The sequence below is a fragment of the Clarias gariepinus genome, chromosome 18, assembly GCF_024256425.1.
Source record: "Clarias gariepinus isolate MV-2021 ecotype Netherlands chromosome 18, CGAR_prim_01v2, whole genome shotgun sequence".
Classification (NCBI taxonomy): domain Eukaryota; kingdom Metazoa; phylum Chordata; class Actinopteri; order Siluriformes; family Clariidae; genus Clarias; species Clarias gariepinus.
In genome coordinates, this window is record NC_071117.1 from 2,063,456 (window position 1) to 2,346,949 (window position 283,494).

At 41.1% G+C, this 283,494-nt stretch overlaps 14 protein-coding genes and 1 long non-coding RNA gene across 26 annotated transcripts in view; 9 read left to right on the forward strand and 6 right to left on the reverse strand.

The window, feature by feature from the left end:
* col5a3b (collagen, type V, alpha 3b) overlaps positions 1-31,962 on the forward strand; it is a 62,611-nt gene extending 30,649 nt beyond the window's left edge. Inside the window, exons 9-66 of the mRNA XM_053476960.1 lie at positions 1,909-1,950; positions 2,193-2,255; positions 2,379-2,453; positions 4,270-4,353; positions 4,642-4,698; positions 5,469-5,522; positions 5,664-5,717; positions 5,819-5,872; positions 6,051-6,104; positions 6,867-6,920; positions 7,111-7,155; positions 7,294-7,347; positions 7,481-7,525; positions 10,351-10,404; positions 10,509-10,553; positions 10,655-10,708; positions 10,832-10,876; positions 11,044-11,097; positions 11,222-11,266; positions 12,253-12,306; positions 12,481-12,588; positions 12,670-12,723; positions 12,818-12,871; positions 14,241-14,285; positions 14,528-14,581; positions 14,808-14,852; positions 15,008-15,061; positions 15,878-15,931; positions 16,048-16,101; positions 16,219-16,326; positions 16,575-16,664; positions 16,812-16,865; positions 17,067-17,174; positions 17,507-17,614; positions 17,745-17,798; positions 20,607-20,660; positions 20,854-20,961; positions 21,167-21,220; positions 21,422-21,475; positions 21,616-21,669; positions 21,786-21,839; positions 22,076-22,183; positions 22,270-22,323; positions 23,171-23,224; positions 23,378-23,431; positions 23,569-23,622; positions 23,808-23,915; positions 23,998-24,051; positions 24,134-24,187; positions 24,282-24,389; positions 24,473-24,526; positions 24,660-24,695; positions 24,780-24,833; positions 25,046-25,334; positions 26,245-26,357; positions 26,447-26,515; positions 26,660-26,893; positions 31,227-31,962. Coding sequence (XP_053332935.1) covers positions 1,909-1,950; positions 2,193-2,255; positions 2,379-2,453; positions 4,270-4,353; positions 4,642-4,698; positions 5,469-5,522; positions 5,664-5,717; positions 5,819-5,872; positions 6,051-6,104; positions 6,867-6,920; positions 7,111-7,155; positions 7,294-7,347; positions 7,481-7,525; positions 10,351-10,404; positions 10,509-10,553; positions 10,655-10,708; positions 10,832-10,876; positions 11,044-11,097; positions 11,222-11,266; positions 12,253-12,306; positions 12,481-12,588; positions 12,670-12,723; positions 12,818-12,871; positions 14,241-14,285; positions 14,528-14,581; positions 14,808-14,852; positions 15,008-15,061; positions 15,878-15,931; positions 16,048-16,101; positions 16,219-16,326; positions 16,575-16,664; positions 16,812-16,865; positions 17,067-17,174; positions 17,507-17,614; positions 17,745-17,798; positions 20,607-20,660; positions 20,854-20,961; positions 21,167-21,220; positions 21,422-21,475; positions 21,616-21,669; positions 21,786-21,839; positions 22,076-22,183; positions 22,270-22,323; positions 23,171-23,224; positions 23,378-23,431; positions 23,569-23,622; positions 23,808-23,915; positions 23,998-24,051; positions 24,134-24,187; positions 24,282-24,389; positions 24,473-24,526; positions 24,660-24,695; positions 24,780-24,833; positions 25,046-25,334; positions 26,245-26,357; positions 26,447-26,515; positions 26,660-26,893; positions 31,227-31,373 — 4,152 coding nt within the window. The 3' untranslated portion in view covers positions 31,374-31,962. The remainder of the gene's footprint in view (positions 1-1,908; positions 1,951-2,192; positions 2,256-2,378; positions 2,454-4,269; positions 4,354-4,641; positions 4,699-5,468; positions 5,523-5,663; positions 5,718-5,818; positions 5,873-6,050; positions 6,105-6,866; positions 6,921-7,110; positions 7,156-7,293; positions 7,348-7,480; positions 7,526-10,350; positions 10,405-10,508; positions 10,554-10,654; positions 10,709-10,831; positions 10,877-11,043; positions 11,098-11,221; positions 11,267-12,252; positions 12,307-12,480; positions 12,589-12,669; positions 12,724-12,817; positions 12,872-14,240; positions 14,286-14,527; positions 14,582-14,807; positions 14,853-15,007; positions 15,062-15,877; positions 15,932-16,047; positions 16,102-16,218; positions 16,327-16,574; positions 16,665-16,811; positions 16,866-17,066; positions 17,175-17,506; positions 17,615-17,744; positions 17,799-20,606; positions 20,661-20,853; positions 20,962-21,166; positions 21,221-21,421; positions 21,476-21,615; positions 21,670-21,785; positions 21,840-22,075; positions 22,184-22,269; positions 22,324-23,170; positions 23,225-23,377; positions 23,432-23,568; positions 23,623-23,807; positions 23,916-23,997; positions 24,052-24,133; positions 24,188-24,281; positions 24,390-24,472; positions 24,527-24,659; positions 24,696-24,779; positions 24,834-25,045; positions 25,335-26,244; positions 26,358-26,446; positions 26,516-26,659; positions 26,894-31,226) is intronic.
* A 389-nt stretch (positions 31,963-32,351) lies between these two features.
* On the forward strand, positions 32,352-38,103 carry olfm2b (olfactomedin 2b). The gene is made up of 7 exons (XM_053476967.1): positions 32,352-32,516; positions 33,216-33,365; positions 34,564-34,719; positions 34,937-35,153; positions 35,360-35,466; positions 35,552-35,666; positions 37,502-38,103. The coding sequence occupies exons 1-7, from the start codon at positions 32,376-32,378 to the stop codon at positions 38,062-38,064; spliced, it is 1,449 nt and encodes a 482-aa protein (XP_053332942.1). The 5' UTR covers positions 32,352-32,375; the 3' UTR covers positions 38,065-38,103.
* An 11,329-nt stretch (positions 38,104-49,432) lies between these two features.
* mvb12a (multivesicular body subunit 12A) lies at positions 49,433-54,915 on the forward strand. Its single transcript, XM_053476974.1, has 10 exons — positions 49,433-49,541; positions 51,238-51,324; positions 51,435-51,518; positions 51,899-51,998; positions 52,156-52,285; positions 52,453-52,590; positions 52,763-52,872; positions 52,987-53,045; positions 53,125-53,184; positions 53,310-54,915. Exons 2-10 carry the CDS (start codon positions 51,238-51,240, stop codon positions 53,361-53,363), a joined length of 822 nt encoding a protein of 273 aa, XP_053332949.1. The 5' UTR covers positions 49,433-49,541; the 3' UTR covers positions 53,364-54,915.
* Positions 54,916-56,765: 1,850 nt separating this feature from the next.
* On the forward strand, positions 56,766-64,043 carry akap8l (A kinase (PRKA) anchor protein 8-like). Of its 6 annotated transcripts, none has more exons than XM_053476961.1 (12): positions 56,766-56,899; positions 58,048-58,095; positions 58,410-58,611; positions 59,759-60,266; positions 60,894-61,014; positions 61,407-61,490; positions 61,596-61,713; positions 62,101-62,257; positions 62,470-62,575; positions 62,651-62,781; positions 62,886-62,981; positions 63,063-64,043. In XM_053476961.1, the coding sequence occupies exons 1-12, from the start codon at positions 56,872-56,874 to the stop codon at positions 63,468-63,470; spliced, it is 2,007 nt and encodes a 668-aa protein (XP_053332936.1). In that variant the 5' UTR covers positions 56,766-56,871; the 3' UTR covers positions 63,471-64,043. The 6 variants fall into 6 exon arrangements, with proteins under 6 accessions (XP_053332936.1, XP_053332938.1, XP_053332937.1 ...); XM_053476963.1 differs by having other exon boundaries at positions 60,897-61,014; XM_053476962.1 differs by having other exon boundaries at positions 56,766-56,896.
* A 12,934-nt stretch (positions 64,044-76,977) lies between these two features.
* On the forward strand, positions 76,978-98,844 carry lpar2b (lysophosphatidic acid receptor 2b). Of its 5 annotated transcripts, none has more exons than XM_053476971.1 (5): positions 76,978-77,184; positions 86,954-87,453; positions 88,235-88,649; positions 90,099-90,355; positions 98,511-98,844. In XM_053476971.1, exons 2-5 carry the CDS (start codon positions 87,118-87,120, stop codon positions 98,613-98,615), a joined length of 1,113 nt encoding a protein of 370 aa, XP_053332946.1. In that variant the 5' UTR covers positions 76,978-77,184; positions 86,954-87,117; the 3' UTR covers positions 98,616-98,844. The 5 variants fall into 5 exon arrangements, with proteins under 5 accessions (XP_053332946.1, XP_053332948.1, XP_053332944.1 ...); XM_053476973.1 differs by lacking the exons at positions 76,978-77,184; positions 98,511-98,844 and adding exons at positions 80,319-80,648; positions 91,636-93,946; XM_053476969.1 differs by lacking the exon at positions 76,978-77,184 and adding an exon at positions 80,320-80,648.
* A 2,927-nt stretch (positions 98,845-101,771) lies between these two features.
* LOC128506950 (C-type mannose receptor 2-like) lies at positions 101,772-106,956 on the forward strand. The gene is made up of 5 exons (XM_053477564.1): positions 101,772-101,836; positions 104,389-104,772; positions 104,878-105,219; positions 106,316-106,410; positions 106,852-106,956. Exons 1-5 carry the CDS (start codon positions 101,800-101,802, stop codon positions 106,954-106,956), a joined length of 963 nt encoding a protein of 320 aa, XP_053333539.1. The 5' UTR covers positions 101,772-101,799.
* Positions 106,957-108,590: 1,634 nt separating this feature from the next.
* LOC128506169 (calmodulin-regulated spectrin-associated protein 3) lies at positions 108,591-130,353 on the forward strand. 2 transcript variants are annotated; one of them, XM_053476480.1, is made up of 20 exons: positions 108,591-108,897; positions 114,470-114,732; positions 114,845-114,985; positions 115,164-115,250; positions 115,376-115,408; positions 119,937-119,984; positions 122,563-122,701; positions 122,928-123,067; positions 123,164-123,257; positions 124,241-124,286; positions 124,376-124,446; positions 124,547-124,577; positions 124,714-126,320; positions 126,430-126,635; positions 126,917-127,035; positions 127,121-127,410; positions 127,638-127,695; positions 127,786-127,904; positions 129,010-129,128; positions 129,427-130,353. In XM_053476480.1, exons 1-20 carry the CDS (start codon positions 108,789-108,791, stop codon positions 129,727-129,729), a joined length of 4,023 nt encoding a protein of 1,340 aa, XP_053332455.1. In that variant the 5' UTR covers positions 108,591-108,788; the 3' UTR covers positions 129,730-130,353. The 2 variants fall into 2 exon arrangements, with proteins under 2 accessions (XP_053332455.1, XP_053332456.1); XM_053476481.1 differs by lacking the exon at positions 119,937-119,984.
* A 2,848-nt stretch (positions 130,354-133,201) lies between these two features.
* Positions 133,202-138,316, reverse strand: soul5l (heme-binding protein soul5, like). Its single transcript, XM_053477565.1, has 8 exons — positions 138,288-138,316; positions 136,619-136,678; positions 136,409-136,493; positions 136,055-136,175; positions 135,700-135,842; positions 135,323-135,486; positions 134,997-135,175; positions 133,202-133,439 (listed from the first exon to the last, which is right to left on the reverse strand). The coding sequence occupies exons 1-7, from the start codon at positions 138,314-138,316 to the stop codon at positions 135,001-135,003; spliced, it is 777 nt and encodes a 258-aa protein (XP_053333540.1). The 3' UTR covers positions 133,202-133,439; positions 134,997-135,000.
* A 2,925-nt stretch (positions 138,317-141,241) lies between these two features.
* LOC128506956 (protein GPR108-like) lies at positions 141,242-161,045 on the reverse strand. Its single transcript, XM_053477571.1, has 19 exons — positions 160,824-161,045; positions 159,063-159,170; positions 150,677-150,727; positions 150,400-150,485; positions 150,175-150,242; positions 149,130-149,236; positions 148,251-149,006; positions 148,109-148,168; positions 147,581-147,676; positions 146,488-146,621; positions 146,297-146,372; positions 146,001-146,074; positions 145,763-145,880; positions 145,227-145,357; positions 145,096-145,139; positions 144,946-144,995; positions 144,698-144,781; positions 144,473-144,594; positions 141,242-143,608 (listed from the first exon to the last, which is right to left on the reverse strand). Exons 1-19 carry the CDS (start codon positions 160,902-160,904, stop codon positions 143,521-143,523), a joined length of 2,334 nt encoding a protein of 777 aa, XP_053333546.1. The 5' UTR covers positions 160,905-161,045; the 3' UTR covers positions 141,242-143,520.
* Positions 161,046-164,837: 3,792 nt separating this feature from the next.
* Positions 164,838-166,870, reverse strand: LOC128506299 (microfibril-associated glycoprotein 4-like). Its single transcript, XM_053476681.1, has 4 exons — positions 166,655-166,870; positions 166,449-166,545; positions 166,183-166,350; positions 164,838-165,079 (listed from the first exon to the last, which is right to left on the reverse strand). Exons 1-4 carry the CDS (start codon positions 166,868-166,870, stop codon positions 164,838-164,840), a joined length of 723 nt encoding a protein of 240 aa, XP_053332656.1.
* An 8,350-nt stretch (positions 166,871-175,220) lies between these two features.
* Positions 175,221-177,818, reverse strand: LOC128506298 (microfibril-associated glycoprotein 4-like). Of its 2 annotated transcripts, none has more exons than XM_053476679.1 (6): positions 177,747-177,818; positions 177,217-177,296; positions 176,910-177,131; positions 176,640-176,736; positions 176,243-176,410; positions 175,221-175,988 (listed from the first exon to the last, which is right to left on the reverse strand). In XM_053476679.1, the coding sequence occupies exons 2-6, from the start codon at positions 177,217-177,219 to the stop codon at positions 175,717-175,719; spliced, it is 762 nt and encodes a 253-aa protein (XP_053332654.1). In that variant the 5' UTR covers positions 177,220-177,296; positions 177,747-177,818; the 3' UTR covers positions 175,221-175,716. The 2 variants fall into 2 exon arrangements, with proteins under 2 accessions (XP_053332654.1, XP_053332655.1); XM_053476680.1 differs by having other exon boundaries at positions 177,217-177,232; positions 177,747-177,809.
* A 13,357-nt stretch (positions 177,819-191,175) lies between these two features.
* LOC128506554 (microfibril-associated glycoprotein 4-like) lies at positions 191,176-193,995 on the reverse strand. The gene is made up of 5 exons (XM_053477062.1): positions 193,966-193,995; positions 193,567-193,812; positions 193,378-193,474; positions 192,532-192,699; positions 191,176-192,437 (listed from the first exon to the last, which is right to left on the reverse strand). The coding sequence occupies exons 2-5, from the start codon at positions 193,801-193,803 to the stop codon at positions 192,166-192,168; spliced, it is 774 nt and encodes a 257-aa protein (XP_053333037.1). The 5' UTR covers positions 193,804-193,812; positions 193,966-193,995; the 3' UTR covers positions 191,176-192,165.
* A 1,196-nt stretch (positions 193,996-195,191) lies between these two features.
* LOC128506957 (piggyBac transposable element-derived protein 4-like) lies at positions 195,192-206,104 on the forward strand. The gene is made up of 4 exons (XM_053477572.1): positions 195,192-195,429; positions 197,175-197,185; positions 203,899-205,470; positions 206,096-206,104. Exons 1-4 carry the CDS (start codon positions 195,192-195,194, stop codon positions 206,102-206,104), a joined length of 1,830 nt encoding a protein of 609 aa, XP_053333547.1.
* Positions 206,105-211,586: 5,482 nt separating this feature from the next.
* On the forward strand, positions 211,587-213,480 carry LOC128506798 (uncharacterized). The gene is made up of 3 exons (XR_008355747.1): positions 211,587-212,036; positions 212,213-212,341; positions 212,985-213,480. It is a non-coding gene; the product is annotated as an uncharacterized LOC128506798 (long non-coding RNA).
* A 57,462-nt stretch (positions 213,481-270,942) lies between these two features.
* LOC128506440 (microfibril-associated glycoprotein 4-like) lies at positions 270,943-272,589 on the reverse strand. The gene is made up of 5 exons (XM_053476870.1): positions 272,563-272,589; positions 272,151-272,396; positions 271,953-272,049; positions 271,446-271,613; positions 270,943-271,351 (listed from the first exon to the last, which is right to left on the reverse strand). The coding sequence occupies exons 2-5, from the start codon at positions 272,385-272,387 to the stop codon at positions 271,080-271,082; spliced, it is 774 nt and encodes a 257-aa protein (XP_053332845.1). The 5' UTR covers positions 272,388-272,396; positions 272,563-272,589; the 3' UTR covers positions 270,943-271,079.
* Between the last annotated feature and the right edge of the window lie 10,905 nt (positions 272,590-283,494).

Here is a 283,494-nt window from a genome sequence, read left to right on the forward strand (position 1 = left end):
TGTTAAGGTGTGTGATGTTGTTAAGGTGTGTGATGTTGTTAAGGTGTGTGATGTTGTTAAGGTGTGTGATGTTGTTAAGGTGTATGAACATCGTTAAGGTGTGTGATGTTGTTAAGGTGTGATGTTGTTAAGGTGTGTGATGTTGTTAAGGTGTGATGTTGTTAAGGTGTGTGATGTTGTTAAGGTGTATGAACATCGTTAAGGTGTGTGATGTTGTTAAGGTGTGTGATGTTGTTAAGGTGTGTGATGTTGTTAAGGTGTATGAACATCGTTAAGGTGTGTGATGTTGTTAAGGTGTGTGATGTTGTTAAGGTGTGTGATGTTGTTAAGGTGTATGAACATCGTTAAGGTGTGTGCTGTAGTCTTGGTGTGTGACATCATTAAGGCACTAAACTGCAACTGGAGGATAAAGTTATTACTCTCTGTCATTACTGTCATTGCTCTCTGAACCAGTAAAAAATTTAACTTAAATGTATTTAAAGGGGTCATACAGGCCTACATGCACTTTTTTAAGCTGTTTGGACTGAACTGTGTGTTAGGAGAGTGCGTACACAACCACTCTACGATGATAAAGAGCCGCCCAGTGGTTTTCTTTTCGTTTATTACAGTAACATCCCCCTTGTGAAATCAGGCCAATCACAAATGCCTGTCGATGTGACGCCACACCACAAGAGGCCGCTCCTATACTAGTTGATTGACACTGGTGTTTTAGCAAAGACCCGCCCCGAGTGAGAAGAAGCTGTCGGCCATTGTTTTTCGCCGCTGGAGCAAAATGGCGCCTAAGCGAGTGTTGTGTACAGTTGTTGGGTCTAATAGCGAACACAGCAGTCGTCATTCACTACCTAGGGTTAGGTATCTAAGCCGCTGAGGACGCAGTGGCTAAATTTAGTTTTTAAAGCTAACGGGGACCGCGGATCTTCCTAAATGCGTTCATGTTTGCGATAATAATTTTTCACCAGACTGCTTTATAAACGCGGGTCAATATAAAGCAGGTTTTACTAGGAAGCAGCTCCTAAAAAATGGATCTGTACTAACGCTTCGTGTTCCTGCTTCATCTTCACCAGGCTCGGTGAGTGTAATTCCTTTTTCTATGAATCTTTGCAGATCGCCTTTTCTAATAATCACGATGAATGCGGAGTGTAAGTTAACTTATACTCTCATAGAACATGGTTATGGCTTCTTCTCTATGTACATCCGTCTCTATATAATCCCTAATCGCCCGTTTATAATAAACAATGCATTAAGGTGATTGTCTAGTTGCAAACTGTGTACGTAATCGGAAAACTATATTATGCTTACCTTTGTTACGTTAGATGGTTTATAACGATGTCTGTCGAAGATTAAGAAGTCATGTAAACACATCAGTAAACACATCGCGTCCGTATCTCTCTCGGTAAGCTTCTCCGCTTTATGTTGTTGTTGCTCGCGGCAGCGTAACATCCCGTTAATTCATGCCCGTGCAGTGATGAGAAAGACAAATTGAGTCGATGCATGTCCATTCTTTTAATTTCTGCGTTGTCAGCCAATATTACAAACTTCCGCGTAGGTTCCGTACTTAAATCAAACCAAAAACGACTGAAGGAAGCTCTATCGTTAAGATAGACAACATCTATCGTTATGATTTTGTTAAGGTGTGTGATGTTGTTAAGGTGTATGAACATCGTTAAGGTGTGTGCTGTAGTCTTGGTGTGTGACATCATTAAGGCACTAAACTGAAACTGGAGGATGAAGTTATTACTCTCTGTCATTACTGTCATTGCTCTCTGAACCAGTAAAAAAATTAACTTAAATGTATTTAAAATATAATAAATGTTACTTTATTTCTCTGTTTGTTTGTTAATTTGATTATGTTTCAATTTTTGTATAAGTAAGAGTGTAACTGTTGATTTGTTTTCTGGACCTGCACAGGGCACCGTGATTGAAGGACCCCATGGTTACCCAGGCCCTGAGGTAATAACTGTGTGTGTGTGTGTGTGTGTGTGTGTGTGTGTGTGTGTGTGTGTGTGTGTTTAAGTGCGTGCAATCAATGCACTTGTCTCAGCACATGTACACACATGTATGGGTATGTGTGTCCTTCTGCATGTGTGTACTGTATACTGTGTGTGTGTGTGTGTGTGTGTGTGTGTGTGTGTGTGTGTGTGTGTGTGTGTGAGAGAGACAGTAAAACAGTATTTTCTGCCCTCCCACTGCAGGGCCCACCTGGGGAATCTGGGCCAATGGGACCACCAGGACCAAGAGGAGATCCAGGAGAACTGGTACACACAGACACATTGACACACAGACACACACACAGACACACACACACACAGAGACACACACACACAGAGACACACACACAGACACACTATGTGTAATAACTCTGTTTTTCACTTTCTCAGGGTCCTCCTGGTCTGCCGGGTCTGGCAGGTGCTAATGGGATTCGGGGACCTCCAGGGACATTTTTGTTGTTACCGGTGTGTATGTGTGTGTGTGTGTGTGTAAGTGAGGGAGAGAGAGTGAAAGAGAGAGAAAAAAAAGATTTATATATGAAAGTTAAACAAAAAAGAGATGTTAATTATGTTGTTTTAGAGTTTGTGCTTGTGTATTTGTGTTCTTGTATTTGTACGAACCCACACACGGCTCTATACAATGTCCCAGCAGGATGTTACTAAACCGAACAGGAGCGTAAACTGTCTACAGAAATCCTGCTTCAGGCGAAAAAACAACAAAAACCCTTTCTCATGATCTTCTCTGAAATTTCTTACCCTCTTTATTAGTTTAAGTTAGTGAGTGTGATGTCATCAGTGTTTTGGTTACACTACAAAGAGTCCAAGCTTTGTGTTTATCTTAGGCTGGTTTAATGAAGCTATACTATATACTGTATAACACTGACACTACAGTCCATGAGATAAAAGGTGTGAAGTGCAATGAAGTAAAGCAGACCTTTATCTCAATCATAATCAATTTTAAAGTAATTTATTAAAAAATATTAGTGCAGAAATATCTATTTATTATCTATTTATTATGAATACAGCAATTAACATTATATTTTGGTTGCAACTTGCAAGCGCAAATATTCACCCCCTTGAATGCTTGAATATCTAAAACTGTCTACCTGTCTTTCTGTCTGCCTGTCTGTCTGTCTGTCTGCCTGCCTGCCTTTGTGTCTGTCTGCCTGTCTGTCTGTCTGTCTGCCTGTCTGTCTGTCTGTCTGTCTGCCTGCCTTTGTGTCTGTCTGCCTGTCTGTCACCTGCCTTTCTGTCTGTCTTTCTGTCTGCCTGTCTGTCTGTCTGTCTGCCTGCCTGCCTTTGTGTCTGTCTGCCTGTCTGTCTGTCTGTCTGCCTGTCTGTCTGTCTGTCTGTCTGCCTGCCTGCCTTTGTGTCTGTCTGCCTGTCTGTCTCCCTGCCTTTCTGTCGGTCTGTCTGCCTGCCTGCCTTTGTGTCTGTCTGCCTTTGTGTCTGTCTGTCTGTCTGCCTGTCTGTCTGTCTGCCTGTATGTCTGCCTTTCTGTCTGTCTGCCTGTCTCTCACCTGCCTTTCTGTCTGTCTGCCTGCCTGCCTGCCTTTGTGTCTGTCTGCCTGTATGTCTGCCTGTCTGTCTGTCTGTCTGCCTGTATGTCTGCCTTTCTGTCTGTCTGTCTGCCTGCCTGCCTTTGTGTCTGTCTGCCTGTCTGTCTCCCGGCCTTTCTGTCTGTCTGTCTGTCTGCCTGCCTGCCTTTGTGTCTGTCTGCCTGCCTGCCTTTGTGTCTGTCTGCCTGTCTGTCTGTCTGCCTTTCTGTCTGTCTGTCTGCCTGCCTGCCTTTGTGTCTGTCTGCCTGTCTGTCTGTCTGCCTTTCTGTCTGTCTGTCTGCCTGCCTTTGTGTCTGTCTGCCTGTCTGTCTGCCTTTGTGTCTGCCTGTCTGTCTGTCTGCCTGTATGTCTGCCTTTCTGTCTGTCTGTCTGCCTGCCTGCCTTTCTGTCTGTCTGTCTGTCTGTCTGTCTGTCTGCCTGTATGTCTGCCTTTCTGTCTGTCTGCCGGTCTGTCTGCCTGTATGTCTGCCTTTCTGTCTGTCTGCCGGTCTGTCTGCCTTTCTGTCTGTCTGTCTCACTGTCTGTCTGCCTGTCTGTCTGCCTTTCTGTCTGCCTGTCTGTCTGCCTTTCTGTCTGTCTGTCTCACTGTCTGTCTGTCTGTCTGCCTGCCTTTCTGTCTGCCTGTCTGTCTGCCTTTCTGTCTGTCTGTCCCACTGCCTGTCTGTCTGCCTTTCTGTCTGTCTGTCTGCCTCTCTGTCTCTCTCTCTCTCTCTCTCTCTCAGTTCCAGTCTGGAGGAGATGGCCATAAAATACCAGTGATTTCAGCTCAGGAAGCTCAAGCTCAGGCGATTCTCCAGCACGCCAAGGCGAGACAACACACACATCATACACGGCACATTAGACAACCTGTAAAACACATTTAGGCTAAACAACACATTTAAAAAAACATTAGTAATCAGTTACAGTGACTAAAATCCACCCCATCAGTCCAACACACTTACAGCTGTGTGTGCAGTGTGTGTGTGTGTGTGTGTGTGTGTCACTCTTTGTCCAGAGACACTTGTTTACTTTTTTTATATCCTCATAAATCCTGAGCCATTATGTGGAATTTTAATGTGTGTGTGCGTGTGTGTGTGTGTGTGTGGGTGTATCAGTTGTCTCAGAAAGGACCTCCAGGACCATTAGGACTTACAGGACGACCAGGTCCACTGGTGAGAATCCCAATTTGTTAATTATTCTGATTATGTTGAATTTATTTCTCTATTACTTGTTCCTAAACCTTTTTAAAAAAGAAAGCAAATTGTGAGTTGTGCTGCTAAAAATGTTACCATTGTTCTTTTGTTTTTAACATTATATATCTTCTGTATGCAGTGGTGAAATCATTGCTTCCTACTAATTGTTTTATTGCTTTTGCCCATAAGTCATTGACATAAAAAACAATTTTATTTTCGGCCTCTCAGCTCTGGAGTGTATTGTGTGGGTGTCATAACCCAGTGGCACCAGTGACTTTTGTTATAATTAAAACATTTTAAGGTCTGCAGAAGATTATAATGGCAGCAGTAGCATTCCTAATGACAGGAGCAACAGTTACTACATAATGGCAGGAGTTAGTTATAATGGCAGCAGGAACAGTCACTGTATAAGAGGAGAAGTAAACTAGAATGGCGTCAGTAACAGTTGGTGTGTTCAGGCAGCAGTTATAATGGTAATGGGATAGCAGGTAAAGCAGTTATAACGGAAGCAGTATATAATAATGACAACACAAGCAATCAGCTTGTTTAAGTAAACTAATTATGTGTTGTAAACCTATTTTCTTTTTAGCACTTCAGCTTTAGTGTATTTTATGTAGCTCTTGTAACCCTTTTCCACCAGTAAACTACGTGATCTTTGAAATATGTTTTCTTTTCATCTGAAGGAATCTTCTAATTAAAACCAATTCACAACCTGGATTTTGTTAAAACCCTTTCTTTGATTTTCCCAGGGTGCACCAGGGTCAAGGGGACTGAAGGGAGAAACTGGTGTTCCTGGTCCAACGGTATGGGCGCTGTTATCATCTGCTTCACATTAAAATATTGCACGTATTCTGTAATGTGTCGCCTGTGAACATTAATTTACAGAATGTATAAATTTCTGTAGATGTTTCGGATTGACCTTTTTCTATCTCTCTCTCACACAGGGTTCCCGTGGGATGCCTGGCAGCGCGGGACCAAATGGCAAACCAGGAAAACGGGTGGAACATATATAGCTAATCATGTACCCCTACTGAATTTTTATTTTATTTTAATGATTAAGTCCTTTTTCTTACATGGAATTGTTTTTGTATATCGTCAGGGACGTGGTGGGGTCGATGGTGGTCGCGGGGAACCAGGAGAAACTGGAGCTAAAGTAGGTCATACCAACATATGGATACAAGAAATAAAGTAGAACAACACACTACTCTGTGATCTTACTGAACCTCATCAGCCAGCTCCATGAAGTCGCTTTTAATAATTACCAACAATGCAATTTGTAAATTACTATCTCTCTCTCTCTCTCTCTCTCTCTCTCTCTCTCCATATCTCAGGGTGACAGGGGCTTTGATGGTTTACCAGGACTTCCTGGAAACCAAGGACACAGGGTAAGCAAGACGAAGAAAGCAGAATATGATTATATGGCGGCTGTTTTATTGGCAGTAGTATAAGTTGTAAGGCCACCAGTGGCCACATTAACAGTTGCTGTTAGCTGGAGCTAGAGTAGCTGGAGATTTTAATGGCAGCAGAAACTGATGCTGTATAATGGCAGCAGTAGATTTGAATGACAACCATAGATTATAATGGCATCAGTAACAGTGATGCATAATGATATAACGGCAGCAGCAGAAATTGGTAAGTAATGTCAGTAGCAGGTTTGAATGACAGCCATAGATAATAATGTCAGATGCTGACAGTTGCTGTATAATGGCAGCCATTGATTACAACAGTTGCTATATAATTGCAGTACTAGATTCAAATGACAGCCATAAATTTTAATGGCAGCAGTAGATTATAATGGCAGCAGTAGATTATAATGGCAGCAGTAGATCATAATGGCAGCAGTAGATTATAATGGCAGCAGTAGATCATAATGGCAGCAGTAGATTCGAATGGCAGCAGTAGATCATAATGGCAGCAGTAGATTATAACGGCAGCAGTAGATTCGAATGGCAGCAGTAAATTCGAATGGCAGCAGTAGATTATAATGGCAGCCATAGATTATAATGGCAGCAGTAGATTCGAATGGCAGCAGTAGATTATAATGGCAGCAGTAGATTATAATGGAAGCAATTACAGTAGGCTTTAATGGCAGTAGCAGCAGCTTTTGCTGTACCACTTGACGAGTGTGTGTCCCTGTATGGTTGTAGGGTGAGCCGGGGAAGCGAGGGCGGATCGGTCCACCAGGAGAAACCGGAACAAAAGTAAAGTGTTTAAATGCATTTGAGTGTTTTCACTGTAATGTTCCGTACAAAATTTTATATGTACAGTACATTTATATTTATTACTATAATTTTGCAGGTGTATGTGTGTGTGTGCATGTGTGTGTGTGTGTGTGTGTGTGTGTGTAAGCCCAGGCCATTCAATATGTGTTTATAAAACTCTGTTCCTCAGGGTTCAGATGGCCAGTCAGGACCTAGAGGACAACCAGGAGAGCCTGTGTGTACTTTCTTTATACAGTATTCTTCTTATTTAAATATTATTAATAGAATTATAATTAAATAGATAATTGTACTTTCATTGATTTGGGATTTTAGACTAATTAGTTTATTATCCTGTTTCTTTTGCTTACTGCAGGGTGTACAGGGAGTGCCAGGACCCAGAGGACTTCTTGGACCTACAGGACTGACTGTGGGTTCACACACACACACACACACACACACACACAAACACACACACACACACACACACACACACACACACACACACACACACACACACACACACAATGTCCTCCTGTCTAATGTCACTATGTGTTTCTCAGGGAATTCGGGGAGTTGATGGAGTTCAAGGTCCAAAGGGCAATCAGGTGTATATCCTTTCATTTTTCCTATGATTTTTTAAAAATCAATTTCCCAGAAGAAACACCAGTACCTCACCCAGGTGAGGAGGAGAACGCACACACATACATACTTATATACACACAGAAGGAAACTCCTGATTGGTTACAGAAAATAAAAGTGTAAATCAGGCTTTAATGCTAAGTCCTGTTCCTATACGCATGTTGATTTAAACTTCAGTAAGAAGTCAGAGGTACAGAGAGTGTGCACTACCGCCCTCTAGTGGCCAATCAAGGAGTGAATTTATCATCATGATGCCAGTGCTGCTATTTCTACTTCTACTAGTAATCATTATATTATTATTACTGCTTCTGCTCTTCATCATATCATATTATTACTATTAATATAACTATTTATACTGCTCATAGAAAACTGGTTGGCCATCTCCTCTGTCTTGATGGACAGCAATGATGTTTTATGGGTTGATCTGTAAGGGAGCTGCAGCACCTGTTGTGACTGAACAGTGCCTTTTTTCTGCAAGAATCCTTAGTTGCAGACATGGGGCATTGGCTGAGCATGTCATGCATACTTGTGATGCCATTTTGATCCTCACTGGGGATGCTATCAAACCATTGATGTCAATGATTCTTCAGAGGACATGACGGTGGAAGGTGTTGATGTTGGAAGGTGTAGATTGCCCACATCTTGCTTCCATATGGGAGCCTGCTCAAGACCAATGATATGTGCTTTGGTGTTCATTGTGAACTTCTTGTTGTCCCAAATCCATTGTGGTTCCTGCTTTGCCAATGTTCTTGTTAAGCCATGTATACAGAGCTTAGTTTTGGTGTTACCAATATGCATGCTGGGGTTTTCTGTCTCTTCTTTTGTGTTTGTTGATGTTACAGTGTGAAACCCAGAATGCAACCTTAATTTAATCTATTGTTAATTGGGAATGGTTCTAATGATGAACCATCAAAATGGACTGTTTCCTTTTTATCCTGTGTAATGAGATTTGTAAGCTGAGCAGCTTTGGTGGACCAATTCATTTGAAGACTCTCTTTCTGCTCACCAGTTCAAATACTTTGGTCAGGTCAATGGAGGTGAAGTAGAGAGATTACCTCTGATACCAACTGGTGTAGTGAGAAGATCATTGTTTTAGTCAAAACTCTGTTCTCTGAAACCACACTAGAACCCAGGGTAGACGTGATCGGTCAATGTCTGCAGTCTCTGGCAAGGGTCTTCCCAACAGTGCTGAGTAAGGTTATTCCACCACAGCATTTAAAATCACTGCAGTCACCTTTGTTTTTAAAGACAGTTGGTCTTGTGTGTCTTGAGGTGAGGTCCCTCCCACCCAGCACTGGTAGAGGACCTTGTGTAGATGAGTGAGCAGTTTGGTCTTTCCACCATTTTCTTTTCTGACACATGACACTGGTTAATTCATCTATCAGTTCAGTTGTTCATCAAGCTCATCTATCTGTCTAATGGCTGTGTTGGTGACCACATCATCACATGAGTAGATCTCCTGGAGTGATCAACCCATCACTCCATTTGATTATCTTTGCCTGTGACTATGTGGCTTGTGCTGGACTTTACTGTTGCCACCTTACTGGTGCAGGAACTGCATTCCATCTTTATTACTAATATAAAATATTAGAGTGAAGATGCTCTGGCAGAGTTTAAACAAGTACATTTACATTTAAAGCATTTGGCAGACCCCCTCATCCAGAATAACTCACGTAAGTGCTTTGAAGTGTCCATCAATAAATATATCCCTACACTGGTTCACTAGGTTACTGACCCCCTCTAAAGCCCTGTGTCAGGGCTCTTATAAACATTCTAACTTCTTGGGGTGCGGCTCTCCAATCCGCGCCACATAACAGAGAGATGTTTATTATGGCACCTAACTGCCTTTCCTGTCTGGGCCAAGACTGATAAATAACTTGCTTTGAGGTCCTTCATCTTTCCAACGGTGAGCGGCATTCAAGTCAAAGCAGAATAACAACAACATTTCAATCCGTAATCCAGAACCATGAGAGTTTGAGCCACCACTGCCCTGTTTGACCCACTAATGCCCATGTTCAATGACCCAAACATGACCATTCAAATGTTACTTCAGCTAAGAGTCTTTCTTAAGACTCTTCTTAAAGTCTTCTGTAAATGTCAATCACTTTTACGTCTTCATTCACCCTAAATTTACCCATATTTAACCTAAAGTTGGGCCTGATTGGTGAAGGTCAGGGTTTATCCACACACAGTGGGCCTCCACTGGGAGCCAAGCTCCACCCTGATCAGATCTCCTGCTGTTTGGCCTGGGGCCTTGAGTCTTCAGCTGACATGTGGTGCCAAGAAGAGGCACAACAGGAGTCTTGGCAGTGGAGAAGCTCTGGAGTGTCAGGAAGACTTATGCGCTCGGCTTCCTTTTCTCTTGAGCAGGCCTTGGGCTAGACACAGGGTTCAAGCACTACACCACACACTGCACTGGAGGCATCACACTCATCCTGTGTGCAGGTGTACTAGCGTACACTCTTACATGTTCTCTTTTAACACTACAACTATTAATGATACTACCAACCTTACTACACCTACTAGTGTACTGTACTGTTAGGACAAATATTATTATTTTTACTGGTACTACTTCTATTAGCGCTGAAAGTAGAAAATTGTCAAATGGAATATAAAGAAAAAAACAACTTATTAGACGCTAACGAAATAGACAAAACGGACTATTTAATGAAACAGAAGCTGTTCAATAATTTTAGAAGTAATATCAATTAATATCAAGGCTGTGGAACTTATGTTACTTATGGAACAGTGTTTTCCTCGACTCATTATATATCACTTCCTATTTGGACAGGGATCTCCAGGTGAACCTGGGCCACCAGGACAACAGGGAAACCCAGGATTTCTGGTAAACCCAAACACACACACACACACATTCAAGTAAATAAATAAACAGTACACACACAATTTCTCTGTAACATGCAGTAAATCTTTCCATAAATATCTTTCCAGGGATTTCCAGGACCTCAGGGACTAATCGGATTACCAGGAGATAAGGTACAGCTGTGTGTGTGTGTGTGTGTGTGTGTGTGTGTGTGTGTGTGTGTGTGTGTGTGAGTACATATGGTATGCTTACATTTTTGTGATTTTTTTTTTAGGGACCTCAAGGAAAGAAAGGAATGCAAGGGCTGCCGGGCACTGATGGGCCTCCAGTTAGTCTCTCTCTCTCTCACTCTCTCCCTCTATATCTCATACACACACACACACACACACACCAGTTACACAGCAAACATAATTGCCATAGTAATATGCGTCGCTCTCTTTATTTCCTTCAGGGTCACCCAGGAAGAGAAGGACCACCAGGAGAGAAAGGACTGCCGGTATGTGGCTTTACATCACGGGCACACACACACACACACACACACGCACACACACACTTATTGTCTTTTATATTAACTCTTTCATCTCAGTGTGGAATGTTCTTCAGTAAAGTGCGTCTGATTCGCAGTAACTTGGGTCTTTTGTTTTTTGTGTGTGTATCCTGAAGGGGTTAGTTGGAGTCCAAGGCCCTGTTGGATATCCAGGAACCAGAGGAGTGAAGGTAACACTGCGTGCGGTGCATTGAGGGGTGTGTGTATTTTGAGCGTGTGTGTGTGTGTGTGTGTCTGTGTGTGTCTGTGTGTATGGTAAAGGAAATTGATTAAGTGTGTGTCTGTCTGTTTCAGGGTGCTGATGGTTTGAGGGGACTGAAAGGAAGTAAAGGAGAAAAGGTGAATGGAAGCTCCGCCCACACTGTTTCAGTTCAGCTAACTCCACCCACCATGAACCCTGACCCTAATCACACTCAATTCACTACCGTGGTGTACTTCATAAAGTCCACTCTCACTCTGAGACACCCCACAATGCACCACAGTATAGCCATCAGTCTTTATATGAGTGTTTATACTGTATGTCAATTTCCTTAGAACGTCCGATTAACAGCTACATTTTAGCGAATTATAAATATATTTTAAGTATATAATTTATTGCTCTGATAGCTCATAAAAACTTAATAATAAACTAGAAATCCACGAGGTTCCTGTGTGCTGCAAGAGAAGAGCATTCACCCTCAGAAGTCCACTGAGCAGACACACTCTCCCACACCACATGTATCTGTGGTCTCATGTCTGTGGAAGAGGGCAGATATCAGTGCACCTGGTTTAATGTGTCTCAGAGGGGGCACATATTACCCTGTATTTCTACCATGAGCTAATCTCTGCCTGTTTAGTCAATGCTTGGATTCAGAAGTGTCCCAGAAACTCTGGTCCTCCCTGCTCCACTAAAGATATGCATCTTGTCTTTTGCCCCACCTGGCACACTTCTGAAAACAGTTCCACCAGATCAGTAGTGCTCTTCACATGAATACTCATACCAAGCCAACAGCATATCAAGTCTGCTGAAATGCTCCCTGGTGGGACATAACGCAAGAACCTGTGTCACAAAGGTGACAACATAGATCAGCTTCTGGTGGAAATGTAAGGTTCAGCCTCCAGCCTCCTGTAGCGAGATGAGAAGAACTGGCAAGTGGGGGTTCAGTTTCCATTGGAAGCATTAACACTAGAATCATCTGCCTTCTGTTAATCTCTTCCTGCTGACTCAGGAAAAGTGTTTTCACTTTAAGTGAGTAGGGTGTAGTTTCAGATGATGGTGATGAGATGATGGAGACTAGGTTTGATGGTTCACAGGTTCCTGACTGCATGTATTGTGTTTTTTTTAGGGTGAAGACGGATTTCCAGGAGCGAAAGGAGAAATGGGTGGAAAAGGAGATGATGTAATTCCCATTTACCCAACACACACAATGTTCTCTAGGTTGATTTGCTCGAATTGGGATTATGGCTCTAATTCAAAATTTAGTGTCTCATTCAAGACCAAATCCCTGAGATGACTTTAAAAAAATGTTTGGAGTGGTGTCCATTGATAGTGCTGTCCCACCCTTTCTACACAGGGAGACTCTGGACCTCCAGGAATGCGTGGTGAAGATGGCTCAGAAGGTTTCAAGGGTCAGTCGGGCCCAATAGGAGACCCAGGATCCTCTGGAATTGCTGGAGAAAAGGCACAGATCATTAAACATTGTCATTATCAATATTTTTAGAGATAAAACCAGTCCTAAAGAGCTGATTCTCCCTTTCCACAGGGTAAACTCGGCGTCCCGGGGTTGCCAGGTTACCCTGGGCGGCAGGGACCAAAGGCAAGACCTGAACACACACATTCATTAATTAATGTGTGTGTGGGCCATGATTATAATCAGTTCAATTTCCTAATGTGTGTTTTGTGTTCTTCAGGGTGCGGATGGCTTCCCAGGGCCTGTTGGTGTTCCAGGGGAGAAAGGACGAAAGGTCAGTAAGTGGGGGTGTAAATATGTACTCCTCCTATGATCAATGCCAAAATAGGGATTCTAAAGAAATTTGAGATATTTAGACTACAAACAACATTAAGGTAGATGAGTAATTTTCTCTGTTAAGCTGTAACGTTAGAGGAAGGAGTCTCCAGTGTCAGTACTGTGTAACAGTCAGAGGGAGGGCTGTAATGTTAGAGGAAGGAGTCTCCAGTGTCAGCACTGTGTAACAGTCAGAGGTAACGCTGTAACGTTAGAGGAAGGAGTCTCCAGTGTCAGTACTGTGTAACAGTCAGAGGGAGGGCTGTAATGTTAGAGGAAGGAGTCTCCAGTGTCAGCACTGTGTAACAGTCAGAGGTAACGCTGTAACGTTAGAGGAAGGAGTCTCCAGTGTCAGCACTGTGTAACAGTCAGAGGTAACGCTGTAACGTTAGAGGAAGGAGTCTCCAGTGTCAGCACTGTGAAACAGTCAGAGGTAACGCTGTAACGTTAGAGGAAGGAGTCTCCAGTGTCAGCACTGTGTAACAGTCAAAGGGAAAGCTGTAATGTTAGAGGAAGGAGTCTCCAGTGTCAGTACTGTGTAACAGTCAAAGGGAAAGCTGTAACGTTAGAGGAAGGAGTCTCCAGTGTCAGTACTGTGTAACAGTCAGAGGTAACGCTGTAACGTTAGAGGAAGGAGTCTCCAGTGTCAGCACTGTGTAACAGTCAAAGGTAACGCTGTAACGTTAGAGGAAGGAGTCTCCAGTGTCAGCACTGTGTAACAGTCAGAGGTAACGCTGTAACGTTAGAGGAAGGAGTCTCCAGTGTCAGCACTGTGTAACAGTCAGAGGTAACGCTGTAACGTTAGAGGAAGGAGTCTCCAGTGTCAGCACTGTGTAACAGTCAAAGGGAAAGCTGTAACGTTAGAGGAAGGAGTCTCCAGTGTCAGTACTGTGTAACAGTCAGAGGGAGGGCTGTAACGTTAGAGGAAGGAGTCTCCAGTGTCAGCACTGTGTAACAGTCAGAGGTAGGGCTGTAACGTTAGAGGAAGGAGTCTCCAGTGTCAGTACTGTGTAACAGTCAGAGGGAGGGCTGTAACGTTAGAGGAAGGAGTCTCCAGTGTCAGCACTGTGTAACAGTCAGAGGTAACGCTGTACAGCTAAGCTTCCCACATCTTCATAACAGAGGAATTTTGCAGATTTTTAGTAACATGCGTAACAAGCTGCGATGTTTATCTTTTTAACTTCAAGAGACAGACATAAAGAAAGGTTTGTGAAGAAAATGACTGTAGTTTTTAATTAAAATTGTAATCGTTGGTAAATTCTTGTAGTATAAAAGGTCCTTTCTGACTGGTTTGCTTTTATTGATTTAAGTGTATATGTTTGGTTTAGGGTCCAGCAGGTCCTGCCGGTGCTGCAGGACAAAGAGGTCCCAATGTGAGTGTCCATTCACCACACTGTCCAGATTATCATCAAACTCATTGTACAGCCCTTCCGCCGACTTGGGGGCTACTTGGACTACTGTCCACCTCACCGTCTACCCCATCGTCCACCTCACTGTCCACCTCACTGTCCACCTCACTATCCCTATTACTTTTTCTTCAAATTTAGGACGGAGGCCAAACCAATAATAAAATTGTGTGCGTGTGTGTGTGTGTGTGTGTTTGTGTCACTCATAGGGTGCCAGGGGAGCACGAGGGGCAAAAGGACCAACGGGAAAATCAGGAGAAAAGGTAATCTGACATTGAAGTAGTTTTTAAATAATGATGGCTGTAGCTACAGTAACTGTATATACGTTACTTTGAGGTGTTTGTGTACCCAGGACTGTAGAATAATTTAAGTGATCAGTGTGTATTGATCAGTGTCTCTTGTCTGCAAAATGAACCACATTTTAAGTATTTTTACTTATAGTATACTGTATACACACACACAAATTCTTTTTTTTTTTTTTTTTTGAAGGGCTCAGCAGGACATGACGGGACTGTGGGACCATCAGGAGAAAGAGTATGTATACATACACCTGCAGATATATACACACACACACACACACACACACACACTCACATACACTAAATACACAGTGTATATTACTATATTACACATGCACAAACATCTATTCCATTGTCTTGATGAACTGATTGATTTATTAATTCACTCAGGGACCTCAAGGGCCCCAGGGGCGTGTAGGAGAGATCGGACCCAAGGGGCCAAATGTGAGTGCACATTATCTATCTATCTATTCATCTATCTATATATTGTTTATTACCAATTAACATGACAGAATTTCGTTTTGGGCTATGCCCGTTTTAATGTCCATGGACACAAGAAAATATAACCATATAATATACAATGTAATATAAAACACTGAGTATAAAGAATAATACAAGATTAGATAAGATATGAATAAGACACAAAATATATAAATATTAACAAATATATCTGACACACTGTTTAAATGGGAGGGAGAGGGAGGTTACTCTTGGAAAGATGCAGAGAAGGTCCTGTAGCAGATGGCAGGGGGATAAACAGGTGGATGGATGGTTTATGTCCCTGACAATGCGACAAGCTGTTCTTTGGACTGGTTTAGGATCTTGGAAGAGAAAGGATTGTTTATCAAGAGAAATATGAGAAGTGATACTGGTTGAGGGTTTTTGATGTCTGAGCTGATCTTTAGGATGGGTATAACATCCTGTCATGAAGGTAGTCAGGACATTACCAGATAAAGTGGAGGAGGTCTTGTGAAACACTCTGGAGCATTGTCGAAGGGATGGGATCCAGGTGGGGGGGGGTAGCTGGCCAAGATAATCTGCAGAGTGATTGTTTGCTGTAGGTGTGTGGCAAAGTCAACACCAGTCTGACAAATGAAACAAATATTATGAAGCTTCATGTATGTCTCATCTGTATACGTATTTCTCTGGCCAAACAAAATATCCTTAGTCTATATGTACATCTGCCATAACATACATAACACTGAACACTGATAACTAACATAATCACTCACTGTGTTCATGTAACATTTCATTATTCAGGGTCCTGCTGGGAAAGACGGGTTACCAGGGCATCCTGGCCAGCGGGGGGAGCCGGTGAGCTCACTTAAATATGAAAGATTACATGTTAAATATGTCAAGAGTTTTGAGAATCCTCTTTGGTGTTAGTGGACATTGGTGTTTACAGCTATTTGTCCATTTCCTGTATTCAGGGTTTTCAGGGAAAGACGGGACCCCCAGGACCTGCAGGTGTGGTGGGACCTCAGGTACGCTTACATGTCCCAAACCACACTATAGGCTACTGTGGATGTGTCACAGATATTCATTATATAGAACACATAAACACTAGAACTCATTCTATTTTCTCTTCTTTTCTGACATAGGGGAAGTCTGGAGAAACTGGGCCAATGGGAGAAAGAGGTCATCCAGGAGCCACAGGACCACCTGGAGAGCAAGGTTTACCTGGTGCAGCTGGCAAAGAAGGAGCAAAGGTTTCCAGAATTTTCCAGATTTCCAAACCATTATTTACACACTGTGGCTATAAAATAATGATGTTCAGCCTTAAATGAAATAAGGCATGACTGAAGGGCATGTCGTAAATCTGCATAAGTCTCCATCAGTTAAAGAGAAATATGAAAACATTTATACATGAATGTTCCTTGGATTTATGACTCAGTGTCTAAAATAATGAGGAAGTCTTCCAAAATTATGTCTTTGTGCCCCATATTGTATTGCTTAGGGAGATCCTGGGAGCATAGGGACAGCAGGGAAGAGTGGCCCTCCTGGGTTAAAGGGTTTCCAAGGAAGTCGTGGAGCAGCCGGTTCCATGGTGAGTGCTACTATGACTATATTTAACAGAGCCAGCTGGGATTTATACAAAAATTAAATTAAAATTTAAAATGATCAATAGGATATGTTTGACAGGATTGACATTTTTGATTAGCTGTAAACTGGTCATGTGATGTGTGTCCTGTAGGGGCCAGCAGGACTGAAGGGAGGGGCAGGACCTGTCGGACCACTCGGACCAGTTGTATGTACACTCTTATCTGCTTAAATTCTGTCTGAGTTACTTTGATTCTAAAAGAGGGAGGATATATAAATATAACTATCTGTCTGCCTGTCTGTGTTTCTGACTATAAATTGTCTGTCATTCTGCCTGTCTCTCTCTCTGATTTGTCTGTCTCTATCATTCTGTGTCTCTGTCTGTCTGTTTCTCTGTCTCACTCTCTAGGGTGCTACAGGTGAGAGAGGTCCTCCTGGTTTGGCAGGAGCGATTGGTCCGCCTGGACGAACTGGAGCAGTTGGCGCTTCTGGACCAATAGGAGAGAAAGGAGAGCCTGTAAGCCCTGCCCCTGTCTATTAATTAGCATATCCATATAAGTTTAGTATTCATAACGAAATGGCTAATTGATGTAGGATATTAGCATGTACTGTTTACTCTTAGTCCAGTTCCATATGCTGTCCCTCATGCAGGGCAACGTTACCTAGCTGTCCTTTTTACCCTGAAGGTGTGAACATAATCACTGATCTGCTACTGTTTTGCTCTCTGCCCAAAGTTTTGAATCACCATGACAACAATAAAATATAAAAATACAATAGTATAATGAAATAAAATAACTGGTAACTGTAGAACATCACAATAGCACCACATGCTTCTGTCTCTGTGAGTAGGGAGAGAAGGGTCCAATTGGGCACGCAGGGCAGGATGGAGAGCAGGGTGTTGTGGGGTTGCCCGGAGCCACTGGTCCTCCAGGACCCCCAGGAGAGGATGGAGATAAGGTAACATCTTTATGCATTAGACAATGCATGTCAATTTGTTATTCCTAGTATTTTTGTATTTTTACACATATAATTGGTATAATATTAGTTTGTTTGTTTTTGCTTTTGAATGTGTGATTGTGTGTGACAGGGTGAAGTTGGAGGTCCAGGACAGAAAGGGAGTAAAGGTGATAAAGGAGAACATGTAAGTTTTTCCATTCTTTTTTCTTCAGGATGTAAAAAAGTAGCTCTATAGAGGCACAACAGATCATTTTAATAATTTTAGTAGAATATTGATATGAGAAGTTGATGCTAAGCATCATTGGTGATCATTTTAATGCTCAATGCACACGGGGCATTCAAGTCAAATTGGGACTAATGCTGAAATTTCTGGTGAATGATGGAGTAAAACCAGTTGACAGTTACAGAAGACTTATGGCCTCCCTCATTTTAGACATGAAGCAGGCAGGCCGATCATGCTCCTGGCATACTGAGAAAACTTTATACCTTAATGCCTTCCAAGCACTAGTGAAACACTAGGATATGTGCATTAGTATATCAGGGGAATATATAGAGAAATAAAGACAGTCAGAACTGTGTTATGCTATTCTGTACAATCAAAAGTCCTGCTTTGACTTAAAGATGGCATCTGTTAAATAAGTAAACAAATAAATAAATAAACAAAAAAAATAGAAAAGCAGATTGAATTGTTTTGTGTCTAATTGTCTTAAATGTGCTCCTCTAATTAACTTTGAAACTCTTCATTTTGTAATTGCTTCTAACAACCCAAGAAAAACTGTTGCTGGATGAATATGAAACTAAATGCAAGCAGTTCACTAGTTGTGTGGAGCCTTTACCCTGGTTGTTCGCATTCAAACCCTATGAGATCGGTGCAGTTGAGTTACTGTATGTGACAAATAAAATTTGAATTTGAATTTGAGTCTTGTGCAATCAGTTCCCCATGGGATCCTCTGGAATATATACTGTTCCCAAGCACTTACCCTTAATTCAATTCAATTCAATTCAATTTTATTTGTATAGCGCTTTTAACAATTTTCATTGTCACAAAGTAGCTTCTGTTATCACCCAGATGAGGATGGGTTCCCTGTTGAGTCTGGTTCCTCTCAAGGTTTCTACCTATTGCCATCTCAGGGAGTTTTTCCTTGCTACTGTCGCCCTCGGCTTGTTCACCAGGGACTATCTGACCGTATGAATTAAAATGGTCAGATAGTCCCTGATGGGCAAGTCGAGTGGCAAGAAAAAACTCCTTGAGATGACAATAGGAAGAAACCTTGAAAGGAACCAGTCTCAGGTAGACTCGTAGGAAATTCCAGTCCTGAACTATCGAGCAACTGCAGGCAAGTCAAATCCTCATTGAAACAGCTGTCAACATCAGTCGAGGCCAGAACCGTCTTCAAGGTAGAGCGAAACCGTCCCCAGACACCAGACGCATCCCAAAGAGACACACGGGGCATCCATGTGACGAGATCCCCAACCAGAAGCGGAGCACCAGGATGGGTCAAACAGGTCCAGAGGGCAGAGGGAGTCTGGATCACTGGCAGCTCAGGAATGACATGTGTAGCTCGACAGAGAGAGGGAAAGAGAGAGAGGGAAAGAGAGAGAGGGGGAAAGACTGTAAGAGAGAGAAAGGAAAAGAGAGAACAAGAGAGGGGAGAGCAGGAGAGATAACAGTTAGATATGGTCGCAGTCACATAATGTATAATGTGAATGCATATTTAGTGAGGGCCTCCGAGTGGCGCTGTGGTAAACTGCTCGCCCTATTATCCGGAGATCGCTGGTTCGGTTCCCGACTGAGGCTGTAACTTCTTGCAGCCGGAAAGTGCATTCCCAAATGCTGGATGAGAAAGGAGAAGAGTTGGGTGTTGGGCTAGCAACCCGCGCCAGAAAAAAACAACCGCTATGGAAACAGCGAAAGTCCTCTACAATTGAGAACTCCCATTGCCCTTTGCACCGATCGGTGTTGGTGGCCTTAAGGATATTAAGGATATTTAGTGTAGAGTGCAAGCAGAGACTCCGGCAGGACTAACTACAACAGCATAACTAAAAGGGAGAGCCAGAAGGAAACACAAACATGAGGGGGAACTGAGATGTAAAGCAACCAATCACCTCACCGTCAACAAACCTGCGTGATCAATGAGAGTGGGAAAGACAGCATCTAAACATACCAGTTCACCATAATACTCTACGTCCATGAGTCCCCCAGATCTGCTCCTTTACCTATGGCAAATCTATTTATAAAAATGTTTGATTAAATAAATAGGTTTTAGTTTTCATAATGCTGTAGTTTTCATAATTCACGGCACTGATACGCAGCCTGCATCCTTTGATTGAAGTAGGCCGGATCGTAGGTCCCCATTCATTCCCTATGAAACACAAAGTCATGCTAATAATATACAGTTTGACAAGATGTTGAAGGTTCTACTGATTCGCTATACTGTGTATAAAGTTGAGGAAGGTGTATCTTTGAGAAGTGCTTCTGATCATCTCCAGAAGAGGTTTAACCATACTGAGAAGCCTTGTAAAGCCAGACTTTTTAGCAACATTGTGTGGGAGCATATACTTAGTAATGCCATATGTTATGTCTATGGGTTATGTCTATCTACATATACAGTAGTATTCACACAAATTCACGCAAGCTGACCTGTCCTTAATGATCAACAATTTCCTCACTGTCTGCACTCATGTTCTCACTCACTTGTCAGATGTAGATGGTGGAGCTTACAGCTCTGTGATCAAGAGACGCTCTAAAACGCTCTTTATGAGCTGGGGAAGGGCGCACACACCTTGTTTGGGCACCTGAACTTTGCCTACTCCTGATGTATTTCACTGGCAGTTTAAACATAATACACTTGGGTAAAATGAAATGAAATCAAACATTCTACTGAGCTATTTTCCTTGGGCTGTTGATGAAGTGTTTATGGCGCCCCCTTTAGGTGCGGAGGCACTGGTCATTCCGTAACAATGTTTTGTGAATGTGTGTTTTTTTAAACAGGGACCTCTAGGTCCAGTCGGGACTCAGGGACCGGAGGGACAGCCAGGAATACCAGTAAGACAAAACTGTACATTCAGTTAGAATACATTTGTAATAGGTTTAAGGACATTTTAAATCTTCCACTGTCTGGCTTATGGACACCAGGTTTTTGTCACATCTGCTAATTGACTCTTTCAGCTCACTTTTGCTTGTAACTTTTAATATGCAATATGAAATATATAATATATATGTGTTTTTTGCCATACAGGGTGTGGATGGAGAGCCTGGACTCCCAGGGCAACAGGGTATGTACGGGCAGAAAGGAGATGAAGGAGTACGAGGCTTTAAAGGAGCCACAGGACCAGTGGGACTTCAGGTACAAGTCTTAATAAATAGCGTGATAATATTAATGACAGAACTGTCTATACTCCTCTCAGTGCTTAGCTAATCAGAATGAATGATATAAAAACAGCTCCCAACCAATCAGAACACACCAGACTCCTATAAGCCCATCAGAATAGACTTTACTGTTTGTGCCGTAAACACCTAATAACGTAATTATGTAATTCTGTGTAATTAAGGGAATGCCTGGACCTCCAGGAGAGAAGGGAGAAAGTGGACACTCTGGACTCATTGTAAGATCACTTCCTCTTCCTGTTTTTTTTTTTTTTTTTATCACTAAACTGCTCAGGACATTAAAAAGATAAAACATAAACTTAACTGTAAAATGAATAACAATGTTGATTTTAGCGTGAAAGTTTCTGTATGTTTTAGAGTTTTAAAGTTTCTGTCAATTTTAAAGCCAGTAGTGACTTTAAACCCCTTTTGAGTTTTAGGGTCCTCCTGGTCAAATGGGTCCTCGAGGTCCTCAGGGTCCAAGTGGTGGACAGGTATATACACATACACACACCAAGATAATATTCTGTATTTACTGTGTTTTGAAAAACCACACAGAGGTCAAGTGTTTACGTGTGTGTGTGTGTGTGTGTGTCTGTGTGTGTGTGTGTGTGTGTGTGTGTGTGTTAAAAAGGGTCCTCCAGGCAGACCTGGAGTCCGTGGCCAACCAGGAGCTGTGGGAGAGAAGGTGAGAGGGATAATCAGAGACAGCGAGAGAAAGACAGAGATAGAGACAGATAGACTGATGATGCTGATGATGATAATGATGATGATAATGATATTGATATTGACATCTCCCTGCAGGGAGAGGATGGTGAATCAGGTGATCCTGGACTTGTAGGATTGTCTGGAAGCACTGTGAGTAAATTCTCTCTTCTCTTAAGACAAGTCACATTTTCATGGCTCAAAAACCTGTTGGGAAACCTGAGGGTTCGGGAACTATTATGAATATCAGCATTGTGCTTAGACAGGCTCCATTCTCCATCTTACTGCAGAAACGATTAAAACTGAAACCTGCTTTGGTTCTATGATGGAGTGCTTGAGTTCTTTAAAGGGTTCCTGTAGTGGATATGTGGTTCTTATTGTGTGTGCAGGGAGAGAAAGGTGACCAGGGGGAGAAAGGAGACACTGGATCTTCAGGAGCTGCAGGGCCTCCTGGAGCTCGAGGACCAGCAGGGGTTGATGGAGCCAAGGGCAGCTTAGTGAGTGTGCATAAGTGTCATGTGATGGTGTGTGGATGTGTTTATGGTCATATCATTATTCAAGTTTCACGTTCACTTTCCTGTAGGGTCCCATTGGTCTTCCAGGAGACCCAGGAGCTCCTGGAGAGGCTGGTCCTGATGTAAGTGACTTGTGATTTTCCTGTCTTTAACTTGCTAATGCTATTCCTAGATATCTCATTAATGTTTATTAGTATGCTTAACCCTTGTGTGTGTTTTCATCTTTCATCAAAAGAAAAATATATAATTAATTATTTTTTTTAAATTCAGACTCATTGGCCTTGGCTCATTCTGTGAATATGATATATCAGAAAACATTTTCAATGACCACACTCTGTACACCCCCCTACACAGTGAGTGAGAGAGTGCGTTTTGTGTTTTGGCCGTGTCGTCGCGCACAAGGTTGCAAACATTGTCATACAACATTGAGCAAAATTCCAGCCCTGACACCTGTCTGCTCTTACATTCCTACACACTTTACCCTCCATCTTGTTGGAACCAATTTTGATTTGCTCCTATTCTATTGCATTTTTTATATCCCAAATTGGGGACCGGAAGCAATAAATATAGCTCTGTGGTTCCTGGTGAAAATATTCTCTGTTTAGATGACATTGCAATTGAATTTGGAATTCAGAGATGCTTTTGATGATGATGTAGAGTCACATTTCTGAACATTCAGCAATTATTAACCATATATCCTGTGTATATTGCTTGTAATCAGGATGAAGTAAACATCAGTTCAGTACTTTAACATAAAATTGATTGATTGTGTTGAATTAAAAACTACAAAATGCAGCGGGTCCCCCAGACCCGGAACACTGGCTGAGTAACAAAAATATGAACACCACACAAGGGGTAACTAAACCAGACCAGACCACGCCATAAGTACTTTATAGATTTCCTTAGAGACGCAATATGATAAGAATTTGTAACTTGTAGTATTCATCAGTCCTGTAATTTGTCTTTCAGGGTGTTGATGGAGTTCCTGGATCTAAAGGAGATAATGGAGATCCTGGAAAATCTGTAAGTAATTATGGAAGCACTGTGAGTAAATTCTCACAGTGCTTCTGTGAGAATTTATATTAATATATATATTATTAATATATATTAATATATATAGTATATATAATAAATTATTTAAAAAATCTGATTTTGTATTCTGCTCTCTATTTTCAGGGTCCCCCAGGTGCTTCTGGAGAGCCTGGTCCACCTGGACGTCCTGGAAGAAGGGTGAGTTTCAGGGGCTTGTAGATGCATGTATTAACCCTCTGTGGCGAACGTAACGTTATAAACAGCAATAATGTTAAGATACTGATGTTTGAGTAAGCTATGTTTGTGTTTGTAATGAGAGCTCTGTCCTTACTTAGGGTCATTTAGGGCAACCAGGGAGACAGGGGAAGCCTGGTCTGAAAGGAGATAAGGTAAACATTTTGCTCATAATTTGTGACTGTGATGGTAACTACATCACATTTTGGTTCTTTAAGATCCTTGATGTTAATCATTATTTTTGACAAACTATGTGTTAAAAACCTACATCAGGTTCTCTAAACACTTGTCTCACAAATATGGCCCACTTTCATGAGGGTCACTCTAATTTCTGTTTCAGGGTGCTCCAGGTTACGAGGGAGCCCTGGGGAAGACAGGTCCTATTGGAGCTCAGGGGAACCCTGGGAAATCAGGACCTCAGGGACTTCGAGGAATCCCAGGACCAGCGGTGGGTCACTCGTCTCCAAAAATATTCAGATAAACTAATGAAGCTTGTTGACATTTTGGATGTGTGAATATCTGTCCATCAGGGAGACCAAGGTGTAAACGGACCCCTGGGACAAACGGGACCTCCAGGACCAATGGTAGGTCTGGGGCAGATGCTCAGAATTAACCATAGACCTCAGAATTTTTGAGAAATGTTAAGTTTTTTCTTGTTACATTCAGGGTCCTGCTGGTTTGCCAGGACTAAAAGGGGACTCTGGGAGGAAAGGAGAAAAGGTAGAACAGGATAATGATCTCATTGGTTAGCGATGTTATTTATTCAGGTTATATTGATGCAAAATGTTACGTATTATTAATACGTGTGTTACAGGGTCACGGAGGTCTGATTGGCCTGATTGGTCCTCCTGGTGAAATAGGAGAGAAGGGAGACCGTGGACTTCCTGGTAACCAGGGGATACTAGGAGCCAAGGGAGATGAGGTCAGCACATCTACAAACACTTAGAGTCATGTCACTGTGTTGAATGTGATTTTTTTCTCACACAACATACATTCATCTTTTAGGGTGCAGTTGGTCCTTTTGGCCCCAATGGACCCCCTGGATTACCTGGACTGTCCGTAGGTGTCAAATAGTCTCACACATACTCTTTCTATAACACATAATTCAAAATATAAGTTCTCTGCAGCTGTTTAATGTCATATGTAAAATAAATGTAAATTTTTCTGTGTAACCCTCCTGCCTTTCCTGCAGGGATCTCTTGGAGAAAAAGGGTCAAAGGGCAACCAGGTAAAACAAAAAGATACACGTTCACTCAGGTGTATGCATACAAACATGATATGCAAAAAGTCTAATGCTGTTTTGTTTTTTTAGGGCCCTGTTGGACCCCGAGGAGATCCTGGAGCCGTTGGTCCACCTGGTCCTCCAGTGAGTTACATACACAATGCAAAAATGTTTTAAGGAACATTATTACTTTTAAGATAAAGCCTGTTTCTTTTCTGAGTTAGTTACACCCTCCAGGGTTATGAGAGAACATATTATTTTTCCTCGAATGCAATGGCATAATTGTTGGCTTTTCTAAAAACATGGCAGACCAAACTGGTATGAAAGAATTCCTCTCTGCTGGCATGTACTTGTAGGGCCTTGCTGCATCACATTCAGCTCCTTACTTCAGAGCCAGGAACCGAAGAGAACACTCTCAGTCTGAGGGAGAGACTGAAGGAGTGATAGATGGAGGGCAGGAAGAAGAGGAGGATGGGATGCAGAGTGATGGAGCGACTGAAGGAGCAAAGGAAATGGGAGAGGTCTTTGACTCTCTGACTTCCATGAAGACAGAGGTGGAGGGTTTGCGCATTCCAAAGGGAACCTTCCACAGTCCAGCTCGTACCTGCAAGGAGCTTTGGATGTGTCACACTGACCTAACTGATGGTGTGTGTGTGTGTGCTATTGCTGCAATTCTAATGTTTTTTTGGAATTGGAAGTTAATTCTGGGCAATGGTGGTTTGAATCTCACCTTAGGTCTGTGTGTGTGTTGGGTTTCCTCTGGGTTCTCCAGTTTCCTCCCGAAACCATGTGGCGTTTGGGTGTGTGCCTGTGTAACCCAACCAGGGAGTACCTCATCATGTATCCTAAGTTGCTTAAGATAACCCTAAGTTGTCTCCAGCTCCTCCGTATCCCTACACAGGATAAGCGGGAGATTTGGTGATGTCACAAGTGTAAATAAGTAATAACATGATCAGAAATTCATATTACATCACAGTAGTCTGCCTAGCATTAGCCCGCTTGGTACTGTTAATGTTAGCTAATCTAATTAGTTAATAGGTAAAGTCCTTTGTGGGTATTTACTGTAAAACATATACTGTAACATATAACTCATTGTCTATAGCTCTTATCCTGTACAGGGTCATGAGAGGTGCTATGCCCGGGTAATAGGCAGGGTACACCCTGGACATGGTGCCAATCCATCACAGGGCATAAGCACACACACTCCCACATTACTGGGAGCCCCAAATGACCTAATCTGCATGTCTTTGGACTGTGGGTGGAACCAGAGTACACAAAGGAAACCCACCAAGCATGGGGAGAACATGCACACTCCACACACACCCTGTGCTAACCACAACACCTCTGTGCCACTAGCCAATTATTTTTTATTCTGGTTTTGTTCCTTATACACATTTTTCTGTACATGGCAGCCTTAGCTTTCTTTTATAATCAAGCATGAATTATCCCCATGAATGAACACGCTATTTATAGTATTTGCTGGCTAGCAGTTTAGCCAGCCCTCTTTAAAACTTGCTACACACACTTACCTGTGTCCCTGTTCCCTCAATTACAGGGGTGTACTGGATCGATCCGAATCAGGGTTGCCACAGAGATGCATTTAAGGTTTTCTGTAATTTCACAGCAGATGGTGAGACCTGTCTGCGGCCACACCGAAAGCACCAGACTGTGAGATTTACAACCGTTTATAATAATTTACATAGTTGGAATAGTGCTGTTGTGATGCTGCATGGTTAACTGTTGTTAATGATTCACAGGTGAAGCTGTCTGCATGGAGCAAGGAGAAACCTGGAACCTGGTACAGCAAGTTCAGGAAAGGATCACAGGTGTGTGTGTGTGTGTGTGTGTGTGTGTGTGTGTGTGTGTGTGTGTGTGTGCGTGCGTGCGTGTGTGTGTGTGTTACTGGGCGGTGGCACAGGTATCAAGGTGGTATCAAGTATAACACTTTCTGTTTTACTTCCTCTGTGTAGTTCCAGTACGTGGATGAGGATGGGAACCCGGTGCATGTAGTACAGATGGGCTTCCTGAAGCTGTTAAGTGCGACGGCGCATCAGTTGTTCACCTATCAGTGTCAGAACTCAGCTGGCTGGCTTGACCGCACCACGCTCACCTACACACAAGCTCTGCGCTTTAGAGCCAGCAATGGAGAAGAGCTCACACATCAACACGCACACTACATCCACGCCAACTATGACGGCTGCCAGGTCAGATCACCTCACACATGCTTTATCTTATTACTACAGATTAGAAAAGGAGTAAACAACACAAAACATATAGATCTGAACACTGCACTGTGGTCGCCCAAGACGATTATCAAGTCAAGGACTAAGACAAGCCAAGATGAAGGCAAGATCTAGTCCTAAATGGGTTAAGGCCAAATCAAGATCGAGTCCAAATGACTGTAAGACACCCAAGCTCAAGCTCAAAATACAAGTGCCAATAAGTCCGAGTCAGTGTAAGATCCTGTCCTGGTGAGGCTCAAGTCCTGGCTCTTTTTGTATCTGTGAGAATTTGTGCACAGTTCCTGCTCTTCCATCTTGAATTTTTGTTGGCTTTCACACTAGGCATGATTGCTAATCCAGTCCCTGGGTACCATAGCCCCCTGTCCCCTATCCCTTTCTGGCCAGGTTCACATTAGTAGTATTGATCCATATCTGATTACTCTTGCACCTCTATACTCTCCGATACAGCGCGTGACTGTTTTCACTGAGTTGGTTTCCAATCCACCAGTAAACACAAAGAATACGCCTTCATACTTTATCAGCTATGTCCATGAAGTTGATGATGTCACATTCTAAACAGTGGGCCACTATCATGTTTGGGTAGAGTGTACGGTTATATCTGATTCAAACAGCGCCTGAGCTCACTGTACTGTGCACAAGACCATCTTTTTAAGTTCAGTGCTCTGCTCCACAGTAGGGTGCTTACATTATAGAAACATATGTGGTCAAGTGTCCATAGTGTGAAAGCAGCCTTAGATTAATGTGTAGGCCTTGCACATTTTTATTTTTGAAAATTAAATTTGATTGAAGTTGAAGTAGCTGTTGTTAGTTTGAGTCGTTACCTGTAACCTCATCTGTCCTGATCCCTGTGTCTTGGGAAGCCCATGGCAGTCATCCTCTGACAGGCTTGACCACAGTTAATCATAGAGCTACTCACAGCCAGTCACAGGTTTCTGTTAGCTCAAAACAGCTACAGCAACAAGAACCTGGATCTGTGTTCATGCTGTGGCCTGAAGCAGGAACTGTAGCATTACTGTGATGCATTATCAGATGTATCTTTGGAAAAAGTGTTAAAAATTTTTAATGTGTTTTGACCACAGTAATCAAAATTAGGGTGGCAGTTGTTGGAATATTTTTTCTTTACCAATATTTGAACATGCTTTTAATCAAAAGTTAATTAATAATTAATAATAATAACCTCCACATTGTTTTTAAATAAATAAAGCCCAAATAGTTTAAACAAACAACACAGAAGAAAGAAAATAAGACTGTGGTCTTTAAAAATTCCAAAATAATACAGTGTCCACTATTTTGCACCAGCTGAATGGCAAGTGTGCCTTCTTGTGGTGTTATGTTTACAACTGTAATATGTGTAGTCTGTAGTATAGTGTAGTGTTTTATAGTGTGTACTGTAGTGTGAGATTGTAGTGTGATATTGTGTAGTGTAGTATAGTGTAGTATAGTATAGTGTGTAGTGTAGTATAGTGTGTAGTGTAGTATTGTGTGTAGTATAGTGTAGTATAGAATAGTGTTTAGTGTAGTATAGTGAAGTATAGTATAGTGTGTACTGTAATATAGTGTAGTATAGTGTGTAGTATAGTGTAGTATAGAATAGTGTTTAGTGTAGCATAGTGTAGTGTAGTATAGTGTAGTGTAGAAAAGACAGGAGGCAGAGTTGGAGGTAGCATAGCTGAAGATGTTGAGTTTCTCCTTGGGAGTGACAAGGATGGATGGGCTCAAGAATGAGTTTATCAAACAACCCATGTTAGATGTTTAGGAGATAAAGTCAGAGATGCCAGATTGAGGTGGTTTGGACATGTTCAGAGGAGAAATGGTGAATATATCGGTAGAAAGATGCTGAAACTGCCAGGCAGGAGATCTAGAGGAAGACCAAAGAGAAGATTTATGGATGCAGTGAGAGAGGACATGAAGTTAGTTGGTGTGAGAGAAGAGGATGCAGAGGATAGGGTTAGATGGAGGCAGATGATTTGCTGTAGCGACTCCTGAAAAGGAACAGCCGAAAGACAAAGAGGAGGAGTATAGTGTAGTGTAGTATAGTGTGTAGTGTAGTATAGTGTGTAGTATAAAATAGTGTTTAGTCTAGTATAGTGTAGTATAGTGTGTAGTTAAGTATAGTGTGTAGTGTCGAATAGTGTTTAGTGTAGTGTAGTATAGTTAAGTATAGTGTGTAGTGTAGAATAGTGTGTAGTGTAGTATAGTGTAGTGTAGTATAGTGTGTAGTGTAGTATAGTGTGCAGTGCAGAATAGTGTGTAGTGTAGTATAGTGTGTAGTGTAGTATAGTTTGTAGTGTAAAATAGTGTTTAGTGTAGTGTAGTATACTGTGTAGTGTAGTATAGTTTGTAGTGTAGAATAGTGTTTAGTGTAGTATAGAATAGTGTGTAGTGTAGTAGTGTGTAGTGTAGTATAGTGTAGTGTAGTACAGTGTAGTGTAGTATAGTGTGCAGTGCAGAATAGTGTTTAGTGTAGTATAGTATAGTGTGTAGTGCAGTATAGTGTACAGTGTAGTATAGTTTGTAGTGTAGAATAGTGTTTGGTGTAGTGTAGTATAGTGTGTAGTAGTGTAGTATAGTGTAGTGTAAAATAGTGTGTAGTGTAGTGTAGTATAGTGTAGTATAGTGTGTAATATAGTATAGTGTGTAGTGTAGAATAGTGTTTAATGTAGTATAGTGTAGTGTAGTATAGTGTGTAGTATAGTGTAGTGTAGGATAGTGTTTAGTATAGTGTAGTATAGCGTGTAGTGGAGTGTAGTATAGTGTGTAGTGTAGAATAGTGTTTAGGGTAGTATAGTGTAGTATAGTGTGTAGTGGAGTGTAGTGTAGTATAGTGTGTAGTGTGGAATAGTGTGTAGTGTAGTGTAGTATAATGTGTAGTGTAGTATAGTGTTTAGTGTAGTATAGTGTAATGTAGTATAGTGTAATGTAGTATAGTGTGTAGTTTAGAATAGTGTAGTGTAGGATAATGTGTAGTATAGTATAATGTGTAGTATAGTGTGTAGCGTAGTGTGTAGTGTACTATAGTGTGTAGTGTAGTGTGTAGTGTATTTTAGTGTGTAGTGTAGTATAGTGTGTAGTGTAGCATAGTGTGTAGTGTAGTGTTTAGTGTAGTATAGTGTGTAGTGTAAAATAGTGCAGTGTAGTATAATGTGTAGTATAGTATAATGTGTAGTATAGTGTGTAGTGTGTAGTGTAGTATAGTGTGTAGAGTAGTGTGTAGTGTAGTACAATGTAGTATAGTCTGTAGTGTAGTATAGTGTGTAGTGTAGAAAAGTGTGTAGTGTAGTATAGTGTAGTATAGTCTGTAGTGTAGCATGGTGTGTAGTGTAGTATAGTGTTTAGTGTAGTATATTGTAATGTAGTATAGTGTTTAGTGTAGCATAGTGTAGTGTGGTATAATGTGTAGTATAGTGTAGTATAATGTGTAGTATAGTGTAGTATAATGTGTAGTATAATGTAGTATAGTATAGTGTAGTATAGTGTATGTTGCAGTGTAGTGTGTAGTGTAGTATAGTGTGTAGTGTAGTATAATGTAGTATAGTCTGTAGTGTAGCATGGTGTGTAGTGTAGTATAGTGTTTAGTGTAGTATATTGTAATGTAGTATAGTGTTTAGTGTACCATAGTGTAGTGTGGTATAATGTGTAGTATAGTGTAGTATAATGTGTAATATAGTGTAGTATAATGTAGTATAGTATAGTGTAGTATAGTGTATGTTGCAGTGTAGTGTGTAGTGTAGTATAATGTAGTATAGTATAGTGTAGTATAGTGTATGTTGCAGTGTAGTGTGTAGTGTAGTATAGTGTGTAGTGTAGTATAATGTAGTATAGTGTGTAGTGTAGTATAGTGTGTAGTGTAGTGTAGTATAGTGTGTAGTGTAGTATAGTGTGTAGTGTAGTTAATGTAGTATAGTATAGTGTAGTATAGTGTATGTTGCTGTGTAGTGTGTAGTGTAGTATAGTGTGTAGTGTAGTATAGTGTGTAGTGTAGTGTAGTATAGTGTGTAGTGTAGTATAGTGTGTAGTGTAGTGTGTAGTGTAGTATAATGTAGTATAGTATAGTGTAGTATAGTGTCATGACCTCATCATGTAGTGTAAATATAATTCTAATTCAAACACCTTACAAAATAATTTCTCGGTTAATAATCATTATTATAACTGATTTACACTTCACATTTTGTTGAGTTTGCTACTCTGTGGGTTTTTGCTGCAGACAGAACTTCACATTCACAGACACTTTACCCGCCAGAACAGTGCGACAGTCACAGCGCTGTAGTAACGCTGCCGTGTGTTTCATTCACAGTCCCGGTCGGGTCAGGACCGCACCGAGCTGAACCTGGACTTCCCGAACACGGACACTCTGCCCATTGTCGACGTGGCTGTGTCGGATTTTGGAAACTCAAAACAGAAGTTTGGATTCTCCGTCGGCCCGGTGTGTTTCAACGGATAAACATCCAAGAGAGATAAAGAGAGAGAGAGAGGATGAGTAATAGACTAAGACTGACTACACACACACACACACACACACACACACAGGTGGGCAGAGTGTGTGTCCATGCAGCCCAGACTTAGGGCGTGGCTGCTTTCTGTTTTTTTTTTTGTTGTTTTTTTATTTTTATTGTAATTTTGTTAATTAGTTTTCTGCTGTTTATCATGTGATCAAGTGATCATGTGACCACAAAATGTTAGAATCACTTGTTGAACTAAACAGCTGTTGCAGTTACTCTTACACACACACACACACACACACACACAGTGTACACTGAAGTGTACATTGTTCTCCTGTTATATTGTTATGAGTTGTTGTTATTTTATAAGAATAAGTGTGTTACTGTTTTTGTGTGAATGTTGTGTAACCATGGTGCTACATGTTGTGTTTACGTGTTGTATGAGACGCCTGCAGTGCATTCTGGGGGAAATGTGTGAATGTGTTTCAGATGAATGTGATATTCTGATGTTAATATGTTTTTTTGTATTATTATTGATTATAATGACATCATCTGCAGGGACACGCCTCTAATAAACCCTTATTACAGTAACACGCCTCTTCCTTCTTTATACACACACACACACACACACACACACACAGACGAGGATGTAAAGGAGCGTGCGAGCCGGTCTCTTCACTCGTCTCTCTCTGTGTCTCTCTAAAAACCCTCATGTTTTATCTGTTATTTGATTGTTTAGGACATTTTATTAATTTTAATAATTCGAAAATCAACAAGAAGACATTTTTTTTCTGAGGAATAATCTCAAATCTTTTTAATATAAAATACAAATCTTGAGTGGATCTATTTCAGAATGGAAGGACTTATTAACATTTAGTTTTTAGTCTTTTCTAAAGGGAATCTTAGACTGCTTAGACTTTTCTGGTCATTTCCCCCGGACACCCAATCTCTCTCACTCTCGCCGGGTGGTGTTGGTGAGTGTGTGTGTGTGTGTGTGTGTAACGATGGCGGTCCCGATGCTGAAGATGGGGCTGGTGCTCAGTACCATGGCCATGGTGACTAACTGGATGTCCCAGACGCTCCCTAAACTGGTGGGACTGGATCAGACTGGGGCTCGACCCGGAACCTCCGAGAAGTTCATCAGTGTAGGAGTTTTTACTGACATACACACACACACACACACACACCACTGCTATACATTACACACTGCACTACACACTCCACTCAAGTCATTAGAGTATAATTAATGCCTAATTGGTTATTTAATGGCTGATTGTTAATTAATTGTTAATTACCTTTAAAAAAATCTTAGATTTTTTAAGTGATCTATATTTTAAGAACGAGTGATAGATACCAATTCCTTTTAGCGTTATAAATGTTTATAAATATTGTTCAGTAATGCAGTGATCAATTACAGCTCATAGATAACCTGTGTGTGTGTGTGTGTGTGTGTGTGTGTGTGTGTGTGTGTGTGTGTTTGGGTCAGCAGGGTGTGGGGACTCTTGAGTGGGAGGGTTGTTTTCTGTTCCAGCCCCACACACACACACACACACACACACACACACACACACACACACACACGGAAGCTCACACTGAGTACATGGGAACAGATGGAGCAGGTTGAAGGGGCAGTCTGTAGTGTAACGAGCTCTACAGAGAGAGAGAGAGAGTCTGAGACTGAATTAAGGAGTTTAAACCTCGCGCACATTCAGGGGAAACTATTCCGCTCCTGGTTTGTGGTTGTGTATTAATTAATTCTCGTTAGTTGACTGTGTTTGGGGAAAACTCTTCAGATTTAATCCTTCTCACTGTGTGTGTGTGTGTGTGTGTGTGTGTGGCTGCAGGTGGTGTATCCGGGGCAGGATGAAGGATGGCAGGTGTTTGGTTCTGTATCTGATGTAGGAGGGAAGTGTGTGTGTCGGCTCCTGGCCCCCCCGCCGAACCACTGCCAGAGAGAACCACGACACACTCGCCTTCGCCAGATCGCCCAGCATGTGGGTGTCCTCACATACACTTCACCACGGCGCCTACGCCAGCTTTCACACACACAGTGTATAAATATAACCGGACAAACCCTCCGTGACGTCACCCTGAGGTTCTCTGAAGCACTGTGGGAGCTCTGCTGTCGCCATCTCACTCCTAAACTCTGGTGATTCCATAAATGGGCGGACAGAACCTGAGTAACATTACTACTAATGTTACTTTGTATTGATTGAACTCTACACACCGTCCCATGGATGGAGCATGGTGGAACACAGCTGAGAATTCCAGTTCGATTCCAGTTAGCTGGTTTATAGCAGACAGATCAATTCTATTCTAGAAAAATGTCATAATTATAAGAATTTTTTAAGAATTTCATCACTAGGAGCAACTTTTAGGCTTAAGAAGCTTCATGAATACGCGCCCAGGAGGTGGCCCCTTGGTCTCACACACACACTTACACAGTCACCTCCCAAAAATAACTGTTAGGGCGAGAACCCAAAGTCAACAGCATCCTGGAAATTACACATCACTACATTTATATTTACACTTTTAATTTTATTTTATTCGAAGGTAATAAAGAGAAGGTGAAACTTTAAACACCACACATGCACAGCTCAGCCTTTGCTTTTTAAGTCACGCCCCTATGATGCATATAAATGACAGACAGAAAAAAAGGGTGTTTATTAAAATAGTTACAACTTACATAATAAAATTCTTGGTTTATCGATAAATTTACATTTAAAAGTAAAAAAAAAGTAAAGTTAAAAGATGTGTGTTATACGTGAGTCAGTCGGTTCATCCACAATACACACTTTGAATATGTGTGTGTGTGAGTGCATGTGTGTGTGAAGGAGGAAAGGTTATAATTATTTTTAAAAATTAAGATTATTAAAGAAATTAAATTGATGGATTAAACTGATTAACACACGACGTGTCTGCTGTCACATGGTTTGCTGTCCAACAGGGGGCAGTGTGGAGTAAATCAACATTCTGAAAACAACTCAAATTCGAAACTCTGTGTAGAAACCTTCAACAAATTGTTTTCTTAAATAAAGTGTTTATTTACAAAGGCTTCCAAAATAAAACCTTTTCCAGAAGATAAGGATCATGCTTGGAACGCCTGGAGACGCCTGGAGACGCCATAAACCCATAAATAAGGTCACCATATAATTGGTCTGGTTTTTTTTTTTTTATGTGTGTGTGTCTCAGATGCAGAATGTGTCTCAGTATCTGGAGATGTTGGACTGGCGAACATCTCGAGATCTGCAGCATATCAGAGACACAGAGCAGAAGATCATCAGCGTGGAGATGAGAGTGAAGACCGCAATATCAAACCCTCGCACTGTCACTGCTGAAGTTCTACAGGTACATGGCGCGCACACACTTCACTGTTAAAGCTAATCCATAAAAGTCCAGAAGTGATGTGCGGTTTAAATGAACCAGCTATCATCTTGTGCGTATACTAGCTAGTGTAATTAAACATTTATCTAACTAATGAACTGTCGCTCGTCTGGGCTCCATCACCAGATAAGCTCATAAAGTAGAATGGGATAAGTAAGTTTGTGTGTATGTGTGTGTGTAGGACCTGGAACAGAGTGTGCTGGAGTGTGTTCCTCTGCGCGCTGTGTTGGCTCGGTTTAAGTCGGAGGTGTTGAAGGTGGAGGTGTTGAAGCGGGAGATGGACAGCGTGAGCGCGAGTCTCACCCAGGAGCAGAGACACACCTACAACAGCATTCAACAGCTGGAGCAGAGAGAGATCCTGCTGCAGAGTCGACTGCACGCCTGCGCCAGCTCAATTGGTGTGTGTATGTGTGTGTGTTAGAGCTAGCTAGGTATCACCTCTCTCTATGTAGCTACGTGAATATGTAGCCCACTATCTAGCTAGCTGACGTAAGAAGCCACTGAGTGTCTGTAATCTTGTGCATAATGCAACAGCAAAGGTCTGAATTATGTGTGTGTGTGTGTGTGTGTGTGTGTGTGTGTGTGTGTGTGTGTGTTGTTCAAGGGTGTGGTAAGCTGCTGGGAATCAGTAGCCCGGTCACCATCAGGTCCTTGGGGTCCAGATTTGGCTCTTGGATGATGGACAGCATGATTTCCAGCTCTGATGAACGAGTAAGCTCCACCCACTCAGACACTCACAGAGCATAAACAGCTACAAAATCCTACTGGACCTGTCTGTCTGTCTGTCTGTCTGAAGGTTTGGTCGATGGACGGCTACTTTAAGGGAAAGCGTGTGTTTGAGTACAGGTCGCTGAGGGACTTCGCTATTGGACGCAACTTTGATGTGCATCACCTTCCTCATCCATGGTCAGGTACATGAAACAAGATCCGTTGAATTAGCAGTGTCTCAAGATCCGTTGAATTAGCAGTGACGTTTGTTTTTAGGGTTTTATACAAACAAAGTTTCACTACAGGGGTGAAAATTTGTTTATTGGCTAATCAGAAAATGATCATGATAAAGGCTCGAGCACACATGACCATAAAGTCTGGTACATTTGTGTAACGTGAGCGCTCTGTATGGTACTCGGGCCTGGATCAGCCTAGTGATGTATACAGTAGTTCATTTGTACAGGTAGTTCTGTTCCGGGAGCATGTTCGTAAGTCGGATTTGTTCTTAAGTCCACATCCGCGCATAAGGAAATTAATCTCAAAGTGAAATGTAACATTGTTGTATCCAAGCCTTTAAATCGTGAGGGGAGTCCCGGATACCATTTTGAGGCAGAGCTGATAAAGTAGGAGAAGAAGGAGAGATGACACTCTCACTTGCTTTCATACTATTTCTTGTTCTCTACTTCTCTTTCTTACTTTACAAACTGACTAGGTGCATATACTGCCACCTGCTGTATCAGAAAGTGTTAATTCTCTAGTGTAATCGAGTACAGAACACCATTACTGATGGGGAGGGGAGGAGCCTAAATGTAACCACAGCCGTAGGAATGTGTAATAAAGTGGGCAGTGGGTGTATGGACTCATCACCAACCTCTTCCAAACACACAAATATCTTGGGTCAGTGTGTGAAATATACAAGAAGTCAACAGTCATTTACTGTATTAAAGCTTTGAGCTTCTTGATGAAAGCTCCATATTTAACTGTAATGGTGTCTCAATTCGAGGGCTGCAACCTTTAAATACCGGGTAGATCAAAAGCCCTATTCGGACGGGACTAGTTTTCCAAACGACATTTCAGTTAGATTTTTTCAGACGGCGTCAGTCATTTCATGTATGCATTCGGACGGGACTAACATCTCCGTGTTTATTACGGAGGTAGGAGTGTCTGTGTTTTATATGTGGATGTTGCACAAGACCACACGTCCAGGATGCGTGGATTCTACATCTATTATTGGTTGCCAAACTTGAATACCGGCGCGCTAGAGATAGTACGGTAGTTCACGTTGACCAAAAGAAAACGCGTTTTGGAAAAAAACATTTTTGGCAATCACAGACATTCGCATTCGGACGGGATTAGATTTCTCAGTGGACCTCCGAGTTTGCTGAAAAACAGTAGGTAATTTGCTCTGGAATTTCTACAGGGGTCGTGTGAGAGAAAGACAGACATGGCAGATATGGACGGGATTAAAAGTCTCTAACGACCCCCTGTAAAACTAGTCCCGTCCGAATAGGGCTTTAGTGTCGAGATTAAGCCTGCTTTAGCTGCGTCCTTCTTTAACATGATAATGAAAGATGCATTGGTGGATCCTTAAAGCCTAAAACTATCCCAAGATTCCTTACGAGATGGAGAACAGATGATTGTGGATGCAGGAACCGAGGAGTACACTTTCAAATGTTAAGACTGGGTTTCAACTCAAACGGACAGCTAATACAATTAAATATTAATTTAGACCCAAGTAGGAAGTCCTCTGTAGACCAGACTGTCTTGTTCAGGTTCGGCCTTGGCGGACTACGCAGTCAGTAAACTCCTCAAGCCCATGAAAACCTTTGAGGTATGCAGCCCCCAAATTAAGACACAGCTTCAGAGTTCAGGTAGATGAACTTTGACCCTGATATTCCACCAACTTTTACAATTATCTGACATGGAGCTGAACAAATAATTTCCTTATATGGTAAATCACACAGACCTACATGGAATTAACGAGCAACATTTGAACTTCTAATCTCTCTCTCTCTCTTTCTCTCTGTGTCTCTCTCAGGTACAGGTCATGTGGTCTATAACGGCTCTCTCTACTACAACAAACACCAGACGAATGTGATTGTGCGCTACCACCTTCTCTCTCACAGCGTGCTAACACAGCGCCCTCTCGCTCATGCCGCCTACAACAACACCTTCCCGTACTCCTGGGGTGGATCCTCTGACATCGACCTCATGGCGGACGAGAGCGGCCTCTGGGCAGTCTACACCACCCTGATGCACGGCGGGAACATGGTGCTGGGCCGTCTGAACCCGGTCACACTGGAACTGGTGCAGTCCTGGGACACGGGTTTCCCCAAACGCAGCGCCGGGGAGGCCTTCATCGTGTGCGGCTCGCTCTACGTCACCGACTCGCACCTAAACGGAGCCAAGATCCACTACATCTACCACACCGACACACACATGTACGAGTACACACACATCCCGTTCCACAACCAGTACTCGCACATCTCCATGATGGACTACAATCCTAGAGAGAAGGCGCTGTACGCCTGGAACAACGGGCACCAGGTCATCTACAACATCACGCTCCTGCAGGAGGTCAAGATCTTCACAGAGGTGTAGGGAATGGAGGAGAAGAGGGAAGAGCAAAATTAATAACCAATTAATTTAACACTTGAAGTCATGTGATAAAGTCATGGGGGGGGGGTTGAGGGGGGGGGAATCACTGGTGGAACTGAGAAGTGAACTTCAGGAGGTTGTGATAATATAATGTCATTTTGTTCATCACTCTGCAGTGCGTGTGTGTGTGTGTGTGTGTGTCGCCTCTGGACTGGATTCCTGTCTGCATGGACCTGATGTACTAAATGTATAGAACGAACACTGCAACGTAATAAAGTGTTTTTAGTTTAAACATTGAGGAACAGATCACACTGTCCCCCCGCTGTTTATTAAAGCAGTGATTAGTGTTAAACTCTGGGTTAAAACACATCACACGTTTAGGGATCCATTAAAACATCTAAAGAACATTGTAGACTATTTACACTTTAACTGAAATATAATCTAAATAATATATAATATAAAAAATAATTCTTCTCCTCCAATCTTCTTCTTCTACAGCAGACCACATCAGCGCTGGGATTTAACCCACACTGAGTTAACACACACTGGTTTAAAACACACTGGTTTAACTCACACTGGTTTAACACACACTGGTTTAAAACACACCGTTACACTGGTTTAACACACACTGGTTTAACACACACCGTTACACTGGTTTAACTCACACTGGTTTGACTACACACAGGTTTATCTCCCAGTGAATCAGTGTGAATAACTGGATTTTGCCTCTTTGGCTTCACACACACCCTCTTCTGAGTGGATCCTGTTTTAAATCCAGTTCTACCTGTTTTTGTGCGAATGTGTTAGTGAGAGAGATAGAGTGTGTGTGTGTGTGTGTGTGTGTGAGAGTCATTAGTCATGGTTCAGCCTTTGGACACTAATGTTATTTTAAAACTGCTGATGTCATTACGCTGTTTATAGTGCTGGTGTGTGTGATGATTTAATCGTGTGTGAGCGGTGGTTATCTTGACGGTTTGATGTTGTAATGTTTTATGGTGTGTGGTAGTGAAGATGATGATGATGATGATGATTAGATGACTCACACAGATCAACCTGAAGGTTTCTTTTACACTTGGCATTCTCCTCATCAGTAAAGACCGAAAGATAAACACACACACACACACACACACACACACAACTTTATTTTTTTTAATCCCAACTTTCATCTTCATACATTTCCTTGTGTGTGTGTGAGAGAGAGAGAGAGAGAGAGTGTGTGTGTGTGTGTGTGTGTGTAACTCCGCCTCCTAGTGACAGTGCTCGCTAAGTCACATGGATCAATGTGAGGTTTCTCCGCAGAGCTTCTTAATGCGTTCTTTGTTAAAATAGAATATATGATAATAGACCAGACCAATTTCCACACAGTAGTTACTATATTAACATTCTTACATTTATTTATTACACTGATTTTATTACTTGTGATCCATTCCAGATTGATGGGAGCAAAATGTCTCACCTTTCCCCAGTTTACATGATTACAGGACGGCCTGTTTAACTTACACTTTTGGATGGTATGTAGTCAACAATCCGAGAGAGATGAAAGGGAGTAAAGGAACAAGAAAACCAGGCCCCGTATTCACAAAGCTTTTTAGAATTTTTTCAGAGAGCTCCTATCTTAGCCTAAAATGTCCTAGCTGGGAGTCTTAGACTAAAAGTGATTTAGAAAACTTCTTAAAGCAACTTTAAGTAAGGAAAGTACAAAAACCTTTATCTTAGTGAGGGGGTGTGGTTGACCCTGTTGCTAGTCTAGCCTAACGATGGAAGTGCAACACAGGTACTATGGTGTTGGGAAACAGTCGTGACTAGTTAGTTATTTTCTTCAACGTTGCATCGTACAACGGTGGTTAAGCAAAGAGCTACATCGTTGTACGGGAAACGCACCCCAGAACTGTAAGTCTATCCCATTGTCTACTGAGAGATAGTGCACTTGGGTTGAAATTTGCTTTTTCACGTCTGGAAGGTCTCCTCCTGCGAGTCACAAAGGGGACAACCACAGCTATGCTATGGTCTTCTTCCTGCCTTTGTTGATGCTCCTGCAAGGAAAGTTCAGGTAAGATGTCCAGACTTGATGATGCAACCTGCTGAACAGACTGGATCAATTGCACTGCTCTGGACTCTGCTGCCAGTTCCCAGTTGTCATGTGCTTCACAGAGGGCATTCACTTCACCAGCATTACAAGTATCTGAGCAAGTTACTGAAAGAATCTTTTTTAGGTCAGTCTCTGATTCCTGATGGTGACAAAGGACTTTTAGTCTGAATGTGTCCTGGATCCCTTTCTCGCTAACTTCTTTAGCCTCTGATAGCAGACTGTCATACTGTTCACTAAACAACCTATTGCTGATTGCCTTCGGAAAAGGGTCACGACTAAGAACATCAGCCACCACATTCTTGTTTCCCGCTGTGTCATATTTCAAAGGTGTACGGGGCTAGCTTCGCGACCCAGCGTTGTTCGCAGTCATCTAGCTTCAGTTTAGTCATTATGTACGTCAACGGATTGTTTTCTGTCCATACAGTGAAAGTGTTTCCTCTAAGCCAATGACTAAACTTCTCGCAAACACTCCACTTCAAGGCCAAGAATTCGAGGCAGTGAGCCGGGTATCGTTTCTGTGAGGTGCTGAGTGTTTTACTTGCAAAAGCGATAGGCCTCGCTTTGTCCTCACCCAGGGTTATCTGAGACAATACGGAACTCATCTAACAAAGCATCTATAGATAGGATAAAGGGTCTTGAAAAGTCCAGATGCGCCAAGACTGCGCAATTTAACAGTTTCTCTTTTAAAGTGCTGAAACTCGTATCGCACTGTTGTCCAGTCAGAGGCTTTCAATTTTCTAAAGGTACCAACCTGTTTGGTGATCCTTCCCCCACATTTGCTCTTCTGACCAGCCGTGAGGGCAAACAAAGGTCTAGCAATGGCGGAGCAGTTAGCTATAAAATGCTGATAATAAAAGATCATTCCCAGGAAGGACTTAATTCTCTTTGCTGAAGGAGTAACTTTGTCATCCTCCATAAGATCAGACGTGGTCATACAGGAGATCACCTCTACCTTTCCTGGGTCCACAGCGACTCCCCCCCGACAACGTGCCCCAAGAATCTCACAAAAGTTTGCAGGAAGTGACATTTTTTGGGGCTCAACTTCAAAATGTGCTGACGGGGTCTTTGAAATACTACTTCTAGCCTATTCAATTTCAATTTTATTCAATTTTATTTGTATAGCGCTTTTAGAAATTATCTAAAATTGTCAGCTTTACACAATCAAAAGAATTATTTAAGTTTGTATGAAATGTGAATGTGTATGAATCAGAATCAGACGCATCCCAAAGAGACACACGGGGCATCCATGTGACGAGATCTCCAACCAGAAGCGGGGCACCAGGATGGGTCAGACAGGTCCGGAGGGCAGAGGAGGTCTGGATCACTGGCAGCTCAGGAACGACATGTGTAGCTCGACAGGGAGAAAGAAAGAGTTAAAGGGGGAGACAGGAAGAGAGAGGAAAGAGAAAGAGGAGGAGAAAGAGAAGAAGAGGAGAGATGGCAGTTAGGTATGGTCACAGTCACACAATGTATAATGTGAATGTATATTAACTGTATTCAAAGCTTCCTTCTCAGTGGCTGCAAATACTAGTAGGTCATCCAAGTAGCACAATAGCTGGGTAAAGTTAAGGTCACCAAAAATACTCAGCATCATCCGCATAAAGGAAGCGGGACTATTGCATAGGCCTTGTGGCATACGATTATATTCATGCAGACCTAGTGGCGTGATAAATGTGGTGTATTTTTTGTCTTCCTTGTGCACAGGTATATTATAAAAACCCAAAGTCAGGTCCATTGTGCTGAAATAGACATTCCCACCCAAAGACGCCAAACAGTCTGACTGATGCGGGAGTCGGTGGGCATCTTTTAGAGTCCTGGCATTGAGCCACCTGAAGTCGGTGCAGATTCTCAAACTGCCGTCTTTTTCCAGACCATCACCAGTGGTGAAGCGAATTCGCTGGAGGATTTCCTTATTATGCTTTGGTCTTCCATTTTCGTCAGAGCTTGTCTCAGTTTTTGGTAATGAGCTGGTGGGACTCTACGATAAGGAAGACGAAATGGTTGTTCGTCAATCAGGTGAATACGGTGAGAGAAACCTTTTGCCTCGCCACAATCCAAAGCATGTTTTGAGAAGATGTCATTATAGCTAACTAATAGCTGAACTAACTCCTGTTGGGTAGAGTGACTGATCCGGCTGGAATTGATATCTATAAGGCCAAAATCTGTGAGCTTTTTTTTCAAGATCTGCACAGATTGTTTTGGGATTAGCTGCTGACTGATCCTTGGTCTCAACCTGACTGGTGTTCTGTAAGACTGTGAAATCTTCAGCAGCCACACAGGGTGACACATCAGCCAGTTTGCAATTCCTCTTCAAAGTCATGGGCTGATCAGAGAGATGTATTATCTTCATGGGGATATATCCATCACCCCAAAAGAATGTTACATGGCATGGACTTTGAAGATGTGGGTTCGACAATCACTGTGCTTCCTGGGGACAAAAGAGTGTTTTTTGCAGTTTGCCCCACACAAGATGCTCGTGTCCAGCCAGGAGTGTCACGGCCTGTGTCAGCTTTAAAGTCCGTATTTTACTAGGGATTTCAGCACCCTGCCATCTTGTTACCCCTGCCATCATGGCGAGAAATAGAGAAGTGTCAGAGGCTTCTGTCACGTCACAGTTTTGAGCAGTCACCCTCCAATAATCATCGCTGCTTTTCATCTCATGCATAAGGTACTTTATGACATTAGATCCCAGGATGAGGTTATTTTTCTGCCCTGGAACAACAAGAATGGGAACAATGCACTGTGTGCCATACACTTCTAACTCCACTTCATACGCACATTTCGGGTGGATTTGATGACCCCCATAACCAATTAGAATGACCTGCTCACTCAACTGTTTGTCTTGAGTGATTACATTTTCTTCACGCATACGAGATGCACTGTCTTCATTTATGGTACAAGCCATGGAGCCAGAATCTAACATTCCCTTGACATGAAATGTTTTGTTCACAATCACGGGAGCATAAAACAGTTCACTGAATAGTTAAATTCTTTGTGAATTTTGGACAATTACTTGAACACAGTCAGATTTGGCTATGGATGTGTTCTCATACCATGACTCCCAATTAACATCCTTTAAATCGAGGGTTTGATTTTGTCCACCCGCACACCCCCTCTCCATATGCAGGTCTGTTAGTTTAACGGTGATTACCCTTGGCTCGTATGCCTACCGGAACCACTGGCTCCAGCTCCTGCCTTGCGACACTCTCTCTTCCAATGTCCTGGCTTGAAACAAGACAAGCACAATCCATCACGTCTGCAATGCATTGTAGTAGGGTGATCAGTTGCTTTGCAAACTTTACATGGCTTTCGAAATGGCTGAGGTCCACTCGATATATATACGGGGTCTGAACTGTTGCTTGGTGGTTTTGCTTTAACACACGATCAAACTGAGTAATGAGATTGTGCAAGCTGGTATTATCAGGTAATGTACTAACACCACCCAGAGCTTCCATTTGATTATGCGGACTTACTAAAGCACCCACTTGGGTAGATTCATCAATTGCAGCAGTCTGCACGTTCGCAGCAGCGTATCTCCCTATATCTGAACGTCTTGATTTCGCCCGTTGCTGCTGAATCCTCAGTTGCGTCTGATGCTCGTCGAGGCGTTCCCGAATTTCACTAGCTTTCCACTTGTCTGCAGTTTTGAACTTTAACACGGCAGAGAGAGCTGGATCTGGGCAGTGTTTGACGAACATCATCGTTACCTCTTTACTTGGAGCCTCAAGGTTGAGTTTGCCTGCCTTTTCAAACAATCTTCTGCCACGTCAACCGCTTTATTTAAACGGATCCAGTAATCCATCGCATTCTCTCCCACTGTAGGTACAGTACTATAGAAGTTATCAAGCGGCAGTGCAGAATACGTCAGTTCACTGAAGTGCTGTTTTAATAATAACTCTCGGGTCTTCACCAGGTTTCAAGGATGGGTTACTGCGTAATGTGACTTTGATTATGTCTCTTGCTCTCCCTCCAAGTCGTGACATCACTCATGGGCACGCTTCTCCTCCTTAGATATACTTCAATTTGCTCTTCCTATTCGTGGATGGAAAGTTTCTGTGCCATCTCCACGAAAGCTTGGCGGCTCTTTCACATCAGACTGCATCACTAATTTTACTCCAGTCATATTCAGTGAATGAGAATCAGCTAAAGGTGGTTCTAAACCTACACCCTGCCTGTTAATTACTTTTTCTTCCTTCTCATTTCCCTTAATTAGCTGTGCTGAAATTGATTGTCCTATTTCATGGGCTAACTGTGTAATGAGATTGCTTAAATCAGTGAAAGTTGTGTTTGACCTGGGAGCCTGATGTTCAGTTTTTATGCGTGTGGAGCAAAACACCGGAGAGTCAACAATACCCCCAGCTCCAGGTGCGTGAGCTATATCTCTAAAGAGCTGGCCTCTCCCCCCACCAATGTCTACATCATCCTGCCCATCTTCCATAACATAAGTATACGACATTGCAACAAAATCATTTACAACAATCAGACAATGAATGTTTTTTTCCCCTTTTTTTTTTCTTTTGTATGTGTTGTTCCTCTTATCGCTGTGTTATAGAACTCAGTCTTTGTACCTTCCTCTAGCAGAGCAGACAGGAAAAGGATTCAACCCAGTCCATGAAACGAAGAATGCAGTACTCAGCAATATCCGGCGGTCAATCTGACGTTGATCCTTCTGAAGGATCCGGGTCACAGCACCAATGTAGCCGGCTCCGCTACCCCTCTGCATTGTGTGATGTGTGTGGATAAAATAAACACTGGAGTCACTCTGCTGGTTCTGTCATATTTTTATGCTGCATAAAGTAGAAAACATGCAGTTATTTATCTAATGTACAATCTTGCCTGCTCCAGCTAAACATTCACACCAAAAAGAGAAATCAGAAGTCACGCTTCGCAGGCCAACCTTTACAGACAACGTCACACCGCAGTCCCTTGATTAAAACTACACTTTTGCAGGTAAAACGACTTTAAACTCGATTATGAACAAAAACAATGTATTCACGTAACTCATTTATAAATTATAACAATACACAAATCAAGCATAAAGAGATTATTTCCATTTATTCACGGTTTTGAACAGGAACGATTATAATACGCATCTCGCTCTGCTCAGACCTCCCGCGGACTGAAGCAAGAGCGCGCAGCACGCCGATGACGTCACGACGGCGACGTGCGCGAAACTCATCAAAAAAAAATAAATAACTTTTTCCCCTTTACTTTTCTCACATATATAGATGAACAACTTAATTACAAACGGAGAAACATACGGATTTTGAGCAAATTAATAATAAAAAACACATTATAAATCAACACCTGCTACACTAGGGATGATACAGCAATTCAAGGACTGTGATTGGTTAATAAAAAAATAACCTCTGACCTCTGCAAAGGTCTTGAAATGTGCTCTTTGTGAAAATAGAATACATGATACCATAATGTTGTATAGACTAAATATCTTAAAGTTCATTAAAACAGCCAAATGTTAAAAAATGTGTTTACTTTAGAAGCAACCAATTCCCACACAGTAGTTACTATATTAAAGTTCTTACATTTATTTACCGTACTGATTTTATTATTACTTTTATTAGACCATTTCAGATTGATGGGAGCAAAATGACTGACCTTTTACCAATTTACATGTTCGCATGTTTTAAGTTGCACTTTTGGAGATTATGTAGGAAGTAAAACAACAAGAAAACCAAATTGGACAGAAAAGCAGTGTTTACTTTTATCTTTATGTTCAGTGTTTGGAGAAAAAAAAAATCCACCATTTTGTCCTCTGCTATAGAAACTCTTAAGCCTCTTAAAAGTCCTCCTCTCTACTCTTAACAATATATACATTAGGAGCTGTTTTTAGATAAAAGATGTTTCATTTGAATGAATCATTTTTATCTTTACTAAGATTTAGTCCTAAATTTAAGGTCATTTAGTGTCATTTTCTTAAATCCATCACTAGAAGCAACTTTTAGGCTTAAGAAGTGTAAATACGGGCCCTAATGCTTCTGTGGCGGCACAACTTCATGACATCATTTCCTGTCCTGTAATGTGTTTGATCTGCACATGAGGTTTTACAAAATAAACACATCTCAGTAGCGTGTACACACACACACACACACACACACACACACACACACACACACTGTGGAGCTGAAAGTAGGGAGAAAGGGGTCTAAAAGGTGCAGGAACACACACAAACCATCCAGTAAAGACAGCAAAACTACTACTACTGATAATAATAACAAGGGATCTTTTGATACGCTATAATCCACCACGTCCCTTAAGATCACAAAACTCCGGACTTCTGGTAATTCCCAGAATTTTAAAATCTACAAAAGGGGGCAGGGCATTTTCATATTTGGCTCCAAAGCTTTGGAATAGCCTTCCAGACACTGTTCGGGGAGCAGACATGGTTTCCCAATTCAAAAGTAGACTCAAGACGCATCTCTTTAATCTGGCATACGCGTAACTCATCCCATAACCTCATACTCCAGTACACCTATCCTGAATGGCAACTACGCTAATTCTTTCCATCTTTTCTGTATTTTTCTACCCATCCTGAGGCATCTGGAGATTGTGCCAGCTTCAGTAGACAAAGGCCAACCCTGCGAGGTTTCTAAAGCATCTTGAGAAGGACCTGCTCCAGCTAGATTCTGCTTTATGATGGCTGGAGCTACACATCCTGCTCCTGTGCTTCCAGTGATCTGACCCCATCTGCCCTCTGCACCTACTGCTGAACTGAATCTACACAACTTCTGATATATTGAACTTTCACCTGCACAACACACTTGATGTTATTTCTATCTGTTATCACCCAGATGAGGATGGGTTCCCTGTTGAGTCTGGTTCCTCTCAAGGTTTCTTCCTATTGCCATCTCAGGGAGTTTTTCCTTGCCACCGTCGCCGTCACCCTTGGCTTGCTCATCAGAGACATTTCATTCATCATTCATTCATTTCATTATTATCTAGACACATTTTTCTCACACATACACACTTCCAAATATTTTCTTTTCTTTTCTTTCTTAAAAAAAAAAAAAAAAAAAAATCTTTCATTTTTTTCTTGTGAAGCTGCTTTGGGACAATGACCATTGTTAAAAGCGCTATATAAATAAAATTGAATTGAATTGAATTGAATTGAAATTGATTTTTCACTACTACTACTACTACTAATAATAATAATACATTATTTAAAAAATAAATAATAATAAACTATTTATAATACCTTTAATAGTAATACTAATAATCATAATAATACATTTTACTGTATAAATACATACATGTATTTATCACTTTACTTTTTTATACTATTCTGTTTTTATTTTCTTTCTCTTTTTTCTCCATCTACTTCTGTTATTTTCTTGTGACTTATTCCTGAGCTTTGGCAATACCAACATAAATACTTGTCATATATACACTATACACTATGCACTATACACTCACAATAAGTTAGGGATACTGTAAGAGATTTAGTGAATGTCATACACACGGTGTTTGTTTCACTTCAGACAGTTTTGGGACAGGGAGGTAATTGTATTGGGGTGATAGACACACCTCATGTTTTCCATGTAATGGTCTCACTGTGTACAGATGTGTCTTATACTGGGGCCAATCCCAAAAGACAACTTTTTTCAATGTGGCATCAATTACAACATTCTGTGAGTATAAAAGCTGGTATTGTCAGTAAGTCATTCCAAGTTCATAATTTAAACAGCCATAAAGACACAACGTCACTTAACGGACGAGCGGCGCCACCTGGCCATGGCGCGCCCTCGGGTTGGTGGCAGGCGGTCAGATGTCGCTCGTGAACTTGGTGAGTCTTAAAGTGTCATCCTCCTTTGGTGGGGAAGGTGCAACAGTCTGGTCAGACATCACCAATCAGCGCAGAACAGATGTGGTTATTGTACATGTCTCAGTCACTGCACGTTCTCACCTCGGAGACATCATAGAACCCAACACCATCCCCCAACTCCGCCAGCACACCCCCAACTCTCTGTTCATGGATGATAATGCTCCACCACATCATGTCAGTGGAAGCAGAGACTGGATGATCGTACCCCGCCCCCATGTGACCTGGCAGAACCACATCTGTTCTGCGCTGACTGGTGATGTGTAGCACTTGTGGAAGAGTGGAACGTGTTGCCTTAGAACAACATCATGAGGCTAGTGAGGAGCTGAGACGTCTCTGTCAAGCTGTCACTGCGGCAAGTGGTGGAAACTCCCGCTACTGACATTGTCAGTCTTTTGTTATTTGGGGCTTTCCCTGTTATTGTCTACATTTTTGGGGTAATAAATATTAAACTAATGAAAATGGTGTTTCTTCTCTTACATTATTAATAACATCAAAGGGAACCTTTACTTATTTCATTCAATTCCAGAGCATAGGAATAGGAAAAGCACTAAATAACAACATCCCTAACTTAGTGTGAGTAGTGTGTATATATTGTTTTAATGTAAAAGCTGTGAAATAAACACACTACTGTACAGACACTAAAATGATTATCTTTTGAGTTGCAGGTTTAAATGAAACTAAAATATATTTCAGTATACAGTATTTCCTGCAGATTGTTTTTTTAATGTATTTATGTAACATTTCTTAGTTGCACATGTTATACAAATAGTTTTTATTTTATCATAATTGAATTTATAATATTTTTACATGTGTTATGCTTATAATGTGTTTATATATTAATTTAAAAACTAAAAAAATAGATTTGTTACATTTATAAAAACAATTATTCATAAAATTATTTAAACGTATAATATTTTTTATTTGTAAATCTAAAAATTAATAAATAAATAAATACTTTTTCTTTATTATAATTGAAATAATTATATATTTTTAATGATAATAGTTTGATTTATACATTTAAAAACTGAATAAACAATTAAATTTTACTGTCTTTATATTTTTATATTAGTGGATAGGGTTAGGGTTAGGGTTAGTTAAGAACCTAACCCTAACCCTATTTATCTCAGGACATTATCTTATTTACCTTCAGTGTAAAACAGTGTAGGCTTAGAATTACTGCACTAATAACAACAACAACACTAACAATAACAATAACAACACTAACAACAACAATAACAACAACAATAACAACACTAACAACAACAATAACAACAAAAATAACACTAACAACAACACTAACAACAACAATAACCACTAACAACAACAACACTAAGAACAATAACAGCACTAACTAGACTCATTCCACTTGGAGTGACTGTTCCCACTCTGGCAACCCTGGCTGGTCTCCCGGTGCATGCTGGGATGTGCAGTACAGGGTGGACCTCACTTCCTCTTTACACTCCAGGAAGAAAAGTTTCTCTGTGTGTGTGTGTGTGTGTGTGAGAGAGAGAGAAGTTGGTGAAGCTGCAGCTCCAGACTCCTGATCTCACAGTGAGTACAACAGTGTGTGTGTGTGTGTGTGTGTGTGTGTGTGTGTGTGTGTGTGAGTGTGTGTGTGTGTGTGTGTGTGTGTGTGTGAGTGTGTGTGTGTGTGTGTGTGTGTGTGTGTGTGTGTGAGGTGTCTCAGGTGTGACATGAGCGGAAACTCCGCGGGGTTTAATGACGAGTCCTGACACTGTCACCCTCTGTGTGTGTGTGTGTGTGTGTGTGTGTGTGTGTGTGTGTGAGTGTGTGTTAGAGTGTGTTAGAGTGTGTGTGTGTGTGTGTGTCCCCTCCGGACTGATGGTGTTCTGTTCTTATTTTCTCTCATCTCAGCGCTACTGAACCACGTGACACAGGTGGAGTTCCGACACTCCTGGATGACGTCATTAATGAATAAATTAACTTAAAAAGATTTTGTTTATTTCCCTCTGTCTCTGTTTCGTCCTCTGATTACTCCGTGTACAGCAGGTCTGCTGAGTGTGTGTGTTGTGTGTGTGTGTGTGTTGTGTGTGTGTGTGTGTTGTGTGTGTGTGTGTGTGTTGTGTGTTGTGTGTGTGTGGTGTGTGTGTGTTGTGTGTGTTGTGTGTTGTGTGTTTTGTGTGTGTTGTGTGTGTGTGTGTGTGTTGTGTGTGTGTGTGTTTTGTTTGTGTGTGTGTGTGTGTTCTGGTGGTACTGTGGAACTCTAACACACAGTAACCCTTATGGGCGAGCGATACACACCGCTGTGGAACACGACCCCCTGGTGTTCTGACGCAGGGCCGCCCTGGGCGCTGGTTATTTCCCTGTTACAGCTCGGCCCCGGGTCTTCTGCTCCATTAGTATCATCATCATCATCATCATCATCCTCATCACCATGTGGGACGGTGCTGTGTTAAAGCTCTGAGTTACTGATCAGATGGTCGGCGGTTCGAGCTCCAGCTCCTTGAGCGCGGCCCTTAACCCTGTCTGCTCCAGAGGCGCCGTATAACGTTTGACCCCCCCATCAACCCAACCCCCCGCTGTACATCATCATGATGATTATATTTGTCCCACACTGAGGTCGTGATTATTGACGCTGTTACTCACTGACTTTGTGTTTTTATTGAACATGTTGTGAGCCTCCGTGAGGGGTGAAGGTTCATCACACTGAGGGAAATGGACACACTGGATTTAGAGATGAGAGTTCTAGCTGACTCGAGATGTTTTTATTTTAGAAAGATCATTTTTAATTTATAAACACTTGCACTTGAGGTGCCCATATGTTACAGTTCCTCTATGATCCTACACTCTGAAGTATTCTCAGGAATCACCGCGTCCCGAGTGGGAACTATTCACTGCGTTTGTTTGGAATTTTAACAAAATATAAAAAAAAATATGTATGATATTGAATCGTGATACTAACAGACCGCAATCCAGATCAAATCATACCAGGGTCTGGTGATAACGTATCGGGACGTCCCTGTGGGTCGCGTCCCTGCGGGTGACGTCCCTGTGATTTACAGTATCACACAAAACCAGGACATGACTGTTAAACCAAATCCAGCGGACATCAAATAATCCTGATCTTATCTCGGTTCTGTAATCGTTGGAACCCACGATCTGGCCGTGCTGTAGTTTATAAATCACAGTGACACTGGAGACTCCTTCCTCTACTGTTACAGCTCTAAATGTTACCACTGCTACATGTCTCTCTGTCTCTCTGTCCCCCTGTGTGTCTGTGTGATAGATGTCGTCCCCTGCCGTCCCCAGCAGGCCGATCACGGCAGTAGCCTGGACCTCCAACAGCTCCACACGCCCCCCCCACTACACCATGGTAACCACAACAAGAATACATCTGTAGCAAAGAGAGATATCCATATAATAATAATAATAATAATAATGGTGTGTGTGTGTGTGTGTGTGTGTTTGTGTGTGTGTGTTCAGATTCCTTCAACTGAAGATGGAGCTGTTGCCAACTTTACCCGGGGCTTTGGTCTGAAATCTGGATACTTTCTCTGTTACAGCAAGGTGTTACACACACACACACACGCACGCACACACACACGCACACACACACACACCTGTTTTTTCATTCCCTGATATCTGATACTCTGTGGTGTCGGAGGTTCCCTGCTGGGTTCCTGGGTTTGTTATGAAGGTGCCGTGAGTCACGTGGTCACACCCTCCTGCTCGTCTGGACGTGACTCCTCACGTGACTGTGGGACGCTCAGAATGTGTCCCTCTGGATATAGAGCACATTGTGCTGCACACACACACACACACACACACACACACACACACACACACACACAGCTCTAAACACTAAACAATGTAAGAACTGTTTCCATAAAGTTCCACACTCATTCTTTATCACTGTGTGTGTGTGTGTGTGTGTGTGTGTGTGTTAGGATCTGTCTGGTGGGATGGTGGTGTCTGATGTTCAGGTGATCTCTGAGAAGGATGTGATTCCTCACGGTTACTGTTACATTCCTGAGTTCATGGAATCCAGTAAGAACTCTCTCTCACACACACACACACACACACACTCTCTCTCTCTTACACACACACACACACTGTGTAACACTACATTTAGTGTCAATATGAGTTTAAATTGCTGTGAGTGTGGTCACATCTGTGTGTGTGTGTGTGTGTGTGTGTGTGTTAGAATCCTCTGTGTGGAAGAAGAAGCGTGTGTGTGTACGTATCGTTCCTGTGGACAGTGTAAACACAGCCGTCCTGGACATCCGAGTGACGGCCAAGAGCAAGATGATGCTGGCACAGTACACCTGTCTGGGGTGAGGAGTGTGTGTGTGTGTGTGTGTGTGTGTGTGTGTGAGTGTGAGTGTGTGTGTGTGTGTGTGTCACACTGATGTTTGGATTGAGATTGTGCTGTCTTCATTCCAGCTCATTTCAGTTCTCTCCGTGTTCTCCGTGTGTGTGTGTGTGTGTGTGTGTGTTACAGGGACATTCTGGGTTATGTCCTGTGGTGTCTGAAGGGCCCGTTCTCGTCCCCTGTCCCTCAGGTCAAACCTCGCAGTCTGAGCATCGACATGCGGCAGCTCTCTCTGGAAGCGGGCACGCCCCTCCCCCTCCGACCCACGTGTGTGTCACACACACCTGCACTGCCTCGCACCACACACACACACACACACACACACACCCCTGCACAGAGCACAGAGCGTTCTCACACAAACATCATTAGCCATCAGTGTTGTCATGGTTACATCACACATGTGGGCGTGGCCTTACTTTTTCCTCCTAACTCTCCACAGCAACCAGTCGTCTCAGCCCCAGCCCAGGGTCAGCCGTCGCCGTGGCAACCTGGACCATACAGATACTGTGGAGAAGGTGCAGGACAGCAGCAACATCTATGGGATTACAGGTAACACACACACACACACACAAATACACTAACACACGTGCAAACACTAATGTACGCTCATACCTAAAGCCTGCTCATGTTGTTGTTGTTGTTGTTGTTGTTTATCCCCCCCAGCGATGGATGGGGTTCCCTTCGCTCTTCATCCAAGATTTGAGAGTCGAGCCATCGAGAAGGTGAAGCGCATTCAGTACTGATCTTACACACACACACACACACACACACACACACTCACACCCTCTCTCTCTGCCCCAGGTGTCCGTCTCTGCTCTGGATAATATCCGTATTAAATCGCTCCAGGACATAGAGAACGAGGTGAGAGCCCTTCATTTGCATATTATCTCCTGATTGGCTCCTGATGACCTCATGACCTGAACACCTGTCCCGAGCTCATCACTAACCCTCTCTCTCTCTCTCTCTCTCTCTCTCTCTCTCCTCAGTATAACTACACCTTCGCCATCGAGGAGCAGGCCGCCACCAGACCCCTCCCCTAGACCACATCACTCCTGTATAACCCCGCCCACCCACACCTTTTTTTTTTTTTTTTTTTCCTTTTATTAAAACCAAACTTCCTGACACACGGCCAGTGCGGCTCATGATGATGACCAAAGCTTGTTAGCATGTACGCATCATGTATGCTAATTATTCCTCGTTAAATAACTCTCATTAACGCTAACGATCTCAGCCGAGACGGGTTTTATTAATGGTGCTTAAACATGCTGCCTCTGACCAGTAGGTGGTGTTAGAGTTGACGTTACAGCACGGCACACTTTAATAATCAGGTTATAGTTTATAGAGGTTTAGGTTTAGGATCTGGACTGTTAATGATTCACTGTCCTGTAATAGTTCTTACAGTTGCCAGATTGGGAATTTCCCCTCCCACATGGGTGATATTTCTCACATTATTATAGGGGAAAGTCTTTAGGACGCACCGATCATGTTTTACTTTATTATTATTATTATTATTATTATGAAGTGCTAACCTTTCCCTGCGTGTTGTCATGGCGACGTGCGCTTTATCTCCACTCAAGACGAGGATTGATTTTCATCGCGTGAACTCTTTATACGGTAATGATGCCGTCACACACTAGTACGTCCCCCGCAGAGACACGCTGAAGTGTCGAACTGAAGGCGAAACTAAACGCACCCTGTTGTCGTGGTGTGACGTCTTTCTTTTAAAGGTTTATCTGCATTCACGTTATTTCTTATGGGACATGCGTTTCACAGTACAAAATTTCACCTTAAGAACTCGCCTCAGGATTCATACGCAGAGATACCTCTCTATGTAAATCAGTACAGGTGCAAAAACAAACAAAAAGCCAAAGCCACCTCATCTGGGTGCTAGTTTGTAGAGAGAGTGGGGTATTGGAGGAGAAGGGCAGGAAAAGGGCAGAAGGACAGAAAATGTAGTGATGTAATCGATTTGTGTATCTTTTCATTTATTATCATTAATGTACTGATGTGTGAAGGAAAATGTAGAGCGAATACAGAGAGACATAACGGACGATAAACATCCCCCCTCTCTCTCTCTCGTGTGTGTGTGTTATTAGATATGAACTGTTCCTTAGTTTAGGAAGCGTCTCCGTGTGTCTCTCCTGCACTCAGACAGTTTAAGGCTCTGCTTTAGTACAGAATGAATCCTGCTGAACTCATCAGCTGAAAACAATCACATCTAAAGCTTTAGAAACCCAGCGATGTGTTCATTATTAAACAGATCTATATACTGTATATTATAATGTTGTTTTTGCTCTGTAGTGATGATGATGATGTCAGATGAGACTGTTTGTTTATTAGCGTGAATCCTCTGTTTCGGCTCTGCTAGAGTTTTATAATGTTTTATAGATTATTAAACTCTGTGTGTGTGTCTGTGTGTATGTGTGATACAGAATGTTGTGAAGACTTCTTAACACTTCTTTATTTTCCATTCTGGTGTATAATTACCTTTGTATCGATTTAAACATTTGTATTTATTTGATTTGTTAATGCTAGGACCAGACTGCACACCGTGTTTTATTAAAACTCCATAATAAACATCTGTCTGCATTACATTTATATATAGTTTAGTGCATTTTGAAGGATTTCTGTTTGAGAATGTGTTTCAGTATGCTTGTGAGACGTTACCCTGTTAGATTTTGTTGTGTTCAATCATAAATATATAAAATAAAATATTTTAAAAAATGTCCAAAACCATGTCTGATCCTCATCACAGGAAGACGTCCAGGTTCAACATTTTCAATTCAATTTTATTTGTATAGTGCCTTTAACAATTTACATAGTCGCAAAGCAGCTTCACACAATCAAAAGTAAATTAAGTTTGTATGAAATGTAAATGTGTATGAACCAAAATGATAAGATTGTCCCTGATGAGCAAGCCGAGGACGACGGCGACAGTGGCAAGGAAAAACTTCCTGAGACGGCAGTAGGGAGAAACCTTGAGAGGAACCAGACTCACCAGGGAACCCATCCTCATCTGGGTGATAACGGATAGCAGGGATTGATCTGCACTCATACTGTGTGTTAGGAGGCTGGAAGTTCAGTATAACAGGAGACGTGTTTAATTAAATAAAGTCCAGTTTGTTCCTGGAGGCTCAGGTAGACTGTAGGAAACTCCAGTCCTGAACTATCGAGTGACTGAAGTCACGAGTCCTCAAAGAACAGCTGTCTGCATCAGCCGAGGACAGGACCGTCTTCATGGTAAAGTGGAACCGTCCCCAGACACCACCTGAGATAACAGTTAGGTCTGGTCACAGTCACATAATGTATAAGGTGAATGTATATTTAGTGTAGAGTGCAAGCAGGGACTCCGGCAGGACTAACTATGACATCATAACTAAAAGGGAGGAGCCAGAAGGAAACACACAGACATGAGGACATGAGGACATGTATTCTTTTTAGAACTGAGTTTAAATGGAACGTTGATGTTTTAGGTGGGTCGTGTCAGTCTGGGCGGGGCATTAATCAGACAGTAATATAGTCTGATGAAGATGGGGCAGTATCACAAAGAATAGTCTATAGAGTTTTTGCCAAATCACGTCAAACGTCTCCGTGGCAGATTTGCTCATTTTCACTCTTCGCTCTCTGTTCTAACTTTCCGTCCATCATGAAATAACAGGCGTGTGTGTCACCAGTCACACAGAAAGATGTCGTTCGGCACGCTGACTTATGACTGTCGGTGCTCCTGGTGACTGCGAGTGCATGTGGTGAGTAAGTCTCCAGACTTTTTAATAGCACCGCGTATTGTCTCTCCAATTACTTAAAACCCCGGCTTGATGGTTTGATGAATGGATGAATTAAATGTTATTAATAATAATAATAATAATAATAATAATGTATCCTATCAGCCAAAATAATGACTGACTGACTGACTCAATCAATTGATCCCACAAGGGAAATGATTGTGTTACACAAACAGTAGTGGAGGGAAGAAAAAAGAGCAGAATGTAATGAAGTAATTGTAACTTATATTTAAATTAATACATTTTTACAGATGATGCCAAACTGGCAATGCAAAATGTAATTAATTTAATAATCATCATCATCAGTCTCCTGACCATCAGACTGAGTGACGCAGTAAAAATAAAAAGAATCGATCAAATTAAATATTTTACTCCCACGATAAGTAAGGTAGTGAAACTATTAAAATAATAACAGCAGTGTAACTTCCCTAGGGCCTCGGAGTCCCGCCCCCTTTAAAATAAACCAGTCTCTGATTGGTTGCACGTTTTCCTTTATGCAAATACACCGCACACTCCCATTGGACCAACGGTGGTCATCCAAAACATTTGATCCAATAGTGTTTTTCTCTCCGCGCGCGAGGGCTGCATACGAATACGTCTCCCTCCTCCCTATATATAGAGCCTGCGTGCGGCGACTTAACCGCCTACTTCTGCGCCCTCTCTAGTGCCCTACGTAGTACACAGAGCGCATTTTGGGGCTGAGCCGCTGTGCCTGGTATTCTGACGGCGGTGTAGAAGCAGAGCGAGTTTTATTAATTCTGTGAACATGGACGGCCGCGGATACGGATCAGGTGGTGTGTTATTACATTTATTACATTAATAATAAGTAATATCGATTTAGTTCTGAGTTTGATAGTTTGAAATTGTGTGTGTGTTCTTTGTGCGCTAGACGTCGATTAGCTAGCTAGTTAGCTAATCCTGTGTGGAACATTAGCACGGTGGCTAATCTGACCTAACCGGCGCCATTTTGTTTTTTTATTATTATACGATTTCCAGATTATTTTATATATATATATATGTCGCTCGGCGGGTGCGTTACATCTCAGGTGTGATTGTTGTTTTTTGTATGAATGTTAATCAGGTGTAGTTTGTGAAACATAACCGCTGACTCATTAATCAGGGAAACAAAGAGCGGCTAGTCAGGATGAACCGGCTGTGCTAGCATGACTAGCGTTAGCATCCTGCGCTAACCATCACAGCTAGCTACAGATGCAGCGCTTTATATAGAAGTGTATGTCTATAGGTCGGTTAATTTGTGGAAAAATATTTTTGACTTGGAGCGTTAGTCGATAATGCACTTAAACAGGAAGTAGAATTGCACAATCTGTGTAAGAGTCGATTCATCACACACACACACGTATAGAGTGTGTATAGATCTTGTACAATAGGTCCAGTGCATTGGAGCATGACCAGGAGTAGATCTGTACTTTAATTATTATAGCAGTGTGGAGACCTGGACTCTTCCTCCTGCTCTAAAGACACTGAAGGTGTGTGAAACCATTACTACATGATGAGTGTTGTATCCCTGGTTATGTGCTGGAGTTGTGCTGATTAAATCAGAGATTAAAGCCAAATGTACCTGGACGCTGAAACAGACCTTTTGTTTAGACGCGACATCATCAGTGCTGTCTCTGAAATCTTTGTTTCTGTGTACCGCGCTCCAGTCTCATCCTCTGTAGCTGATGTGATTAGAAAGGCACATGATGGTGTCACTATTGCTGTTAATTTTTCTGAAATAACTTTTTAGGCTAGACCGGCTTTCTCACATAGCATCTAGGTGTACACTGCCCCCTGCTGTATCGGAGTGGAAATGCGCAAGCGTACCCGAGTACAAAGAACAAAAAAAGAAAAATGTGTTGACGCGCAACCAGGAGGGGCATGGTACAAATACGTTGTGTGTGAGAGAGAGCGAGAGCGAGTCCTAACTGTTTCTGTTCATCAGGGTTCTCCGGGTGGGGTGGTGGTGGTGGAGGAGGATCCTCCAGCAGAGGTGAGACATTTTTTTTTTTTTTTTTCTTTTCTCCAGAGTTTAGTTCAACAACACACAGATCCAGACAGCTTCCATAAAGTGTTTGTTTGAAGACGCCACTATACAAGTTTTTTTTTTAATATATTTCAGTCACTGAGATTGTTGCTGTCTTTAAGATTCATGGGTTTTATTGGTCATGTACCTGCGGTTTGTGAGCATTACAGTAGTGGAATTTAATTGCGACAGCTTCAAACTGTGCAGATAAAAATTTAAAAGAAACTTTTTTTTGTCTATGAAACTAGGATATAACACAACCCTGTTCTTTTCCCCCCCAGGATCTGGCGGATACGACCTGTACGGTTATAAGGACTCCATGTCCGGAGGATACGGCGGAGGACAGATGAAAAGGGGTCTTTCCGGTTCCCTGCTGTCCTCCAGCGGGGGCAACGCAGACGACGTGATCGCTAAGATCAACCAGCGGCTCGACATGCTAACACAGCTCGAGGGAGGCATGAAAGGAGGGGGGAGAAACGACAGGTAGGACCGGTTTATTTATTCATTTATTTCCTGAACATATTTAAAAAGCAGGAAGTAAAAGAGCTCAAAGGTTTATTATAGATCTTAGATAAGGAGCAAGGGTTAGTGTGAAAGATTTAGGTGTTGAACAGAAGGGGGCGTTACTCAGAGTTGAGACCGGTAATGGTTAGGGGGATGAAACTTGATGTTCTAAAGGCTGGTCTCTGGTTCCAAAGTGAGCATGGTGGAGGATCTCATCAGCTCCTGTATCAAGATCATAGTGTGGGAATGTTCAGGAAGCAGAATTAACTCATGAGTGAGGACCAAAGTGCACTGTTCTTTTATTTTTAGTTATTATTTATGCTGACTTGAGTTTATTTGGTGCAGTTCAGACTTCCTGTTAGCTTCAGCAGATGCAAACCTTCGTGTGTGTGGTTTAGCGCTAGCATTTGCATGCAGTTTGACTAGATGTGCAGGTGAGATAATGAGACGAGTGTTGACTAGATGAGCCTTAGATTCTGACCCGTACACTGAGTAAGCATGTTGCATGGTCGTCACTCTTCTAGCTATGGTGCCCCTTATGGTCCAAAATGACAGTCTGACCCCCTTTAGAGCTCGTTTCTGAGAAAGTGACCTGGAGTTTTTTCCAAAGCCTGCTCGAGCGCAAAGGGAAGTCTGTTTCCAGATTTATTGCCCTGTGTACTCTGCTGTTGCTCATGATGTAATGACTAAACCCCCCATCACTGAGGCCATTCCTTCACCTGTATTCCTGTGATGATTATGAATCTCGTTCACTCGAGTCAAACTAATAGTCACAACCCAATTCAATAACAGCCGGTCCCGGTCCTCATTTTTGGAGGCAACATCCTAAATTGTAACATCAGGTGGGACCATGTGGGTTCACAGCCCCCCCTCCCTTTTTTAACGGACTATCCGAAGTGCTGTCCAGTCGGATATCGGTGTGGGGAATGGCTTGGATGAATGACAACTTGCGGATCGACGCAACTTGCCATCCAAAGATCAGTGTGGGGTTCAATTTAAAATTTATTTATTCACTTTTTTTGGGATACTTTATAAGCTGCTGGTAAATCGTTTAAAGGGAAAGTGAAGGTATGGAATCAGAGGTGCCAATGCTTCATCTCTACTTGCTCTGCACCTCCTTCTGCAGGTTTGACCAGTACGAGTCTTTCGACTCTCGCTCCTCTGCCCTTGGTCCCCGCGATCTCTACAGATCTGGTAACCTTGTATTTGGTGACTCCCGGGGCGACATGATGGCCCAGCGTGGAGGCATGGGCTTTGGGGCGATGGGCGGAGCTGGAGGTGGTGGTGGTGGCTTTGGCAGCTCCGCCTCCCACGGAAACGCCAAAATGCGGCATGCTCGAGATGCTTTCTCAGGCTCCGGCTGGGGTGCGGGACAGAGGTCCCAGCACAGGGGCGGAGGCCCAGGCGGGCGCGGCTTTGGCCGCAGGCAGGATTCCTCTATGATGGGTGGAGGTGGGGGGCAAGGCCACTCCCCGTCAGGGCGAGGCAAGCTGCCGTCGCTCCTGAGCCACCGCATGTACCCCGAAAGTGGGGGGTTCCAGCCTCATCATGCCTCCCAGGACTATCCTGTCCGGCACTTTGGAGGGGGCAAAAACTTCAACCGACAACGCACCCGCAAGAGACCCCTCAACCGAGTAAGTACCTCCAGCAAAGCACTGGACTTGAACCATCAACCCACCCCAAAGAAATAAAAACAAAAAAAAGCAAAAATACAAAACAAAAAAAGAAAGAAAAGGAAATAAAAGCAGTAGACACCCCTCCTAGTCCAGCCTGCCCAGCCTGTCGAGTGGAGATTAAAGTGGAAATCACATTATTTCACTCCAGCTGCCACTCTAAACACGTCACATCTGCTCACGTACCCCAGTGTACATGTAACAGCCCTGTACTGTCACTCAGCCCAGTCTAAACACACCCATCAAAACCTGTTCCCTTAGTCTTCAAGATCAAAGATTCGGTTCCCATGGCTGGGTTTATAACAACTTCATGTAGTGTCTTTACCAGCTGTCTATGAGTGTGTTTGTGTGTGTGTGTTTGAGGGAGAGAATGTGAAGGTAAGTGCATGTGACGTGTATCACTCCATGATGTCCGATGTCATATTCGTCCTGTGTCCACTGTGTGCTTTGTTTGAGACATGGTATCTACTCGCGTCATACCCTGTATGTCTGAAAGTGTGTGTGTGTGTTTGGAAATGCGTCAATTTGTTCTATATCCCTGATTATGGAGTGTGAGAGTTAAAGTTGTGTGTGGCTGTGTCACTGAAGCAGCCTGTAAAACCTCAGCGCGACGGCCAGAAGAAGAGGAAGCAGACCCCAACTACAGCCGACGAGCCAGAGTCTAAAATGGGCAAGACCGAGTCCGATGGAGAAGAGAAAGCCGAGAATGGTACGTAGTGAAGTTCTATGTGGTTCAGGCAATTAGTGATGTCACGTTCTGGAGAGAATAGGAAAGTTTTCGGATAGTTTAAATGTGCTCCGGAGAAACATTATGCAAAACATTATCAGTTAATTCAGTCGTTAAGTACGTTTCTGTGGTAAATTGATTGACGGTGAATCATTTACATCACTAATTCTGATTAAACACAGTAACATTGAGTCTTGTTTGGAAATTATTTTAGTGTTAGTGTTGGTCTACATGTTCAAAGATTAATTAGTAACATCTGTTTCGGTAAGAACATGTCAATGGATCTGACGTTCAGACTTGGATACCTAGTGTACAGAAGTGTAGATGAAGCTCTGCTTCTTAAGGAGGACATTTTTTTTTTATTTGCTCCCCAGCGAAAGCAGCAGATTTGAAAGAGGAGAAGAGTGACGACACGACCCCAGCCGAGTCTGAGTCGGCAGTCGAAGGTCCGAGCACTGGTGAGTACCAGGGGTCACGCCTGGTTATAACGTTGTACAAATCTTATTATACATTTTGTGAATCAGGTTGGTCCACACCCTCATCTCTCTCCCTCTCTCTCTCAGAGCCAGCTGGTAAAGGAGAAAGCTCCCAGTCAACCCCAAAGCAGCAGCAGCAACAACAGGGGAGACAGACTCCGCCTTCCGCTTCTAAACTGAGGAAGAGACGGGGCTTTTTTGAAAGGTCAGAATAGAAATGTATAAAACAAAATGCAGGTATTCCCCGTGTTATGAATATACGTCCAGGATTCCTCACGTTATTTAAAGACGCAGGCGCAACACGTTTTATTTGCCATGTGGGAGATCCATTTCCTTAGGTGTGGGTATGGTTTTTGGCCACATGATGGCAGTGTTGGCAGATTAAGTCAAGTGGATTGGCATGATTTTATATTGTATAGTATATTTGTGTCAAAGGCGTACAAGACTCGCTTTGTCAGACTTAAGGACAAATCTGAATTATGAACGTGCTCCCAGGAAAGAACTCGTTCATAAGTAGGGGACTACCTGTATAGACAAGTTCAGTATTACACTCATGATGATGATATAATTATAACTGCCTCTCTTCCAACAGCCGTGCCATCTCCAGGGTGACCTTCGCCTGCTCCGTCTGCAAGTTCCGCTCGTTCTACAGCGAGGATCTGACCGCTCATCTGGAGAGCAAATTCCACAAGGATCACTTCAGGTTCCTCTCCAGCCAGCTCTCCAAACCCACCACAGAGTTTCTGCAGGTATTCCAAGAGCTTCATGGGAAACTATGTAAAGGGTTCAGAGATGCATGTGTGTATGTATGTATGTATGTATGTGTGTGTGTATATATATATATATATATATATATATATATATATATATATATATATATTTATATATATATAAAATATATATATATAAAATTAGTTACATTGTAGAGCTTTAAACACTAAAGGGGTGTGTGTGGGGATAGGAATACATCAACGATAAACATAAGAAGACGGATCAGAGAATTGGTCAGCTGGAGAACCACAGCGCCACCATCTGCCAGGTGTTGAGGGAGCAGGATCTGACCAGAGGTGAGTGGTCAAATTATTATTATTTTTTTTTTGTGTTATTGTTTGATGCTGAGTACTGTGTGTGTGTGTGAGCAGACATTGGTATGGAGCACTTCATGAAGAAGGTGGAGGCAGCGTACTGCTCCGCGTGTGATCTCTACATCCCCATGCAGTTCCTACTCATCCAGAAACATCTCAAATCTCCTGAGCACAACTACAACCGCAAGGTGGGTATACATACACGCGCGCGCGCACACACACACACACACACACACACACACGGAGTCTGGTGGAACACCTCATGCATCGTCTGTGACCTTTGCCCTTTCAGGGGATGATGGAGCAGTCGAAGAGGTCGAGTCTGTCCGTAGCCAGGAGCATCCTCAACCACAAGGTCATCGGCAAGAAGCTGGAGAGCTACCTGAAGGTGTGTGTTCACATTACAGATCAGCTCCATACAAACGACGTGAGATGATGTTTTAAACCAGTTGTTCTGTTCTGCCATCAGGGTGAAAACCCCTTCACCGACGCCCCAGACGACCAGGACCCCGAGGACTCCATGATGGAGGTGTCCGAGGGCGATCCAGAGCTCAAACAGGAAGTTAAACAGGAAGCTAACCAGGATGAGGCGGAGCTCGAAGACGTCGTCGGCGAACCTGATGCGATAGGAAACGGAGACGGTCCTGAGGAGGAAACCAAAATGGAGGAGGAAGAAGGGGAAAAGGAAAATGAAGCTGAGGGAGGAGGAGAGGAAGAAGAGGAGGAAGAGGATGTTGGAGTGGAAGTGAAGGAAGAAGAAGAAGAGGAGGAAGAAGAGGAACCCAAAGGAACCAAGGAGCCCGATACAGCTGCCGATGCAGAGGATGTCCAGGAGGGGGCAGAAGACGACGGTGGAATACCCGTGATCGACGATTAGCCCCGCGATGTGCTGCTGATGCTTCGGCACTTATCCAGGATCAGACTGACTCTAAGAATATCTGTCCTTACTATATATATTTCCAGGTACACTGATCCCAGATCAGAGAGAATGGGTTTTAAATGTCAAGTTGTGTAAGTAGATGATTCCACATCCACTGATCCTGGAACAGCTTTGTTAATAATTAAGGAAATTAAAATCTGCACCAATCCATGGTAGCTGCCGCACGCTGGACCAACGAAATCACAGCGCTCTGTTCTCTTTTAGCCAATCAGATGTGAGCGATGTATGTATACGTTTATGATGTCTGTAAGTTTACACTTGTTTAAAAAAAAATAAATAACACACACACACACACTCGGCATGTTGTGCGACTAACAGGACTGCTTCGCTTCACACAGCAGTTTCACGATTCTGATTAAATGGTTGTGAAGAGATTTAAGATGTCACCTTTCTTTAGTTCTTTTATCTTTTTATTTCATTCGTGTACATGTGATGCTGAAGAACTTCTGATATCCTGCATTTTGCCTTCAGCTGATAAGTGTTTAAAAATAAAACGTTTTGGGACTTGAATTTGGTTCCTCTAGGTCTCAAAGTGTTTCTGCTTCTCTTATTGGTCACTATTTATTTATGAATTTTTTTTAAACATTCAGTAATTTAGTTCTGGAAGCTTTATTGAGTTTCCGAGTTCTGGACCGGTGTACTCTCTACAGGCTTCCTTCACAATACAGGTGGTGGAGTGGGGGAAATGATATTCTCAAGTGTGGCACTTACTGTATGTATTGCTGACTGACACAAATGTGTTTTTATAATTTTAGTTCAATAGCTTTGTGTTTGAGATGGTTGCCATTCCTCTATAATCCTGAAGGGCTCTAGACTGTTCACAGCAGTAGGAGCAAAATATTTACTAGTTCACTTAGAATTGTAAAGTCTAGTTCAATATCCCACTTCTGTATCAAACTCCTAATACTTACAGAATTGCAAAACAAAGTCCAATCTGCACCTGGGTATGATGATCTCCAGGGGTAGTGGTAGCTCAGATGGCTCTGGGTTACTGATTGCAGGTTTGAGCCCCAGCACCATAAAGTTTTCCCTGCTGAGCATGATCATTAACCCTATTTACTCCTGTATCCTGGCTTTGACCCTAGCTTCCCACTTGAGATCTTTGTTCTTTGTCTCTCGGTTGTTTCCTTTCAGGGGTCACCACAGTGAACCATCTAACCCTATCTTCTGCATCCTCTTCGCTCACCCCAACTAACTTCATGTCCTCTCTCACTATATCCATAAATCTTTTCTTTGGTCTTCCTTTAGACCTCCTGCCTGGCAGCTCCAACCTCAGCATCCTTCTACAGACATGCTCACAATCTCTCCTCTAAACCTGTCCAAACCACCTAAATCTGTGGTCCGTTCCTCGTTCGTTGCTTGACACATCCGAGATGAACTGACAAATCTAAGATGAGATCATCGTGCTAATTCCGATCTGGCTAAGTTGGTTCTTCAAGCTCACCTGTTGTTGATGATTAGTAGAGCTGGATTGAGTTGTCTAGGATTATTGCGCGTTCGTACGTTGGTTTAAAAGGCGATATGCATCGACAGTAGAAACTGATTACAAGCCCTTTGATTGGTTGACGAAATGGAAAAAGAGCGACTCAACTTTTTTTTGTAACACGTGTTATGTGCTGATATGCCCCTCTGCCATAGATTGACCCCCCTACATAATCGCTATCAAATATTATATTAGAACATTAATTCAGAGGTTAATGGTTTACAAATTACATGAGACAATAAAAATTAAATAAGCAATATGAAAAAAAATGTTTATGAAAAAATAGAAATATTAATTTTTTTTCCAATACAACGTATATGTTTATATTGTTTATTTTATAATAAAATTAGTTTTGTCCAATTTATCATTATAAAATATTTATTTTTAATATATATAAATATTTATTTGCATATTTTTATGACAACCGCCTGAAAAATGAATGTGTTACAAAATAAACATTATACAAGAATTTGTATTAATGGTCTTGATGGCTGTCTCGTGCCGAGGGTCTATTATAAAAGTAATATATTTGATAATAATAAACCTATGAATTTATGTTCATATATAATATTTGAAAGTGATTATGTGGGGGGGGGGTTGCTATTACAACAAATGCGAGAAGCGCATCGAAGAACAAATCAATCCAAGATCAGGACAAATCCACAACAATTAAATCCAGTTAACCGAGTTAGCGATGTACAAAACGGACCCCTGGCCTTTCTGACTGACACTACCTCTAAAACATCTCACATGGGTTGTCCCTCTGATGGACTACTCTTGATCCTATCCATCCTTGTCACCCCAAAGAGAACCTCAACATCTTCATCTCTGCCACCTCCAACTCTGCCTCCTGTCTTCTCTTCAGCGCCACTGTCTCTAAGCCGTGGAGCATTGCTGGTTTCACCACTGTCCTGTACACCTTTCCTTTCACTCTTACCGATACTCTATCACACAACACACCTAACACTTTTCTCCACTCATTCCAACCTGCCTGTACCCGCCTCTTCACCTCCTTTCCACACTCTCTGTTGCTTTAGACCATTGACTCTAAGTACTTAAAGTCCTGCACCTTCTTTACCTTTGCTCCCTGTAGCCTCACTGTTCCACTTGGGTCCCTCTCATTCATACAAAAACATTCTGACTTGCTACGGCTAACCTTCATTCCTTTGCTTTTTAAAGCATCCCTCCACCTGTTCCCTGCCTTTCGCTACAAAGCACAATGACATCTGCAAACATCATAGTCCATGGGGACTCCTGTCTTACCTCATCTGTCATCCTGTCCATTACCATAGCAAACAAGAAGGGGCTCAGAGCCGATCCTTGATGCAGACCCACCTTCACCTTAAACTCTTCTGTCACACCTACAGCACATCTTACCACTGTCTTACAGCTTTTATACATGTCCTGCACCACTCTAACATACTTCTCTGCCACTCCAGACTTTCTCATACAACACCACAGCTCCTCTCTCGGCACCCTGTCGTACACTTTCTCGCAAGACACAATGCAACTGTTTATTACCTTCTGTTGTTCTCTTTCTAGGCATGAAACCATACTGCTGCTCACAAATGCTCACCTCTGCCCTTAACCTAGCTTCCACTACTCTTTCCCACAGCTTCATTGTATGGCTCATTAGCTTTATACTTCTGTAATTTCCACAGCTCTGCACATCTCCTTTGTTCTTAAAAATCAGCACTAATACACATTTCTCTGAGATCCTCTCACTCTCCAAGATCTTGTAAAAGTAATGTCTGGAAAATGAGCATCAGGTACTATTGAAATATATTCATATGAGAGTGATGTTAAAATAAAGGGTAAGTATATGTCAGTATGTGTCGATTCTGTGAATCAGATCTCTCAGTGAACGCTGGGGGCCGACTCTTTGTCTGAGGAGTTGATTTCTTGATCAGAGTTCGTTTCTGAAGCTTCTTGGATGAAAGTAATTTAAGCTTAAATATAACAGAAATGTAATTTAATGGGGCAGGGGTAGCTGGTTCCAGGTTCAAACCCCTCTACCGCCAAGTTGTACCCGTTGGGCCCTTGATCAAGGCCCTTAACTGCTCCGATGTATAATGACCTAAAGATTTAAGTGCGTCTGCCAAATGCTGTAAAGTAATGCTCTGAACAGAATGTTCCTTCGAAGCTCTTCAAAGGAGTGTAAACACATGGTTCCTGATAATGTCGAAAGTTTTTAAAATAAGTTTTAAAACTTTTAAGCTACAGACCTGATGTGCAGTACGCTCTTCTGACGCTAGGTGACAGCACAGAGCTGGAGTTTTCCAATCAGGCACACCATAAACATAAGGGGTTTGATTTAACACGAGCCTAGAGCCCATCTAAAGTCCTGGTTTCTGAGTCTTCCTACACACACACAGAGATTCTACGCTTAAGGAATTAAATTAAACATTTATTATACATACAATTATATTGTCATTGTCGTAAAGCAGCTTTACAGAATCAAAAAAAATAATGAAAGTTGGTATAAAATGTGACAAATATGAATCAGAACGATCAGATCGTCCCTGATGAACAAGCCGAGGGTGACGGTGCTGAGGGAAAAATCCCCTGAGATAGCAGTAGGAAGAAACCTTGAGAGGAACCAGACTCAACAGGAAACCCATCCTCATCTGGGTGATAACGGATAGCAGGGATTGATCTGCACTCATACTGTGTGTTAGGAGGCTGGAAGTTCAGTATAACAGAAGATGTGGAGAAGTTCATATGGGGTCCAGTTTGTTATTGGAGGCTCAGGTAGACTGTAGGAAACTCCAGTCCTGAACTATCGAGAGACTGCAGTCACGAGTCCTCAGAGAACAGCTGTCTGTATCAGCCGGGGGACAAGGTTTACCTTCTGTCTGTGAAAAGCTCGGTCATGTAGCAGGTGTTTGCTAATATAAGCTCAGTACTTTCAATACTTGAGTAAATTTAAATCTATCTCGAGTCAGAATGTAGATGACGGACTTGTACTTTTACTCGAGTAACACTGTACCTGGGGGATCTTTACTTTTACTCCATTGCAGGATTTGTATTTCACCTGGGGCATTAACACACACACACACCTACTGAGACCTGTGTTCATCTGTTAAAGAGATAGTAACATATGGGACCTTTAAATCTAAGAGTTTATGAACTACAGTATTTGATGTTCCTGATTTTAGTTGTTACAGATACAGCTGTACCATGTGTTTGTTGCTGTTGATGATGACGGTGCGACGCTATAGCACTGTGTCACTCTCTGGAACACAACTCACTGTTCCTGATGTTCACTCCTGAGAAATGTCACTTCTCTTTAAAAGTTTCCAATCAGGCACAGACACACAAACACTCTAAACTGTGCCAGATGACAGTATGCAAATTTGAGACAGAGTTACAGTTAAAAACCCTACCCTGAAAGAAATTGTTAAGCACTACCATTTATATGGAAAATATGACTGATAATACAAAAAAATATTTTCTTAATTAATGATGGTGGTTTGGTGATTAGCACTGTCCCCATGAACCTCCAGGGTCCGGGTTCGATTCCCACCTGTGTGCATGTTCTCCTCGTGCTGGGTGGGTTTCCTCCAGGTACGTTGGTTTCCACCCACAGTCCAAAGAGATACATGCAGATTAGACTAATTGCCGTTCCCAAATTGCCGGTAGTGTTTGAATGAGCGTGTGAAGTCATCAGTTATCACACAACTGTAACTGTTTGACTCCTTTTTAAAACCTAATGATAACTAAAATCACCCAAACAACCCTAAAGAAAGGTTTATACGTTCTTGAATGTTTGGCCACATTATAAACACACACACATATACACACATGGGTTGGAGGGTAGCTCAGTGGTTAAGGCATTGGACTATGGTTTGGTAGGTCCTAGGTTCAAACCCCACAACCACCAAGTTGCCACTGTTGGGCCCTTGAGCAAGGTCCTTAACCCTCAACTGCTTAGGTGTGTAATGAGATAATTTTCCAAGATGGCGCCGGTGAGGTCGGCTGCCGTCACGACTGCTCCGACCACCTTTTCTTTGTTTTTGTTCTTTAAGTTAGTTTACAGCGTTTTAAAACCGGCAAAATTACCACCATGGGGTACATTAGTTATGATAGAGACACTCTTGTTTCTATTGGTATACAATGTACTCACAATTCGACGTTTTTAACTCCGGATCCGAGCTGGCCGAGTGAGATCCTGAGGGACAACAAAGGACGCGACGCGAAGCAGCGGCCCCGAGGGAAACGAGCCGGCGTCAGGAACAGGCTGAGAGCCCGTGCACACCGCACACCTCTGCCTAGCATCCTGCTCGCCAACGTCCAGTCACTGGAAAACAAGCTCGATGACCTCAGGGCCAGGATAAAGTTCCAGAGAGACATTCGGGACTGCAATCTCCTCTGCTTCACCGAGACATGGCTGAACCCAGCGGTGTCGGACCACGCCATCCAGCCGGCCGAGTTCTTCTCGGTTCACCGCATGGACAGGACACGGGACTCGGGGAAGTCAAGGGGAGGCGGCGTGTGTTTAATGGTGAACAGCAGCTGGTGCAACAGCGCGAGTGTTGTTCCTCTCACACGCTCCTGCACACCAAATCTGGAACTACTGTCCATTATGTGTCGTCCTTTTTACCTTCCTCGGGAGTTTACATCGGTCATAATCAGCGCCGTTTATATTCCACCACAAGCGGACACGGACACTGCTTTATGCGAGCTGCATGAGGCACTCACACAACAACAAACACAACACCGGGACGCTGCGCTTATTGTGGCGGGGGACTTTAATAGTGCCAACCTCAAACGCGCAGCGCCAAACTTTTATCAGCACATCACCTGCCCCACCAGTGGCGAAAGGACACTGGACCACTGCTACACTACAGTCAAGGACGGCTACAAGGCACAATCTTGTCCACCGTTTGGTAAATCCGACCACGCCGCCATCTTCCTCATGCCAAAATACAAACAAAGGCTGAAACAGGAAGTTCCGGTTTAGAGGGAGGTCGCGCGCTGGACGGACCAATCGGTGGCCGCGTTACAGGACGCACTCGATGACGCAGACTGGGACATGTTCAGAAACAGCTCAGACGATGACGTCAGCGTGTTTACGGAAGCGGTTGTGGGATTCATCGGGAAACTAGCGGACGATACCGTAGAAAAAAAGACTATTAAAACGTTTCCCAACCAGAAGCCGTGGGTGGATAAAACCATCCGCGACGCTCTGAAATCTCTCGCTGCCTACAACACGGGACTCGCGTCGGGGGACATGGAACCATACAAGGCTGCGTCATACAGCGTCCGGAAGGCGGTGAAAGAGGCGAAGCAGTGCTATGGGAGGAAACTAGAGTCACAACTCCAACAGAGTGACTCTAGGAGCCTGTGGCAGGGATTAAGGACAATAACGGATTATAAAGCACCAACATCCGGTATGATAAATGCAGACATGACTCTGGCAGACGAGCTGAACACTTTCTATGCTCGCTTCGAGGCTGCAGCTAAAGACGCTAGCGATGCTAATGCTAGCGGCGCTAACGGCTGCAGACAGGAAGTCACTGCCAGCACCGGAAGCGCGTTCATCATCACCGAGCATGACGTGAGGAGAGCCTTCAAGAGAGTGAACACCAGGAAAGCAGCAGGACCAGACGGCATCTCAGGCCGCATTCTCAGAGCCTGCGCAGACCAGCTAGCACCCGTGTTCACTGAGATATTCAACATCTCTTTATCTCAGTCGGTGATCCCCACATGCTTCAAAGAGTCCATTATTGTTCCTGTCCCAAAGAAACCTCATCCTGCTTCCCTCAATGACTATCGCCCTGTAGCCCTCACCTCAGTAGTGATGAAGTGCTTTGAACGCCTGGTCAGAGACTTCATCATCTCTTCACTACCAGACACACTTGACCCACTACAGTTCGCTTATCGTCCAAACCGTTTCACGGACGATGCAATCTCTCATCTCCTCCACACATCTCTCACTCACCTGGACACTCGGAGGGGGAATTATGTGAAAATCCTCTTCATCGACTACAGTTCTGCATTTAATACCATAATTCCCTCCACACTTAACACCAAGCTGGAGCACCTGGGACTCAGCTCATCAATGTGTCAGTGGATCTCCAATTTTCTGACTGGCAGACCACAGGCAGTAAGGATGGGCAGACATGTCTCAGCCTCCCTCACTCTCAGCACTGGAGCCCCCCAGGGTTGTGTTCTGAGCCCCCTGCTGTACTCTCTGTACACCCACGACTGCGTGGCCACTACCAGCTCCACCACCATCATCAAGTTTGCTGACGACACTGTTGTGGTGGGCCTGATCACGAACAACGATGAGACGGCCTACCTGGAGGAGGTTGGAAATCTGGAGAACTGGTGCCAGAGAAACAATCTCCTCCTGAACGTCAGTAAGACAAAGGAGCTGATAGTGGACTTCAGTACAAAGCAGGTGAGGAACTACCAGACCCCCGTCATCAACAGGAGCCCAGTGGAGAGAGTGGACAGCTTCAGATACCTCGGTGTTCACATCACGCAGGACCTGGCATGGTCCTGTCACATCAACACCGTGGTAAAAAAGGCCCGGCAGCGTCTCTACCACCTCAGACGCTTGAGAGACTTTAGACTGCCCTCCAAGGTGCTCAGGAATTTCTACTCCTGCACCATAGAGAGCATCCTGACAGGAAATATCACGACCTGGTTCGGGAACAGCATCATGCAGGACAGGCGAGCTCTACAGAGGGTGGTGCGATCAGCTGAGCGCATCATCCGCATCGAGCTCCCTGACCTGCACTTGATCTACAGCAAGCGGTGCTGGACCAAGGCCAGGAAGATCGTGAAGGACCTCAGCCACCCCAATAACGGACTGTTTACTCTGTTGCGGTCTGGGAAGCGATTCCGCTCCTTGAAGGCCAACACAGAGAGACTAAGAAGGAGCTTCTTCCCGCAGGCGATAAGGTCTCTCAACCACAACCACGAACTAACACAATATTTCCATAATTTATCAAATCTATCAATCCTTTTACATCCATGAACACTATGGACAATTACACGCTCACCTTCCTTCATATCTACACTACATGTTGTACATCTACATCCTGGACCATTGCACAAAGACACTTTAATAACTTTGCACACCTACCTTCACAACTACACTACATGTCTACGTTTACATCCTGGACCAGTGCACAAAGTCACTTTAATAACCTCTGCACAAAGACACTTTGTTCTTTGCATATTTGCACACCCAGTACAGTATATTTCAATTTGTACAGTATATTTCTATTTTTATGCACATCATATTTCTATGTACAGTATATTTCTATTTTTATGCACATCATGTTTCTATTTTTATTTTTAGTTTTATTTTTCCTAGCACATTTCTATTTTTATTTTTAGTTCTATATTTTCCTAGTTTAATTTAATTTTTCTATTTTATTTCTATCGTATTCTTTTTATTTATATTTATTTCTTATTTGTAAACTTTAATTCTCTTTTAGGGTCAATGGCAGTCGTATAATGCATTTTACTACATTTCATACTGTGTATGTTTGTGTATGTGACAAATAAAATTTGAATTTGAATTTGAATTTGATAAAAAATGTATGTCACTCTGGATAAGAGCGTCTGCCAAATGTTTAAATGGTTATTAAGGGAAGTTTCCACTCACTTATGCAGTGATGCACTGACCTGGCTGAATGCTGCACCATGGAGAAGACAAAACAAGGGACTGCCAATAGAACTTTATATTTGGAGCGGAGTCAACGAGTCCTACTGTGCAAAGTACACCATCCCCACTGTAAAGCATGATGTTGGATCGCCTATGTTCTTTGGGAAGTAAGTTAAAACCAATGGTAAGATGAATGCAGCATGTTATTAGAAAATACTGGCAGACAATTTTTATTCTACAGCACGAAAGCTGCGCATGGGACGCTCTTGGTTCTTTCAGCATTACAATGATTCAAGCACCTTCAACCAGGTTCAAATCAAATCAAATTCAAATCAAATTCAAATTTTATTTGTCACATACACAAACATACACAGTACGAAATGTAGTGAAATGTATTATACGACTGCCATTGACCCTAGAAGAGAGTTAAATTTTACAAATAAGAAATAAATATGAATAAAAGAAATACGATAGAAATTAAATTACAAAATTAAATTAAACTAGGAAAAATAGAACTAAAAATAAAAATAGAAATGTGCTATGAAAAAATAGAACTAAAAATAAAAATAGAAATAGGATGTACAAAATAGAAATATACTGTGCAAATTGAAATATACTTTACGGTGTGTGCAAATATGCATGGAACAAAGTGTCTTAGTGCAGAGGTTATTAAAGTGACTTTGTGCACTGGTCCAGGATGTAAACGTAAAACTGTAAAATGTAGTGTAGTTGTGAAGGTAGGTGTGCAAAGTTATTAAAGTGTCTTTGTGCAATGGTCCAGGATGTAACGTACGACATGTAGTGTATATATGAAGGTAGGTGAGCGTGTAATTGTCCATAGTGTTCATGGATGTAAGAAGATTGATGGATTTGACCAATTATGAAAATATTGTGTAGTTCTGCATAGTGGTGTGGTTGTGGTTGAGAGACCTTATCGCCTGCGGGAAGAAGCTCCTCCTCAGTCTCTCTGTGTTGGCCTTCAAGGAGCGGAATCGCTTCCCAGACCGCAACAGAGTAAACAGTCCGTTATTGGGGTGGCTGAGGTCCTTCACGATCTTCCTGGCCTTGGTCAAGCACCGCTTGTTGTAGATCGAGTGCAGGTCAGGGAGCTCGATGCGGATGATGCGCTCAGCTGATCGCACCACCCTCTGTAGAGCTCGTCTGTCCTGCATGGTGCTGTTCCCGAACCAGGTCGTGATATTTCCCGTCAGGATGCTCTCGATGGTGCAGGAGTAGAAATTCCTGAGCACCTTGGAGGGCAGTCTAAAGTCTCTCAAGCGTCTGAGGTGGTAGAGACGCTGCCGGGCCTTTTTTACCACGGTGTTGATGTGACAGGACCATGCCAGGTCCTGCGTGATGTGAACACCGAGGTATCTGAAGCTGTCCACTCTCTCCACTGGGCTCCTGTTGATGACGGGGGTCTGGTAGTTCCTCACCTGCTTTGTACTAAAGTCCACTATCAGCTCCTTTGTCTTACTGACGTTCAGGAGGAGATTGTTCCTCTGGCACCAGTTCTCCAGATTTCCAACCTCCTCCAGGTAGGCCGTCTCATCATTGTTCGTGATCAGGCCCACCACAACAGTGTCGTCAGCGAACTTGATGATGGTGGTGGAGCTGGTAGTGGCCACGCAGTCGTGGGTGTACAGAGAGTACAGCAGGGGGCTCAGAACACAACCCTGGGGGGCTCCAGTGCTGAGAGTGAGAGGGGCTGAGACATGTCCGCCCATCCTTACTGCCTGTGGTCTGCCAGTTAGGAAGTTGGAGATCCACTGACACATAGATGAGCTGAGTCCCAGGTGCTCCAGCTTGGTGGTAAGTGTGGAGGGAATTATGGTATTAAATGCAGAACTGTAGTCGATGAAGAGCATTTTCACATAATTCCCCCTCAGAGTGTCCAGGTGAGTGAGAGATGTATGGAGGAGATGAGAGATTGCATCGTCCGTGGAACGGTTTGGACGATAAGCGAACTGTAGTGGGTCGAGTGTGTCTGGTAGTGAAGAGATGATGAAGTCTCTGACCAGGCGTTCAAAGCACTTCATCACTACTGAAGTGAGGGCTACAGGGCGATAGTCATTGAGTGAAGCAGGATGAGGTTTCTTTGGGACAGGAACAATGATTGACTCTTTGAAGCATGTGGGGATCACCGACTGAGATAAAGAGATGTTGAATATCTCAGTGAACACAGGTGCTAGCTGGTCTGCGCAGGCTCTGAGGAGACGGCCTGAGATGCCGTCTGGTCCTGCTGCTTTCCTGGTGTTCACTCTCTTGAAGGCTCTCCTCACGTCATGCTCGGTGATGATGAACGCGCTTCCGGTGCTGGCAGTGACTTCCTGTCTGCAGCCGTTAGCGCCGCTAGCATTAGCATCGCTAGCGTCCTTAGCTGCAGCCTCGAAGCGAGCATAGAAAGTGTTGAGCTCATCTGCCAGAGTCACGTCTGCGTTTATCATACCGGATGTTGGTGCTTTATAATCCGTTATTGTTCTCAATCCCTGCCACAGGCTCCTAGAGTCACTCTGTTGGAGCTGTGACTCTAGTTTCCTCCCGTAGCGCTGCTTCGCCTCTTTCACCGCCTTCCGGACGCTGTATGACGCAGCCTTGTACGGTTCCATGTCCCCCGACGCGAGTCCCGTGTTGTAGGCAGCGGTGCGAGATCTCAGAGCGTCGCGGATGGTTTTATCCACCCACGGCTTCTGGTTGGGAAACGTTTTAATAGTCTTTTTTCCTACGGTATCGTCCGCTAATTTCCCGATGAATCCCACAACCGCTTCCGTAAACACGCTGACGTCACCATCGGAGCTGTTTCTGAACATGTCCCAGTCTGCGTCATCGAGTGCGTCCTGTAACGCGGCCACCGATTGGTCCGTCCAGCGCGCGACCTCCCTCTGAACCGGAACTTCCTGTTTCAGCCTTTGTTTGTATTTTGGCATGAGGAAGATGGCGGCGTGGTCGGATTTACCAAACGGTGGACGAGATTGGGCCTTGTAGCCGTCCTTGACTGTAGTGTAACAGTGGTCCAGTGTCCTTTCGCCCCTGGTGGGGCAGGTGATATGCTGATAAAAGTTTGGCGCTGCGCGTTTGAGGTTGGCACTATTAAAGTCCCCCGCCACAATAAGCGCAGCGTCCCGGTGTTGTGTTTGTTGCTGTGTGAGTGCCTCATGCAGCTCGCATAAGGCAGTGTCCGTGTCCGCTTGTGGTGGAATATAAACGGCGCTGATTATGACCGATGTAAACTCCCGAGGAAGGTAAAAAGGACGACACATGATGGACAGTAGTTCCAGGTTTGGTGTGCATCGTCATTGGTTGTTCAGCTATTGTGTTCGTCATTGGTTGTTCAGCTATTGAGATGCAGCCTGCCAAATTCCAAGCAGTCACGAATTGGCCCATTGGAACTTCAAAGATTCACAAACTTCTACCATCGCTTTATCCAGGACTTCTACTACAGTTCCATGTTGTCCTGTATTTAGGGTCACAGGGACCTGGAGCCCATCCCAGGAGGCTTATAGGGCACGAGGCGGGGATAAACCCTGGACCAGGGTGCCAATCCATCGTAGGGCACAAACACTCACCATGGGCAATTTGGGAACACCAACTAGCCTAACCTACATGTCTTTGGACTGTGGGAGGAATTCCTTGTCTCTGTGTGCATGGAGTTTGCATGGGGAGAACATGCAAACTCCATGCACACAGAGACAAGGAATTGAGCCTGAACCTGAACCCTGTAGGTGCAAGGCAACAGTGCACCAACAGTGCCGAGAGTGTGTATGTATGCTTTTGACAAGATTTCTATAAACAGGATGTTTCTGCCTCTTAGTCACACACAAACCCACATCTTGTGTTTATATCTGACAGACCTACAGCTCAGGTTTAAAAGAGGACACACACAACACACACATATAGAACATTCTCAGAAGTGCAAGTGGTGTAAAGCGACTCTCGCTTCCTGTTTTGCTCACTCGACCAGACTGTCACCCCACATACACACATACACACACACACACATGTTGGGTGAGAAATTAGACTGCTGCTGCTTAACCATGTCAGTGGTTTATCAGATTTACTCGTGAGATCATCAGCACATCTGTGATGCGCCTGGACCTCACATGATTACCCAGAATGCACTCCGAGAGTGGCTTGAGAATCATCACCGCAGAGTTGCTCTTATTTATCAATCATATAATACACTGATGGCGGCACGCGGTGTAGCACTATCGCCTTGCACCTCCAGGGTCCGGGTTCAATTCCCGTTTCTGTGTGCATGGAGTTTGCATGTTCTCCCAGTGGGTTTCCTCTGGTACTCTGGTTTTCTCCCACAGTCCAAAGACATGCAGGTGAGGCTAATTGGCGTTCCCAAATTGCCCGTAGTGTCCTCGGTCCTGGCCGGGGTGGCTCCGAGCAGTCGTGAACATTTTGGCCTGAAGAGATGCATCTGTGTGTGTGTGTGTGCCCTGCAATGGATTGGCACCCTGTCCAGGGTGTACCCTGCCTCGTGCCCTCCTGGGATAGGCTCCTCCCTCTGCGACCCTGAGGATAAAGCGGTATGGAAGGTGAGTGAGTGAGTGATAATACATTGATTATTTGACAGAAATCATGCTAAGCTAGCTAAAATTAGCATTTGAAACAGAAATTGTTTTAGTTCTAGTGCAGATTTCACCCTTAAACACGCGACTGACGATCTTTAGCTTGTCGATGCTAGCTTTATTTAACACCTCATTTTATATTTATTAGCAAGCTAGCTGCAAAGAGTATGCTAGTTTTATGCTATTTTTTCATACTTTTTTGCAGAGATTACGCTAATGCTTGATGCTAGCATGCGTCTACACCGACATCTTATCCTCGATTTCTGAGTATAATAATAAAACAAATCAATTATTCGAGTATTAAACCTGTTTCTGGGCGTGTTTTGTTGTGTATTGTTGCGTTAGTTCGAGACGGTGAGAGACAGTGAAGCTTAAAACAGTCCAATGTTTCTAAGTAGGTTTTAATAAAAGATTTGATCTCTCTAAGCCATGGGCTTTTGTGGTTTGTGGTGATGTTATTAATGTTTCAGTAAATGTCAGTGTGTGTGTGTGTGTGTATACACATCATTTAGAGGAACCGATGCTCATAGTGGGAACACAAGCACAGATAAGCCCTCTGTCTTTCCTCCCGTGTGGTTTCCGTTCACACTCACCAATCGTCTCTCTAACACACACCATGAACACTCCATGCTCTCACTTCCTCTCTTTCTCTTTCTCTCTCTCTCTCTCTCTCGCTCTTTACACAGCCTGTCGGTGATTTTATCTTCTGTGTGTGTGTGTCCTTGACTTTAGAATGTCTTCTCACTGTGCTCTGTCTAAGATTAGATAAGAGAAACTCATGACACCCAGACTGTAGCACAACAATATGACACATTTCTTTGTAACAAGTGTTCTGCTTCTAAACTTGTCTACGGGGCGTTCGAGTCAAGCTGGGACTTTTTGGGAAGTTTCTGCTGAATGAAGGAGGTTAACATTTACAAAATACTTCAAGCGCAGTACGGTGATGAGACCCTCAGCCAGAGTAAAACATCTGAGCAGTGGAAATGTTCTAAAAGATGTACGCGAATGACGGTCCCGGCCGAGGTGGCTCCGAGCAGTCGTGAACATTTTGGCCTGAAGAGACGCATCTGTGTGTGTGTGTATGTGTGTGTGTGTGTGAACTGTACACACACTCATTCACCAACTCCACTTTACACATTACAGGAACTTGGTTGGGTGTTATTGCCATGTCCCCTGTACAGTCCTGACCTCGCTCCAAGACATTCCCACATAGAGTTCCTGGCTGGCGTTTCAAATCTAGTGAGAAAACTTTTTACCTTGATGGTGTCCAAGCACTAAGGAAACACTGGAATACGTGCATTAGTGTATCAGGGGATTATAGAGAGAAATAAAGAAAGATTTTACTCTCAGAACTGAGTTCTGTTATTCTGTACAATCCAAAGTCCCGCTTTGACTTAAACGGACTACATATTCACCTGAGACTGTAATGGCAGGGTTTGGGTCTCAGAGGTGTGGTTTAGACTTAAAGGCAGGAACAACTATATATGTGGTGTGATGGTCATGGGTGCACATACTTTTGGCGTTAGTTGGTCGTCAGTGTGAATGCAGGGTAGTAATACAGGTTTTACAGAGACACTAGATATAGAGATAGATAGATAGATGTGAGGATGCTGTGGAACATTTCTGTACATTACTCACTGCTTTTGAAGTGCATTCTTGAGAAATGATGTCAGCACTTCCTATGATCTCATCACACACACACACACACACACACACACACACACACACACACGATGGAATGTGTGAGGGGGTTTCACCTCTGTATGGTTGCTGTGTGGTGATATAAAGTGGAGTTACTGTTATTGCCCTGAGGTTATGAGTATTTATAGGGGAGGTTTATTCCTCTCACACCCCAGCACGTGGACCATCATCACGGTTTTCATTCATTTCTAAACTGCTTTAAGGGGTTGATGTGGTGCACCTGGTTGATTCCTGTTCTCTCTTACTCCCTCTTTACTGTCTCTCTTTATAAGTTCAGAAATGGGAAAATAATCACAGTTTGTTATTAGAGACGGGAGAATCATTTCAGTTCTGAATCACGATTCTTTTGTCTTGACCAGCACTCACTGTTGAGTTGAAGTTGGAAGAAGGTCGTTTGGTTCCATGGTGTACTGAAGTGTACATTACTGGGGGCGAGAAGTGCAAAACAGAATAACACATTGGAAAACAGAAAAATAACAAAATGAAAACAATATCAGAAATCAGAAAACACAACGACAATTCAGTCAAACCTAAAGGGTGGGTATAGTTACGAATGAAATTCTTATCGCTGATTGGAAGAGACATCTGTCACTCAAGACATACGAGCAGTACCGTCAAGGGAAGTTACATTTGGTCACATTTGGATACGTTGTTGTGTTTTATGATTTGTTATTTGGTTTTTTAATTTGTTATATAGTTTTTTTTAAATGATTTTGTTTTTTTCTGATTTGTTATATTGTTTTCATTTTTTATTTAGTTTTTGAATTTGTTATTTGGTTTTCATTTTGTTTTAGGTTTAGTTTTTTGGTTTTGCACTTCTCTTGACATGACAATAAAAGCAGACTTGACTACATGATATAACCCATGTGTGTAGTACATCTGATATATAAAAGTTAAATAAATAAAAAAGTGTGAAGATATCTAGGTAGATTTGAGATTGTAGTTAGCTAGCTAAAATCTTTTATTTTTATTTTGACTGTTTTCTGTATTGCTTGACACTGAGGCAAATATATTTAAACTATTTGTTTTTAATTTTTCTAAGTGAATAATGACATTTAACCCTGTTTAGTGTGCAGTCTGGTTTTCAGTCTTTCTTTCATAATATAGAAAGAAAAAATTAAATTATTACTGTATAATAAAACTTTTTCAAAAGGTCTGAATCTTTCTAGACACTTTATTGTTCTAAGTCTCATAAATATCCCTCAGAGAGAGAGACCGTGGGCGCTTCATTGCGCATGCGTCGGATCCCGCCTGCTGATTAGCGCACGGAGTTTCAATTGGCGTCCAATCGGATGATACAGTGGGCGTGGCCTACAGTTTTTTTTTTCCCGCCCCAAGGTTACCCCCCCCCCCACCACCACCAACCCCCCCGTACAGTCAGAGTGTTTAATACCGCGGTATTGAGTTTGTGCGCGCGCGTGTATTAGTGTTTCATTTCTTTTCTTTCATCATATTTAATAAAACACACACACACACACACTGGGGTGTGAAGTAGCGCTGAGAAACACGGCGGTGTGTATAGTGTATAGTGTATAGGTGTGTGTGTGTGTTTTCAAGGTAATAAAGAGAGAAACGTGCCGCGCCCTGAGCCGCGCGCGCACACACACCACTTCCTCTTGCGCAGGTAAACCTGAGACACACACACACACACACACACCGGTAGACTGTACGGAGAGAGGGAGAAGTTTTTGTGGTTAATTCCGGGAGGTGATGGAGTGTGTGCAGGACAGGTGAGACACACACACACACACACACACACACAGGTGAGTGTCATCTTATTATAATAAAACTTTTCTCTAAGTGTGTGTGTGTGTGTGTGTGTAAGAGACTTTCGACTTCTAACCCGAGTAAGAAAAAGTAAATCGCGCGCGATGTGTGTGTGTGTGTGTGTTAATTGTCCCTTTGACCTTTAGACAGTGTAACGAGTCTGTGTTTAAATGAACATCGGGACGCGCGCGCGACTCTAATGTGAGTTGAGATTCGGACTGAGGAGAGAGAGAGAGAGAGTGTGGGGGAAAGAGAGAGTGTGTGTGTGTGTGTGTGTGTGTGGGGGGGGGGGGGGGGAGAGATGGTCCAGTTAAACCCAGAGGTGTAACAGGTTCCTCTCACACCGCCGGGGTGCACATACTTATTCCACAGGAGCTGAGAGGGGTTAGGATCGGGACAGTGCTGAGGTCTGATGTACTGAAGCGCAGAGCCTAGACCAGTGATCGAGTCCAAGTCCTGACTTTATGACCTGATGATTACAGGGCAGAACACACACACACAGTCTGGACTACTCCCCTCAGTGCACATGTATTTTCTGTATTAAAATTACACAGTCTGTTTACACCTTATTAATTAATCTGTGATATTTTTATAAATAAATAAGAAATCACTGTCCGTCTCTTTCTTTGTCTGTGTCTCTTTCTGACTGTCCGTCTCTCAGTCCGACTGTCTGTCCGTCTCTCAGTCCGACTGTCTGTCCGTCTCTCAGTCCGACTGTCTGTCCGACTGTCTCTCAGTCCGACTGTCTGTCCGACTGTCTCTCAGTCCGACCGTCTGTCCGACCGTCTGTCCGACCGTCTGTCCGTCTCTCAGTCCGTCTCTCAGTCCGACTGTCTGTCCGTCTCTCAGTCCGACTGTCTGTCCGACTGTCTCTCAGTCCGACTGTCTGTCCGACTGTCTCTCAGTCCGACTGTCTGTCCGACTGTCTCTCAGTCCGACTGTCTGTCCGACTGTCTCTCAGTCCGACTGTCTGTCCGACTGTCTCTCTGTCCGACTGTCTGTCCGACTGTCTGTCCGACTGTCCGTCTCTCGGTCTGTCTGTCCGACTGTCTGTCTGTCCGTCTCTCAGTCCGTCTCTCAGTCCGTCTCTCTGTCCGTCTCTCAGTCCGTCCGTCCGACTGTCCCTCAGTCCGTCCGTCCGACTGTCTGTCCCACCGACCGTCTGTCCCACCGACCGTCTGTCCCACCGACCGTCTGTCCCACCGACCGTCTGTCCGTCTCTCTGTCCGTCTCTCAGTCCGTCTCTCTGTCCGTCTCTCTGTCCGTCTCTCTGTCCGTCCGACTGTCCCTCAGTCCGTCCGTCCGACTGTCCCTCATTCTGTCTGTCCCTCAGTCTGTCTGTCCCTCCCTCTGTCTGTCTGTCCCTCAGTCTGACTGTCTGTCCCTCTGTCTGTCCGACTGTCTGTCCCTCTGTCTGTCCGACTGTCCGTCCCTCAGTCCGACTGTCCGTCACTCAGTCTGTCCGTCCGACTGTCCGTTCGACTGTCTGTCAGAACTCTTTGCAACTCTTTGCAAAGTAACTGTTTGTCTGTTTATCCATTACCCGATGATTAAACTGACAGACAGCTAAAGATGTGTGTAAATAGAGGGCTAGACGACTGGACAGACTGATGAAGGAATAAGTCAGTTTGTTTTGGATGAAGGAATAGTTTAAGTTGTGGAGTGTTAAACAAACTGCCTGGATGTTGAAGAGTCAGACAGGCAGGTGGGCGGAGAGCGAGACAGACGGACAGACAGACGTACAGATGTGATGTGTGAAACTGAAACATCTCAGGAATGTTTAGGTTCAGGTTGTAGTTAATTCGTACTGTAGTATCTTTACTTTGCAAAGAGTTCTGTTCTTAAGCTACATGTAGAACTGTTATTTGTGTGTGTGTGTGTGTGAGAGAGAGAGATAGATAAATTATGTAGAATGTCTTTACCATATCACTTTATGATCTCCATCTCTCTCTCTCACATACGCACACATTGCAGAAGACTTGTGCAAAGTTGTGTGTGCGCGCGCGTACATTTGGTGTCGCCTTGTTCACACAGTTTCTAGTTGACCATATACAGTGTCTTATCTGTGTTTTATGACTGCATACTTTAGATTTACCACAAGGATGTTTCACACACACGCACGCATGAATGCACGCACTTGCACACACATGCATAAATACATCTTGCACTGGTGTGTGTGTGTCTGAGGTTTTCTCTGTGCTCACAGTGAGGGAGTGATCACATGAAAGTCAGATCTGAGAGAGACAGACAGACAGACAGATTTATTAGCCTATATAGACAGAAATATTGCTTGAAATACGGACAGACTGAAAGGCAGACATACTGACACCTGCACATACTGAAAGATACACTCATGGCTAGGCATGCAGAGTCGGGTGTCTGGATGGGTTGAAAGATGTCCGGACAGACGGGTTCTTTGGAATATTTTAAAATTTTTTGGAGCAAAACTAAAAAAGATGTTTCATCATAACGTGTGTAAAATCGTTTGTGTTAAATTAAATAATTGTTTATAAAAACTGATGTATTAAAGTAAACTCTGTGGCACTTTTAAATCTGACTTCAGTTCAGGTTTTGTACATTTGTCTCGTGTGTGTGTGTGTGTATACGCATGATCCTGTGAACCTCACCTCTGAATCACAGGCTTCTGGATTTTACTCTTAAACTGTTTGGCATTAAACTCGGAGTGTGATTTGTTTGTGTGTGTGTGTGTGTGTGGAAATATTTGTACTGCGTCATACTCGTGCACTCACCTGGGCTGGTCTGAAGCAGATAAACCTGTTACCCATCTGTGTGTGTGGGGGCATGTCCTCTCTGACTGACTGACACACAGAATCTCTGCTCGGTAGGAAGAAAACTTTCACTGGCTAGCATGGGTGACAGATTAGCATTAAAACTGAATTTTAAGGCAAGTTTAGATGAGTTGTGATAGTAATAAACTAATGACATCATGGTTTTATGGTTCAGCAGTGGTTAGAGTGTGTGGGTGGGGCTCTGATAGCTCTGAAATAATTCTCTCTTACCACACGGGATAAAGATGTGACTATTTCAGAGAGCACCACCTGTAGGATTATAAAGAAGCCATGATTTTTTTGTTCGCGGTGTGATGGGTTTCATGTGGGTGATTGTGACGTTTGCATGTCTTTCTGCAGATCCACAGCTTTGCCTCGTCTTGTGTGACTTCAGAGATAAGCGGTAAGGCTGCTGAGTTTAAGTTTGTCCAGGTTACTGCTCGTCCCAGTTACAGAGTGAGAGTGATTTTACGGTGAAGCTGCTTTGTGAGACACAGCCTGGCATGGTCTAGCCCAAGGGAAGCTGTGTGGTGCTTCATCTTCAGGTGTTTCATCTTCAGAGGGTTTAGTTAAAGTGGAAGTTGAGGTCAGAACTGAGGACCTTGCACACACACCGATCCCGTTGTACTTCGCTACATGTTGGAGGTATAGGTACTTTCTGTCCATCCATTTGTCTGTCTATCTATCCATTCATTACCTGTTGATTAAACTGGACAGGCTGGTAGGCGTTTGGACGGACTAGTCGTTAAGATGGTTAAGTAGACAGCTGGACATCTCTAATGGGTGGACAGGCAGGTAGACAGCTGGTAGGTGGCTGGGTGTCTGGACGGGCTGGCAGAAGGGCTGGGCATCTGGACGGACAGCTAGGAGTCTAGACGGGCTGGGCATCTGGACGGCCTGGCAGATAGGCCGTTAGTCTTGTCTGTGCGTTACGCATACACACCGAGTCTATGGTACTACGCTCTGTGTTTGAAGTAGTCGCGCTTACACTACATGAGAAGAAACTCAAGGTTCTTAGTGCTGATCCAAACACTGGAGACTCCAATAGAGACGTTGTATCACATTGTATTATGTCCGTTTCGGAGACCCAGAGGACGGATATTTTAATCGATCGCTCAGGTATTTAAGTGACACCGAAGTAAAGCACCGAATCCTGAGTTCTGATTTTTCAGTTTCTTATAATTAATGTGTTCATGTAAAAATTGTTCCCCTAGACTTGCCCTTCAGCACACCTGGTGATGTTTCCTCAGTCATATTATTATCTGCGTTAAACGTGTCATATTGCAATTATGGGGAGGCCATTAGGGTCAAACTTGGCCATATGATTTAGACTTCACATTTTCAGGACAGCAATAAAATATTAAAATATAATAATAATAATAATAATGATGAAAAATAAATAATAATAATGCATTTTATTTATACATGCGCCTTTCTGGTCACCAATGGTCATATATTAATTCATATAATAATTAAATGTTTTGCACGTGTTCCACACATCACTGGATAAAAGTATTTTAAGTTTGTCGTGCACCACGTGTGAGAAGAAGTAACAATGTCATGACCCCTAAGGCAGTGCACTTGTGAAAACATTATTTAAATGAACAGAAAGTCCCTCTGCTCTGCTGGCTTTGGACGATGAGATCGTTCTCACACTCGGACCCCGGGTTTCCCCTTGGCCGTGTGATTTCTGCTCTCAGCCTTAGAGTTAACCACAGCACCGATACAGCCGCTTCTGTTTTTATTGTCATGATCCCGGTCACATGACCCCCTCCTGCGACCGTGGCTCCCGTACATGAGCGACGGGCGTGCTGTGATGGTGTGACGGCTCACTTTCCCTTTCATCAGTCCATTATTCTTTCTTTTGAACCTTTTGTTCTACACGTCCAGCGCTAGAACCCTTGTGTGTTCTGAGACGCACCACAGCTGCTCGGATGTTTGTTTTTTTGTGTTATTTTTCATTAGGTTTGTTGTGAAATCTCCTTTGCATACGCTTTATCGTTGCTCTGATGTAGTGTCTGGCGTTACGCTCGCGGCCAATCTTGCCAGTTAAGCAGGTTTCTTGCATTTTCAGCAGCGATTTTAGCTAATGGAAACATTTCCTGTTTAACCGTAGTAACAGATGCTGAACGAGAACGAGAGCGATGAATTCCTCACTGTTCTCAGTTCCTGTGTAGTCGCACACGTCTGAGCTTGCACAGTGAAAGGTTCGAACCTTTCAGACTCTCACATGTGCAGTGCTGCTCTTGCTTTGGTGAATTAAAAAACACTTTGTCAGATATCTGCCCGTTTGTTGCCTCTGAGAGTCTGTCTCAACGTTCTCCTAAGGTAAGTCTTTGTTTCCCCATGCTAGCTTACCGGCCCAGGGGGCACTTTCATTAGAACCCCAGGATCGTTTACGAGAACACTCGATCGAGACGCAAAGTCTGGTTCATCCTGATCAGTATGAACACAATCATTCCGCGCTGGGGAACCTTAGCCCGAGTCCACTTTGGAGAGGTGGTCTTGAGAACGATACAGCGTACCGGACACGGATCCAATCTGATACGGAGAAGGGGGGAGACGTATAGAGCGAGAGACGCAGGTGAGGCACAGAAGTGAAAATAATCTGCTCAGAGACAGAAACTCGGGTGTCAGGCAAACCATGTCTGTGAAGGTTTTTATGTTTCTGTATATCTGATCTGACCCTGTGAAGGTGAGTTTGTAACAGAATACGATGCGATGGGAGAGAAGTGAAGGTCCGGAGTGTTCTACACCTGCTACAGGAGGAGAGCAGAGCGGCAGATCATTATCATTGAGTTTTAATCAGTGTTGGATGGACTACACCGTCTGTTTGAGGACATGCTCACTGCAGCAGAGACCAGCTGTGTGTGTTCGTGTGCGTGTGTGTGTTCGTGTGCGTGTGTGTGTGGTGGGGGGTAGAGGATGTAGGTGAAGGGTGCGAGTGGAGGGTTTGGGGAGAGGGCTGAGAATGTGTGAAGGATGCAAGTGGGGCAGAGGGGCGTGGTGTGCTGTTTGTTTAAAATATGTATGTATGTGTGTGTGTGTGTGTTTATTGTGCTTTTTGTTGTGTGTGGGTGTGTTTTGTTGTGTGTTATAGGTATGTTGTAGAAACTGCATTCATCCTCTAAATCCTGGTTTTGTTGTGCCACTCAGTCACTGAAAGGAAACCACTCCTCACCCACACACACACACACACACACACACACACACATGCAACTTCCTGATTTCGCTTCAGGTCCAGGAGTAATTATTTATAAATCATACAGATCTAATGAAATGTGAATGTATCACGTTGGGTTTATTACTAAATGTAAAATTCTGTAAATATTGTTTAATGTTTGGTAACTTTATTAGTTTGTAAATGATTGTAATGATTTCGTAATCAGGTATTTAATTCCAGATATTAGGTATTGATATTAATTTCATTTTTCCTGTCCAGACTAACCGAGTGTCTGCTTTCTTTGGGTTTTTATCAGAGGAGAACCGTGTGACTTGTAGCTCCATGCCTCTTACTGCTCCGTTACCCATCATCCCTTTCACCTAACTGGTGTGCCAGTCAACACACCACAACCCCTGCACCCAGCCGACCACGCACCCGGTTTCCCCCTTGAACGCTGCCTTCTCCTGAGTGGAATCCAACATGGCCACCACAACAGCTGCTCCGCCCAGTAATTGCAGCAATTATACAGTTGTGGATTACTACAACGCGTCCGGGAAGGTCATCTCAGATGTTTGGCGGGTAAAGGATTACATCGTGGTTGGTGTAGGACTGACTGTCTGCTGCTTCATCATTGTGGCTAACATCCTGGTCATGTTGGCCATCTTTATGAACCGACGCTTCCATTACCCCATTTACTACCTGCTGGGGAACCTGGCGGCGGCTGATCTGTTCGCCGGCATCTCCTACATGCACCTGATGTTCCACACCGGGCCCTGGACCGCTAAACTCTCCGTGTACCAGTGGTTCCTCAGACAGGTACTTATATCCACTTACACACATGCACAATTAACCACAATGATCTACCAACTGTGGTAGAGTTAAAGCCTTCCTAGTCGTCCAACCATCACCATATCATCAGTCCACTTCATGAGGCTGTAGTTGGAGCTCAGAGAAAGTCTTTGACCAATCAGAGACCAGTCTAAACCTCTGACCAACATAGCCCCAGTTTATGTTTAAGAAAAAGACCAGTCTAAATAATCAAGCAATAACATACCAGTTAATCACTGGACTGGTTTTGTCCAGTTTAAATCTGTGACCAGTCAAAGACCAGTCTAAATCTTTAAACAGTAACATTTAAATTTTTGACCAGTTGGAGATCAGTCTAAATTTTAAACCCAATAACATACCAGTTACATTTTTGATTAGTAAGTGATCAGAGTCTTTGCCTAGTCAAAGACCAGCCAAAATCTTCAGTCAGTCATATACTAATCAAATCCTAGACCAGTTAGAGGCCAGTCAAACCAGTTAAATCCCGGTTGGAGATCAGTCTAATTTTTAAATCCAATACCATACCAGTTTAATCTTGGCTCAGTTGGAGATTAAAGTCTTTGACCAATCAAAGTCCATTCTAAATCCTTACCCAATAATGTCACTTACATCCTTAACCAGTTGGAGACTGATCTAACTCAGTGACCAGTAAGAGACCAGTCTAATCAATGATAAGTCTGAGCCGGTCATACTAAACCATGTCCATCACGATGTTCAGAGAAACAGGCGACATGTCCAGAGGTGACTCCGTACCTTCTTCCTCCTGCAGGGTCTGATTGATACGAGTCTGACTGCATCGGTCATTAATCTGATGGCCATCGCTCTGGAGAGACACCAGACCATCTTCACCATGCAGCTGCACAGTCAGATGACCAACATGCGGGTGATCCTGCTGATCGCAGGCATCTGGACCGTCGCCCTGATCATGGGTCTGATCCCCAGCATGGGCTGGAACTGCCTGTGCCTTAAAGAACTGTGCTCCAAGATGGCGCCCATGTACAGTCGCAGCTACTTGGTGTTCTGGGCCGTGCTCAACCTGGTGTCCTTCAGCATCATGGTGCTGGTTTACACCCGCATCTTCATCTACGTCCGACACAAGAGCCAGCGCATGAGCCAGCACACGGCACAGACCAGACACAAAGAGACTGTGGAGAACCTGATGAAGACCGTCTTTGTCATTCTGGGTAATGTTCACACCTACAAAGCCACTTTCACTCAACTTTACATGGGTCTTAGGAGAAAATGGGTTCTTGAAGGGTTCTTTTAGGATTCTTTAGATACTTACTTTCTAAAATATGGTTCTGTTTGCAACCCTTATAACTTTAAGTGGCACTACATGGCATGTCTGAAACTGATTTTGTTTTGTTATTCCGTCTGGCCTGATAAACCTCCATAAACGCTCTTAAAGAGTCATGATATATAATGAAACTAAACTCATACGCCAGTCTGAGATGAGACTGATGTAAACCGGTCCAACTTGAGGCCTATCTAACTCCCAGCTAGTTTAAGGCTGATTTGAATCTTTGACCAATCAAAGTTCTTGTAGAATCTCAGAATCTAGAATCAGGTGGAAGAGCTGCGGCTTGGTGTTCTTCTGGATGCAGAACATCGCTTCTCCTCCCCCAGCGCCCTGCAGCCATGTCCTGTGGTATAGGGATTCAGAACGACCTGTCTACTGCTTGTTCACCTGGAACATGTTTACAGTCAAGTTACGATTGCTGCGAAACACACACACACACACACACACACACAAATAAGAGCTGGAATGCTGGGCTTGTCCTGACTCGCTCATCAAGCCTTTCACCATGTCTACATTTCATTCCTGTCCTCTCACACACTCACACTCACACACACACACACACTTTCTTTTCTTGTCACTTATGTGCATTCATATCAATAAAGCACCAAAGAAAAAGAGCACAGAAGGAGGGAGTTTACACTTGCTTTGTTTAACATTCACCATTCTAGGTAACAAATCAACAACAGGGCGGGGTCATAAAGTCGCTCCTGATGAAACTCCGCTCTGATGTACTTCAACAGCGTTACTTCACCAAAAAGAGTTTTTTTTATGTTTTTTTGTGCCCCAGGCCTTAAGGTTGGGTTAATTCCACTCATACTGACGTCTTTAGTTTCGCCATATTTATCTGATATATCCTTGTTTCTGCATTATGAATGATTCTCATCCACACTCTCATCAGTAATCAGGTAAATTTTGAACGCATCTGAAATGCGAACCAATCAGAGCCCTCATTCACCTTGTTCTCAGAGTTTAACGATCAGAAACAGAAGCTTAATTTCCCTCGTGATGATATTGTATTGGGTAAATCCCTGGTCATTGCCATCTCTATAAAATAATATGGTAGTGTACTTGTAAAAGCGGGCGGAGTTTCTCTGGGAGGTGTGGTTTACTGGTACAGTGTAAGGAAACTGTCCAATGATGGAAACTTCACAGCACTTTTGTGAAACGCTCTGGATAAAAGCATCTGCCTGAATGTAAATGCGGTTTGGAGACGGTGATGGATGAGCTGCAAGATTTATTGTACGGTTTAAATTGATCATGTTTTGTTATTGAGCTCTAACACTATAGATCCATGCTGCTAATCGAAGGCTTTCCTTCTTGTGTCTCGTCTCAGGGTGTTTCGTGGTGTGCTGGACTCCGGGGCTGGTGCTGCTGCTGCTGGATGGCGTGGGTTGTAACTGCGGCGTGCTCAAAGTCGAGAAGTTCTGCTTGGTCCTCGCCGAGTTAAATTCCCTGATAAACCCCATCATCTACTCGTACCGTGACCAAGACATGCGGCGCACGTTTAAGCGGATCCTGTGCTGCCTGTGTCGTCGGCGTGGACAGTCAGGCCAGCATCCCGACGTCCGCTTCAACACCCTCAACCAAGAGGTACAGAGTGACTCCAATGGATCCGAAATCACGCAGCACGCCGAGCTCAAATCCAAATCCACAGTCAAGGGCTCTAAGCGCTAATCACATCCCAGTGTGCTTTAGCTTTCAAACACAAACCATTTCTGCTATAAGAACGGAAAGAGAATGTTATAATTGTAGCTAGTGTTAATCCATTTTAACATTTAGGCTGTTCTCATCATATGGAAATTTTATAGAACTTGAACAAAGCTGTGTAATTATTATTTTTTTAATAAAAAGAATTATATTAGTGAAATAAATCAACAAGATAATACTTTTACACGACAGAACGTCCACCAGATGGCGCTTAATATAACCTCACTAGAAACCCATCTAGCATAATGCTAGCTGCTCTTCCTCTATATATAAGTTCAGTAGTCTGAGATTTACAGCCGTGGTCCGGTCATGATTTCCACTGACCTCAAAAAGCATAAATGATGGGTAAGTAGGTGCTTAAATAAAGTTTAATTCTGTTACTCTCATTTAGCTGTGCTAGCTATTTTGCCTGTTTGTTTTTTTTTAATGGTTTTCTGAGTGCTGTAGCTCCACATTGACCTCAAAATCACCTTCACTGCACCCTAGCTTCAGAAATAACTTTTTAGTCCCGAAAAAACACATCTAAGGTAAAAAGCTAAGAACAAATTCAACCACCTTACTGCCAGACTATGGCGATCCACAGAGCAGGTTTCCGCGCAGTCCCAGCACCACCAATAATCATGCTCACGCTAAAACTGGCTTACGGCTTATCAGCTTAGCATGAGCACCAACAGGCTCGAAAGTGCTACCACCACCAAGTTTGCTGCTGATATGCGAAAACAAGTAACAATTGAGATAGCTAGCAACATGACCCCGCTGACACAGTTTCCAAAACAGATGCGAGATGTTAATGACGCCCCCTAGCTAAGCATTCTGAAAATTGTCCTCAGGGATCTTAAAATCAGGAGCGAGATCCTGGCTGTTAGTTTCAGATTCCTGAATTTGTCCGACATTCAGCGTTATTTCCCCGCGCTGTCCGTTTATCTACGTTGAGGCATTGCTAGTTTTTTATTTAAATTTTTTTATAAGACTGAACAATTAAAATGCTAATGACTCACTGTATATGTTTGTGTCAGCAGTCGGGTTTGTTCCCAATATAAAATATCACATATGGCACGTTTATTAGCCTACGTATGGCCTTTCTATTGTTCTTGAATTACTCCTGAATAATTGTTTATATTCTCCTTTTTCCCTTTTCTTCATTTTGCCGTTTTGCTATCCAGAGAAGGCCACCAGAGTTGGAGGACTCGTGTGTAGCGTGTAAATTAAGCTGCGTTTCTTCCTCGTGTGTGGATGAAAATCAGACTTGATTGAACTTTCACTTTTAATGATCTGATTTATCAATTTTTTTTAATGTACTTTTGTTTTTTTCTTTAGTTCTTTAATAATGTACAGACACATCAACAATGTTTGCTTTTTATTACCTGAAAACCTGAAACTGGCACATAGTTAAGGCTGACTCTGAATTAGCTTTCAGTCTGTTGCACAGTAACTGTAGTAAGAAGTCCAGGAAGTGGCGCGTGTGGTGTGGCGTGATATGATGATGATGATGATGATATGAACAGTCTGAGATTGTTATCGTCATGTGGAGATAATTGTATTTACAGTTTATTTGCTCTGTAGGAGATCGTTGGTGTTGATGTATTTTGGCACGATACGTTTAGCTGAATCAGGTGTCGGTGCCTTTAATTCATTACCATCATTACAGTAAGAAGCACTGATATTTACATTTATTTATAACTTTATAACTTTACATTTAATTTCCCCATTTTTACTAATCGTGGCCAGTTCCTACAGGGTGTGGCAACACTCAGACCAAAGAGCTATCCGCCATCTTCTACATACCTGAGCTCACGGGTATGATGCCCAGGATTGATTAGACAGAGAAGGCCCCGCCCACACAGCACGGCCAGCGTTGTTCTGTTGGACCTCCAGTCGTGGACGCTGTGGAATCGTCTCCGTTCCACACTATCACCATCTCCTCACTAATTCCATAATATAAACTTGACCTGTTTTTAAGTCTGTTATTTGAAACACCTTTGAACCTAAGGTTCGAAAAAAAATAGGGCCGCGCCTCCAATACCGGTCTACTTTTCCGTGGCCCATCCTGTATCAGAATACACATCGTCTAGCTTAGAAATGTCTTAAAGTACTGCAATATCACCTGATCTATCCCATAATAATGTTCTTTACACTAATGGAATGTATTGAGACTATAAACGCTGATTAAAAGGCGATACTTCATTCAAAAATTTATTTATTATTAATTAATATATTACATTGGTATTTTCTGCCAAAAGTTAACACCGCTCTGAGCTGCAAAATAACATTAAGCTGGGAAGTGTGTTAACTGGTGGGTTATTTATGTCACACACGAGTACCAAGATGTCCACAACATTGTATTGGGGTTTTTGTGATTCCCTCGTCCACGTCTGAATTCCCAGAGAATATTACAACGTACTGTAGAACCGATTATCAGCTCATGGCTGTAATTAGAATGTATGTAGTGAGGACGTTAAAAGATGTGTGTGTATGTGTGTGTGTGTGTGTGCACAGATAACATGTTAGCACCGTTACACCCCCCTTCCCCCCAACCCCACCCACCCACCACAGTTAAATGTTAAACAGATGTGCGCGAGTCCCTGAGCGTGTAAAACGTGTGTCACACGGGGGTCACACCATGACTAGTATGCGTGTGTTTAAACGGTAATCATTTAAATATTTGTGCCTGTTTCAGTGCGCGGGTGGAAACATTTCCAGCATCGCCCGGAAACTTGGGGCGTTCTGCTGCGCATCGCTGTCTGGCCAGTGTTTGTTTGTGGCCTATGTGCACACACACACACACACACACACACACACATAGGTACAAAAGCTTAGCTCTGCTGTGTGACATCATTTCCTGTTCTGTGAGGAAGTAAGATAGTTGATCTTGGAATGGTTGGATTGTAAACAGGTTCCTTAGATAAGTACCGCACACACACGCGCGCACACACACGCACACAGACACACGTAGTGCTAGCTCACTAGCATTACAGGTCAAAGGTCACTGTAATGACAAGCCCACCATCTTAATCGCACAGACGATCAAATCGGACAGGAAGCGAAAACCACAGATGCAGGAAGCACAAGTGTTTAGTTATTTGTGTGTGTGTGTGTGTTTGTTTGTGTGAGCAATCCCCGTCCCCAGTGTGTCCTCCTGAGCAGCTATTGTCTCATGTACGCAACGCCATTACGTTCTCATTTTTACTCCTTTGTGGTTTGGCTGTTTATTATTCCTGTAGGTTTTATTGGATTATTTTTGTACTTGAATAAATTTTCTGCTCCGCAGATGTTTTTATCAGAAATAAACTCACTGGAACAAGCCGCTCCTCTGTCTCCTTGCTTACTGCTTGTACCGCGGTGCTTCTGGGATCGGAGATGATTTAGATCATGTCCGTCTCCACAAGCCTTGCCGTGTCCTGGTCCTGATGCTGGTTTTAATGTGAACTTCGTCCACTTCACCTTAACAACGATTCACACTTAACAATAGCTTATATCTACAGATTTACCCAGAAGGCTTTGCTGAATGTCCTTTTCAAAATGGGCCAGGCCATATATAGAGAGAGAGTTGGTTCTAACCAAACTAGCTAATTAGCTGGCTCATGTGCAAACCTGCTAGTTTAACACCAGCTACTAGGAACTGGTCCCTGGTACAGTAAGTACCCAGTAATTAAAAAGTATTACTAGTAAGTACCTTTCTGTTGTGTTACATTTCTTGTGAATTAAACTAGTTAGCTAATTATAACAAGAAAGGAAAATACACTAGTAAACTTTCAGCTAGTTATCAAACTGATATTAAGCTAGATCTCAGATGAAGCCACTAGTTTGTGAGGTTACAATGTGTTAGTCTTTAGAGTATTTACTGTACCTTCCACCAATAGCTGCGTTTACATTACATCTATAAAGTCAGCTAGAGAGAGGATGTTGTGTGTGATCAGTGTGTTGACCGCCGAGTTCACTTTAAAAACAGAAACTGAACCTGTGAGAGTCAAAGTTAGCACTTTTATGCTGATGTAAAAACATAATTATTAATGTAAATAATAAACAACAATTTTTATGCAAAAATATCAGCATAAAAGAGCACGCTTTGACTTTTTTATTGTTTAAGTAACACAGATCTTAAGATTTCTACTCCTCTTTCAATGGAGACTCCTTCCAAAAAACACATTTTAATCATCTCTTGTAAACTTTTCTTTAATAAATAACACTGTAAATAAATAAACATTTCTATAACACACCTGCTTATAAGAGAATCTGTGTTACGAAAACATTGTGTCTTTGTTTTTGTGTTTGTAACTGACGTTACAGCATTTCAAAGCTTTTAAAACATTTGCGGTGCCTGTGTTTGAGTAATGATGATATTAATGTACTCACCTGCACATCATTTGCAAAAAAATTGCTCCAGGTTTTGGATTTAAATGCACATTACTCAAATGCTCTTCCTGTGTGTGTGTGTGTGTGTGTGTGTGTGCGCTTACACATGCTTTGCAATTCCACCTGGTCCTTATTACACATAAAATGCTGAGGGACAGTTTCCTGCAAATACCTGTGTGTGTGTGTGGGGGGCTGTTGGGGTGGTAATACGATTTTTTTCTTAGTTACGATTAAAATTATTTAGTAAATTCAAGAAGAACTCGTACATATAAATTACTGTGTATACGTTTTGTTTGTGTATATATTTTACACACACGCTTGTACGTTACATTGTACTGGAACAGCAAGATCAGTTCTTTAGTTCCTGTAGATGACATTTGGGTTTGAGATCAAAAGTGTTTGATCACAGACTATAACCTTAAAGCACAGGAGTGAAGCTCTCGCAATCCACCATCTGAAGAAGTCATTAAGAGCAAAATTATAAAGGCTGGACAACTCAGCAGTAAGAATTCAAAATATACGCAGATCTGCATGAGCTCATCTGTCAAAGTGAAGGAAAGTCTCAAATGTGGAAGAAACATTGATCTGATGATGATTCTGAACATACAGGCTGATTGGTGAAGCATGGTGGAGGTACAGTCATGGCTTGGGCTTGCATGGCTGCTTCTGGAACGTTCTCGCTGATCTTTATTGATGATGGAGCTCATGGCGGAGCAGCAGAATGTATTCAGGATCAACAGAAAAAATATTATAAAAATAATAGCGGTCCAACACCAGTAACCAGATCAATAATTGTTTTTGGGAGAAATTATATTTCTTCATGGTGAATATTTTACTTGTAGGTGTAGTGGAGTAATAGAAAACCAACAGACCCAACAGTCATGATTGGATGCACCTGATTCTGTGTAATTTAATCATTAATTGAAATGGGGCGTGTTCAAAATAATAGCAGTGTGGAGTTCGATTAGAGAGGTAAATTATTCTGTGAAAGACAGGCGTCAAACAAGTTCCCCTTATTTAAGGATAAATGCAGAAAAGGTTGTCCTGTGAATTCCTCTCTGAAAATCAGAGTAAAATGGGACGTTCCAGACATTGTTCAGAACAACAGCGTACTTTGATTCAAAAGTTGATTAGAGATGGAAAAAAACACACAAAGAAGTGCAGAAAATGATCAGCTGCTCTGCTAAAATAATACCAAATGCTTTAAAATGGAGATCAAAACCATAAAGATATGAAAGAAAATAGAAAACTACCATTCGATTGGATCGAAGAATAACAAAATTGGTGAAGACTCAGCCAGTGATCAGTTCCAACATGGTAAGAGTACACCTAAAGTTACCTGTGAGTACTGTTACTATTAGAAGTCGAGCTATCAGCAACAAGTCCCAGTGTTGAAAAAAAAGACATTGAACACACTGACTGGCCTAAAGAGAAATTGGCAACATTTTGTGGACTGATGAAAGCAAGATTGTCAGAATACAGTGTGTGTCCTGATATATAACACTAACTCCACCTCACTTTAACACAGCACGTGCATGGTGACTTGAGGCCCATCTTTGACACACCCCCTTTATAACTGAAATATCCCCGTATTCAGGCGGCCTTTTCACTGCTGACATCTTGTCAGGTCTGTGAACAAAACAAAAAAGTGCTCAGCCTTCATTTCCAATGCCCGCGGCTCATTCAGCGCTTCACGCAGCTCATATTACAACCTGAGACTGGTTTTTATTTTTTTTTCCCCTCCCACTACGCCTCACACATACGGCAGTGCTGTCACTGCAATGCTTAAATAAACGGATCAAACACATCCACATAGGAAATGTATTAATTTTATGCTCTTGAATAGGACTCATCAGGTCACATGACCGTTTCCCATCGCTCCAAAGTCCAGTCTTTATGCTCGCTAGCAAACTGAAGCCTTTTTTTTTAATGAGTCTCACTACCAATTGGTTTTCTTATGGACACACAGCTGTTTAGTCCCAATCCTGTCCCAGTGTGTGTGTGTGTGTAGAAACGATCTTACTTTTAAACATTCCTCTAGTTTCTACTGGCCATGTTTTACCAGGTGACTTCCCCAAGCGTTTGAGTGATTTCCCAACATGTTGGGAGTCAGTCAGGGTTAAAAGAATTGTTGCAGCTGAAAGACACAGAATCAAAAGCTCTTAAGTATTTGTTTATTTAATGTCAAACAGCTTCCAGCCTGCCATGTGGATGGATTAGGGTTTCGTTCTTGCCAATGCCTCGTCCTCAGTGTTGGTCCCAAGCCCAGATAAAAATGCACCAAGAAGGGCATCCGGTGTAGAACCTGTGCCAAAATCAGACTGTGTGTATCAGAGGATCCACTGTGGAGGAAGCTAGTTGAGACAGCCCAATGAACAACACAATGCATTCTGTATGCATGCACAGGTATACTTTGTGCGCATTAAGAAGGAAATTAACAGATAAGTTATCTTGGAGAATCTTGGAGAATTTACCAGCAGTTCTTCTGGAGACTGCATGATCAGCCATAACATTGATTATCTCATTCCAATGGTACCTGGAAGTGGCTGATATATAGTAGGCTGAAACATTTTATCCCTGAAGTTGATGAGTTGGAAGCTGCAAAAATGTGTGTGCAAGGATCTGAGTGACTTGGCGAGTCCCAGATTGTGGTGTCTAGATGACCCTTGTGGGGTGTTCCTGGCCTTTAGGGGTCACTTCTTACCAAAAGTGATTCGAAAAATAGCACAGCTAATGTAGATCAAACTGCTGGAAATGAAAACGCTGATTCTGATAGAAATGAGTCAGAACAAACAGTGTTTTATAGTTTGTTGCGTATGGAGCTGTGTAGCTGCAGAATAGTCAGTGTGCCCATTATGACCCGTATCCTCCAACAAAAGCTCCTACAAAGGCATTGCTAAGGGCATCAGGATTGGACCATGTTGGAAGTCTGATGAAACACGTTTTCTTTTACATCATATCAGTGGACAGGTGTGTATGTCACTTCCCTGGGGAAGAGCTGGCACCAGGATGCACTATGGGAAGAAAGCGAGTGGGCAGAGACAGTGTGATGCTCTGGACGATGTTCTGCTGGGAAATCACGGATCCTCCCCATCAGATGGATGTTACTCTGTCATGTCCCACCTACAGACTGAATTAAACCACTTTATGGAGACAGTGTTCCCTGATAGCAGTAGCGTCTTTCAGCAGAGTAATGTGCCCTGACACACACTGTTCAGAACCGGTATAGAGGAACATGAGAAAGAGTTCGAGGTGTTGACTCTGCCTCCAATTTCCAGGCCTTTTCAGGGTCAGAGCTGTTATAGCTGATTGAAATATATTTATATATATATACTCCTGCGAAAAGTTAAAAATGATTTAGAGGTAAAACCTTAGAGGTGTACATTAAATGAAACTGTTCACTGTTCAACAGTTTGTGATCAATAATAATGGAAAATATAATAAATGAAAAATCACACAAACGTCTTTAAGATAAAAACAATATGAATTCATTAGAGCCAGTAAATCTAGTTTTAATGCCATACACTGGTGTGTGATGACGCCATAGACGTTTGACTCGTTAATTACTTAAAAATTTCAGTGTCAGTGTAGAGGAGTAGAGTGTCTTTATAAGTAACGTCATCAAATCTTACAAGAGTATAAAACTTGTGTGTGTGTGTGTGTGTGTGTGTGTGTGTGTGTTTAGCCAAACAGGAATAGAGATGATGCAGTTGAAAACCCCACAACGCTGGTTCAAGTCTCAAGAAAAACAAAGAGCTCGACTACAACGCGAGAACAAGTCCAAAAGTAAACGCACCCCACTGCAGTCTATAAGTGCCAACACCACCAAGTGAACGGTTCCGTGCTTCTGCTTGAGTTAAACGTGTGTTTGTCTTCAAGATTATTGTTGGTTGTGTAATAAAGTCATATTTATTTGTGTGTATTTATGTGTGTGTGAATTTTAAAAGCTATGGACTCAATATAAACACAGAGATAAAACTGATGTCAAAACTAATATATAAATAAATGTCTTCAGAATGTCTTATTGTCTGGATGAGTTGAGATTTTTTAAGAACATAAAATTATTATTAAAGGGAACTAAATAGAATAAATCTGGGAAGACATTACACTACCACCCCCTTGTGGTAGAGGACCCACGAAGACGAAGTCATGATTTTTAGACATAATCTTGCTTTTCAATAGACTTTATCAACAAGCTTTCGATTTCCTTTGTTAAAAATGTCTGAGTGAGCCTCAAACGCAAACTCACTTCTTCATCGGAAGTAAATCTTTGTCCTTGTTAGGCTGCTTTCAGAACCCCTAACATGGGAAAGTCTGATGGAGCAGGATCAGGACTATAGGGATGATGCTTTAATCCACCCGTGTGTTCTGTCTGGGATGCGTGTGGTGATACAGACAGCTGTTTCTCTGCGGACTCGTGACTGCAGTCACTCCATAGTTCAGGACTGGAGTTTCCTACAGTCTACCTGAGCCTCCAATAACCAACTGGACTTCATATGAACTTCTCCACATCTCCTGTTATACTAAACTTCCAGCCTCTTCCAACTCTTCCCAGCTGTGTTTGACTGATGGCACTTGGTGAGTTTGCAGTTGTGCCGTACTCTTTCCATTTCCAGATGATGGATTGAACAGCGCTCAGTAAGATGCTCAAAGCTTGGGATATTTATTATAACCTGACCCTCTTTTAAACTTCTCCACAACTTTATCCCTGACGTGTCTGGTGTGTTCCTTGGGCTTTAAGATGCTGTTTGTTCACTGATGTTCTCTAACAAACCTCTGAGGGCTTCACAGAACAGCTGTATTTATACTGAGATTAAATTACACACAGCTGGACTCCAGTAACAATTAGGAGACTTCTGAAGGTGATCAGTTCCACTGGATTTTAGTTAGGGGTCTCAGAGTAAAGGGAGTGAATACACATACACACCACACTTTTCAGATTTTTATTTGTAAAAAAAAAAAAGCCATTTATTATTTTTCTTTCCACTTTACAATCATGTATCACTTTGTGTTGGTCTGTCACATAAAATCCCAATAAAATACATTTATATTTGTGATTGTGATGTGACGAAATGTGGAAAAGTTCAAGGGGTGTGAATACTTTTAGAACCTTGCAATGCCGCAGCATACACAGATATCATATGTAACTCGTGCCAACAATTTAAGAAAGTAAGCATATAATTAAGATTCTCAAATCTTTTTAAAACTGTAAATCTAAAAGCTCGCTTGTTAACACTGACGGTCCTTGGACATTTTTTTTTGTGATGAATCTAATCTCTGGTATCTTGACGTGTTCTGTGTAAAGACTGATATGCATGTTAAATCATAAGTACCGTCTTTAACGTCAAAATGTAAACTAAGCTGCTCTAGTGTTTCCATGTTTGTTTACTTCATGCAAAACTGTCCAATGTGCCCCCTAGTGGAATCCTCCGGTAACACGCGTAGCATAGGGGCAAGTACGCTAACAAATAGGTTCATAACATCCTGCCAGTGCATGCTGTAACAGCGAGTATAACTCAGGCTTTGGGTTTCTCCAGGAGGACATGTACATTCACTTTGCAGAAAACTCTTGAAAAAACACTTGAAACCCAGCTGGTCAGATATTGATAACGATCTCGCTGTTTCAGTGGTAAAGGACAGGCGTTCAATCACATGCGTTTAGAGAAGGTCGATCACTATCCGGCGCTGCTTTGCACACTTTCATCTGCCACTCTGATAAATAGGGGCCGGTGTACAGATCTAAGCACAATGTGTTCAATTAAGTCTTTTATCCTGCAGGTATCACAAGCTTAGCTTAGAGAAATAGATTTAAATAGGGTGTGGAAGGTTAAAGCCAAGCACAACAAACAATCTGAAATAAACTTTTAGTCTAACAAGTTCGTTTTAACATGGCCATGTTGTTCATTTTAACCCTTAAAACCCAAGCACACAATAAGATTTAAAAAGAAAAATACATACAACCAAAAACAACCATAGAAACATGTGGTTGTGTGTATTTGTGCTATTTCTTTGCCTTTGTGACCCAGTTTTAAATAAAAAAAAGTTAAAATGACCTTAAATTCAGTTTATCATATTGCATACAGTATACAGACTATTTTTTTGCTGAAAAAAATATATTACACACTATACTGCACAATCCTGAGCCCTACATGTGTTTATTATAAAAAAAAGGGATGCTTTCAAAAAACAAAAAACTTTATGAATAAACTTTTCAAAAATTATGCTTCATGATTTCCGTCTGCAGTTTGTCAGTGTCCACGGTCCAGCTGGTGTGACATCAGAACTGTGTTTAAAACTAGGGACGTATTGAAGTGGTGCTTCATATTCATGTAAAACTCTCTGATATCAGCACCAGCGTCCAGGTGAAGCCTCGTGCATGCTGGGGCACTGATGATACCATGGAAATGCTTTCTGTAGGTGAAATGAACTGCTCCAATTTAACAACTCAGAGTTGGTTAACACCAGTAAGCCCACATTGCATGTGTCTTGACTGTTGGGAAACCCACCATACTCTACATGTCCTCTTCATAGACTCTCTATAAATTGGGGGAAACGTAAACAGATTTATGTCTTATTTACATTTTGCAAATTCTTTTATCCTTGGGCCTTTATGACGAATGCTAATTTGCATAAGAGATTTGTAATAAAGGCTCAGCTAAGGTTTACAGAAACTCAGATGATGACAAAGCCACATTTGCACATTACAGGACAGTTTTGTGCCACATTAAGACAGACAGACAGATAGATAGATAGATAGATAGACAGATATATACGTTAGATAGATATAGATACGTTATTGATTCCAAAGGAAATTTAAATGTTCATGCAACATGCAGCAGACATGATTTTTTTTGTTCTAGCTTTTTTTTGTTATCACTAATTTAAGCAAGATATTATTATTATTATTATTATTATTATTATTATTATTATTTAAATCCCAGCTAATGTTCTTACTCTATAATTTGAGGTCCATTATGAAGCTGAACATTCTTCATCTTCTCTGTCTAGCTGGTAAGTCTACTCAACTTTTTTCTTTTCATGGTAACAGCTATTTATTGTCTGATATGTTTTAATAAATTTGATACATTTTCCATGTCACATCTGATTTACTAGACAAACAAGAACAAAAGAAATTTCATTTTAAACACTGTCCTGAATTCCACTGATCTTTCTGTCTCCGTACTGACTGAGACATGTATCAGAATAAACATAAAGCACTACTCTGCAAAGTTAGAGCTCAGGTTGAGAATTAATCTATCTCTCTATCTATCTATCTATCTATCTATCTATCTATCTGTCTATCTATCTATCTATCCGTCCGTCCGTCCGTCCGTCCGTCTGTCCTGTAAAACCTTTTTTGTCTCGTATTCTTTAACACATCACATTATATTTTGTACCAGGGGAACATTTTGGTCATTTTTTAAGCGCTCGATTTCCTCTGATTTATAATTTGTGTATTTCTGAAGGATGGATCTCACACATGCTATTGAAAATGATACAGTTATACAGTTATTTCCGAGTGAGTGATCTGATTGGACGAGAGGCGTTATTACATGACTGATGATAATAGACTTTGCTGGATAGATTAACCAAAAAATTCACACAAGTAAGAGTAGCTGTACTACAAAATAATATTACCCAAGTAGAAGTAAAAAGTAATCATTCAACATATTACTCAAGTAAGAGTAAAAAGTTTTCAGTGAAAAGATACTTAAGTACTGAAGATCTGTTTCAATCACAATGTCCGATTTCTGTTTTGTAGAACTTATGTATATATGTATACAATAATTAGGATCCAGGTGCTCAGGATGATCTCTGTAGTCCCTCTGTAGGACCTGGAGAGGATGACGGTTAGGAGAGACGCTTCTGGACTTTCTTTGTCATGGAGCTTCCGTCGATAGACTAGTTGAGGAAAAACGGAGATAAACAAAATGTTCTATGATACCCCGTAGATATAATAATCAAAGTTAAGTCAAGGTTAACATTTGTTAACATTTGTTTTTTGTTTACTCGTGATTTGTGTCTCAGCCACTCTTATTTGCATGTACGTTCTCTTCTTATCCACGGACATTTGTAGTGAACGCTGATTTTCATAAAGGACACTGGTGGTAAGGGCACTTGTTTTTCATACATCTAATAGGAAAATGTATTTCTTTTTTTTCCCGGATGGAGGGATGCACTACAATCTTTTCCATGTCGTGTTTGAACTGAAAGAAAAATTACTATAATTGAAGCACGGCTCTGAATTCCAGACCGAACTGCCAACCTTCTGATCAGTAACTCAGTGCCTTTGCCCTCTGAGCCACCACTGCCCATTTCTACATTTCCCATTTCTCTTGATGAATGAATTAATGAACAAAGCTCTTACCTGGCTGAGGTGTGTTGGACATGACAGTATATTGTGACATTGGGTTAGCTGACTAAAACCAGACTTTTAAAATAAATGGAAACCTGTAAGTCTGACTGAAATCGTCCTAAGTTGAACTTTTCAGTGTCGGCCTATCAGTCCCAGTCGAGCTACTCCTGCATGCACGGCTCAATCGGACACCCGACTCGGACTAGGTACTCTGCGTGTGCTCCACGGTTCCCACACTACGAAGAGCAGGACAAAGGAAAGGAGGAGCTAACCCTACAGTGGTGATGTCTGCCTCCAGATAACACCATGAAAGCAAACAACATGTACAATACTGTAACACGGCTCCACATGCTCCTCACTGCTAACCAACTTGTAGTCAACAGAGAATACAATCCTAACAAGCTGAAAGGGGGCTGAAAGGGGGCAAATACATTATACAACATCACCACAATACATTTCTACAAGGACTCAATATGTCACCAGACACTTTCAGTTAAAGTCCTTTCTTAATTCTTCGTAGTCTGTTCTTTAAATGTCTGTGCAGGACAACTGTCTTCTCATCCTTTTTGCAGAAATGAAAAAGAACAAAGTAAATAAATACACAGAATGTCCTGTAAGCGCCTTTAGTTTTTTTGGACTGTTGCATTCTGGGGGTAAATTTTAGTTGCTTCACATTAATCATAAAATCATTCAGTGCAACCGCCAGTTACAGCCAGACGCTGAAACAATAACCATTAGCATTCAGTGTAATATAACGACTCAGAAAACAAGCGGCACAGTAAAAAGTATTATTATATACAGTATCACAAATACAGCCTTAACACTCTACATTATATCACTGTATGCTCAAAATAGCATTTATACACACTAAAATAACACCAAAAACATGGAGCTCACACTGGGACTCTAGCATAGCTAGCTAACCGCTAATTTCACAAAGTGCATCAGAGTCTAATTCATTAAAATTAACACAACAGAACATCGACTAACTCAGGCTATACCTCCGACTAACTCGTTTAAAAGGGTTTATTTTACCCCAAAAGAAGAAGAATTAATGAATGATGTCACACACATGGTGTTTACTCTCTGGGTTCTTCTTGTGGAATAAAGCTGCCGAGGAGAGAGCTAGTACAAACTGAACTATACCAACATGTTGAAAATGAAGATCCTTGAATTATTGATATCATAGATAAACTCTCATCTTTAGGTCTTGTCCCAGTCACCAACCTGCAGCCTGTCCTTCACAACTACACTCTAATCAAATCCTCCAAAACATGGTCGCTGGCACAGGATTACTGCAGGACATTTTTTGGTGACTTGGCTACTATCGTGAGTAACGATGACTGGGTGAAAGTGATGGCACTGGCAAAGGCAACTGCGACATCGCAAGCCTGGATCGGATTGTACAACGACGTCAACAGCTGGCGCTGGTCCTTCCACAACATCTCGCTAATCACTGCAGGTTTTAGCAACTGGTACTCCTCACAGCCTGATAATAACATTGGCAAAGAATCATGTGCAGTAATAGACACAGGAGGACAATGGTGGGACTTTCCCTGCGCGAACCTGTACCCCTTTATATGCTACAATGGTGCGTCTGTGTGTTTAACTTGATTAGCTTTCTGTTGAAGAACCATTGATTTACCAACCTGGGCTTCTAAAAGAACTATATTGATTATTTCACCATGTTCCACAGGTAGCTACAGTGGTGCGGCGAGGTTCGTTGGTGTCACTAATGTCCAGTTGAGTTGGTCCGGCGCTCAGGCTTACTGTCGAGAGTTTCACACTGACTTGGCATCTGCAATCAACTCAGGCGATAACAGCCAGTTAGCTGCTGTGGCACTGCAGCAGGGTATTTCTTGGTTTGGACTGTACAGAGACACTTGGAAGTGGTCCGATGGGACAAAAGTGTCCAACCTAACATGGCTCCCTGCGCAGCCCAATAACTTTTATAGACCTGAGAACTGTGGCAGGTTTAATAACGGTCCGTTTAGTGATGAAACATGCAGTAATACTTACAATTTCTTCTGCCACATAGGTAAGTTATTAGACTATATTTTACTTTTAAACACAGCGGTACCTCGGAATACGAGTTTAATCTGTTCCAGAGGTGAGTTCTTAAGGTGAAATGGCGTATTGTGAAACGCATTGTCCCATAGGAAATAATGTAAATACAGATAATCTATTCCAACCACCCAAAAATATTACCAATATTATCAATTTCCAACACTATAATAATATTTTTGCATCTAATCATTTAGTAAAAACATGTAAATAAAGTAAAATATGAAATAAATATGAAAAATATTACATCTCACTTGCTTTAAAAACAAAACTAAAAGCGACTCCCTTTTCGTTATGTCTCACTAAATCTCAAGCTTTGTCTAAACTAGACAAAAAAAACCCTCCAAAATATCAAACACAAACACAAACAAGTTTTGAACCGCTCCTGTATGGAAGCATAACAGTGCCAAAATTCCCCCAAACTAAATAAATTGTAAATGCTGTTTACAATTTAAGACTTCGTAGGGAAGGATTTTTTCAATTCAGATCAAATTGCAATGCAGAAAAATTCATTTTTTTAATTCATGTAATTCAACATGCTATTTTGCTTTGGGGAATTTCGGCACTGTTACACTTCCGTACTCCTGGACGTGCTTGACATGCTAACATGGTACAAACTAGTTGAACGCCAATTGCTAATTGTCAATACAAATAATCAGTTCAGTTTCAGGTGATTAAGATTGAGTCTCACTCTCACAGACATATTTGTTAAAAGTTAGAATCCAAAGTATATAATATTTAATGATGATTATTTAAAAATGATGTAAATTATTTCAAACTTAAATATAATAACAACAAAAGCACATTTGCTCTTTCAACCTTAAATTATGTCACAAATGAAGCTATAAATAAAATAGTTTATTTTATGTGTAAATAATATGTAAAAAGTTATAATTACAGGTATAAAGACTTTATTTCTTATCTTTATTTCTTTGTTTCCAATAAATCATTTAATTTCACTTTCATATATGTTACAACTGTGTAACCATGAGGACTAAATTTGTTAAAAACTAAATGGAATGTGTGTGTGTGTGTGTGTGTGTGTGTGTGTGTGTGTGTGTGTTCCCCAGTTATTCCAGTAAGACACAAGCAAGTAGTAAAACTGCAGCTGATGTCATATGATACAACGTTAGATGCTGTTTTGCAGCCGACTGTTTTAGAGCTGGTGAGTAACTTGGTGTCTTTAAAAACATGTGAATGACCATCAGTCCATCCTTCCATCTTTAAGTCCATCTATCCATCCATCCGTCTATCCGTTCGTCTGTCCGTCTGTCCACCCATTTATTAACTTATGAATCTGTCCGTCCATTTGTCCATCTAAATATTGTCTATACCACTTATTACTGTGTTGCATCAGGGGGAACATGCACACACACACACACACACACACACACACACACACACACAAATTGTAAACAGTACTATTAAGATCATGAAACATCTTTAAATATTTAGACACATCCAGAAAAAGCTGCTCACACACACAACAGCAAACACATGCAACATCTTGAAGATCTTCTCTTTATCTTCTCTTTATCTTAGCTTTAAGTAAAGCTACATGTGCTAACAGACCTCTGACACTGACTTGTACACGTCTGATCTGCAGATAAAACAGAAAATGGATGAATACGGCATGTTGTTTAACTCCACAGTGAGCTTCAGGGTGCAGCAGTCAGACGGGAACGTCTTCTACAAGAAACCCAGAAATTAACCACGAATTCCTAATGTCACCACTGATCTTCTGGATCTGTAGATGAGTTGTAAATGATCTTCAGTACCCATCAATCTTTTGGACACAGCACTTCTAATTCAATATTTTTTTTTATTTGTTTGTTGGTTTGTTTAGTGATTTCCTTTCTGCATTACAGAACTAGAGGAACTCTAGAAGTTCACTCGGTGTCACCACCTGACTGGTAGTGTAGCTGTAGATGTCTTGAGGTACAATAGATCTTTTAACCTTAATGCAGCACATTTTTGTTCTTTTAGATAAAGTTGAGTTCAAAATTATTTACTTTTTCAGTGACAAATGAGTGATGAATTCTTATCCTCTGTAGCTGTAGATTTGAGCTGAGCTGCTTGGACTTATGTATTTTAATTACACTGCATTCATTTTAATTATAGTTAGTTAATAAGTCATTAAATGTATAATGAATAAAGAGATTTGGATATGGATAAGTGTAAGTGTTGTTTATATTATACACAAAAACCTGTCATATCCTCAAGATCCACTAGAGGGGGGTCATGGTGCAGGATTTAAAAATGTTTTACTTTATAAAATAATTAGGAGGAAAAGGGTGATGATAATAATAATAATAATAATAATAATAATAATTACATTTCCATTTTTCTACTTTAGTATTTCCAGGTCAGATTAAATCATATTAAACAGTCAGATCTTGATTTTCAGGTCCAGATTTTTTTAAATAATTGTATCTGATCATAAAAGTACAGTTGAAATAAACTACAATTTTTTAGTAAATAAAAATATTCTTTACATAATAGAATTCAACAGTAACAAAAAGTAACAAAATCCCAAGAGAAACATGATATAAATTCAGCTTGTGCGATAAATACTTTTATTACTATAATTATTCTATCCGTCCATATCAGAACCTCTGTTCCTCTAGGGAGTCTAGGCCAGTGGTGACCGTTCTATTGATTTGCATTTTTATGACGGTGGCAGTCAGCCTTCATGTCTCTCATTCACACGCTACAGGCAGTTTGTGAACACCAGTTAGACTAATCTGCAGGTATTTGGTCTGTGGGTCGAAACCAGAGTACCTGAAGAAAACCCACCAAGCACGGGCAAAACATGCAAACTCCATGCACACAGACCCCAAGGTGGGAACTGAATCCAGACCCTGCAGGTGCGAGGTGACTACGCCACCTATAATAATAATAGGCTAATAATAATAATAATAATTATAATAATTATAGTATATTTTTTAAAGGTATTTTCACTCTAGTTGCAGAGCAATTCTGTATTTCTTTCCCTTTTCTTTCAGTTATATTTCAGGAAGAGACAGCTTAACTCTATTTTAATTTTAATGCTATTTGCCGTACAGTTATCTATTTTATTATACACACTGACAAATAAGGCTTTATAATTATTTAAAGTTATATCAAAGTTAGTGATGAGATGAATAATTTTAGACTACTGGATGAAACCATTGCACCAGTTTTATTGAGATGGGAATAAAGAGGGTGCGAAGCCACGCCCACCAGGAGCACACCATTGGCCAGGGGTGTATGATTGACGTGTGAGTGTGTGTGTGTGTGCGTGTGTGAGAGATCCTCCTCTCGGGCCGGAGGAGAGAGAACAGAGTGATGGAGACAGTGGAGGACAGTGTGAGGACAGTGATGGAGACAGAGAGAGGACAGAGGGAACAGTGAGACGGAGCGGACCGGCGGCTCGCTTTGATCTCAGCGCTGCGGGTGTTACAGGGCGGGAACGGGAGACGGACATGAGATAATCATACACATTACTCAGGACTATTTTCCCGCATTACGGTGTGTGTGTGTGTGTGTGTGTGCGTGTGTACCATGGTGGACTCGGTGCCGGAGATCAGGCCGCTGGAGCGCTACGAGCCGAACCGAGCCCGAACCCGGTCCAGTCTGCGCTGGCTCCTGACCAAGGCGTTCGGATCCTCAGGTCAGACCCGCCTTTACTCTCTGTCTCACCCTCTCTCTCTGTCTGTCTCTCATATCAGGTGATGGCGAGGGGAATCTGCGCGGCGTGAGCGCGTGGGCCGGGTTATTTATTTATTTATTTATTCATTCATTTGATCTTTAGCGCAGGCGCGTGGGAGTCGACTCAGGGTCCGATTCTAAGAGTCGGTTCAATCAGGATCTGAAGTGTCACCCCGAGTACCTTTATCACACTGGTACCTTTGGGTCCTTTACATTCCCAATCAAATGATATCCAGGTCCATCAGTCTCACACTCCAGGTTCTGATTTATACTGAAGTGTACACTTCTATTACTTTAGTTATTTATGGGAAATAAAGGTACTGGACTGTACTGTGTTGACCCCATCCAGGGGAATAGTTTGTACAGTATTAATATTAACATATAGTTTGTACAGTATTAATATTAACATATGGCTTATTATTAAGGCTTTAATGCTTTAGTTTGGACCTGTTCAGTGAAAAACACGAAAACAACAAAAAAGAGAAAAAAACTCCCGCATGTTGGTACTGGAATGAACAAAGAGGAGTACCGTTAGATCTGAGAATATATTACATTACCTTCTGAGCTGATACATCCTCTACCTTATTATTATTATTATTATTATTATAGTTTTATTCATTTTTAAATATAAATCAGTGCTGTTTATTAGACTGATCAGTTCTTATCCATTTTGCGACATTTACTCCAAAGCCTAAAATCCGACTCCTGAGTCACAATGCCTGGGATTAGAGAATCGACTCCAAACCCTCCTGACAATCAGAATCAGAACAGAAACCGGTGTGTATCGTGTTTGTAGACAAAAACGCCGAATTTATACAAAACACACATTTAACAGAAAACAGGAAACACTCTGAGATAGGCTAATGAATGATTACAGGCATTATTATTATTACTATTATTATTATTATTATTATTATTGCATTAGATATAATAGCCTGTGCATTGCCTGACACTGCAGGTGTGTGTGTGTGTGTGTGTGTGTGAGAGAGAGAAAAACATTGTCCTGATTTGTTAGGTATAAATATGTAACATTTGCGAGGCCCATTTGTGTGCTGGTTAATGCAGAAACAGATGTGCAGTGTAAGCCTGTGTCCGTGTGGTTATTTTGCTCACACAGCTGGACTGGGTCTCCAGATGTGTACAGTGTGTGTTAAAGATGAAACATTAAAACAGAATAAACCGAATATTTTCTGTAGATGTACACAAAGGACAGAGCGGCTCTTCTCTTCCACAGGCCTGATCCCAAATCTCACTCATTCACTACACACTAGGCTGTGACGTCATGCTCTAACACACCCTACCTAGTGCACTAGGTGATGTGTGCAGGTCGGTTCGGGACAGGGCCCGGTAGTGCAGGGCGGTGCCGGTGTGTGTGTGTGTGTGTGTCAGGGCTCTGCTTTTGGATCAGCAAAATTATATTATATATGATATATTATATATTATATGATTATAATATTATAGTATATATATATATACATATATAATATTATATATTATTAATATAATTTGCATCGTATTGACCAGATTTTCATATAAAAACATCTAATAAACCAAACCACATTAATCCTAATTTCCCCATCCATAGAAGACAGAAGGTTTGATGTGAAATAAACGTAAGCAGGTAACATGAGGGCAGTGCAGGGGTGCAGGGGTGTAATGACCTCCTCAAGCTGCCTAATGTCAGGGCTGTGACGGTCATATAACATTAATATGATCATTTTGACAAATATTAATCAGTAGTTTGCTTACATCATACGAACAGGATCTAAACTACATTGTTTTAAAATGTCAGGGCCGCTTTGCACGGGTTGTATAACGTGGGGATAAACGTGCAACGGTCCTGAAAAGGTTCCTGTAGCTGATAAAACAGGCCCAAATCATCACCCCCCCACTGCCGTGCTTGAATGTGCGTATGAGGTGTTTCTGCTGAAACGCTGTTTGGTTTTGTAAACCTCAGTCGTGCTTCCATGTACTTTTATAAACCCTTACAAACTGTACTTTTTCAATCTTCTTTTAATTTTGATGTCGTGGACTTTAACATGCAACATGCTCAGTTTATAATTAACTTTCTTTTTTGTATGAGCCATATTACTTCATATTAATTCCTCTAGTTTCAAGTCTGTTACATATTAAACCTTGATATTTAATGTAATCAGCAACATAAGCAAATAAAAAATGCACACAAACCAGTCTTATAACAATAAGAAAATAGGAAAGTACAAGTCTATGGTCTTTTAAACATTGTATAAGCCGTGTTAAACATTCCCAGCATATTACCCAACAATATATAGAGGACTACAGTCCTAAAAATATCGTACAAAGTGTGTTTAAGTCTAACCAGGGATTCTGATTGTGCAGAATAACAGAACACAGATCTGAGAGTAATAACTCTCCCTTGATTTTTCTATGCATTGAGCTGGCAACCCAACCTCATGAGTAACTGCCATAGAAACAACAGATATATCTCCAGGGTGGGGAGTATCCATCGCCCGATGTGTCGGATGGCTCGTAGAAGGAACCTTTCACCTTACGTCTCTATATAATCCCCTGCTACACTAACACACTTATCCCAGTGTTTCACTAGTACTTGGACACCATCATTGTAGAAAGTTTTCATGATCAAACTGCCTGTCTGATTCACGTCTGAAACGCTAGCCTCCCAGGAACTCCTTTAATGGCCAGACATGTGGAAATGGTTTGGAGTGAGATCAGGACTGTACAATATAAACCCCAGCTGACTTGCTATAATGTGCACGTGATGTTGGCGAATGATCGTGTGTACAGTTATATCCATTAAAACAACATATCCATTGATTTTCAGGGATTAGGTGTTCCACTCACTGAATGTTCAGCCTTCTTTAAAAACGTTTGCATCATTCAAATGTTTCACTGCGGCTAAGAGTCTCATCGCCGTACCGTACTTGAAGTCGCATGTAAATGTCAATCGCTTGTACACCTTCATTCAGCACAAATGTCCTCACAAGTCCACGTTTGACTTGAACACCCTCATACAAATCTTGTTTAAATGCTTTAGAATCTCATACAAAATGTTCCCAGAACATCCAGAAAACAGGAAAGCTGGAATGCTGGAGGAAAGAAGGACCATTAGATTGTGAAATGTTCTGCTAATCAAAAACAGTTAATCTAGGAATCAACAACAAGCATGCTTCCTAAATGTCCTAAACAGAAAACAAATACATAGCAAGAAAACAGCAAAAAAAATCACTGAATTACTTGCGAGTGAACTCTAATCCATCCCCTCGTCTTTTCACCGTCTCTGAGGAATATGTAGAGGAAACTGCTTTGTTTAAATCCAGGAAGCTAAAAACTGAAATGTTCTTCAATGGTCTATAAAGGAGGATCCTGTCCTATCCCCCCACGACATGATGTCATCTAATCGTACCTCATTTGAGAGCACTTATTAAGACTGTTTTAGAAACAAAAACGTGTTAAATGTGTGTTACAGTAAAATAATCTACTGACCTTTTCTGTATGACTTTATCAGTCTCTTACATTGTTTTGGTCTGTTGTTCTTCACAACATCGCTTCAGTTCAAAGCTTTTCCTTATGCACGTCTCTGTTAATGTCCTGCTACAGCTTTTCAGTTGAGTCGAGAGGTCTAGATTTCTGGACTAGACCATTCCAAACATTGAGTCTTTTATTTTTAACCTCTCTAATCTAAAGTTACTGGTGTGCTTCAGATCATTGCCCTGTTGCATGACTCAATTTCAATCAATTTCAAGCTTTAGCTGTCATGGTCAGAGTTCATGGTCGACTCAATGGCTGCCCAGGTGCTCCAGGTCCTGTAGCTGATAAAACAGGCCCAAATCATCACCCCTCCACTGCCGTGCTTGAACGTGGGTATGAGGTGTTTCTGCTGAAAGACTGCATGAACTTTTTAGACAGAAGATGTTTCTCCGGCCAACCCCCTTTGTATGTTTCAGTCTTCTTTTAATTGTGATGTCATGGACTTTAACATGCAACATGCTCAGTGAGGCCTGTAGGGTCAGAGGTGTAGGTCTTGGTTTTTTTTGTATTTCTCTGAACGTTGCACGGTCTGACCTTGGGCTGAATGTGCTGGGACGTCCCCTCCTGGGAAGATTGGACATAAGCCTTTTCAGATTAACTGCTGATGATCGGTTAATCGAGGGCTGATGATTAGCAGAACCTGGCTGAAACTTACCCTCCTAAATCCTGTGGAAGCAGTAAGAGTGTAATCATTATTGCCATCATGTTTTTTCTTTTGAACTTCATTTATGTTAAATAAATAATAGCATGTTATAGATAATCTAAGGTTGTATTTGGTTAATACTGAGACCCGCTACGATCAGATGACTTTTGTTATGTTTTTACACAAAAAAAATTTAAATTCAAATTTTATTTGTCACATACACAGTACGAGATGCAGTGAAACGACCGCCTGTGACCTTCGAAAGAAAAGATTATTAATAGTAAATAAATATGATTTAAATTTTTTTTATATGAATTAAAAAGACAAAATATACAATATAAGAAAAATATAACAAAAATATAACAAAAATATAAGCAAAGTTAGTTGTACAAATATAGAAAAATATAGAAATTTTAGTCTGGAAATGAAGTGGGAATTAAAATATGCATAAAAGTGTCCTTATTTTAAAGTGTCTCATGTCCAACGAGCCAAGAGATGAATGTCCAGAAGTGTCCATGACCGTCCAGAATTAGGACAAGGAGAAAAATCTGTGTGTGTGTGTGTGTGTGTCTAGCTATAGCGTGTTAGCAAATTCATGGTCATTCATGTGGACATCCATCTTTTTATATCTTTTCCAAACACACACACACACACACACACACACACACACACACACACACACACACACACACACACCACTCTTCCTTAATGCATCCAGAGTGAACGAGTGGATTTGTCAGAGTGTAGAGTGGACGCTGCTATACGAGGAAGCCTGTTTCTGACCATCTTATAAAGAATAATAAAATAAATGTCAGAGTTTAAACAGTCGACACTGCTGCAGCTTTACACTCATGTATAACGTGAAGATATGGTTGTTAGATTTAGAAACCTGTGACAGTAAGACCTGAGAGATGAATTCTACACCTGGTTTGCATGTCATGACACCTGACTTTAATCTGACCGCGTCATGACACGGACCGCGAGCTCTAGCTGTTTAAGCAGCTGTTACTAGCGCTACTATAAAACCCCAGTGCTGCTGGAGAGGGACTGATGATGTCACACCGTACACATGTGCAGAAGCAGAAAGTCTTCTTTACGTTCAAGTCACATGACCACAGATCATCTATATATATGCTTGTCCATGTTTATTCAGGACATGCGTAAAGATTTATACACACTTATACAGTTTGACTGCTTTTATTATCTAGCGAGTAAATGAAGGTGTAAAGCTGAGCTACCCAGTGATCATTAGTAATGTTTAACACTATAAACTCTCTCTCTCTCTCTCTCTCTCTCTCTCTCTCTCTCGCTCTCTCTCTCTCGCTCTCTCTCTCTCTCTCTCTCTCTCTCTCTCTCTCTTCAGGTGATGTTCCAGCAGATCTGAGTGACTCTATACCTGGTGATCAGGATGGTGATGCTGTGGGCGTGGCTCTGGAGCGCCACCTGCTGTCCTGTGAGCTGTACTCTCAGGCATATCAGTCTCTCTTGCCGCGGCACACACACTCGCAGACACACTCGCACGGAGACCTGCTGCAAATCCTCCAGCAGCACAGCGTGTCACCAGTACACACTCACACACACACACTGGTCACGGACACCGAGCTGACAAGCAACCCCATCAACATGGTGAGTCTGTGTGTGTGTGTGTGTGTGTGTGTGTGTGTACAGTATGTTGGTCAAGTTACTCCTGACACTCCTCACTGGTTGTTCATGTTTCCTCTCCTGTGATTGGTTGCAGGGAGCTCATTTGGCCCTGATCGATTCCCTGATGTCATTGGCTGCCATGGAGACGGTGGGCGTGGTCAAGATGGCCAAGGAAGCGGAGCAGTTTGGGGATGGAACCAGCTGGGAAAACTCGCTCCTCTTCTGGATCAATAAGGTTAATCTGGATCCTTAGACTCTGTAACATCTGATCCTTCATCACTGGGGTGTAATAGGGAGATGTTCCAAATTACACCCTGTTCACTGTTCCCTACAGCTGAGATTCACTATGTAGTGCACTAATCACCAGTTTGCTTTAAAATGACTGTGTGTGTGTGTGTGTGTGTGTGAGACAGTTGAATCACAAGTTGAGAGAGACCACAGAGTCAGAAGATGGACAGAAGACACAGCGAAGCACTGATCTCCAACCTGTTCAACCATCTGTGAGTAACACACACGGACACACACACATACACACACAGACACACACACACACACACACACTATTGTTGTTGATTGATTTCTTTATCACTAATCATTCTCTCTCTCCACTGTGTCTCTGTAACAGTGTCCATCACGCTGGTACTGGAAGCTGGTTCCAGTGAGTATTCTCTCTCTCTCTCTCTCTCTCTCTCTCTCTCTCACTCACACACACACACACACACAAACACACGCTGGGCTGTAGAATGTAATGAATGTGAAGGTCACATGTTTATGAGACGAGGTTACCTGATAAGAGGTGAAGTGTTTAATATGAGAGAATAATGAGATAAAGGACAATATCATCACACACACACACACACACACACACACACACACACACACACACACACACACACACACACACACACACCAAAATCATTGCATTCAGGTGTTCCGATCCCTTCCACGGTTACTGCTGTATAAAATCCAGACTCTAGGCATGCAGACTGCTTCTACAAACATTTATGAAATTTGTGAAAGTCCAGTGTGGTGGTGTGACAGGACGCCACCTGGGCAATAAGACAAGTCGTGAAATTCCAAATACACTTTGAATATATATTTATTCTAAATATTCCACAGTCAACTGTTAGTGGTATTATGACACAGTGGAAGTGATTGAGAACAACAGCTACTCAGCTGGAGTGACATGCCATGGAAAATCACAGAGCGGGTCAGCGGGTGCTAAGACTTCTAGTGAGACTCACAGGGGTCACCAACTTTCTGCAGAGTCAATATCTACAGAGCTTCAACCTTCATGTGGCCTTCAGATCAGATCAAGGACAGTGCGGAGAAGAGCTGCATCCCAGCCTTACAACACAAGGTCCAATTCAAAGCATCGGATGCAGTGGTGTAAAGCGCGTCGCGTTAATCCTTCAGCATATCAAGACATCTTGGACAATTTCATGCTCCCGACTTTGTGGGGACAGGTTGGGGACGGCCCCGTCCTCTTCCAAAATGACTGCGCACCAGTGCACAAAGACATGGATGAGTGAGTTTGGTGTGGAAGAACTTGACTTGCCTGCACAGAGTCCTGATCCCAACCCGATGGAACACCTTTGGGGTGAATTAGGGCGGAGACTGCGAGCCATGCCATCTTCAACATCAGTCTGACCTCAGAAATGTGCTCCTGGAAGAATGGTCAAAAATTCCCACTACCACACTCAACCTTGTGGAAAGCCTTCCCAGAAAAGTTTAAGTGTTATAGCTGTAGGCCACTATGGATTAAACAGCCGATGTTACTCAAGTTCATATGCATGTGATGGCAAACGAGCCAATATTTTTGGCAACATAGTGTATTTGTGTATCTACACCATGTGATGAGTGTGTATGTTCACTGTGTGATGAGTGTGTATCTATACTGTGTGATGAGTGTGTATCTACACTGTGTGATGAGTGTGTATCTACACCGTGTGATGAGTGTGTATGTGTACTGTGTGATGAGTGTGTATGTGTACTGTGTGATGAGTGTGTATCTACACTGTGTGATGAGTGTGTATGTTCACTGTGTGATGAGTGTGTATGTTCACTGTGTGATGAGTGTGTATGTTCACTGTGTGATGAGTGTGTATGTGCACTGTGTGATGAGTGTGTATGTTCACTGTGTGATGAGTGTGTATGTGTACTGTGTGATGAGTGTGTATGTGCACTGTGTGATGAGTGTGTATGTGTACTGTGTGATGAGTGTGTAGGTTCACTGTGTGATGAGTGTGTATCTACACCGTGTGATGAGTGTGTATGTTCACCGTGTGATGAGTGTGTATCTATACCGTGTGATGAGTGTGTATCTACACCGTGTGATGAGTGTGTATCTATACCGTGTGATGAGTGTGTATCTACACCGTGTGATGAGTGTGTATGTTCACTGTGTGATGAGTGTGTATGTGTACTGTGTGATGAGTGTGTATCTACACCGTGTGATGAGTGTGTATGTTCACTGTGTGATGAGTGTGTATGTGCACTGTGTGATGAGTGTGTAGGTTTACTGTGTGATGAGTGTGTATGTGCACTGTGTGATGAGTGTGTAGGTTTACTGTGTGATGAGTGTGTATGTGCACTGTGTGATGAGTGTGTATGTTCACTGTGTGATGAGTGTGTATGTTCACTGTGTGATGAGTGTGTATGTGCACTGTGTGATGAGTGTGTATCTACACCGTGTGATGAGTGTGTATGTGCACTGTGTGATGAGTGTGTATGTGCACTGTGTGATGAGTGTGTATCTACACCGTGTGATGAGTGTGTATCTACACCGTGTGATGAGTGTGTATGTGCACTGTGTGATGAGTGTGTATCTACACCGTGTGATGAGTGTGTATGTTCACTGTGTGATGAGTGTGTATCTACACCGTGTGATGAGTGTGTATGTTCACTGTGTGATGAGTGTGTATGTGTACTGTGTGATGAGTGTGTATGTGTACTGTGTGATGAGTGTGTATGTGCACTGTGTGATGAGTGTGTATGTGCACTGTGTGATGAGTGTGTATCTACACCGTGTGATGAGTGTGTATGTGTACTGTGTGATGAGTGTGTATCTATACCGTGTGATGAGTGTGTATCTATACCGTGTGATGAGTGTGTATGTTCACTGTGTGATGAGTGTGTATCTACACCGTGTGATGAGTGTGTATGTGTACTGTGTGATGAGTGTGTATGTGTACTGTGTGATGAGTGTGTATGTGTACTGTGTGATGAGTGTGTATGTGCACTGTGTGATGAGTGTGTATGTTCACTGTGTGATGAGTGTGTATGTGCACTGTGTGATGAGTGTGTATGTGCACTGTGTGATGAGTGTGTATGTGCACTGTGTGATGAGTGTGTATGTGCACTGTGTGATGAGTGTGTATGTGTACTGTGTGATGAGTGTGTATGTGCACTGTGTGATGAGTGTGTATGTGTACTGTGTGATGAGTGTGTATGTGTACTGTGTGATGAGTGTGTATGTGTACTGTGTGATGAGTGTGTATGTGTACTGTGTGATGAGTGTGTATGTGTACTGTGTGATGAGTGTGTATGTGTACTGTGTGATGAGTGTGTATGTTCACTGTGTGATGAGTGTGTATCTACACCGTGTGATGAGTGTGTATGTACACCGTGTGATGAGTGTGTATGTGTACTGTGTGATGAGTGTGTATGTGTACTGTGTGATGAGTGTGTATGTGTACTGTGTGATGAGTGCTTATGTGTGCGTGTTTGTTCATGTACACCATGATGAGTGTGTATCTACACCGTGTGATGTGTGTGTATCTACAATGTATGATGAGTGTGTATCTACACAACATGATGAGTGTGTATGTCCACTGTGTGATGAGTGTGTATGTCCACTGTGTGATGAGTGTGTATGTGTACTGTGTGATGAGTGTGTATGTGTACTGTGTGATGAGTGTGTATGTGTACTGTGTGATGAGTGTGTATGTGTACTGTGTGATGAGTGTGTATGTGTACTGTGTGATGAGTGTGTATGTTCACTGTGTGATGAGTGTGTATGTTCACTGTGTGATGAGTGTGTATGTGTACTGTGTGATGAGTGTGTATGTGTACTGTGTGATGAGTGTGTATGTGTACTGTGTGATGAGTGTGTATGTTCACTGTGTGATGAGTGTGTATGTGTACTGTGTGATGAGTGTGTATGTGCACTGTGTGATGAGTGTGTATGTGTACTGTGTGATGAGTGTGTATGTTCACTGTGTGATGAGTGTGTATGTGTACTGTGTGATGAGTGTGTATGTGTACTGTGTGATGAGTGTGTATGTGTACTGTGTGATGAGTGTGTATGTGCACTGTGTGATGAGTGTGTATGTGCACTGTGTGATGAGTGTGTATGTGTACTGTGTGATGAGTGTGTATGTGTACTGTGTGATGAGTGTGTATGTTCACTGTGTGATGAGTGTATATTTACACCGTGTGATGAGTGTGTATCTATACCGTGTGATGAGTGTGTATCTACACCGTATGATGAGTGTAAATCTACACAACATTATGAGTGTGTATGTGTACTGTGTGATGAGTGTGTATCTACACCGTGTGATGAGTGTGTATGTGTACTGTGTGATGAGTGTGTATCTACACCGTGTGATGAGTGTGTATGTTCACTGTGTGATGAGTGTGTATCTATACCGTGTGATGAGTGTGTATCTACACCGTGTGATGTGTGTGTATCTAACCACATGATGAGTGTGTTTCTGCACCATGTGGTGAGTGTGTATCTAAAAAACATGATGAGTGTGTATGTGTGTGTATCTACACTGTGTGATTTTACTGTATATTGAGGTGATAATGTATGATTATTGATTGTTTTGTTTATGTGTGGGAGGAGCATGGCGGAGTTTCACACACGTGCCTTACCAGAACCATTCTGATTGGTTACTGGATTTTCAATAGGATTTTATCATTGTGATTTTCCTTCATCCCTAAACTTTTTCCATTTCAGCACTAAAATCAAGAGATCTCATGTATCTCCGCCTATCAAATTTTAAAAGACATTTGGCAAAGGGCATAGCATGCGGAATCTCTCCTAAGGCTCCGCCCCTTTTTTGTTTAGTTTTTTTGCTTTTTCTCCTACTTATGTAACTGTGTGTGTGAATCTGGTTGTCTTGGCGACGGTTGCCGTGGCATTCACGCCTGTTCTCCTTTCTCTGCCATCCTGCATCCAGCATGCCATCGCTTTTTGTTTGAAGGAGTCGGGAAAAAAACCTCCTGTGGTAATGTATACACACCAGCCTGCTACCTCCATGACGTGCACACACACACACACACACACACACACACACATCATGAACATACCCCCTTCAAAAGCTGCCAATGTAAAATGTATACATTTGATTCATAATTAATAATTTAGTTATTTTAATGTTAAATAAACTCAAATATATACTTTTTTGTTTGTTTGTTTAATAAGTAGGTCTTTGTGTAATCAATTATATAAATATTTATGTCAACACATTATCAAATAAAAATCTGCCATAAGATTTAGGCCCCCCACCTAAATGGAGTGGAGGATACGGGTCAGTACACCCTGGTACATCCCCCATCAGTCCATCACCCTGAGCGCTCTGCAGCCACGCAGCTCCATACACAACAAACTGTCAAGTGCTGTGTGGTCTGACTCCTTTCTATCAGAGCCAGCATTTCACTTTTTTAATCAGACTACATGGGCCAGCCCTCATGTGCATCAGTGACCGCTGGCAGCTCGTCACCCTGTCACCCTGTCACCCCGTCACCCCGTCACCCCTTCACCCTGTCACCCTGTTCCTGGTTTGCCTTCCTAGGAGCACCTGAGAAAGGCCCCTAACCCTTAACTGCTCAGATGTACATTGAGATTTAAACACAAGTTGTTCTGGTTAAAGGCACCTGCCAAATGTTTAGTAGGTCCCGACCCCTGCAGACTGGGAACATCCTACAAAAGATGGAATTTTGCAGATGATATACTGTACATAATTAATCAACAATTAACAACCAATATTATAATTACTTTATTATATCATTTATTTATTTTATATTGGCAGCTCTAGCACAACGTATTCCCACATATCTCTCTCTTCCTTTCTCTCAGTTTCCATTTCCCTTCATGTTTCACGATTACTTTATCACTTAGTCATTCTGTTGCCCATTTTAAAGTCTTTTGCTTTGATGTTCTTTATCGTTTAACAGCTTTCGTTGGGGAAAAGCTGTAATCTTAGTTAAGTTGTTTTCCTTCATTTTAAAATGTACATTTTTTTATTTTATTAGACAAACAAAACTTCTGTTTTCTAAAACATTTTTCTACATCATCACTCATTCACTGACTCACAGTAGTGATGGGCATCAGGGCTGCTTTAGTGATCGGACACTATCGGATCTATCAGTTTAAGTGAATCAGACTCGTTGCATTTTGATTTATTTTATTTACTACTTGGTTGTAAATACTCAGCAGATAAAGTGTGCAAGTTACCCAAAAGTCATGGAAAATATGTGTAGGTCTTAGTGCTGTGTGTCATGATGTTTTGAAGGAATCTTTAAGGAATCGTTTAAAACGAAGCACATGTGATTAGCTGTATCCGTCTGAAGGAGTTGTTTAAATGAAGCACTTGCGTGCCCATCTCTATAACTCACTCGCTCGGCCGCGGAACACAACCGAGCTTGTGCTTCACATTAACGCTTCTCCACAGCACACATAAATTCACCTTAATGTCCAGTTCCCCCCTGTAGCTGTGGCCCTGTCTTGCTACTCTGCTGTGCTGTGTGCATGTGTGCGTGTGTGTGTGGGTGTGTGTGGGTGTGTGTGTAGAATAAAAACACAACCTGTAGGCTGGCTTCAGAGATTGTGTTGTGTTGCTTTGACATGTCTTGTAAATCTCTGAGTGTGTTAATGTTCTGCTGTATTAATGTAGGTCTATGTGTTTGTGTGTACAGATAAAATAGCTTTAATTAACAGAAGCTTAAGCGAAAACCAAAGTAAACTCTCCATCATAGGAGTGATTCCAATTGCCCTTGCGTTACTGAACTGTTGGTTCTCCTGAACAGGTCTAATTGACTCACGTGGCCAGTCACGGCTGTGTCCCAAACGCTAGATTAATTCTATACGATGTCCATAAAGGATGTGTGTAGGTAGTGCACTAAACACATTTAACACTAAACATAATGGATTTCTAGTGCAGTGTATGTGGAAGTGTAGTCGAGGCCACTTAAAAAGGTGATCTCGAACATAATCCAGCGAATCCAGACACGAATCAAATCAGATATTGAGGCCAATCATGCTTGAGAGCACAATAAGATCAACAGTCACCGACGCAATAAAGTATTGTAAAACCCTGCGCTGTGGTTAAATAAACAGCATATATGCTAAATAGTTATTTGACCTCTCTATAAATGAGTCTATATAATTTATAAATTATTTGAGTCTATATAAATGCTCGTATGTTCATTCGCCGCCGCCCCCCAATATAACCCGCCACACATTATGGGTAATATACACCCAGCATATAAATGTGTATGTTTGAGACACTTAATAAAGTGCTAGAAAGTATATAACTAAGTATGAGTTCTAGCTTTTGGGACTGAGCTCTTAAATCTGCTCTGACATAAAAGCAAAAGTGGCTCATTTGCATGAGAAGCTCTTTAAAAGGAGCCAGTGAATTAGGTTCGAAAGAACTAAAACGAATCTGATTCACTATGTATCACACACCGAGCTGATTCACTCAGGTTATGTCTGGCTCAGGACCCCAATCAACCCCTTATCCGAATATCTCTTGTTTCTTGTTTCTGTCCATCTTGCTTTCTTTCCCTACCCCCCAAACCCAGATCCGCTACAGGAAGGACAAGGTGCAGTCCAAACAGACTCCCACTTTTTCAGTCGTGTCCGGAGTGAAAGATCTGTCCAACGGCTGTGCCATTGCTGCCACCATACACTTCTACTGTCCCCAGATTTTGGCCCTAGAGGGTAAGAGATCAGTTACAATCAGCAATATAGCAAAAAAAGAGCTGCTTTGACAAGTTTTAGAGACTTGAGAGAGGAATCAATGTTGAGAGACATCACAAGCATCACTTGTTCCAGAACACAGTTTTTGAAATGCTGCTTGGACTTCTCCAGCTCTTTTGACTCTGATCAACCAACCAGTTGTTCAGCTCTTGTACTTAAATGTGTTGTCATTTTTAATCTTTTTTAGAGGTTTGTTTGAAGGACACCATGTCAGTAGCAGACAGCTTGTATAATCTACAGTTGATCAGAGAGTTTTGCAATGACCATCTGCAAGGCTGCTGCCCCCTGCTGTTGGAAGACCTACTATATGCCCCACCCATACTACGGGTGAGATCAAAGAAGAAAAATTCTACTTTCACAAAACTATCCCTTTTTTTTATTATTATTTCTCGATGACTGAGATGATTGATTGTTTATACTTAGATCAATATCATGTGCTTCTTGGCTGAGCTCCTGGCTGTGTTTGAAGTGAAGAAACCAGATATCGTCAAGCCCGTGCACACTCTTGACCTGACAGGTACAGGCATGGTTCTGCTATATTATTTAAAAATATAAAACACTAAGACCTGAATTGTTTATGTAGTAGGATTGTGCATAAAAGGAAGGAAATAGTGTATCAAAGCTGACACTTTAGATAAGATAGTAAGCCTTAACCACCATCTCTTGACCTTGAAGGGTAAAACATTAGAAATTTGTACAATTCAAGACCATAAAACAAAACAAACAAACAAAATCAATGTATTTAGATGACATTTTTGTGGTTAGAAGCCAAATCCTAACCCAAACCGACAAGATACAGTGAAACCTTGGATTGTGAGTAACGTGGTTCCACAAGTTTTTAAATAAATTTTTATTTGGAAAACAAACAAGTCTTGGTTTACAAGCACTGAGTACCATGTATCACGCATGCGCTTCTTGTTTTGACACCAAGCATCATGTGATCACAATCGAGCATCATGTGATCACACATACACACACACACACACACATATACACCCCTCCTCCCCTTGCTTTCGCTCTCTCTCTCTCTCTCTCTCTCACACACACACACACACACACACACACAAACACACACTCTCTCTCTCTCTCTCTCTAATGGAAACACTGCAGGTAAAGTGCAGGTTAATTTGTTTTATTTTTTAATATAAAACAGTCTTTCTGTTAATATGTTTGTGTGTGTGTGTGTGTGTGTGTGTGTGTGAAAAACTCAGATAAGAGAGGAGGAGGGTTTACTGTGTAAGACGAGAACAGGAAGAGGGGGATTCTAATTCCTCCTCTTCTTCTACTTTAGCTTTTTTTATATTTTTACTTTATATTTTGTGTTACTTATTTTTATGTATTAATTATTTTTGGGTTGAGTTTCCATTATTTCTTATGGTAAAATTCACTTTGGTTTATGAGTGTGAGCCCGCTTCTGAAACATATTATGCTCGTAATCCAAGGTTCCACTGTAATTACTTCCATACACTCAAATCTTTTGCACTCCTTTTTTTCCTTTAGATGCCTCAGGTTTGGAGGACTGCACCAGCCCTATCAATGGCAATGGGTAACTCTCAAAATTGTCGGTATCTATCGACATAGGAACTGGCATGTTATTTATATGTTTTATAATTTGCTTTATTTGCTTCGTCACAGTGGATCGCCATTCCTGCTTAAGCAGCCCTTCTTATCATTGTCATCCCCTGTATCTTCTGGTGGAGGAACAGGTGAGACAGCATGGCACAATAAACACAATGAAGTAAAAAAGATGCATGTGGCCCTGCTTGCTTGAATAACTTATTTTGTTTTGCTTTGTGGTGCATTCAGAGGACCGAGGCTGGGCTAAAAAACAGCTCAGGTATCCTGCTTCTTCTTTTTGTGCAAAAGATGCTCATCTGCTTTGAGCTTATTGAGATTCTACATAAATGTGTATGAAAACAAGAATACATTTTGTTGTTATATCCTTCTCTTTAACCTTTATCTCTTTCTGTTAGTCGTCCTCTCTCTGCTGTGGCTTTTAGCATACCTTTTCCTCTGGACAGTGACGTGGACGTTGTCATGGGTAATCCTCTGTTCCGCTCAGCTAGCACTGACAGTCTGACAATGGCAACAAACTCTGCTTTGTACACTCCTCCTGAGGATCTGAGTAAGCTGATTGGCCAGGCACCACTAGGGGAGTTGCCTGCCATTGAGGAGGCACTGCAAGTCATTCACACAGTGAAAAATGAACCGCGACAGCGTCCAGAAGGGGCCCCGGCAGGTTTTTATCTCCACTCCCCCGATAATGATAAGACTAGACTTAGTAGCTCTGCCCCATGCCGTTCTGGAATGATGTACAGACCAATCGGCAGGGAAGGAATTAGTGCCAGAAGGCCGACAGGTTGTTCCGGAGATTTTGAAACTCCAGAAGATCCTGGAACACCCACCAATGGACCTAGAGGAGGCCAAATGACAAGTTTTGCTAAGCGCAGAAAAAGGCTTCCGGAGTCTCCAGGGGCTACCAGGGTTCTAGGATCAGAAGAACCCTCAAGCCCAGGAATGATAAGCCCTGCTGGAACAGTGGAGGCTCAGGAACTAGGGGCACAACTGGAGGAAAAACGAAAAGCCATTGAATTACAGAAAAGGCGCATCGAGGCGATTTTTACCAAACAAAGACAGAGACTTGGTAAGAGCGCCTTCCTTCAACTGCAACGGCAACAAGGGGAAGGTGGGAATGCGGTCAAAGAGGTGGCAGATTCACTAAGTCTAGATGAAAGGCTGACTCAAATGGAGGAAGCACTGCAAAAGGAAGAAGAGCAGGAGAAAGAGGATGAAAAGAGAAAGAAAGAGAAGAAAAAAGAGGAGGAAACAGTAGAGAAGAATGGACAACAAGATGCTATAGCGCCACCCAAACTGGAGAAACAGGTGACATTCTCGGTTGAGCCAAAAAAGGTACCAGAGAAAGAGCCACCATTGGTAGAATACAACGAAGCTGTGTCCAAGCTAACCACTGCCCTGCAGGCCCTACAGAAGGACATGCAGCGTCTCACGGAACAGCAGCAGAAGCTGATGGGAAAGAAATCATCTGCACCTTCATCCTCCAAAACAACACCATCTAAATCCACCTCATCTCCAAGCAAAGCATGGGTAATACCAGCAAGTCCAAAAATCTCAGCCACACCCCCTCGTCTTTCACGTGAGTCTACGCGTGAGCTTTCACCCTCAGGGTCACCATCACGTCAAAGTGACCTTAAATCACCCAAAACATCCAAACCCTCCACTCGTAAACTTTGCAACAATTCCACCCCCCCAAGGAGCCCCAAAAGGCAACACTCCACCCGTCCGTCTGACCTCAGTTTCCAGCCCCTCACACGCATCCTCTCACCACAACAGAATGTTGATACTCTACCCCACCTTCGCCGTGTCTCTCCCAGTCAGTGTCAGGTGCAGACCAACTCCTCCCTTCGAATTGGAGGTCCACCCACACCCCAGGAGCCTGAAGCGCAACTCCAACCACAATCGGCTCAAGAAAGTGCAGAGTCTGAGTCTGGGTCCAGCGATGAGCACACTCCACTGTTCAACCTCGAGCTGGAGCCTGCTGACCCTGCACTGCCCCCTGCTGGTAAATATCCACTCTTGTAAATATAAATAGCATTGTTATTTAGTTTGTCTGATTTTCTGACTTATTCTGGTAGTGCAAGCTAAATAGGCTTTTATTGGTCTCATTCCAGTGGAGTGTGCTGTGAGCGTCTGTGGTGGCAGTAGCTCTGGAGCGCCCTCTGAGTGCTCATTTTTTAGTGACATGCTCATCAGCGCCTCTCAGAGGCAGGAGGAAGGAGAGACAGATCAGGAGCAGCTTGACGTCTTCTCATCTGACTCTATGAGTGACCAGACAGAGACAGAAAGTAGAGCAGGGGTCAGCTTCTTCTTTAATAAGGTACATATCTGTGCAAGTTTGTCTAGAAAACATGAACCAATAGCAAAGTTTTCATTTGAAATGTTTTATAATGGTTTTAGACACTTTATTCTAAATAAAACATGAAAGAAAGAAAGAAAGAAATATAAATGGGTAAAATTGAAAGAAGTAAAGTAGAGGGGAAAATAAAAAAAGATTTGTAGAACAAATCATAGAAATTAGGAAAGTAAGGAACAACATGATGAGTTTTTAGAATGATGCGAAATGGATCTTATTGGATAAAACATTTTTATTGTGTGCAGGAGAAGGGTCTGTCAGAGGAGGAAATGGCTCTAAAGAAAGCGTTGCTGCTAGAGCGACAGCAAAGACGAGCAGATGAGATTAAGAGACGGAGAGAAAGGCAGGATCAGGAGAATCAAGGGTGAGACGCGCGCGCACACACACACACGCACACACACACACACACAATATTCCACACTTACTAACCACTTCTTTTCAACCTGCAGACATCTGTCTTCTACAGACAGTCTCCTCCCATCTCTGATCCCGCCCCTTTCACAGTCTTTGCCCAGTACATCTGCCCCTCCCCTGCCACCCCAGACTTCAAACGCTCCTAGGACACCTCAAGCCACACCCCCTGGTACACCGCAAAGGCGCGGCGGGTTCACCAAGTCGGAGTATGAGCGACGTCATCAGTTAAAGATAATGGCCGACCTGGAGAAAGTCCTGAAGCAGAAACCGACACAACGCAGCCACAAGAAACAACACACACACTCACCACGCAAGGAGAAAAAAGGCACACCCAATAACACATACACAACGATAAAACATCTGCTAATCTAGCACTCCAGATAAATCATTAATGGTTCTTTAAACTGAGAGTTTAATAAAAAAGTTTAGAATTTTTTTTTTTTTAAACTGGATTTACGCAAATAATCCTAAACAACCATACAGCTCCTGCTGTACCTCACATACTCAATGTTCTACTGTTTTATTTTTCTCCTTCTAAATGTTACCCTGTAGGAGAACCGCAGAAACCTGTTCAGCCCAATGGCCCCCTGCTTCCAGACAAACCCACCAGGTACCCACCTCATCCTCTTCATCTGAGATATCCACTCTGTCCTGGATGATCTATTTCAAACTTTCTCTCTTTGTTTTTTATTTCTCGTAGGTCTTCAGACTCCCCCTCTAAATTAATGTCCCCTGGTCGCCTGCCCAATCAGGAAGGAGAGAAGGACTGGGAAAATGGCTCTAATGCTTCTTCTCCAGCATCAATAACAGAATATACTGGTGAGGACATGGATTAGCAGCGTGTATATGTATTTATAGTTTTTCTTTACATCCTGTTTTTGAGGGTGTTTTACACTGTAAGCTAAAACAAAAGATTGATTAGCAACTAAACATAAGTGACTGTACAATTAGTATAAGTCACATGAGACACTATTATGGGTAACAAGCTCGTCTTATTATCCCAAAATTGAGACAGCTGATTAGCCAAGCTCTTTCAGAGGGGAGGGATGAGAGGCACTGTAGCACTTTCACATCAATCGCTGCTCTAGCCAATAATGGGTGCTTTGCTTACGCAAGCAGGAATGAGCGGTTAATACTGTCCTCCTGCGTGAGTTAGCAGTTTGAAAGGTGCGGTTGTCTGGCATCACGTGGCTCAGAAGAAATGTGATATTCTTCGTCCTCCCTGGTTGGCAGTTGTAGCCTTTATGGGGGAGTGCTCTAATGATGGGTGGTAATTGGCTAGGACTAAATTAGGGAAAAAATCGAGAAAAATCCCAAGAAAAAAAATTATAATAATAAAAAAAGATTAAGTCCACTCCTAAATGTCTGTTTTATAAAATTAACAAGTAGCCTTTGGATAGTGGTGCAGGATAGCTCTAGCCAGGGTACAATATGGCAGCTAGTGCCTTTTATTACTTTAATTGCCTTTAATTAATTGATTTAGGTCATTTTGACCATATTATCAGACACATCACCTTGGTGGCAAGTGCAGATTTCTGGTTTCTTAACCCAGCATTGATGGTGAGAGAAGAATAAACCACTATGGGTCATAAAGTGGGTGTCAACACTTTATACAAAGAAACATATGGGCTCAGTAATTTTACATCCACTAAGTGACCAAAATGGATCCTGGATCTGATTAAATGTGTGGAAACGGACCTATGATAGCCAGTATTACATTCATATGCAGATTCTGTCCATAGTGAGCTCCAGGTCGGACCACGAGTTTGAGGGTCAGGACCTTTGCTCACTTGCAGATTAATTGTTTAGAACCCCAGAGCCACCTCTGCTCAGTTACATGACTGTCAATAAAACATATATAAACTCTAAATATCTGCTCTAGACCTCACTAAACACTTTTTTTTGTATTTGGGTTGTTTCTCAGGACCCAAACTGTTTAAAGAGCCAAGTTTCAAATCAAACAAGTTCATCATCCACAATGCTCTCTCACGCTGCTGCCTCGCAGGGAAGGTCAACGAGAGCCAGAAGAACAAAATCGTTGAGGTAAAGAAGACTTTCCATGTTAGCATTTGTTTTAAAGATATAAACTCCAGGTGTCTCAGACTGTGTATCTCTGAGATGCCTAAGACTTGTTGCTTAAGTCGCAAATCAAATTTGGATAAGAGTAGACAAATCACAATAGACATGTTCTGATTTTATTAGAGTGGGTGCAACTTATGAAGTAGACTATGAAGAAATAAACAGCAAACTAGTGACATAGTAGTAATAATTGCAACTAAGACAAATAAAAGCTGAGACCTCTCTTTTTACTTCCTGTCTACTTTATCTTTCCTGTTCCTAGGAAATGGAGAAAAGCCCAGCTAACCATTTCCTTATCCTTCTCCGTGACTCCAACTGTCAGTTCCGAGCCATCTACACCCTGGATGGCCAGTCGGAGGAGATGCAGAGACTGTGCGGCGTCGGCCCTCGTGCCATCCCTTGCTCTTCAGTGAAGGCCATTTACAAGTATAACTCTGACAGAAAGCAGTTCAGCACGCTGCCCTCTCGCACTGTGAGCATGAGTGTGGATGCGTTTACAATTCCGGGCCACTTGTGGCAAACCAAAAAACAAAGCACGCCCAAGAAAACAGCCACTCCCAAATAAGGAGATGGTGCTTCCAGAAACAACAGACGATTCATCGTGGGATGTTCTTAATGGGCCTGGATTGTCTTAATGGATCTGAATGTGTAGAGGATAATGATGAACTATGAACAATAATGAACATAGAACTTTTTATTATCTAGCATGTTTGGGTGAATTGTTGCCTGAACACCATATAAACCAAGGGGGGCAACACCTGGTCCTCAAGAGTCACAGCCCTGCCTGTTTTCCTAGTACTTCTGCAGTACTTACTGCTGGATCTCACTGTTTAATCAGTCAGAAGGTCCACATCACACCAATCCTGTATTCCCTCCACTGGAGTCGGTACAGTTCCGGATTCAATTTAAACTTTTGATGTTTGTTTTTAATGCAATTAATGGTCTGGCACCTTCCTACTTGTGTTAGACAGTGTGGTTCTGCTAACCAAAACCTGCTAGTGGTCGCTCGGTCAAGGTGCAAACAATGGGGTGATTGCTTCTTTGCAGTGTTCGGTCCTAAACTCTGGAACACCATTTCACCTAAGTTACATAACATTACGGACCTCCCTTCGTTTAAAGCAAAACTAAAGACTCACTTATTTAGAATGGCTTAAATTTTTTTTTTCATTATTTTTTGTATTTTGTTTTATTTATTATTACTATTATTGTTATTACTACTAATTAATTTTTTATTTATATTTTTCATTTATTTATTTATAAATATGTTTTATTTGTTTTTTGTATTTTTATTGCCATTTTATAGCCATTTTTGTGTTGTGAAGCACTTGCTGTAAAGTGCTATATAAATAAATGTTAATTGATTGATTGAGAAGGTGGAAAATTCCAACTTACCCTGTCTTTCCCACTCCACCCTTATCCTGGGGGCAGTGGTGGCTCAAATGATTAAGACTCTGGGTAACTGATCAGAAGGTTAGGGGGTTTAAGCCCCAACACCGCCAAGCTATCACTGTTGAGCCCTTGAGCAAGACCCTTAACCCTCTCTACTTTAGGTGGTGCTGTATCCTGGCTAACCCTGCAGTCTGACCCCACCTTTTCAAATGGGATTCATTCATCTTTTATACTGCTTATCTTGTACAGGGTGTTTGTGTGGGGGGGTGGGGTGGGGGAGGGGGGTGCTGAAGCCTATCCCAAGAGACTTTGGGCAACAGGCGAGGTACACCCTGATCAGGGTGACAATCCATCTCAGGGCATACACCACACTACGGGCAATTTGAAAATGCTAATTAGCCTAATCTGCATGTCTTTGGGCTGTGGGAGGGAACCAGAATACCCTAAATAAACCCAGATAATGCAAACTCCAAGCACACAGACCAGAGGAAGGACTAAAACCCTTGACCCTGGAGGTTGTGAGGCCACAATAAGAACCACTACAAGAACTATATACAAATAATTGATATTAATCTTAATCTACCATGGTGTCTTCCAGCTTCTCACTGACTGACAATCCAGTGAAAACATTGGAAAACATGCAGGGCTGCGGTTCAAGGAGACTAGAAATCACGTAAATAAAAGCTCTTTTGTTTACCCTCTGAATAGACAAATCCTTAATGGTGTTTCTTGTGAAATATAAATCTTCCCTAATTGCATGTATATGGCAGGAAGAAGGTACGAGTCGTACCACTTGAGCACTTATAAAGAGACAGACTAGTTTGGATATTTTTGAAAGGTTTGTCGGATAATAAACAATGAACCAAACATTGCTGCTAATAATCTCCTAACATTCACATGGCCTTAAATCCAGCCATTGATTGGTTAAGAGACTTTAGGATTTTGTGGCCAATTTGTAGGGATTGTTATGGATTTTTCTTTTCAGACAGCGACTGCATGATGATTGAATTGTATTCAGGTAGCTGATGTACGAAGTCAGATTCCTCACATGTCCATAATTCTCTGTCACAAAAACCTGATCTGAGGTCTACACTCAGAGTTTAAAATGTTTTATGTTTGTTGCGAATGTATTTATAGTTGTATCTGGACTTTTCTCCTCGAGTAATTGAATATGTTTGTGTGTTTAACTTCTGATGAACTTCGTGGAACTTCTAGAGCATTAAACATCAAAACACAATGTTTAGGTTTTTGTATTTTTAGGAAACAGTGTGCAGAGGATCTCACCAGTGAGACAAGAAAATCTTAAGAACCAGAAGAAACATAATTTTCCAAAACATACAATAGCAGGAAAGAGCAAGAACTCAGTCACTTACTCATTGTATATACGGCTTTATCCTGCATTCAGGGTTGTGGGGGCCTGGAACCTATCCCGGGAGACTTAGGGCACGAGGCGGAGTAACCCTGGACAGGGTGCCAATCCATTGCAGGGCACACACATACGCATTCAAACACCACAGGCAATTTGGGAACGCCAATTAGCCTAATCTGCATGTATTTGAACTGTGGAAGGAAACCGGAGTGCCCGGAGGAAACCCACCAAGCACGGGGAGAACATGCAAACTCCATGCACACAAAGACAGGACTCTAACCTGGCCGGGAATCGAACCCAGACCCTGGAGGTGCAAGGCGACAGTGCTAATCACTACATCACCGTGCCGCCGAAGCTAGAACTGTTTTCATGATATACATGGAAGAAAGACGTGTTTTCGTATGGTACAGAGTTGAAATCCTTGTAATTATGGTTAGGATAAAAAAAAAAGATTTTTGGAAGAAATCTGCAAAGACTGGAATATTTTTTTGCCTTAAAGGTCAGCTTGATAAATGTGTTTGTCCAGTACCTACTTAGCACTTCCACTATATTTGCTCTATACATATAAAGAATTGCGTCCAATGTTGTGACACTGGAAACTGTACAATGTTCCATCTAATACATTCAATAAATCAAAGCATTTGACTTTCACGAGGACTTCTCAGCTTTTCTAGTTATTTCGGCCTCCTTTAAAATTCACCTATTTTTGTCAGGTTTAGAGAGTGAAACGTGTCTCCGGTCTGTGAGTTTAAACATCTTTTTATTTTTATTTTTTGCAAGCCAATCAGATTTTCTTCATGTTGTGACCTCATTTGAAGGGGTGTGGCTTAGCAGGAGCTCATTTACATACAGTAGACACTGAAACTGTACGTTTGAAGGAGGGGTGAACCAGGGAGTGTGAGGAATAATAATTAAAACAAAAAGCAGCTGGAGATTTAACACACGCTTAAACTGCTGAACCCTGTGTCTGAGAACTGTTTTTTGCTAAAGAAACATTAAAAAATGTCAAATATAATTAAAGTAATGCTAATGGTTAATGTGTTGGAATGTAGAATCATGCTGGCTTCTGGATTTCTCAGGTTTGTCTTTATTTGTCATTCATTACAGAAGATTCATCCTATAATGATTTTTTTGCATCTCTGTGATGGAACGCTCTCTGTGGAATTATAATAATAATTAGAATCATTAGAACTCAGTCGATCACAAATACACAAGCAAGAGGTTTGAATCTAACCCTGGAACCTCAGAAAAACAAATCATATGAGAATCTCAGAGCAGCTATTAGCACATGTGATGGTAGAGTTTTATTAGCGAAAGCAGGATGAAGATTATGAAATGATATCAGATGCAGTCCATGGAATCAACTCTTCTACAAGCTGACGGAGACACTGAGCTCAAGCTAGGGAGTGTTTATTTTACCCTGTTAGTTCGATGCTCATGCAAAAGCTCGCAGTGTGTTTGCTTGGAGTGTCTGCTAAACACATGCAGAGTCACATGACCGGTCCCACTGGTGCCTCCTGGGGAGAAGAAGAAAGAGACAAAGTAAAAGGTGAGGAGTTTAAGTGGATCAATGTGCCTGATGTTATTAGATATATAATAAGTGTAATAGATACGATGATAACAGACAGGGATTAATAGTAATTGAGGTGTGTGTTTGAGTGTGTTTTTGGGTTAAAAGCCTTGTAGGAAGTGTTCAATACATCCTCTCACAAGGACCGAGAGAGAAACCTTTCAGGACCCCAGTGGAGAACCCCAGAACCTCAGAACAGCAATACAGTTCTGTGCAAAAGTCTTAGCACCCTGGGTTTTTTCTACAAACTTTCCCAATTATTTTGAGCAGTTTCATTATTGGGTCAGTACAAAAACATTTCTGATTTTCGAATATCAATATTCCACCACAAAATGAAAAATTACAGAAAAATATTTGTGTGCCAAAACAGAAAGCAGCACATTACATAATCGAGCACTTTACAGACAAAAACAGGATGGAAGCTGCCGGGTTTCGCATGCAAAAGGGAAGCAGGTGCGAGAGTCAAACTTCCCAGAAGAATTGTGTGTGGTTCTGCAGGGTGCTGAGTAAAAACAAATAGCTAATTTATAACCTTATAGAACTACACATATTGTATCCGAGGCTACCGGGTCCTCAGAGCATCGTCACACCAAATACTGACTTTGTTTCATTTACTGCTAATCCAAACCTAAACCCTAACCCTAACCCCAACCCTAACCCTACTCTGGGTTTTATAATGTTTAACTTCCCCTTTTTTCTGACGACACCCTTGACTCTTGCACAGTACGTACATGAGCACTAGAGGGCAGTGTGGCATGAACTGAAGCATAATGTGCATTAAGTGAGTCCGACACAGGTACCGACACAGCTCTAATGGTGATCACTTCCGTCACTCATAATACCCTGAGCCCCGCACCAAATAATAATCTCATCATCAAATACATGACGAGAAACCAGCTAGCAGTGTCCTGAGAAACGTCAGTCATTGGGTATTACAGATGTTTAATAAGATCCAGCTGTTTAAGTTCACATTGATTAAGCAGAATATCAGGGTATAGTTTACATCCTGTCGTTAAATACCTCACCCTACCTCGCTGATGAGTGTCTGAGGTCACCGCGTGTGCGCTCACGTCAGTGTGTTTAGCCATTTGGCGCTTAGTCATTAGAAAACTAGATTGGAAGAATGACAGCTACTTAAAGTTGTAAGCGGAAAAAGTGCTTTAACAATAAAAATGCAATAAACGCTAACTGACACCATGATCAGCTTAATAACGCTAATGAAAACTTTACAACAGTCCTACGCCAGTTTAACCCATCTCTAATCTACTCTAAATCAGCAAACAGAACACAAGTACATGATGTATCTGGGACAACAGGAGCTCGTCTCTGACCAGGATGAGCCTCGTCTCCACGCTGGACGGCTGATCAACACAAATCTCTCTCTTTGTGTCAGCTGGAAACTGATAAAACCGCCTCCCAGATGGCCGGGTCAGTTTTACATCAGGCCCGTTTGATCAGCAGGGGGCGCTAGACTGTAGAGACGTGTGATGTTCTGGGTGGTTACCTGCTTATTGAGGAGGAGGAGGAGGAGAAGGAGGAGTGACAGCAGTAGCAGGAGGAGGAGGAGGAGGAGGAGTGACATGGGTGGTGTTCTGAGTGGGTTTATGCATCGTCCCGTTGCACACAGGCTCCCCGTTCACCACATACCACACCTCATTATGTCTGTGTAAGAGTTTCAGAGGACTACACACACACACACACACACACACACACACACACACACACACACACACACACACACACCAGTTATGTTATTTTTAAGTTGGTGGAATTAACTTTGTATAGATAATATGCCTGCTTGGCTTTGACTGTGTGTGTGTGTGTGTATACCTGTCGTAGCCCACAGAGTAGTGGTGTGTGCGGTTGTAGTTAGCATTAACTCTCTGTAGCTCTTTGGTTAGCAGGTGTGTGTGGAGTCGAGACAAGACCGAGAGCATCCATCCACCGTAACTCCTCACATACACATCCATCTCAGGCATCTCTGTAAAGTACAGCTGACACACACACACACACACACATTATTATAGCTTAAAGTACTAGTGCATTAACTGAATTCCATGAATGATCTATTAATTATATTAATAAGTAGCTGATGAAGATGAATGGATATTAATGAGTGTATAGTCTTGTGAACACGTGTGATGTTGAAGCCAGTCTTACTGTCGCCCCGTCACTGGACTCGTCACTGTACACGTGGGGATTCTCACCTTGTCGTTGGTCGGAGCTGGAGGACGATCCCGCTGGAAGACTGAAGGAAGCAGGAAGCTGAGTGTGTAGAGCGCCGGCTCCCATGTGTGAGTCTCTTCTGGGACTTCCACTAGAACTGGAGCGGTCATCTCCATTTGAATACCTGTCACACACACACACACGCACACACACACGCACACACGCACACACACGCACACACACGCACACACACGCACACACACGCACACACACGCACACACACGCACACACACACACACACAGTCTCAACAGATTAGAGAAGACTGAATCTCAGTACCTATGACACACACACACATACACACACACACACACACACACACACACACACACACACACCAGCTTGGTTGGTTCCAGTGATGTACTGGTAGAGCCGTCTGAAGGCCATTGCTGCTCCAACGCCCATGAGATAAGCTTCAGCATCAGTCGACACCCACCGAGTGGAAGGGTAGTGTCGCACCTAGACACACACACACACGCACACACACACACACACACACACACACACACACTTTAATTTCTTATTTTGAGCAACAAAATGAATTTCAAGCTGGAAATCTCTGAGGGGCTTCAATCACATCTGCAGGAGCGGAGAACTTATACTAGATATCACAGAGATCAGTGTCAAATCATCAAGGAAACCATTTACAGCAACATGACACGTGAGAACACAGTGAATAACCTGGACTTTACCTCATACTCCTCCGTCTGGCACACCAACTCATACTGCAGGCAGTCTTTAGGCTCGCTACAGTAACTGAGTGGGGGCGTAGTCGGGCTGGGAGTGCACACACACACACACACACACACACACACACACACACACACACACACAGATTTAGCATTAACAAATATATGACATTTAGGCAAAATGCATGGAAAGCAGAATCTAGTGAACTTTACCTCACTTCACTGTCAGTCACCAGGAGCAGAGACAAGGACAGGATAGAGCTGAGAAGAAACCTGTGGAGAGAGAGAGGGGGGGGGCAAGGGGGGAGGGAGGGCGGGTGGGAGGAGGGAGGGAGAGGGATAGAGGGAGCATCATCAGTGGTCTGAGGTCATTCAGAGTCTTACAGAATATTCCCTTGTTTTTTCTACACAGTAAACACTTTTCTTCTCTGGGAATCACATATGAATAATAATATGAATATTAAGAGAAAGTTGTTTCAGTTCCACATTCAGCAGTGATACAGTTTAATTAGTTCCCAGTCACTAATCCCTGACCACGGCTGTTCTAAACTAATAATCACTGACCACAGCTAATGTCTTCACTTTCCGATTCGATTGCCCCTTCATATCGTTTGTGTTTTTGATAGAAACAATTGCATTAAGGTTGTAAATATTACACACAGAACTTCAGGGGATGAACAGAACCCCATAAACATTATCATAACATTTATGCAACAAATCTGATTGTAATAATAATGAACACTGTGTGTTTTGTTGTCAGACGTCTGATTTCTAAAGAATGGGATTGTTGCTCAGTCTGAGTGCGGACTGTCCCAGAGACACACACTGCTTAAGTCCTGTAATGAAACCCGGAGTCACATGGGGCCTTCTGAAACACACGCTGTAGAAACACACACTGTTCAGTCTGAGATCTGCTGAGGAGGACACGGCTCTCACGGTGTACCACTGAAGCTCTGCAAGCAAAGTGTTAGCCGTGCATTAACTGCATGCATTAAACCTTTTTTTGTGTTGTTGTTGTCTCTGGAGGCTTCTGTCACCAAAACAAATCCCTTGTATGTGCAAACGTACTTGTCAATAAATCTCTTTCTGATTAATCACTCAAAAGTTATACCAAAAGCTTAGTTCTTGCATGACTTGTACGTTTTGATATGCGAAGGAGTCTAGCTTTTCGAGCATGCACTAGGATTAACCCTAACCCTAAGCCTGACCCCTACCCCTACCCATGACCCCTACCCCTACCCTTGACCCCTACCCCTGACCCCTAACCCTGACCCAGTTAGTCCTCCTGAGTCATGCGGGAGCTGTGGTTTGTGCTGCAGTGCGGGAGAGAAGAGCTAATATTAGAAACTCTCTCTCTCTCTCTCTCTCTCTCTCTCTCTCTCTCTCTGCATGCAGTAACACTGATCTGTTCATTATAAAACATCCTCAGTCTGGATTAAACACTCAGCGGGTGCTGATGAATATTAAAGAGATCATGATGTTTAATCACTGGGTGTAAAAACTAACGCATACACCGGCAGATTATTTACTGATTAATCCACTAAATATCTCAACATTTATATTATCAATCTATAAAAGGCACACACACACACAAACACACACACACACAGGGAGCTAGGCGTGGGATTAAAGCACAACATCACCGCATACTCACATGCTGTCCTGTTCAGTGTAGTGATGAAGATGAAGATGATGATGATGTGGTCAGGCTGAACCGGAGTCTGCTTTAAAACGCTGCACAGGGCTACGGCACACACACACACACACACACACCTGAATGAATGATGAACAGTTAAAGACACAGACACTCCTCATGAAGCTTAAACTATTATTTAATCATAAACAATAACTGATATAAATTAAAGAGAGGTTTAGTCTGTACGTTGGGTCAGAACTCACTCCCACAGTCATGTCTTTACATTTCATACACTGGAGGACCAGAGACCAGTCTCAGAAACACTCCTGTCTGTCTGTCCAGTCTAGATTCTGTCACATCATCACACAAAACTGTCCGTCTAGACGTTACTGAATCTCCTGCAGTCCTTAGATCTCTGTCTGAAGTTTAATCTGCACCATCAGTGAATCTAAATGTGGAGTAAAAGTGATGTTATGAACAGTTATGTGTGGGATTTAATAATCTACTGTAAAATAATCTACTAATGCGCTACTGTCTCAATGTAAACAAACACCTGCACCAATAGATATTAATTAGAAAAGATAAAGTGAATATTTTGACTGGGATTAGTTCATATTTTCACTTTGGCTGAAATAACAGCGCTGAAGTGGTATAAGTGAATTTTAACACGCTGGAGTGGTTTTAAGACAAAACTTCATCTTTATCCTTTTATCTCCTTTTTCCATTTCTCATCTGTGATTCACTCTCCGATTACCGAACAGGGAGTGTATTTGTCTGAGCACCAAAGAAGGACAACTTAGTGTAAACAAGGCGTAAGATACTCAACCTTACAGAATGGGATTTCTTTGTATTAATAAGTTAGACAGAGAGTTCTGCTGTACAGAGAGACACACAGACATGGACGTGGGCTTCAACCTCAAATAATAATAATAATAATAATAATAATAATAATAATAATAATAATATCACTGATTACATTAAAGATCAGCAGATTATTATTAGATTTAACCTTTTAACTGTTTCTACAAACAAAGTAATGCATACGAACACTAGTGTAATTTATTCAGGATGAATTTGTCTCAATCGTAGCAAATTTATTAATAAATAAAAAAATAAAATGCTTTTTAACATTTGAAATTAATTTGCTTTAATTAAGACAAAAAAACACTGCATCAATAAATTGGGTTTTATTTTGGCTGTGGGTTTACCCAGTGCAAAAAATTACTAATTAAACACTCACTGATGTTAATTTATATAATTTATATTAATTATCCTAAACCACCAATAACACTTTTTAGACTTTTTATTTATTTATTTTTTTAGTAAATATGTAAAATATAAATAATTAAACCTGATGGAAATTGGGTGGCATGGTGGTGTAATGGTTAGTACATTCGCCTCACACCTTCAGGTCATGAGTTTGATTCCCACCTCAGCGTCTGTGTGCATGTTCTCCCTGTCCTTGGTGGGTTTCCTCCCACAGACCAAACACAGTGTGTATGTGTGTGTCCTGTATACCACATAAAGGAGTATAGACGATGAGGGAGTGATAAAAAAAAAAATTAACAACATTTGATGCAATTAATAATAAAGAGCTGACTAACGTAAAGATGCTGATAACACATTCGCTTTCATCACTAAAGTTTGTTCTGTTGTTGTGAATTAAAGGAATTAATTAATTAATTACACTTGAAAAGGTATTTAATTTGATCGGTTTCAAGTAACATTGTTTAGGCTTCACTGAATTAGCATGTGCTCATGCTTAGCATAATTTCACAGCACATTGTTAAAAGACCTCTAAAAGGTGTTCCTTCAAATTTAGGATAGCTTAGTGGTTAAAGCATTGAATTATGGTCACCACCACACTTCACCATGTTGCTCACCCTTGAACAAAGTCATTCACCATCAAGTGCTGAGATAAAGGTGTCTGCTAAATGACGTAAATGAGAGAAAATCCCAAATTAGTTCAATTAACTTTCAAACTGAAGTTGTAGTGTGAAACACTGAGGAGAGCAGAACTCAGAAAGTGAACAGCTGAGGAACATTTTCTTCAGGGCTTCGCTTAATGGTGAAACTTCTCACTAACACTAAAGATCAGGGCCCGTATTCACAAAGCTCCTTAGAATTTCCTCAGAGAGCTTCTATCTTAGCTTAAAAAGTCCTAGCTGGGAGTCCTAAACTAAAAGTGATTCAGGAAAATTCCCAGAGTAACTCTGAGTAAGGAAAGTACAAAACCCTTTATCTTAGTGAGGGGGTGTGGTCGACCCCATTGCTAGGGATGATGCAACAATTCAAGGACTGTGAAAAATGTGACTGTGAATTGATGAAAAATAATCCCTGACCTCTGTAGAGGTCTTGAAATGTGCTCTTTGTGAAAAAAGAATATATGATAGAACAGTGAAATCATAATGTTTGTATATAAAACTTTTTTTAATCATGACTACAGGCCACTCAATGCACAGTTTCACTGTTATAGACTAAATATCTTAAAGGTAATTAAAACAGCCAAATGTTGAAAATGTGTCTAGTTTTAAAGCAACCGATTTCCACACAGTAGTTACTATATTAAAGTTCTTACATTTATTTATTATACTGATTTTATTACCTGTGATCCATTCCAGATTGATGGGAGCAAAATGTCTCACCTTTCACCAGTTTACATGATTCCAGGACGGTCTGTTTAACTTATACTTTTGGATGGAATGTAGTCAACAATCCGAGAGAGACAGAAGGGAGTAAAACAACAAGAAAACCAGACTGGACAGAAGAGCAGTGTTTACTTTTATGTTCAGTGTTTGGAGAATATTACATCTTTCCACCATTTTGTCCTCTGCTATAGAAACTCTTAAGCCTTTTAAAAGTCCTCCTCTCTACTCTTAACAATTTATAACTTAGGAGCTGTTTTTAGGGCTAAGATGTTTCATGCATCATTTTTATTTTTTACTAAGATTTAGTCCTAAATTTAAGAGAAATAAAAGTTGCTCCTAGTGATAAAATTCTAAGAAATTGACATTTTCTTAGAATTTTATCTGTAGGAGCAATTTTTAGGCTTAAGGTGGTTTGTGAATATGAGCCAAACAAAATACTTGCCAGCTTGTGACTAACTAGCGTTTTTTATCTTGCCTTGTTTCGATGACGTACGATCATAACCGGCCTCAACAAGCGCTTGTGTAAATCAACATGAGTTAAAAAGACACCACTTATTTCAATTCCTTTTATTTTTTTATGAAGGTCATCCTCACATTGGAACAGAAGAGTATCACGATAAGCTAGCAAGGATAAAAACAAGCCTGCAGGACATACAAAATTTACAGCCCTTTTAACGCCCGTAACGGCAGCCATCTTGGATCATCTGAACGGTAGACAAGGACGTTCCTGAGGAAATGCCTAGTGTGGTTGAAGAGGGTTATAACAAAAGGGAAAACCAATACAAAAACTTGACTAATAACCAAACACATGATGAACAAACAAAATGTCTTTACTTTAGAGTTCAAGAATACAGAAACAGTAACATACGATTTTCCTAACATCATAGTAACATCTATTCAGGAGTGAGAACGCTGAAAACATTTACAGCATTAGGAAACCTTAGGCAACAAAATGTTCATAGTTCACTAATGTTTAAAACTTGTGATTTTAACTATGCTAAATGATCCAGACTTACTTTCACTTCCAAATGGATTCAGATGTTTTATAATCAAGATGTTCATTATGTAACAAACATTTAGTATGACATTAGACAGGCGTTTAATTACTAACATCACCGCTTCAGATCAACAAAACTGTATCAGAATCACGTACGTGATGGAATGTGTCTCCAAACTCCTCAACGGTACTGAAGTCTACAGTGCTAATTGGGTGATCTCGAAGCATACATCGCTGAACATAGATGTTCTACAGATGCGCAGCAACACCATGAGATTTTTGTTTTCTCCACTGAAGGAAAGAGATCTTCTTGAATGGAAATTCATGCTGGCTAGCACAGATTTAACAAGGTGATAGAAATTAGCAAAACAGGTCTTCGAGGCTAGCTAGCGACCATACTGAGGCTGTTTATTGCACAAGGTGGTGACCGTGTGGGTAAAAGCCTACCTGTTGCTTCCACTTATGAGCAAACTGTCTTGGTCATTCTCATGATCTCAATCCGAACTGAATCAAAAGAAATGACAAAGAATGATCCAACATGAACAGGGAGGTTCAAACTTTCACTTAAAATAAAAAATAATAATAATTCCCCCAGTAAAACCAGAGACCACATTTTACATTGTAGGATTCACCCCAAGTTAAATTTGTTTCAGAAAATATAATCATGAAGAGGTGGGACTAACCAGCTGTCAATCAAACCCGATTTCCTAGTTGCAGAACATGTATTAATCGCTCCGATTCTGGATTTGGAGCTAATCTAGCTCAGGGTTCAATACTGTTTAGTATTTGTTTTAAAGAACGTTACATCTACAACTTGATCAGAATCGCTTCTCGAGCCCTCCACCGCACAAACCTGACCCCCGGCTGATTTATTAAACGATGTTGCTTATCAGCATGTGTGCACTTTACACTGCTAGCATGCTAGTACAAAAATATATAAATAAAATAATGAAGATATGGTGTAACACACCAGAGAAACAAAAGCTTCTCCTCAGACCTCAGGTTTAAAGATTGATGGGGAAAGAAAAAGAGAAATCCTATTTTTCAAAACATGCTTACAGAAAAACAACAACAAAAAAAAAAACAGTGAATATTTATCTGTTAAATAATAAAGACACAAAGAGGAAACGGTTCAGATAAATTTAAGAGCAACACACAGGTGCAGGAAATTTTTGAACAAGCATTAAACATCTACCCACTTCGTGTCCGGCACAATGCTGTAAGGCTAACGATGCTAAGAGTTATTGAAAACGCGTAGCCTCCGCTTCAGCACTGTGCAAACTCAGCACTGTGCAAACTCGCAGAGCCTCGGGAGAGATAAAGAGGCACCGATCAGACACCAGACCTGGACGGTTGGACTACAGGAGAATCGTTTTTTTTTTTTTTTTTTGGTTAAACTGTTCCTTTGGGGAAAGATTATTTTCTTGTAAATGATTGCAAATCTTTGGATTAGTGAAAAAGACAAAAGAGGAGAGGAGAGAGAAAAAAAAAAGAGAGTAAGACACACCAGACAGATCAGACTAATGTTACGAAAGTGACGAAAATCAGACAACTTGATTAATCTGGTGCGTCCCTTGTCCCGTCCCAGGTCCCCCTTTAAAAGGAGAAATACGATTTCCTTATAAGGAAACACATTAGAACTTGCTTTATCTCTTTCTTTTGGATATATACACACACACACACACACACACACACACACACACACACACCCTCTCTTGCATAGTTGATTGCTCCTATAGGTGTCTTGGAAGCAACTATAGGCGGAATGGCTGAATAAAAGGAGGTGGAGTTTAACAGTCCAGGCTCCCCCCCCCCCACCCTCGGAGTGTCATCATCACAAGGCAGGCTCTCTATGTCTCTCTCGGCCGTTGGACGTCTTCTTCACCTTCGAGATGCCCTCCAACATCCCGGACTCCGTCACGCTGCAGACACAGAGATGAGTTCAGTTATTTTACAGCGACGTGTTTGTTTTTTACTCCACATGTACTTTGTAAACGCCACAGGTAAAGCTGCAACCTCACACTTTTTAAAAACATTTTTAGGACAGAGAAAGTTACATGAAGGTTAACTACAGGGAGCAAGGGGTTCTCAGGAAACAGGGGAAGCTAGAGGAGGTAAGGGTACTTGGAGAACTACAATGTAGAGTCAAGGAAACTGGTGGATTTATCAGAGAGGAACAAGAGATTTGAGGAACTAGAAGAGTGAGGAAACTCTGGACAACTAATAAACAAGGGATCCGGACAAACTAGGAACTCTGTGGAAACTATGGGATCTACAGAGGAACGGTAGAACTGATCACAGGAGAAGAAGATAAGGAAGGAGGGAGAACTCTGAGGCTGCTGATACACACAGAACACTGAAGGAACACCTGGAACTTGGACTTCCAGTGGAACCAAGAAAAAGTAAGAACGCTGGTAAGAACCAGAAAACTATGAAATCTAAGAAACCTAGTGAACATTAAGAAAATGTGTGTATGTGTGTGTGTGGGGTGGGGGGGGAACCAGGAGCACTAGTGGAACTAGGGATTTCAGTGGAACCAGGAAAAGAAGAAAACCTAAAGGAACCAGGAAAATTGGTGGGACCAGAAATCTATTAAAACCAATGGAACTAGGAAAACTAGGAAATCCATGGAAACAAGGAAACTGGGAACTCTGGAACCAGCAACCCAAAGAAATCTAATAAAACCAGAAAAAAATATATTATGACCAGGCCAGTGCCCCTCTACACTACCCAATAAAGTCCCACAAGGAACCCTGTATACAGTGTGTGTGTTCTTTGTGTCTTACACTTCGTCCATCTCCAGGTCCTCCTCGTCCTGAGGGAGCTGCAGGTACGGGTTATTAGACGCCGGCCGGAACTTAAAGCCCGTCAGCACGAAGAACACCAGCGTGGACACCTCTATCAGGAACTACAGAGAGAGAGACACGGGACGAAGGTGAACTTACTGCCGGCGATGACCTGATTAAAAAACGGTCATGATGACATCATTAAAAGTGTATGGAAGAGCCCACCTCCTGGCACCACTGCCACTGGAAGGGTACGGTGACTTTCAGCAGGATAGCGATGATCCTCGTGAAGTAGATATAACACACGATCTGTTCACACACACACACACACACACGTTACAACACTTATTTCTGTATATAGTTATTTACTATTATTTATTAACAATCACAAACACACACACATTTACAAAACACACGTCTGGACAGGATGCTTTAGTCTGTTTATTTTATTTTATTATTTTCACTCCACTCACCATCACGTAGAAATGTCTAAAGAGCTTCAGCTTCTCCAGATTCATAGCAGCTACAAAGCACACACACACACACACACACACTTAAAAAGGCCACAAGATGTTTTTGAACAGATCTACGTTTAGAGTCTTGGTGATAAACGATACACACACCTTTCCCGTCTGTACTGGAGGCCTCCTGCAGGTGTCGAATTGACCTGCGACAACATAACACACAATTAAAACAGCACAGATACATGTTACAGAGCGAGACACACACACTAATGACACACACACACACACACCAGATAACGGGGAAGAGGATGGCTCCGCAGCAGATGAGGTCCACGAGGAACAGGATCTCCCTCCACAGAGTGTACTCACTCGAGCCTTCCTCCGTCTCCTCGATGATGATGTACGCCACGTTGGCCAACACCTGCACATCAATCACTCTGTTAATCACCGCCACATGCCATCAATCAATCAATCAAATCATTAAACATAATTCAATCTGTTAGAAAATTAGGCAAATAATCAATCTCTTAATCTCGATCTGTAATCAATCAACACTGCAGACTAATGAATCACATGTCAATTAACCAATTAATACCAAGCTGCTTTAAATCAATTAAGTGATCAGACCAACAATCAGACCAACACCCACCAGATTAAACCCAAACATTCAAACAACTCAATACCAAACTCATCAATAGCAGACAATTAATAAATCAAATCATTAATTAACCAAAATCAATCAATACGTTTTACGCTTTAAATGACCCGTAAAGGTCCATAAAACTCTGTCTCTCTCTCTCTCTCTCTCACACACACACACACACACCTGTAGAGGGATGACGATCATGAAGATCTTCTTCTCCTTGTCTGAGAGGATGTATTTGATGAAAGCGAAGCCTGTTCCTATCAGAGCCAGGGTGATGAACAGCAGCGCCCCCTTCAGGCTGCACACAGAAATGTCACGCAACGCAGACACGGCTTAACAACTTCTGTTTATTCTGCTCTTTCTTACACACTCTCTGTTTCACACACACACACACACACACACACACACACACACTTACAGATGAGTAATGTAGTACATTACAGCCAAGCCTTCGATTGGATGCCCCTCCATGTTGATGAAGTGATAGTTAATCTGAGACACACACACACACACACACACACACACACAATGTGTACGTCATTACACAAGTTTACGCTTAACATCAGCATCATAGACATGTCACATGACATCATGACATCACTCCGATGATGAACATGATGAGCGTAAAGATGGGGGACGGGTTTTAACCAATCAGAGACCAGAGAATGTTAAGCAGTAGTGATGTCACGGTTGGGGGAGGGGCGTTCAACTCACACTGTGGAAGACCAAGGACACGGCTTTGGTGTAGGCGAGCGCCGCCATCAGCCAGTGGATCTTAAACACACTGTACCTGTAACACACATACACACACACACACAGATGGTTACAGGCCCATGTGCAAGTGAACGTTTTATTTTGTCCACACAGTGTGTGAGTGTGTGTGTGTGTGTGTGTGCGCGCTGTACTTGTGTTTGAGCAGTGTTGATGTCCAGATGACGGCCGCTCCTAGGAACAGAGCAGCCATGCTAATGTAGAGACGCGGTAGAGGCATCTCAGAAGCTGAGAGAAAGCCATCGGGGTTCTTCTCTGTGATTTTCACCTACACACACACACACACACACACACACACACAGGATGTTTAAATGACGGTTAATTTAAAGATTGTTCGGTGTCTAGAGGTTGCTGAGATTAAGTCATTTTGATGTGCGTTGATGTTGTCTAGCTGTTCTAATGTCTTGTGTAGAGAGTGTTTATCAGTTCTGGTGTTGTGTGCATTGGTTGTTAAGCTTTTCTGCTTCTGTTTCGTTGTTCTAATGTGTGTGTATGTTAAGCTGTTGTAGTGTTGTGTGAACGGGTTTAGTTCCATCTAGAAGCTCTTTGCATTTCTGCTGTTGTGCACAAAAGTGACTAAATTGTGTACACGGTGTCAAAGTGTCTTATGTGTTGATGTTTAGATGTTCTGAGGTCTCATGTACAGGTTATTGTGTTGTTCTGGTATGCTTAGAGGTTGTTCAGTTGTGTGCCAACATTCTTTAGTTGTTGTGAGTGATTTGTAAAATTTTAGGCTGTAAATCCAGGTTTAGATGTTGTGAGGTTGTGGGTAGCGGTTGTTTAGTTGAACATAGAAGTTTAATTGTTGTCAGGTTGTGTAGAAATTATTTGTGAAGTTGTGTCTAGAGCTTAAGCTGTTGTGAGGATGTGTGTAGAGAATACTTAGCTAGTTTTTTAGTTGTTTTGTATAGAGGTTGTCTTAATGTTTGAGATTGTTTAGCTCCAGTCTAGTTGTTGTGAGGTTGTATATATACATTTTTAATCGTTGTGAATTCAGTTGTTCAGTTGTGCTTAGGGGTTGTGTAGTTGTGAGGCTGTGTGTAAAAGTTGTGTATTTGCTGTTTCATGGTGTATAGAGGCTGTGTAGTTGTTGTGGGATGGTGTGTAGAGATTTTTAATGAGGTTATTGTAGAGGTTGTTTAGTTGTGAGGTGGTGTCTAGAGGTTGTTTAGTTGTTGTGAGGTTGTGTCATTGTTGTAAGGTGGTGTCTAGAGGTTGTGTTCTTACACTGAGTGAGTAGGGTTTGACATCAACAGGTCTGCTGCAGTAATGAAAGTTGAGGTTGTACAGGCCCTGATCCTCAGCACCTACAGTGATGTGAAACTGAGGCAGAGAGTTTATTCATGAGGTTACTGCATCACTTTACACACAGTAAGAACATTTCTGTTTAAAACATGTAACTATCTGACCACTGAATCTGACGTCACACACGCTGACTTCAAACCAACTCTAAGGACCAGGACGGGAACAGAAAAACTTTAACTGTCGTCACTTTGCTGTAGGTTCTTTGAGGGTGTACGTGCAGGGAACACTCACTTAACTAACTAGGAATCTGCTTGTTTTTTCAAATACACTGAAAGACTAGTGGTCTTTCATTGACCATTATTCATAATGGTTTCCCATTGTGATGTAAACTTCTGCCCAATTGTGTGGATACCTTTACTGCATTTACCCCAACGCACAGTTACACATCAGGTGTATTAATAATGTATTACTGTTCCATTATTCTGGGATTAAGCAGTGTGGTGGACTCACTGTGAAGTTGTAGGTTTTTCCATACTGGTTCAGGACCAATCTCACTTCTTTCTTTGTCACCTGATTAAGAGTTAAGGTCAAATGTTACTCATGTACCTGAAAAGCAAAACATGTAATATTTACAGCTTCGAACAATACACACCTCACTAAGGGATATTATCTTCTCTACTTTGGCAGCAATGTGTTGCGCCTTGCCAGCGGCGGGCTCCGGCGCCTGCTTGGCGGGCTCCGGCGCCTGCTTGGCGGGCTCCGGCGCCTGCTTGGCGGGCTCCGGCGCCTGCTTGGCGGGCTCCTGCCCCTGCTTGGCGGGCTCCGGCGCCTGCTTGGCGGGCTCCGGCGCCTGCTTGGCGGGCTCCGGCGCCTGCTTGGCGGGCTCCGGCCCCTGCTTGGCGGGCTCCGGCGCCGCCTTGGCGGGCTCCTGCCCCTGCTTGGCGGGCTCCTGCCCCTGCTTGGCGGGCTCCGGCGCCGCCTTGGCGGGCTCCGGCGCCGCCTTGGCGGGCTCCTGCCCCTGCTTGGCGGGCTCCTGCCCCTGCTTGGCGGGCTGCTGCCCCTGCTTGGCGGGCTCCTGCCCCTGCTTGGCGGGCTCCTGCCCCTGCTTGGCGGGCTCCTGCCCCTGCTTGGCGGGCTCCGGCGCCGCCTTGGCGGGCTCCGGCCCCTGCTTGGCGGGCTCCTGCCCCTGCTTGGCGGGCTCCGGCGCCGCCTTGGCGGGCTCCTGCCCCTGCTTGGCGGGCTCCTGCCCCTGCTTGGCGGGCTCCTGCCCCTGCTTGGCGGGCTCCGGCGCCGCCTTGGCGGGCTCCTGCCCCTGCTTGGCGGGCTCCTGCTTGGCGGGCTCCGGCGCCTGCTTGGCGGGCTCCGGCGCCTGCTTGGCGGGCTCCGGCGCCTGCTTGGCGGGCTCCTGCCCCTGCTTGGCGGGCTCCGGCCCCTGCTTGGCGGGCTCCGGCCCCTGCTTGGCGGGCTCCGGCCCCTGCTTGGCGGGCTCCTGCCCCTGCTTGGCGGGCTCCTGCCCCTGCTTGGCGGGCTCCGGCGCCTGCTTGGCGGGCTCCTGCGGCGCCTGCTTGGCGGGCTCCGGCGCCTTGCGCCGCACCAAGTGCAAATTCTCTTGATTAATTACGTTGCCTGAAGTCAGACCTGAAGATTATGTTATTTAAAAGAACTATTATTTACAGCACACGCAAACTTTTAAAGTTTATTAATAGCACATTCAACTGTGGTTTCATAATAATACATGGACTATTATATTAATTTATCATGTACTCCAAAGCCACACAAGGTGACAGCTCTCTCAAATTTTTTTAATAATAACTAGACAGGTACATTATCTGAAGAAAATGTGAGTGGTGCTTGTCGTGGCAAAACTCTGGCCTCTGGGCCTTTTATGAAGTGTACGGGATCAGTTGCTAAGATGCTCTAAAGTGGTTGTTAGGGTGTGGCTTAACAGGTTCACAATGATCCTGAGAGACTGATTGGTTGCCTAGGTAAGATGAAGTTTCTATGAAAGTTAACACAGCAGGAAATGCAACTGAGAGCACTTCCTGTTTTAATGGGGAGTACCTTCTTGCGCACCAAGGGTACAACTTATTCCCCACCTATGTGATAATTTCTTTATTTCTTGCTCTGCGCTAGAATCTGTCAAAGTGGGTCTCAATATTAAGCCTATGGGATTTTTTGGACAAATTTTCACCCGCCCCTTAGTTATAACACTATATTCCTGAATAAGCCGCATGATTTGACACCTCTTTCCTGGGGTCTACGACAAACGGTACAGGACTAGTTACACGCCAAAGTTTGGTTTGCTTTGGTCAGATGCAGTGGGATTCAAACTCAAACACTTTCTGTATTACTCAGTGAACCCATGCTCGATCGCCATGGTCGGACAACCTGATACGATATTATCGTGATACCTTGGTGTCGATTCCATTCGTATTGCAATTCTGTTACCATCACGACTTAGTTACCATTCAAAAAAGACTTGGTTAATAATTCTATCCCACTACACTGGAACAGTCTAAAGTCTGTAGGATCATAGAGGAACTGCAACATATTATGTGTGTTAATTTAAGTCTTACCCTTTACTTCACTAGACGTCTGACCGTATAAGAGACTGTCCTTCTCACCAAACGCCTTCACGGTGACACTGCGTGTACACACACACACACACACACACAATGTTTCTTAGGGACGCCAGAGCAGGTAATCCATATCTGTCTCTATCTGTTGGTCTCTCTCACTCTCATGAACACACACACACACACACACACACACACACACACACACACACACACACTTCCTACCTCGAATCGCTTGTGTTGATGATGAACAGAACCAGATTATCCTCGCTCTTGGTTTTGGACAGAGCGCACTGTTGCATGTCCTCGGTCTGTGACGGCAGACCACACACACACACACACACACACACACACACACACACACACACACACACACACACACACGCGCATCATGTAGTCTTTAAACATGGTTCCACTTTTCACTAATAAAGTGAAAATAATAATAATAAAGCAATAATAATAACAATAAAACAACAACGCCCACACACACACACACACTTACTGTGTACGAAAATACGCCGTTTACCCGGGATCTGGTCAGACTGAAGCCCACCTACATACACACACACAAACCAATAATCAGGTACATATTATTTCTTTATTATTACACACAATATATTTAGAGAGGTTTATTAATCCCAGAGGAAAATTGCTTATACACATGACTTTAGTAATTTATTATTATTAGTGGTGCTTGCAAAGCATCACTACTATTCTCTTGCGAACTTATTATTAGTGGTGCTTGCAAAGCATCACTACTATTCTCTTGCGAACTTATTATTAGTGGTGCTTGCAAAGCATCACTACTGTTATCTTGCGAACTTATTATTATTATTTTTATTATTATTATTATTATTCTTCCGGACAAAAGTTCGGCGCGTAACTAGTCCCGCACCGTTTGTCGTAGACCCATGAATGAGGTGTCAAATCGTGCGGCCTAATCGGGAATGGGGTGCTATGACTTTTCTAAGGGGTGGGTGGTTAATTGCCCCCGCAGGGGGCAATTAACCGCCCCGAAAAGTCCCATAGACATAACATTGAGGCCAACTTTGACGGCTTGTAGCGCAGAGAGGGGATTTTGTAGAAACGTGAAATTTACAACATTTGAAGAGGTTTGCAGCCTGTGTCAGAAGATACCCCGCACAAGGGTATAAGTTTTACCCCCGGGGCAGGAGGGGTCCCTAAATTTGCCCCATTGACTTATAATGGGGATTTTGGTGAATCACTAGTCCCACACCGTTCATCGTAGGCCCATGAATGAGGTGTCAAACCATGCGGCTTATTCGGGAGTAGGGTGCTCTGACTGTTCGAAGGGGTGGGTGGTTAATTGCCCCCGCAGGGGGCAATTAACCACACACAGACTTAACATTGAGACCAACTTTGACCGAGTACCATGAGTGAGGTGTCAAACTGTGCGGCCCATTTTCGGAAACAGGGTGCTGTGACTTTTCTGAGGGGTGGGCGGTTAATTGCCCCCGCAGGGGGCAATTAACCACTCACAGACTTAACACTGAGAACAACTTTGACTGAGTCTTGCACCGTTCGTCGTAGACCCATGAATGAGGTGTCAAACCGTGCGGCTTATTCGGGAGTAGGCTGCTTTGACTGTTTGAAGGGGTGGGTGGTTAATTGCCCCCGCAGGGGGCAATTAACCACCCACAGACTTAACATTAAGACCAACTTTGACGGAGTCCCATGAGTGAGGTGTCAAACCGTGCGGCCCATCTTCGGGAACAGGGTGCTGTGACCTTTTTAAGGGGTGGGTGGTTAATTGCCCCCGCAGGGGGCAATTAACCACCCACAGACTTAACATTGATTTAACTGTGGAACCGACTGTCGTAGAGACACTCTTTTGCATGTATCATCATGCTCATAAGCCACGCCCCCTAGCACCCTCATTAGCATGCTGTTAGCATGATGCTAACGCGATTAGCATTTTGCTAGCATGATGCTAACAAAATTAGCATCTTGCTAGCGTTATGCTAATTTCATCAGCACATCGCTAGCATGATGCTAACGCTATTAGCATGTCGCTAGCATTATGCTAACTTTTCGCTAATAACATGTATAGAATGTTCCTAGCATCATGCTGGTGTAATTAGCACGATGTTTAGCTGATTAGCATGGTGCTAGCTTGATGCTAGCTATATTAGCATGTTGCTATCAAGATCCCATTGTCGTGGAGATATGGAGGGCCAGAGTTTCGCCACGGCAAGCACCACTCACATTTTCTTCAGGAAATGTACCTCTCTAGTTATTATTATTATTATTCTTCCGGACAAAAGTTCGGCGCGTAACTAGTCCCGCACCGTTTGTCGTAGACCCATGAGAGAGGTGTCAAATCGTGCGGCTTATACGGGAATGGGGTGCTATGACTTTTATAAGGGGTGGCCAGTTAATTGCCCCCGCAGGGGGCAATTAACCGGCCAAAAAATCCCATAGACTTAACATTACGGCCAACTTTGACGGATTGTAGCGCAGAGAGTGAATTTTGTTGAGACGTCAGATTTACCACACTTGAAGAGGTTTGCAGCCTGTGTGAGAAGATACCCCGCACAAGGGGATACGTTCGACCCCTGGGGCAAGAGAGGTCCCCAAAGTTGCCCCATAGAATTTGAATAGGGATTTTGGCGACTTTGCCCATTGACTTATAATGGGAATTTTAAAAAATTACTAGTCCCGCACCGTTCGTCGTAGACCCATGAATGAGGTGTCTAACCATGCGGCTTATTCTGGAGTAGGGTACTCTCACTGTTAAAAGGGGTGGGTGGTTAATTGCCCCCGCAGGGGGCAATTAACCACCTACAGACTTAACACTGAGAACAACTTTGACTGAGTCTTGCACCGTTTGTCGTAGACCCATGAATAAGGTGTCAAACCGTGCGGCTTATTCAGGAGTAGGGTACTCTCACTGTTGAAAGGGGTGGGTGGTTAATTGCCCCCGCAGGGGGCAATTAACCACCCACAGACTTAACATTGAGAACAACTTTGACTGAGTCTTGCACCGTTCGTCGTAGACCCATGAATGAGATGTCAAACCGTGCGGCTTATTCGGGAGTAGGGTGCTTTGACTGTTTGAAGGGGTGGGTGGTTAATTGCCCCCGCAGGGGGCAATTAACCACCCACAGACTTAACATTGAGACCAACTTTTACTGAGTCCCATGAGTGAGGTGTCAAACCGTGCGGCCCATCTTCGGGAACGGGGTGCTGTGACCTTTCTAAGGGGTGGGTGGTTAATTGCCCCCGCAGGGGGCAATTAACCACCTACAGACTTAACATTGATTTAACTGTGGATCTGACTGTCGTAGAGACACTCTTTTGCATGTATCATCATGCTCATGAGCCACGCCCCCTAGCACCCTCATTAGCATGCTGTTAGCATGATGCTAACGCGATTAGCATTTTGCTAGCATGATGCTAACAAAATTAGCATGTTTCTAGCTTTATGCTAATTTCATCAGCACATCGCTAGCATGATGCTAACGCTATTAGCATGTCGCTAGCATTATGCTAACTTTTCGCTAATCACATGTATAGAATGGTCCTAGCATCATGCTAGTGTAATTAGCATGATGTTTAGCGGATTAGCATGGTGCTAGCTTGATGCTAGCTATATTAGCATGTTGCTATCAAGATCCCATTGTCGTAGAGATATGGAGGGTCAGAGTTTCGCCACGGCAAGCACCACTCACATTTTTTATTATTATTCTTCTTCCGTACAAAAGTTCGGCGCGTAACTAGTCTCGCACCGTTTGTCGTAGACCCATGGGTGAGGTGTCAAATCGTGCGGCCTATACGGGAATGGGGTGCTATGACTTTTATAAGGGGTGGGCGGTTAATTGCCCCCGCAGGGGGCAATTAACCGGCCCAAAAATCCCATTGACTTAACATTGAGACCAACTTTGACGGATTATAGCGCAGAGAGTGAATTTTGTAGAGACATCAAACTTACCAGATTTGAAGAGGTTTGCAGCCTGTGTCAGAAGATACCCGGCACAGGGGGATAAGTTCGACCCCCGGGGCAAGAGAGGTCCCCAAAGTTGCCCCATAGAATTTGAATGGGGATTTTGGCGACTTTGCCCATTGACTTATAATGGGGATTTAAAAAAATTACTAGTGCCGCACCGTTCGTCGTAGACCCATGAATCAGGTGTCTACCCATGCGGCTTATTCGGGAGTAGGGTGCTTTGACTGTTCGAAGGGGTGGGTGGTTAATTGCCCCCGCAGGGGGCAATTAACCACCTACAGACTTAACACTGAGAACAACTTTGACTGAGTCTTGCACCGTTCGTCGTAGACCCATGAATGAGGTGTCAAACCGTGCGGCTCATTCGGGAGTAGGGTACTCTCACTGTTGAAAGGGGTGGGTGGTTAATTGCCCCCGCAGGGGGCAATTAACCACCTACAGACTTAACACTGACAACAACTTTGACTGAGGCCCGCACCGTTCGTCGTAGACCCATGAATGAGGTGTCAAACCGTGCGGCTTATTCGGGAGTAGGGTGCTCTGACTGTTCGAAGGGGTGGGTGGTTAATTGCCCCCGCAGGGGGCAATTAACCACCCACAGAATTAACATTGAGACCAACTTTGACCGAGTACCATGAGTGAGGTGTTAAACTGTGCGGCCCATTTTCGGGAACAGGATGCTGTGACTTTTCTGAGGGGTGGGTGGTTAATTGCCCCCGCAGGGGGCAATTAACTACCCACAGACTTAACATTGTGACCAACTTTGACTGAGTCCCATGAGTGAGGTGTCAAACCGTGCGGCCCATCTTCGGGAACGGGGTGCTGTGACTTTTCTAAGGGGTGGGTGGTTAATTGCCCCTGCAGGGGGCAATTAACCACCTACAGACTTAACATTGACTTAACTGTGGAACCGACTGTCGTAGAGACATTCTTTTGCATTTATCATCATGCTCATAAGCCACGCCCCCTAGCACCCTCATTAGCATGCTGTTAGCATGATGCTAACACGATTAGCATTTTGCTAGCATGATGCTAACAAAATTAGCATCTTGCTAGCGTTATGCTAATTTCATCAGCACATCGCTAGCATGATGCTAACGCTATTAGCATGTCGCTAGCATTATGCTAACTTTTCGCTAATCACATGTATAGAATGTTCCTAGCATCATGCTAGTGTAATTAGCATGATGTTTAGCTGATTAGCATGGTGCTAGCTTGATGCTAGCTATATTAGCATGTTGCTATCAAGATCCCATTGTCGTAGAGATATGGAGGGCCAGAGTTTCGCCACGGCAAGCACCACTCACATTTTCTTCAGGAAATGTACCTCTCTAGTTTTTATTTTTATTATTATTATTCTTCCGGACAAAAGTTCGGCGCGTAACTAGTCCCGCACCGTTTGTCGTAGACCCATGAATGAGGTGTCAAATCGTGCGGCCTAATCGGGAATGGGGTGCTATGACTTTTATAAGGGGTGGGTGGTTAATTGCCCCCGCAGGGGGCAATTAACCGCCCCGAAAAGTCCCATAGACTTAACATTGAGGCCAACTTTGACGGCTTGTAGCGCAGAGAGGGGATTTTGTAGAAACGTGAAATTTACAACATTTGAAGGGGTTTGCAACCTGTGTCAGAAGATACCCCGCACAAGGGAATACGTTCGACCCCCGGGGCAAGAGGGGTCCCCAAAGTTGCCCCATAGAATTTGAATGGGGATTTTGGCAACTTTGCCCATTGACTTAAAATAGGAATTTAAAAAAATTACTAGTGCCGCACCGTTCATCGTAGACCCATGAAAGAGGTGTCAACCCGTGCGGCTTATTCGGGAGTAGGGTTCTTTGACTGTTTAAAGGGGTGGGTGGTTAATTGCCCCCGCAGGGGGCAATTAACCACCCACAGACTTAACACTGACAACAAATTTGACCGAGTCTCGCACCGTTCGTCGTAGACCCATGAATGAGGTGTCAAACCGTGCGGCTTATTCGGGAGTAGGGTGCTCTGACTGTTTGAAGGGGTGGGTGGTTAATTGCCCCCGCAGGGGGCAATTAACCACCCACAGACATAACATTGAGACCAACTTTGACCGAGTACCATGAGTGAGGTGTCAAACTGTGCGGCCCATTTTCGGGAACAGGGTGCTGTGACTTTTCTGAGGGGTGGGTGGTTAATTGCCCCCGCAGGGGGCAATTAACCGCCCACAGACTTAACACTGAGAACAACTTTGACTGAGTCTTGCACCGTTCGTCGTAGACCCATGAATGAGGTGTCAAACCGTGCGGCTTATTCGGGAGTAGGCTGCTTTGACTGTTTGAAGGGGTGGGTGGTTAATTGCCCCCGCAGGGGGCAATTAACCACCCACAGACTTAACATTGAGACCAACTTTGACTGAGTCCCATGAGTGAGGTGTCAAACCGTGCGGCCCATCTTCGGGAACGGGGTGCTGTGACTTTTCTAAGGGGTGGGTGGTTAATTGCCCCCGCAGGGGGCAATTAACCACACACACACTTAACATTGATTTACCTGTGGAACCGACTGTCGTAGAGACACTCTTTTGCATATATCATCATGCTCATAAGCCACGCCCCCTAGCACCCTCATTAGCATGCTGTTAGCATGATGCTAACGCGATTAGCATTTTGCTAGCATGATGCTAACAAAATTAGCATTTTGATAGCGGTATGCTAATTTCATCAGCACATCGCTAGCATGATGCTAACGCTATTAGCATGTCGCTAGCATTATGCTAACTTTTCGCTAATAACATGTATAGAATGTTCCTAGCATCATGCTAGTGTAATTAGCACAATGTTTAGCTGATTAGCATGGTGCTAGCTTGATGCTAGCTATATTAGCATGTTGCTATCAAGCTCCCATTGTCATAGAGATATGGACGGCCAGAGTTTCGCCACGGCAAGCACCACTCACATTTTCTTCAGGAAATGTACCTCTCTAGTTTTTATTTTTATTATTATTATTCTTCCGGACAAAAGTTCGGCGCGTAACTAGTCCCGCACCGTTTGTCGTAGACCCATGAATGAGGTGTCAAATCGTGCGGCCTAATCGGGAATGGGGTGCTATGACTTTTCTAAGGGGTGGGTGGTTAATTGCCCCCGCAGGGGGCAATTAACCGCCCCGAAAAGTCCCATAGACTTAACATTGAGGCCAACTTTGACGGCTTGTAGCGCAGAGAGGGGATTTTGTAGAAACGTGAAATTTACAACATTTGAAGATGTTTGCAACCTGTGTCAGAAGATACCCGGCACAGGGGGATACGTTCGACCCCCGGGGCAAGAGGGGTCCCCAAAGTTGCCCCATAGAATTTGAATGGGGATTTTGGCCACTTTGCCCATTGACTTATAATGGGAATTTAAAAAAATTACTAGTGCCGCACCGTTCGTCGTAGACCCATGAATGAGGTGTCAACCCGTGCGGCTTATTCGGGAGTAGGGTGCTTTGACTGTTTGAAGGGGTGGGTGGTTAATTGCCCCCGCAGGGGGCAATTAACCACCCACAGACTTAACACTGACAACAAATTTGACTGAGTCTTGCACCGTTCGTCGTAGACACATGAATGAGGTGTCAAACCGTGCGGCTTACTCGGGAGTAGGGTGCTCTGACTGTTTGAAGGGGTGGGTGGTTAATTGCCCCCGCAGGGGGCAATTAACCACCCACAAACTTAACATTGAGACCAACTTTGACCGAGTACCATGAGTGAGGTGTCAAACTGTGCGGCCCATTTTCGGGAACGGGGTGCTGTGACTTTTCTAAGGGGTGGGTGGTTAATTGCCCCCGCAGGGGGCAATTAACCACACACACACTTAACATTGATTTAACTGTGGAACCGACTGTCGTAGAGACACTCTTTTGCATATATCATCATGCTCATAAGCCACGCCCCCTAGCACCCTCATTAGCATGCTGTTAGCATGATGCTAACGCGATTAGCATTTTGCTAGCATGATGCTAACAAAATTAGCATCTTGCTAGCGGTATGCTAATTTCATCAGCACATCGCTAGCATGATGCTAACGCTATTAGCATGTCGCTAGCATTATGCTAACTTTTCGCTAATAACATGTATAGAATGTTCCTAGCATCATGCTAGTGTAATTAGCATGATGTTTAGCTGATTAGCATGGTGCTAGCTTGATGCTAGCTATATTAGCATGTTGCTATCAAGATCCCATTGTCGTGGAGATATGGACGGCCAGAGTTTCGCCACGGCAAGCACCACTCACATTTTCTTCAGGAAATGTACCTCTCTAGTTATTATTATTATTATTATTATTATCACAGATCTTGGCCTTTTCTTCTGAACCCTATAACTGTAAGAACATGTATGCTTAGACATCGTCGAAACAAAGTCATATTAATTTCTCTTCATGATCTTGTAACTGATTCTGTGATGGTCAGAAAGTCTCCTCCAGAACGTCCCCATGGGGTTAAAGGTCAGGACTCCAAAGGTCAGGACTGTGGTGTCCAGTTCATGTGTGTTATGTGTGTCCACTGTACACTTTGTACAGTGGACACTATGCATGATGGGAGCATCGCTTCATGTCCTTCCCTTCTTACCCTGACACGCCCATCACTCTGGAATAGGATCAGTCTGGACTCATCAGGTCAAATGACCTTTCTCCATCCCTGCAAAGACCAGTCTTTATGATCCCTAATAAACTGAAGCCTGTATGTGTAGAAATGTTCTTACTGTCACTATTAAACATAGCTGTGAGTCCTGGTGGTGTTATTTTTTATGATTCGACTGTCACTGAGTGTGTAAGTGATCTCCCATCACGCTCACGTTATCAACTTGTGTTTGATCTGAGCTTGAACGTAAAATGTATCAGGAGATAACATCACCTCGCGTACGTATTAATGAAGGAATGAACAGTGTTATTATTGAAGATCACGGACAGGCCTTTCTCACCATGTGGTCCTTGCTGTTAGGAAGCACTAGAGACTGCAGGCTGACCTCCAGCGTGCCGTTAGCGAAGTATCCGAAGGTGTTCAGGTGGACGAGAACGCGTGTCTCATTCTGAAACAGAGGGGAAAACACACACGGTTAGAATGTACCGTTACATCCTGTCATACTGAGAACACACACAATCCACAATGGTACACAGTTTCATTGTAGAATTGCTTCGATATTTCTCTGACGCATTATAATTAATCGTAACCAGCATAAGTAATATGTTTGCTCTAACAAGCCATGTTTCATCTCACAGCTGCGTTTCACATGACTGTGACTGTATGTATCTAATGCCACAGTTTGAAAAGAAGTGAGACAATCAGGTTTTGAATCTTCTGCAGGATGAACAAACAAACAAACATTAATCTGTCCGTTCACCTTTAAAGATTCAGTTTTCATAGTCTACTTTTATTTTTTTTGTTGAATAAGTCATGTTGTGTCACGTGTTCATTTCTGTCTTTTAGAGGATTTGGTAATTTCTGTGTCTCCTGCACACTCTAACTGTGAACACGGTAAACTAACGTGATGATTGGCTCTGTTGACTGAAGTGTAAAACAGACAGACAGACATGCAGACAGACAGACAGACATGCAGACAGACAGACAGACAGACATGCAGACAGACAGACAGACAGACATGCAGACAGACATGCAGACAGACAGACGGACAGCCATGCAGACAGATGGATGAACATGCGGACAGACATACAGAAATACAGACGGACATAGGGAAAGACATACGGACAGAGACATGCATAGGGACAGAAATACAGACACACTTTTCTGAGACTGTTTTTTTTTTTTTGTTAAATGTTCATTAAATTGATCACAGAGAGTGAGTTCTGACCAAATGTACACACTAAACCTTTATTTTATTTGTACAATAACAACAACAACAAAAATAACAACAACAACAATAATCCATAAAAAGTGTCACTACTAAAAATATATAAAGAGAAACACCTGGCTGGTGCTGTCAATCATCATGGCATAAGCCACGCCCCCTCCAAACAATGTTTTATTACGTCATATATGATACTTTCAGTGTTTTCATCATCATTCCAGGAGTCTACTGAGAAACTTTACACCACACACTCTGGTGTTGGTCATTTAATTTAATAACACACACACACAGTCACAGTTTGAGTCTAAATGCGGGTTCCAGTGTGTGTACTGTCTGACAGAGTGTAGTGTGTGTGGTGTGTGTAGTGTGTGTGTAGTGTGTGTAGTGAGTGTGTGTGTGTGTGTGTGGTGAGTGTGGTGTGTGTGTAGTGAGTGTAGTGTGTGTGGTGAGTGTAGTTTGTGTGTAGTGTGTGTAGTGAGTGTAGTGTGTGTGGTGTGTGTGGTGAGTGTAGTGTGTGTGTGTGTGGTGAGTGTAGTTTGTGTGTAGTGTGTGTAGTGTGTGTAGTGAGTGTGGTGTGTGTGTAGTGAGTGTAGTGTGTGTAGTGTGTGTGGTGTGTGTGGTGAGTGTAGTGTGTGTGTGTGTGTGGTGTGTGTAGTGAGTGTGGTGTGTGTGTAGTGAGTGTAGTGTGTGTGGTGTGTGTGGTGAGTGTAGTGTGTGTGTGTGTGGTGAGTGTAGTTTGTGTGTAGTGTGTGTGGTGATTGACAGGTTGATGAACTGATCCGGACTGTGCGTGTTTGTCCTGATTAATAAACTGCGCGCGGTCTCAGTGCGCGCGTTGGAACTTCTTTAGCTTAGCACAGGTTAGCCTAGCCTTACCTTCAGAGAGAGGTGGTGTATCCTGGCCTCGCTCACACACACCAACACCGGAAGCAGCGCGTAAACAACCCGGGACCACATCGCCGTCGGTAATGCCCTGAGTTCCCCTCACTGCGCTCACCAGCTCCTGGATACTAACTCCGTACTCGTGGCCAATTTCACTAACTAGCTGTTTACTAACTTCCCACTTCTAACCAGGCACCACTTCCTTGACGCTGTCATTTTTTTTCATAACCACTTTCTGGAAAACACGCCCCGTTGCTGTGATTGGTCCGCGTGTCCCCACGTGCTTCGCGAGAATCGGGCCGAACGCTTCCGTCTTCTTCAGGATTGGCTGGTACGACCCGGAAGTGACAGAATGCGGGTGGAAATAAATAAAATACACTTCCTAGAATCGCGATAGTGTACACGTCATCGCTAGCGTTGGCTAAACACGTGAACAGCGCCGCCATGTTGAAAGGGGCGTTTAACCGCGTGTTATTGCTGTTAACAATACAGTACAGAATTATATCTTTTACATCTGACTTATTAAATATATGAAATGATTATCCTAATTATTATTATATATTGTAAAATTATATATTGACATTTTTAACATTTTTTAAACATTTGATGATATTATTAGTGAATACGAAGTCTTTGCATGATTATTCAGTTAAATGTCATTTTATTATGACGTAACTATGATGTAGCTAAGGTTAGCATAAAGCTATTGCGTTTGGTTAATAGTGAATAAACGCAGTATGGCCGTGTACTGTATATTAATGAGAGTATGTCCCTGTGATCTGGAAGAAAGTGAAAGTATCACACATGTGACATCTTTTACCACAAGGGGGTGCTATAACATATGTAAAAATCAGTGTTGCCTTAATTAATCTAATCTATAATCAATTATATTTAAAAATGTAATAACAGTAACCTGTTATAAGATTTCATTAGTTATTTGATAATTGAATATAGCTGTCTAAGTTCAAAACAGTGGAAAAGCGAAGCAAGTTTACGATTGTGTGTGTGTGTGTGTGTGTGTGTGTTTCTGTGTTATTTAGTGTTGTTTTGCATTTTGTCCAGGATTCAGTGGAGACATGCAGTACAGTATCACCAAGAATATTAGAAAAGAGTCGCTTTCAGTTTGGTGTCTAAAGCAGCCGGTGCCAAGAGGAACCATAAATTAATGTTAAGTGAGGTTTAATGTCTATTTATTTCATATATAACTTCATTTACACGTCTTTTCCTAATGTTTTGATTGTTTTTATGTGTAAAAATATAATTATGTTGTTGAAAATTGTTAATATTGGTAATATTTTTGGGATTATCAGCTTTTACATTAATTTCTATTTGAGAATACGTTTCACAATACAAAAGTTCACCTTTAAAATTCATCTTTAAGAAATTTCACTCCTTCAAAAATTCACAGATTAAATTCATATGCTGAAGTACTGCTGCGTTAATATTCTCTTTTTTATACCTGTAGCCAGTAGAGGGCGCACATGGTTGGTATATTGATTTGTATATAGACTAAATAAGACATTCCCAGGCTAATGCGTTAGCAACGGTAGTCGAGCAGTTCCGCTACTTTTAATCAGCTGCTGGCACTTTAACCACAGTTACCGCAGTGAGAGAGGTGTTTCAATCTTTATACAACAAACACTGCAACAGTACATGCTCATGTACGACTGGGTAGATCCTCACTGGGCGGGAAATCCGAGCCAATCCTAGAGCAGGAAGGCGGGGCCTAAACACGGCAGTGACACATGTAGTACAGCGTACGGTAACGTACGGCGCCTGCTGGTTTTAAAGCTGGTGTGTTTCTGTGTTTAGATTTTTCTGTGTTTAGATCTGTATCTAACCCTAGAACACTTTAATATTTAGAGTGCGATCCTCCTGATCAGTCTCACTCTCAGTCTGATCCTTCAGTTCATTGTTTCTGATGCACTATACAGTAGATTTAGCACTATTCAACATGGCGTCTGGATCTAATAAAGTCCAGTGGGTGTGTCCGGTCTGCTCTATTGGGCATGTTAACACTATTTGATCTTTAATGTTGTGTTTTTTTCTAATTATTTTCATTTTGTTGTTCGGCTTTATCAACATTTCTTTCTGTACAGTATATCCTGCATATATATAAAATAAAGCTTTCAGCAGTGTACAGTAAATATTAGCTTATAGACAGGAGTAACAATAAAGTATAACAGACACATGATGGATAGTTTACTAGCTCTCAGTTTTATTTTTAAACCACAGTAAAAAGTAAGAAAGCACCCTTATTCAGGGCAACTTACATTTTTATCTCATTATACTGTCACTTAAGGGTTAGGGTTAGGTATTCAATATCATATTATCAAGATTGCTCTTTTTCAGAAGTGGCTTTACAACTGCAGTTTTCAGAGAGTTTGGAAAAGTCCCAGAGAGAAGTGAGGTGTTCACCACTTCCAATAGATCTGTTTCCAAACAGTTTAACACACTTTTAAGAAAAGATGTAGGAAGTGTGTCAAGGTCGCAGGTTGACAATTTGAGGTGCTGTACTGTTTCTCCCAAGGTTTTGCCATCAATTGCTTTTAAGTAACATAGTAACTGGTTTTTGAGGTTGTGTTCGAGTTTTTCTGACCTGCATAACTTAATGTGTTAATAGCCCTCCTAATATTACAGATTTTCTTAGAAAAGAAAGAAGCAAACTCATTGCATTTGCTGTTTGAGAGCATTTCAATGGGAATCTGACTTGGTGGGTTTATCAGCCTCTAAACAGTAGCAAAAAGAGTGTGTGTCTTTCTGAACTTTTCCAGAGAAATATCATTAATAACATTTTTAACTCTTGAGTTAAAGGAATCAAGGAGAAGATCAACAGAATCTGCAGAAATGCTTGGTGTTAAAGATATAGCCTTCATAAATAGTGCACTTGTGTTCTCATTAATGCATCTCTTCCTGACAGACACAGATCTAGATTCAGTGGTAACAGAGATCAATACATTAAAGAAGATACAGAAGTGATCAGATAGTGCTACGTCCTTAATAAGAATGGATTAGATGTTTAGACGCTTAATGATGAGTAAATCTAAAGTGTGTCGACGATTATGTGTGGGCCCGTGCACATGCTCAATCAGGTCAAAAGTGTTTAAAACACATTATTTATTTTTGAAGTATTGATTTCTGCATTATCAATATGAATAATAAAGTCCCCTCTTATAGCAAAACAGTCAAATTCTAAGGAAATCATTGATAGCAGTTCTGTAAACTCTTCAATAAATTCTGGAGAGTATTTTGGAGGTCTGTAAATAATGATGAACAGAATGCGCGGGGCACCTTTCAGCAAAATCCCTAGATATTCAAAAGACAAAAACTGACCAAATGACACTTACTTCTTTAAATAGAACAGCTACACCTTCACCTCTCCTAACAGTGCTGTAGACACTCATGAAAGTAAAGCAAGGAGGAGCTGTTTCATTAAGGACTGTTGCACTGCAGCTATCTTCTAACCATAATATAATTTTTATTTTTTCCCATTCAGATCAGAAAAAGTTAATAAACCATTCCTGAACATTTCATTCAGAAGACTGCTAGACATTACACGTGGCCTCTGCAGTACTGACTCCGTGGCTATAAGTCCTGTACAGTATATTCAGACCCCATGGAGGTGTAAATCACATACTGTACTGTACATGGTGCTGGCTTTCACTTGCTAACATTAGCATCGTTTGACATTAACAGACTAGCAAGCTACGAACTCTAACTTTATCTTACTAACTCATTTACTTTTCCACAATGATAGCATAAACTCATAGCAAACATTCAGCCACAACATACTTATACTTTACAGTACTGGAATGTTTGTTTATAGATTTGTAGTTGTGCAATGAAACATTGCACAATTAGTTCATTAAATATAAATTTATTGGACATATCTGAAATCCCTTTTCATGCTGTGATAATCTTCAACCAGACATTTTTCTATATTTAAGAGTTGGTCCTGTATATATGTGAATGTGGGTACATTCAAGTTCAAGCTGCTGAAGCTATTGTTCAAATTCTGGCAAAAACACACTTCATCTCTATAAACTTTAGTGAATAGTAGGAACCTTTCCACTGGTACCAGGGGATTCCTGTATATGCAGCTACCACGGTTCCCCATTTGTACACACCGTTGGGGTTGGTGTGGAGGCTGCTGTCAAACCAAAATCCTCCTTCATATGTCTTTGCACAGTTGTTAATGTCTTTGTCGAAAGTTGCGAACTGTTTTCCATTGTGATACGCCAAAGCATCTCCTGTGAAGAAAACGACAGGGAAGTTAAGGAACAATAGCTCAAAGAACCATTTGAACTGCATCTTTACATCAGACTTTGGGGCTCCATCCAACACAGTCTGTGGTTTTTCTGCAGCAGAAAATGACGGTTTAAAACCTGAGGTGCTCCTCCTACCTCTCTCCAAAAGGGTTTTTGAACTTCAACAAGTTCTTCAATTTGAAAAGATCAGATTTGCATCAAGGCAGAAGTAGAATCTTTTTGGAGTTTGGCGCCCTTTAATGGAATACTTTGGATAGACAAACATGCTATAGTGCACACCACTTCTTTTATAGTTTAATTTTATCCTTTATTTAATTAATAAAAGTTCATTCTGTGTGTAGAATTATTTTCACCAGAAGCTCTGTTTTTTGTGTTATAATTATTAGATAAAAGAAACACAAACAAAACAAAAGAAAAAAAACACTTTGATGTTTCAGTAGTTAATACAGTATATTGAATTAGAACTAGATTCTAATTACATACATTATATAATACATTCTTACAAGATGTATTATATTTACAGCACAATCACAGCCTATGTTACAAGACTGTAAGTACTGTTAGAGCACTGATCCTTAAAGGAATGGTCTGGCAAAAAAAGCATCCAACAGAAAAGCTTCCACCTGAACTTCAGGGGAATTTAAATCCTGAGGACGCCGCACTCCGCCAAGACAGGTTTGCTTATTTACTATTGCACTATAGCTAATGTAAAGTCCTAAATGTTTGTATCTAGCATATGACAAGAACATCCATTGCTCAAATTGCTCATGTCCTCACACACCACTCACATGACATGTTTAGTTCTGTAATCTCAGTTTAAAAACCTAATTTGTTAAAGCTCGTATTGACTTAGCCACAAACAATAACTTTAATATTTAACCAGTTTAATATTTGTGCTTTAATTCCACCTCCACCAAACTCGTTTCTCTTCCCTAATGAAGTTTTATCTGTGTGTTTATTGATGACAATAAATAGAAACCCTTTTGGTGTGCCAGACTTTCACTGCACATTGAGTTAGTTCCATGAGCCTCGCACGTAGCTCACACGCAAAACCATAGAAGAAAATATATTTTATAGTTTCTCACCTGCCCCTCCGTTGATGAATCCAGTGACGTGAAGCATGTACTTCTCCGACTCAGAATCAATGTAGAAAGATGAGTATCTTGCGTAGACTTTAGCACGCTCAAAATCCCCCATGTCCACCCTCAGCTCGTGCTTCTCCCTCCAAGTGATGAGAAATATATTCTCAAGACCTTTTGTTAAAAAAAGCTAGTTTTACTTTTACATTAACCTCACTTATTAATTCTAAAAAAACACAGCAACCAAAATAATACCTGAAATATAAACCCACCTAGCCAATATTCGCCATTTCTGTCTCCAAAGCCAAGCTTGTACATGTCCCATGGTCGGTAGAAATTCACAGTGCCGTCTATTCTCCTCTGAATGACCTGCAAGTTAGAATTACAGAGCAAGACTAGGCAATAATGCGTGGGATATGGAAATCAGGAAATAACTCACAATAAAAACAAACAAAACATCATAAGTAATTCCACATACAGTCCATTTCCCGTCCTCGTTGCTTTTGTCATCAGGACAGCCCATATCACAGTAGACCTGTAATGCTCTCTTGGGTCCTAAGGGGTAGATGGTGTAAACACCACTGTGGATGGAGCCATTAGTGAAAATATCCTGACAGTCCACCGGGAAGAAATTCTGATTAATATGATAAGACTGGACCAGCAAGGGAAGAGCAAAACACAGTAACACGTACATCTGAAACAGAGTCACAATGAGCATGTCATAATATATATGATTGTCCTGTATACAACTTGTGTTATAAATAATTTCTTGCAGGCTGTATCTTCAGCAAACGCACCTGTGCTGAATGTTGTGTCCAGGTTAATATCAGACTGAGAATCAGAAATTCAGCACTTTTATATTCGCACACCTCCGTGCCTGATGAATAAAAATAAAGATTCACTATCAATATCCAGTTCGGTGATTCGGAGCAGATCCTTTCCTGGCAGACAAAAACACCAGAACTTCCTGGACAACAGGTTTATTTTTTGAAAAGCTGGATAAATTGAGATTCTCCAGAACAAAAACGTTTAAGGGAAGGACAGTAACCTGAGTTCAGTGTCGAACCCCAGACCATGGAACTATTGTTAATCAGCCAGTTATTCTACAGCGTATCCCATGAGGACGCTGACCTCGTTGTTGCTGTTTATTTGAGGTTACACTTCAATAATTCAAGCTGAAGCAAACTATTCTAATCAATTAAACACGTTTTGTTTTCAAGAGTTCCAAAACTTTTACTTTTTAAAATATATTTTCTGAATATTTGCATGAATGAATTACAGTAGGAAGAATGAAATATAATCAAAATGCTCACAGAATAATTACAAAACAGCTCTCTCACATCTGTTACAGCTATGATTAAAATCTCTCGAGGACACTTCCTTTGTTCTGAAATAAAGGAAGCAGCATTTTGTGTTTACTTTTCAAAAAAAAAACACAAAAAAAAGACACAAAATGGCGTGTCTGTATATTAAAGATATTTGCAAAAAAATTATTTGGTGCAACATAAGATGAATAATAGAACACATCAAGATGGTTTTTAGAATTTCTGTCTGTTTGTGCATGCATCACGTCTAGGCACCTACTAAACACATTTTTAATGGGTTTTCACAGGAGTATTTGGCTGACCTTGGTATAGCCCTTGTTTCAGTCCAATCGCCCCACAGGAAGAGAAGATATGCTACTGAGATACTTAATTTCAATAGAAAACGGCTTTATGAAATAAGTTTTATTACCACAGATGGCGCTGGACGTAAACTTGCTAATCACTGCTACAGAATAGGAAATACAGTACTAAAAAAAAAATATATATATATATATCGACCTTGGAGAAAATCATTAGTTTATTCCAAAATGCAACAGATGGCGGAGTGCATTTTATTAAACACACTTATGTTCAGTTGCATTTTAAAATCTACTGGTCAGTTAAAATATGTCTGTCGATTTGTGATAATATGCAATTCCAAAATTCCACACAAACAAAGTTAGCGACACAGTTAGATGTGGTTGGTTTTGTTTCTCCTCTACCCTCTGGTTGGCTGCGGTTGTGGCAGTATTATAACTTAATTGCGTGCTGCTTTGTGATACTGAGCACACGCATGAGAGATTTTGAGTCTGTGAGAAAAGGTTTGAGCGTACACAAGAGAAAAAATAGTGGTAGAAAAATAACACCAGAGAAGTGGAGATTGTTACAGCTAGCAAGAAAGAGAGAGCGTGACAGAGCGGGACAGAGACCGAGAGCAAAAGAGTCTTTTACTATGACTTAAAGGCTACAGTAATCTAATCCTCAGCACTTTTGATATTTAAGTCAATTTGAAGGTAAGTTTTTTGCTACTTTTATCCATCCATACATTTTCTACTGACTTACTTATTGATAATGTGCAAGCGTTATTATGTGTGTTGGCGTTGTATTATTTTGCACAAACCAGGGGCGAATTGATAAAGCTATATCGTCATGGTATGGACTTGTGACAGGCATGCAGACAAATTTTTTGTCAGGGGCAGGGCTGCTAGATTGGGCACAGCTGGCACAGGATGAATGAATGGATCTTAGGCTCACGCCATGTTATAAAAGCAAGGCGGAGAGCTTGTAACAGTGTCCAGAGTAACAAAGTCCAGAGAAACGTAAGGCTCAGAGCCTAAAGTTATGCAGCAAATGCTAAAGTGCAAGAGCGACATAAAGACAGGCCGATGCCATGTGCCCCAAGAACTTCAAAGGCAGAAGTACTGTATGTCCCCGTTTGAGTGCTACATCAGAGAAAGCCGATAAAAAAAGCCTGCACAATCCGCCATGGCACTTCCATTTCTGCCGAGTGTCAGTCTGTGTGATCCAGCCACTGGGAAGGAAAAGGCTATTGTATTCCCTGCTAAGGCCACCACTCCCAGCTGGGAAGCCTGCCCAGTCGTCGGACGTCATAAAGAGCTGCTTCTCCACTGCCTTGACCAATAAGTGCACACCCTCACTACTTTCCTCGCCTTCTTTCCATTCACCCTCCTTAATTTGCTTCCCTTTATCTATGATTCCTAGTAAATTTCGTATGGTGATTACAGAAGCCCTGTACAAAATACACAATTTACCATCACCAAAGCACCCCCATCTTTTTAGTAGTTTTGCCCACAGGCAGTATACAGACACATACAGAATCTTTGTAACTGTAAGGCCATAAATAAACAATTTTCAGGATTTTGCCCAGGGGATGTAGTGCGCTTTTGCGACCCTAGTTAACAATTTCACCTACAGGGTTACCATGCTACCTAATATCAAGCATCTTTTCATTTATTCGGGACTCTACAAATGTTCTCTGTCATCCAACATAGATTTGTCTGCCTATAACACTTTTCCAGCAAATCATTCCTTGTCTATTGTCTGCATTCTGTTGCACATTTAAGATTTTATGCTTATTAGCCAATTGCAGACACTAGGTGACTATTGTTGTTCTTTACTGAAGTCCATACCTTAAGCAATTCAGGCTGAGAAGAAACAAAAGCACAAATTGTATGTTGATGTTGATGATGATGATGATGATGATGAATTAAATTTTTTTATTCAACCTAGATTGATTCTGTGCTTTCACTTCTATTGTCATAACCACATCAATGTAAATATTAGCATCTGAAAATAAAGTTCAAATGCTCATATTACTGTACTGTTGCTTTGTTTTTGGCTGCAGCATTATCATTAAGTGAAAATGGCGTCTGAGTGAAATCAAATATGGGCATAAAAACGCATGCGGCTCAACATTTAAACTTTCTTTGGGAATATGAAAATATTTGAAAAGTCACCCAAAACCCAAATCACAAAAGTATTTGGAATCTTCACAGGAGAAGGCCTAGACCAGTGATCTTGCTATTAGAACAATGCCATATGCAGTAAACAACCAACCAACCAACCAAGACAAGAGGGGAGTTTGCGCATTCACACACTTACTCATTTATTTTCTGTTACATTTTCTGTACAAGGTCGTGGGAAGCCTGAAGGCTATCTCAGGAGACTCTTGTATGATGTTGTGGCAAGGAGGAGGATTCTGTCCAAAATACACACAATCCTGAACAATCCTTCTCACCCGCTACACAGTGTTCTCTCCGTCCAAAGGAGCAATTTCAGCCCGAGACAGATCATGACCAGGTGTTCTACAGAGCGCCACAGGAGATCTTTTCTCCCAACGGCCATTAAACTATATAACTCATCTCTGTAACGCTTTCACTAAGGGATAGGGACTGTCAGTAGTTACTGATCAATAATACTTTCAGACACTACTGTTCCCACAACTCAAGATTAGTTTCAAGTCCAAGTGCAAAATCTTATCAGTACATTTGTGCAATATTATTTTCTATTCACTTATACTACATTTCAAGTGCAATATCAGTACACAGATTATATTTTTAGTGCAATATGTAAAAAGTCTGCTATATTTAATTCATATATTTGCTTCTAATTTTCGTGTATTTTTCTTTAATTTTTATTTCTTGTATTTTTACTTTTCCTTGTCACTGGTTTTTTATTTTATTTATTTTTTTATTAATCAATGCAACTGTATGACCAAGACAAAGCAATTTCCCTCTGGGATTAATAAAGCTTTTTGAATCTTAAATCTTGAATGTGATACACAGGCTAGGCTATGGATCAATAAACAAGCAGGACAATAAGATAAGGTTAGTGCCAATTCAACCTAGAGTTTATAAATATTGACACTTGCACTTCAGTACAATAATATTAATCACATTAACATGAAGCCACATTATTATAAGTCAAACAACATCACTTACAAAATTATTTCTATAAATGATCATCGCAGTCACCAGTTTCTCACACTGAGAGTAACAAATTTTGATGAAAAATCTTAGATTTATTAGATAGATAGATTTATAGACTGGATCAGTCTCATAGAGAATGAACTCTGCTGCCTCTGTATAGGATCATGTAGTGGGTGAGATGGATTTTCCATGATTGACAAGAGTTTGTTCAGTAATCTGTTGTCCCTCACTGTCTTCAACCTGTTCAGTTTCTGTCTGATTAAAGTATGTGTTCAGCTTGCAGATGATTTTATTTATCAGACTGATAACTCAGTATCCTCTTGCATACATTGTAGGATCTGAGCTTGATTGAGAAACAGTCAGACTTGAGAAGCAAACCACATGGCCCATTTACCCCCCCCCCCCCCCCCTTACAACCACTTCACATCTTACAAACCACTTTCTCAATTACTTGAGTTAACATTTAAATAAACTAAAAACCCACTACTGTATAATAGTACTGTATAGCAACAAGAAAACAGATTCACTTTTCTCAGATGATCCATAAAGGCGTATGTGCGCCATCCACTGGCGAAGTGGTATAATCCCGTTTTAAACAAAACATTTCTTAGGGCAGGGCTGGGCACATTTTTCCCCAGATGGCCATACCTTGTTTAATAAACTAAGGCAAGGGTCACACATTGGGGAGCTGAAATAATTCATGAAACCGATTGTGTTAAGTTGTGTTAAGTGACATGAATTTGATGTACGGTATTTACATGACGGATTATCTTACAGTAGTAAATCTGTATTGTGTTTACCATATTCTCTCTAAGGTTACAATGAAAAAAATTACTTTTACAAAACGATATTCCTTTTAAATGAAATTGTTGTCCCCAAGAGAAATGAACCAGAACACCCAGTGCACAACATTTCTCCATGCGTAGGGCCCAGCAGACGAGGAATTCGCGGTTGCTGATCCGAACTCCCAGATCCCAGTCCTACTGAGCATTCACATGAGTCCAATCCATGGACACCCCACGCTGCCAGCTACAGTACCGAAAGCATTCGCTGGTAATGTCCTGATGCCAGACACCAGAGGACATGTCCAGGGGTCATGCAGAGTCATGCAACAGCTGTCCTGATGGCACGAGGATAACCCACACAACACTGGGCATAATGTTTCATGTTGTAATGTTATGGGTGATCAGTGTATATGGGATTGAGTCAGACTGACTTACAATTGAAAGACTTTAATTTATCCCTGCGGTCAAGCACAAAACTCTCAGTCAGTGATGAAGAGGGGAGGTTATTATTAATTTAGTTTGTAACTTGAGGATGGCTGGGAATAAAAAACAGCAGTGTCACAGGGTGTGTTTAGTGTTTTACCTGAGAAAAACACCTTAGCTAGCACAAATGAAGAAACACCCATGGAAAGGTATGTGTGTCTGAACTTTTGGCAGGTCCATTAGATATTTCACATCACAAAACTGAAATTCCAATCACTCCACACAGCAACAACTCCAAAAAACGCTCCTCCTTTAGTTTTTTTTTAATAGAATATTTCCAACTAAGACTGCGGTATTGTTTTTGAGCATGCTTTCGGGGTGACATGGCCGTCTCTTGACTCTTTCAATCACTACTAACTTTTGAATACCACAGGAATGTGCTGAAATAACAATTTGATTCCAGAATTAACACCCAATTATGAGCTTTGCAGTGAATAGCTAGTATTCACCACTGATATGACCAAATCCATTCACACTGCCATCGATGCTGCCGTCGAACAGCATACTTTAGCTGAGATTCTGGTTCATCTGCATTATGTCATGTGGAATTCTTGTCTTCCATGTGGGTTTGTAGATAAGCAATGAAATCAAATCTTATCCTGCACTGGGTAATGTTCTTTTCTCTCTAGTTAAGCTATATGATCACAGTAACGGACATTATTATACCTAATCATTGGCAGATTTATTTTTTTTTATTGAAGTATGAACGTATTAAAGTCAAACAATAAATTAAACAATAGTAGGACAATCAGAAATCCTGTTATTAGAGTTAAAGGCTACAACTTCGGTACATGATAACAGATCACATATCATACACCATATCATATATCGGTTACGTGGTATGGTATGGAGAGCCGCACCACGAAATGTTATAATATTTATAAGAGCCCTCACGCAGGTTTTCTGAGGGGGTCAATGAAATAGGAGGTGGTGAGAGTGCTTATGACCGGCACGGGAAGACTCTCCTGTTTGGAGATTAATTAGGGAACTTAAAAGAAACCTGATAACAAAACAAGCAGAGAATGGATGGGGCTAAAACAAAACTATATTCTTTTGTGGCTTTCGCCCTTACCGAGAATCTATAGGAGAGAGAGTTTTGTGTATTTATTAACTCCAAATAAGCGCACACTGGATTGATGTGTGCCGCTCTTTGGCCGCTTTCATGACCAGAAAATACACTTTTCAACTGATGATAATTCAGATGATTTCAACTGAAACGGCCACCGTAAAAAAAATATAAATATAAAAAAATAAATAAAAGTACAATCAAAATTACAGATTGTGAAGTGGATGCGCCATGACGCAGTTCAATTAATCACATAACTTATTTCAAAACTTCTCAATACAAACTTTGAGTGCATCAACCTTTAAAATTGTTCCCATATAAACTAATACATGATGAAGCAACAAGAGAAGTAGAGCGTAATGGATGGAGCCAATCATAAACAGGTAGTCAGAACATACCCTCCTACTGATGTTATCTCTACTGTTGACTGGAATTGTGGTGGTATTATTATGATGACCTCATTTGAGCGAGTGCAGCTTTGTGATAGCGCATGCAAAAGAAGTTTGTGCCAGGGAACAGTACAAATTGCACATAAAAGAATGAGTTTGAGCATATGCAAGAGCTACTTTTTCATTCAGGATTGTGGCAGAAAAATTATACCATAAAAGTGGATATACTATGACTTAAAAGCTAAACTAAGCTAATACCAGCTTAATAAAATTTTTTAAAAGTAAATGGGAAGGATGGCATTACAGTGGTGTAGTGGTTAACACTGTCGCCTTGCACCTCCAGGGTCCGGGTTCGATTCTCTGCCAGGCTCGATTCCTGTCTCTGTGTGCAAGGAGTTTGTATGTTCTCCCCATGCTTGGTGGGTTTCCTTCGGGGACTCCGGTTTCCTCCTACAGTCCAAAGACATGCAGGTTAGGGTAATTGGTGTTCTCAAATTGCCCATAGTGTGTGAATGAGTGGTTGAGTGTGTGTATGTCTGTGTGCCCTGCAATGGATTGGCACCCTGTCCAGGGTGTGAGTGAGTAAACTGGAAGGTGAGTTATTTTGTACTTGTATCCATTCACCTATCCATCAATTCCCTAGCACATATCTGGGTCTGGGTCATGGGGGCAGAAGTCTGAGCAAAGATATCCAGACCTTCCTCACTCTGGCCACCTTTTTCCCTAGATAGATATAATCTCTTGATCTGGTCTTGGGTCTGCCTCAGGACTTTCTCCCATTCAGACATGGCACACCTCCGTAGGTAGGCATTCAGGAGGAAACCTTATTAGATGTCCAGACCACCCTAGGTGGCCGCTTTCAATGTGGGGGAGCAACTGCTCCACTTTAAGCTCCACCTGAATGTGTGAGCTCATTCCTCACCTGATGTCTCAGGCTGAACCCACCAACCCCATGATGGAGCTTATTTCTGCCACTTATATCTGTCACCACAAGCTTTTGTCACCCAAAGTTCATGAACATAGGTCAGGTTTGGGATATAGATTCACCTGAGGCTAGATATTTCTCAGGTGATCCACAAAGGCGTATTGTATGTGCACCATTTACTGATGAAGTGGTGTAATGAGCTTTTAAACAAAGCATTCTTTAGGGCAGGGCTTGGCACAGAGGACCATACTTCTTTCATAAACTAAGCCAAGGGCAACACATTGGGGACTGAAATGAATTATAAAACACATTGTGTTGTGTAAGAAAAGATAAGATAGCTTTATTCTTCACCAATGAAGTACAAATCACCCAAAGACATCAATGATAGGAAGACACCAGAACACCCAGTGCACCACAGCTGTGCACAGGGGCCAGCAGGCAAATAGTTCACAGTTGTTGATCTGGCCTCCTCAAGATTGCAATATGATTGAGCACCCATGGCATGTACTCGACAAGCAAGTCCAATCCATGGAGGTTCCACACCACAACCCACAACCAAACACCACAGCACAATTCCAGTGGCATACATTGGTGTAATTTGGTTTGAAACAGACTGATTATGTGGGAATAAAATCACAGGGCCGTCTTTTAGCTGTTTTTTATTACTCCTAATACTTGAACACCACCTGAATGTACTGAAGTAAAAAGTTTATTAAAAAATGAACATCCATTTGGATGACAGAGTATACTGATAATCACACTTTAGGATCATATCTTCATCTCCATCAACTTCCTTCCATCACCTATTCCCATTTAACTCATTTTTCTCAGTTACCTTTGCCTGTCTGGGCCATTTCTCCAAATAGGGAAGTAAACCTACTGTATGAACATTCAGAGCTTTCTTCCATAAGTATACAAATCTTATAAAAGAGTATAAACTCTTATTAAAACAATACGTTCTTTCTCAGACTTGAATTACAATATTTGCATTTGATATGTTAAGTATGTATGAATGTATTGTATGTAAATAAGTATGTATTGCATATCTGTTTTTTTTTTCTAGACATGAGTAGATAAAGATATCACAGAAAAGTGCAGAAAAAACTAACATGTGTCCCTAGTTTGTAATCAGTGACACACTAAACTTGTTGAATGTCGTTCATAGTCATCCGTCGGATCTTCATGGTTATGGTCTTCAAAGGGATTGCTTTCCAGGTGGTCCACAGGATCGAATTATCTGCTGTTGAGGTGGAAATGCTCTGCCATTTGTACAGGCCATTGGGGTTGGCAATGCCGTTACTCGGCCAGCAGGAGTACCAAAACCCTCCCATATACCCGTCGGCACAATTGCCGTATGGATTTTGATCAAAAGTTGAAAAGGGTCTGCCGTCCATGCTGCTCAGAGGATCTCCTAATAAATAAGTGATAATAAATTTTTTTTACATACAGTATGTGTAAATAAAATAAAATTTTACACACTTATTCAACAAGTTTTGAAAAAAAAAATATATGGTTATAATGTCATGTTAAAGATGAATGCCTCTTTTTTGGACCTGTGTAAATAATGCTTTTTAATCAACAAATAGAACATAATTTATTATTTTTTTAATTGTTACATTACAAAAATATCTGCTGGTAAATCATAACCAGTGATGTTTTGATCACCTGCTCCTCCATTAATGTAGTCGCTGACGTGCAGTGCGTAACTCTTGGACTCGGGGTCAATATGGAAAGAACTGTACTGAGCATAGGCGTGACCTCTGTCAAAATCCTCCATGTCCACTCTCAGCTGATACCTCTCCAGGGAGGTCATTAGAAAGATCTTATCCAAACCTGAAATAATATCCAAACTACATTAACAGAGCTCATTGTCTAGTGATGATGTTACTTACAGTATAAGATAATAATACAATTTGCAAGGTTAAAAAAACATGGTAAAGACAGTCTGTTTAGTAAAATGTTTTTTAGTATTAAAAACAACTTAAAGTGCTTAGAAACTTTATGGGGTTGGCTAAAACTTTTAGCTGGAAAGTAAATTAGCAGTGTGATATTTATCTCTCACCCAGCCAGTGTTCTCCACTGACAGTCCCAAAGCCATTCTTGTAATCCTCCCAAGAACGATAGAAATTCACACTGCCATCAAATCTCCTCTGAATCACCTGGAGATTGGGGTATAGATGAATGAAATACAGTTATTTTCTTGGCAGTTAGCTTTATCCAAAAGCAGGGGTAAAGTCCTAGCGTTAAGCCAATTTTGTCAATCTTTTTGTTTAAATGAAGTGTAACAGCTATTAAACCTAGCACTCCGTTTCAGGCAACAGGTTTGACTCACGGTCCATGCTTGGTTCCCCTGGCCTTCGTCTTCAGTGCAGGCCATGTCACAGTACACCTGTAAAGGTTGGCCAGCTGCAGACTCGGTGGGATAGATGGTGTAAACTCCACTGTGAGTGGAGCCGTTTTGGTAAATGTCCTCGCAGTCCAGTGGCAGGAATTGTGTATTGACTGGAGCCGAGTGCACCAGCAGAGGTAGTGCTACGAGCAGCAGAAGCAGCAGCTAAACAAAGGAAACAACACTGGTGATGACGTCTATGTTTAAATCAATACATTACATTAATGGTTAATAAATAGTAGAAACTCACCATATCTGTAAGGATCCTGTCCAACCAAAAGCCACGAAAGGTTAATGAAATATTTAGGAAACTCTTTTTACTCTATAAGACTGAGACAACTGCATAGTTAGTATTTTGACATAAGAAAGAATTCGATATTTCAGAAAAAAAATGTTAAAGGTGCAAGTGAACAAGCAGAGTTGGATTCAAGTCCATAACAAGTATGGTTACATGCAGGTTGTTTTAATAATCTAAATAAATTCAAATATAGAAACTCAATTGCAGGCAGCTTTGTAACCCAACTCTGAATACAATAAACTCTTTGATTAATTATTAATATAACTTAAATTAACTGTCCTGAAAATATTTTAAACAAATGTTAAGTAATTTAAAGAAAATTGTGCTGTGTTTTATTTGTTGATGCTTCTCTTTTTCTGCTTCGATAAACGACCCACTCTTACAACAAAAATAAAATTCTAAAAATACATCATAGTTATTATGTTCTTAGCATACAGGTAATTATCTACTGTAGTGGTAATTCCTATTAAATAAATACTCACCTGTGTTACTGGCTAAGTTTTCAACAGAGATATTTAAAATCCACAGCCTTCGCCTTTTCACTTATATATGAGCACTAGTCATTTTGGCGAAGTTCCAGGAACCTATAAAGTCGATAGAGTCTGTAATTCAGGCAGAACAGAAGAATGCAGTCTCAGGTTGTTTAGCAGCATTTTTTAGTGACACAGTCTTTTCTGATGTTTACGTGCAAAATTGTCATAGTTTGCTAATTATATGGTACACAGTATTTTATGTTTTCCCCTCAGGAGGTTTCAGCTTATTTACCCAACATATTTCTAAAAAAACTCTGACTTGTAGCTTATTCGCTTTAACACAATCAAAATCTCCATCACTCTCAGTAGTACCCAATCAGTGTGCAGTATGATTGTGGGGTACATGCTACAGTACCTATGATCTGTAAATTATGGCACTAATCTAAAGGTGTTGTTTGTTAATTGGTGATTTCTGAGGCTGGTGACTCTAAATGAACTTCTCCTCTGCAGCAGAGCTCAGTTTTGGTCTCGCTTTCCTGGGAAGGTCTTCATGAGAGACAGTTTCATCATGGAGCTTGATTGGTTTTTCAAATGCACTTGACAATACTGTTCTTGCAAGAACTGTTCCAGAACAGCTGACCTTCATGCTTTAAAATAACAATTAAGTTTTGTTGTTCCTGTTACTTAATTAACTAATGTGATAACACCTATTTTATCATAAAAAAAGAAAAAAAAGAAAAATAGAGTCTTCTTCTAGAATGTAGACTGGTACTGTGGTATCAAATGTTCATAAATCCAGTGTTCATAAATTAACTGTTCAAACTTTCAGTTGTGCATACTGTAAATCTAATGCACAGTGTTGCAAAATATGATTATCATCAAACAAATTTTAATATTACACAAAAATAACCAGAGGAAACAAAAGATGCAGTTTTCAAATTATGTTTTCATTTATTAAGCGAAAAAAGTTGTCCAAACCTACCTGGACTTATGTGAAAAAATAATTGCACCCTAAACCTCATAACTGTTTGAGCCTTTACATCAACAACCGCAATAAAGTGTTTGTTGTAACTGGCAATGAGTCTTTCAGATCGCTGTGGAAGAATTCAACCCACTCTTCTTTTAGAATTCTGTCCTGCTCTTCTTTTAGAATTGTTTAAATTCTGCCATACAGGAGGGTTTTCAAGCATGAACAGTCTGTAATCAAGATTTACGTCAGGCTTAAGGCCTGACTAGGCCACTCCAAAACCTTTTTTTTACTGATGGCTGGACAATCTCCTTCAGGATTTTCTGGTTAAGCGCAGAATTCATGGTTTCATCTATTATAGCGAGTCATCCAGGTCCTTAACCATCAGAACATCACACTACCACCCCATGTTACTGTGATGTCTTTTTATGTGTTTCTCAAATGCCAGACATAACGGGTGACATGCCTTTCCAAAAGTTGTTCCACTTTTGTCCATCTGTCCACAGAAACTTTGCTCAAAAGTCCAGACAGTGATGCAGCTGCTCAGGATGCTCTCGATTGTCCCTCTATAGAAGCTGGTGAGAATTGGTGGTGGAAGCTGCAGCCTCCTCAGCCTTCTCAGGAAGAAAAGACATTGTTGGGCTTTCTTGTGCAGAGAGCTGTTGTTGACAGACCAGGTGAGGTTCTCCTCTAGGTGGACACTCAGAAATTTTGTGTTCTTGACGATCTCCACAGAAGAGCCGTCGATGCTGAGCGGAGAGTGATCGCTCTGTGTCCTCCTGAATTAAATTCAAATTCAAATTTTATTTGTCACGTACACAGTCATACACAGTACGATATGCAGTGAAATGCTTTTTCGACTACCAGTGACCTTAAAATAAAAGCGTAAACATAAGAAATAAATATAAATAAAAGGTAATATGGTAGAAAATAAAGTTAACTGGTAAAATATACTGTACAAGTAAAAATAAAGATATATTGCAGTAAAAGAAATATTGCAGAAAAATGAAATTAACTAGTAAAAATAAAATATACTGTGCTTAGTAAAATAAAATAAAATAAGAATAAAAATATACTGTAAAAATAAGAACAAAATTTATATAATATAGAAATATGAAAGAAGAAAATAGAAATTTGTCCATATAAGTAATGTAAAAATGGCTGAGGTGTGCAAATATGCATAAAGTGACTTCTTAAAGTGTCTTATTATTAAAAGTGATTTGTGCAGTGGCCCATAATGAAAGTATAAGTATATAATGCAAAAAGTGTGCATGAATGTGTCCATAGTGTCCATGAATGCCCAGTGTTGGATGTAACAGATACAGATGATATTAGTCCTGTATTGGGTGGTTGAGAGACCTTATGGCCTGCGAAAAGAAGCTCCTCCTCAATCTATCTGTATTGGTCTTCAGGGAGCGGAATCGCTTCCCAGACCGCAACAGAGAGAACAGTCCATTGTTGGGATGGCTGAGGTCCTTCACCATCTTCCTGGCCTTAGTCCAGTACCGTTTGCTGTAGATCGAGTGCAGGTCAGGGAGCTTGGTGCGGATAATCCGTTCAGCTGATCGCACCACCCTCTGTAGAGCTCGTCTGTCCTGCATGGTGCTGAGGTGGTAGAGGCGCTGCCGGGCCTTTTTCACCACGGTGTTGATGTGACAGGACCATGACAGATCCTGCGTGATGTGAACACCGAGGTATCGAAAGCTGTCCACTCTCTCCACTGGGCTGCTGTTGATGATGGGGGTCTGGTAGTTCCTCTCCTGCTTTGTACAAAAGTCCACAATTAGCTCCTTTGTCTTGCTGACGTTCAGGAGGAGATTGGTTCTCTGGCAAAATTTCTCCAGATTTCCAATCTCCTCTAGGTAGGCCGACTCATCGTTGTTGGTGATCAGGCCCACCACGACAGTGTCGTCAGCAAACTTGATGACGGCGGTGGAGTTGGTAGTGGCCTCGCAGTCAAATTTGTACAAAGAGTACAGCAGGGGGCTCAGAACACAGCCATGGGGTGCTCCAGTGCTGAGAGTGAGGGAGGCTGAGACATGACCGCCCATCCTTACTGCCTGTGGTCTGCCAGTTAGGAAGTTGGAGATCCACTGGCACATAGATGAGCTGGGTCCCAGGTGCTCCAGCTTGGTGGTGAGTGTGGAGGGAATTATGGTAATAAATGCAGAGCTGTAGTCGATAAAGAGCATTTTCACATAATTTCCTTTCCTAGTGTCCAGGTGAGTGAGTGATGTGTGGAGGAGGTGAGAGATGGCATCATCAGTAGAACGGTTTTGGCGGTATGCAAACTGTAGTGGGTCGAGTGTGTCCGGTAGTGAAGAAATGATGAAGTCTCTGACCAGGCGTTCAAAGCACTTCATCACTACTGAAGTGAGGGCTAGAGGGCGATAGTCATTAAGAGAAGCAGGTTAAGGTTTCTTTGGGACAGGAACAATGATGGACTCTTTGAAGCATGTGGGGATTACCGACTGAGATAAAGAGAGGTTGAATATCTCTGTAAACACAGGTGCTAGTAGGTCTGCGCCGGCTCTGAGAATACGACCTGAGATGCCGTCTGGTCCTGCTGCTTTCCTAGTGTTCACTCTCTTGAAGGCTCTCCTCAGCTCGGTGATGATGAACGCGATTTCGGTGCTGGCAGTGTCTTCCAGTCTGTAGCCATTAGCGCCGCTAGCATTAGCATTGCTAGCGTCTTTAGCTGCAGCCTTGAAGCGAGCATAGAAGGTGTTCAGCTCGTCTGCCAAATTCGCGTCCGTGTTCGTCATACCGGTTGTTGGTGTTTTATAGTCCGTAATTGTCCTTAATCCCTGCCACAGGCTCCTAGGGTCAAGTCTGTTGGAGTTGTGACTCTAGTTTTCTCCCGTAGCGCTGCTTCGCCTCTTTCACCGCCTTCCGGACGTTATATGACGCAGCCTTGTACGGTTCCATGTCCCCTGACGTGAGTCCCGTGTTGTAGGCAGCGGTGCGAGATCTCACAGCGTCGCGGATTGTTTTATCCACCTACGGCTTCTGGTTGGGAAACGTTCTGATAGTCTTTTTCTCCACGGTATCATCCGCTAGTTTCCCGATGAATCCCATATCCGCTTCCGTAAACACGCTGATGTCATCATCGGAGCTGTTTCTGAACATGTCCCAGTCTGCGTCATCAAGTGCTTCCTGTAACGCGGCCACCGATTGGTCCGTCTAGCGCGCGACCTCCCTCTGAACCGGAACTTCCTGTTTCAGCCTTTGTTTGTATTTTGGCATGAGGAAGATGGCGGCGTGGTCGAATTTACCAAACGGAGGGCGAGATTGTGCCTTGTAGCCGTCCTTGACTGTAGTGTAACAATGATCTAGTGTCCTTTCGCCCCTGGTGGGGCAGGTGATGTGCTGATAGAAGTTCGGCGCTGCGCGTTTGAGGTTGGCACTGTTAAAGTCCCCCGCCACAATAAGCGCAGCGTCTCGATGCTGTGTTTGGTGCTGTGTGAGTGCCTCATGCAGCTCACATAAGGCAGTGTCTCTGTCCGCTTGTGGTGAAATATAAAAGGCGCTGATTATGACCGATGTGAACTCCCGAGGTAGATAAAAAGGACGACACATGATGGACAGTAGTTCCAGGTTTGGTGTGCAGGAGTGTGTAAGAGGAACAACGCTCGCGCTGTTGCACCAGCTGCTGTTCACTATTAAACACATGCCGCCTCCCCTTGACTTCCCCAAGTCCCGTGTCCTGTCCATGCGGTAAACCGAGAAGAACTTGGCCGGCTGGATGGCGTGGTCCAGCACCGCTGGGTTCAGCCATGTCTCGGTGAAGCAGAGGAGATTGCAGTCCCGAATGTCTCTCTGGAACTTTATCCTGGCCCTGAGGTCATCGAGCTTGTTTTCCAGTGACTGGACGTTGGCGAGCATGATGCTAGGCAGAGGTGTGCGGTGTGCACGGGCTCTCAGCCTGTTCCTGACGCCTGCTCGTTTCCCTCGGGGCTGCCGCTTCGCGTCGCGTCCTTTGTTGTCTTTCAGGATCTCATCCGGGGTTAAAAACATTGAATTGTGAGTACATTGTATACCAATAGAAACAAGAGTGTCTCTATCATAACTAATGTACTCCATGGTGATGAATTAGCCGGTTTAAAGTTACTGAAAGATAACTTAAAAGACGAAAACAAAGTAAAATAGGTCGGAGCAGTCGTGACGGCAGCAGACCTCACCGGCGCCATCTTGGAAAGGTGGTGAAGTCAACAACCATCTCTTTTGTCTTATCAACGTTCAGAGACTGGTTGTTGTCTTTACACCAGTCCGTTAGCCTCTGCACTTCCTCTCTGTACGCTAACTTGTCGTTCTTGCTGATGAGACACAATCATGAGTCAGCAGTGTGAACAGCAGGGGGCTGAGCGCACAGCCCTGGGGGGCACAGTGCTCAATGCGGTGGTGCTGGAGGTATACTTCCCGAACTGCACTGCCTAAGGTCTTTCGGTCAGAAAGTCCAGGATCCAGTTACAGAAGGAGGTGTTCATGCCCATTCCCGATCAGGTGCTGGGGAATGATTGTATTGAATGCGGAACTGAAATCTATGTACAGCATTCTGACATAGGTGTCCTTCTTGTCAAGGTGTGTCAGTGCCAGGTGGAGTGTGGTGGAGATGGGGTCGTCCATCAAACGGTTTGGACGAGACGAAAACTGAGACACAGTGACGTCATCGGTGCACTTGATGATGTAGCTGGTCACTGATGACACATACTCTTCCAAGTTGGTGAAGTCACTGTAAGTCGCAGCCTTCCTGAACATGTTCGAGTCAGGGTTCTCAAAACAGTCCTGAAAAACAGAAATGGCTCCTGCGGGCCAAGTTTTCACCTGCTTCAGAACCGGTTTGGTACGCCTGACGAGTGGTCTGTATGTTGGAATTTGCGTAACAGAGATGTAATCTAAGTAGCCAAGGTGGGGGAGGGGCTCTGCCTGATATGCGCTGGGGATCCAGATTGTTATCCCCTCTAGTTGCAAAGTCCACATACTGATGGAATTTAGGAAGCACTGACTTGAGATTTGCATGGTTGAAATCTCCAGCGACAATAAACAGGCCATCGGAGTGTGTGTTCTGCAAATTGCTGATCCTTGCATACAGTACACAGAGCGCCTCCTTAGCATTAGTGCTAGGTGGAATGTACACTACGATAATGAAAACAGTGGTGAATTCCCGTGGTAAATAAAAAGATCTATGTCTAACAGTCACAATCTTCAGCAACGGTGAGCAAAAGTTAGAAACTAAAAGTTAGAACTAAACAGAGTTCTTACACCATTTCGTGTTGATTTAAACACACACGCCACCACCACGAGTCTTACCGCACAAAGCTACATTTCTGTTGGCGCGAAATGAGGCTAACCCATCTAGTTGGATGGTGGCGTCTGGAACTCTGTCGCTGAGCCATGTCTCTGAGAAAACATAGACGCAGCAGTCCCTAAACTCAAGCTTTGTAGTCTGTTGCAGTTTATTGTCCAGGGAGCAGACGTTTGATAAGATGATGGACCGAAGAGCCGGCCGGCTAGTTTGTTTTTAGCCTAGCACAGACTCCGCTTGCCGCATGTTGCCACATGTTTTTAGCCTAGCACAGACTCCGCTTGCCGCATTTCCGCTTCTTCGCGCACCGCTTACGATGTCCCCCTACAACATGAAGTAAACAGAGTAGCACCATTTTGCCTCCGGAGAGGCCTCTGCGTGCTACTGCAGCGCCGCCATCTTGGATCCTATCAGTTTCTGACACCTATTGGGGACAGGTGGGACACAAAAGCAGGAGAAAACAGAACAGAGGGTGGTTTTTCAGGAATTTTAATAAAAGTTTGCACTGAGTAAAGGTGGTAGTAATGATATGGAGACAGAGGGTGTATATATACCTGCAGTTTAATGCTTGATGGCAGGTTCCATGCTTGGAAACAGGCCTGCAACAGGAAACTAGGAACTGGGAAAAGTGTCGCACTTCTTGAGACAGTAAATAAAGGAAAATGGATCAGGCAGAAGAGAGACGAGAGTTGAGCTCCTTAAGGGATTTGAAAATAGACAGGGGATTCAAGAGCAGGTGACCCAACTGATATACATTGCTCTCACGGTTAGAAAGTAAAGATATCCTCAGGATGGCTAAGCATTAACGGTAGTTTGGTGAAAGTTGTTTTTGACTCATGTTTAGATGGAGGAAGTGCCTTTAAATGGAAGTAGTGGGTTTGCTAATGCTAGCTAAACAAGGTCTGAACAGATTAGGTGTGAAAGGCTTTCATAGGTTATTTTTATGTTCCAAACCAACATGTAACTCAGATTCAGGATCATAGATACATAGAAACAATTTAACTCCACACTCACTAAATTACCCAGCAGCAAGTGAAGGGGCTACAAACAAGGACAACTAGCTTGTGGATTACTTAATCGAAGTAAAACAGCTGGTAGAGTAAACAGTGTAGAAGCAGGCAAAAGCAGACCCACAGAAGACATTAGGAAAATTATGTTTGATTGTCTCCCAGATAATTCAACTGGAAAACTGAGAGTTCAAAGTCAAAATGGCTGCCACAGGAAGTGCTCCAGACAAGATGGCTATCGATGCCGAACAGCAAATCATGACACATGACAGGTGCGTTCCAAACAGCCTGAAGTACCTTGCAAAGTATTTATCCTTAGTATTATACAGGCTAGTAAAATCATTCACATTTCAATAGTATGTTTTTATAAAGGTGTAGCGCCACCACATAAAGGGTTTTATAGAGACAGTTTTAAGTAGTTTAACAAATAAAAAAAACTGCTTTGTCCTGATAAGTTTTACTTTGTTCCAATGTCAATGGTTTGGTTCCGGGGGTTGAGCTCATGCGAGCATGCATGGCTGCAGCTCAAGGGAATCCCGATGACATGCCGGGTAATGTGATCTGGCATAAAAGAGTACCCGGGAAGCAAATCGGAGTGGAAAGATTATGGGGAGACAGCGCTGTTTATGTTCAAGAGAGAGAGTGAAGACCGTGACGAGTTGGATTTATATGTTTTCTGGATTAATCCTTGCTGGACTCATTCACTACACCTCTTGCTCCGTTTTCATGCTTCCGGACTCATTTAATAACACTGGTGACACCCAGCCATCTCTCCCGCTACACCCACTCACAAACACCTTCATAAATAACCCGGACTCTGGACATTCTACTCCATCCACACACACACACACACACACACACACACACACACACACACACACACACACATTAAATTTTGGTATTTGTATATATTTTGTAAATATTGTGGGTTTTTTTGGGCACCGTTTTTTTTCCTCACTTAATACACTTTGGGATTTGCTTAAATTGTTGTTGTTTTTCTTTTCTTGTTCCGCTAGGCCTATACCGGAAGTTAGATTCAAGACCCCGTTTTAGTGTAACTAGGTTTATAACAAATCTGATCTTTACAAAGGTATCTGTTTTTGTTTCAATTAGTATTCGATATTTATTGTCCATAGTGTGAAATTTACACAGCAGCAGTGACGGGTATCCGAGGTGCTCATGTTACCATGGTAACACACGGAAGTTATCACCCAAATGAAGATGGGTTCCCTGTTGAGTCTGGTTCCTCTCAAGGTTTCTTCCTATTGCCATCTCAGGGAGTTTTTCCTTGCCACTGTCGCCGTCACCGTTGGCTTGCTCATCAGAGAAATTTCATTCATTCATCTCGTTATTATCTAGAGACACTTTTCTCACACATACACAATTTATTATTATTTTTTTATTTTTTATTTGTATTTATTTATTTATTTATTTTTTTTTTTTGTGAATTTCTTTCATCTTTGTGAAGCTGCTTTGAGACAATGACCATTGTTAAAAGCGCTATATAAATAAAATTGAATTGAATTGAATTAAATTGAAAGTGACGTCTGCGCTGGTGACTTCGTGACTTGGTGTTCCGAATGGTGGAGTTTTGTCAAGGGAAGTTCCCTTCACTGAAATTCTCTGCAAACGGAGCAGGGAGTAGGGAGTACCCTGTAAAGTACACTTCGGAATGGAATGCAGCTTTGGAGTAATTTTAGTATGCTAGCCACTGCTGGGAAGTTCACCACTGTTTTGTCCATTTGTGGATAATGGCTCACACCATGGCTTGCTCGAATCCCAAAGGCTTACAAATGGTTTTGTATCCCGTTCCAGACTGATAAATGTCAATTATTTTATTTCTCATCTATTTTTAAATTCTTTTGATCAATCTTTCTTTCAGGAAATCTTTGCTTTTTTAAATCTTTAAGAATGCATCATTTTGTCAGATAGGTTCTATTTCAATATTTTATTCATTTCATAGGCCTGGCAATAATCAGTTTGTTTTGATTACTTTTTTTTTTTATTATTACTTTTTCACATAGGGCCAGGCAGGTTTGGACAGCTTTTTTCCTTAATTGAAGAAATCATTATTTTAAAACTGCATTTTGAATTTCCTCAGGTTATCTTTGTGTAATATTAAAATTAGTTTGATGAGCTGAATCATTTTAGTGTGACAAATATGCAAATATTCAGAATAAAATTTCAGGGAATTTTGATGCAGAAAATACTTTTTCCCAGCACTGTTCATAAATCCAATGTTCATGGATCTAGTGCACATAAATCCAATGTAAATGAATTTATTGTAAATAAATCCAATCTTCATAAATCCATTGTACATAAATCTAGTGTTCATGAACACAATGTTCATACATTTAATATACATACATGATATTTTTTAGAAATCCAGTATTAAAAAATGCCAGAATGCATTCATGGTCACCTGAAAATGTTTAATTAAAGACACCAACATCAACAGTGCTCTTGGCTTCAGGGTTTTCTGCAAATCAGGCCACTTTACACTTCTATACACTTTGGTACTTTGGGGTTTTGCATACATAAGATAAAATAATTATAATAAAATAATCGAATGGGGCCCAATCCACAGATAATCGTGCTTTGTTAAAAATGTGTTCATGGATTCTTTTGGATTTATCAGCAGAACTGTATTGGAACGTGTCCCTGTCTCACAGGATCTGTCTCGGCACAATAACACTTCGCTTCTAGTTAGAAAAGCACAACAGCATCTTTACTTCCTGAAGAGACTAAACAAAAGTTCATCTATCTCCCCAGACACTAGAACCTTGATATTTTCACAAAATAGCAAATTAAGGAACAAGTATCACAAATTTCCTAATCTCACTTTTCTCACAACATAAAGCTTTTGAAACATAAAGGCTTTTATTGTTGCACCATTGAGAGCATCCTGACCAACTCCATCTCTGTCTGTTATGGCAGCACCATGTCAGAAAATAAAGCCCTACAAAGGATGGTGATGAAGGCCCAACACATCATTGGCTCCCAGCTAGTGAACTCTTCAGCACAGCAGATGTCTTAGCAGAGCACACAGCATTGTCAGAGACTTCTCCCCAAGTTACAAACTTTTTGACCTTCCAAGAGAAGGTACAGAAACATTTGCACCAGAACCAGCAGGTTCAGGTCGAGCTTTTTTCTCACAACCTTTATGCTGCTCAAATGTACAAAACACCATTAAACCACTTAAACCTTCTACTTGTAATACATCTCCAGAGGTGGGTGGAGTAGCCAAAAATTTTATTCCAGTAAGAGTAACTGTGCTTCAAAATAATATTACTCAAGTAGAAGTAAAAAGTAGTTATCCAAAATATTACTCAAGTACGGAGTAACTGTTTTACCGTAATGCTAGATTTATTTATTCATTAATGTATTTGAATTATGTAAGCATCCACACAAAATGTTGAAATAATGTACAAATTCTGACATTTCCAAATAATAAAATAAATGAAATAAATGTTAAAAAAAATATATTTTTGTAATGATAATAAAAAAAAAATGCTAATTATATATTTTTACATTGCAAAATTAAATAAAACAACTAAACTAACCGCGACACATTCACATTCATGTGGTCATTGTTATTGTTGCTAATTGGTCAAACGGAGTCATGTGATTATTGTTGCTATGTCTGATTAGTGAAACACAGTCGTGGTAGATCTGCCAGCTGCATTTCTCTGGCAAAAATCTTATGTGTAGACTAAATGGTTAGAAAAGTTATGAGTCGAGTGTAGCTGAATGTAGCAGAGTAAGAGTAGCATTTCTTCTTCACAAATCTACTCAAGTAAATGTAACGGAGTAAATGTAACTAAAAGTAAAAGGAAAAGGGTAAAAGTACCCACCTCTGTTCATCTCACAACTGTAGGGACTGACAAGCAGTGTTGGGTATGAGTACTTGGATTTTGATCAAGCCTGTGTTCTTACTGGGTGTAATCTAAGCAAAGAACTGCATACCTTTGTTTGCCTGGAAAGTGTTCATTAAAAACAACTGTATGACAGACCGGGGTCAGCGGATGCTGAGGAGCATAGTGCACAGAGGTCTGAAGAGCAGTCCGTAGAGAGCTTAATGGAATAGGTTTCCATTGCTTAGCAGCTGCATCCAAGCTTTACATCCCCAGGTGCAAAAGCATCGGATGCAGTCATGTAAAGCACACCACCACATTCACCACTTGGACTTGAGATGTGTTCTCTCTTAATACTTCAACAAGACATTTTGGACCATTTTATGCTCCCAACTTTGTACGAACAGTTTGGGGATGGCCTCTTCCTGTTCCAACATGACTGCGCACCAGTGCACAAAGCAAGTTCCATAAAGACATGGATGAACGAGTTTGGTATGAATGAACTTGACTGGCCCGTGCAGAGTTCTGACCTTGAATTTCACCTGGGGTGAATTAGATAGGAGACTGTGAGCCACGCCTTCTCGTGCAACATCAGTGTCTGGCCTCACAAATCTGCTTCTGGAAAAATGGTCAAAAATTCCCATAAACATGACTCTTAAACCTTGTGGAAAGCCTTCACAGAAGAGTTGAAGCTGTTATAGCTCATACAGTATATACACTACTATTTGCTCTTTTGGTAGATGCTAAACTGCATTTCGTTGCTGAGCACCTGTACTGTGCAATGACAATAAAGTTCTACCTATCTACTTGTCTGACAGCATTTTAGGGATTTTTTAAAAATGTTTTCATCAGTGCTACGTGAGTTCAGTTTCTTCTCAACATTGTTGTTTGTGAGAATTTTAATCTTCCCTTTAATCTTAACCCATAAGCTCCATGCCCATGTTTTTTGTTACGAAATACTAAAAGTATTTTAATATAGCATGAGAGATGAGTGAATCTGATATGGTTATCGTATCACTGCATCAATGTTTATGTTTAAAGCCTGCAAGCACAACATCCCTGATCATTTTATAAATGTTTAGAGATTGTAATTTTGAATGATTTAAAACGACTCAATGACTAAAAGACTCAGAAAAGATTATTCTTATGAATATTGATTACAAAATCTTTGCATGAGTAATTGAAAACAATGAAAAACACTATGAACCAAATTAGTGAAATAGAACAAACATGTTTTATAAAGGGAAGATACATGTGGACTTGTGGACAAGGACTTTTACATCGTTGGACTTGGCCAAAAAAATTATTTCATTTTGTCTCAAGAGAGTACCTGTGGAATGTGATGAAGCACTTCGGTTTCCTGAAGCACTTGATCACGATGATTTTGCTTTTATACAAATAAATCAAGAGCTCAAATGAATGTCCACTTAACTGACAAATTTAAGATAAATAAGGATGAGGGATGTGATATGGCTCATCAGTGTAGCGGTACATTGTGTTGTCAAATGGAGTTGTTATGTTACATCTAAAACAAGGCCAGTTAGAAACTGTTCTGATGATGAGACGATTAAACACTTATTAATACACTGCCAGCGCTCAGCTGAGATATGGAACAAGATGAATTCAACTAGATTGACCATAAACATTAATGAAAAATCAGTCATGTATGGATTTTTAATAGAACACGTCAATAATATACAGTAGTTATACAAAACGTGGAGAACAAGATGCAAAATGACATCACAACAGTGCAGTTTTCAGATGGAAACAAAACGTACACTCTTGGGATTTGCATAAAAATAGAAAGGAGCGAGTGTGACAAAGTCAGAAACTCTGTGTCTAAAACAAATGTCTTGTGCCTTCAAATATTGACTGTTTATTCTATTACACTTTATTGCTCTTTGTAGAGGTTTCTTTTTGGCAGAAATGTTTTTAAAAGCATTTTTTTTGCTTCTGCCATATTTTTGTATGTGGCCAAGACTTTTGCACAAAACTATAACTTTGTCACACTCGCTCCTTTCTATTTTTATGCAAATCCCAGGAGCGTACATTAGGTTTGTTGTTTTTTTTATCTGAAAACTGGCCTGCCTTGTACTATATATTTTTTCTTTACAGCCATGCATATATTCTCCTGTAATATTATTTATTTATTTATAAGTTATATATGGAAATATTGAATGATTTTGTAGATAATTATGCAGATATGATAAACATATATAACAAAATTGGTACAGCATATAATATGGTGCTTAAGACTTTTGCACAGTACACACACACACACACACACACACACACACACACACACACACACAGTATGCTGAAGTGTGTGTCTGTTTTGGCAGATAGAGAAGACACCGCAGTATGAAGCTGTTCTTTTGCCAGCGAAACACCCACATCACACGTGTGTTGGCGATTAATTCTGTACTGAAATAAACTTATATATTCATAGATTGTTAAAGTAACATATGTACAATTAAAGTTACCATATAATCACACAAACATGAAAAAAAAAAACATTCTTTATTCACCACAAAATTGTACACTAACTGCTAAGATCCCACTAGTAGCAGCATGGATTTATGGGCGTCCTGCAAAATTAAAGGAAGATACAGAAACCTTTGCATGCGCAGTGAGCATATGTAGGGCGAATTCACAACTTTTATTTATCATATAAACATAGGGAACAGTATGTACAGCTGTGTGACATCTGCATAATCAGTTAAGCACATGTTATATTTATGGATATTAAGCAGGAAAAAGGACCCAGAATTTAGTCTGGCTGCAGCACATTACTCATTGTGAGTGCATCATATTCATTTCTAAAGTCTTCATTAACACGTTAAAATGATTTTTGTATTTCATTTTGAATCTAATGTATTTCTGACTATAATTGATAATTTAGTATATAAGTAAAGGTGTGTTGTTACAAAAATAAGAAATTAAGTGAAGACTTTCTTTCCTTTAAAGTTTATTTCATTATTTATTGGAGTTTAATTTCCTATAAGCAGTATACAAGGGCAAACTTTGGAAAGTGATTTTAATAAAAACAAAAATCATTTAATTAACATATTGTACGTGTGTACCAGAAAAAAAAAAATTCTCCTAAAAATGGAAATAATACAGTTAATATAAAAGATGTCTCAAGGGAGATACAATGCATGAAAAACCCCAAGATTGAAGATCAGGATTAATTAGTAAGCAGTCTTGCCTTTTTGCTCTAAATCTGTCTCGAGCACCAATCAAAGAAATCAGAGATATTAGACTTCTTCCTCTGTATTCTACTCCTTAAGTAAAGCTAGAGATTTTGAAGATCTTGCAATGTCATCCGTCTGATCTTCATCGTAATAGTCTTCAAAGAGTAGTAGTACCCTTTCCAGGGCTGCCACATGATGCCTGCATATGCTGTGTTCACAGTCCCATATCTGTACAAGCCATTGGGGAGGCCAAGACCACATGACCAGTACCTGTAGAACCAGAATCCTCCCAAGTTAGTTTCTGCACAGCTTCCTGCTACATCTTTGTCAAAGGTTGAAAAAGCCATACCATTCACATAGGCCAAAGCATCACCTGGAACAGATAGCATATAGGAGTGTGTAAAGGACAAGCTAATCAATTAATCAATTAATTTTAGTGTTTGAGTGGTCTTTACTGATGTCCTCACCTGCTCCTCCATCGATGTAACCTCCAACGTTCAGCTTGTAATTATCAGATTCAGGGTTGATGTAGAACAAAGTGTACTGGGCGTAGGCGCTGCCTTTCTCAAAATCCTCCATGTCCACTCTCAGCAGATATTTCTCGCTGTTGGTCAGCATGAAGATGTTCTCCAAACCTGGAATTAAAAAAAAATATATATTTTAAAGCATAAACTGGGAATATGCGGAGATGAATAATTCAGGTATAAACCAATAGTGTTGAAAGATTCCACACTTCACAATCTCTGCAATCAGGACCAACGTTTCTCTGACTGTCAGGCATCACTTTGAAATTTTAACTACTTGTTTATTTGCTCTACAAAATATAAGTAACATCTGTGCATAATTGAAAAACAAACACCTAATGTAAAATAAAAAAGCATTTAGCACAATTTTCCAAGATACAGATAAATGAATTATTAATACAGAATTTATGCAGTGATTAATGTCATCATTAGCAACTATGGCTATTCCTGCAGCAATATATTGGCTACATTTGGTATTATATAATTATAACATCTTATTATTTAAGTAATGATTTAATTAATTAACTTCTAATTAATTAACTTCTAATTAAATTCTAAGCTGCAGAATAATGAGCTACTTTCTTTGCTTATTCATTCAATTCATTTGTTCTTTCTTTCTTTCTCTCTTTCTTTCTTTCTAAAAAAATACAATACATACATACCTATACACATACATATATACAGCTAAAGGGGTTCCTGCTCTAGATGCTGTTGATGCATGTGTTCAAGATTGCTGTGCTACAATGACTAGGTTCCCATGATCAGGAAAACACCACATTGTTCTCTTACCTAGCCAGTATTCACCACTGATATTACCAAATCCATTCTTATACGTCTCCCATGTCCGGTAGAAATTCACACTGCCGTCGATTCTCCTCTGAATTACCTGGTACACAGCATGGTGTACAGGTGATATATTATTTACCATTTATTTACCATTACATTGTTCTCAAACAGCAATAAACAGGTTCTACTCACCGTCCATCTCCCATTATCATGTCCATCGCTTTCTTCGCACCCCATATCACAGTACACCTTCACAGGTTTATGGGGTCCTGCTGGGTAAATGGTGTACACACCACTGGGAACAGACACATTCTTCTTAGAGCTTATCTTTAGGTTGTAAATATTGTCACAGTCCAGTGGCAGGGACGAGGTCACGACAGGAGCCGAGTGGACCAGTGAGGACAACGCCAGCACCAGGAACAGCAACATGACCTGATGCTGTAATAATAATAATAATAATAATAATATATTAATTTTGCACATTTTAAGCATTTTATTTAGACATATAATAAAATATCATAAAACAATCCACGTAAGATTAAATAACTTTTTAATAAACAAATTATAATAAAAGGCATAAAATGTGCTTACAATTTCTGTGAAGTTTCTTTCCAAAACAAAAATACTAAACAAACAAACAAAAAATTGTTTGTTTTAATAGAGTTTGAGTTAGTTTTATTTTAATTACTTTGTCATATATAACCTAATTATAATACTCTTGATATTTTTATTTTGTGTATATTTTTATTTAAGTGCACTACATCAGTTATATGCACAAACATTAAAGGTTATTCGATTATTCGATATATTTCTCTGTTACCAGTGATACTTGCATTGATGTGATACTCACCTGAGCTAATCCTAGTGTACAGAAGGCGTGTTAGTTGCCTGCAAACTGATACACAGACAACGATTCTGTTCCTTTTATATCGGCCCGCTAGCCTCTTGGCAGAATTCCAAAGTTCTTCTCGTAAGAAACTGAGTTAGAGCCAGTCTGAGATTTGACAAGCGTTATCATTATATAAATATAATGATAATATTATCATGATTAAATAAGTAACATTCCTTTACAACTTAATTGCATATATCTACGCTGTGTTCTTAAATCTGATGCTTGATTAGATAAGATCCAAACCAAAGACAGGCTTTAGTTTAATGGCATTTTAATTCATAAGAACAAAAGAAATGTGCATATTTCTACAGTCATGTGGTTTACAATAGCACAACACTTTAGCTGGGATTCTGGTTCGGCTGCATTCAGGATGACATCATGGAGAATTCTTGGGTTTTTGTGAATGTGGGTTTAAGAATAAGCAATAACTATCTTATCCTGCACAGGGTAGTGTCTTTTTCTCTCCTCTAGTTAAGCTATGGTCAATATACCATATTTAACTATTTAATACTGAAGTATGAAAGGCTTAAAATCAAATGTAAATTTAAGAAGAAATTGTAGAAAAATTTAAGAAACAAATTGTGAGAAAATCAGAAAACCTGTTGCCTTTGACGTCATGTCTATAGTCGTCTATTTCAATTTTATTTATATACAGCTTTTATTTACACTGACCACTTGTTTGGTAATTTGGTAATTGCTCCAAATTCTAATATTTTTATCTGGTGTAACGGGTTCGACCCTAAGTTCACGGGCGACACCATGAAACACAGACATGAGGCGAGGACTTATGGGAAAAATTTATTTAGAAAAATGGGAAAGGAAAATGTTAAAGGAGGGAGGACGAAAAGAAGAGGAAGGAAGGCTTGTGATGCACGTGCTGGTCTGGTTGGCAGTGCCCTGCTGGCATGCGGGCACAGGCTGGTAAATGCTGGTGGCAGGCAGAGTGGCAGCTTCGGAGCACGCACAGGTAGCGCTCCTGCACGCTCCCGATGACGGCCCCTCCCAGCTCTCTCTGGGTGCGGCCACAGGCGGGAGTCTCTCCTGGACGTCCGTTGGCTGGGCGGCTCTTCCGGCTGGGTTCGGGGGCCCTAACGTAGTCCTCTCGGCGGCCTTTTCCTTTTCGGCGGCCGGGATGCGAATGTGGGCTCTAAACGGGAGCCAAGGTGCTGTGGGAACTCGCGCAGCTCGTTCACGCACCATCCTCTCGCGGAGATCAAAGAGTGGCATTCCGCTTTTAAAGTCTCTGGGGTGCGTCACATTGTGTTTTGTGTAATTTGTTATTTGTAGTATTGGCATTTTATTCATTAGATGTCATGATTAATTAGTGTAATCTGGAACAAAAAAGCTTTAATTTCAGTTATTGAGAATATTATTTCAATATTGTTTAAAGAATAATAACTATTTTACAATAAATAATCATATATAATAATAAAAATCCAAACATCAAACAATAAATATCCATATAAAAATATTAGACTTTGGAGCAATGGAAAAAGTTAATGTGGTCTGATGAGTCCAGATAAAAGCTAAATTTGTAGCTAAATTTAAATCTATTTAAATCTCGATAAATGAAAAGTAAATTTTGGAGTTTGCGATTTCTTTTGATTGTTTGTTTTTATAGCCTACATACATATAGTGTACATACTGTATACAGGGTGAAAATGGACTAAACAATATTTAATAGCTATAGAACTTGTAATATCACCCCATGTTACACCACCCCATGTCCATGTGTTGTTAGACCAGCACTTTCCAGGGTATTGGCTGGGACGACGTAAACCTCATAAACAGCCTCCAAGAAGTCCAGATCTCACTCTATGTGATTTTCTCCTGTGGGGCTTTGCAAAAGAGGGGGTGTACAGGACAAAGCATCTTACACAGGAGGACTTGGAGGCATGGATTCAGGAGGTTCTCAGCAAAATCCAAACTCATATTGAAATGACTGCGTTCCATCCCCAGCCATTTAGGCAAACTGGTTGATTGGTCATACTCAGCTCACGGAAGGAACTCAATCCATGTGATTTTCAATATAGTAGGATTTTAGGATGATGGCTACCTCCTGGTTAGCTCTTTCCACTTGTCCTTTCGACTGTGTTCTTGACTTATGCCAGGGTGGAGCCTTTGAATAAATTTGAGGACAGCAGATCTTGAAAATGGGCATAGCTTGTTCACCTGATGATTTGGCTGACCACAGTAAAAGCAGAGAATCGTTTTCTTTTGCCTTTTCTATTTAGCAGCAGTAACTGTAACTTGGGGTGGCTAAATTGTATGAGTTTAGGTTACTCAGGTATTGCCTCTTTTACTACAGCTTTCTGATGAAGGTGATGGTTCTGGAATAAGTGATCCAGAAAATTTTTTAATTTTAATAAGTGAATCAAGAGATACTGGACCTGTTCAGTGAATACATCTGGATACAGTACAAACCTTGGCAGAACCCTGCTTTTAAAGGTACTCTAAAGACACTCATGAATCTGTAATTCTAAGGCATATTCTGCAACCTGTCTTTTACTGGCTAGTCTAGATGGCTATAACCCAGCATACTGCTTTTGCATATGTTGTTCTAATATTCCCTAATAAAGTAAAGGGAAAAAGCAGTGTAACAGAAATAAAAACCCTTACATTTTTTAAAACCCTTTTTATCAGATCTGAAGAGTGTTGGGTATTTTAGTTATATTTAGCATTTGGTTTTAGAATTATGTGGATATTTGCCCAAGAAATTAGCTTTCCCGAGTCATTTGTTTCAGTTAAATTAATTATATATTTTTCATGAAAAAACATAATAAAAATCATCTGCCAATGCAACTTCAGACAAACAACATATGACTTTTTGACTATTCCATTAGTTATTTAAGACAAATGAGAGAAAAAGATGTGTCCAATACTAAGTACCCTCTTATTGTGTCCACAGGATTTAAGAGGGTAAGTTTTTAAGAGCAGCCAGGTGCTGTTAATCATCAACCCTTAATTGATTAGGTGTGCAGAACTCTACTAGACCTCTAGTAGTAGTTTTTAAGCAGGTCTGGAGCACCTAGGTGTGTGTTGACTGGGCTGACACAATGCCAAGTAGAAACGATATAAGCACCGGTCTTAGAGAAGCAGCTGTTGCTGCACATAAATCTGGAAAGAGTTTTCAAACAATTTGGTGCTCGCCGTTCTACAATGAGAAAGAGAATTCTACGGAAAGATGTTTTGTGCTTGTTTTTGCAGCCATAGGAACTGGGCACTTTGCAATTAATAGGTCGACCTTGAAATCATTGTTATATTAGAGTATCCTAACAGCAAATGTAAGGCCACCTGTCTGACATCTAAAGCTTGTGTGAAATTAGGTATTGAACCTAAATTATCAGCATATAGTCTACATATTTATTATTGACCTCAAATGGCATTCTATAAATCTGACTATGTATTTATAAACTGTCCGACAGTCAGAACTGAGCATAACTGAGCTAGACCTCTGTTTTAGATGATAGCACACCCTATGCAATGAGTTTAATTTGTTAACATTTTAACATGGGTCTCTATGGGGATTGACTCACTTTTTGTGCCCGCTAGTGGTCATTCAAGGAACTGCACATTTTGGCACTTTCTTGTTGGACCTATTCTTTAGAAGTGGAAGTTGCCCCTGTGATTATTCCCAGTTGAAAGGACGGTTTAGGATTTAAATCATTTTTTTGGCGGCTAGTAGATATCATGCAGAGTCAAGTTACTGACAACTATAAACTTTAAGTAAATACAAGCTTGCTTTCTTACAAACATGGTAGATAATGTTAAAAATTAACATACATAACATTTATTTTTCACTGAGTTTAACGATTTAAAAAAATCTTGTAATGATTGCAATAATTATTTAATCTGATTTACAGCATTTAGACCATATGTTCTCAGTCTCAGAGCAGCATTTGATTCAATAAAATGGTGGAAGCTGATTGGCCCTTGAGTGTTGATTCGAAATGCTTAGTGGTACATTTCAGATGGAGCTTTTAGAGAACAAAATTAGAATGCGAGTCAAGAGAGAAACTTTTCTTTTCGTAATCAAACCATGAGTAATAGATGAAGCAATGATTTTTTGCAAATTTTTTGCATAAAATGAAAGGATTCAGTTTAATGCAGGAGATTTCTTAATGACTGACAGCTTTATTGATTATAAAAGATGTGTTCTTTACCCAATTTGTGTAACTTCATTGTCAATTTAAAAAAGAGGTTTTGTTTTTTTATTAGATTTTGTGGCTTCACTTTACATGCTTGGGCACAAATGAAAAAATTGACAATTACATGTTTAGGTGCATGTGTTTTGATGGATCCAATTTGAATTTGTTAAAATATTTTGTTAATATTGGACATATTTTGCAATCATTTTCTATGATTTTATTTATATATGTGCATATGGACACAGAATGCATACAGAAGTTAGTGTTTTATTTCTAGAGACTAATCACACAAGAGGTTAAACACACAAGAGGCTAATCCTATCAGAGGTCAAACCCACTAAGGGCCACCCATGCTAGAGGCTAAGCCTACATTAGGAGACACACAGGCATGAAACACAGACAGCAACAGTAACCAAACAAGGGGGACAAACAGACTGAGCGACACACAGACAAGGATACAACCAAAACAAAGGTAAACCTAACCAAACAGCTCCATAAAACAAATGCCCATTTCCTATAACCAATGGACCAGTTTCCCAGAATTAACAGTTCAATTAAATTTCTAATCAATTTTATTTGTATAGCGCTTTTAGCAATTTTCATTGCCGCAAAGCAGCTTTACACAATCAAAAAAGTTATTTAAGTTTGTATGAAATGTGAATGTGTATGAATCAAAATGGTCAGTTTGTCCCTGGTGAGCAAGCCGAGGGTGACAGTGGCAAGGAAAAACTTCCTGAGATGGTAATAGGAAGAAACCTTGAGAGGAACCAGACTCAACAGGGAACCCATCCTCATTTGGGTGAAACAGAAAGCAGTAAATGATCTGCATTTATACAGTGTGTAGGGTGGGAGGCAGTTCAGCTATAATAGCTGATGTTAATTAATGTTAATATGGAGTCCAGGTAGTTATTGAAGACCCAGGTAGACTTGGAGGAAGTTCTAGTCCTGAACTATCTAACTGTCAAGTCCCAAAAAAAACAGTTGCCAACACCAGTTGAGGCCAGAACCATCTTCTAGGTAGAGAGAATCATCCCCAGACACCAGACGCATCCCAGAGAGACACACGGGGCATCCATGTGACGAGATCTTCAGCCAGAAGCGGGGCACCAGGATGGATCAGACAGGTCCGGAGGGCAGAGGGAGTCTGGATCGCTGGCAGCTCAGGAAAGACATGTGTAGCTGGACAGAGAGAGAGAAGGAGAGAGGGGGAAACAGGGGGAGAGAGGAAAGAGAAAGAGGGGGAGAAAGAGAAGAAGAGGAGAGATGGCAGCTAGGTATGGTCACAGTCACACAATGTATAATGTGAATGTATATTAACTGTAGAGTGCAAGCAGAGACTCCGGCAGGACTAACTATGACATCATAACTAAAAGGGAGAGCCAGAAGGAAACACAAACATGAGGGGAAACTCAGATGTAAAGCAAACAATCACCTCACCGTCAGCAAACCTGAGTGATCAATGACACTCAGAACAGCATCTAAACATACCAGTTCACCATAATACTCTACGTCCATGAGTCCCCCAGATCTGCTCCTTTACCTAGGGTTAGTAAAACCTTTTTCTTACAAAGCCCCAAAATTATTGAATAGTCTTCCAAATAGTGTTCGGGACTCAAACACAGTCTAAGTGTTTAAGTCCAGGCTAAAAACCTATTTATTTAGCCAAGCATTTTTATAAAGCCTAAGGCAAATCTATTTATAAAAATGCTTGGCTAAATAAATAGGTTTTTAAACACTGAGACAGTGTTTGAGTCCCGAACACTATTTGGAAGACTATTCCATAATTTTGGGGCTTTGTAAGAAAAAACTCTGCCCCCAACTGTATTTTTCATAATATACGGTACTGACAAGCAGCCTGCATCCTTTGATCGAAGTAGGCGTGGCGGTTCGTAGGACACTAGCAGTTTGCTCAGGTACTGTGGCGCGAGACCATTTAAAGCTTTATATGTCAAGAGTAGTATTTTAAAATCAATGCGAAATTTCACAGGGAGCCAATGGAGTGAAGATAAGATAGGGGTGATATGCTCGTATCTTCTGGTTCTAGCGAGGACTCTCGCTGCTGGACAACCAGACAGTAAGGCATTACAATAGTCCAACCTAGAGGTGATAAAAGCATGAACTAGTTTTTCTGCATCGTTTAGCGACAATATATTTCTTATCTTGCAATATTTCTAAGGTGAAAGAATGCTATCCTGGTAATATTATCTACATGAGCTTCAAATGAAAGGCTGGAATCTATAATCACACCGAGGTCTTTTACTGTTGCACTTGATGGAACAGAAAGGCCATCTAAAGTTACGGTGTAATCTTAAATTTTACTCCTAGTTGTATGCGGTCCTATGACTAGAACTTCTGTCTTATCCGGATTTAGCAGAAGGAAGTTAATTAGCATCCAATTTCTTATGTCCTGCACACATTGCTCAACTTTAGTAAGCTGTTTTTTCTCATCAGGTTTTGCTGAGACATATAACTGTGTGTCGTCAGCATAACAATGAAAACTAATACCATGCTTACGGATTATGTTGCCCAGAGGAAGCATGTAAAGAGAAAAAAGCAGTGGACCTAAAACTGAACCCTGCGGAACGCCAAACTCCACTAGAGAACATGCAGAATAATCACCATTTAAGTCTACATACTGATAACGATGGGTCAGATAGGATCTGAGCCAGGAAAGGGCTGTACCCTTAATTCCCACTACATTTTCTAATCTGTGAAGAAGAATAGCGTGATCAATGGTGTCAAAAGCTGCACTGAGGTCGAGTAACACAAGTATAGTTACACAACCCTGATCAGAGGTCAATAGGAAGTAATTTACTACTTTAACGAGTGCTGTCTCTGTACTGTGATGAGGCCTACTGTAAATCCTGACTGATACAGTTCATGTATGCCATTTCTATGTATATATGAGCATAGCTGCTCCGCTACTATCTTTTCCAGAATCTTAGAGATAAAGGGGAGGTTTGATATTGGTCTGTAACTGGACAGCTGACAGGGGTCGAGGTCAGGTTTCTTAATTATTGGTTTGATAACTGCTAATTTAAAAGATTTTGGAACATAACCAATGCTGAGTGAAGAATGAATTATTCTCAACAGGAGTTCTGTTATTGCTGGTACTATCTGTTTAAGAAAATGTGTCGGTACAGGATCTAATATACAGGTTGATGAATTAGCAGAAGAGATGAGTGAAATTAGTTAATTCTCTTCAAGGGGAGTAAAGTATTCTAGGTCTCATGTGGTGTGGTTAGATTATCATCTGTATCACTTAAATTGTCTCGTTTAAAAGCCTGAAATTTTAGCAATTTTGTGATCGTTATACCAGGGAGCGAGTTTCTTATCTCTAATAATTTTTCTTTTAACTGGAGCTACATTATCTAAGGTATAGCGAAATGTCGACTCTAAATATTCAGTCGCCTGATCGAGTTCTGTGGGGTCAGACGGTGATCTAATCGAAGTTGGAAACTCTGGGAGATTACTGATAAAACTCTGTTTGGTAGTTGATGAGAATGTACGTTTTATACGGTAGCGCGGCGCTGTGCGTACATTATTACTGTGACACACTTGAATTGAGACAAGATAGTGATCTGAGATAACTTCAGATAGTGGAATTGTGAATAAATTTCTTATACTTAATCCGAATAATATTATTAAATCTAAAGTGTGACTAGCTTTATGAGTGGGTCCTACTACACACTGATTTACTCCTACCGAGTCCAGTATGGACATAAATGCTGTTCTCAGAGGGTCTTCTGGATTCTCAAAATGAATATTAAAATCTTCAGCAATTAACACTTTGTCTACAGAAACGACTAGGTTTGAGAGGAAATCTGCAAATTCACTAAGAAATTCAGAGTACGGCCCTGGAGGTCTGTAAATGATGATTAGCGGGATCGACTGAGCTGACTTAATATAATTAAATACACTTATGTTACTATAAAGAATTTCAAATGAATTAAATTTGTGTCCGTGTTTTTGTACAATAGTCAAATTATCATTGTGAATAACTGCGACGCCTCCTCCTCTACCAGTTAACCGAGGCTGGTGTATGTAGCTGTATCCAGGAGGACTACCTTCATTTAGAGCTACATACTCGTCCTGTTTAATATTTAACAGTCCTAGCTTCAGATCAGAGGTGCCGGCTGTGCATTCAGTATGATCTGAGTTTGTGGTCTTTATGTTAAATAAATTACTAAAACAGACTTTCTGAGTCTTTCTAAATGTGTTTTTAGTTTGGGAAACAATATGATGAACCCTGAGTGACGACTCTATGCAGCTAGCAAGGAACTAAACAGCTATTTATAAAGGAACTAATGAGCTGCCTCGGTTCAGGTGAGCACTCTCATCACCTGACTGAGGTGAATTCTGGGAAACTGAGTCCAATTTACATTCAGGCATTTGGCAGACACTCTTATCCAGAGCGACTTACATTTTTACCTTATTACACATCTGAGCAGTTAAGGGTTAAGGGCCGCGCTCAAGGGCCCAACAGTGGCAACTTGGTGGTTGTGGGGTTTGAACCTGGGATCTTCCAAACCGTAGTCCTGCGTGAATAAATGTAAAGAGGCATGTAAAACATCTTAACTTCAGGTACATGTGCTTAAATATGTGAAGCATTTTTTTTTAATCTTTAAGGAAGTAACAATTTACAAGAAATACAAAAGTGATGCTAGACCACATTTTACAGGTCTGTTGTTTGCTTCCATGGAACAGTGAGCATTTTCATTATGATTTGCAATGAGAGAATGTTTTGTAAAGCTGAGATTAGATACAAAAATCTGTTCTTTGTCTGCACACAGAATGTGAACACCTTGCTTTGGGTGTTTGCTTTTATTGTTTTATTGAATTATAAATGATTTGCATATTTTATACATTTTGTATTTCCATGTTTTGAATATTATATGTAATTATTTTAGGAGTAAATATTTATTACTGCTTTATCATACTGATTTGAGTAACTTGATTTAAGCCTCTAAAATAAAATAATAAACAATTTAAGAGGTAGCATTTTCTTAAAGTTTGGTTTCATGTTTCTTAACCCTCATATTATGTTAAGGGTCAATTTGACCCATTTCAGTTTTTTTGTTGATCAAAGTACTGTTTATCCTTCTTTTATCTTCATGAAATTTTGTGACTTTTCCTCATCTGGGGTCATAAAATGGTGTGTAAAATATGGACACTCTGATGCGTCCGGGAACGTCTGTGCAGAGTTTGTATACAAAGATGATGTTGCGGGTCATTTTGACCCGGACACTTTGATGTGGGTAAAAAGCTGATCAGATGCAAAATAAACATGTCTCTCTGATGTACTTTGTTTTGAATAGCCTCTGAATAAACATACATAAATAAACACAGACCCAGGTGTGTGTACGGGCCAAGCTTTCTTCCCTTTGTCCTTGTCACTGTTCTCATGTCATCTCTCGAAGCACACCAAAAATGAGCTCCAGAAGGTTTACAGCTGAAGAAGTTTTATCAGAGATTTTTAACTAGGACAGTGATGAAGAAGAAGAGATTTCAGAGACAGAGGATTGTTCAGAGCCCGAGGACAATGTTATTGATGATCCTGACTTTCAATTTTCCCATGATGAGGAGGATTCAGAGGAGGAGTCTGCTGCCATCTCTAAATCAGAAGAAAACCAAGTACTGCAGCAATCATCATCCACAGAGGGCACATGGACATCTAGAGATGGTATTATAAAATGGTCCACATCTCCACACCTAAGCCAAGGCAGACTGTCATCTTCCAATGTCATCAAAATGACTCCTGGTCCTACAAGATTTGCCATCACACGAGCTGATGATATTCAATCCACGTTTCAGCTCTTCATATCCCCACCCATAGAGAGGATTATACTTGGCATGAGTAACTTGGAGGGGAGGCGTGTATTTCAAGAGAAATGGAAGCCACTGGATCAGACTGACTTGCGTGCTTATTTTGGAATTCTGGTGTTAGCTGGAGTATACAGGTCAAAGGGAGAAGCAACTGCAAGTCTGTGGAATGAAGAGAATGGAAGGCCAATCTTTCGTGCAACAATGTCTCTGGAAACGTTTCACATAATATCTCGTGTGATCCGATTTGACAACCGTGACACCAGAGCTGGTCGACGTGAAAGAGACAAACTGGCTGCAATCAGGGATGTATGGAATAAATGGGTTGTAATCCTTCCTTTGATGTACAACCCTGGCATCCATGTTACTGTAGATAAACGCCTTGTTCCATTCAGGGGCCGCTGTCCGTTCCGGCAGTATATGCCCAGCAAGCCGTCCAAGTATGGCATCAAAATATGGGCAGCTTGTGATGCAAAATCTAGCTATGCATGGAATATGCAAGTATACACTGGAAAGCTACCTGGAGGAGCATCGGAGAAGAATCAGGGGATCCGTGTGGTGCTGGAGATGAGTGAAGGGCTGCAAGGTCACAACATCACTTGTGACAACTTCTTTACATCCTACCGCCTTGCAAATGAACTTCAGAAGAGAAAGCTGACTATGTTGGGAACAATAAGAAGAAATAAGCCAGAACTTCCCAGTGAAATTCTGAAGATGCAGGGAAGATCTCTGCATTCCTCAATATTTGTTTTCTCTGATAAAGCAACAGTTGTTTCATACTGCCCAAAGAAAAACAAGAACGTTCTTGTCATGAGCACAATGCACACAGATGCATCTCTGACTACAAGAGAGGACAAGAAGCCACAAATGATCCTGGACTACAACTCGACCAAAGGAGGAGTTGACAATCTGGACAAAGTCACAGCAACATACAGCTGCCAGCGCAAGACAGCCCGTTGGCCCTTGGTTATCTTCTACAACATTGTGGATGTGTCTGCTTACAATGCCTATGTCCTGTGGACTGAAATCCATCATCAATGGAATGCTGGCAAATTGTACCGACGTCAGCTTTTCCTGGAAGAACTGGGCAAAAGCCTTGTCACTCCCAAGATCCAGAGGCGAGCCAGGCCAGCTCGATCACCAGCAGCTGCAGCTGTAATTGAAAAAGTCAAGTTCGTGCCATCCATACAATCTGCAGTGGATACAGGTGTACAGAAATGGAAGAGATGCCAGGTCTGTCCCTCCGGAAATGACAGTAAAACAAGCACATCTTGTGTAAAATGCAAGAATTACATCTGCAGAAAGCACACATTTACATTATGTCCATCTTGTGGACAACATTGAAAATGTTGAACACTGAAACTCTAAAACTAAACAAAATAGTTGTTTCAAAAATTGTTCTGGAATTTCAAATTGTGTTGTATGTCAGTTTGTTAAATGTTTATCTAATAGAAAATAAAGTTGCTGTTGTTTAAACCCAGTTTTTTGACAGTTCTGAGTGGAATTACACAGTGCGGGTCAAAATGACCCGCAACATAACCAATGTGATTTTTTTTCAACATAATATGAGGGTTAAAGATAGTTTAATGTTAATTGAGTAGGCAGTGTCTAATGTCTTATTCACGATGAATATTTATAGCTTATTGTTTATTATAAACTTTTTTGCTATTGTGGTCATATTTTAGTTTTTTTAATTGGCACTCTGAACTAGTTTCACATTAATGAAGCTTTTCACATTAATGCAGTTTCTATTTTATCCTCTAATATAATCATCAGAATTGAGCATATTTCAAGTTTAAAGTTTACTTGTCATGTGCACAAATGTCAGTGGGGATTGTGCATTAAAATGTCTCTACAGTGGGTGTAGAGACTGAATTCAAGTATATTGCACAGCACATTCCGCTTAATGTACAGGTGTATTAGGATGTGTGAGTGTGTGGTTAATTAATATGCTTATTAAATATTAAGTTCAGTTCCTGACTTTAAAAACTAGAATATGTGTATTTAGGGAAAGTTAAAATAGTGGATTCGATGCAGGAGCTCTCGCAGGAGGGAGCAGAGCCTGTTATCACCAACCTTATGAACATAAACTTTAGATTCAGAATCAGAAACAAAAAGTGCTTTATTGCCAAGTACTGTATGTTTGCACATAAGAATATTTTTGTATCAAAACGTCAGAGAAAGCATACACAAAAAAAGATGACAATTGTTAAGTTACAAATAAAATTTTAATTCAATTTTTTTTTTTTTACATACACAGTCATACACAGTACGACATGCAGTGAAATGCGTATACAACCACCGGTGACCTTAAAAACTTTAAAAACTATTAACAAGAAATAAGAAAGAGAAATAAATAGCTGAAACTATAAGAAAGTAGAACAAAATATAAACATTTTCAAAAATATATAAAAATATAAACCTATCTGTACAAAAAACAAAATAACTAATTTAAATAGAAATAAAAATGGAAATAAATGGAAATGTCCAGAAGTGTGCAAATGGAAATAAAAATGGAAATGAATGGAAATGTCCAGAAAGTGTGCAAATGTGCTACAGTATGTCCATGATTGTCCAGTCTACAATGTATGTGCATCTGTGCATGAGTAAACAGATAAATAATGTCCATAACTGACCATTTCCGTGCGGCCTGCAAAATCATGGAGTTGATTAGTCCTGTGTGTTGATATGGTTCAGAGACTATATCGCCTGCAGGAAGAAGCTTCTTCTCAGTCTCTCTGTGTTGGCCTTCAGGGAGCTGATGCACTTTCCTGACTGCAACAGAGAAAACAGTCAATTGCTGGGGTGGCTGAGGCCCACTGGCTAAGATTTAAAAAAGGATTTTTAAAGAATTTCTTTGTTCAATAACAAAATTTAATCTCAATACTTTTTATTTACCCTTTGTGGGCAATGACAGAGGTCAAACATTTTTTGTAAGTCTTCACATGGTTTTCACATACTGTTGCTTGGCGGTGTGTTTGGGATAATTGTCATTTCATAATTTACTTCATTTACATGTCTATTCTAAATATTTTGATTATTTTTAGATGTAAAATATTGTGGCGTGGGCGGGGCGGCGGCTGACGACCAGCATGCCTTGCGGGGATGTCGGTGTATTCACCATGATGGGGAAAGGTGTTTTGGTTAGTGGCTTCAGCCCTGTTTGTGTGTGTGGGAGTGTGACGTATGAAATGTGCTCCAGTTCAGGCTGATGCTGAATTGGAGGTAGGCTCCTGAGTGAAGGTGCTGCTCATGCCATACCTGCTGTGTGCTAAATAAAGTACTCCCAGCCATTGCATTGGGCAGCAAATAAGCTCACTCGTCTCTCCACCATCCTTTCCGGCGTAAAAACGCTACAATATGATTATAGTGTTGGAAATTGGGAATATTACGAATATAACTAATTATCAGCTTTTACATGATTTCCTATGGAACAATACAAAATTTCACCTTTAAAATTAATCTTTAAGAAATTTCATTCCTTCAAAAATTCACAGATTAAATTCATATGCTGAAGTACTGCTGTGTTAATATTCTTTTTTTATACCTGTAGCCAGTAGAGGGCGCAAATGGTTAGTATATTGATTTGTATACCTGGACTCCATATTAACATCAGTTAACATCAACTGTTATAGCTGAACTGGCTAACACACCTAACACACTGTACAGTATAAATGCAGATAAATTCTTGCTTTCTATTCAATTCAATTCAATTTGTATAGCGCTTTTAGCAATTGTCATTGCCGCAAAGCAGCTTTACACAATCAAAAGAGTTATTTAAGTTTGTATAATATGTAAATGTGTATGAATCAAAATGGTCAGTTTGTCCCTGGTGAGCAAGCCGAGGGCAACAGTGGCAAGGAAAAACTCCCTGGGATGGTAATAGGAAGAAACCTTGAGAGGAACCAGACTCAACAGGGAACCCATCCTCATCTGGGCGAAACAGAAAGCAGTAAATGATCTGCATTTATACAGTGTGTAGGGTGGGAGGCAGTTCAGCTATAATAGCTGATGTTAATTGATGTTAATATGGAGTCCAGGTAGTTATTGAAGACTCAGGTAGACTTGTAGGAAGTTCCAGTCCTGAACTATCAAACTGTCAAGTCCCCAGAGAAACAGTTGCCAACACCAGTCGAGGCCAGAACCATCTTCTAGGTAGAGAGAATCATCCCCAGACACCAGACGCATCCCAAAGAGACACACGGGGCATCCATGTGACGAGATCTCCAACCAGAAGCGGGGCACCAGGATGGGTCAGACAGGTCCGGAGGGCAGAGGGAGTCTGGATCACTGGCAGCTCAGGAACGACATGTGTAGCTCGACAGAAAGAGAGAAAGAGTGAAAGGGGGAGACAAGGGGAAAAGAAGAAAGAGAAAGAGAGGGAGAAAGAGAAGAAGAGGAGAGATGGCAGTTAGATATGGTCACAGTCACACAATGTATAATGTGAATGTATATTAACTGTAGAGTGCAAGCAGAGACTCCGGCAGGACTAACTATGACATCATAACTAAAAGGGAGGAGCTAGAAGGAAACACAAACATGAGGGCTCCCTGAGATGTAAAGCAAACAATCACCTCACCGTCAGCAAACCTGAGTGATCAATGAGAGTGAGGAAGACAGCATCCAAACATACCAGTTCACCATAATACTCTACGTCCATGAGTCCCCCAGATCTGCTCCTTTACCTATGGCAAATCTATTTATAAAAATGCTTGGCTAAATAAATAGGTTTTAGCCTGGACTTAAACACTGAGACTGTGTCTGAGTCCCGAACACTATTTGGAAGACTATTCCATAATTTTGGGGCTTTGTAAGAAAAAGCTCTGCCCCCAGCTGTATTTTTCAAAATACACGGTACTGACAAGCAGCCTGCATCCTTTGATCGAACTAGGCATGGCGGTTCGTAAGACACCTAGCCATTTAATGCTTTATATGTCAAGAGTAGTATTTTAAAATTAATGCGAAATTTCACAGGGAGCCAATGCAGTGAAGATAAGATAGGGGTGATGTGCTCGTATCTTCTGGTTCTAGTGAGGACTCTCGCTGCTGCATTCTGGACTAGATGAAGCTTATTTATGCACCTAGCTAAACAACCAGACAGTAAGGCATTACAATAGTCCAACCTAGAGGTAATAAAAGCATGAACTAGTTTTTCTGCATCATTTAGCGACAATATATTTCTTATCTTGGCAATATTTCTGAGGTGAAAGAATGCTATCCTAATAGCATAATATTAGCGTAATATTATCTACATGAGCTTCAAATGAAAGGCTGGAATCTATTATCACACCAAGGTTTTTTACTGTTGCACTTGATGGAACAGAAAGGCCATCTAAAGTTACGGTGTAATCTAACATTTTACTCCTAGCTGTATGCGGTCCTATGACTAGAACTTTTGTCTTACCCGGATTAAGCAGAAGGAAGTTAATTAGCAGCCAGTTTCTTATGTCCTGCACACATTGCTCAACTTTAGTAAGCTCTGTTTTCTCATCAGGTTTTGCTGAGACCTATAACTGTGTGTCATCAGCATAACAATGAAAACTAATACCATGCTTATGGATTATGTTGCCCAGAGGAAGCATGTAAAGGGAAAAAACAGTGGACCTAAAACTGAACCCTGTGGAACACCAAACTTGCAGAATAATCACCATTTAAGTCTACAGACTGATAACGATCGGTCAAATAGGATTTGAGCCAGGAGAGGGCTGTACCCTTAATTCCTACTACATTTTCTAATCTGTGTAGAAGAATCCCGTGATAAATGGTGTCAAACGCTGCACTGAGGTCAAGTAACAAGCATAGTTACACAACCTTGATCAGAGGCCAAGAGGTCATTTACTACTTTAACGAGCGCTGTCTCTGTACTGTGATGAGGCCTAAATCCTGACTGATACAGTTCATGTATGCCATTTCTATGTAGATATGAGCATAGCTGTTCCGCTACTATCTTTTCCAGAATCTTAGAGATAAAGGGGAGGTTTGATATTGACCTGTAATTGGACAGCTGACAGGGGTCGAGGTCAGGTTTCCTAAATATTGGTTTGATAACTGCTAATTTAAAAGATTTTGGAACATAACCAATGGTGAGTAAAGAATTAATTATTCTTAACAGGGGTTCTGTTATTGCTGGTACTATCTGTTTAAGAAAATGTGTCAGTACAGGATCTAATATACAGATTGATGAATTTGCAGACGAGATGAGTGAAATTAGTTCATTCTCTTCAAGGGGAGTAAAGTATTCCAGGTTCTGATCTGACATGGCCAGATTAACATCTGCATCAATTACATTGTTTGGTTTCAAAACCTCAATTATATGCCTAATATTTACAATTTTATTATTAAAAAAGTTCATGCTTTCTCTTTCACCCAGATTGAGTCTGGTTCCTCTCAAGGTTTCTTCCTATTACCATCTCAGGAAGGTTTTCCTTGCTACTGTCGCCTGCGGCTTGCTCACCTCTGCTTATCTTGATTCATGCACACTTACATTCCATACAGACATAAATATTTCTTTTGATTGTGTAAAGCTGCTTTGCGACTATGACAATTGTTAAAAGCCTATACAAATAAAATTTAATTAAATATATACACGTTACATACTCTAAATAAAACATTCCCAGGCTAATGGTGGTCGAGCAAGTCTGCTACTTTTAATCAGCTGCTGGCACTTTAACCACAGTTACAGTACCGCAGTGAGAGAGGTGTTACACCTCTCAGGAGCATTACACATTCAGAAATGTGTTACAATAATGAACAAGAGGCCAGCAGATAACGTTCATTATTTCGCTTTTATTATTCAAATGATTTCCAGACAAGAATAAATTTCCAAAAGACATTGAGAAAAGAAGAAGCGTCAGCATGGTAAAAAAAACATGCCTTTAAATATGCAGTCCTTTTGCAGCCATCATGTTTAAGATATTGTTTTACCTGCTTTAAATGTCCTCTCTAAGACCCAGTGTTGTTCCTGACACTCTGTGTGATAGTATGTGTAGTCTAAAGAAGTTCAGTGCAGAAACACACCAGCTTCAAAAACAGCAGCCGTCCTGTTACCATACGCAGTACTAAATGTGTCACTGCCATGTTTAGGCCCCACCTTCCTGCTCATTAAAGATCTACCCTGTCGTACATTAGCATGGACTGTTGTAATCTGTTATCACACAGATGGCAGGGTTTGTTGTAAAGATTAGATTTTTCCATTGAGCTGTATCTGTATCTAACCCTATGTAGCAGGATGAGCTGTCTCACCATATTGATTATATTTGTGGGCATCTTATTTACAATCGATTATATTGCCATACTCCGGGTTGGCGGACTTCCGGGTTACCTGGTTCGTGTCGGAGATTATTCCAGGCGCTAGCCAATCCGTTTTGCCGGTGGGCTGTTATAAAGGTAGCGGAAGAGCCTTTCATGTAGCGCGCCCGCCTCTTTTTGGTTGTGTACCTGACTTCCGGTCTTGCCACAGGTAGGAATGCTCCTCGCAGTCGCTTAGCTATGCTTTCGGGCAGTGGAACTTACTTAAATGTTTTCCTTAGGTTTCCTCTGGACTCATTAACCGTGAGGTATTTCCCTATCAGCTCTGTAGAGTGTGCGCGCTGTTTTATGGTGCGTCTGACTTTCGCTTTCATATAAGGTATGACTGCTTCTTGCGATCTCTCTTTTATGCTTCGGGACAGAGGCACTTATTTAGATCTGTTTGTAGATTCATTTTGGCTTCTTCTACAGTGATGTCCTTTTCTGTGGACTCTCCTGTGTGTAGTGTGCGCATCGTTTCGTTGCGCGTCTGATTTCCGCTTCCGTTTCAGGTATGAGTACTTTTCCTCATTTATTATTTATATTTTGGGGAATGGGTTTTCATTGAAATGAAACTTTTAGGTTTCCCCTGACTCTTCCGTAGTGAAATCTCTGCCTATTGACTGTCTGTTGTGTAGAGCTCATGCCTTTCGCTGCACGCCCAACTTTCCGTTTTTTTTCGTTTTAGTTTTTACCTAGACGGTTGGGTTCTTTTGTTTATAACATTGCCTGACTGGAGTCGGTAAGTGGCTCGTTTCCTGTACTTCCTGGTTGTACTGGGATGGCTAGGGGTTGGTCATTCAGCATCCGGGAACAGGTATGTACGTTTTATTAGTACATCTTATTGTTCTCCGTGGTATGTGCATGTTCAATCTGTTTTATTTCAATTAGGAACTGTAGGTTGGAGTGGGTGCTGTGGAAGGGTGCATGAACGCTGCTGCTTTGCTCTTTGCTTTGCTCTTTGCTCTTTGCTTTCTGGTTTTGCTTTCTGGTTTTGCTTTGCTTTTTGGCTTTGCTTTTTGCTCTTTGCTTTCTGGTTTTGCTTTGGTTTCTGTTTTGCTTTGCTTTTTGGCTTTGTTTTTTTGGCTTTGCTTTTTGCTCTTTGCTTTCTGGTTTTGCTTTGCTTTCTGTTTCTGCTTTGTTTGCTTTGCTTTGCTTGTTGCTTGCCTTTTTGCTTTCTTTCTTTTTTTTTGTTTTGCTTTGCCTGTTTTGCGTTGCCTGAATGCTGCTTCGCATGACCGCTGCTTTTGCCTGAATGATTTATTTTTGCTTTACTGTTACTGGATAAATATACACTTGCTTCACTGTTGTGTTGCATGATTGCTGCTTCATTTACGGGCTGCTTGGCTATTTTATGGCGGTGTATGCATTTTGTTGAGTTTATTTTTAAATTATAAATTGTCTCTTCTTGGTTTTTTTTCTCTTTTCTCTGTTTTTAACTACATGTTCCAATTTTGTAGAGTTGTGAGTTGAAGGTGGTGGCAGTGTGACGCGTTGGGGTTTGTTTCCCCTCTTCGTGTGCGTGTTGGTCACTCCTCTGTGTCGATTGTCACAGTGACTTGTGTGTGGGTGTGATTCACGTGTGTTTGGGGTGATTCTGGCCTGGACTTTCATCCCTTCTTTGTCGTTTATAGTCTGCCATCCACCGGTAAGCTCCAGCTCTAGCTTGAAAGTACATTTTAACTCTTACCTTTCTTAGCTTTGCATATTCCTGATGTTGCTAAATTACAACTAGTTTTATTATTGTTGAACTGTGGAATTGTATATGATTGTGAGCAAATAAACATTTATGTACGAAAACCACGCTCTTTGCATTTTCAGTGAACGTACCTGGGTGCCTTAGTTAATTAAATAATTAGGGTTGTTTATTTCCTTGGGTGCAATTCCCAAGGTGGCGTAATTGGCTACAGTAATTAACAGTAGGGGAGCGGCGGAAGGTGAGATAGCGCCCCCTAGCGCTCGCCACACCTAGAACACTTTAATAATTAATGTAGCTCCAGTTAAAAGAAAAGTGGTGTCAAACTAAATTGTTAGTATTTAAATAGCATGGAAAAAGAGCATCCTGAACTATAGAAAAGCTCTTAGTGTAGCTAGATCAACGTATCTCTCCACTCTTGATAATCCTAGAAATTTACTTAATACCATAGCCCAATTAACTAGAAATAAGACCACTTAAGAAACCTCCACAACAACATTATGTAAAAGTGAGGACTTTATGAACTTTTTAAATAATAAAATTGTAAGTATTAGGCATAAAATTGAGGCTTTGAAACCGGACAATGTAATTGATATTAAACCAACTATGTCAGATCGCAACCTATGTCAGATCGCAACCTAGAATACTTTATTCCACTTGAAGAGAATAAACTAATTTCATTCATCTCTTCTGCAAACCTTCATCAACCTGTATATTAGATCCTATACCAACACATCAACACTTAAACACATAGTACCAGCAATAACAAAACCCCTGTTGAGAATAACTAATTCATCATTCAGCATTGGGTATGTTTCAAAATCTTTTAAATTAGTAGTTATTAAACAGATTACTAAGAAACCTGACCTTGACCCCTGTCAGCTGTCCAATTACAGGCCAATATCAAACCTCCCTTTTATCTCTAAGATTCTGGAAAAGATAGTAGCGGAGCAGCTATGCTCATATCTACATAGAAATGGCATACATGAACTGTATCAGTCAGGATTTAGGCCTCATCACAGTACAGAAACAGCACTCGTTACAGTGGTAAATGACCTCCTATTGGCCTCTAATCAAGGTTGTGTAACCATGATTGTTACTCGACCTCAGTGCAGCTTTTGACACCATTGATCATAGTATTCTTCTTCACAGATTAGAAAATGTGGTAGGAATTAAGGGTACAGCCCTCTCCTGGCTCAGATCCTATTTGAACGATCGTTATGAGTACTGTATGTAGACTTAAATGGTGATTATTCTGCATGTTCTCTAGCGGAGTTTGGTGTTCCACAAGGTTTAGTTTTAGGCCCACTGCTTTTTTTCTTTTACATGCCTTCTTTTGGCAACATAATCCGTAAGCATGGTATTAGTTTTCAGTGTTATGCTGATGACACACAGTTATATGTCTCAGCAAAACCATATGAGAAAAACCAGCTTACTAAATTTGAGCAATGTGTGCAGGACATAAGAGATTGGATGCTAATTAACAGAAGTTCTAGTCATAGGACCGCATTCAGCTAGAGGTAAGATTTTAGATCACACTGTAACTTTAGATGGCCTTTCTGTTCCATCCAGTGCAACAGGCTGCAGGCTGCTTGTCAGTACCGCGTATTATGAAAACTACAGCTGGGGGCAGAGATTTTTCTTACAAAGCCCCAAAATTATGGAATAGTCTTCCAAATAGTTTTCAGGACTCAGACACAGTCTCAGTGTTTAAGTCTAGGCTAAAAACCTATTTATTTAACCAAGCATTTTTATAAATAGATTTGTCTTGGGTAAAGAGGCAGATCTGGGGGACTCATGGACGTAGAGTATTATGGTGAACCGGTATATTTAGATGGTGTCTTCCTCACTCTCATTGATCACTCAGGTTTGTTGACGTTGAGGTGATTGTTTGCTTTACGTCTCAGGGAGTCCTTATGTCTGTGTTTCCTTCTGGCTCTCCCTTTTAAATATGCTGTTATAGTAAGTCCTGACGGAGTCTCTGCTTGCACTCTGCACTAAATATACATTCACATTATACATTATACGTGACCATATCTAACTGCACTTTCTGCTCTCCCCTCTTCTGTTCTTTCTTCCTCTCTCTCTCTTCCCTCTCTCCCCCCCTCTTTCTTCCCCTTTCTCTGTTGAGCTACACATGTCGCTCCTGAGCTGCTAGTGATCCAGACTCCCTCTGCCGTCCGGACCTGTCTAACCCATCCTGGTGTCCCGCTTCTGGTTGGAGTTCTCGTCACATGGATGCCTCGTATGTCTCTTTGGGATGATTTGGCTGAAGTTGCTCGATAGTTCAAGACTGGAATTTTAAAGTCTACCTGAGTTTCCAATAACTACCTGGATTCCATATTAACATCAATTAACATCAACTGTTATAACTGAACTGTATGGAACTCCAAAGTGTTTAAAATTGAGTAAATAAATAGGACATGATAAAATAAATAACTCTATGAATAAATAAGACACAGATATGTAATATGAGAATGATATTGTAAAATAATGTAACAGATTTTGAAAAAAAGCTTATTATTGTGAAATATATTGCTATATATTGCTATTATCTCTGCTATATAAATTTACTTATTATTATGAAAGAATATTTCATGATCATTATTTTTTCCAATAACAGAGATTATTACAGGGGCATTTTATTTTAATTCCAGCTGTTTTTATTCCAAAATGTCATATTTTCAAAGTCAGTTTTTATTTCAAAATCCCGTTTTTCACGAAAGCCTATTTATTTCATAATGCAACTTTTCAGCAGAATGAGTAATTCTGTCACTCAGCGCCAGTGGGTTGGACCCGCTGCCTATTGGCTGATCCTTTAACATTAATTAGTTTCCCTGAATACCTGCTCCGCAGACCGCTGCTACAGCTAGGTACAACGTGCTAGGCAGTGGCGGAATGGCTGTCTGGAGCATCAGACGTTTTCCCGGTGGGCCACTGGTCAATGTGGCCGGCCCAGTCAGTACGTAAATTTATTTTACAAATGACAGGAACTATAATATTGAATCTCTTTTTTACGCAGATAGATGAGTGCGTTAATCGTACGGGCGCCGCCGACAAAGAGCGTGTGTTTTCTAACGGCCACCACTATGTTGTATATCACATCATGTATGTACAGTATGTTGCCCTTTATGAGTTGCTGCGTGTGTGAGCGTGAGGAGTAGAGAACAGAGCAGGGGCTAAGGGAATTAGTGGAAAATAATAGGAAAGTACCTATTCTAATTCATGATTTTCTTTATTGACAAGAAAGATCAGACACTCGAAACTAAACAATCACACGCAATGAAATGGATCATTAATACAAGTAAATTAAAATAATATCAGAGAAAAAGTGGAACCATAGTGCAACAATAACGGTTTAATTGCAGAGGAACAATATATAAACATTGGGTATTATATATGTAATTTCATTTATTCCAATGTGTATGCTGATGTTTCTGTATTTTTGTTAAACATTTATATTTTATCAGGCAGTACTAGTCTGGCATTTCTAGTTTCCAGTGTGGCAACAAAGTTGCTTTTTGATCCTTCAGGCGCTGAACAGAAGGGAAGATCAATATCGTTATAACGATCTTTTTGTTGGTGTGCGGCATTTTGCGATGATCCCTAAATCATTTGTTGCGCTGTAGAGAATAATGGTGTTTTTGCTTTTAAACATGTATAATTTAAGGCGGATGTAGCTTGAAGACAATGTAGAGAGAAAATATATATATCTGGGTATCTTATTTGCGGGTTTATTTACGCAGCTATTGAATTCGGAGATGCATATATAAAACTAACTTTACCATGAACACAAACCGGGTCAGTAGCGTACCGTATGCAGTGAGCATAATAACGTCAATGGACGTATGACCCAATATATGGTCAGTCAAACTTCAAATAATATGCTTAAAAAGCATTTATTTCTGTATTGCCTTATATTTTTATACTAGTAAGTTGTGCGCTAAGTCCAAAGTCATGGAAGATGGCGGACTGGTGTAAACGTCAGGCAATTCTGCTCATTTTAGCAGATCAGATAGAGAGGGATAATTTACCAGTAGATCCTTTACTGCCACCTACTGCATAGGATACGTATTGCACCATTAGACCTAAATCGATACTTCATGAGCTAATACTTATGTGTGAATAAAGGAGCAACCAATCACACAGCTGGCTCCACCCTATCGCTCTTGATTGACAGACAGTCATTCTGCTGTGTAGGTGCATGTTATTCACAAGTTCTGACGCGTGTCTTTAGTTACACAGTGTCACTGACGACATCAGACGTTTCGTTGATTTCTTTGTCTCTTGTTTATTTTCAACATCAAAAACAACGGTTGTTACAGTTTCTTGCATAAATCCACTGTAGTCACGACGAGTCGCTTGCTGTGTTCTGTAGCTTCGATAGATTACAGTTACAACAACTTATTTTACTGTATTCCTTTTAGCTTACTGTCTCACGTTATCACGGTCAAAAGCTTGTGTGCTCCACACCTTTCCATATCCTTCCGTGTCTTAACAACAACTACCACTAACGTGCGTGATAGACATGGAACTGCATAACTGTGGGATGATGTCACAGAACAACCCATGAAATGATGTCACATACAAATTATATGTATGATACTTAATGCTTAATGCTTAACTAATAAACTGAAATAAGATAAACATAACAACAAATCACAAGAATGAAATATGGCCCTTACATTTCCAGCCCCTAATTGACAGGCAGGAAGACTGACAATTACACACATTTTTTTTTTTTTTTTTTTTTTTTTACAATTGGGCCACAACATTTACTATTGGATTAAAATTTGAATTAACTTTCTTAACACTTTAGAATTAACTTTCTTAACACTTTAGAATTAACTTTCTTAACACTTTAGAATTAACTTTTTTTAACACTTTAGACATTTGTTAACGGTTTACCTTAAGGTATTCATATCGCTGCGTACCAAATGAAAGGAACATGACTACTTTATAAGGTAATTAACAGTCCATTTCACATATCAGGCACAGCTTATCGATGGGTCTTTCCAGGGTACTGGTTTTAGTTTTGACCAGTACACGTCTCACAAGTCCTTTTTTATCAGGGAACACTTTCGTGATCCGTCCGACGACCCATGAATTTCTTGGAGAAGACTCATCAATTATTAGAACTACGTCTCCAATCGAGAGGTTTTTTTTTACCTGAGACCATTTTTGGCGCTCCTGAAGCAAGGGCAAGTATTCACGCACCCATCGCTTCCAGAATAGGTCGGCAAGGTACTGAATTTGCTTCCACTTGCGACGTGCGTAAATGTCCTCTTTTTTGAAAAGTCCAGGAGGCAAGTTTGACTGTTTTTTCATCAGCAGCAGGTGGTTAGGTGTCAGGGGCTCCAGGTCTGTGGGATCGTCTGTAGCGGTGGTAAGGGGGCGGTCATTCATTATAGCTTCCACCTCACACAGGAATGTATGCAAGCTCTCATCGTTTAGTGTTTGTTCCTTTAGTACAGACCTCAAGATTTTTTTAACTGACCTTATCTGCCTTTCCAATATTCCACCGAAGTGAGACCCAGCAGGAGGATTAAATATCCATTGTATCCCCTTTTGCATGAGGACGCCTTCAATTTTTGACTGATTCCACTGTTGGATAGCTTTACGCAATTCAGTTTCAGCGCCTGTGAAGTTTGTTCCATTATCACTTCTCATAACTGACACCTGGCCTCTTCTGCACATGAAGCGTCGAATAGCATTTAAGCAGGAGTCTGTATCTAATGACTGCGCGACTTCAATGTGCACGGCTCTTGTTGTCAGACAAGTAAACAATACGCCATATCTTTTAACATTACTTCTACCCCGTTTGACCTCGAAGGGTCCAAAATAGTCTACCCCTACGTTAGTGAACGGTGGGTGATCTGGTGTTATTCTATCGCGTGGCAGTTCTGACATTTTTTGTTCACTATTCTTCGCTCTGATCTTTCTGCATGTCACACAACTGGACAGAAACTTTCTCACAAGGGAATTTGCTGTCGGAATCCAGTATTTCTGCCGCAATTTTGAAAGCATGTAATTCCTTCCACAATGTCCAACCTGTTCGTGAGTGTTCCGTAAGATTAGAGTTGTAATGTGTGAGTCTTTAGGTATAATGACAGGGTGTTTTGCATGCTCAGGCATTGCAGACCTACCAAGACGTCCTCCAACTCTTAGCACTCCGTCCTGCAGTACTGGATCTAGTTTGAAAAGATAACTGTTTCTTTTTACGGATGCATTACCCTTTTGTAACATGGAAATTTCGTCTTTGAATTTTTGGTTTTGAACGAACTTAATGACTTCGTTTTCTGCCATTGTTAAGTCCTTAATTGTCAGAGACTTATGGTTTTCTGTTATTGAGTTGTTTGCCTGTCCCTTAATCCCTTTTGTTTTCTGTTTAAGCATGTCTTTAACGCAAAGAATCCAGGCAACGGATCTTTTTAGCTTATACCAGTCAGAGTGATAGTTAATCAGTTTACTCACGGCATCTGTGCTCTCTGTAGTTTTTACGAGATTCGCTGAGGCTGAGTGTTTAATCTCAATGTCATCCTCTTTCGTCGACAGATCGTGAATGTTTTCAGGCCATTTACTCTCTGGTGTTTTAAGAAAGGGGGGACCGTGGATCCAGTTGTTGTTTTTCATGAATTTTTCACAGGAAACTCCTCTGGAAGCAGCGTCAGCTGGGTTTTTTGAAGTGTTGACGTACCTCCACTGCTGTGGCTTGGTTGACTCTCGTATGATGGAGATTCTGTTAGCGACAAAGGTTTTAAAGCGTAGTTTTTCATTAACAATGTATCTCAAGACAGTTGTGCTGTCGGTCCAAAACACAGAGTCCAGCAGTTCTATTTCCAGTTGACCTTTCAACATTTTGTCGTTGTTTACGGCGACCACAGCCGCTGTCAATTCCATTCGGGGGATAGTAGTTTGTTTCAAGGGCGCTACGCGAGAATTCCCCATCATGAATGCACAGTGTGTAAGTCCATCGGCATTTACTAACCTAATATATGAGACAACTCCATATCCCATTTCACTTGCATCTGAGAAGTGGTGAAGTTGTGCTGTATTTGTGACTCCAAAGTCAACTGGTTTTACGCATCTTGCTACACTAAACTCAGACAATTGATGCAACTCGTGTAGCCAGGCCCTCCATCTTTTTATAAATTGTTCGGGAATGTCATCGTCCCAAGCGAGTCTCTCTTTACATAACTGCTGCATTAAGATCTTAGCTGGCAGTATGACTGGTGCAAGGAAGCCTAAGGGGTCATAAATTGAACTAGTGACTGACAAGATTCCTCTTCTAGTCACAGGCCGCTCTTTTAAACTAATCTTGAACTTGAGCGTGTCTGAATTAATACACCACAGCACCCCTAGAGCTCTTTCAACAGGGAGTGCGTCTTTACTCAAATCTAAGTCCCTCATGTCTTTAATTCTCTCACCCTCAGGGATGGAAGCTAGCAATGTACGACTATTACTTGCCCACTTGGTGAGGTGAAACCCTCCACTTGCGCACAGTTTGGTGAGATTACTATATAGCGCAACTGCTTGACTATGACTAGAGACAGACTTCAAGCAGTCGTCCACATAAAAGTTTTTAAGTACTGTGTTGACTGCCTCGGCAGATGCATTGCTGCGGTTTTCTTCTGCTGTTTTCCTAAGGGCGAAGTTAGCTACACTTGGAGATGATTTTGCACCAAACAAATGAACAACCATTTTATACTCAACCAAGTCCTGACTCACGTCTCCGTTCGGCCACCACAGAAAACGCAATAAGTCTGTGTCCTTTTCCGGAACTCTGACCTGATAGTACATGGCTTCCACATCTGCCATCATGGCAACTTCTTCTTGTCTAAAGCGTGCGAGCACTCCAATGAGTGAGTTTGTCAGGTCGGGTCCCTGCAGAAGCTCGCTATTTAATGATATTCCCTGATAGCTGGCAGCACAGTCAAAGACTACCCTTAGCTTTTTCTTTTGAGGATGGTACACACCATGGTGAGGTATGTACCACACCTGCCCGTCTTGTCGACTTAGGTGGGGTGTGGGGACCTTGACTGCATGACCCTTCTCAAACATGTCATTCATGAAGTTTAAATACTCTTTGTGAAAGGAGCGGTTATGCCTAAACTTCCGTTTGAGGTTCAGTGCGCGCTGCATGGCTGCGCTTCGGTTATTGGGCATTTGAGTAGCTGCTTTCTTAAATGGGAGACCGATGTAGAAGTGATTATCGGTAAATTGCAGGGAGTTAGTTACAGAGTCTAAAAACTGATAGTCCTCTTGTGACAACTCAGCTTTGTCATCACAGTTCCGTTCAGGAAAATCATGGTTGTACTGTTGTATCAGCATTTGTTCCACACTTTCGATGGAGACTCTGTTGACTGCAACGCTCACTTGCTCATTGTCACATGTGCCTTCCTCGACCGACTCTCGAAGAGGTCCATTTATGGTCCATCCAAGAGCAGTCTTTACTGCATATGGCCCATTTTGCCTGCTGTTAATTACTCGCCATGGTTCTAGGAGCCTGTGCTCTTTGTTACCTATGAGAATTTCAACTCCAGCATTAATGTAAGGCAGTTTTACTTCGCTGAGGTATGGCCACTTATCAATGTCGTGCTGTTGTGGAATATTTTCCACTGAGACTGGGATACTCTTTTGTGTGAACACTTTGGGGAGTTCAACAAAGGTGTTTTCTTCCAGACTGCTAACCTCTAGGTCAGTAAGCACGTAACTTTCTACTTGTTTCTTCGCGTTCATGGTGCTTAACATGATGTCAATTTTTTTACCTTGTACGTTTAATCGCCTTGCTAGTGACTCTGTACAAAAGGTAGCAGAGCTACCTGGGTCCATAAAGGCATATACTTTTACTGTCTTGTTGCCTTTCTTGGACTTTATTTTAACAGGTACTATGGAGAGAATACAGTCATCTCCAGCCCCGATACACGCACTCGTTTCGTGACTCGCTGTAACAGGCAATGTTTGAACTGGTTCGGTTTCGTCAGCCTTTACGATCGCTTGAGCTGTGTCCTTTGCTGCAATGTGTAGCATGCGAGGATGTTTCTTTGAGCACAACTGACATGTAATTTTCTTCGTGCAGTCTTTGCTTAAATGTCCTTTTACTAAACAGCCAAAGCAGAATCCATTCTTTTTTAGAAAGTCCAATTTGACCTTATATGTCTCATTGTTAAACTTGTGGCATTCTTCTAGGGTATGATCTTGCTCACAGGATGCACAAGGTTTAGTGAAGGCACTAATAACTAACGCACCACTACTCTTTACTGTGATTGAGTCTCTATGATTTTTACCAACCTGTTTTACGCCGGTCGCAAAGCTGCTACCTCTCTTTTCTTCCATTTTCTGCTTGAATCCTGGAAAGGGGTTTGCTGCTGTGCTTTTTACCACTAGTCGTTGTACCACTAGTCGAAACGTTCAGGTCTCCAAAAAGTGGGTTAGACATTACCTTTGCTTCCCGTTCTACGAATTTCATCAGCTGCACGAACTTAGCTGTTTCTTCATTGCGCTCTTCGTACTCGTATACGTGGCTTCTCCATTTTTCACGCAATTTGTAGGGCAGTTTTGAGGCAACACCTCTCAAGTTGGTAGCATTGTCTAGCTCATCCATGTAGTTAATGCTTGACATGGTATTGTAACATTTTACTAGGAACAGGGAAAAAGTTTTGAGCGACTTTCCGTCCTCTGACTTTATTTCCGGCCAGTTGAGTGCCTTTTGCATCAGCGTTGTAGCGATTATTTGTCTATTTCCGAAATTGTCATGTAACAGTTTCATAGCCTCTGCGTAACCACGATGTTCTGGCATGAGCAGGCAGCTTCTCACTAGGTCCTTAGGCTGTCCTTCAGTATACTGCTCGAGGAAGAACAGCCTTTCATGATTGCTATCAGTGTTGGTCTCGATGGCATATTTAAAGGCTCTTACGAAGGACGTGAACTCAAGAGGGTCACCATAGAATGGAGGAACGTTGCGCGGAGGTAAGGAATGTTGCCTCTGACTCTTTGCAAACATTTCTGTAAGATCTGCCTGAAGTGGCATCCTACCCTGAGGCTCCACTATGTCAGTGTTGTAAAGTGAGTGTTCGTTACCTTGGGTGGGCCGTTCCATTAGGGTGCTTGACATTATGGGTTGGGCACTCACTGGCATGCTTAAGTGGGTTGCTCGGAGGCGTGATGGCAGCTCGAGGTATTCCGTTGCCGAACTGTGGTTGCAGTGGTCGTTTTGCTCTGGTTCCGGGGGGCGTGCACCACTCGTTTCGACGACCACGCTCCGTCTGGCAGGATGTTGTTTTTTGCGGTTCTGGTAAGAATTTAGTTCAGCATCGGCCATTGCAAGCGCCGTTTCCATTTCCAGCCTTTCCTTTTGTGCCTTTAATTGTGCTTGTCTAGCCTTTAGTCGTGCTTTCAATTGCTCTTCCTCAATCTTTAATTGTGCTTCCTCCAGCTCCAGCGCCTGCCGATCTCTCAAAGTTGCTGCTTTAGCCAGCAAAGCTGCTCTGTTGGCTTCTGCCTTTTTTTGTCGAGTTTCGGATGCTGCTGACGTTAAGGACCTCTTGGATGCCGCTGACGTTACGCTTCCGTGCCTTTGGGGGGCGGGCGTCTTACGCTCCGCCATTGACACACTGTCGTTTGGCGAAACTCCATCGTCACCTGTTTGTGGCAACTTAAAGCGGCTACTAGTGTCCGCGATCCACGACTCCACTCTTATCATGAATTCTGTGCAGCGCGTTAATCTAGGGTGATACCAGTGTTGCTGATCAGTTTCACGCTCTTCATCCTTTGCGCACGATCGCACTGTTACGTTACTTTCAATAAAGTCATTTAGCAGCGCTTTGTATTGGCGGCGCTTGGCTTTAACGTCATGCAAATTACAAGCATTGTCCATAAGCGCCTCTAGTTCATTGTATAATACAGTCAACTGACTCCACTTGCCTTCTCTGGCGCTCTTCAGTTCGTCGAGCACCATCACCTGCTCAGATTCGGCGATAGCGGCGTTGTCCTCGCCGTGTGACATGGTGAAGTTTAAGGCAGGCAAGTCCTCTTCTCGCTTTCGGTTGCTCGTTATCAGTCGATGCGCATTTTCGAAGTCGCACGCGCGCTCTTCACACTCTTAAATCACTTATCTTCATTTCTGCAGCGGAGCAAGCTTTTGACTTTAATGTAGGTGCATGTTATTCACAAGTTCTGACGCGTGTCTTTAGTTACACAGTGTCACTGACGACATCAGACGTTTCGTTGATTTCTTTGTCTCTTGTTTATTTTCAACATCAAAAACAACGGTTGTTACAGTTTCTTGCATAAATCCACTGTAGTCACGACGAGTCGCTTGCTGTGTTCTGTAGCTTCGATAGATTACAGTTACAACAACTTATTTTACTGTATTCCTTTTAGCTTACTGTCTCACGTTATCACGGTCAAAAGCTTGTGTGCTCCACACCTTTCCATATCCTTCCGTGTCTTAACAACAACTACCACTAACGTGCGTGATAGACATGGAACTGCATAACTGTGGGATGATGTCACAGAACAACCCATGAAATGATGTCACATACAAATTATATGTATGATACTTAATGCTTAATGCTTAACTAATAAACTGAAATAAGATAAACATAACAACAAATCACAAGAATGAAATATGGCCCTTACATGCTGAAAGGTTAAATTATGAAATAAATAGGCCATCGGGAAAAACGGGATTTTGAAATAAAAACTGACTTTGAAAAAATTACATTTTGATATAAAAACAGGTGCACCCTAAAAAATACAGCTGCTGGGTAAATATTGGACTAACTACATGCTGGTTTAATTTAACCCAGCAAAATGGGTTATTTGTTTAACCCAGCAAAATGGGTTAAATATTCAACCCAAATGCTGGGTCATATTTAACTATAATGCTGGGTTAATTATACCATATAAATTGGTCAAATGGTCTACCCAGATGTTGGTTAATTTTAACTGGAATGTTGGGTTAATTCTACCTCACAAATGGGTTATTATTATTTTTATGTTTTACAGTGAATCTGTAAAAAAAAAAAATAATCTACCCATGTCTATTAAACAGTTAAATTACCTTGATATACATGTCTATTACAAAAAAAAAAATCCAAATTTTGCAAACCATACATACATGCAATAAACAACATCCTATTAAATGTTTATAGAAAAAAACATTCATTTATTATTAAGCACAAGAGTGCATAATCAACAGCGACATCATTACTATACTATTACTCAGAAGGGCAGAATGGAGTAATAACACAAATAGGCTGAGGCAGCTTCTACAGAGCAGGATCTCTCTGTGACTTCAGATATCTTTTCTGCAGAACAAAACTTACCAGCCCTGGTCTCACTGTAACATACAAACACTGTCTATGACTTTTCAGGTAGGCCTCGCTATTTCATACCAATGTTACAGAAAGTCCTATACAGGAGCACACTGCTTTGGATAGTTTATGTCAAATATATAAAATGCCTTAAAGCACACATTAACCGCCCCAAGTAGTGTGCATTGCTCCAGAGTCTGTCCCACCAGAGTGAGGAATGCCTGAGAGCAGCGCTGGTCATTATCTCCCAACGTCAGGATATAGGGGTACAACGTTAACACTTCAGCCTGCTGGAGGTATTTCACCATGTTGGTTCCAACTTTAGAAAGAAAGAAAGTAAACATTTTGTTGAATAGCAAAGATTAAACTGAATTAGACTATCAATTTAGTGTGTAATAGTGTAACAAACTCGCTACTGTTTATATTAAAACAATAGCTAGCCGCTAACAGAATTCAGAAGTGAGTAAGGACCACCAGAGATGTCAATATATGATCGAAGTGCATTTAATGTAGTGCTATACATCACACCATTTACACATGCCGACCACTCATACCACATTCATTCAGCCCGTGGGAGCGATTATATAGAGTCCTTTCTCTTTCTAACACAAGTCCATATTTGTGAGATGACAGAACCAGAGAACATCCTGCCCCGCACACCATGTCCTCCGCGAGCTACGTCTCCTTTAAGGGCTGCGCAGTGGTCACTAAAGGGGGAACAGCTGACACACCTCAAGGCCCAGGAGAGCACTCAAAAACCCCCCAAAAAACATGGCATGGCCATGAAAACTAGGCAAAATACATATAACCATATGTGCCTCGGCGGGCATTACACCAACAAACAAACAGAATTTAAACCCAAACATACTTACATGCGCTTTTTTGGACATAACAAATCCGTCATTTGGGTTTAAACAAGATAATAGCTTTTAGTATTTAGCTCTTAGCTATTTATAGGCTGTGTAATGGCTGCTGTTACCTAGGCCCAGCCTATCTTTTTCCTTCATTGATTTTACGGAGAAAGCCCCTCACTGCGCCCCTGCTGGCTGGGAGCCTGTAACTAGGCAACCGCCTGTTACAACCCCTTATGTTGGCCACATGGACTGTAAATGGCCCGGCTTGATTCGCCAACTCCACTTGGTAATTGACTTTGTTAAGGACCTTTTTAATCAAGACGGGCCCTTTCCATTTTGGCGCTAATTTGGCCATGTGCGAGTCCTCCGCCTGAGACAGAGGAAAAGCGCGGACCCATACGTGTTCGCCCTACTCGAACTAGCCCACTTTCGTCTGGAGTTATAATACTTCCCCTGTCATTCCTGGGCACGGGCTACGTTGCTCCGGACGACCTGAAACACCTCTTCCTGACGCTCCACTGTGGCCTAAGCGGGATGATCAGATGAGATGTAACGATGCATCATTTTCTCTAATGGCCCTTTCAGCTTGCGTCCCAGTGCTATCTCCACTGGGGTGTAACCAGTACTTTCCTGCCAGGCCATATTAATAGGAGACATAACATTCTTATTGATTATTTTTGGTGATAAAAGCTGTTTTAGGGATGCTATCCGGGTGCATTTCCACCTGCCAATACCCACTACACAGGTCTAGTGAGCTGAACACAGTTGCCCCATAGAGTGCCTCTAAGATCTCATGGACCTGGGGCATAGGGAAGCCATCTAGTGGCGTCTTGCTGTTCAGGGCCCTAAAGTCCACACAGAAACGGGTCCCACCATCCTTTTTCCCCACCAGCACCACAGGGACGGCCCATGGCGAGGTAGACGCCCTAATGATCCCTGCTTCCAGCATTTTGGCGACCTCTTCCTCCACAATTTGCTGCTTGTAAACGAGAACAGGGTATGCTTCTCTCTAACCGGTCTCTCATCGGTGGTGTAAATATGATGGGATATAACCATGGTGTGGCCAATCCTGTCAGTGCATACAGTCGGCCACTCTAATAACAGCTCGTGTAACTGGTGCTTGTGGTGTTCTGACAAGGTGGCGTTGCTTACCAGGTCGGAGATCATCGATTTGGTGGAATCTGATACTTGAGGCATTGGATTTGCCACATAAAGAGAAACTTGGCTGAAAAAGACTGCCCTGTTTCCGACTGCCATTTTTTAGTCGGTTTCTTTATCTTCTTCCACAGGGCTTAGGTTATAAGGGGGTAAAGGTGCTGCCTGTGTCAATCACTGCTATACAAGGAACGTGGTTTAGGGTGAGGCGTACCGTCAGTAGAGAGGGATTAGCCTGAGTAAGGCAGAGGCTGGAGGTGTTTTTTCCTCTCCTTTATCTGTTTGGGAGTTAGAACAGAGTTTTGTTTATGCCTGAACATCTGTCCGCATTAAAATCCCTCTCCACCAGCGTTCCAATTCGCACCAGCTCACTTATGGTGGTTACTGTGCTTCGCAGCAGGCTGGCAATACAGGGATTGCAGTTCCGCAGCGTGGCTTGCACTATATCTCTCTCGCTCATCTCTGGATTTTCACCTTAGACACAGGGCCCGATATTAAAAGGCGAAATCCCTCACAATCTCGTCGGGATACTGGACCCGTTCCCTCAGACGCCTCTCAGCTTCGACGTCATGGTCCTCAGTGAGAAATGCCTTAAACAGAGCAGATTTGAATGAGACCCAGCTTCTCACACTGTATTTTTCCGCCATCCACCAGTCCTTTACAGTGTGGAAGAGCACAGAGGGGAGTGTGGCAAGTATCTCACCATCAGAGAGTGGATGTAAGGCTAAATATTTTTCGCACTTGCTAATGGGGTCTTCCCCTTCAGTACCGATGAACCTGACAAAGTCTAACTTTACAGAGGCCTTGAAGGTAGAAGCGTGTGAGCAGCTATTGGGAAAGGGGGGATGAGGAGTGAACCCCGACCAAGGGAACGGCGTAGACGTAGCAGCCGGCTGTGCACTCATCATTGCTTTTAGTTTTGAGATTCATGCATTCATGCATTCTACCATGGAATGGCCTACATTATTTAACTGCTCCTCACATTGCTTTTTCACCATCTGACACAGTTGTTGCATCTCTGCTTGAATATTCTCTAGTTTATGCTGGTGAGTTGACATGTCTGAGTTGTGATTACGTTGCAGCTCACCCACCTGATCCGACAGTTCCTCAATTCGCTGGGAGAGTTTATTGTCCAGTGCCTGCAAAGCCGTCTCTAGCTGGTTAAGGTGGGTTGCCAGCACCATAGAGATGAGACTTTGGTCGTCTCCACTGTTGATGGGAGGAAGAGGAGGCAGCTGGTCATCGGGGAGTGGTTGTTGTATCCCATCGTTGCCGTGTGGATCCTCGTCTTCCAGGCCCAGAACCTCCTTCATCCTCGGTGTCTAAGTAAAGACGGCCAAGAGTATTAATTAGATCCTGCACGGGCTCACGACGCGTCACAAAAGGGCCTGCAGTGAAATCATGAGCTACTGAACCTTCCTCAGCTCGTGCATCGGACTCAGCCATTGTTTGCCCCAATTTACCTGTGCAATAAACAGTATGATTAACTAAACCGGTGAGTGAGTGTATTGTGGGGTGTGAAATGGTGTAAGAGAAGGCCGGCTAGGTAACAGCTAACAGCACCAATAACCATATATGAATGTAAAATATACAAAATATATAAACTCTGATAGCCCCACGTTGGGCGCCACTGTAACAAACTCGCTACATTCACCGAAGGATCGGCCCCGCACGCACACTGCGAGGGGACAGCTGACACACCTCAAGGCCCAGGAGAGCACTCAAAAACACAAACAAAAACGCTCCTGCCTAGCAGGAGGCATGGCCATGAAAACTAGGCAAAATACAAAACTATATAATAAAACTATATAAGACTACATAGCCTTTATAAGACTCAACTTTTATTTAAGCGCACTCACAATAACGAAAAAACGTGATTTTGTAAATGTTTGAAAGCAAATAAGGTGCGCTCTTCTGTATTGTTTTTGGTGAACTTGAGCGCGTCAGAAAATGAACACAAGCGTTTTTTTTAAATGGTTTTTAAAAAACGCGTTCATAATCATTAGTCTACCTCTGCCGGTGCGCTCTGAAAAACTTTATGCATGCGGCTGAGCGCTGATTAAAACTATGTAGTAAATTAAAGAGGAGAATCACGATGCCGAATCGAAGTCCTGAGCCCGAACCTCATTTAAATTAAACTAACAAATATTATAAGTAAAAAAAAAAAAAAAACAACAGCTCAAAAAATTTGCCCATTTGAACTACATCAGAATTTGGGGCTCCATTAGACACAGTCTGTGGTTTTTCTGCAGCAGAAAATTACGGTTTAAAACCTGAGGTGCTCCTCCAACCTCTCTTCAAAGGGTTTTTGACCTTCAACATGCTCTTCAATTTGAAAAGATGAGATTTGCATCAAGGCAATTTATTTTATCCTTTAAAAACACTTTGATGTTTCAGTAGTTAATATATTGAATTAGAATTCTAATTACATACATTATATAATACAGTATGTATTATATTTACAGCACAATCACAGCATATGGCTGTAAGTACTGAAAAACACAACAACTGAAATAATACCAGAAATAAAAACCCACCTAGCCAATATTCGCCATTTCTGTCTCCAAAGCCATGCTTGTACACATCCCATGGCTGGTTCACAGTGCCACCCATTTTCCTCTGAATAACGTGTAAGGTAGAATTAAAGCTAGGCAATAATGCTTGGGATATTGAAATCAGGAAATGTGTGTGTGTGTGTGTGTGTATATATATAGGCAGCACAGATGCCAGCAATATACTGTAATTTTACAATATACATCCAGTTTTTATTTTACAGCAATTTTCTGTAAAATTTAAATGCATAACTAATTATCTCAGTTTAACTTTTATTTTCTCTGTTTATTAAACGAAGGTATAAATGATAATAAAATAAATTTATGTTTAAAGGTCCCACACATCCCATTTTTCATTAAATGTTAATATGATCTTTAGGGTCCTAATGAAAATTTTGTATTATACAATAATTAAAAATTCAAAAGGATTGTGTAAAAAAAACACTACTTTTACCTGGTAAAAACTAGCTCTGTTCTCAGCAACCTGTTTCAGTACATGCTAATTTAAATGCTCATGACCTCTGCTGAGCCCGCCCCCCCCCAGTTCTGTGGGGCGTGTCTTCACAACACATGTGGGGTATAGCCACGGAAGTGTAGTCCAGTGCGGGCAATGCTTTGGACTGCATTACCCACAAAGCATTGCCCACAACGTAGTGCTTTGTGGGTAATGCAGTCCAAACTGAAAAACGCTGGAATATAGAGCCTGAGCCTGTTTTCTTCAGTCGTTTTTGGTTTAATTTAAGTACGGAACCTACGCGCAAGTTCGTAATATCGCCTGACAATGCAGAAATTAAAAGAATGGACATGCATCGACTCGATTTGTCTTTCTCATCACTGCATGGGCATGAATTAACGGGCTGTTACGCTGCCGCGAGCAACAACAACATAAAGCGGAGAAACTTACTGAGAGAGATACGGACGCGATGTGTTTACTGATGTGTTTACATGACTTCTTAATCTTCGACAGACATCGTTATAAACCATCTAACGTAACAAAGGTAAGCATAATATAGTTTTCCGACTACGTACACAGTTTGCAACTAGACAATCACCTTAATGCATTGTTTATTATAAACGGGCGATTAGGGATTATATAGAGACGGATGTACACAGAGAAGAAGCCATAACCATGTTCTATGAGAGTATAAGTTAACTTACACTCCGCATTCATCGTGATTATTAGAAAAGGCGATCTGCAAAGAGTCATAGTAAAATAAATCACACTCACCAAGACCGGTGAAGATAAAGCAGGAACACGAAGCGTTGGTACAGATCCATTTTTTAGGAGCAGCTTCCTAGTAAAACCTGCTTTATATTGACCCGCGTTTATAAAGCAGTCTGGTGAAAAATGATTAGCGCAAACATGAACGCATTTAGGTAAATCGGCGGGGACGTTAGCTTTAAAAACTAAATTCAGCCACTGCGTCCTCAGTGGCTCAGATACCTAACCCTAGGTAGGTACCCTAGGTCACTAACCCTAGGTAGTGAATGACGACTGCTGTGTTCCCTATTACACCCAACAACTGTACACAACACTCGCTTAGGCGTCATTTTGCTCCAGCGGCGAAAAACAATGGCCCACAGCTTCTTCTCACTCGGGGCGGGTCTTTGCTAAAACACCAGTGTCAATCAACTATAGTAGGAGCGGCCTCTTGTGGTGTGGCGTCACATCGACAGGCATTTGCGATTGGCCTGATTTCAGAAGGGGCGTGTTATTGTAATAAATGAAAAGAAAACCACTGGGCGGCTCTTTATCATCGTAGAGTGGTTGTGTACGCACTCTCCTAACACACAGTTCAGTCCAAACAGCTTAAAAAGTGCATGTAGGCCTGTATGACCCCTTTAATATAAAGAGAAAAACTACAATATAAATATAAGCTCTATAAACATGTCAGAAAGAATATAAATAAAAAACTTTTATTAAAAGGTACTCTGTAAATTTTGCAGTGATAACATAACTCTTTAAGAGTTTAATTTAACACTGGACCAGAGTGTATTTGGTCCCACCCAGAACTGGTGATAACATTACTCTTGTCATAGTGTTCAATTTTCAGAGTAAAATTTGAAGTAAAGTTTGGAGTAAAAAATTAACACTGCTCAACACAGGTTAGTGTTACCACAATAAACATTAAGGGAAAATTAACACCACATGGTGTTATTATTTCACTTCTGTAGAGTTTATTTAAATTTTTATTTTAGAAAAAATCCCATTTAGAGAGTAAAATTTTAAAACCTATTTGATGTTGTAATAGGATTTTATCCTATAATAACTCTATAAGTGTCATTATTTCACTCTGTGGTGTCACTACTTTTATTCTGCGACACTGCAAAGTAAACTCTTACAAAAGTTTTTTTTTTTAATTTGTTTTTTACATTGAATACAAAGTACTTAGGGTCAACGGTTCAGAGCAACGTAGAGTGTGGAAAGGAGGTGAAGAGGCGGATACAGGCAGGTTGGAATGGGTGGAGAAAAGTGTCAGGTGTGTTGTGCGATAAAAGAGTATCAGCGAGAATGAAAGGGAAGGTGTACAGGACAGTGGTGAGACCAGCAATGCTCTACGGCTTAGAGACAGTGGCACTGAAGAAAAGACAGGAGGCAGAGTTGGAGGTAGCAGAGCTGAAGATGTTGAGGTTCTCCTTGGGAGTGACAAGGATGGATAGGATCAAGAATGAGTTTATCAGAGGGACAACCCATGTTAGATGTTTCGAGATAAAGTCAGAGAGGCCAGGTTGAGGTGGTTTGGACATGTTCAGAGGAGAGATTGTGAATATATCGGTAGAAGGATGCTGAGGTTGGAACTGCCAGGCAGGAGGTCTAGAGGAAGACCAAAGAGGAGATTTATGGATGCAGTGAGAGAGGACATGAAGTTAGTTGGTGTGAGAGAAGAGGATGCAGAGGATAGGGTTAGATGGAGGCAGATGATTCGCTGTGGCGACCCCTGAAAGGGAACAGCCCAAAGACAAAGAAGACATGTAATATAACAGAACAGAAAAGAACCTCAACGTACCATTTTAAACATTTATTTAAACACATTCAAGCTTAAACAGATACAGTACATGACTGAAAAATCTGAAAAAAAATCACATCTGCATAAAACGGCAATAGGGCACTATATGCAGTGCAGAATCTGTTGAGCCATACTTCATTTGAAGATCAAATAATTTAAAATAAAACAGCTCGTTAACATTCACTACCTTTAACACTTGGTCTGGATAAAATCTGACTGTAAATGCATTGTAATGGTTATCAAAACCATGAGTATTCCACAGAGCAGTACACAGTTCATCTTTCACAGCAATAGTCTTGATCTTACAAAACACTGGCATCTCACATGCTACTTCTGTACAGATAATAGAGACAGGGCGATACTCTATGCCATGATGTTTGATCCACTTTACAGAATATACAAACACTGATATTTCCACCCCTAGTGTGGAAGCAATGTCCATGCCACCTTTACATCCACTGAGTTCCATCATCTTCCCTGGATTAAGAGTCAATTTGTACTGGCTAAAAGACTCCCAGTACATTGCCATACAACTCTGGTGCCGTTTGGCTAGCATTTTGGTGATGGTTTTAAAGCTTTTTTTTATTGTGTTTCAAAGAATTTGTGTTTCGCTTTATAACGCATACACCACACGTGCAGAATTGGTCCAATTTTCCTTATATATTGTGGGAAATGTATCATTATGTGATGCTTTGGCAACAGATTTTTTTTTTTAGAAAATAAGTTTTTGAATAGCTGGTGATGTTCAGTTATTAAATGCTTAAGATAAATGGTCATGCCTTTTGTTAGGACTGGTGAAAATACGATGTTAACAATCTGTAGAAGTAAAAGCAATAGATACTGTACCAGTGTTTATCATCTCTCTGCACTAAATCACCAAATAACAGAGGCATGTTGCATAAAAACACCAAGATTGGATGGCATTTACACCGAAATCATTGCTTCCACCAAAAAATTTGACCATTGGAGGATGGTTCTTCTGCTGATTGTAACCATAATCAAAAGCATGTATTCGACCAGCAAGATCATCAGCACTCAGAAAATTATGCACAACGTACTGCAGAACAAGTTTTACCTCTAGCTGAGTGTAGAGTCATCTTGTAACCTTTTATAATGCAGAGCATGCATCTCAGTTGTTCTTAGTATAACTTCAGGGTTATCTTCGGAAAATAATATATAGTATTATAATATATATATATAATATAATAAACTGTGTAAGACAAGGTGACCCCGGTGACTTGAACAACTGTACCCCTTACACAATGTCTAGGTATAGGATTCTTAACCCCCTCAATCTCAAGCACTTTTAGATCATTTCCTAGAGGCTCAATTATAGAATTAAAACCATACCGTCTAATATCCTGTGCATGAAAGAGGGCACATAAATGAATGTTATCCAGTGAGGAGTTAAAAATTGGGAGAAAATTCCTTAATGTAAAATAGATAGCACCCGATTTGTGTATACAATTTGTGTATAGGATTAGCGCTCTCGAAATCATCATAAAATAAATTTGTAAAGCATTTTTTTCTGTCTTCATCTTCTTCTGTCTTTATATTATCTTTATTTTTTAAACTATTACTTTTAAAATTTGTTGCGTCACTTAAGTCAACATAAACACCTTCCTTTGGAACATGCCAGAGTTTAAACAAATCAGTAAGATGCGTGTTACGTCCCAGTCTAGGGTTGGGCCGTACAGCAAACGATAGGTTCGGGGTTCTATTTGAAACTGTGTGAAAAGAGTTGAATGTAATGGGGTAATATACCGGAAAGAAATAGACAGGCACATCAGCTGGCAAAAAGACAGGGTTTGTATTGCTTTACACAAAGCAAACGAGAATACTGACAACACCAGGATCAGCTTCAGGGTGGACCCAGGCCAAAACAATAAACAAAACGGGTATCTGTATTTTGACAAGCTTGTTTACCTAAACAAAACACAAACAAAAAATACAGATAACTTACCTATCTCCCTAAACCAAAAACAGTGGATAAATTCCCTTTTCCCCAAAACAAATGGCAGCCACACCCCTACTACTGGTGCGTGCACAAACAAAGTGAAATTATTTACAAAAAATATATACAAAAAACCAAACAAACAAACCAAAAGGGACAAAGCAATAATCGAAGTCAAAGGGTTGCAATAAAGTCAAAACCAGGGTACACAAGCCAATATCAAAACACCAAAATAACAACTCTCTCTCCAAACAATCAACACCTCGCCTACACGCCTCCCCGTTCCCGCGTCTCTCTCCGGTTTATAACTGGTCCGCTCGTTGTTGACGTCACTCAGGGCGGAAGTGCACGTGTGGAAGGTCAGCCAGCCGCTGGGGTAGTGACAGTCGAAAAACCTGGATTGGAATGGGAGCGGAGCCGAACCTGGACACGCTGTAGTGGCTGTCGGAAAACCTGGAGTGGAATCAGGGGCGGAGCGCGACCTGGGCACAATATACACACACGCTACAAAGCACAGAAGCATACACATACACAGCGCGATCAACATGTTGCGGGTTGTAACATCCCCCCCCCCCCACAAATGTGAACTTCTAAGTTCACCTAACTTCTGTTCAAAACAACAACAAAAAAAATCCTAACAATGAGACAAGGTATCAACAAGTATGTTCAGAGTTCCCTTTTTATGAGAAATCATTCAGTTGAATACTTGAACAATGAGAGACCAACACATTGGTTGGTGTTACACATGCAGTGAAGGAAATCTAGGGGGTTGTGATCTGTAAAAACTTGTACAGGAGCTGAACTATCACCAATGTAAACTTCAAAGTGCTGTATAGCCATTAATAATGCTAGTGCTTCTTTTTCGATTGTGCTATAGTTAAGCTGATGCTTTAAAAACTTCTTGGAGAAATAACAAATGGGGTGATCGATTCCATGATCATCCTCCTGCAGTAACACTGCTCCAGCCCCAGTACCACTAGCATCCACTTCTAGTTTGAAAGGTTTACTCACATTAGGAGCAGCAAGCACGGGAGAGCTGGATAGCAGGAGCTTGACTGAGTCAAAGGCACACTGACACTCTGGAGACCACTGAAAAATGCCATCCTTGCGGAGTAGGTTAGTGAGAGGCATGACCACATTAGAGAAATTTTTACAGAAACAACGATAATATCCAGCCATACCCAAGAACCGTCGCAACTCACGACGCGTCTTTGGGATGGGAAATTGTTTAATGGATTGGACCTTAGTATCCACAGGTTTCACTCTCTCAAAGGGTTCAGTTTCAATGGAAATGGGCTTCAAGGGTGCAGGAGGAATGGTTTGATTGGGCTTACCCACGAGTTGACATGTGTGACACGATCTACAGTATTGAGCTACCTGTCTCTTCATACCAGGCCATACGAAATATTTTAACGCCCTCAAGTATGTTTTCCGTATGCCTACATGACCAGAACAAGGATGGTCGTGAGCCAACATGAGAACTTCGTTGCGAAGTTCTTGAGGGACTACAACCTGATATACATCACTCAAACCATTAGAAGAATGGGGTGGTGACCACTTTCGCATTAAAACTCCATTTTCTAAGAAGTAAGCAATTGGGTGCTTCTCCAGCTCCCCTTTCTCCACCGCAGTCTCAAAACAATGGGTTAGCGAAGGGTCAGCCTTCTGAGCTATCGCCAACTTGGCACGAGTTAGCAAAGTTCGGCATCTGGTTTTGAAGTAGCCTTTGGAACATCAGTAAATTTCACACTGGGGTTAAGCTGAGGCATGCTTTCCTTAATGGTTTTCTCCTGACATAAGAAAGAGTCAGACAAATCTATTACGTCCCCCAATTTCTTTTGCTGAGCACGCATTAACACACAAGCAGGAAATACTAAAGGAATCTGAGCTTCCAACTCTGGGCAATCCACAATCGGCTCAGATACAACCTCTGGAAGCGGAAAAATTTGGTTTCCAGCAATATCATTCCCCAGAATGAATGAAATACCATTAACTGGCAATGCTGTACGAATGGCAACTTTAACAAAACCAGAAAAGCTTTTGGTTTCTAAATACAACTTATGCAAAGGTGCCCGAATTACAGTCATACCAATGCCTTGAATTAACACATCACTCCCTAAATAAGAAGCTTCTGAAGAGGGTAATGCATTTTCCAAAATAAATGATTGAGCAGAACCGGTATCCCTCAATATTTTAATGGGGTTTTGTGTTTGACCAGCCCCTAAAGATATATAACCAGAAGATATAAAAGACTCAAACACAGATTCCCCAGTAGACTTAGCCAGCAGCCCTGCGGCATTTACCTTTTTGTTAGCAGGCTGCGAACGAGCCATCTTACGCTGTAACACCGGACAGGAGGCAATTAAGTGACCTTTTTCGTGGCAATAATAACAGTTACGGGATTCAGGCAAAGGACTAACCGGAGAGCAACTTGAGCAGTTGGGTTTCGTGACTTCAATTGACGCAAGGAAGAGTTAGTATGAGACAGGGGCATATTGAACACTGTCTTATGAGTTAACACAAATTCATCAGCTAAGACAGCAGCTCTAGACAGAACATCAATCTTCTGTTCATTTAAATACACAACTAGCTGCTCTGAAAGACAAGACTTAAACTCTTCTAGTAGCATCAATTCTTTAAGCTGCTCAAAACTTCTTACATTACTTGCAGAACACCATTTTTCAAAGAGCAAGCATTTCTCACGAGCAAACTCAACAAATGTTTGGCTATTTGGTTTGACCAGATCCCGGAAACTTTGCCTGTATGCTTCAGGTACACGCTCATAGGCACGCAGAACTGCAGCTTTAACCACATCATAATCAAGGCTCTGTTCCAAAGAAAGAGCAGAGCATGCTTCTTGTGCTTTCCCTGTTAATTTACACTGCAGTAACAGTGTCCACAAACTTTTTGGCCATCTTAACGTGGTTGCAATTCTTTCAAACACTGCGAAATAAGAATCAACCTCCTCCTCTCTAAATATAGGCACTAGACCCACATGTCGGCTGACATCAAAAACAGGCTGGCTTACCGGTGAGGACTGGAGTGAAGCAAGTGGTGAAGCCAGCGCACTGGAGACATCAGCTCCAACGGGACTGGGGGAAACTGCTGCAGGAGAACCAAACTTTCTTGGCAACGGCACAGGCTTCCGACTCTGAGCAGCCAGCTCAAGCTTCTTCCCCTCAGCGTCCAACTCCCTTTCCCGAATGCGCAGCAACTGCGTCTCATACTCCTGTCGTTTTATTTTTAAATCCAGTTCCTTCAGTGCCAGTTGCAAGACTGGGTCCACTGAATCGGTCGGGCGTTCAGGTCGAACAGCCCCCAATTCCTCCCCATTCTCTGCTACTGTTCTTGTGTCACCGGCCCTTGGGAGAGGTTGAGTACTCACTCCCTCAGAAACTTCACGCTCAGGTAAGACTTGATCAGCCACAAGTGCCTCATAGATGGTGGCTTTAACCACCTTTTTACTAGCTGATTTGGGAACCAAAATGTTAAAGAAATCAGCTATTAGGAGGAGATCATCCTTTCTACATTTGTCAAACTCCTCTAAATTAGGACAAAGAGTGAACATGGTCAAATCAAATGCCGCCATATTTGGGAAATTATTCACCCCAGCTGAAACTAGAATGCTATCAATGAAAGTCTTGTTTAATAATCCCGGACGAGCCCCCACTTCTGTTACGTCCCAGTCTAGGGTTGGGCCGTACAGCAAACGATAGGTTCGGGGTTCTATTTGAAACTGTGTGAAAAGAGTTGAATGTAATGGGGTAATATACCGGAAAGAAATAGACAGGCACATCAGCTGGCAAAAAGACAGGGTTTGTATTGCTTTACACAAAGCAAACGAGAATACTGACAACACCAGGATCAGCTTCAGGGTGGACCCAGGCCAAAACAATAAACAAAACGGGTATCTGTATTTTGACAAGCTTATTTACCTAAACAAAACACAAACAAAAAATACAGATAACTTACCTATCTCCCTAAATCAAAAACAGTGGATAAATTCCCTTTTCCCCAAAACAAATGGCAGCCACACCCCTACTACTGGTGCGTGCACAAACATAAAGTGAAATTATTTACAAAGAGTATATACAAAAAACCAAGCAAACAAACCAAAAGGGACAAAGCAATAATCGAAGTCAAAGGGTTGCAATAAAGTCAAAACCAGGGTACACAAGCCAATATCAAAAACACCAAACTAACAACTCTCTCTCCAAACAATCAAAACCTCGCCTACACGCCTCTTCCCGTTCCCGCGTCTCTCTCTGGTTTATAACTGGTCCGCTCGTTGCTGACGTCACTCAGGGCGGAAGTGCACGTGTGGAAGGTCAGCCAGCCGCTGGGGTAGTGGCAGAAAAACCTGGAGTGGAATGGGAGCGGAGCCGAACCTGGACACGCTGTAGTGGCTGTCGGAAAACCTGGAGTGGAATCAGGGGCGGAGCGCGACCTGGGCACAATATACACACACGCTACAAAGCACAGAAGCATACACACACACAGCGCGATCAACATGTTGCGGGTTGTAACATGCGGGTTTTGGAAAATTGTCTTTGGTGTTCCTAAAATGGAAATATAAGAAAACTTATCTGTTACAACAACTTGATCAAATGCTCCAGTTTTTTTTATTTCTTTTGCTAACAAATCTTGTGCCAAACACTATTTCGGTTGGTTCAACAGTTTCCTATTTCTCTGTAAATAGTCTCTTTTGTGTGGCTTCCAAATTTAACAAAGTAAATGGATTTTCCAAATGTTAAAATTAACTTTCTATTTTCCTTTTACTTGCAATATCATGTGGAGACAGACAGAGCAAAGCTGCATCCTGGGCCTGACTGTGAATCTCAAAAAACTATTTCCTCCATAGATAAAACAAAGCCACTTACAGCAGACTGATTTAACCCAGCAAATTTTAATTGTGCAACAGCACGGGCACACATATCCAAAGTGCTCTTTTTTGACTTTAACAATACAGATGTCGTGGCCACCTCTCCAACAGAGCCAATTTGATCAAATGTTTGTGCACTATTTTGTCCTTCTGTCTCAGCAGTCTCACAGTTGTGTCAATTGTGTCAAAATGCTGGTCACTTTGCCCAGGATGTTTTATATTCAAATGTTTTCTGAACGCAAAAAAAATCATTATGGATATAAACCCAAGCAAGCAGTAAATAAACTTACATTTAAACATCAGTACACTTTTTTTTGTTAAATTGTTAAAAGTATGATTATAAACACTTTACCAAGCCAACAAAGTTTTTTTGTGTCTTTGGCAGGAATTTAAACAACAACAACAAAAATTTAAAACTATAAAGATCATATATACACCAGGTAATGATTATGAAGATTACCCATTATTTTGTGTCATGTCAGCTGTTAAGATGTTAACCATTTTCCTCCTTGTTTCATCCCCCAGAGACTTAGTTCGGTTGTATTCATTTATTATATGCCCCCCTCCTTTTTTCCCTTTTTTGATTTATTTTTTTTTACCACCAAAACGTAAAAGTACAAAAAGAATTATACCCACCTTTTTAGGTTCATCGTCTAACCTCATTCGTTTACTGGAGGAGCTTTCTTCAATAATGACTGTATCCTGTGAGTGACTGGAGTCAATGGAAAAAGACAGGGACTGATCTGACTGCCCATGAGAGGCTTGTGGAGAGGCAGAGCCCAAGTCTGTTTGCAGATAAATATTTATGGGGAATTGTTGTTAATTAGTAGTATTAAATTTCTAATTTGATAAATACAAACCTGCACCATGTTTTATGGTAAGATCTGACTGCATCCTCAAAAACATCATCATCCACCTTAGTAAATCTTTACGTTCTCGGATACACACACACACACACACACACACACATATATATATATATATATATATATATATATATATATACAGTGGTGTGAAAAACTATTTGCCCCCTTCCTGATTTCTTATTCTATTGCATGTTTGTCACACTTAAATGTTTCTGCTCATCAAAAACCGTTAACTATTAGTCAAAGATAACATAATTGAACACAAAATGCAGTTTTTAAATGAAGCTTTACGTTATTAAGGGAGAAAAAAAAAACTCCAAATCTACATGGCCCTGTGTGAAAAAGTGATTGCCCCCCTTGTTAAAAAATACCTTAACTGTGGTTTATCACACCTGAGTTCAATTTCTGTAGTCACCCCCAGGCCTGATTACTGCCACACCTGTTTCAATCAAGAAATCACTTAAATAGGAGCTACCTGACACAGAGAAGTAGACCAAAAGCACCTCAAAAGCTAGACATCATGCCAAGATCCAAAGAAATTCAGGAACAAATGAGAACAAAAGTAATTGAGATCTATCAGGTTATAAAGCCATTTTTAAAGCTTTGGGACTCCAGCGAACCACAGTGAGAGCCATTATCCACAAATGGCAAAAACATGGAACAGTGGTGACCCTTCCCAGGAGTGGCCGGCCGACCAAAATTACCCCAAGAGCGCAGAGACAACTCATCCGAGAGGCCACAAAAGACCCCAGGACAACATCTAAAGAACTGCAGGCCTCAATTAAGGTCAGTGGTAACGACTCCACCATAAGAAAGAGACTGGGCAAAAACGGCCTGCATGGCAGATTTCCAAGGCGCAAACCACTTTTAAGCAAAAAGAACATTAAGGCTCGTCTCAATTTTGCTAAAAAACATCTCAATGATTGCCAAGACTTTTGGGAAAATACCTTGTGGACCGACGAGACATAAGTTGAACTTTTTGAAAGGTGCGTGTCCCGTTACATCTGGCGTAAAAGTAACACAGCATTTCAGAAAAAGAACATCATACCAACAGTAAAATATGGTGGTGGTAGTGTGATGGTCTGGGGTTGTTTTGCTGCTTCAGGACCTGGAAGGCTTGCTGTGATAGATGGAACCATGAATTCTACTGTCTAACAAAAAATCCTGAAGGAGAATGTCCGGCCATCTGTTCGTCAACTCAAGCTGAAGCGATCTTGGGTGCTGCAGCAGGACAATGACCCAAAACACACCAGCAAATCCACCTCTGAATGGCTGAAGAAAAACAAAATGAAGACTTTGGAGTGGCCTAGTCAAAGTCCTGACCTGAATCCTATTGAGATGTTGTGCCATGACCTTAAAAATGGCGGTTCATGCTAGAAAACCCTCAAATAAAGCTGAATTACAACAATTCTGCAAAGATGAGTGAGCCAAAATTCCTCCAGAGCGCTGTAAAAGACTCGTTGCAAGTTATCGCAAACACTTGATTGCAGTTATTGCTGCTAAGGGTGGCCCAACCAGTTATTAGGTTCAGGGGGCAATTACTTTTTCACACAGGGCCGTGTAGGTTTGGATTTTTTTTCTCCCTAAATAATAAAAACCATCATTTAAAAACTGCATTTTGTGTTTACTTGTGTTATCTTTGACTAATAGTTAAATGTGTTTGATGATTAGAAACATTTTGTGTGACAAACATGCAAAAGAATAAGAAATCAGGAAGGGGGCAAATAGTTTTTCACACCACTGTACAGATGTGGTCATAAAGACTGCGCGTGTTTTCCCACAGGATGCCTCAATTTAGCGCGCGGCGTGCCGCAACTTGCCGTAAGCAACATTCGGGAATTTAAATAAATGTGTTGTGCTTCACTGAATATCCGCCAGATGGCGCATGGAAGGACTTTATCTAAAAGCCGGACCAAGTACTGTACAACGAAGAATTGTGTATAATTACTTAGTCTAAAACAATATTGTTCCCAATGCTGAAGCAAACATGAATTTTATTTTGCTTTACAACAGATCTTTCATGATAAATGTGTGTATATGTGCTTCATATTATTTTCATAATGATGAAATGAGATGCCCAAATTCGTGCTTTAAAATTCTTAATAAGTTTCTTGTATATTTTTTGTAATGTTTTAACAGGGACAAAACAGTAAAAACATGGCAATGTCTCGGTTTAAATGGTGTTAAAATTAATTTAATTTCCTGATAGTAGGCTATCTGGTAGTCTTAACTATGCGAATGTCCTGATTCGTGAATATGCCAACATGTCTTATTTAAAACGTAAAAAATGTGTCGATATCATCAGAAGACATGAATGAACTATATATATTATATTATTAAGTAAATATTATCTTATGACCACAAACTTTTTCGGGCTTTTTATAATAATCATCATATTTGCTGTTTGTGTCCAGCATTTAATAATTATTTCATACATTATTTAACCACGGCTGGAAATAATAGCTGGAATGTGATGTGATTGTGAATTCATGACTGAAATAAAGCAGTTTGTCTTTTGTAAAGTACTTTCACTTTACAAAAGGCAGCGTTTTTATTAAAAGCGTTGTATTAAACGTTTGTTGTACAGTATATACACCGCGACAGCGCGCGCAGTTACTCAATTCTCACCTTTCATGTAGGTCTGCTCGGACTAATTCGTTTTAAACCCCTCAAAACTGCGTGTATATACAGCTCAAAACCTCCATCAGTTATTAACAATAGCATCTATTTATAAAAAATGCCCCAGTGATTTCGGAGCTTCAGGAAATCTCCCGGCGCTCTGCGCATAACACCGGGCCAACTCATGTCAGAAAGAATTTATAAACGGTTTCTAAACGCGGGCTATTGTTTTTTTTACTTATAATATTTGTTAATTTAATTTAAATGAGGTTTGGGCTCAGGACTTCGATTCGGCATCGTGATTCTTCTCTTTAATTTACTACATAGTTTTAATCAGTGCTCAGCCGCATGCATAAAGTTTTCCAGAGCGCACCGGCAGAAGTAGACTAATGATTATGAACGCGTCGGGAAAACAGCAAGCAGACTGACTCTGACCATTTATAAAAACATTTGCGTTTATTTTCTGTCGCGCTCAAGTTCACCAAAAACAATACAGAACAGCGCAGCTTATTTGCTTTCAAACATTTATAAAATCACGTTTTTTCGTTATTGTGAGTGCGCTTAAATAAAAGTTGAGTCTTATAAAGGCATGTAGTCTTATATAGTTTTATTATATAGTTTTTGCACATTAATCAGAGTCCTCATCTGTTACATTTTTGAGGACAATAGTTTTTTTTCAGCCTGTCACGGCGTGCGCCCAAATCAATATCGCTCCTCGCTCACTAGTTAGGCGGCCTCCACTTCAGATATGCGAAGAAGCGGGGCTGCGGAATTAAGCACGAATAGTGAAGAAGAGCTCTCCTTGCTAATGATCCCGGGTTCATCCGCGCTATAAAATACTCGGGGTTTGTTGGTTTACAGTGGATTTTACTACGCGGTGTGAGTGAGACGCGGACACACAACGCGGAAGTGCGGCATGCAAACGGGGCAATTGGAACGCGCCCCAGAGACTTCATAGAATAGCAAGCGCGAGCGGACGGAGGCAGGAGCTGCTGTCCGCGGATGGCCGTCGTACTCGTATTTTATAGCGCAGGGTGCAAACCCGGGATAATTGGCATATGTCCAGCTCTGTACCAGCATGTCATGTGGGCATTATAAGACTAAAAAGTGGCAGCTGGCACGCCTAAAAATAGACGCAGGTTAATTTTTTTATAGTCTAAATTAAAATCCTCCTCTTTAGTGCCTCCTATTCCTATTAATCCTATTGTTCTTTTAGTGTCACTGCGTGTGCTTACAATGCCAGACAACATTCAAATGCAAATTATTCACTCTCCCCAAGTGTGAATCAGCTGTTCTCACCTATACATATTAACCTATACGTTCTCACCTAAAGTGTTTAGGTAAATATGCAAAGAAAAAAAATAGGAAGGGGCAAATACTTTTTCATGGCACTTCACATGTAGTCAGATTGTTCCACTGGGCTGAAACTGTAGCAGGTGGAGTTATAGCACTTTTCAAATCACACTTACTATACACTGATATGAATAACTTTGAATGATGAATGCTACGTTAATATGATCTCGGGCTTGCTCCACATTATAAAAGCAAAGCGCGGAGTTTAGTCCGAGATCAGGGAAGTACGTGATGTGGTGGAAAATAGGCAGTGGCGGTTCTACACTGAATTGCTCCCCGGGCGAGACTCCCTCCAACCTATCCTATAAATCTACTAGAGCCAAGTAAAAAGAATGGCAATCAAACAGAATAAAATTAGTAGCAGCATTAACTTGTGCTAGTTATTATGATGGTGGTTAATATTAATTGAAATAATGTTTCTCAGCATTATTTCGTGTTAATATTGACTACCATAACAATTAAAGAATAAAATAAAAAATATTGTCTTAATAGATTTATATGTTGTTTGTCTTGATGTTCTTTTTTTTGTTTGTTTCTTTGACCCAATATATGTTCAGTGATACTTCAAATAACATGTTTAAATAGCATTGATTTCTGTATTGTGTTATATTTTTATACTAGTAACTGGTGTTAAAAATGTATCTCTACATTAATGAGCCAATGTATTATGGTGTGGGCTGCTGTGGGCCAGGAAGTCCAGGGCCACTTTTTGGTCCCAGTCCGCCCCTGTAATAACGAATGGAGAAAGCGCAGTCGAAGCCCGGGGATTCTGTGTTCCGCGGGGGCCAGTCGTGAATAGCTGACACTCAGTGACAGCCAATGAAATTGAAGCATTTTTGCCGCTTTCCACGTGGTGTGGCGTTGCTTAAATAATATCTGTATAATATCCGTATATTCTATAAAATCGTCCAGACCCTGGTTCGAATCCCGCTCTGGGTGAAAATGTAATAAATGTGAATCCTTTGTTTTACATTTTTTGCTTATGATAATCATTAAATTACAGCAACTGTGAGGTGAGTGCTAATGTGTTTCATAGCTTAAGCAAAAAAAAATTTCTCAATTGCAAACATGCATTTAGTACTGAAGCATAACTTGATAATGTAATGGCACCGGAATTTTGAGCACTGGCTGGGAATCGAACCCGGGTCTCCCGCATGACGGGCGAATCACCTACCACTGAGCCACCAGTACCCGTCTGCGTTTAAAGCGCATAAATATAGGCTAACATCATACATCTTTGTAGTCCTTTTGCACACGCGCGGGTGCGTTACAATAATAATAATAATAAATTTGAAGAACTACTACTACTACTAATAATTCTGAATGAAAATGAAGAATAAATACATAACAGTTTGAGCTTGACACGTTTATGAGCTCTGTCGCTTGCCGTCAATGGGCGCCTAAGAGACATAACATTTTTCGGCTTCAGTAGACACACAATACTTTAGACTGAAACACGACTGCCCCCTACAGGTATTGAAGGGCATTTTCACAGCTTGCCGCGCGCACTCGCGGCAAGTCGTGGGATCCCTTTTCCGAAAACGTGCGTTTTTTAAGGCCAGATCTGTGACCCCAGTGAGTTTTACACAACTCAGTAATGCACTACAACATTGTTATTGTTAACTGTGATTCACCATTACTCTGTTCATCACTGAGTTGAGCTAAAGTAAATTAAATAATAGAGGATAAATAATATAAATATAAAAAAACCCAAAAGAGTAAATTTGCTTAGACACACAGAGAGAGACGGATGTGCACGGAACCATTGCTGATTTTAACCACAAGCTTATTGCTGTAAATCAACTATAAATGCGATAAATTGAGCAAATATCCATACCTGAGATCTGCAAGGACCCTAGAGAAACGGACCTGATTTGTTGTAGACATTTTCAGACTTTGCAATCATCGTGGTTAGTCAGAATTCATTTTTTATTAAGCTAACCTTGAAGCTAAAAAGCTAACTAGAAATGTAACGGGGAATATAATGGCCCAATTTCAATATTGTAGATCTGCACGGGAGTGGATGAAGCGGTCAAGATCCTTACTGAGAGTTGAACATTAGAAGCGTGCTGGTGAGTTAAACTGGGACTGGGCGAATTGGGCTAATGGAAGAGCTAACTAGCCTATGAGCATTAGCTGTAGCTAGTGCCTACCATGTTTGCACTGTGGGAGAACACACAGGTTTTCTCACGGAGTTGAACTACTCTGAGATCTTGTGTGCTGATGATGGTTTAGTATTACTTGTTGGATATTATATGCACTAAAATCAGATGATGGGATAAGGTGAGTGGAACAGACAAATATAAATATAAAAAAAGACTACAGTAAAATAGTCTTTTATAATTATTGATAATTCACTCTAAGCTGCATGAATAGATAAATTGAAAGCCAAGATTTTCAATAAACATGACTCAAGGCTTTATGTATTGCATTACTGGATAGATCAACATTTTTAACTAATCTTTTGAATGAAGTACATTTTTAGCAAACCCTTTTCGCCACCTCCAGATATAATTGAAACAATCTTTATTTGAAGCTAAAGTTACTGTTAAAATGTTTACATTTTTCAAAAACTCTATTTTGGTTTGTATTGTAGACATTAGTGTTTATATCAGAAATACAAACTTTTATCTCAGTACCTCTGATAATTTGAATTATTGTAAGGAAATCATATTGTAAAAAATAATGGTGACTGAAGAGACTGTTTGTGAATCTGTTTAATAAAATTTATAAATGACAGCCACTTTCTGGCTCAGTGATGGCACCAAAGCAAAATCGTGCAGCTTTAATACATATGTTATACACATTTACGCTGTTAAAAAGCTAAATCTGGTGGCATTCAGATATATCAGAATACCCTTTGACCCATAGAATCACCTATTCTCCAAATTAGAAACTGTAACTGTGACATTCTTGACTGACAAACATGTAATGAGAGTGAAGTGTTTATAAAGATGATAAAGTTGTGTTATTTTCAGCGAAGTTCATCAATGAAACATTATGAAATAAAGTACTAGCTTACATGTGCATCCTGTTCTTGGTTTGAGGAGGTAAAACTTCTTAGCCTTGTAATTAACTCAGATATCGTGCACAGGAGTTGGGTTTCACGCATGTGAATATCGTTTCGTAAGTTTTTAATGAGACTATTTGTTTCCATAGAAAACTCACTGAATCTAAGTGTAAACTGTGTGTTTTCAAGCTGGTCTCTGTGTGTATGTGTATGTGTTTTTATGCCGATGTCTGGGGTCACGGCCATTTACATAGAGTACACAGACTGTTTTCCCTGTAAATAGCGTGTGGGCATGTCCTGCTGCGGGTCATTATCAGATTAGGAAGTGTGACAGAAATTCTGTGCCTCTCCTTGGTTTCACACGGATTACATAAACTGACAATGTTTGTTCTCGGTGAGACTTGCATCATTTAAAAGTAGACCCATTAAACTTTCTATTGATATATTTCTCATGTCTGTTTAAATAAAACTAGACCCTTTACAGATTCAAATGATCTACTACACTTATGTGTATGATCAAAAATGGCGGACCATTTTAAGTTCTTTTCACGGTTACCAGAAAAAAATGCAGGTGTACCTGCCAACTCCCAAGGAATCGAAGACTGCTGCGAAAAAGACTATTTAAAAAAGTTGCTTTGAAGCTGACACCCACTTGCCGTCTGTATGGCATTTCTATTTTTTAAAACATTTTAATTTTATACTGTGCCACAGCAGATTTCATAAAGCTACAATTAATGCTTGGACTGCCGCTATAGACTTTGTTAAAGAATTGATACCGTGATTATTTCTATGTAAATTAAGGGTATGTGTGTAAACTAACTGTTTTAAGGAATCTCCACTAGAGGGTACTGTTTTGTCTTTTTTGTAGTTTTTGTTTTGCAGACTCAGTTTTCCAGAAGGTGCCTCGGTCGGGTGATGCGGGTGCTCACCTGAACCGAGGCAGGTCATTAAATCTTTATACAAATAGCTGATTCAGTCGTGTGTAGTCTTGTGAGTAATTCCAGGTTTTGTAAATACGCTCTGTATCCCTAGCCTCTGAGCTTTTGTGTCCCTAGCCTCTAAGCTTCTGTGTCCCAAGTCTCTATATCTCTCCAGTGTTGCTGTGTCCTTTGGATGTTTAGCTCTAGTATGTTTAGCTTCCACGCTGTTTAGGACACTGTATGTTTAGCTTCCTCAATGTTTAGGACACTGTATGTTTAGCTATTTGGTAAGTGTAGCTATGTGTATTTTTAGCTAATTGCTATGGTTAGCTAATCACCATATTTAGCTAGTTGTGTTGTTTAGCTAAGTGGCATGTCTTTAGCCCTAGACCTGTCTCTAGTTCTGTTAAAAAGTAAATTTGTATAAAATGTGAATGTGTATGAATCAAAATTATATGATTGTCTTTAATAAGCAAGCCGAGGACGACGGCGACAGTGGCGAGGAAAAACTCCCTGAGACGGTAATAGGAAGAAACCTTGAGAGGAACCAGACTTAACAGGGAACCCATCCTCATCTGGGAGAAAACAGATAGCAAGGATTGATGTGCATAATATTATGTGAGACTGGAAGTTTAGTATAAGAGGAGATGTATAAGATTAAAGTCCAGTTTGTTCCTGGAGGCTCAGGTAGACTGTAAGAAATTCCAGTCCTGAACTATTGAGCAACTAAAGTCACAGGTCCTCAGAGAACAACTGTCTGCATCAGTCGAGGACAGGACCACCTTCATGGAAAAGTGGAGCCATTCCCAGTCACCACACGTGTCCCAGGCAGACCACACGGGGCATCCATGTGATGAGATCTCCAACTAGAAGCAGGACTCCAGGACGACTTAGACAGGTCTAGAGGGCAGAGGAGGTCTGAATCACTGGCAGTTCAGGAGCGACATGTATAGCTCGACAGAAAGATAGGTAGAGGAAAAAGGAGGAGAGAGAGAGAGGAAAGAGTTTAGGTATGGTTACAGTCGACAATGTATAAGGTGAATGTATATTTAGTGCAGAGTGCAAGCAGGGACTCCAGCAAGATTGACTATGACAGCATAACTAAAAAGAGAGGGCCAGAAGGAAACACAGTGTTAGGGCTTCCTGAGATGTAAGCAACCAAGCACCTCACCGTCAACAAACCTGAGTGATCAATGAGAGTGAGGAAGACAGCATCCAAACATACCACTTCACCATAATACTCTACGTCCATGAGTCCCCCAGATCTGCTCCTTTACCTAAGGCTAGTCTAGTTACAAAAATGCTTGGCTAAATAAATAGGTTTTTAGCCCAGACTTAAACACTGAGACTGTGTCTGAGTCCCGAACATTAATTGGAAGACTATTCCATAACTTTGGGGCTTTGTAAAAAAAAAAAAGCTCTGCCCCCTGCTGTAGTTTTAGTAATATGTGGTACTGACAAGCAGCCTGCATCCTTGGATCGAAGACACTAGCAGTTCACTCAGATACTGCGGCGTGAGACCATTTAATGCTTTATACGTCAAGAGTAGTATTTTAAAATCGATGTGAAATTTCACAGGAAGCCAATGCAGGGTGGATAAGATAGGTGTGATGTGCTCGTATCTTCTGGTTCGAGTGAGGACTCCCGCTGCTGCATTCTGGACTAATTGAAGCTTGTTTAAGCACCTTGTTGAACGACCAGACAGTAAGGCGTTACAATAATCCAACCTAGAGGTGATAAAAGCATGAACTAGTTTTTCTGCATCATTTGGTGACAGTATATTTCTTATCTTGGCAATATTCCTGAGATGAAAGAATGCTATCCTGGTAATATTATCTACATGTGCTTCAAATGAAAGGCTGGAATTTATAATCAAACCAAGGTCTTTTACTGTTGCACTTGATGGAACAGAAAGGCCATTAAAAAAAAAAGTGTGTTTAGAAAGCTTACTTCTAGCTGCTTCTGGTCCTATGACTAGAACTTCTGTCTTATCAGGATTAAGCAAAAGGAAATTAATTAACATCCAATCTCTTCTGTCCTGCACACATGGTGATGCACAACTTTAGTAAACTGTTTTTTCTCATCTGGTTTTGCTGAAACGTATACTTGTGTGTCATCAGCATAACAGTGAAAACTAATATCATGTTTACGAATTATGTTGCCCAGAGGAAGCATGTAAAGGGAAAAAAGCAGTGGGCCTAAAACAGAACCCTGTGGAACACCAAACTCAACTTGAGAATGGTCACCATTTAAATCTACCAACTAAGACCCTGTGTATTGCCAGTTAAGCATGCGTTTCATCATAATGCCTATGTCTTGTTACAATATTGTTCAGTTACGGGTAGTATACTTTGAGTGTTCGTTTCTTTGTTTGTTTTGTTTGTGATTCCTGTTTTATGTTATGTCCTGATTAAAGAATCTTTTGTTTAAAAACACCCCTCTGCGCCTATGCCTGCTTTTTTCTGCCCACGGCAATAACAGCTATTACCACCCAATCATGACAACTGTGTTCTTTTTTGTGCATGTGTTTAAGGTCTGTACTCTCGTCCATCATTAATTTTGTGTGTCAGCCCACACCACCCTTCATATATATATATATATAAAGGGTGGTGTGGGCTGACTTCTGGTTTTAGACCAGAATAATTCATTAGTATGGTGTAGGGCCTCCATTTGCAGCCAATACAGCATCAATGCGTTTTGGAAATGACAGATACAAGTCCTTCACATGGTGTAAGCACTAAAAAATTTAGGGATTTGTGTGTAAAGTTTTATATATTAGTATATATTAATTAGCTCCAGTTGGCTAAAATAGTTCAACCATATACAGTTAGTACACAGTGTAACGAAACAACGGTCCTCCAGGACCAAGGTGCTACATGCAACATAAATTTACAACATAAATTAACAGAAGAGCTAAAACTAGCTAACTAAGAGGCCTAGTTAGCTGGCTAGCAGAGATAAGACAGATTGACCTGACAACCTACATTTTTTACAACATAAATTTAACAACATAAATTAACAAAGACTAAATAGCTAGGAAGACTATACTTTTTTTTTTTTTTACAGACAACAGACAGCAAAAAGTGCACGTGCAAATGTGCAAACAAAAGCAGCAAAGTGACGGTGTGACAAACACAACATGACATAATACTTTGTGGTGTCGAGGTGGAGAGCTGAGGTAGTGCAGAACCAGTAAACGTTTGTTAAAGTAGCAGCAAGAATTAAAAAGTAAGTGCAAAAAGTAATCCAGTAATGAATATTGTGCAAAGAAGAGCATTTGCAGGTTGGTGTGTACAATAGTTTGGTAGTGTAGGTCAGTGTGTTTGCGCTTGTTTTGATTAGTCAGTACAGTCTCAATGTTTTAAGGTAGTTGAGTTAAGCTAAGTGATAATGTTTGTGTGTGTGTGTGTGTGTGTGTGTTTATCAGTCCAGTCCCTTTTTGTTGAGAAGACGGATGGCTTGTGGAAAAAAGCTGTGTTTATTAGTCCAGTCCCTTTTTGTTGAGAAGACGGATGGCTTGTGGAAAAAAGCTGTTGCACAGTCTGGATGCGTGTGCCCGAATGCTTCGGTACCTTTATCCAGATGGCAGGAGTGTGAAGTGTGTGTGATCAGCCACAATGCTGGTGGCTTTGCGGATGCAGCGTGTGGTAAAGATGTCTTTAATAGGGGGGAGAGAGACCCCGTTGATCTTCTCTGCTGTCCTCACTATCCGCTGTAAGGTCTTGTTGTCCGATATGGCACAATCCAGACAGTGATACAGCTGCTCAGGATGCTCTCGATTAGAAGAGTATAGTTCCTCTATGGTGGTCAGAATCGGTGGTGGAAGTTGGGTCTTCCTCATTCTTCTCAGAAAGAAGAGACACTGTTGGGCTTTCTTGTGCAGAAAGCTGGTGTTAAGGGACCAGCTGAGGTCCTTCTCCAGGTGGACGCCCAGGAATTTCGTGCTTTTGATGATCTCCACAGAGGAGCCGTTGATGCACAGCGGAGAATGGGCGCCTCGTGTCCTCCTAAAGTCGACCACCATCTCCTTTGTCTTGTCAACATTCAGTACACCAGTCCGTTAGCCTCTGCATCTCCTCTCTGTACGCTGGCTCATCGTTCGTGCTAATGAGACCCACCACGGTCGTGTCATCAGCGAACTTGATGATGTGATTCGAACTGTGTGTAGCTACACTCGTGAGTCAGCAGTGTGAAGAGCATACGACTGAGCACACAGCCCTGTGGGTCCCCAGTGCTCAGAGTGGTGGTGCTGGAGGTGCAGTTTCCGATCCGTACTGACTGAGGCCTTCCGGTCAGAAAGTCCAGGATCCAGTTGCAGAGGGAGGTGTTCAGGCCCAACAGGTTCAGCTTCCCGATCAGTTGTTGGGGGATGAAAGTGTTGAATGCTGAGCTAAACTCTATGTACAGCATTCGAACATATGTGTCCTTATTGTCCAAGTGTGTGAGGGCAAGATGGAGTGTAGTGGAGATGGCGTCGTCTGTTAAGCGGTTAGGACGGTATGCAAATTGCAGTGGGTCCAGTGAGGGGGGCAGGGTCTTGATGTGGGTTATGACGAGCCACTCGAAGCACTTTATGATGGTGGTTGTGAGTACAACGGGACGGTAGTCATTGAGACAGGACACAGAAGACTTCTTGGGCACGGGAACGATGGTGGTGGCCTTAAAGCACGTGAGAACGATGGCGCTGCTCAAGAGATGTTGAAGATGTCGGTAAGAACATCTGCCAGCTGTCCCGCACATTCTCTGAGCGCTCTGCCTGGGATGTTGTCTGGATCAGCAGCTTTACGTGCGTTGACTCTGCGTAGAGTTTTTCTCACATCAGCTGTAGTGAGACACGGAGGGGTGGTCTTCCTCGCCGCCACATCATTCTGCCTGTCGAACTGAGCGTAAAAGTTGTTCAGCGCATCTTGGAGAAAGCTGTCACCATCACCACAGGCAGGTGATGATGTCCTGTAGTTGGTGATGGCTTGTAAGCCCTGCCACATGCGCCGTGTGTCGCCGCTGTCCCTGAAGTGATTGGGGATTCTCTGGGCATGTGCGCACTTCGCCTCTCTGATGGCACGAGAAAGATTGGCCCTTGCTCTTCTAAGGGTCACCTTGTCTCGCTTTGAAGGCAGAGTCTCGGGTCCTCAGAAGTGCACGCACTTCCGCAGTAATCCACGGTTTCTGATTGGGTCATGAGATGATGTTCTTGGAGACAGTGACATCATCGGTGCACTTGTTGATATAGCTGGTCACTGATGACGTGTACTCCTCCAAGTCAGTGAAGTCGCTGTAAGTTGCAGCCTCCCTAAACATGTCCTCGTCAGTGTTCTCGAAACAGTCCTGAAGAGCAGAGATGGCTCCTGCTGGCCAGGTTTAACCTGCTTGAGAACCGGTCTGACGAGTGGTTTGTATGCTGGAATTAGCATAACAGAGATGTGGTCTGAGTAGCCGAGGTGGGGGCGGGGCTCTGCCCGATATGCGCCGGGAATGTTTGTGTAAACAAGATCCAGCGTGTTTTCCCCTCTCGTTGCAAAGTCCCCATACTGATGGAATCTAGAAAGCACTGACTTGAGATTTGCATGGTTAAAATCTCCAGCAAAAATAAACAGTCCATTCGAGTGTGTATTTTGCAGTTCACTGATCTTTTTATACAGTTCCCATAGCGCTTCCTTAGGTGGAATGTACACTCCGATAATGAAAACAGCGGTGAATTCTCGTGGTAAATAAAAAGGTCTGCATCTAACAGTTACAAACTCCACCAGCGATGAGCAATAACTAGAAACTAGCACAGAGTTCTTGCACCAGGTTATTTAGGTACAAAAGTGTCTGGTGGTTGTATGTACGGACACCAGTCGCGAGAATATCCAAACACAGAGTAAAATAAACGCGTAACACACAAAACGTAAACAACGTAGCACCATTTTGGCTTCAGAGCGGCCGCTGCGTCCTACTGCCGCGCCGCCATCTTCGAGAAATACTGCCTTATGTAGCTAAGAGATGTTTATGGATTTATGTGGTGTTAACGTAATTATTGCCTTTTGTTAAGCTTGTATTTAAAAATGCCTGTTTAGGTGTAAATGTTTAGAATGTGTTAAATATGTATGTAAAGCATGTCCAGTGGATGGTGTTTGCTAATGTCTCAGTTGTAAATGTTTAAGATGAACTACATGGTCTATGGCCCATCAACAAAAAAATTTCCAGCCTATTACCCATCAACAAAGTGGCACAAAAATGTATACACACTTTTACAATTTGTTATCTATGGCATTTTTTTAAAACAATTTTTTAATTGAATTATGGCAGCAGTGTGTAGTATTATCTTCCCTTTAAAAATGTCAGTTTTATCATCATCATTGATGCCGTCATGTGACCTACAGAAGAGAGGTGTATATTTTCCATGTTGAAGTTTGTATAAATATTTTTGGTCCTCTCTGTATATATTGTGCATCCATACCAATTAATTAAACATCTGTTTACTCTGAATAATATAGGCTAACAATTTTTTATTTCTTTGTTTTTAGGAATGTGTCTGCATCACCCTTACCTTCAACAGCACCTTGAATCGGGACAAGCAAGCATGTTCAATTTAGAGTGCAATCAAAAAACATACTAAGTATGTTTTTTGTGCTAATATATGTGTATGTCTAAATGATTATAATATACATTAGTTTATTTTGTTGTGTTATCAGCATGCTCAATAGAGTGCAAAGTGATAATTTTTAATGAAAGTGGTTGTGCCCTTTGCAGAACATGTGGCCACACATTTTACAATAGATTTTTGAGGCAATAGGTCACATGACTTGAAAGTGATTAAAATATAATATAGAAATATTGCCTATTAATTATTAATAAATATGCAAATTGATATTTAATATAAAATGTTGTGCCCTCTTCAGGACATGTGGCCACACATTTTACAATAGATTATGAGGCAATAGGGCACATGACCTGAAAGTTATTAAATAAAACCAATAACATTTCTATAAAAAAGTATGCACACTCATTAAACACAACAACAACTTTCTGTTAGAGAACATCTGCCACAAATTAAAATCTGGAAACCGGAGTGCGAATCCAACCTCCAACTTCAAACCAACTTTACCACGGTCTAGATACTTTCAACTGGGCAAGTTTTCTTGGCTGAACTTTGAAATGTCATAATGATTTAATTATTTAATCAACATTTCACATTTAATTTTATTATTTTTATAGAACAACCTAGTTAGGTCAACAGCTACAGCAGTACAGTATAGTACAGGACTGCAGGACTTTAGTGCAGGATAACTGCAGTTACTGCAGTTAATAATCTTGACTTTAGCAATGATACAGAATAATATTTTTCAAATGTACAGAATCATATTTTAATACAACTGTGTTGCAACTGCATTTAAACTAAATTGTAATGCATGTTACTTTATTATACTTAAAAAAAACTGCAGTATAACTGCAGTAAAACTACAGTTTTTATCCCAGAAACTGCAGTTCTTATTTGTATTGGACAACGTTACAAAATCATATTTTAATACAACTCCAATGTACTGCATTGCAAATGCAGTGAACTGCATCAAAACCTTGTTTGTTTCAAAACAGCAAATAAAACTCCAAAGCAAACCAGAGCCTTGAAACAAAGCTTTAAAGCAAAGCGAAACAAAGCTTTAAAACAAAGTAAAACAAAGCAATACAAAGCTTTAAAGCAAAGCGAAACAAAGCATTAAAGCAAAGTGAAACTAAGCTTTAAAGCAAAGCGAAACAAAGCGTTAAAGCAAAGCGAAACAAAGCATTAAAGCAAAGTGAAACAAAGCGTTAAAGCAAAGCACAACAAAGCATTAAAGCAAAGCGAAGCAAAGTAGCAGCATCTTTCAATAATGATTTCCACGTAGCACCATCATGGGAACTACATCAAATGTAGCAACGCAACTAATCTGTAAGTAAAACTACATTTAAAACAGAATAAGGAACACATGATTGCAGTCAAATAATAGAAGAAAAATATTAACACATACTGTAAAATCAATCACATACTGTACAATGTTGTTCTACTTTCCAATCAGTGGGTACAACACCTGTATCTGTTGTGCTGCACAGGAGCAACCTTAGCCATGTGCCAGCCATGAGGCTTCTTCCAAAGGCTGACATACAGTACACTAATGTAAACTTCAGTGTGCAACTCCCAATACAGCCAACATTAACCCACATTAGTGATGGGTTGTTCATAAATTATACCAACACTGCAAATGAAAAGACTCAATGCTTGATCAGGGGAGATACTGAAATTATACCCTGGCCTGAATCAGATTCAATGTTTAAAGACACTGTGTCCAGCATCATTTTAGCAACCTCCTGAAAGTTAAGGTCTGTTTCTAAGATGTCCAGTTAGCCTTCCTATGATTCCTGGCAGAAAAGACAAGAAGTAGTAGCTGAAGTTGCAGCTACACAAGAAGTAATTAAAATAATGAAGATGCAACATCAATATGAAGAGGAAATCAGGAAAATTTAAGCAGAAGATGAAAGGTTAACAGCTGAAAGAGAATCTCAAGAAAGAGAAATGGAAGTGGAGAAGGCAAGAAGAGAAGCTCAGTTTTTCTTAGAAAGTACTTCCAGGAAAATAAGGTTAGAAGAAAAGAGAAAGAAGGTGGAAGTAGTTTTACTAGTTAAATTTATTTTCTTTCGTATTTCTTTTTATGAATATTTATTCCTTATATATAGTTTTTATTTTCTTTTTAAGGTCACTGGCGGTCGTACAAGCATTTAACTGCATATCGTACTGTGTATGACTGTGTATGTGACAAACAAAATTCGAATTTGAATTTGAACATTTGGAAGAAGAAAAAAGACATAATGCAGCACGAGCAAGGCTACAAATCTATGCTGAAAGCACCGAAGATGATGAAGGAAAGAAAATGAAGGAAAAACAAGAAGTGTCTCCTCTAAGCATTCCTATTCCCTCTCAACCATTCATGCTTACTAAAGTCACTAATTTAAACCAACCCTCTCATTCTCCTCAAAATATTCCAGTCACTCAAGCTCATACAGCTCAGTCAAGTGCATTAGTTGCTTCTTATGAAGTTTCTAATGACCTTGTGAAGGCACTTGCTGAAGCAATTACAGCCAATAGGATTCCAATACCAGAACCTGCTGTTGTCACTGGAGACCCTCTGGAGTTTAATGACTGGAAATTGTCCTTCAAATTGGTCCAGCCAAAAAGGCCACTGAAGGACATTTCCTGGTTGGGACTACTTTGCTGCCTCGAAAACAAAGTACAGTCATGGCACAAAATTGCTACCAAAGATAGTAAAGATCACCAGGAATTTGTAGACTTCCTGAGTAGTGTTGAATGTGCCATGCCTAATGTTCAAGGTTTCCAAGCTCTGAATGACTGTGTTGAAAATCAAAGAATGTCAGCAAAATTGATATCCTTTGTGATCATGCTTTGTGACAATGTAAATTGTTAAAAGTGCTATACAAATAAAAAAAAAATTGATAAAGTGGTTGAAAGAAACCTCGCCACACTCCTCATAAGTGCCGCAAGATTATGGAAAGACCAATTGAAGAAAGATTGAAGTTGGTACTCTCACTCATTTTCTATAACGCTTTATCCTGTATTCAGGTTCGCAGGGACGTGGAGGGCCCTGATAGGATGAGCAACCAGCCAACCTGATGAAAGTAGGAGAAGCCTCGCTCCTCCTGCCACACTTCTATTGTCATAAACAGATCAATGTATAAATTTGCATCTGAAAAAAAAGTTCAGATACACTAAACACAAACTACAAAAGTATTTTGAATTTACAAATACTAATAAATTTGGGAATTAACAAGAGTGATCTTTCTATAAGAACAATTCCATGTATTCACTCACTCACTCACTCGAGCCTTTTGAGAAAATGTAAGTCACTCTGGATAAGGGTGTAGGGCCATATTTCATTCTTGTGATTTGTTGTTATGTTTATCTTATTTCAGTTTATTAGTTAAGCATTAAGCATTAAGTATCATACATATAATTTGTATTGTGACATCATTTCATGAGTTGTTCTGTGACATCATCCCACAGTTATGCAGTTTCATGTCTATCACGCACGTTAGTTGTTAGTTGTTGTTAAGACACGGAAGGATACAGAAAGGTGTGGAGCACACAAGCTTTTGACCGTGATAACGTGAGACAGTAAGCTAAAAGGAATACAGTAAAATAAGTTGTTGTAACTGTAATCTATCGAAGCTACAGAACACAGCAAGCGACTTGTTGTGACTACAGTGGATTTATGCAAGAAACTGTAACAACCGTTGTTTTTGATGTTGAAAATAAACAAGAGACAAAGAAATCAACGAAACGTCTGGAGTCGTGAGTGACACTGTGTAACAATAAAGACACACGTCAGAACTTGAATAAGTGAATAACATGCACGTACAAAGGGTGTCTGCCAAATGTAGGCTATACCAGGAGACTTAGGGCACAAGGCGGTGTACAAACACAACACCGGGACGCTGCGCTTATTGTGGCGGGGGACTTTAATAGTGCCAACCTCAAACGTGCAGCGCCAAACTTTTATCAGCACATCACTTGCCCCACCAGGGGCGAAAGGACACTGGACCACTGCTATACAACGGTCAAGGACGGCTACAAGGCACAATCTTGTCCACCGTTTGGTAAATCCGACCACGCCGCCATCTTCCTCATGCCAAAATACAAACAAAGGCTGAAACAGGAAGTTCCGGTTCAGAGGGAGGTCGCGCGCTGGACGGACCAATCGGTGGCCGCGTTACAGGACGCACTCGATGACGCAGACTGGGACATGTTCAGAAACAGCTCCGATGGTGACGTCAGCGTGTTTACGGAAGCGGTTGTGGGATTCATCGGGAAATTAGCGGACGATACCGTAGAAAAAAAGACTATTAAAACGTTTCCCAACCAGAAGCCGTGGGTGGATAAAACCATCCGCGATGCTCTGAGATCTCGCACCGCTGCCTACAACACGGGACTCGCGTCGGGGGACATGGAACCATACAAGGCTGCGTCATACAGCGTCCGGAAGGCGGTGAAAGAGGCGAAGCAGCGCTACGGGAGGAAACTAGAGTCACAACTCCAACAGAGTGACTCTAGGAGCCTGTGGCAGGGATTGAGAACAATAACGGATTATAAAGCACCAACATCCGGTATGATAAACGCAGACGTGTCTCTGGCAGATGAGCTGAACACTTTCTATGCTCGCTTCGAGGCTGCAGCTAAGGACGCTAGCGATGCTAATGCTAGCGGCGCTAACGGCTGCAGACAGGAAGTCACTGCCAGCACCGGAAGCGCGTTCATCATCACCGAGCATGACGTGAGGAGAGCCTTCAAGAGAGTGAACACCAGGAAAGCAGCAGGACCAGACGGCATCTCAGGCCATCTCCTCAGAGCCTGCGCAGACCAGCTAGCACCTGTGTTCACTGAGATATTCAACATCTCTTTATCTCAGTCGGTGATCCCCACATGCTTCAAAGAGTCCATCATTGTTCCTGTCCCAAAGAAACCTCATCCTGCTTCCCTCAATGATTATCGCCCTGTAGCCCTCACTTCAGTAGTGATGAAGTGCTTTGAACGCCTGGTCAGAGACTTCATCATCTCTTCACTACCAAACACACTCGACCCACTACAGTTTGCTTATCGTCCAAACCGTTCCACGGACGATGCAATCTCTCATCTCCTCCATACATCTCTCACTCACCTGGACACTCGGAGGGGGAATTATGTGAAAATGCTCTTCATCGACTACAGTTCTGCATTTAATACCATAATTCCCTCCACACTGACCACCAAGCTGGAGCACCTGGGACTCAGCTCATCTATGTGTCAGTGGATCTCCAACTTCCTAACTGGCAGACCACAGGCAGTAAGGATGGGCGGACATGTCTCAGCCCCTCTCACTCTCAGCACTGGAGCCCCCCAGGGTTGTGTTCTGAGCCCCCTGCTGTACTCTCTGTACACCCACGACTGCGTGGCCACTACCAGCTCCACCACCATCATCAAGTTTGCTGACGACACTGTTGTGGTGGGCCTGATCACGAACAATGATGAGACGGCCTACCTGGAGGAGGTTGGAAATCTGGAGAACTGGTGCCAGAGGAACAATCTCCTCCTGAACGTCAGTAAGACAAAGGAGCTGATAGTGGACTTTAGTACAAAGCAGGTGAGGAACTACCAGACCCCCGTCATCAACAGGAGCCCAGTGGAGAGAGTGGACAGCTTCAGATACCTCGGTGTTCACATCACGCAGGACCTGGCATGGTCCTGTCACATCAACACCGTGGTAAAAAAGGCCCGGCAGCGTCTCTACCACCTCAGACGCTTGAGAGACTTTAGACTGCCCTCCAAGGTGCTCAGGAATTTCTACTCCTGCACCATCGAGAGCATCCTGACGGGAAATATCACGACCTGGTTCGGGAACAGCACCATGCAGGACAGACGAGCTCTACAGAGGGTGGTGCGATCAGCTGAGCGCATCATCCGCATCGAGCTCCCTGACCTGCACTCGATCTACAACAAGCGGTGCTTGACCAAGGCCAGGAAGATCGTGAAGGACCTCAGCCACCCCAATAACGGACTGTTTACTCTGTTGCGGTCTGGGAAGCGATTCCGCTCCTTGAAGGCCAACACAGAGAGACTGAGGAGGAGCTTCTTCCCGCAGGCGATAAGGTCTCTCAACCACAACCACACCACTATGTAGAACTACACAATATTTTCATAATTGGTCAAATCTATCAATCTTCTTACATCCATGAACACTATGGACAATTACACGCTCACCTTCCTTCATATATACACTACATGTCGTACGTTACATCCTGGACCATTGCACAAAGACACTTTAATAACTTTGCACACCTACCTTCACAACTACACTACATTTTACAGTTTTACGTTTACATCCTGGACCAGTGCACAAAGACACTTTAATAACCTCTGCACTAAGACACTTTGTTCCATGCATATTTGCACACACCGTAAAGTATATTTCAATTTGCACAGTATATTTCTATTTTGTACATCCTATTTCTATTTTTATTTTTAGTTCTATTTTTTCATAGCACATTTCTATTTTTATTTTTAGTTCTATTTTTCCTAGTTTAATTTAATTTTGTAATTTAATTTTCTATCGTATTTCTTTTATTCATATTTATTTCTTATTTGTAAAATTTAACTCTCTTTTAGGGTCAATGGCAGTCGTATAATACATTTCACTACATTTCGTACTGTGTATGTTTGTGTATGTGACAAATAAAATTTGAATTTGAATTTGATTTGAATTTGAATGTGTACACCCTGGACATGATGCCAATCTATTGCAGAGCACACACATACACACACTCATTCACACACTACTGGCTATTTGGGAATTACCAATATCTACCTGTCTTGCATGTCATGCAGATTCACATCATGCTCAAGCTAGTACCGATTTATTTCTTAACTGAGGTTTTTTTCTTAACTAGACGTTTCTCAGGTGATCCACAAAGGCGTACAGTGTGTGCACCATTTACTGATGAGATGGTGTAATGATCTTTTAAACAAGCCATTATTTAGGGCAGGGCTCAGCACAGAGGACCATAATTAAAAAGCCAAAGGCCTAGAAATACATTTTAAAACACATAATTTATTTTGAAATAAATTATAAAACACATAGTGTTGTGCATGTGACATGAATTTGATATACATGACAGATTATTTAGCAGTTACATATTTTACAGTGTATTTAAATGCTTTACGGATTTATTTCAATTCATTTGATTGAGGTTACAATGAAAAGATTCACTTTTAAAAACACTTTTTTAAATGCAGTTTAACTTTTATACTAACCTTCGTGTTGTCAACTGTCTGATATGTGTTACAGTTATACTTGGTCTTTTAACATATAAATAACAAAAATGCTGATGAAACACATTACATTACATGTTACACACATTGTTTAGGTGAAATTAATAAAATTGGTCACTATATGCCAGTACTGTCCGATCCCACAGAAAAGCCAATGCAGTACAAATTGCCTAAGGATATCAATGCTGGTCATGATAGAAAGACACCAGAACACCCAGTGCACCACAGCTAAGCACGGGGGTCAGTAGGCAAAGAGTTTATGATTGTTAATTTGGCTTTCAAAATCTCCAGATCGCAATTCAATCAAGCACCCATGGGACAAACAAGTCAAACTTACCCCTTACAGCACTCTAAAAAATAAAACTGTGCTGCACTCAATTTTTTTGGTGAAACATTTTTACACTTAAAAATATTGAGTAAATATAAAACAAATATATAAAAATCATGTAAAATATACTTCATGAGTTGAGTACAAGTCAGTAAAAAAATTAAGTAGACCTGAATAACTATATTTAGTACAATGATGTAAAAAATTATGTAAATGTAATGAAAATCAAAAGTTAATGCAAAGTGAAAATGAGTAAAATAATTGAGTAGATATAATTGAAATGGAAGGTAGAAGATACTGAAAATTATACTATTATTTAATAAACAAATGTGCTACATTTACTAAATATTTAAACTGAATTAAAAAAATACACACGTTACCATTTTAATTAAACATTTATTTGCCAAATTTGACAAGACATGAAGTCTAAACTCAACCTGGTTTACATGCAAATGACATGTAACAAGATCATAAACAGAGAGCTGGATTTATCTTATTAGTAAACAGTTTCAGAAACAATACTCCTGCCACAAGTATTATACAGTTAACATGTGGAAAGTAGACTTTTGTATTAGAATCTAATGAGTCACATTTTACATCTGAAAGATTGCACACCTTCACACGTCAGTTTCCTGCAAACTGTGGGATCCATACAAATGTGTGTGCAGACCTTCTCAGGTCTTAAAGAAGCAATGACAGTCTAAATGAAGACAGGACACTAAATATCCATGACCAACAGTACCATGCTTCACTCGATAATGATCGAAATTCCTTTTGATGATGCGACAAATGCACACAGTTTACACCGCCATCCCATAATGCTGGCACCTAAAAAAGGAACAATAGTATACAAGTAAGTACAAATGTGACTGTTAATATAAAGTCTACCAGACTGGTAAAATAGTACTTCTGTTCAAATACATACTTTTTTGGACTAATATACATCATCACACTGATCTACGAGTGGTGTTTAAGTCAAAGCGGGACTTGTGATGAAAATTCTCTAAGACGAAGACATAAAACTGATTTAATTTTACGTAGCCCATTGCTGCTAAAATTCCGGTGAACATTTCAGTGGAATGCTTTTACACAAAACGGACTGCTTTGATCACCAAAGGCATTTTGCTCTTACAGAACAATGCACAACCTCATACATAGAGAAAAAAATAGAGAGAAATAAAGGGGGTGTTCTGTTATTCTGCACAATCAATGGTCCCGCTTTGACTTGAACGTCCCTTGTACATGTTTTTGTCCCTTGTATAAAAATGATACCCAACTTTATTTATGCATGACTATCAACTATATCAATTTTTTACTTTGGTTAATGGAAAATCTAGTATACTCGAGTGGAAAACTTGTATAGTCTAGACTTATTATAGGTAAAGTGAAATATTTCAAGCCTTGTTTTAATTTCTATCTTTGATTCAATGGTTACAGATTTAATACTTTTGTAACATTTAAAAAGTTGACATTTACCTCCTGTTTTATCTCCATTCAACTTCTCTTCATTAGTGGTGTTGGTGCTGTGAAAGAGATATAGAAAATATATAACATGTTTCACACACACACACACACACACACACACACACACACACACACACAAAATCAATCAGTTTTAGTTTCTTTTACTTACATAATGTTTCACTTGAATATTTAAATTTCATATTACTTTCTCCCAATTCTAATTCTGAGAGAAATGTTGTATTTTCACTAAATCTTTATATTTCATAGCTTTAGTTATTAGTACAGTACTTAGCACATTTATTTTATAATATCTGCCGCTGCATGCTCAGTGTTTAATCATGTTAAAAATACTCATATACAGTAACGGATAAAACACTGCCAGAACCCGGACACTGCACCTCATTTCTGCTGTTTAAACCGGATTTGTTCTGAGTTTCCTGCTTAAAGTGTCGGAGTGACCGAGCAGACTCGCGGTTCAGTGTGTGAGGTGTGTAATGTTACACATGCGGGAATTATTTGAACATGTTAGTTTTATATCCTCTCCACAGTGGCGGTTGGCTGCGCAAAATCACCGCATTTGGCGGGAGAAATTCAAATATTGCGGCACAACCGCGGCCGGTTACACCGAGAAACCCGGAGGAAACCCGGACATGCACGCGCTGCTGCTCGGTGTTAAATCTCTCCTTTTACGCCAGATTTTAAGTGTCTGTATTAAAAATAATTTTAAGTGCTTATAATCCTTTATGGGCCTGGCTAAAACATTTTTCTGGAAAGTAAATTAGCAGTGTGATTATAAATCCTGATTCTGAGTGATATTTATCTCTCACCCAGCCAGTGTTCTCCACTGACAGTCTCAAACCCATTCTTGTAATTTACCCAAGAACGATAGAAATTCACACCGCCATCAAATCTCCTCTGAATCACCTGGAGATTGGGGTATACAGTAGATGGATGATATACATTTATTTTCTTTGCAGTTAGCTTTATCCAAGAGCAGGGGTAAATTCCCAGCTTTAAGTAAATTGTGTCAATCTTTTTGGTTAAATGAAGTGCAAAGCTATTAAACCTAGCAGTCCGTATGTGACAGTTTCAGGCAGGTTTCACTCACTGTCCATGCTTGGTTCCTCTAGTACGAGTCATCATGATTCACTGTGAGTTTTGGTGCTGTGATTAGGTTTCCATCTTTCCGCGGGACGGTTCTTGCATAGTTAAACCTTATAGGTGAAATAGGGGTATAACAGCAGGAACAACAGTGGGGGCGGGTTATCAGGGGCAGGGCTTATAGGACAACTTTTACATACACACACTAATCGGTTGGAAATTACTTCTATATGGCTCACGGATTACATAAATTTTCTGAATAACGGATGACATTAAAAAAAAAAAACGAAATAACTGAGTACTTAAATGGCGGACGTAAGGCTTTAGATTACTCGTGACATCAAAAAAGTAATCCAAAGGCCTCCGAGTGGCGCAGTGGTAAAGTGCTCGCCCTATCATCCGGAGATCGCTGGTTCGGACCCCGGGTGATGCTGTTTTCCTCTCACAGCCGGAGGCACAGAGAGAGCTGATTGGCCGAGCTCTCTCAGGGGGGAGGGATGAGAGGTACTTGCGCTCCAACATTAATCACGGCTCTACAGCCAATCAGGGGCGTCTGTGAGCTCGCGCACGCGGAAGGGGCGGCTAGCGCTTTCCTCCGAGTGTGTTACTCCGCCCCTAACGGTGCGTGAGCGAGCAGTTCGTAAAGATGCGGTCGGCTCGCGTCACGTGGTTCGGAGGAAACACGGGATAGCTTTCGCCCTCCCGACTGAGTGGTGGTAGTAGCCTTAATGTGGGAGCCCCCTAGTGACGGGGAGGAATTGGCCACGACTAGATTGGGGAGAAAATCGGGAAAAGAATTGGACAGGACTAAATTTATAAAAAAAGAAAACAAAAAAAAAAAAAAAAAAAAGTAATCCAAAGTAATCCAAGTACTCTAACGCCTTACTTTAACTTAACGCATAACACCCAACACAGGTAAGATTATTATTAATTAATCGGACATTCAACCTAGTCTAGCTAAAACCACTTTTTAGGGGTTTTTTTACAAGAAAATGATCTTAACATTTTAAAATATATCTTTTCATTAGCAGTATTGGGCTGTAGATAAGGAATAGCAGAACGCAGTATGGTGGTCTATATGCTACCTATGATCTGTAAAGCTTTATAACGGCTCTAATCTGAGGTGCTGTTTGTTAATTTGTGATATTTGAGGCTTTTCTACAGGATTTTCTACAGCAGAGGTCAGTTTTGGTCTTGTTTTTCTGGGAAGGTGACTTTACAGATCACCAGGACTGTAAACAGGTTACACCAGAACTGCTACTCCAACTATTAGTATACCTAAGTATTTAAAAGGAAACACAAAAAAGCTATTTAAAAATGATTTCATTTATTGAGGGAAAAAAGCTGTACAAACCTACCTGGACCTATGTGAAAAAGTAATTGCACCCCAAACCTAATAACAGCCGACCTTTACAGCAACAACAGTCAGGTGTTTATTGTAACTGCCAACGAGTCTTTCCCATCGCTGTGGAAGAATTCTGTCCTGCTCTTCTTTTAGAACTGTTTAAATTCTGCCATACTGTAAAGTTTTCAAGCATAAACAGCCTGTAATCAATTAGATTTAAGTCTGAATTTTGACTAGGCCACTTCAAAACCTTTATTTTTTTCTTCAGAGGTGGACTTGCTGTTGTGTTGTGGATCATTGTCCTGCTGCATTAAACCGTTGTGTGGTTGAGGTCGTAAACTAATGACAATCTCTATCAGGATTTTTTGGTAGAGCGCAGAATTCATGGTTTCATCTATTTTAACTAGTTGTCCAGGTCCTTGACCATCAGACCATCACAATACCACCACCATGTTATTATGATGACTTTTTATGAAACACTGTGTTAGTTTTATGCCAGACATAATGGGTGACATGCCTTTCCAAAAGTTTAACTTTTGTCCATCTTTTCACCATTTTTGCCCCTAGTCTCTTACTTATTGTTGAATTAAATCATAAATACTGACTTTAACTGAGGCATGTGAGGCCAGTAAGTTTTTAGATGCTGTTCTGTGTTCTTTTATGAGCTACTTGATGGTTTGTTGTTGTGCTCTTTGTGTCAGAAAGAAAGGAGATAGGTGGGACCCAAAAGCAGGAGACAGAACATAACAGAGGGTGGTTTTTCTGGAATTTTAATAAAAGTTTGCACTGAGTAAAGGTAGTAGTAATGATATAGAGACAGAGGGAGTATACAGTTTATAACTGCCGTTTAATGCTTGCTGGCAGGTTCCATGCTTGGAAACTCTGTGGCAGGTTGGTGAACAGACTGCAACAGGAAAATAGTATCTAGGTCCTAGGAAGGGATTTCAGACAGCCTCTGGAAGCAAGAGATGTTGGTGGAGATCATATAGTCATCACCCTAGGTGCTTGTGTTGTGGTACACCTGTCAATCAATGCTCAGTTAAAGGGATAAAGGCTGGGATATCATACTTAGAAAAAGAGAGACAAATCACTTTTACACTTAATGTAAATAAAGGAGAATAGATCAGGCAAGAGAGAGATTTGAGCTCCTCAGGGGATTTGAACATAGACAAGGGATTCAGGAGCAGGTGACTCATTGATATACATTGCTCTCATGGTTAGAAAATAAAGATATCCGCAGGATGGCTAAGCATTAACTGTAGTTTTGTGAAAGTTGTTTTTGACTAATGTTTAGATAGAGGAAGTGCCTTTAAATAAAAAGCTCAAAGGCCAACATGTAGTGGTTTTGCTAACACTAGCTAAACGAGGTCAGAACAGAATAGTTGTGAAAGGCTTTCATAGGTTATTTTCATATCCAAAACCAACATGTAACTCAGATTTAGACACATAGATGTATAGAAACAATTCAACTCCATATTCACTGAATTACCCAGAAGCAGCAGGTGAAGTGTCTCCAAACAAGGACAACTAGCTTAGCCACTAATTCAGGTTACAGAATTTGTGGCCTACTTGATCAATGTAAAACAGCTGGTAGTGTAAACAGTGTAGAAACAGGCAGAAGCATGGAAGGAAAGCACAGAAGACATCAGGAAATTTCAGTTTGATCGTCTCACAGAGGGTTCAACTGGAACTCAAAATCAAAATGGCTGCCACAGGAAGTGCTCCAGACAAGATGGCTATCGATGTGGAACAGCAAATCACGACACTTGAGGTGCGTTCCAAACAGCCTAAAGTACCCTGCAAAGTACACTTCACAGGGTGTTCAGCCATGTTAAGTGTGATTCCAAACTGCAGGGAGTGAAAATGTTCGGTTCTAAGGAACTGCGAACGGTGTAGGGAAAAGGGAATGAAAAATGTCCCATCAGTCATCGCGTCTCGCTGAAGCGTAAAAAAAAATAGCTTGAAAAAGTATTTATATACTTATTATCATTATTATCGAGAAAGACATCATATTTAAAGGACACATCAATTTACTTCAATTAAGAAATCTTTAGTATTATGTAGGCAACCTGTAAATAAATAAATCTTTGTACTGTAACTTTGAATAAATTTTTATCATTATTCAATAATCTATTTACAAGTTATACACATTTTAATCAATATTTAATGTCTGTAGTGTAAAATTTTCACAACAGCAGTGACAGGCTTTTAATGTGCTTATATTACCATGGTAACGCATGGTGAAGGTGATGTCTGCGCTGATGACTTTGTAGGATGTACTGAATGGTGTTTTAGTTTTATCAGAGTTTTATCGGAAGAAGTTCCCTTCACCAACATTCCCTGCTAACGGAGCAGGAAGTAGGGAGCACCGTGTAAAGTACACTTCAGAATGGAATGCAGCTTGGAGTAATTTTAGTAGGCTGGCCATTACTGGGAAGGTTCACCACTGTTCCAGGTTTTCTACATTTGTGGATAATGGATCTCACTATGGCTCGCTGGAATCCCAAAGGCTTAGAAATAATTTTGTAACCTGTTCCAAATGGATACATGTCAATTATCCAATCATTTGATCATTATTATTAACATCAATTATTATCAATTATCAATTATTCAAATCATAATTTTAAAACTGCATTTTGAATATCCTCGGGTTATCCTTGTGTGAATTTTTAGTAATAATTAAATCATTGCACAAGTAATTAAAAACAATGAACAACACTATACACCAAATTATTGAAATAGAACAAACATACACACATGTGGGGCAACCTTTGACATATTAACGATAAATGTTTTAAACAAAGACGTTTACATAAAAAGCTTTTGATTTTACGCTTAAGAGAGTACTTAATCATGGTATTTCTGCTTTTATACCAAAAAAGCGCAAGAACTTCAAGAGCACAAATAAATGTAAATCATCCCTTAATCGACATACTCTATTTAAGATAAATATTTATTCCATGAGGGATGTGACATGGCTCATCGGTGTTGGTCGTCTAGGTGTAAACTGTGTCAAATGGATTTGTTATGTTGCATCCAAACTGTGCTGAGGATGAGATGATTGAACATTTATTAATACACTGCCAGCGCTCAGGTGAGATATAGCACAAGATTGACCATAAACATTAATGAAAAAGCAGTATTATATGGAATTTTAAATAAAGAACATCAAAAAAATTCTGTTGGCCAATAAGTTGTATAGGTAAAAGGACATGTTAAAAATATAAATCAGCATTAACCTAAGTATCAATAGTACTGTATAATTTGCAAAGTATTTGAAATATATGTTGAAACATTGTGACATATTAGTGTATAATTGGCACGTCAACTAAAAAAAGTAAAAAAATAAGTATTTGCGACTGCAATAACTCCCAGCCAAGTTCCTGTAATGTGCAAGTGGTGTGGGTGATTGATTGTGTGTACAGTTCCCACAAACAGATGCATTTGTACATTATGTACATTTTCAAGGTACAGGTGACTCACTCACTAAATATTTATGGGAACAACTGTAGTGGGCTTCCAGCCACCTCGGCTGGGATCGACGTGTGGTGTTTCTTAAAACGTTTGCACAATTCAAATGTTTTCCTGTGGCTAAGGGTCTTATCATCACACTGTGCTTAAAGTCTTTTGTAAATGTCGTAGAGCTTTTATGCCTGTTAAAGAAGTCCCAGTTTGACATGAATGCCTCGCGCATAAGCAGGTAACTTTTATCCATCAAATAAACATAGAGGACAGTATGTACAGCTGTGTCATCTGCATAAGCAGGTAAGTATATGTTATATTTATGGATATTAAGCAGGAAAAAAAGGACTCAGAGTTGAGCATGGCTGCAGCACATTACATTTGAACGTGAAAATAGTCAGTGCATAATATTAATTCTTCATAATAATTACTAAAATCTTCATTAACACATTAAATTAATTGTATTATTTAATTTTAAACTCAATGTATTTGTGACTATAACTGATATTTCAGTAAATAAGGTGAACATAAGAAAATGTCACAAAAGGAGAAATGAAGTGCAGACTTCATTAACTGAAGAATTAATTTACAGAAAGTTTATTTCATTACTTATTGAAATTTCATTTATTATAAGAAATATTGCAAGGTAAATTTTGCAAAGTGATATAAATGAAAACAAACAACAACAAAAAACACTTAACTAACATATTGTACTAGAAATGTGTGTACTAGAAAAAAAAATATTCTCTTTAAAAATGTAAGTAATAGAGCTAAGATACCAATCAAAGATATCAGAGATATTAGACTTCTTCCTCTGTATTCTACTCTTCTAGTAAAGTTAGATATTTTGAAGATCTTGCAATGTCATCCGTCTGATCTTCATCGTGATAGTCTTCAGAGAGTAGTAGTTCCCTTTCCAGGGCTGCCACATGATGCCTCCATATGCTGTGTTCACAGTCCCATATCTGTACAAGCCATTGGGGTTAGCATAACCACATGACCAGCTGTAGTAGTACCAGAATCCTGCCAAGTTAGTTTCTGCACAGCTTCCTGTTACATCTTTGTCAAAGGTTGAAAAAGCCATACCATTCACATAGGCCAAAGCATCACCTGGAACAGATAGCATATAGGAGTGTGTGAAGGACAAGCTAATCAATTAATCAATTAATTTCAGTGTTTGAGTGGTCTTTACTGATTTTCTCACCTGCTCCCCCATTGATGTAACCTCCGATGTTCAGCTTGTAATTATCAGATTCAGAGTTGATGTAGAACAAAGTGTACTGGGCGTAGGCGCTGCCTTTCTCAAAATCCTCCATGTCCACTCTCAGCAGATATTTCTCGCTGTTGGTCAGCATGAAGATGTTCTCCAAACCTGGAAGTTTTTTTTTTAACATTCTGACTGTCAGGCATCACTTAGAAATTTTAACTACTTGTTTATTTGCTCTACTAAATATAAGTAACACCTGTGCATAATTGAAAAACTAATTTAAATATTTATGTGCAGCATATAGCACAATTTTCTAAGCTACAGAATAATAACAGAATAAAGGAACTATGGTTATTAGTGCAAGGTGTTGGCTCGAGTTAGGGGAAGAGGGAATGGAGACAGAAAGAGATAGATTTATAGAGATAGAGATATATACAGCTAGATGCTGTTGATGCAGGTAGTCAAGGTTCCCATGATCAGGAAAACACCACCTTGTTCTCTTACCTAGCCAGTATTCACCACTGATATTACCAAATCCATTCTTATACGTCTCCCATGTCCGGTAGAAATTCACACTGCCGTTGATTCTCCTCTGAATTACCTGGTTGGTGGAGTACACAGCATGGTGTACAGGTGATATATTATTTACCATTTATTTACCATTACATTGTTCTCAAACAGCAATAAACAGGTTCTACTTACCGTCCATCTCCCATTATCATGTCCATCGCTTTCCCTGCAGCCCATATCACAGTACACCTTCACAGGTTCAAGAGGTCCTGCTGGGTAAATAGTGTACACACCACTGGGAACAGACACATTCTTCGTAGAGTTTATTTTTAGGCTGTAAACATCGTCACAGTCCAGTGGCAGGGACGAGGTCACGACCGGAGCTAAGTGGACCAGTGAGGACAACGCCAGCACCAGGAACAGCAACATGACCTGATGCTGTAGTAATAATAATAATAATAATAATAATAATCTATATTAATTTTGCACAGTTTAAGCATTTTATTTAGACATAGAATGAAATATCATAAAACAATCCAGGAAAGATTAAACAACTTTTTAATAAACAAATTATAATAGAAGAAAATAAATGCTAAGTGCTTACAATTTCTGTGAAGTTTCTTTCCAAAACAAAAATACTAAACAAACAAACAAACAAACAAACAATCTGCATTATAATAAAATGTTTGTTCTAATGGAGTTTAAGTTATTAATTACTCAGTAATAATATAACCTAATTATAATACTCTTGATAGTTTTATTTTGTGTATATTTTTATTTAAGTGTACAACATCAGTTATATGCACAAACATTAAAGGTCATTTAATTATTCGATATATTTCTCTGTTATCCGTGATACTTGCATTGATGAGACACTCACCTGAGCTAATCCTAGTGTACAGAAGGCGTGTTAGTTGCCTGCAAACTGATACACAGACAACGATTCTGTTCCTTTTATATCGGCCCGCTAGCCTCTTGGCAGAATTCCAAAGTTCTTCTCGTAAGAAACTGAGTTGGAGGCAGTCTGAGATTTGACAAGCGTTATCATTATATAAATATAATGATAATATTATCATGTTTATTTAGTAATATTTCTTTACAACTTAATTGTATATATCTATGCTGTGTTATTACATCTGATTCCATAAAGACAGGCTTTGTTTTATCCCATTTTTGTTCATAAGAACAAAAGAAATTTGCATATTTCTACAGTCCTGCAGTTACAATAGCACAACACTTTAGCTTTATTCTGGTTCGGCTGCAGTCAGGATGACATCATGGAGAATTCTTGGGTTTTTTGGGAATGTGGGTTTCTCCACTGTGGGTAATGTTTTTTCTCCTCTAGTTAAGCTATGGTCAATATAACATATTTAACTATTCCCAGATTTTAAATTTTGAAGTATGAAAAGCTTAAAATTAAATGTAATATTATGAAGAAATGGTAGAAGAATTGAAAAAAACAAATTGTGAAAAAAAACCTGTTGACATTGACTCCATGTCTATAGCCGTATTTTAATTTTTAATTTAAAAAAAAAAAATTTTTTAACAGCTTTTATATACACTGACCACTTAATTTAATCAAACCTCAATAACTGAAACCTGTTTATTGGAGCTTTTTTGTGCCAGATTACGCTAATTAATCATGACATCTAATAAATAAAATGCCAATACTACTGTACAAATAACAAATTACCAGAACAAAACATTAATTGTTATTAAATAATAATAACTATTCTACAATAAATAATCATATCTAATAATAAAAATCCAAACATCAAACCATAAATATCCATATAAAAAATATTAGACTTTGCAGCAATAAAAAAAGTTCATGTTGTCTGATGAGACCAGATTGAGCTAAAAGCTAAATTTGTAGCTAAACTTTGCTCCAAGAAGTCCAGATCTCACTCCATGTGATTTGTTCCTGTGGGGCTTTGCAGAGGAGGAGGTGTACAGGACAAAGCCTCTTACACAGGAGGACTTGGAGGCACAGATTCAGGAGGTTCTCAGCAAAATCCAAAAGAATATTGAAATGAATGCGTTCCATCCCCAGCCATTTGAGGAAACTGATGGACGCCACCAGTGGCTACCATGAAATGTAAAAATTTCCTAGGTAATAAATGCCAAGTAAGATTTTCCTAAGTAATAAAGTACATGTACAATTTGTTTCAATGAATTTGTATTAGAAATATGGACCAGTTTTTAATACCTAGTTACTTTTCACCCACCCTGTACATATTGTATATAAAAACATACATACATATTTGTAATTTATTTAATATGAAATAAAATTTTGTAGCAAGTTGTTGTATGTTAAGGAGGTCTTTTTCTGCTTTTAAGTAAAAGCAATTCCCTTTAAATACCTGTTCACTTTAACTATGTTGTCAGCAGGAGCCCCTGGTTTAACCACAGTTCATTACATCCTGTCCATAATTCCGTCGACACAAAACTAAAGAAAGTCGTTAGTTGTTGTTCCAGTCTGGATTTAGCCCAATTAGTGAAATAATTCATGGTGAAATAACTCACAATAAGTCATATTGGTTTGTTGCTTAACTAAGCCACCCTAGCTCACATCAGCATGAATATCAGGCTGTGTTGTTTAGGCTGGGCATGGTTGAAGATCTCTCCTGGTAGATTTGTTACAGTACATCAAATAACCAAAGACCATGTTAATTAACAAATGTGGCAACAATAAACAATGAAGGCCTGGCTGTATCAAGTGATGGAACAGTGACATCTATTGGTGAATGTTACACACAGAAAAAATGGAATAGAGTAATAATGAATTTAATGTGTACAGATTGTTTTTGTCTGATCTATGCCTGACATTAATTTATTCAATTTCTCAAAAACTAGAAATCAGAGTTAAAAACAACAGCTTAGTCATATCACACAATGGCTTAATGACTTCTCACTGAATTGAGACTAGAATCTTTTTAAATGTAAGTGCTGTAATAATGCAAGACAGGTGTAGCTGCTTCGCACTCAGGAGACATTGACCAGAGAACAGAGTGTCGTTGGGAATTGTAGTCTGTGGTGTCCATGTTCGCAGGCTGAATGGCATTCTGGAAAATCATGCTTCTTAAAGACAGACATGGCATACATTATGTTTGATAGAGTCTTCCCTACAAAGATCTACATCTGCCTCTGACTCTAAGTCAGCACACTTACATACTGTATTCCCAATGTTGGGCATTGAGTGGCAATTCAGTCTCAGCAAAACATCTGGCATTATTTGTAACATCTGACAAGAATCTACAATATGCCACAAAGATGTGGGCATTTAACTGAAAGTTAAAAACAAATGGGGCTGGGCAAAAGCACAAATACTGTATATAAAGCTTTATTGGGAATTGGCAATATGATGGCGAGACATCTGCATTTAATCCAAAATGCAGACCAGACGAGATTTGGATGATGACTCAAAGCAAATACTATCCAAAATATTGATATCCAAAATATCTTTTGATTTTTTTCCCTTTTATGTCAGTTGCTCCTGTTTCCCCTTGCCACTCTAATCTGGGCATAAGAAACCTTAATGTCAGTCTGAAAGCCATCACAAATTCAAGAAGTCCAGTTCTGTTTCCAAAAGATAGGAGTTGATAAAAACTAGTTGATTTTTTTTTTTGTTTGTTTCATACTCCACTCATGCTTACATTGCTTTAGGATTTTTCATGTGACTGCAACAACATGCATAAGTGGCCTTGCAAAGTGTCTGTGTTTGTGTACTCATAAAGCATGTTTCAGACCATGTCTAGTCTTTTTTTATTGTAGGATGGTTCGACACATGGAACTATAAGGTCTAGTCATCCTGTCTGAATCTGTATAAAAGAAACTGTTTAAATTATAAAAGTTATGGTGGTAAAGGAAATTGAGATTTGCTTCTTAAAATAATTTGAAAGGATTCGTTTTAAAAAAGTGCTAATTGCTTAAGGGCAAGAAGAGAGGGATGTTTAAGTTACTGTTTACTGTTCATTTGGCTGACCACAGTAACTGTTATTCAGGTATTGCCTCCTTTACTACAGCTTTCTGATGAAGGTGTTGATTTTGGAATATGTGATGGTAAAAAAAATCGTCATTTTGATAAGTGAATCAGACGATACTGGGCCAGTTCAGTGACTGGATACAAACCTTGGCAGAAACCTGCTTTTAAAGGTACTATAAAGACACTCATGAATCTGTAATTCTAAGGCCTATTCTGCAACCTGTCCTTTACCTTCTTTCCTTAGGTGCCTTCTTGGGTCCAGATGGCTATAACCCAGCATACTGCTGTTGCATATGTTGTTCTAATATTCCCTAATAAAGTAATTAGGTAAAGTAATTAACATTTTTTAAAACTCTGAAGTATTTATCAGGTCTGGAGTGTGTTGGGTATATTCAGTTATATTTGGGTTTAGTTTTAGAATTGTCTGGATATTTGCCCAAGAAATTAGCTTTCCCGAGTCATTTGTTTCAGTTGAATTAATTATATGTTTTTCATGAAAAAACATAATAAAAATTATCTGCAAATTCAACCTCAGACAAACAACATATGACTTTTTGACTATTCCATTAATTATTTAAGACAAATGAAGAGAAAAAGATGTGTCCAATACTAAGTGTCCAGTACTAATTACCCTCTTATTGTGTCCACAGGATTTAAGAGGGTAAGTTTTTAAAAGCAGCCAGGTGCTGTTAAGTATCAACCCTTGATTAATTGATCATCAGCAGGTGTGCAGACCTCTATATAAGTAGTAGTTTTTAAGCAGGTCTGGAGCATCCAGGTGTGTGTTGACACAATGCCAAGAGGGAACAACATAAGCAATGGCGCTTGTTTTTGCAGCCACAGGAACTGGGCACTTCAGTGGCAGTCGATGAGTAGATCTTGAAATCCTCGTTATATCAGAGTATCCTAGCAGCAAGTGTAAGGCCACCTGTCTGACATCCAAAGCTTGTGTGAAATTAGGTATTGATCCTTAATTATCAGCATATAGTCTACATATTTATTATTGACCTCATGGCATTCTACACTGAAAAAAAGGAAGTCGGCTACCTGTTACATGTACTAAAATGTAATATGTGTTTTGTACACAATCATTTCATCTTTCCAAGATAAACATGAATAAATTATGTTGTATTTGCATGAAATTCAGCAACTTAACATGCATTAGATTCAATCATGTTGAGATAAACCAAAGAGATCTTGTCTCTTTGGTTTGAAAAGTGGAAATATGAAAACCGGAAACATCATTTATATAAATATATATTATATAATAATATATTTATAAAAATATAATATTATTTGAGTTGTACCAAGGTGTGGTACAAAGTTTTTATGTTAACAGTATTAAATTATGTTGGGCGCAGCTGTAGTAAATAAGTTAAATGAACCTAATAAAATTAATTTGACTGATTCATTTTTTTATTAAAATTACATTGAACATTTGAATAATGTATGCATAAGAAATTGATAGACTTTTCAATGATAATGGAGTATCGTAGACATAATTCAATTACATTACATTTGCACAATCAATTGCTATTACAGTAAATGATAAAGATTATGTTAAGTCAACATGATTCTTTCACAAGTTTAACATGGATAAAACACTTTAGTTTAGCAGCCGAAAATTGTGTAATTTGGCCACATTTTGATGATGTGGGACCGATGTACACATTAAAATCAAGTAAACTCAAAGGATTATTTTTTTTTTTTTTCAGTGTATAAATCTGACTAAGTATTTATAAACTGTCCGACAGTCAGAACTGAGCATAACTGAGCTAGACCTCTGTTTTAGATGATAGCACACCCTATGCAATGAGTTTAATTTGTCAACATTTAAACATGAGGCTCTGTGGGGATTGACCTACTTTTTGCGCCCGCTAGTGGTCATTTAAGGAACCGCACATTTTGGCACTTTCTTGTTGGACCTATTCTTTACAAGTGGAAGTTGCCCCTAGAAAATGTAATTTTTCCCAGTTGAAAGGACAGGTTTAGGATTTACATGATTTTTTTTTCCACTGGTAGCTATCATGCAGAGTCAAGTTACTGATGGTTATAAACTTTAATTACAAGCTTGCTTCGTTTTACAAGCATGGTAGCGGAAAACACACAATTTATTTTTCATTGAGTTTAAAGATAAAAAAAAAAAATACCTGTTGTATGTATGCTGTATGTTCTCAGTCTCAGAGCAGCATTTGATTCAATAAAATGGTGGAAGCTGATTGGCCCTTGAGTGTTGATTCAAAATGCTTAGTGGTACATTTCAGATGGAGCTTTTAGAGAACAAAATTAGAATGCGAGTCAAGAGAGAAACTTTTCTTTTCGTAATTAAACCATGAGTAATAGATGAAGCAATTTTTTTGCATAAAATGTTTTAAAAAATCTAAATGTTTCTTTTCCTCTATTTTGGACTAGTAAGTTTGGCTAAACATACAAAAGTTAGATCTTTGGGGGTTAGAAGGAATTTCACCCGAGCTTACAGTGTGGAAACATTTTGTAAAAAGAATTCAGTTTAATACGGGAGATTCCTAAATAACTGACAGCTTTAATGATTATGTAAGACGAGCCCTTTACCCATTTTGTGTAACTTCACTGTTGATTTTAAAAAGAGGTTTTTTTTTTGTTATTAGATTTTGTGGCTTCACCTACATGCTTGGGCACAAAAGGGTTAAAATAGATTTTTAAATGCCATAACAGTAATTTGATGAATTAAGTACGTGTTTTGTTTTGATGGATCCAAGTAATTTTTTTCTTAATAAATTATTTTAATATTTGACATATTTTGCAATAATTTTGTATGGTTTTATTTATGTATGTGCATATGCACACGGAATGCATACAGAAGTTAGTGTTTTATATGGAATTTTTTTTTTTTACTTCACGGTGGTCGCCTTAAGGTTAGAGGTCTCCACGCAATACAAGAAGGACTAGTGACAATATGTGCCATCCTTTCACCTCACATCCTCAAATCGAGGTTTGCAAGGAAACAACCATTATATAAACCCCATGGGACAGCGTAGCGGAGCCAGATGGGCTCTGCTCTTTATAAGTGAATAATCTGTCTATTGGGATAAGGCAAAGCATCATATGCAGACAGAAGATTTACTTTATTATTGCACACATTATACACATATTTTAGAGAAAAAAACACATTCAGACGTTTTTTACATTAGATCTTTTACCTGCTCTATAAACTATGAAGCCAGCAACATGGAGTGTATAGTCTGAATAGTCTAAATAAGCATGAATAAGTTCTACACATTTATTTTTGTCCAAGAGTTAGATGAAAAATAAGAACAATGTGTGTAAATGCATGAGGCAAAAACACAGATGAACCATGTTTACTGATGATAAACATCTACTGTTGATCAAGACATGTCCTCACAGGTGGGACATCAATTGAATAAATGCAAGGCTAGTACAAGATGAATCATGAACTAATTAATCATTATATATATATATATATATATATATATATATATATATATATATATATACAGGTCCTTCTCAAAAAATTAGCATATTGTGATAAAGTTCATTATTTTCTGTAATGTACTGATAAACATTAGACTTTCGTATATTTTAGATTCATTACACACAACTAAAGTAGTTCAAGCCTTTTAATTGTTTTAATATTGATGATTTTGGCATACAGCTCATAAAAACCCAAAATTCCTATCTCAAAAAATTAGCATATCATGAAAAGGTTCTCTAAACGAGCTATTAACCTAATCATCAGAATCAACTAATTAACTCTTAACACCTGCAAAAGATTCCTGAGGCTTTTAAAAACTCCCAGCCTGGTTCATTACTCAAAACCGCAATCATGGGTAAGACTGCCGACCTGATTGCTGTCCAGAAGGCCATCATTGACACCCTCTAGCAAGAGGGTAAGACACAGAAAGAAATTTCTGAACGAATAGGCTGTTCCCAGAGTGCTGTATCAAGGCACCTCAGTGGGAAGTCTGTGGGAAGGAAAAAGTGTGGCAGAAAACGCTGCACAACGTGGAGGGAAATGCCAAAATGCCTGAAGTCCAGTGTTAAGTACCCACAGTCAGTGATGGTCTGGGGTGCCATGTCAGCTGCTGGAGTTGGTCCACTGTGTTTTATCAAGGGCAGGGTCAATGCAGCTACTGTAGCTATCAGGAGATTTTGAAACACTTCATGCTTCCATTTGCTGAAAAGCTTTATGGAGATGTAGATTTCATTTTTCAGCACGACCTGGCACCTGCTCACAGTGCCAAAACCACTGGTAACTGGTTTACTGACCATGGTATTACTGTGCTCAATTGGCCTGCCAACTCTCCTGACCTGAACCCCATAGAGAATCTGTGGAATACTGTGAAGAGAAAGTGGAGAGACGCAAGACCCAACACTCTGGATGAGCTTAAGGCCACTATCGAAGCATCCTGGGCCTCCATAACACCTCAGCAGTGCCACAGGCTGATTGCCTCCATGCCACGCCGCATTGAAGCAGTCATTTCTGCAAAAGGATTCCCGACCAAGTATTGAGTGCATAACTGAACATAATCATTTGAAGGTTGACTTTTTTTGTATTAAAAACACTTTTCTTTTATTGGTCGGATGAAATATGCTAATTTTTTGAGATAGGAATTTTGGGTTTTCATGAGCTGTATGCCAAAATCATCAATATTAAAACAATTAAAAGGCTTGAACTACTTTAGTTGTGTGTAATGAATCTGAAATATATAAAAGTCTAATGTTTATCAGTACATTACAGAAAATAATGAACTTTATCACAATATGCTAATTTTTTGAGAAGGACCTGTATATATATATATATTGAGCTATATATTAGAATCTTATTTGTTTTACCCAAAGGTTTTAACCATGTGATAAGGAATAAGAAGGCAGAAGAACTGCTCACTATGATGAAGCTCCTTCTCGCTTTTCTCTGTAAAATAAAATGCAAATATTATTGACTGGCAATAACAATAATTAACCATAATAAGTTGTTTGTGTGTGTATGTGTGTGTGTGTGTGTGTGTGTGTGATACTATAAATAAAGCGTCCTGCGTGAATGAATGTAAAGAGGCATGTAGAACTTTGGCTTAAATTCAAGTACATGTTGTGCTTAAATATGTGAAGCATCTTTTTAATCTTTAAGGAAGTTACATTCAATTTACAAGAAATACAAAAGTGATGCTAGACCACATTTCACAGGTCTGTTGTTTGCTTCTCGGAACAGTGAGCATTTTCATTATGATTTGCAATGAGAGAATGTTTTGTAAAGCTGAGATTAGATACAAAAATCTGTTCTTTGTCTGCACACAGAATGTGAACACCTTGCTTTGGGTGTTTGCTTTTATTGTTTTATTGAATGATAAATGATTTGCATATTTTATACATTTTGTATTTCCATGTTTTGAATATTGTATGTAATTATTAAATAATAAATAAAGTAAATAACTAAATAATTATTACTGCTTTATCGTACTGATTTGAGTTACTTGATTTGAGCCTCTAAAATAAAAATAATAAACAATTTAAAAGGTAGCATTTCATAGCGTTTCATGTTTCCTAAAGATAGTTTAATGTTAATTGAGTAGGCAGTGTCTAATGTCTTATCCACAATGATTATTCATAGCTTATTGTTTATTATAAACTTTTTTCCTATTGTGGTCATATTTTAGTTTTTTTAATTGGCACTCTAAACTAGTTTCACATTAATGAAGCTTTTCACATTAATGCAGTTTCTATTTTATCCTCTAATATAATCATCAGAATTGAGCATATTTCGTTTAAAGTTTATTTGTCATGTGCACAAATGTCAGTGGGAATTGTGCATTAAAATGTCTCTACAGTGGGTGTAGAGACTGAATTCAAGTATATTGCACAGCACATACAAATATTCAGCTTAATGTACAGGTGTATTAGGATGTGTGAGTGTGTGGTTAATTAATATGCTTATTAAATATTAAGTTCAGTTCCTGCCTTTAAAAACTAGAATATGTGTATTTAGGAAAAGTTAAAGTGGTGGATTGGTTGCAGAAGCTCTCGCAGGATGGAGCAGAGCCTGTTATCACAAACCTTATGAACATGAACTTCAGATTCAGAATCAGAAACAAAAAGTTATTGCCAAGTACTGTATGTTTGCACATAAGAATATTTTTGTGTCAAAACGTCAGAAATGACAACACACAAAAAATGTTAGAACTGTTGAGTAACAAATAAAGTTACAATCTTGGTAATACAATTAAGAGGAAATGGAATAAGATGTGGAGTATTATCAAATACATATCAGTGGTATTGACTTTGTCCTGTCCTTGTCCAAAAAAACAATGACTTTCTTTTGATTAGCCCTGAAATGATTCCTGCAATGCTTCCTCTTAATCATGATAAGACTAGACTTAAATATGAAAGTTCTAAAATATTTGTTGTAAACTCTAAAAGCTTATAAATGCTCCCTGTTAGCCCTGTTTTTCCTGATTCCTGCTGTGCTGTGACTGGCTGCATACCATCAGGACCTAGAATCATGCCTTGCCCCATGCCATTATGTGTCTAATCTGTATTATACATTGTTCTGGTTAAGCCACACCCTACTTTTCCTGACTTCCACAAGGTGGGTTTGAGGGTGGTACATTTCTTACCCCTCCAGGATACAAAGACATTGTGCTCATTCAGCTGGGCAGATTTGAGGAAGACATATCCACAGTGCACCCCAGTCTCATGATCGTTATGCTGACACCCGAAGCACTGTCCCCATACCAAGTTCAAGGTCTGTTCCTGCGCCAGGTTCCAGTCACAGCTCTGTCCTCACACCCAATTTGACCACAGTGACCATTCACTGCATCAATGCCTCGATGATGGAGCATCCAACAGAGATTTTTTTTGGGGGGAATATCCTTGCTAACCAGGTGTTCAATACTGTCTCGATTCATATTATTGTTTAGGCTGTAGCTTTCCAGTGTATCTGTCTTTTGTTAGTCTTTTGTTGTCACATGATCTGTTTGGGGTACTTTTAGTGTTCCTGTTCAGATTACAATTCTCCTTTAATTATTGTGTTTGTTTTCATCATTTGCATTTAGCCTGCAATTAGCCTTTCAAGACTGGTACTTTAGTGTAGTAACCTGACGTGCAGGACCAAGTGTGTGTAATTATGGTGGCTTGTCCCACTTTTATGCACTGTCATGTCTTTTTCAGGTATAAAACATTGTGGCTCTAAAAAAAAGACAACTGTCTTTTCAGCACCTGCACAGCATTGTGTACAACTTTTTGCTTTGCTTCAGGGATACCTTTCAGTAGTTGGGCCAGGGGTAAAGATGAAGTTCCAAATCATCCACCAAATCATCCTCTTAACAATAAACTTATGGGATTTAGTTTAACCATCAGAAGCCATTGCTATGTCTGATGTTTCCATCAGATTTTTGCAGAACTACTGTGCAGCTAAACCCAGTGCTGAGTAAAGTGCCGACTCTGGGGTGGAGGTGGGACGAGGTGAGTGTCTTTATCTCATGATGCAGTAAATAGGCTGGCCTCAACTGAGAGCACAGTGAAACTGGTCTACTAGTTGCAACTAGAATGTTATAGTTT

What these genes read in the sequence shown, in the direction of transcription:
- olfm2b (XM_053476967.1), top strand. Translation starts at nt 32,376, where the DNA reads ATGGCGGTCCCGATGCTGAAGATGGGGCTGGTGCTCAGTACCATGGCC. An exon ending in CGCCTGCGCCAGCTCAATTG is followed by an intron (nt 35,154 to 35,359) that starts GTGTGTGTATGT and finishes GTGTTGTTCAAG; the next exon opens with GGTGTGGTAAGCTGCTGGGA. An exon ending in CCTTCCTCATCCATGGTCAG is followed by an intron (nt 35,667 to 37,501) that starts GTACATGAAACA and finishes TGTCTCTCTCAG; the next exon opens with GTACAGGTCATGTGGTCTAT.
- mvb12a (XM_053476974.1), top strand. Translation starts at nt 51,238, where the DNA reads ATGTCGTCCCCTGCCGTCCCCAGCAGGCCGATCACGGCAGTAGCCTGG. An exon ending in CCCCTCCCCCTCCGACCCAC is followed by an intron (nt 52,591 to 52,762) that starts GTGTGTGTCACA and finishes AACTCTCCACAG; the next exon opens with CAACCAGTCGTCTCAGCCCC. An exon ending in CAACATCTATGGGATTACAG is followed by an intron (nt 52,873 to 52,986) that starts GTAACACACACA and finishes TATCCCCCCCAG; the next exon opens with CGATGGATGGGGTTCCCTTC.
- akap8l (XM_053476961.1), top strand. Translation starts at nt 56,872, where the DNA reads ATGGACGGCCGCGGATACGGATCAGGTG. An exon ending in AGCACAACTACAACCGCAAG is followed by an intron (nt 62,782 to 62,885) that starts GTGGGTATACAT and finishes TTGCCCTTTCAG; the next exon opens with GGGATGATGGAGCAGTCGAA. An exon ending in AGCTGGAGAGCTACCTGAAG is followed by an intron (nt 62,982 to 63,062) that starts GTGTGTGTTCAC and finishes TTCTGCCATCAG; the next exon opens with GGTGAAAACCCCTTCACCGA.
- lpar2b (XM_053476971.1), top strand. Translation starts at nt 87,118, where the DNA reads ATGGCCACCACAACAGCTGCTCCGCCCAGTAATTGCAGCAATTATACA. An exon ending in GACCGTCTTTGTCATTCTGG is followed by an intron (nt 88,650 to 90,098) that starts GTAATGTTCACA and finishes GTCTCGTCTCAG; the next exon opens with GGTGTTTCGTGGTGTGCTGG. An exon ending in TCAACACCCTCAACCAAGAG is followed by an intron (nt 90,356 to 98,510) that starts GTACAGAGTGAC and finishes GTGTGTGTTTAG; the next exon opens with CCAAACAGGAATAGAGATGA.
- LOC128506950 (XM_053477564.1), top strand. Translation starts at nt 101,800, where the DNA reads ATGAAGCTGAACATTCTTCATCTTCTCTGTCTAGCTG. An exon ending in CCCCTTTATATGCTACAATG is followed by an intron (nt 104,773 to 104,877) that starts GTGCGTCTGTGT and finishes CATGTTCCACAG; the next exon opens with GTAGCTACAGTGGTGCGGCG. An exon ending in CAATTTCTTCTGCCACATAG is followed by an intron (nt 105,220 to 106,315) that starts GTAAGTTATTAG and finishes TGTGTTCCCCAG; the next exon opens with TTATTCCAGTAAGACACAAG.
- LOC128506169 (XM_053476480.1), top strand. Translation starts at nt 108,789, where the DNA reads ATGGTGGACTCGGTGCCGGAGATCAGGCCGCTGGAGCGCTACGAGCCG. An exon ending in TCCTCTTCTGGATCAATAAG is followed by an intron (nt 114,986 to 115,163) that starts GTTAATCTGGAT and finishes TGTGTGAGACAG; the next exon opens with TTGAATCACAAGTTGAGAGA. An exon ending in TCAGCTTCTTCTTTAATAAG is followed by an intron (nt 126,636 to 126,916) that starts GTACATATCTGT and finishes TATTGTGTGCAG; the next exon opens with GAGAAGGGTCTGTCAGAGGA.
- soul5l (XM_053477565.1), bottom strand. Translation starts at nt 138,316, where the DNA reads ATGACTGTGGGAGTGAGTTCTGACCCAAC. An exon ending in GTGACTGACAGTGAAGTGAG is followed by an intron (nt 136,494 to 136,618) that starts GTAAAGTTCACT and finishes GTGCACTCCCAG; the next exon opens with CCCGACTACGCCCCCACTCA. An exon ending in CAGCTCCGACCAACGACAAG is followed by an intron (nt 135,487 to 135,699) that starts GTGAGAATCCCC and finishes TGTGTGTGTCAG; the next exon opens with CTGTACTTTACAGAGATGCC.
- LOC128506956 (XM_053477571.1), bottom strand. Translation starts at nt 160,904, where the DNA reads ATGTGGTCCCGGGTTGTTTACGCGCTGCTTCCGGTGTTGGTGTGTGTG. An exon ending in GACGTCTAGTGAAGTAAAGG is followed by an intron (nt 149,237 to 150,174) that starts GTAAGACTTAAA and finishes CATAATCTTCAG; the next exon opens with GTCTGACTTCAGGCAACGTA. An exon ending in ATCCTCTTCCCCGTTATCTG is followed by an intron (nt 145,140 to 145,226) that starts GTGTGTGTGTGT and finishes ATGTTGTCGCAG; the next exon opens with GTCAATTCGACACCTGCAGG.
- LOC128506299 (XM_053476681.1), bottom strand. Translation starts at nt 166,870, where the DNA reads ATGTACGTGTTACTGTGTTTTGCTCTTCCCTTGCTGGTCCAGTCTTAT. An exon ending in ACGAGGACGGGAAATGGACT is followed by an intron (nt 166,546 to 166,654) that starts GTATGTGGAATT and finishes TCTAACTTGCAG; the next exon opens with GTCATTCAGAGGAGAATAGA. An exon ending in ATTCATCAACGGAGGGGCAG is followed by an intron (nt 165,080 to 166,182) that starts GTGAGAAACTAT and finishes TTTTCTTCACAG; the next exon opens with GAGATGCTTTGGCGTATCAC.
- LOC128506298 (XM_053476679.1), bottom strand. An exon ending in AGGGGAACCAAGCATGGACC is followed by an intron (nt 176,737 to 176,909) that starts GTGAGTCAAACC and finishes CCCAATCTCCAG; the next exon opens with GTGATTCAGAGGAGATTTGA. An exon ending in CAGTGGAGAACACTGGCTGG is followed by an intron (nt 176,411 to 176,639) that starts GTGAGAGATAAA and finishes ATATTATTTCAG; the next exon opens with GTTTGGATAAGATCTTTCTA.
- LOC128506554 (XM_053477062.1), bottom strand. Translation starts at nt 193,803, where the DNA reads ATGTTGCTGTTCCTGGTGCTGGCGTTGTCCTCACTGGTCCACTCGGCT. An exon ending in ATGATAATGGGAGATGGACG is followed by an intron (nt 193,475 to 193,566) that starts GTGAGTAGAACC and finishes GCTGTGTACCAG; the next exon opens with GTAATTCAGAGGAGAATCGA. An exon ending in TTACATCGATGGAGGAGCAG is followed by an intron (nt 192,438 to 192,531) that starts GTGAGGACATCA and finishes TATCTGTTCCAG; the next exon opens with GTGATGCTTTGGCCTATGTG.
- LOC128506957 (XM_053477572.1), top strand. Translation starts at nt 195,192, where the DNA reads ATGCTGGTGGCAGGCAGAGTGGCAGCTTCGGAGCACGCACAGGTAGCG.
- LOC128506440 (XM_053476870.1), bottom strand. Translation starts at nt 272,387, where the DNA reads ATGTTGCTGTTCCTGGTGCTGGCGTTGTCCTCACTGGTCCACTTAGCT. An exon ending in ATGATAATGGGAGATGGACG is followed by an intron (nt 272,050 to 272,150) that starts GTAAGTAGAACC and finishes TCCACCAACCAG; the next exon opens with GTAATTCAGAGGAGAATCAA. An exon ending in CAGTGGTGAATACTGGCTAG is followed by an intron (nt 271,614 to 271,952) that starts GTAAGAGAACAA and finishes AAAAACTTCCAG; the next exon opens with GTTTGGAGAACATCTTCATG.